The sequence below is a fragment of the Oncorhynchus gorbuscha genome, linkage group LG25 (assembly GCF_021184085.1).
Source record: "Oncorhynchus gorbuscha isolate QuinsamMale2020 ecotype Even-year linkage group LG25, OgorEven_v1.0, whole genome shotgun sequence".
Lineage (NCBI taxonomy): Eukaryota > Metazoa > Chordata > Actinopteri > Salmoniformes > Salmonidae > Oncorhynchus > Oncorhynchus gorbuscha.
In genome coordinates, this window is record NC_060197.1 from 15,433,433 (window position 1) to 15,721,790 (window position 288,358).

Below are 288,358 nucleotides of genomic sequence, written 5' to 3' on the forward strand. Positions count from 1 at the left end.
ACACTTGTGAGAAAGAAGTGTTAATAACCGGTTGGAAGTGTCTGACAACAAGTGAGATCCTTCCGTCTGTGGACACAGTACGACACTACGCCGTTGACGATGGGTCTAAAATATGGAGCGTTAATTCAGGTCCCGACACGTCTTCGTGTTTTTTCTTCTTCTGCTACTTCACGTTTCTCTGCAACATATCACAGGTTGAAGGTAACAGACGTATGTTTTAATCAATGGTATTTCACCTATGATGGGCGCAGGCAACTGGGCCAAATATCTTGCTCGCAAAGACAACAGTAGACCTACTGATATGTTTTCTAACCATGAAAGTACGAATTGATTCAGAGCCGTTATCTAACGGTATCTATTGATTCGAACAAATCAGAAGCATTCCATTCAGACTTTCAAATCTACACTGTAGGGCTGTAGGAAGCAGACAGATTCAACCAATCCCCTCAGTCGCCTCTACTGCACACAGAGGGGCAATTCCATGGTAACGGAATTACATCGAGACTCACTTTAAAATGTATACCAAACAAAAATCATTGATTTCAAAGTTTAACCAGCCATTTAACTCTATGCACAATGACTACTTTAACAATTCCACTGAACATTTGACAAAAACACATTTCCAGGAAGAACTGTGGAGATGCAGAGTTTAGTGACAGACTAAATCCGAGGGAGATTTTACCTTAATTCTGTTACCAAACTTTGCATCTGCACAGTTTTTCCAGTAAATGTTTATTTTTTTTACTGTGTAAATTGTTCAAAGTAGTCATTGTGCATAGAGCTGTGTGATTTGTTCAACTTTGAAATCGTGTTTTTTTCGTTTGGCATATATTTGACAGTGAAAAATTGGAGTCTCAGCGTAGTTCCATTACCGAGGATTGTCCATTGTCCATAGTCCTATCCTCCTTTAAATATGACCTGTACTCTTGCTACTGAACTGTGTCCACACAAGGGGAATCAAGCCAACCTATTCCTGGCCAAGCCGTCTATCTTCAAACAATTTCAACCTAAAGTTACACTCACTATGAATGCCACGTGTTCTTTTACCCCCCCCCCCAAAAAAAAGAAAAACAGAGGAAACATGAATTAATACTGAAATGCTAAGCAACGAGACTTCTCCTCCGCTCTCCCACCAAAATAGAAAGAAACAAGCGTCCCTCGTCCTCCTTTCATCCTGCTCTCTCGCTCCATCGAATGTACATTTCTAATGCATGAGGCCCATGGTAAGGCATTGTGGAAGATTCCAGCATCAACCAACAAAGCAATCAATAAAACATGGAGGCATGGCGTTCAAAGCCATGGTAAACGCACCTGACATGGAGAGGAGGGAGAGGACGTGCATCTTTTGTCAGATAGGGAAGGGAGAGAGGCAGGAGTAGTGCACTGTAGATGTACACAGTTTGGTGAGGAGAAGTAGAAGGACCACGACTGTTGCGATGGGCAGTGGAAAAGGACGGGGCAGCTTACAGGTGACACGTGACGCCAGCTTACCTTTCAATCTCCCTTTGCACGTCTTTGTTTTAGGGAGGGATGGAAAGAGAGAGAGAGAGAGAGAGAGAGAGAGAGAGAGAGAGAGAGAGAGAGAGAGAGAGAGAGAGAGAGAGAGAGAGAGAGAGATATAGAGAGAGAGAAGGAAGAGGGAGAGGGAGAGAGCGAGGGAGAGAGAGCGAGAGAGACAGAGAGAAAGAGAGCGAGAGAGAGAGAGAGAGAAGGAAGAGGGAGAGAGAGAGACAGAGAGAAATAGAGGGAGAGAGAGCGAGAGAGACAGAGAGAAAGAGAGCGAGAGAGAGAAGGAAGAGGGAGAGAGAGAGACAGAGAGAAAGAGAGCGAGAGAGAAGGAAGAGAGAGAGAGAAGGAAGAGAGAGAGAGAAGGAAGAGGGAGAGAGAGAGAGAGAGAGAAGGAAGGAAGAGGGAGAGAGAGAAGGAAGAGAGAGAGAGAGAGAGAGAGAGAGAGAGAAGGAAGAGGGAGAGAGAGAGAAGGAAGAGGGAGAGAGAGAGAGAGAGAAGGAAGAGGGAGAGAGAGAGAGAGAGAGAGAGAGAGAGAGAGAGAGAGAGAGAGAGAGAGAAGGAAGAGGGAGAGAGAGAGAGAGAAGGAGAGAGAGAGAGAGAAGGAAGAGGGAGAGAGAGAGAAGGAAGAGGGAGAGAGAGAGAAGGAAGAGGGAGAGAGAGAGAGAAGGAAGAGGGAGAGAGAGAGAGAGAGAGAAGGAAGAGGGAGAGAGAGAGAGAAGGAAGAGGGAGAGAGATTGTTATATCAAATGGTTTTATCTTCTAAAAGTTGATTTGATTGGTTTGTTTATTTCATTGAATGATTCTCATGATAGTGACTGTAGCCTAGACATCTAAGGGTTGTGTGAAGCTTTATGTGAGTTTGTTTACTACACTATCATGTTCCAGGAAGTCTTGTAATTCTATCACATAGGAAACAGATATAATTAGATATTAGTGTTATTTCACACACTTTCCTCTGAGGGCATAATTGGATTGCATTTGAACCATCCTCGTCACACACAACCTCAACAAATGATTGTCACAATATGAGAAACACACTCAGAAGGAGACATTAACACTCATACCAGGTGGGCATGGAAAATGGTAGATTCTCACATAACATATAGGAAAACCAGATGATTTTATTCTCTTAACCATAGAGGTTAATTGGAAGAAATAACTATTTGCCTGTTGAATAAACAAACGGTGAAGGTGACTACGGTGGACGGTGTTGCTAACCATCGTGTATCATCATTATCATGTGTAGTAGAAATTTGCTGGAGCAGGAATGTTGAAAATGTCCATCATCGTGTCTGTCTGTTTTCTTTGGACAGGAGCAGCAAATCACCTCTAAAAACTGTCAATAATTTTCAATCGTGACCGCTGTCCTCGATCCATAATCTCACAGTCCCTCGACGGACAACACACACTGGCCCACATCCATGATCCGTCCACACATATGGTAAAGGTGGCCTAAGAAATAGAAAAGAGACGAGTCCAAATGAAATAAATAAATAGACAAATAAATAAATAAAAAACACAAGCTAGTGTTCTCATCCATTTTTGATGACAACCTCCTATTGATTGGGTGCGTTTGAAACTAAACAAGCATATCCATGCCCCAGAGCGCTGAACATGCACACTGATAATTATTTATGACATATTTGGGTGGAAGAGAAGAGGCCGGAGAAGTTTTCTTGGCATAATAAACCCGGGCTGCTCTCTATTTTACCGTGCAGTAATCTACTGGGTGATCCCAGAGACTCACAAGGCTAGGTCAAGTAGAGTGGAGTAGTCTCTTAATGAGATAAAAAAAAGAGAGAGAGAAGGGAAGGATCCTATAACGTGATCTGTTTAATTATCGACCAATTCCACACACTCTCGATAACAAAATCCCAAATCAATTGCTTTTCTTACAGAGATCTACATAGCCCTTGTGAATAGAAATGCACAGGGAAACACACAAATAAATGATGACTCCTTAAAACAGCGGTGGAGGATCACCCAATTTATCCCCGTCGTAAGTGTCAGCCTCTGGGTACAAATCATAACCGCGCCGATGTATGATCTTGTTAGCCGTACCTTGTCATGACGCCGAGGCAACATCTTAATCTGATCTAAGAACAGGCCGATCTAAGCAGCTACGCGGCTGGGTGGAATAAAACCTGTTCAACGTGCAGATAAGCCCCGGAGAAAGATGAGACAGGCCCTAATGTGACAGGTGATACACTTCACATTTAACAAGCTTACACTCCTGTGTGTCCGTACATACAAACAACCCGTAAGTAGCTTAGAAATCAATGGCCAGTGAGCAGGGAACAGACAGGGTTTTTATTTATTTCCTGAGGTGTCTAGCAGACAAGAGCTTAGCCATCCATAATCCATGTTTAATATCAGGAGAGGAAGAAGCCCCGGTCGGGCCAAAATGGCAACCTCGGATATCCAATTTGAGCCCAAATAAAAAATTGAACAGTAATGAAATACTAATCAAGTGGGTTGTTTACTTAGCTGTGATCTCTGATCTCTGTGTCTGATTATGTTTTCTCTCGGGGTGGGTGTGTGTGTGTGTGTGTGTCCTGATCTCTGAGCTGTGTTGATGTGTTAGCTGGCCGGCCTCATGTACTCTCCAGACAAAACGGTCATTCCATAGATCAGCCTTGTAGCGTTGCACAAGCTGGACCAGCCGTTATAACATTATGGCACAGAAGTAGCTACCCTTTAAAATGCCAAAAGCTAGGTGTCAGACACGGACACACACAAAGTGGCTAGGCCTCCTGCAGAGGTCGGTATGGTAATGCCACAAAGATCAAAGGCTTTTCTTGACTTCACACACACACACAGACCAAACCCTGCATGGTTCCTGAGATGATGGACAAGACTTCCCGAGACGTCTGTAGCTAAAACTATAGATAGAAAGTCTGCACGGACTGACTGAATTAAGAGGCGAAAGATCGACTCCGTAAGTCACACTGCAAAACCTTCCTTCCTCACAGGTTGCGCTGTAAAACACATCAGCCTCCTTGCAAATCTCTTCTTCCACCTTGGATGTATCACGTGTTTAATAATCACAAAGTCCCCTTCGTGGTATCATAGGAAAATAATGTAAAACACTGATATTATCTACTCCAGCTGAAAGGCATCGTGAGATCTCCTGTGTTAATTAATTCCATACCTGTCATTCTGGTAAAACTCTCAAATCTTAACACATACCATCTCTTCTATTTCCATGTGAACGAGAAGAGAAAAAGGAAAGCTGCAGGTTGTGCTGAGATTGAGAGAGGGAGGGTATGAAAGTAAGTGTCTTCCTCTTCTGATTTTAATTGCGAGGTGCAAAGTGAAATGGCTGCACTCCATGACAGCGTTACAGAAGCACGAGTGTCAATGAGACTGGATGGGTGGAGGAGGGGGGCATGGAGGGAAGAAGGGAAGGTGACAGACAGAAGAACCCGTCCCCAAGGTGCTCTCCAAGAGCAATAGATAAAGATTCCCCTGGGACATTTTTCTCATTAGTCGTCAGACACAGTTCAGTAATTCGGGGGGTGTTGGGTTACCATTTGTCATGAGACAAAAAAAATACATGTCACTCCATGCTTTGCTTCCTTTATTTGGATATGTCACCTCGAAGGAAAAATTATAAGCCTGGCTTGCATTCAAACAAAGGGACTGCTGCACACACAGGCAAGCACGTACAATCACACACACAGACACACAGACACAGACACACACACACACACACACACTCACACACACAATGAACGGTGGGTTTACATTGAGGCGCGTAATGAATGACGGCAAACTCTGCGCGATGCTTATCGGCCTGACTGTTGTGATAAGTCCGTCTTTAATGAGTACGAGGTGTTCTCCACCAGAGAGAGCCAGTGTTTTAATCCTGCTGGCTGTACGTCACTTCTCATGTCGGAGTCTAAGACAACGAGACATCTGCATTCGGCCATCTGGGTTTTGTCACTCACTGAGATTGTGCACTTTCCTTATTTACGGCGCAATAGAAAAACCAGAAGGATCGAGTCACCTTAAAAAAACAAAGAAAATAACAACGGCTAACGGGCGATATTGACACTAGAGGTAGTCTGTCTAAAGTAAAGATGCAGGGCGGCTGAAAAACATGCTAATCTTGCACCCGACACTGTCTGTGTTTGAACAGTTATCTTCGGCTACAATATGTGCTCCTCCAACAAAAGGAGAAGCTTTTCTTCAAACGCGCTGTGCAAGTTCTGGACGTTTTTATTACACCCGTTAGCCACATTCATTCTGCCGCACAAAAGGAGCCTTTGCTTGTGTGTCACCTCGGAGACAAAGCCATACCAAGACAGATGAATTCCAGAGGATGTGCTTGTTTCTAAAGAGAAAGATCTATTCTCTCTCAGAAGCCTTGACACCACACCGCCAGATACAACAAATGTGCCCTTTCAGGACCATCTTTGCAGGCGCAGTGGAAGGACAGGGAGGACAGGTCCAATGGAAAGTGCCCGTGACCAACCAGCACTTCCACCTCTTTTATAAATTCACTACCCCAATCAATATCATCAGACTTCTTTTCCCGAGAAAGAAATAATGAATAATAGAAAAATATTGAAATTCAATTTCAGTGAGAGAAACGGAAGAAAGCCTGCAATATAACCCTGTTAGATTTTCCACACCAGGAGGTGTGTTAGGTGTTAGTTATCCGCTAGGCTTGTGACTGTGTGCCATCTTTCTCCGTATCCCTCTCTGTCTGCATGCTTAAGAGAGGAGGCCTGGGCGTATTAGGGAAGACTGAGACTGTGGCAGACTAATTGTGTCAGCGACTGTACCCAGGCCCATCTCCACCATCATCATCTCACATAGTGACCTTATCATGAACAGAGAGCGAGAGCCAGGGCGTGTGGCTTCACCGCGTGCCCTCGCAATACTGATGGACCGCCAGTCTGTAACGGGGAGAATAATACGCCTCGCTCTCATCTCACTCATGAACCCCCCCGCAGGGTCAAAGGTCAGGCCATATCTGTCCCGAGTGGTCATTTAACTCTTCTTAACACAACAAAGATTGCAGATTACATCCCTGTTGCATAAAAAGGTTACACACGCCGTGCCAAGAGGTCCCGGGCTCTCATTGCATATTTAGAAAATACTTGAAGCTCTTGGCTCGGCCTCGACGGCAGGAATGTCCACAGGTTCAGGGTGGCTCGCGCGGTGGGAGAATAACGGGCTGGTTCATCCTTCTAAGCGACCTTGGAAATCTTCTCAGCTACTCACAAATACAAACCCTGGCTCCCTCTTAACAGATGCCTTTCATTATTAATATTGTAAGAAATAAGCAGTGGGAGAAAAGTAGGGAGACTATGGGGTTTTATAATACTAGAACCCAGCAGAGATAGTCCACATAGACCACAGGAGGTTGGTGGCACCTTAATTGGGGAGGACAGGCTCGTGTTAACGTCTGGAGTGGAATCAGTGGAATGGTATCAAATACAACAAGCACATGGCTTCCTGGTATTCGATGCCATTCCATTTGCTCCGTTCCGGCCATTATGACCCGTTCTCCCCTCAGCAGCCTCCACTGACATAGACAGGGAAACGCGAGAGAGCGGTGAAATTACAATTCAGACCTAAAATAAACACAGAGGTTGTTGAAATGGAATAACAGGGCGTGTCCGTCCTGTGGTAAGTCGAGGCTACACAAACTTAGTAAGTTCATTTCCTAACCCTCATTTGTCATGTCTCGATGCCAATATCTTCTAAAACCCGTGGTAAAATAAACACTTGACCGCACAAAGACATTGGTGCTGTTCCAACATCACACCCAGCCTCTGGCCTCATATCCCCCTTTAAAACAGTGTTGTTCCTCCCCTTCATGTAGGGGTTTATCAGCAGTCACCCGACTCTGTCTGACAAGCCCCCTGCTACAGTACAGGGAACAACTGTCTGTCCTACAGGCCTTAGTCTGACCAAGCAGAAGAAGAAGAGCTACGTGTTTTACACTCCTCATCTTCAGGGAAAAACAACCGTAGAAAGTCTGTGTGGACCGGAGGCTGCTGTGCTACTGCCACCACTGACACTGCCTGGGGCAGACTCGGATGGAACTCAAGTGCCCCGTGTGGCTCAGCTGGTAGAGCATGGAGCTTGCAATGCCAGGGTTGTGGGTTCGATTCCCACGGGGGGACCAGTATGAAGAAGAAGAAGAAAGTATGAAAATGTATGCACTCACTACTGGATAAGAGCGTCTGTTAAATTACTCAAATGTAAAATGGGACAAGCCCCATACAAATGTTGATACTGAACAAATTGTCCTTGTTTGGCAAATAGAAGGAAGTGGTTTGTGTTGAGAGGTTCGAGTCAGTGTCACTGATTTTAGGATAAACATGTGTCTGCTGTATGTCAGATGTATTTATCAACGTACAAATATGTCATAACACTACTATATATGTATCCCTTCACACAAAAATTGAAATAATGTGTATCAGAACAGTAGATAACCTTGTCCTCAACAAATACTACTGGAGACATACTGGAGTTCACTCAACGGTTGGACTAACACCAGAGGTCAGTAATAGCTACAGATACACCACAGTAAAGAGATGATGAATTTTCCCTCATTTGAACGCTGAACGCTGAAAGTTGAATTAAGATATTTATAGGACGACAAGCTTTTGAGCTGTGAGCAGAGTGAGACAGAATTATGTAAATTCAAATAGCATACTCTTAATATCAAAAGAAAAATAATGAAGGGGCTATAATGTGTTCTCTGTAACAATGAACAAGTTGGAGGAAATGTCCTCCCGAACCTTGATCTAGCAGAACAATGGGCCTGTTCATGGACAATTAAAACAAAGAGTCAATGGAGTTCTGCTGGGGAACAGTGATGAGCATAAATGTCCTTTATGGCCCGTGCAAATGGTTCCTTCTATTAGAGACACCACATTCAACCTTAAAGAAGAAACATGGGATTCTTCTCATTCTTGTTCCTCTCTTTCTCTGTTTTACTCTCTCTCTCTCTCTCTCTCTCTCTCTCTCTCTCTCTCTCTCTCTCTCTCTCTCTCTCTCTCTCTCTCTCACTCTCTCTCTCTCTCTCTCTGACCCTTTCTTTCTAGCTTTGCCTCCCTCCCTCTTTCTCTCTCTCTTTCCCTCTGTCTCTCTCTTTGCCTCTGTCTCTCTCTTTCCCTATCGGCCTCTCTCTTTCCCTATCGCCCTCTCTCTCTACCTATCTCACTTTATCTTTCTCCCTCTCTCTTGGTTGTTTGGGGAAGATGACAGTGTGTCCTTCCCTCTTTCCTTCTGACTGTTCCTCCCCAATCCCTGGGAGTGGAGTAATCACCTCTTTACCATGGCGCCGGCTGACACTTTTGGAACGAACCAGAGGGCTGAGGTTGGTGAATGTGATTTCACACACGGCAGGGTTTGCAGGTGACAGGACTGGGGGACTATCTGATTAGTCCCTCGCTGTAGTCTCTGAGCAGAGCTACAAAGCATGGTACTCTACTGTCTCTCTCCCTCCCTCCAACCTCCCTACTCAGGCCCTGTCACCATAACAAACACTCATTATTTTTAATGTACTTATTATAGAAAGCCTCTCTCGTTGCAATTTGTACAAACAAACATGTGGGGTATCTGTATGGAGATAGTGATATATACACATATAGAAAACAAACACATCGTTTGCATATATTATGGGGAATTTTGTATCATTGCGAGCATGCATACACATGAACACACAGGCAAACAAACAAAGACAACAATTTGCCCTGATTGTAGATCTATCTGTGCTAAAAACAAATGCTATGGAGTCAATTGGCTCATTCATCCCCCCTCCACTCCCCTGTAACTATTCCCCGGGTCGTTACTGTAAATGACAATGTGTTCTCAGTCAACTTTCCTGGTAAAATAAGGGTAAAATAAATACAAAATATCAAGGGGGTATTCGTATGTGTGTGCAAGTGTATGCTTGTGTGTGTGTGTCTACGCATATGTATGTGTGTGCGTGAGTTCTTGTGTGTGTGTGTGTAGAAGTAGAAGGTTAATGCAGACCTGTGAGCAGAGATGACAGCAACTAGACCCTAGTGAGCACCAAAACGAGGAGTCCAGGGACTTTCATCTTCATATGCACTGGCCCCTTTGTCCCTCTCCAGTCTCAGACTTCACATTTATTGCCAGGCTTTAGAGAGGGCAGCGTGGCCTTGAGAGGACCCTGTAGTCATCTATTCCACTCAAACACTAGTTAATTAGCAACACCACGGTTTGGGGTTTGCTAAATCACTGGATAGAGTAATCAAACCACAAGCTGACAGGCCGCGATACAAACGGCTAAGCAGAAAGGAAAGGACCACGGTACTAACTCTGAAAGAAAATAATTACAGCACTGTGTAGTGGTGTGTGGGGGTGAGGGGCTGTGTGTGTGTGTAGTAAGTGTGTGTGTGCATGTGTGCAATAAGTGTGTGGGTGTGTGTGTGTGTGTGTGCTTGCTCCGAAAAAACCTACTCAATTAAGATAGATAGGGACTGAATAGAGGAGACAGAGTAAAATGTTTAAAAGGACTATCAAGGCAAACATCAGCCTGCTGTCAGAAATGCCCCTTCCCATGGTAAGTCTATGGAGAGGAGGGAGAGTGACCTGCCTCCCTCCCTCTCCCTCTGTCAGATAGACCTATTGTTCCTCTTGACAATCAACAACCAGCCAGAGGTTACACGGAGGTGTTCAAATCACTCACTTCCCTTTTATTATTTCACATTCTTCCTGAACAACATCCGTGAACAATTTTTAACACTCACTTTTCAAAAGAAAAGGAGAGAGGAAAAATATAATATGGCAATTTAGCTAAATAATTATAGCATTTTAGTCCTCTTCCGCCTACACTCGGAGGCTCCGCTGGCGAAAAAAAGCTAATAATTCAATTTCTCACTGCCTGTAATTGTCACCGATGTACCTAAAGGTCATATCATTCACCCAGAAGAAAGGGAGGGAGAGGCTGGAGACATGCTCAGAAGAGGCAATTTAACACAGGGCTAATGGGAGGAGTGTTACTCAAATGGACGAAGGAGTGAGGGAGGAGAGAGGGAGGGTGTTCGGTTAGCAGCCACTTGGTAACGGCGGGCTCATACTGTATCGGCTCTCTCCCTGGTCGCTACGCCCTCCATCACCACCGCCATCATTCTCAGGTAACTAACAGATGAGTGATGGAGCCAAAATGGAGATGATGTTTAGGCCTGTGTTAGAGGTTAAGCCCGGTGGCCTTTCAAATGGCTGCCATCATAAAAGTACGGTCGGGAGGCAGGATTGGGGGAGTAGCAGCCCTGGCTTTGAAAGTAATTGACTAATACAGTGCTGGGTATTAAAGTCATAGAGTGCCAAAAGGGAACACACAGCCGCTTGACCCTAAGCCACTTTGGAGTAATCTAGTATTCAATCCAGCGTGTAATGACTACTAGGGCTGTCAATCCTCTGGGCTCTCTGTCTCTGCCTTGCTCCCCCAGTCTCTCTTTCTCTCTCTCTCTCTTTTCTCTCTCTCTCTCTCTCCCTTTCTCCCCCAGTCTCTCTTTCTCTGACTCTCTCTCCCTCTCTGTCTCTGCCTGGCTCCCGCAGTCTCTCTTTCTCTGTCTCTCTCTCCCTCTCTGTCTCTCTCTCCCTCTCTGTCTCTGCCTTGCTCCCCCAGTCTCTCTTTCTCTCTCTCTCTCTCTCTCTCTCTCTCTCTCTCTCTCTCTCTCTCTCTCTCTCTCTCTCTCTCTGTCTCTCTCTCCTCCCCATAATTCCCTCTCTCTCCCCCGCTTCTTTCCCCCTATATCACTCCACCAATCCCCCTTTCTCGCCTGGCCCATGAATGCTGTTGATTCACAGAGAGGAGATGGAGGGATGACTGAGTTGAGGGATGACTGAGTGGCCTAGAAGAGCCAGGCTTTGGGGTGTTAAGTCCAGGGCTACCCACAGGTCCCTCCTCCATCCTCCAGTCTAATCCAGCGACACCAGAGGGGTCAACACACTCTCCGTCTCCCCCACGACCTCCTCCCCGAAACAGGGCGCACTGCACACTCCTCAAACTCCCTCTCAAACAGGTTATTCGTGTTTAATACAAATGAATGTGGAACCGTTGGTGAGGTGAGGAGTTCAGAAGCGGTGTCTTTGGGAACGGGGGGAAGGCATCATTAAAGAGTGGAGCGGTTCGAACAATTTGCTTAACCTCTCGGCGGTCTCTGTTCTCTGTGATCAATAGGTTTTATCCACCGTGTGAGTCGTCCATAATGATGAGCGGACCGACAGAAGGATAAGAAGCTCTGAGTCGGAAGAGAGGAGAGGGCCAGGATTTTCGACGTGCTCTCTTATTAAAGTCTTCTGAAAAATGCTCTCCATGGACTTTCTGTATTGTTCATAATGTTAGACAGAATGTTGCACAGCGGTGTTGTAATCTTTGCAAATAGTATTTTAGGACTTTTTTCCTATTATGTACAGTATGTGTTAACGTACCGCAGTCATGATGAGATGTGTGAATCACACACATCTTTGTCAATGTGATCTGGTGAATCTGCGAAAGACTAAACATGCACCTGTACGTTTCTAGCCAGACCATTTAATACTCGTCCGCGCATCACAGAAGTATCTAGCAATAGCAAGATAAAAAAACCTAAGGAAACCAACCATCGAGGACAAGTGCACACTGCACCCCCCCCCCCCCCAACCCCGCCATCGCAGAAGAGAAAGGCACCTGTCACACTGTTTGAGCAGAGGTACGGGAATGGGGGGGGGGGGGGGGAAACACGGCAGCACTTCACAACACTGTCATTGCCATTCATAATACGCATTGCAGTATAAAGAGGGCCATTAGGGCCCCAACCTGGGAGCCATTAAATCATTCTAAATCGCTGTAACATCCCATTAGTGTCAGTGGTGAGACCACATAATAGTCTGTATTATAGAGATCACCACCGCGGACCCATTTGGACTAAATCACAGCAGCCTCTCTTCTCCGACTGGGATCCTTATCCCTCGTCCCCTAGAGCACAGGGACACTCGTGCCGAAGAGAGGCTGGATGCTCCTTGGGATCTCCTAGTGCGTTAAAAGCAGAAGGATCGGGCGGACCGTCCACAGCACCACCCTATGAATTAGGCATGGTGCAAGCCCCATTAGAAATGATGCTATTAAGCTATCTGTTGCTGTTTCTGTGGGAAACTCATACAACACAAGCACGTTTTGCTTGTTTAGTGGACAAAATATCAATTGAATTTGAACCGAAATGCACTACTGAGATGTGTTGATATACAAGCATAATTAGAATTTGAAGATGGACTTTACTCCCTAAAAAATTGCCTGCGATCTGGGGGAGGATAACGAGTCAGAGCTTGTTGGGGTGGATTTGCAATCTGAAGATGAGCTCGACAGTAATGTGATAATAGCAAGGTCCAGTGGGCCCCAAGTAACCTGTGAGGAACCAGACCATGACAAAACAGCCATGCAGAGGTCACACAATCATAGGCCTGACACACAACCATGACGAGACAGCCATGCTAGAGGTCAGATGTCACACAATCATAGGCCTGACACACAACCATGACAAGAAGCCAGGGATCACATCATGAAACAAATAATGCTCTCTATAACAACGAATCCGAATAGAAGACAGGGGAGGAAAAAGCATGTTCAGAACGAATAACTGACTGCTGATTGGACGTTAAGACACCTACAAGTTTGTTACTGAACACAAATATTGATGACATAAACAGAAGAAATGACGAGAGGTCACGGTTAGTAAACAGAAATGAAAAGCAGAACAAATAGATGAGGTAGGGGCGCTGGGTTTGAATAAAAAAAACTCCATGAGAAATATGCATCTTCCGTTACATATCTATATATCTCCCTCTCTTCCTCCACATGATAAATAGCTCCTTCCACAAACCCTTGGTCTGCCCTATGAGTTCTTAGAGGAACAAAGCTATGATGAATGGATTAATGCCAGAGCCCAAGCAAACACCTCTCCTGGCTGATAAAAAGATATCCTGCCAATGACAATTTGGGGACACTGGTGACCCGAGGAGTGGTCTATGGGGTATGCCCCCCAGAGAGGCACGGTGATGGAGCCGAATGACCATTAGGGGGAAGATTAAGTGCCCCTTGCTTCCGACACTCACTTCATTATACATGCAAGCCCTCGCCCCACTCGCATCTCCCGAAAAGGCACAGCTCCTTTGTTTCTAGTGACTCCCGCCACTTTGATTGCTTATTTATTGGCTGTCTCCGTTGGCAACCCCGGGCTAGAGAAACAAATCCCATTGGCCACGTGCCCCTCCTATCAGGTGCGAGAAGAGAGGAGAGAAGTGAGAGTTACATTTTTTTTTATTGTGCGGGATACTAACACAGGTGGGAGGGACATTTTTTTTTTACCTGTCAAATGTTCTGTGTCAGGAGGAAGAGGAAGCAGGAACCAAAACTACAGCTGACAAATAGAGAGCCCTCAATATGAATGGCTGTACTTGGAAACAATGGGTATGAATAAACAATACCTCCCACACAAATGCTAATAAAAATGATGTCATGGGGGAAGGGGGTTGGGAGGTTAGGGTCATTAGACAACCTGAAAGAAATCTCCTCTAATAAGCATATTAACTATATTAACTAAATGAAATGACTGGATAAAATGACCATATTATTACTTTGTCTTCGTTAGACTAAACTAAACTGAAACATTCATTTTAGTCCAATCTGTTCTCAAGCCCCCTTTTAAAACAACCAATCACTACAAATCGCCGGCTGATATTTTCGCCAGATTTTTACAGCGTTTTTACAAGCGGTGATCAGAGGAAGGGCGAAAGTCCTCGTCGGACATTTAAGAGCCAAAGTGGGCTCCGTGAGGACTTTCATGGCTCTTTACGTCAATTTCAAATACATGCCACATGTGTTCCAACATTTCAGGGTAGGAGGACAACCCCCAACACCCCTACAAGGTGTAAAACAGGAACACATTTTATATAGGAGAAAAAGCTGAATAAAGAAACACTTTTAGAGCGTGTTGGGTAAAAGGACAGTGTGAATAATTAACTGCTAATCTAAGTTACTCGGTTGGGCTTCAGTGTACTACTCATCCTGTTATGAAGATATGGCAAGAAATGTTTTTTATTCTGACATTTCCAAACTGATATGTCCTCAGGCACCCCTGTGTTCAATGCAGAGCAGAGTGCTTCCACAATTAAATACAACCTGAGAACCTTTAGAATTGATTAGGCTATTTTGTTAGCTAGCTAAAGGCTACTAAGAAATCAATGCAGTTAGCATAAAACGGCAATGTAATCCTAAAGCCAATGTAATCCTAAAGGCAATGTAATCCTAATGATTCTTAAACCATTCAGTACTGTCTCCTATCAAAATAAAAATACAATTTGAATCCAAATGGCTACTATTAAAACAGGAGCCATCATGAATACTTTAGTTTTAACAGCCTGATAGTAGGTATCAGAGTACTAAGAAAAAGATATATTTCACACCTCAGAGTTGAAGACAACCACATGGCTGATAAGCCTTCAAACATCCCTCAATTAACAAATGTTACACTAAGCGTACCTCTGTCACATATCGATAGATAATCAGCTTTGACATTGAAACCAACAATGCCCGGACTCACTGTAGGAACTTACGATTCTGTTTTCTCTCAAGAAATGTATGGCATCAAAAACTGAGTTGTAAAAAGTATTTTAGCCACATTTACAAACCACATTATGAAAGCTATAATCAAACCAGTTGTCTGAGAAGTATGAAGGGTTTTGATGGCACTAAGTGGAAAGTTTGCACAAGTTATAAACAGGCCAAAAGTTACATATTAGGATTTTTTTTGAGGGGGGGGGGGGACAGCATAGATGTGGAAAGTACTCTACTAACTCTACTCTCTATAAATACAGAATGCCATTTTCGAGAAAAGAAAATTCTATGCAATTCTGCATTAAAATGTATGCCCAAAAGCCATCCATTATTAAATATAATTTGAGATTGATGAGCTGAAAGTGACATTAATGGTGGTAACGAGATTGATATACTTAGACTCAAACTTAGACACACGTTGTCATGCACACACACACACACACACACACACACACACACACACACACACACACACACACACACACACACACACACACACACACACACACACACACACACACACACACACACACACACACACACACACACACACCAAATATTAGGGGGCGCTCTCCACCTGTATTTTGACGAGACTCGCATGCCAAGACATTTGTGAGAACACCTAATAGGCATTTTCCTGAAAACCCTTAATGGGTGTGTCATTATAAAACTATATCCATATTCATGCAGACTGACAATGAATGATGACAATAGAATTACTATCAACTCATATTCACGCTCATAATCCAAAATAATCCCAGCATTCACACTTTATGCTACATTTTTTTATCCTAATATTATGCCCCGTTGGATTTATTGAATATATCACGACACCAAAATCAATATATAAATATGGTTCCAATATGGCTAAACATGCTTTTCTATACCTTTCATCACATCATATCTACTGATCATTCCTAAAAGTGGACAAGTGCGTCCAGGAAGCATATGCCAAATCAATGAAGGGAAATCTATGAAAAAGTGTATAGATTGACATGGTAGATCATCAGCACGGTCGATTTCCTCTACTGTGCTGTTCATGAGACGCCACGTTCAATCTCAACTTTGCTCAGGTAACCAAGACATTGTTCCCGCCCTTCCTCGTTTGCATAGGGCAAAAGAAGTGCATACAATTGACAAGAGACAAAAGTCTCTCAAAAGTCTCAGCCAATGAAGTACAGTAGTCCTCTAAAGTTGAAACAAAGGGCTCTTTCCTCTGACTTGGCTGACTTCAATCAATTATAAATGATGCAGTCACTGTAGGCCCACAGAAGGAGACATCTCCACTCTATAGTCACATGTAATTACCCAAGTCGGCTGCTCCGTGGCGTGTGATCTTTGGCTGACAGGAACATTGACTGATGACCTTCCCAGAGAAAGGACTCCCCGGGTCGGGTCGCCCAGCATGCTAGGCTCTCCTCCACCTCCATAACTACCCCTCCCGGCCCAAACATCTCAATACACCCCCGTCACACCCGGCTTTCAAATACAAAGCTATTGACGAATCAGACCGTCAGTGTGAAAGCGGGTCTGGCCTATCACTCACAATCAAGGATCTATCTATCACTCCTCGGCTTTGTAGGGCAAGAGAAATGACTCCTCGTCGTCTCGGCCCGTGCTAATTTGACACAGCCCACTTGGCTCGCCATAATTGCTCTGTCACTGTCAGTCCTTGGTGGAACCCCAGCACTGTACAATTTGGACACAATTACCGGGCGTTTACCGGCAGCCATTATACCAGCGGTGTTGCCCGCTCCACTCCTCACATTGCCACGGCTCATCAAACGTGGACGCGGCCCATTAATGAACGTTGTTAGCATTTCTCTTAAACTTCTCTTCTCCTGCCTCTAATAAACAGCCAGTGTTCCATGAAGGAGCATTGCCATCCTCCGTGTGACATGATATTTATTGTCCGCTGGGTGGGGTGGGGAGGACCTGCTAGAACAGGAGGAGGGGTGACAATAGATATCAGGTTGGGATGGAGAGCGGGACACAAAGAGAGAGGGAGAGAAATAGAGAGGCCAAAAAAGAGAAACAAAGAGCCACGGAAAAAGGAGGTGAAAAAAGAAATTGACATCCTAAATCTATAGGACATCAAAGTAAGCCGAAAGAACACCATTATGACCAGAATGCATTGCTAGCTATGAATACATCAGTGGCCATCAGAGGTCATTCTTCAGCTGCCTGACACCTGTTTTGTCCTCATTGGCCCAGAGGAGAGGACACCCGCCGTGACCTAATGGCGTCCATGTCCTCTAAAGACTGCTCATTTCCTGCTCTGCCCCCGGGGTGGCGCTGTGTGACACAACAGGGGCCATCTTTAGCGAGGGGGTCACCATCCATCACGGGCCTGTGGCGTTGCTCTACATCGCTGTTTCCTATTCCAAGGTAATTATACACTGATCAGACGAGTCAGGGGTGTCTCCCCGCGGTGGTCACAGGCTGAAACTCAAGCTGAAACACATACACATAAGCAAAGGCACACTCACAAGCAGACTCCCCCCCCTTTACACACAGACCCCCCCCCCATACACACACACTTGCCCCTGTATCCTCCCTTCTCACAGGGGTAAATTAATGAAGCCCAATGCAACTGCATTCAAAGACACAAAATGTCCTCTCATTAGGCTCCTGCCTGCCTGCCTGCCATCCCAGGGCCACATCATGAAATATACAGACATACATTAAGGAGGGGTTCAAATCGGCCACATTATTTATTTATGGCCAGTTTATAGGGGCTAAGGTCTTACTCTGGTGAAAAAAGAAGACAATCGGGTAAGGAGGGAATGCCATTTGAGGTACTAGAGCTGTACTGGATTGCAAACCTAGACTTACTGTTAATCAATTTAAACATATTATGCGAGTAAATTGTTATTCCTTAGCTGACTATTGCAAGGGCCTGTGATGAGGCTTTTCATTTCAGAATGCAGACTGAGAGAGAGAGACACACACACACACACACACACACACACACACACACACACACACACACACACACACACACACACACACACACACACACACACACACACACACACACACACACACACACACACACACACACACACACACACACACACACACACACACACACACACAAATACCCTCCATACAAAAGTAATACTTTCCATGTCTCTGCGGTCCTGATATGTACTAAGTGTTTGGCTGCTCACAGAATAAACTCATTAATTTGCTTAATTATTTAGGCCTATCATTTTCCTCGAGTCTTGGTGGGGAACTGTCAGCGAGGCAAAGGAAACAAACACAACATTCATGTTCTCACTATCACATAATAAACAAACACAACATACACCGGAGACTGATTACAGGCACTACACCACAGAGAGAGAGAGAGAGAGAGAGAGAGAGAGAGAGAGTTTCTTCTCTCCGACAGATTAAATTGTTTCAGCTTGTTTTTGACAGCTACAGCACAGACGTGTGGGTGTGTGTGTGTGGCTATTACTGCAGCGTGCGTCTGGTTCTAATAATTAAAGCCTACCGTACTACCGACCTGAATAAATTAATACTTCCTGTGTGAGCAGCAATGTGCCACTGCACATTCAGACATGCTTTGTTCCCCCTGATTACTTTCTTTGTTTCTTGTACTGTTGTGTGTCATGTGTGTGTGTGTGTGTGTGTGTGTGTGTGTGTGTGTGTGTGTGTGTGTGTGTGTGTGTGTGTGTGTGTGTGTGTGTGTGTGTGTGTGTGTGTGTGTGTGTGTGTGTGTGTGTGTGTGTGTGTGTGTGTGTGTGTACACGTGTGTGTGTGTGTGTGTGTGTATGTGCGTGCACACTTTGCATATGCTTGTGTGCGTGAGCGTGATAAAACGATGCGAGCGATAGGGAAAGCTGTCTTTCTCTAATGTTGCACATTTATCTCATGAATATAAATTAAAAGTTTGGCTCCTTTTACTTGATATTTTCGTTCTAATTAGTTGTGAAGGGGCGTGAAGGAGAGAGGGCGGAGGCTTAGAAAGGCATTAGGTTTCAGACAACCCAGGGCGATGCTCTGTGAGACGACAAGTGGACAGAGTAACATACGGCCGGCACACAGCACACAGAGCGAGGCTTTATCATATCACCATAAACATGCAATGTATAATTGTTTCGCATTGAACTGGTTCAAATCACAATTCATATTCCCTATGGCTGTTTTCCAAGCCTTGCCATTCATCCAACATCTCCAATTAATCCTGACTCTCCATTGGCAAAGCACACACACACACTGACACTGTACTGGCACAAAATAACATAACAGATTATCTGAAAAGCAACCTGCCCTCTCTCCTCCTAGTCCCCATTCGCCCCCATAACACATTTACCCTATCAAGCCATTTACCATTTACTCTCTTCCACCCTCTTGACCCCTTAGTGGTGGGGAACCAGTGCATTTAGCATTAGGCTCTGGTGTGGTGATGTTGCTGCTGGTGCCGTGACAGTGCAGGAACTTGTGCTCTTGTCTAGATAGTAGTGTAATTAGGGAGGAAGCGGTGGCAGGCAGGCGCTAGCTAGCTACCAAGCCAGGGTAAATCCCATTATTTGGCCCTCTCCCGGAGAGTGAATTGTGTGTCAAGTAGGATGCATGTGGTAACCACTATGAAATTACCGCTGGGAGGGGAGGAGAAGGGAGGCTGAGGGCATGTAATGCACTTCCATTGTGTTGTCGAGTGCACCCAAATAAGCAGGGGTAAATGGAGGCACTGCGGTAGGGCAATGGGGCTGGGGGTGGCAGGGATGGGAACCAGTGGGATGCTGTTGGTGGGACCCCCTGTAGTGTGTGTGTGTGTGTGTGTGTGTGTGTGTGTGTGTGTGTGTGTGTGTGTGTGTGTGTGTGTGTGTGTGTGTGTGTGTGTGTGTGTGTGTGTGTGTGTGTGTGTGTGTGTGTGTGTGTGTGTGTGTGTGTGTGTGTGTGTGTGTGTGTTTGTGTACAGTGCTGGTAGCTCACAAACCATATGACTGCGATGCTAGAAAATGTTGAGAAATAGAGTACCACCCACCCACCATCCCTCAGTTTTTTTGGTCTGCCAGAAAGCTGTAGTCACAGGCTTTTCAAAGGCCTCCACTCTAGTAGCAGTACGACTAGGGCACAGAACTGCAGACTTTGGAAGCAGAGGGAAATACCTCAGGCTTACAGAAAGTCACAGACGAGAGACCGGGACATTAAGAGAAAAAAAACAACACTAAAACTGTCAGATGAGGACACAAAACAGAGTTCCGGAAATCTATTATGAATGGGGAGAAAAAAATGGAAAGGTAGTGGCAGAATAATAACACAGAAGAAAGAAAAAGGAGGAAAGGAGGAGAAGAGGAGACACATACGAACAGCCTCCAGCACCGATAGCTGCCGCCGTTCATCAACAAAGGCCTCCAGTCAACACGCGTGTTTTTTTCCCCATGTAACATTTATCATCAGTGCTGTCCGTCAGAGGCAGACGAGGCGCTGATCTGAACCAGACATCAACCTCACGACAGCAGCAGAGCTACAGAGCTAGGTAATGGTCTCAGCTCAGGAATGCTAGCTAGCTAGCCCCCGTGTTCTTAGGTCTAGAGAGACAGGCAGACACGATATTGCCATGACAACTACAAACAGTAATCTCTTTGTTGGAAGAGAAAAAAGAAGCCTTCAGTGGGATTGCTTTAGATACTTTGGGCCCAATCATACTAGTGTTGTTTAGACTTCAAACACGCCCTCCGTAGAGGAAGTGTGTCTCCTGCTAATAGCTGGTAGCATGACTCGGTTAAGCTGCTTATTTCAGCCGTAAATAATGCATTTAGGCAGATGCGCTTGACTTTTGTAGAATAAGAATCGCTCTGTGATTGACACGCTGGTTTGTTGAACCTGGAGTTGTATCTACACGTTCACCTTTGGAAATCGGGTTGTCCTCTTTAATATTGCTATGTTAACATAAGTCTGACAACCACCCCTTGCAGCACATCACCTCTTACATCCATGACAAAATTTGCTTTCTATTTTTGGGTGCCTGGATTTTTTTACAGCCGAATCAAAGCTACTGAATTGGCTTTAAAAAAAAAAACATGTTTGTTTACATTAAGCCAAAGCAAATCCAAGCAGAGCATTGCTGTTTGACTCTCATACAGTCCTCATTCACTCAAGTCTCAAAATGTATTCACCACGTGCACAGGATCCTGATATACAACAGGTGTTAAAACAATACAGCGAACTTCTTACCTTGAAAGCTCTTTCCCAACAATGCAGTGATAATAACAGATGAATGCAAAATTATAAAAGAAAAAAAAAACACTCGAGATCTATGATGCGAGTGAAAGAAACAAGAGAATGCAACTATATACAGGTCAGTGCCCGGCTACATAAAACATCTTAAGTGTTTCCCTTAAGGAATCATTTCCCCTTACCTAAGGGATTTGTTTAAGGGCGTTGTGTAGAGCCCCTCAAACGGTTTCCTTAGGTAAGGGCATACTTAAGGATTTATACAGTAGTTTCAAGGCATGCACGGCAGAAAGAGTCTCTCGTTATCATGGCGACGACCTGAATTACTGACAACGAGATCGTATTGATTTTTTGGGAGATCTCAACACAGAACTTCTACATTCAAGACAGGAGAAACAAATGGATTCAGAGGTTACTTTTTTCTCAACTTGTTTCTATTACTTCCTAGCACATCAAGCTAACTTACATAGTAAGTTACCTGGCCCAGTACTTTACTCAATGTGCAGTGGTACTGGAGTGGTTGAGGTGTGTTTATACATAAAAAAGTGTCAGGTAGTAGGATATGCCTGTAAACCAGGGCTAAAACGTGACTGGAAGCAGGTAATATACTAATGCTAGTAATCAATCAGCACTGATCACTCTGGTCTCCTATATACATATACTGTATGTCACATGGTGATATACTAATGCTAGTAATCAATCCGCACTGATCACTCTGGTCTCCTATATACATATACTGTATGTCACATGGTGATATACTAATGCTAGTAATCAATCCGCACTGATCACTCTGGTCTCCTATATACATATACTGTATGTCACATGGTAATATACTAATGCTAGTAATCAATCAGCACTGATCACTCTGGTCTCCTATATACATATACTGTATGTCACATGGTAATATACTAATGCTAGTAATCAATCCGCACTGATCACTCTGGTCTCCTATATACATATACTGTATGTCACATGGTGATATACTAATGCTAGTAATCAATCCGCACTGATCACTCTGGTCTCCTATATACATATACTGTATGTCACATGGTAATATACTAATGCTAGTAATCAATCCGCACTGATCACTCTGGTCTCCTATATACATATACTGTATGTCACATGGTAATATACTAATGCTAGTAATCAATCTGCACTGATCACTCTGGTCTCCTATATACATATACTGTATGTCACATGGTAATATACTAATGCTAGTAATCAATCCGCACTGATCACTCTGGTCTCCTATATACATATACTGTATGTCACATGGTAATATACTAATGCTAGTAATCAATCCGCACTGATCACTCTGGTCTCCTATATACATATACTGTATGTCACATGGTGATATACTAATGCTAGTAATCAATCCGCACTGATCACTCTGGTCTCCTATATACATATACTGTATGTCACATGGTAATATACTAATGCTAGTAATCAATCAGCACTGATCACTCTGGTCTCCTATATACATATACTGTATATACTGTAATGATTCGGCCATTTAGCAGACGCTTTTATCCAAAGAGACTTACAGTTAACACATAATGACAATCTGTGCCTTTGGGAGTGGAGGCGCCCATTTGAGAGCATGGGAATATGGGAACATGGGAACATGGGAATACACATTGCGGCACTTCAGACCTGGAGCCTTCGATGTATTACTATCTTACTTAGTGCTTATTTACAGGATAAAACCCATAATCATAAAAGATACAGTGGCAAATAAACATTAAAAGACACCATCAGACGACACAGAATATCCATGAAACAATGACATGTAAAATAGGCATGCAAATATGTCCCTATGCAGCTATATAATAAACCATATTTTCCATCCATGCATGAACAAGACTTAGAGCAGATGAATATCTCCAGTACAAAATATGTTCCCACATCCTCGTTTTTTTTTTAAGACCTTGTCTTATGGCAGGGAAATGTATTTCATTTCACATTTAATCCCCCTTGGTGTTACACTGCTAGGAGAGAGAAAGAAGAGAGAAACTCATATTACTGCGCCCCTCCCTCGTCCCCCCCCCTGGCTGAAATTAGCACATCGAATAGCTTAGAGGTGGGTACTAATAGCTGGAAGCATGAGGACGGGTCTCATGTATAAATATCCACATCAGTCGGGGACTTTAATGTCTGACCTTGGGCCAAATCACCCAACTATTGTCACTGTTTATCATGGGAAGCATGTAGGTAGTACAGTACACACACAGGGGCAATGAGATAATATACTCTATAGCAGGGATGTGTAGTGTACAGCTAGACCACACACATGGAGAAACATATTGCACTGTAAGTGGTCCAATAAACTCTAGGACTATTAGTGAAAAAGTCATTTGATCATATGGTAATGTGGTGCGTAGATACCACAAGAGCTGATAAAATAAGGACGTCTGTGAAAGAACATAGCTTCTGTGAACTTACTACAAAATCGTACACCTATGTACGTAACTCCAACCTGCGTAGGCAAACTCATGTTTTAGTTTTGTCACCGTACTGTGTAGGAAATTATAAACTGGGTGGTTCGAGCTCTGAATGCTGATTGGCTGACAGCCGTGGTATATCAGACCATTGACCAAGGGTATGACAACACATTTCCTTTTATGGCTCTAATTACAATGCTAACCAGTTTATAATAGCAATAAGGCACCTCGGGGGTTTGTGGTATATGGCCGTGTTGCGTAATGCCGGAGTATATTGGCCATATACCACACCCCCTTGTGCCTTATTGCTTAAATATACAATTGCATTCTCATCCTTTTGAATGAAACTGAAAGTATGGTTATAAAGTCAAGTAAGCCTATGTCCTTGTAAACCCTGCATCACACTAGAAGCACAATAACGTCCTCCTCTCTGTTGCTCCTCTTCTTCTTCTTCTTCTTCTTCTTCTTCTACTTCTACTTTGTTGTGAGCAAATGAGAAAAAACCCAAGGTAAATTCTGCTGGTATTTGTCAGGGAGTTCTTGCTGGTCCCCAGTGATATTTATTTGATCTTGTTTGCTTCATTATTCATCTTGTGGGACCCTGTTGTGACTTGTGGATAAATGCCATATGAAAGCATTGTGATCTGAGGATGCATCTCCACTTTTATCCCTGCTCCCCAAACAGATCAATTAGTAAAACTAAACAGTAAATTATTAATCAGCTTGCTTTGTGTCCTCGTTCCATCGCTGGAAGAAAACACTTCATTAGAGTGAAAAACATCTCGTGATTGAGGGAAAGTATAAGCCGAGCTGATGTCGCTCTGGCGTCGGGAAAATAAAAAGGAGAGTATAATTATCGAGGGTGTCCATCATGCCAGGTAAGTTTATTTTCCTCCAACACCGTCCCCCTGAAATGACGTGCCCTTGTAAAATGGGGTCAAGTGGAGTGGTTCAATGTCATTGGCCTCGTGTGTCGCCCGATGGGTGCTTGTGATTAAAATAACACCAGGCTGTTACATGTCACGGAGAGGCAATCATACCATACTTCCAAAAATATTCAGATCAGTCGTATTTTAATGAGGTGTATGGACTCAAGAGGGTTTACCAGCCACCAGAGAACCAACCTGAGGATGGTGGGATGGAGAGACAGCACGATACACCAAAAGAAAAAGAGATCCAGAATTCCAGGGTCCACTCCCTTGGTCTACCGATTGCTCTGCTGTTCTGAGTTCGGAGCAATTTGAATAAATTATTCTGGGGGGGGGGGGAGAGAAAAAAATGACTTGGTGGGTTCATTTTGTGCGAAATTATATTTTCACTGGAAAGGTTAATTTTGAAGGGAGCTTGAATGGCTGGAAACGGTGCAGCTGAGAGAGCCAGGCAGGCAGCCTCGCTCGGTACGGTGTGGAGGAGAGGAGAGAGGAGGAGAAGCGGCAGTTATTAAAAGCGATTGCATTTCCTCCCGGTTGTCTCCAGAGAGCAGAATCAGTGGAGATGTTAAACCTTGCTTGACACCCCAGTTGGATAATTGTGGGTGTGGGAGCTAATCAGCGGAAGATGTCTCCTCAATTTAAATCTTGTCAGTTAGTCGAGATTAGGCCCTCCTGTATCGGGTGCCATTAGCTTTGTTGCATGTCAATGTTCGAGTGAAGATGTACGCAAGGTCCGGCTGCAAGGGTAAAAAGAGGTGCTTGACAGTGGATATATAACAGGCAGATTTATTCAAGCTAAAACCCAGTGTGGCATTTTCTGAGGAAACCATAAAAAAAACCTGTGAATTTATGCAGCCTTTTGAAATTGCATGTGTTACCACTGACCTAACCAGGCGCCCAGTGGAATAAGAATGCAGTACATAGGGATGTGTTCCAGCTTTTTTTTTTTTTAGGTATAAAAGCATTTCAACGTCTTAAAATGTCTTCAACAACAAGGAGAGGGCAACGAGGCAAATAGACTGACTTGGATTCAACACATACAATCAAAGACTATTACAATTCCACTCATGTTCGGGATGAGTCATAAAATATACAGTACTGTATATATACGCAGTCTTCTTTTTAACTACAGATATTGAATTATAGAATAAATCTGGGGCTGGAGGAAATCATATAGGATCCATGCGTTAACGGCGCCATAAATAAATGGTTAATAATCTGTGACGCCATGTCATCTCATTAATAAAAAAGGGGTACAACTTTAGCCAGGGCTTTAAAAGAGGGGACTAACTCAAGAATGTGCAGTGAATTTTATAGCTCCTCAGTCTGGCTGGCGTGGGGCCATGCCTTTGCATTCCCCCATGGTAAATATTTGTAACAGATTTTCTCCTGCAGGACAAAAGCTCCTTTCACTGAGCAGGTCCCGTAACCTCGGAGCGAACGCGGGGTCAGGCCAAATAAACAAGGCAGTCGTGCCAAGTTCACCGGCCCCAATGATTCCTGGGCTGGGCCCGCCGCATACCAGCTTCTCTCCTCATCACAAGTGGCTGAGTGCTGACAGATGTTTCTGCTAGCCGGGGCTAAATGGAAAAGAGACCCCTCCTCCTCTCTCTCTTTCCTTCTCTCTGTATCATTCATTCTCTTTCTTTCTTTCTTTCTTTCTCTTTCTCTCTCCTCTCCCTCTCTCTCTCTCTCTCTCTCTCTCTCTCTCTCTCTCTCTCTCTCTCTCTCTCTCTCTCTCTCTCTCTCTCTCTCTCTCTCTCTTGTAGCCTCTCTCTCGTAGCCTCTCTCTCTCTCTCTCCCTCTTTTGTAGCACTGTCTTTCTTCCTTGTCAATGCTGCTGGTAGCCACTTGTAATCCCAGGCGGAAGGCATTCTCAGATGTATGGAATATGAACTCCGGTAGACTCCAGTGACCAAACAAAGACTGCCCGAACAAAACAGCAATCCAACAGACCAAACAGTCAGGGATACAGTATGTAAACTCAAACCAGAAAAGCTGAACAGCAGAGACTCTAATAGTCAGAAGAGTCAAATATACAATACACTGGTTGGTTGTTTAGCAACTATAGGGCAAAACAGACAGGGTTGTCTTAAATTGTTGACAACATGTAAATTATATTTCTTCTCCAATATTTATTGCAAACCTAAATACATTTGCACAATGAGCACTTGTTGTCTCTCAAATACACCGTTACAGTTGTTGATTAGCTAGCTAGCAAATCGTAGCCATAATTAGCATAGACGTGACAGTAAAAACACCTCAAAACAAGATGGTATCAATAACAAGGTGAATCTAGCTGAAAAAAGCCACCTACGATTCCCCAGATGGCAGTTTCGTGTCATTGATGCTAGCTATCTGGCCATCCAGAATCACAACAACACACAGACTTCTGCCCCATTGAAGCGTGCTCATCGTTTTACTGACGTCGTCAGCTAACCCATCTTGATCAGCTTAGATTTCACTGAATGACACCCATATGTGGACACAACACCTTCTCCCTCATACAGGTTCTCTTGTACAGTCTGAGCTCCTAGCATTGAGGTGAGTAACCTGAGAGCCAGGTTCTAATTATCAGCTCCGAGGAGGGAGGGTGGTGCTGCGCCAACACCGTGGCCCAGCGAGACCCTCTCTGGCTGGGGTCGGGAACCCTCCAACATCATGCATGGAAGAAAGTGAGACATCGACTTAGCCTAGCCCACCAGACTTTTACCCCACGATTAGAGGCATCAAAGCGGGGAGGCAGAGGGGGCGCTGTGAGGTGTAACAGGTTGTAACGAGTTCACGGCCGGGCAGCTGGAGGGCCAGACGGTAAGCAGTTGTTGCTGGCTGTTGTCTTGAGCCCCAGACAAAGGCTCAGTGTGGGAAACAACAGGTACAGCTGGGGGAGCGGAGTGAGACATTGATCCAGAACCGCACACGTTTGACACCCCTCTGAGGTCTCCACTGGTGGCCTCACCTCAGCAGCCAATCCATGGCAGCCAGAAGTAGTAGTGGTGGTATTGTTTGGTTTGTAATGTCTGTATTAATTTGCTGTTTTTATTTTGAATGTCTTATTCTGTAAACATGATTATTATCATGTGCTCGGATTGAGTCAGAATTGCTACATTATAATAACCTACACAGTATAAGGGTATCATATAATATTATACAATATGTATAAGGCTATCAAACCAATCCCGTATTTATATTCTAATAACAATGTTAATGATGGGGAAAATGTAAAGAAGGATGTCTCCTTTGAAAAAATAGAAGATTTGTGTTTGCGTTTAAATATCAAAGTCTGTACAGAGGGACACATTAAATATATTAAAAAGGAAAAAAGCGGTTGCCATTTTATCTCCTAAGTTCTAATAGTCAGTAAAAACATTAATTATTGATAAGCCTGGCAATTGATTAGTTAATCAGATAATGTAATTGAAAAATGAAAATCATCAGACTTGAGTGAGTGTCTGCTACATTCAAATCCACATGGGGGTAGTGGTGATGGTGTAGGGGGGTTTTCATTTCTTTGGGGATCGGCCTACGTAGAATTTCATCATTACCACGCCACACTATAAAAGCAGAGTGGTGATTAAAAGAAGTTGATTGATTTGGCTCTCATTGGAATTAGCCGTCCTGTTCTGTCACGACTCTCTCTCTGTGTGTGTGTGTGTGTGTGTGTGTGTGTGTGTGTGTGTGTGTGTGTGTGTGTGTGTGTGTGTGTGTGTGTGTGTGTGTGTGTGTGTGTGTGTGTGTGTGTGTGTGTGTGTGTGTGTGTGTGTGTGTGTGTGTGTGTGTGTGTGTGTGTGTGTGTGTGTGTGTGTGTGTGTGTGTGTGTGTGTGTGTGTGAGTGAGAGGGAGGATCAGCAGTCACAGCATGGCCGACTCTGGGAGAGAGCGTGTGTGTGTGTATATGTGTCGTCAAGAGGTGGCCCCACTCCCCCAGTTTTCACTCTCCGGCCGCATGCACCGCTCCGCACACACACACACTCTGCACTGCGCCACACTCCTCCAACCCACAGCACAGAAAGAGAGAGCCTCAGCACCAGCAGACACAAAAGCTATTGATTTTACTATCCACCACAATGAATGATAATCCTTAGCCAATTTCTGAATTTAGAAATGAGTTCAATACTAATAATGATAGTGGAAGGGTTCTTTAAACTGTAGAGAATTGAGAGAGAGGAAATGGGCTAGAGAGAGAGAAAGATGGAGGAAGGGAAGATTTGTGTAGTGTTTGGCTTTGGAAGAAGAGTGGATATGACTTCTTGCCATGGGTGTAATTAAATAAAGATTACACCAATGGTTTTACAGTATAAATTACTACATTTTTACTCTCAAATACAATTAATCTTATTTGACTTTCCTCAATGGACTGAGAAGCAGAATAGGGCTGTATTCTATATTCCGCTGTTTTTTGTTTTTTAGCAACTGGCAACTTTTAAATGAAACTATTTCAAATCCACCTATTTTCATGCATCACTCTTCGGCTTTAATTTTGCAATTTCCAATATACAGGAGTCTACCAAATTCATATGCAGTCTTATAGCCAGTTTCACATTCTCCATACTGCTTTCCGCTAAACACGGTCTTCCATAAAACTAAAACAAGCACATAAATATACTTAACATTCACATTGTTTGGACGATTAAAACAAAAAAAAATCTGTCCAATTAAACAATAGACAAGCAGAAATGCAGGAACTAACCGTACTGTAACAATTATATATTTTCTAATTTCTCCACACAAACTCCACCAATAAAACTTCAGAAACAGCCATGTCAAATGTTGCAAGGAAGCTTGCTATGTGTGTGCATGGCCGTGTGTATGCTCCCCTGCATGTGTGTGCATGGCCGTGTGTATGCACCCCTGCATGTGTGTGCATGGCCGTGTGTATGCACCCCTGCATGTGTGTGCATGGCTGTGTGTATGCACCCCTTCATGTGTGTGCATGGCCGTGTGTATGCACCCCTGCATGTGTGTGCACATACATGTGCATATCTGCATACATGTGTGTGATCTCACAATTGTGCGCACATGCGTGAGGAAGCGAGCATGAGTTCATGCGCGCATACATGTCTGTGTGTGTGAGACGGGGGGGGGGGGGGGTAGTCTTTTATTTCGGTAGCATGCAGTCAGGCACACACAGTGGGGTGATGTGTGTTAATCAGAAGCCCTCTGCCCCTGCCGGGGTGTTAATTCGGGGGCCCGTTAAAGAAAGGTGTAGATTAATAGATAAAGGAGGTCCATGGGAGGGTCAGACTGATACGGACGCACAGGGTTCCGGGTGCTTGTCAGACGCCTGCTCGGATTAAGCTTCAGGTTCCTTCTCCATTGTGGAAGGTGAGAGGTTAACCATTTACCCAGTTCATTGGGCTCTCAATCAGATTTTCAAGGTGGATGGTGGAATATCTACATAAAGACATAGCATCTGTATGCCCCTCAGGCTTCATTTGTATAGAGCTGAACTAAGGGCAATGCAATGTACTAGCAATATGCTACATGCCATTGGGGATTACAGGGACATTGAATAGGGTGAAAGAAGGAATATCATGTATATGTGCACGTGTAAAACTACAATATATTAATTGGATCATATTTGTAAATGCAGAGATGGCGATGTGTTTGGATAGAATATCTACAGGCTATCTGTGAATTCCTAAACCTTTATGTACCACAGGTATACATGTTAACGTGGGGCTCAATGCTTTACTCTTTCTCGTTTCAGGAATCCCTTGGAATAATGTATCAAAGGAGGAGAAAATCCCAGGGAGGAGGAAAGACAGGGGGGAAAAAGAGAGGGTAGGGATAAAATGCCGAACATGAAACTCTGCAAATTTGACTTATAACAAGCAAAATTACACCCTGCTGTCATTTAAATTATGGCTGCCCTCTATAAAGGTGTCTTTTAGGTGTGTTAATTGAATCCGGCACTATTTTCCAATAATAATCTGTAAAGTTCAGCCATCCATCCCTCACAGGATCCCTGCCGCGTGCCAGAGGAGGACGTATCTATTTCAGTGGCTTAATTTATTTTCATGATTCGCTGATAATGACTGCAGTGCAGGCTGTACATCAGAATTAACCTTCATTTCACTGAGGTATATTACAATGACAGTCTCAGACACATTTCACCTACACAAAGGGCATTCTCCCCTTCCCTCTCCCGCACTTTATAATCATCCTCAGCAAGACGAAGATTGTTTGATAGCCGATTAATTTTCATAGGAAATCAAGTGGCCACAGCCCCCCCATGCAACCACACAAGCTTGTGCTTAGTGACTTTTCTGGCAATTAGGTATTTTATTTAATCTTTTCTCTTTTTTTCTTTCTAAATTGCATTTTTCTTACTAACCCCCCCTCCCTTTCTTGATATCTCCGCCTGGTAATTTATTTTCGGGCGATGGCAACATAACAAAAGTCCTGTAAATTAATCAGGGACATCAAGCGTCAGAGAGAGGAGAGAGAGAGAGAGAGAGAGAGAGAGAGAGAGAGAGACGGGGGCCCTCTCTCTAATTTCTATGCAAACCATTAAGTGTCAGATATAAATGGTTTCAGTCAAAAAATTTCATTAGGGACGTGACGTCACATTTGAAGCCAGCGCCGGATCATCTCCGTCCTATTTTCTCCCTCATGAGCTCTTTGTTCTTCTGGCCTTTGTAGGATCTCGGCACTAAAAAGGCCCTATGCAAATTACAATAATACATTTCGCTAAGCACCGCAACGACGGCATGATAGCCTATTTAGAGTGAAACCAAAGCAACATTCAATTTATGGTATTAACCCAGGTTGCCAAAAAAGTGATTAAGAAATTACAGAGTTGGTTCTCACTGCATGAAGTTTTTTTTCCACCCTCATTGACATGGCACCTATAATAAGGAAGGCTGATAATTGGAATATTCTAGAGAGCAGAGAGCAGCCAGGGCTCTGTTGGAGCTAAGAGCTGGGGGTGTGCTCTCTCTATTGCTCCTCTCTGAAGGCCTGAACCAAGAGTGCACACACACACAGTCTGTCTCTCTGGTAGGGCATACACCTCTATTGGCAAGAGCACAGACTCACAGCCTGCAGGTATGTGTGTATGTGTGCGTGTCCATCAAAGACACCGATCCTCAGCCCTGTCTGTGCCAGCAAATAAATATAATCAATCTTCCATTTACATACAAATGGGCTCTCCCCCTCTACCCCTAGTAATCTGCTGCCTTCTTCAGGGAGAAGAGTCATATTCACTCCATACTGCAATTTAAAATGTATCATCAGATGGTCTATTGATAGTTTTTTTCTCCTCCACTTCATTTTATTATTAGAGGATATTGAAGGCTTGTTGGGGCCGACGAGGCACATATGCTCTGTGATTTCCTGCCGCGAGGACACGATTATCACGACTATTGACATTGTCACTTCTCCCATCACTTATCATTGCTTACCGCCCCGTTTTCTCCTAAGATCAGGCTACATTATCATGCCGTTTAGATAATGTGTGTAAACGGCGGGGGACAGTGCCACCGACGTCCGTGTCACTAATGTGCCTCATTCACTCAGTGTCAAGTTGATGGGCCATGGGCCCCTGAGAGCGTGTCAATCCCACTTTGGACAAACACCCTCCATCAAAATGATCAGTAACACTGGGGGCCGCCGAGACATTACTCACATGGAGGGGGGAGGGGTCAGAGAGAGAGAGAGACAGTCAGAGAGAGACGGCCCCACATGACCTTCATCATGTCTACTGATACAGCACTTGGGGAAAGGAGGGAGAAAGGTCCCATAAAGTATCTTTACCCTTTAAGAAATGGCCCTTCGATGCAAAACGGCGACAGCCGTCAATAGCGACCTACTGTATTGTCAACGTCCATCTTCAAAATGCAACTTGTCACCATGTAATTAATGTGTCAGAAGCAAGGCGTGATAACACATTAAATCATCCACCATCCGCCTACACTTAGATGCTTGATTGTGTAATCTTTGTTATACATTGGATAAAAACATTCAAAACGATTGCACTATTAACCGTTTCAGTCACCCTTCTCTGGCCTTTTAATCAGGGTTTAATAGCCGTTATTAACTCATTAAGGACCCGTTGGAGAGCTGCTGTGACCTCCAACAAAAGTTAACACTCTGATGCAAGAGTTATTTCCTCATGTTCAATCATTTAATTGCGACCTATGCAAATTTGCTGCTGCTCGTTACCAAACCAGCTGAAATAATTAAGTAGAGTGGCTCAAATTAAAATACAAATGGGGAGATTTTTGCATTAGCCAGTATCCATCCCCCCCAAAATCGATGCTATTAAAATTGGTTCAGTTGTTTTTAGTGAGCTCAGCAGCCTTGGCAGAATGTGCGTTCTCTGTTTTTTAATATGAGGCCTCTATAGGATGTGTGGACTGGCTTTGACAAATATACGAATAATAGAAAATGTCATGCCTGCTCCCGCTCTTTCCCCCTGGCACTCGAGGGCGCCAGACTGTCCAGCATTACGCACTCCTGTCACCATCATTACGCACACCTGCATCCCTCGTCACGCGCATCAGCGATTCATTGGACTCACCTGGACTCAATCACCTGTGTTGTTACCTCCCCTATATCTCTGTTCCTCAGCTCTGATCCCCGCTTCTGCATTAAATCACATATGTAGTTTTGTTCCCTCCGTTCTGATGCTGTTCCTGTCCTGTCCCATGTCCGTCGATAATTAAATGATCACTCTCTGTACCTGCTTCTCTTCATCAGCGTCGGTTCTTACAGGAAACACATATTTACATGTTTTACATCAACACCACACATGGACGATTTTCCAGTCTATGTTTGCTTCTGTCGGGCAATAAAACTTGTTAGGCCTCATACTGCACGCCTAATTTGTATACTCAAAAGCGGAAAAGAATTTCATCAACATCTAATTCCACTATAAGCGGTAATCGGAAGCCGGAGAGACAAGTGACTGTGTGTGTGTGTGTGTGTGTGTGAGTACGTGCATGTGTTTTGTGCGAGTGACAGTGTACCATGTGACTGCCGCCAGTAGAGTCTGACAAAGTAATGCAATTAGCTGCGATAAGAAACTGTTAAGATGTTTTTCTTTAGGTGTAAACAAAGATGTCATCAGCTTCAAAGATAAAACTGAAGTGAGAGAAATATGTCTGACAGTACTGCATATCTACAAAGACTGACTGTCACAAATAAATTACTATTATTCTCGAATTAATAATTATTTTCCCAGAAAGTGAACAGCTGATTCCTGTCTTTTTTTGGGGGGCGGGGGCGGTGGGCGTGTTAGAGTACTTCGAAATGAGTAGGCCTATCACTATGGAAAGTATTCTGACACAATGGCAGGTGTACTATGATAACCAGATACAGAACAGACACAGTACAACTGTTGGTTGCCCTGCCATGTACAGAGAACATGATGATGAAGCAGCAGTTTGTTAGGACAACATACCCCTCCCTGCAAGTGATATACCTGAGAGCATCCACGGGAGCAATCTGCATTCCCTCTCCCTTCTCGGCCTGAAGCAAAGTTCGATCTGGGGGAAAAAAAAACATATCAAATTAACCAAAACTGTCACTCAGGAATTACGACAGGACTGAATACCGCAAAATATGTTCTTTGAAGTCCTCATTTCAGCAAAAATTATATAAATATAAAATGGACTTTATATCTAATTAAAATGATAACTGCATTCTCATTTTTCTAACTCTCCATATCCTCAGGGCCAATTGGGATAGAGTGAGTTTTTTCCCTTTTTGCAGCCTTTCAGTCTCTCTCACTCTCTCCTTCACCACGGCTTTCTCTCTCTCCTCCTGAACTGCTCCTACAGCAATATCACATCATTACCATCTCCCCAGCTGAGCTGCAGCCAGCCGTTATCATGCAGCATTATTAATCTTCTTGTCTTATCAACTTGCAAATCACAAACCATTGAGCCTTATGGCGTGGTTTTGGGTTGGCCGTTATTCATTTTGTAGGTCTACCTAGCCTCCCGGTCACCCCCTAAATCACCTGACGATTGTCAGTCTCTTACTTCTGCCCTGGCCCCTGTGGCCCTGTACTGTAGCAGTGGAAGGAATCCACGTCTCTCTTTCTCTCTCTATCCTTCACTTTCTTTCTCTCTCTTTCTATCCTTCACTTTCTCTCTCTTTCTATTTTCTCCCTCTCTCCATCCACCCTTGCTTTCTCTTTCTCGCTCCCTCTCCCATCCTACCCTTTCCCCATCTCTCTCTCTCTTCACCCCCCCCCCGCTCTCTCTGTCTCTCCCTCTCCCTCTTTAAAGAGAGGGCCCCTGCCTTTGAAACAAGGAGACAGTGAGGAGGACACATTTCATTAATGGAGAATTAACATCGCACTGCTATGAGTTGACCTCTTTTCCTGACACGTATGTCCAAGTCATTCTAGTAATTCTTTCCCCTGCCATTAGTATTCTGGGTGGGATAAAGCAGAGCCAGGCAGAGCAGAGAACAGCTAACAGAGCAGAGTCGGGGAAAGTTTCTTGAAAGCGCCACCACTGACCCTGCATTCCTGTTCTTCACTTAAGTTAAACATTTTTTTATTTTATTACTAAGGCTAAAATATTCAATGTGTTGGAAATGCAGTGTGGCTAATGCTATGCTATTTGAGGAAAATATGTGGGTAAAGAGCATGTGTGTGTGTGTGTATTTGAATTTGCATTTCCTTTGAAAACTTTGCATGATAAATTACTTTTTCTCGCCCCTTAGCTCATTAAACGCTCTACAACAGGTAGCGCCCATTAAATATTAAGCAGAAGACAAAGTGTTCTATGTGCACATACCCACACACCGGCCAAGTCTATGTGGACCAAAGTACTAATCCACCATCTCATCTCATTTAACATCAGTTAAAACCGACAAATCTGTTTTAACTTTGTTAATTTTGATTTAATCATTCAGAATTATTTACAGTAGAACATGAGGGATTTCGATTTCAACATTGACTTAATAATGGTGAAAAATACTAGTTGTCAGACAACATTTATGATGAAAAGTAGTCTTTCATTCCAGTAATGTAATTGACAGCCCCTTTATGCATTGGAAACTTCAAAAGATAACTTCCTCAACAATTTGGATGAAGAGTAGGCCTAGGCTACTTTTAAAACACACACCCACCCTAACACACGGCATTAAGGCTTTCGCAGTGGAAGATATTTTAGAGGAACATTTTCCAGGAATACGTGGCCAACATGATAATTCCCAAAGCTTACCTAATCAATTCTGCAGGCTTCATCTGCCTCCTATCAGGCCCTTAGAAGAAATCAGCTCTGTTATACCTCAAGAACACTTATAAATAATGAAAACAGTTTCTTAAAAAGAAAAGACCGCTTAAGGACAAAATGTTGATTACAAAAGTGCCTTTTATCCATGTCTTCATATTTTAGGATTCTCAAGTTGCAAGACTCTGGGTGAGGTACTACTAGAACTAAATACTACATTTGACCAAAAATGAACTCGAGATTTTTTCAAAAGTGCTGACAGCACAAAAACAGACATACAGGTGGTATTTGGATATAGACATTCAGATTCAAATCTCTCCACGCTATCACTTTGATCTTGTGTGTATCATCTTGTCCTTGAAACTGGTCTGAACTCTGTAGTTTACAGCAGGCAGCACACCATGGTCGACCATTAATCCAATATTAAAGTCATCCATCTTTGAAGGGGCAATCTGTGATTGCTACATCAATTTTTTGACTTTTAAATTAACGATATATAGCCACTGAAGAATATAACTTATAAATGCCTCATCGGCTTTGTTCAATTGTCGTTCCTTATCAGAACACAAAATATAAGCTTGTTTTAATCCATTGTTTATAAACTGCAAACAAACTTTAATATCATGGATGGCCAGTCCCTGTATCCATAGCGCTGTCTATGAATTTGAGAGTGGTTCCATTTCTTCAGCCCCTTCCCTCAGCTGTTTACCAACAGTGGCAGGGTTGCCACTTAGTTATTGGTTGAACTGCTGCTTTAAACACAGCCTGAATTTACCTCAAAAGTTTCAAAAGAGTACAGCCAAACTCAGGAGGTATAACATCTCCAGATGACGAGTCATTTATAACGTAATATGTGTACCTGTGTGTGTGTGTCTGTGGACGCAGTACCTCCGTTGTGTGAGTAAATGGAGAGAGTTAAAACACTGAGACAAAGCCGAAAAGACCTTTACATGTTTAACAGCATGTGTCCTATTTTGCCGTGCTATTGCTATGCAGAGGCAGTACCAGAGGGACAAGGCAGACTTTTTATGCCTGCCTATAAATTAGAGCGCTTGTGGGTTGATGAGCAGTGAAGGGGAATCGTGCCTGATTCCCGGGTGAAGCTGCTGTGAAGGGAGCGGTGACGGAGACAGGCAGCTGGGGCCCTAAAAAGTACAAAACTATTGTGGCCAGAGGACAGACACACACACACAAATGCAGGCATGCACACGAAGACGCACACACACAGACCACCCGAAGCACATGAAACCCCTCACACACGCTCAAATCCTCATGATGGCTATCCTCTATCCTGTATGGCTCGTCCAGATAGAAACAGCCGCTGGGTTTCTCTCCACACACTAGGTATACGCTGGCCTTACATTGCCAGCAGGCTCGGGTTCTACGCTCCTCTTGTTTCCTTCAGTGAGGATTTACATTCTGCTCCTGGCAGGTCAACCAACAAATTGACCAGGAAACCACAGGAGATAGGCTGGAGGCTGGAGGCTTTGGCTGAGCTGAGAGAACTGCTCAGAGAACAGCCTCCCTCATTGGAACCACTGATCAGTGCCAAGGTTTCCAGTGGGAAGGCTAAGGGAGTCGGAGCAGTGGACGAAAGGCTGGCAGGCAGGCTGGCTGACTGCATGCGGACCTTCCAGGGACCTGGTGGAACTCAGAGGCCAGTGTCCCCCCAGCGGCAGCCTGCAGGCCAGAAGCCCGGGGCTATCGCTCCACAAATCAGCCCCGTTTTCCAATCAAACATGGGAACCAACCAGGGAACCAGACCCACAGAGTTGCTTATAACAGTGAATAATTTACCACACAGAAAGGTCGTCACACCAAACGGACAGATTTCTCTCTTTGAAAAAACATCTCCAGGCCCCATTGGCCCGGTCGGTCTGTCTCCAATCCTCAAAAGTACATCTCAATCTTTAATGCACCGATAAAGAGAAAGGGAGGGGAAAAAGATGGAGCACATGGAAAGCCCGAGCGTGAGTGTAACATTTGTAGATTTTTACATTTAGGTTTATTAAAGGGGAACTGCAACCGCTGACTTGGCCTCGTATTTTGGCTTGCTCCTCAAGAAATGTTGGCTGCCATGACAGGAGCCAAACGTGAGTTGGCTTGGGGGTGTGGTTTGATGTGCGTGTTTCTTGTGTGTGTCCTTGCCACCACCAACACACCTGTCTGTCAGAACCTTGCCCACAGCTGTTTCCCCCCACGCAATTACAACAAACAAACCTGCTGCAGGTTGAGTTGAATAACAACAGAAAGATGTATGCTGAGATGCCGGAGGAAGCTTTGAAGAGGTCAGTAGACATAATATAAACAGAAAGATGTATGCTGAGATGCCGGAAGAAGCTTTGAAGAGGTCAGTAGATATAATATAAACAGAAAGATGTATGCTGAGATGCCGGAGGAAGCTTTGAAGAGGTCAGTAGATATAATATAAACAGAAAGATGTATGCTGAGATGCCGGAGGAAGCTTTGAAGAGGTCAGTAGATATAATATAAACAGAAAGATGTATGCTGAGATGCCGGAGGAAGCTTTGAAGAGGTCAGTAGATATAATATAAGCCATTTAGCAGACACTTTTATCCAAAGCAACTTACAGTCATGCATGCATACATTTTATGGATGTGTGGTCCCGGGAATCAAACCCACTACCCTGGCGTTATAAGCGCAAATGCACTACCAACTGAGATACAAAGGGCAGAGTAATACGAGAAGATGTGATTGCTGAATGTAGTATATACATACATATATATTATATGTATAACATATATTTTGTGTACACAATACTAAAGAAATAGTGTTAGCACTTTTCACCTTTCATTGTCATTCCCAGCCGATGTCATTCTCCCTCCCCATATTGACTGATACCATTAAAAAAACATTTTTTTAAACAATACAAGTAAAAGTTGACTCCGTAATGCAGAGTGCCAGGTCTCCCTCAATTGAGAGATATCAGTATCAATCACCTTGCAAGTCTCCATGTGCTGGCTCCATACATGTTTCTATGAACACATACACATTCCCTGTTCTATTACCAACGGCAGATTGTATAGGTAATATCTGACACACAAACAGGTACTAATGTTGAAGTTTTAACGGGTAAGACAATCAAACGACCGAGGCTGGCATCTGGCAAAACCATCACCAGTCCTCTCCACCTGTAACAATAGGCAGAATTGTTGCAGAGTTCAGTGACGCATTGAATAAAAAGGGTGTTGCAAATACTGGACATTTCTGCTGTACTGTATAATTAGTAATCACCTGCAGCACCACATTGTGGATTTGTTGAGTGCCAGGTCTCTCTTCATTCGGAGACGTCAGTATCAAGCCTGTCTGTCGGTCAGGACTCTATCACATAATGTTGCAAGTCTCCAAGGGCTGGCTCCATAGATGCATCTGTGAATTGTTTTCCCCCCTCAACAATACACACAATACCCCATCATGACAAAGCAAAGATGGGTTTTACATCATTTCTGCTCATTTTTAATTTACAAAAAAACTGAAATATCACATTTACATAACCATTCAAACAATTTACTCAGTACTTTGCTGAAGAGTCTTCTGTCAGGTTGGATGGGGAGTGTCACTACACAGCTATTTTCAGGTCTATCCAGAAATGTTCGATCGGGTTCAAGTACAGGCTCTGGCTGGTCAACTCGAGGACATTTAGAGACTTGTCCCGAAGCCACTCCTGAGTTGTCTTGGCTGTGTGCTTAGCGTCGTTGTCCTGTTGGAACGTGAACCTTTACCCCAGTTTGAGGTCCTGAGCGCTCAGGAGCAGGTTTTCATCAAGGATTTCTCTGTACTTTGCTCCGTTCATCTTTGCGTCGATCCTGACTAGTCTCCCAGTCCCTGCCGCTGAAAAACATCCCCACAGTATGATGCTGCCACCACCATGCTTCACCCTAGGGATGGTGCCAGGATTCCTCCAGACATGAGGCTTGGCATACAGGTCAAAGAGTTAAATCTTGGTTTCATCAGACCAGAAAATGACCCGTCTTGAGGTGCCTTTTGGCAAACTCCAAGAGGGCTGTCATGTGCCTTTTACTAATGAGTGGCTTCCATCTGGCCATTCTACCATAAATGACTGATTTGTGGAGTGCTGCAGAAATGGTTGTCTTTTTGGAAGGTTCTCCCATCTCCACAGAGGAATTCTAGAGCTCTGTAATGGTGACCATCAGGTTCTTGAACACCTCCTTGACCCAGGCCCTTCTCCCCCGATTGCTTAGTTTGGCCGGGTGACCAGCTCTAGGAAGAGTCTTGGTGGTTCCAAACTTCTTCCATTCCTGAATGATGGAGACCATTGTGTTGTTGGGGACCTTCAATGCTGCAGAAATGTTTTGGTACCCTTCCCCAGATATGTGCCTCAACATAATCTTGTCACGGAGCTCTACGGACAATTCCTTCGACCTCATGGCTTGGTTTTTGCTCTGACATGCACTGTCAACAGTGGAACCTTATATAGTCAGGTATGTGCTTTTCCAAATCATGTCCAATCAATTTAATTTACCCCAGGTGTACTCCAATCAAGTTGTAGAAACATCTCAACAATGGAAACAGGATGCACCTGTGCTCAATTCCAAGTCTCATAGCAAAGGGTTTGAATACTTACGTAAATATGGTATTTTTATTTTTTATAAACAGTGGGGCAAAAAAGTATTTAGTCAGACACCAATTGTGCAAGTTCTCACACTTAAAAATATGAGAGAGGCCTGTCATTTTCATCATAGGTACACTTCAACTATGACAGACAAAATTAGGAAAACAAATCCAGAAAATCACATTGTAGGATTTTAAATGTATTTATTTGCAAATTATGGTGAAAAATAAGTATTTGGTCAATAACAAAAGTTTATCTCAATACTTTGTTATATACACTTTGTTGGCAATGACAGAGGTCAAACGTTTTCTGTAAGTCTTCACAAGGTTTTCACACACTGTTGCTGGTGTTTTGGCCCATTCCTCCATGCAGATCTCTTCTAGAGCAGTGATGTTTTGGGGCTGTTGCTGGGCAACACAGACTTTCATCTCCCTCCAAAGATTTTCTATGGGGTTGAGATCTGGAGACTGGCTAGGCCACTCCAGAACCTTGAAATGCTTCTTACGAAGCCACTCCTTCGTTGCCCGGGCAGTGTGTTTGGGATCATTGTCATGCTGAAAGACCCAGCCATGTTTCATCTTCAATGCCCTTGCTGATGGAAGGAGGTTTTCATTTTCACTCAAAATATCACGATACATGGCCCCATTTATTCTTTCCTTTACACGGATCAGTCGTCCTGGTCCCATTGCAGAAAAACAGCCCCAAAGCATGATGTTTCCACCCCCATGCTTCACCTTAGGTATGGTGTTCTTTGGATGCAACTCAGCATTCTTTGTCCTCCAAACACGACGAGTTGAGTTATATTTTGGTTTCACCTGACCATACGACATTCTCCCAATCTTCTTCTGGATCATCCAAATGCTCTCTAGTAAACTTCAGACGGGCCTGGACATGTCTGGCACTGTAGGATTTGAGTCCCTGGCGGCGTAGTGTGTTACTGGTAGGCTTTGTTACTTTGGTCCCAGCTCTCTGCATGTGGTTCTGGGATTTTTGTTCACCGTTCTTGTGATCATTTTGACCCCACGGGGTGAGATCTTGCGTGGAGCCCCAGACCGAGGGAGATTATCAGTGGTCTTGTATGTCTTCCATTTCCTAATAATTGCTCCCACAGTTGATTTCTTCAAACCAAGCTGCTTACCTATTGCAGATTCAGTCTTCCCAGCCTGGTGCAGGTCTACAATTTTTTTCTGGTGTCCTTTGACAGCTCTTTGGTCTTGGCCATAGTGGAGTTTGGAGTGTGACGGTTTGAGGTTGTGGACAGGTGTCTTTTATACTGATAACAAGTTCAAACAGGTGCCATTAATACAGGTAACTAGTGGAGGACAGAGGAGCCTCTTAAAAAATAAGTTACAGGTCTGTGAGAGCCAGAAATCTTGCTTGTTTGTAGGTGACCAAATACTTATTTTCCACCATAATTTGCAAATAAATTCATTAAAAATCCAATTGGTGGCTGACTAAATACTTTTTTGCCCCACTGTATTTTAACTTAATATAATACATCAATAAAATCAATTTAGCCTCAAATAAATGATGAAACATGTTCAATTTGGTTTAAATAATGCAAAAACAAACTGTTGGAGAAGAAAGTAAAAGTGCAATGTGTGCCATGTAAGAAAGCTAACGTTTAAGTTCCTTGCTCAGAACATATGAAAGCTGGTGGTTCCTTTTAACATGAGTCTTCAATATTCCCAGGTAAGAAGTTTTAGGTTGTAGTTATTATAGGAATTATAGGACTATTTCCCTCTATACCATTTGTATTTCATATACCTTTGACTATTGGATGTTCTTATAGGCACTTTAGTATTGCCAGTGTAACAGTATAGCTTCTGTCCCTCTCCTCGCTCCTCCCTGGACTCGAACCAGGAACACAACGACAACAGCCATCCTCGAAGCAGCGTTACCAATGCAGAGCAAGGGAAACAACCACACGTTTGAAACGCTATTAGCGCGCGATAAGGAGTAAGCCATTTCACTTCGGTTACACCAGCCTAATCTCGGGAGTTGATAGGTTTGAAGTCATAAATAGCGCAATGCTTGACGCACAACAAAGAGCTGCTGGCAAAACGCACGAAAGTGCTGTTTGAATGAATGCTTAAACGCCTGCTTCTGCCTACCACTGCTCAGTCAAATACTTAGATACTTGTATGCTCAGTCAGATTATACTCAACACAGGACTTGCTAGATAATATCTAGTAATATCATCAACCATGTGTAGTTAACTAGTGATTATGATTTATTGATTGTTTTTTATAAAATAAGATTAAAGCTAGCTAGCAATTGATCTTGGCTTACTGCATTCGCGTAACAGGCAGTCTCCTTGTGGAGTGCAACAAGAGGCAGGTCGTTATTGCGTTGGACGGGTTAACTGTAAGGTTGCAAGATTGGATCCCCCGAGCTGACAAGGTGAAAATCTGGCGTTCTGGCGCTGAAGGAGGCAGTTAACCCACCGTTAGTTAACCCACCGTTCATAGGCCATCATTGAAAATAAGAATGTGTTCTTAACTGACTTGCCTAGTTAAATAAAGATTAAATAAAGTTGTAAAAAAAGAAAAGAAAAAAACGGCAAAATCGGTGTCCAAAAATACCGATTTCCAATTGTTATGAAAACTTGAAATCGGCCCTAATTAATCGGCCATTCCGATTAATCGGTCGACCTCTAGTCTGAATACTTTCTGATGGCACTGTATAGTATGTTAAAGTTTGAACAGGTCAGACTAAACCTACCTAATTCTGATCTCCCATTGATGACCATTAGTGAGCAGGCAAGAGGTGAGGCTTATGGGCATGGCAGCGTATATCATCTCCTGGCCCTCAGAGATACTGGTCGGTCACACACACAAACACACCCACAGAGCATTGTCTACTTCATCAATGGTGGTTATGATTAGCATGGTGGAACCAACCTTATTGCTGCATTCACCTTTCTATTTCACTTTAGATATCCTGATATTGCGTCATTAACCTTTTAGTTTATCAAACCGGGTATTTTTTTTATACAACTTCTTACATAACACACATTACCATTGATTAAGCAGTCTGTTTCATCAGGACAGTATCTCGGGTCAAGCTAATTCTAAGTTGGCACTAGTTACCACATCTATAAAGTAATAAACCCTGCCTACTTCTACAATTTCTTAAAATGTGATTTTAAACCTAACCTTAACTACACTGCTAACTTTAAATTAAAACCAAAAAGGAAATGTTTGTTTTCATTCATTTTTACGATAACCAATTTTCACTTTGTGGCTGTGGTAACCCTAATTCTGTGGTTTACAACTATAGACTGACTGTAGCTCCAGATTTGATTAGATTCAGGCCGGTGATGCAGTTACGGTTTGTTGCTCTTAGTTCACTGAATTAGTCAGTCTCAGATTTGAGTTAATGCAACAGGGTTGGTTATGTTTCCACTTCACACTGCAGAAACATGTATTCAATGTTTATGTATTCCTATTGGTTGATTGAATACATATCAATAAGTTGTTGTGCCATTAGTCATGCTTGCGCATAAAGAAGATCGCAAACGTAATTTCTTACCGGTCTGATATTGACATGCAAGCGGTAGGTCATCTTCTAAAATATTGTATTCTATATTCATATTTACAATGTGTACATGTCCTGGTGTGTGTGTGTGTGTGTACATACAGCTGCAAGAAAAAGTATGTGAACCCTTTGGAATTGTAACGATAATGCTGTGAGTCAAGAAGCAGGTGGGGGTGAAACGTTTAATGAAACAACTAACATGAAACAAGACAGCGTAACAGAAGTGAGATAGCACGAACACAGGATCAATACCATGAACAAAAGGAAGAGTCCTATAAATGGGAGGTAATGAGGTCGTAATGATGAGTCCAAGGACCGGTGGTTAGTATTCTGGCAACGTCGCTCGCCGAAGGGGAGGAGCAGGAGTAGACGTGACTGTACACCCCCCCTGACACGCAGCTCCTCCAGGGGTCTCACTGCGGTGGCGGTCTGCCTGTTATTTTTGACGATGGCCAGAATCACTCAACCGCAGGAGCCTCAGTCTGAGAAGATGGTAGGCCATGTCGGCTGCTGGACCCCACACCAGCCTACGGGGGCCTCCCTTAAGGAGGGAGCTGAGAGGAGCGGCAACAGAGCTGAAATTCCTGATGAAACTACGGTAGAATTTGTCAAACCACAAAATCCGTTGTAACCCCTTAATGGTGGTTAGGACAGGCCATGAAATGACTGCATCTACCTTCTTGTCGTCCATCTTCACTCCCTGCTGGCTGATTTGGTAACCCAAGGAGACCGCCCTCTGATAGAATTGACACTTCTTAGCCTTGACGAGCAGGTGATGGGCCAGGAGGTGTTCCAGGACTGCTCGAACGTGTGATGTGATTCTCCAGATTAACGGAGTAGATCAAGATGTCATCAATGTATACGATCACCTGGCGTCCGAGGATGTCCCTGAACACCTTGTTAACGAATGCCTGGAACACTGACGTAGCATTGGCTAAGCCAAAGGGCATCACCAACAAAGCTAATCTGAAAACAAGACTCCCTAAATTTTATCAGCATATCGATTGCGCAACCAGGGGTGGTAAAACCTTGGATCATTGTTACTCTAACTTCCGCGACACATATAAGGCCCTGCCCCGCCCCCCTTTCGGAAAAGCTGACCACGACTCCATTTTGTTGATCCCTGCCTACAGACAGAAACTTAAACAAGAGGCTCCCACGCTGAGGTCTGTCCAACGCTGGTCCGACCAAGCTGACTCCACACTCCAAGACTGCTTCCATCACGTGGACTGGGACATGTTTCGTATTGCGTCAGATAACAATATTGACGAATACGCTGATTCGGTGTGCGAGTTCATTAGAACGTGCGTTGAAGATGTCGTTCCCATAGCAACGATAAAAACATTCCCTAACCAGAAACCGTGGATTTATGGCAGTATTCGCGTGAAACTGAAAGCGCGAACCACTGCTTTTAATCAGGGCAAGGTGTCTGGTAACATGACCGAATACAAACAGTGCAGCTATTCCCTCCGCAAGGCTATCAAACAAGCTAAGCGTCAATATAGAGACAAAGTAGAATCTCAATTCAACGGCTCAGACACAAGAGGCATGTGGCAGGGTCTACAGTCAATCACGGACTACAAGAAGAAACCCAGCCCAGTCACGGACCAGGATGTCTTGCTCCCAGGTAGACTAAATCACTTTTTTGCCCGCTTTGAGGACAATACAGTGCCACTGACATGGCCTGCAACGAAAACATGCGGTCTCTCCTTCACTGCAGCCGAGGTGAGTAAGACATTTAAACGAGTTAAGCCTCACAAGGCTGCAGGCCCAGACGGCATCCCCAGCCGCGCCCTCAGAGCATGCGCAGACCAGCTGGCCGGTGTGTTTACGGACATATTCAATCAATCCCTATACCAGTCTGCTGTTCTCACATTCAAGAGGGCCACCATTGTTCCTGTTCCCAAGAAAGCTAAGGTAACTGAGCTAAACGACTACCGCCCCGTAGCACTCACTTCCGTCATCATGAAGTGCTTTGAGAGACTAGTCAAGGACCATATCACCTCCACCCTACCTGACACCCTAGACCCACTCCAATTTGCTTACCGCCCAAATAGGTCCACAGACGATGCAATCTCAACCACACTGCACACTGCCCTAACCCATCTGGACAAGAGGAATACCTATGTGAGAATGCTGTTCATCGACTACAGCTCGGCATTCAACACCATAGTACCCTCCAAGCTCGTCATCAAGCTCGAGACCCTGGGTCTCGACCCCGCCCTGTGCAACTGGGTACTGGACTTCCTGACGGGCCGCCCCCAGGTGGTGAGGGTAGGCAACAACATCTCCTCCCCGCTGATCCTCAACACGGGGGCCCCACAAGGGTGCGTTCTGAGCCCTGTCCTGTACTCCCTGTTCACCCACGACTGCGTGGCCACGCACGCCTCCAACTCAATCATCAAGTTTGCGGATGACACAACAGTGGTAGGCTTGATTACCAACAACGACGAGACGGCCTACAGGGAGGAGGTGAGGGCCCTCGGAGTGTGGTGTCAGGAAAATAACCTCACACTCAACGTCAACAAAACTAAGGAGATGATTGTGGACTTCAGGAAACAGCAGAGGGAACACCCCTATCCACATCGATGGAACAGTAGTGGAGAGGGTAGCAAGTTTTAAGTTCCTCGGCATACACATCACAGACAAACTGAATTGGTCCACTCACACTGACAGCGTCGTGAAGAAGGCGCAGCAGCGCCTCTTCAACCTCAGGAGGCTGAAGAAATTCGGCTTGTCACCAAAAGCACTCACAAACTTCTACAGATGCACAATCGAGAGCATCCTGGCGGGCTGTATCACCGCCTGGTACGGCAACTGCTCCGCCCTCAACCGTAAGGCTCTCCAGAGGGTAGTGAGGTCTGCACAACGCATCACCGGGGGCAAACTACCTGCCCTCCAGGACACCTACACCACCCGATGTTACAGGAAGGCCATAAAGATCATCAAGGACATCAACCACCCGAGCCACTGCCTGTTCACCCCGCTATCATCCAGAAGGCGAGGTCAGTACAGGTGCATCAAAGCTGGGACCGAGAGACTGAAAAACAGCTTCTATCTCAAGGCCATCAGACTGTTAAACAGCCACCACTAACATTGAGTGGCTGCTGCCAACGCACTGACATTGACACTGACCCAACTCCAGCCACTTTAATAATGGGAATTGATGGGAAATGATGTAAATATATCACTAGCCACTTTAAACAATGCTACCTTATATAATGTTACTTACGATACATTATTCATCTCATATGCATATGTATATACTGTACTCTACATCATCGACTGCATCCTTATGTAATACATGTATCACTAGCCACTTTAACTATGCCACTTTGTTTACATACTCATCTCATATGTATATACTGTACTCGATACCATCTACTGTATGCTGCCCTGTACCATCACTCATTCATATATCCTTATGTACATATTCTTTATCCCCTTACACTGTGTATAAGACAGTAGTTTTGGAATTGTTAGTTAGATTACTTGTTGGTTATTACTGCATTGTCAGAACTAGAAGCACAAGCATTTCGCTACACTCGCATTAACATCTGCTAACCATGTGTATGGGACAAATAAAATTGGATTTGATTTGATTTGAAGTACTCGTAGTGACTAGACATTGTGCTGAACGCGGTTTTCCACTCACCCCCCTCCCGGATGGGGATGAGATTGTAGGCACTCCGCAGGTCCAGTTTGGTGAAGAACCGGGCCCCGTGGAGCTGCTCAATGGCTGACGGCACCAACGGGAGGAGGTACCGATACTTCTTCTGTAATCAAGGCAAGGGTTTAATCCTCCATCCCTCTTGGCCATGAAGAAGAAACCAGCCAACGCAGGAGAAGTGGACGTGCGGAGGAACCCCTGTTTGGAGTGCCTCCTGAATGTAATCCTCCATGTAATCCGCCACAGAAAGAGGGTAGATGCATCAGATGCATCTGCGTGGAGGTGTTGCATCAACAAGCAGGTTGATGGCACAGTCCCAGGGTCAATGAGGAGGAAGACAGGTGGCCCGGGTCTTGGAGAGTACCTCCCTCAGATCCTGGTATACCTCCGGGATGTCGGGCTGAAGGGCAACCAACAACTCTCAACTGACGTGAAACCACAGGGAACAGGGAAGCAGGTCCTCCGGCATTCAGGTGACCAGTCTGTGATTCTCATCCTCGACCATGAAACGGTGGGATTATGGCGTTGAAGCCAAGGGTGGCCGAAGATGATCTTGTAAAATGGTGATGAAGAAGGGGATATTCTCCTGATGATTGGACTCCACGGTGAGGTTGTGGTTGAGTGATGTGTAATGGTTCCGGATCCTAATGGCTGACAATCGCGGCCTTGCACCGGAAAAGGAGAGACATAGACAAGACAAAGCAATATAAATAATATACTCAGGCTACAGAGGTTAAAGGGCAATCTATAGTACAGGGACAGAGCAAACACCTCACCATTGTTCCTGTAAACAGTCAAGGGATAAGGGTGGAGAAATGCAACCACTCACAGAGAGTCATGGCCACAGACCGACCCTCCACTGGACCAAAAATAAAGTTTACAATGCTTTAAAATAAAAAATATAAAAAATAGAATGATTACTCATGTAGGTGTGAACAAAATGTAAAAATAACTGGGAAAAACAAGCTCACACTTCAGTCTCTGCCCAGGCAAGATGAACAAGGCATCTGCGGATCACAATCAATAAGCACATGGACCTTAATGCCCCCCCCAGCAAAAACACAGAGAGAAGCTCCTCCAACCCTTAGGTCACAGACTTATTTTAGTATTAATTGGAATGCCATCAGAGGATGGACTGTTTAAAGTAAGACTGGAATGGAGCCCAAGCCTCATTAAACAGTTTGGGATTCCCACGTGAATTGAATTAGATTTTTTTCTAGTTTCAGAGAGCACAACACATCCCTCGCCCAATATTTATAAGATGGGGGAGCTGCCATCTTCCAGTTCTGTAGTATTAGCCGTCTAGCTAAAAGAGTTGTATAAGCAACAGTGTCCGACTGGATTCTTGATAGGGGGGTACCTATGGGCAGTACTCCAAAAAGGGCTGTAAGGGGAGACGGATCTATAACAGTGTCATATATATCAGAGAAACATTTAAATATGAATTCCCAGAAACCTGACAGTTTATGACAGCCCCAAAACATATGCAACAGTGTGGCTGGCTCCACTTTACATCTGACACAGGTAGGATCAAAATCAGAGAATATTCTTCCAAGTTTGGCCCCCGACCAGTGGATACGGTGAACCACCTTGAATTGAATGAGGCTGTGTCTAGTGCTAAAAAAGGACGAGTGCACCCTGTGCAGCACAGATTCCCAGGCGTCTTCCCCAAGTTCCTCCCCCAAATCCTTTTCCCATCGAGTCTTTAAAGGCACCAAAGAAGGGTTCTGTAAGTCATGAATGATTGCATATACATCTGAAATTGCGCCCCTAGGAAGCTTTTTCAGCTCCAAGATGCTCTCTATAGCTGTATTCGCAGGCCTATTGGGAAATCCAGGTGTGTTAGCCCTGACAAAGTTTCTAGTCTGGAGATAGCGGAAAAAGTGGGATTGGGGGAGACTGAACGTTTCCTGCAGCTGAGAAAAAGAGGCAAATGTATCATCAAAGAATAATTGGGCTAGCGAGGAGAGGCCTAGTGAGTGCCAAATGCCAAAAGCCCCATCATTCAAAGATAGAGAAAAGCCTGATAGAGAAAAGCCTCGGAGGTTAAAGGCTAAACGGAACTGATTCCAAATTTTAAGAGACTGCTTTACAATTGGGTTGACACACATTTTGCCTAGGGACACTGGGAGAGACGAGCACAGCACAGAGGAAAGTGCTGCAGGTTTACACGATTCAGACTCCATCTGGACCCAGAGTGGTCTAGGGCCAGTAGGATCAGTCTGCAGCCAGTACAGAACGGCTCTGAAATTTGCAGCCCAGTAGTATGTCTGAAAATTTGGTAGAGCTAAATCCCCCAATGACCTAGGCTTCTGTAAATGTTTTCTACCAATCCGTGGTACCTTGCCATCCGAAATAAAATGCATGAATGTTTGATCCAGTGAAATAAAAAAAGATTTTGGAATAAAAATGGGTAAACATTGAAATAAATATAAAAATTTAGGCAACACATTCATTTTAATGACATTAATCCTTCCGATAAGAGAAAGGGGTAGCAAATTCCAAAAAGTAAAAGATTGTTTCAATCTGTCTGCTAGAGCAACAATGTTTTCCTGAAACAAATTTGAATATTTCCTTGTCACTTTTACTCCCAAGTAAGTGAATTGATCCCGGACAATCCTAAACTGATAACTTGCAAAAGAGCACTTTAAAGCAGCCTTGTTTACTGGAAAAAGCTCACTCCTGCCTAGATTCAGCTTGTACCCTGAGATTGATCCAAACTTTTTAAGAACAGATAGGGCACGTGGCAATGAGGTATCGGGGTTGGAGATAAACAAAAGGAGGTCGTCAGCATATAGCGACTTTCTGCTCCTAGCCCGCCCTGATTATGCCTTGAATGGCATCATTAGAGCGTAGTGCAATGGCGAGAGGCTCGATTGCCAAAGCAAACAACAAGGGGGAGAGTGGGCAACCCTGTCTGGATCCGCGGTGCAAGGGAAAATAGTCAGAGGACAAGTTATTAGTCCGTACCGAAGCCATGGGGGAAAAATAAAGAATCTTTATCCACGCAATGAATTTGGGGCCAAAGCCAAATCTATAAAGGGCAGCTGTTAGGTAATCCCACTCAACGGCACTTGGCATCAAGTGAGACTACCACCTCCGGGTCCTCCGACGCTGGGGAGTACAGTATATTCATAAGGCGCCTAATATTGAAAAATAAATGCCTATTTCTCACAAAGCCAGTCTGGTCAGAGTGTATTACTTGGTGCAGCAAGCCTTCCATACGGATGGCTAAAAGCTTAGCTAGGATTTTGTAATCACAGTTTAAAAGCGAGATTGGGCGATAGGATCCACATTCCAGGGGGTCTTTGTTTTTCTTTAGTAGTAATGAAATTGAAGCCTGATAAAGACTAGGCGGTAGCTTTGAAGTATTGAGGCACTCTGCAAATAGTCGAGACAAGAATGGGCAAAGCAGACCAGAAAACGTCATGTAAAATTTGGTTGGAAAACCGTCCGGACCCGGTGATTTACCACTTTTCATTGCGGACACTGCTGTTGCAATCTCCTCAAGCGTAAATTCCTCTTGGGAGTCTGTATCAATTGAAGGCATATTCAAGCCATTGAAGAAGGAGTCAATCAGCAAGGGGTCTTGAGGGAATTCAGAGGTGTATAGCGCAGAGTAAAATTGTTTAAACTGATCATTGATCTCTTTATGTATAACTGTGGTGGCACCAGACTGGGTCCTTATTTGTGGGATTAAACGTGAGGTCTCAGATTTACGGATCTGATGCGCAAGGAGTTTACTGGCCATGTCGCCTTGTTCATAGACTTTGTATCGAGCTCGCAAGAGTAACTGTTCAGCTTGCCTGGTAGAAAGCTCATCAAATTCAGATTGGAGTAGTTGGCGCTCTTTATGCAGATCAGAGGAAGGCTCCGTAGCATACTTCTCATCCAATGTGGCTATGGACTCGCTCAGGTCCCGAAGTCGCTGGGAGCGAACTCTGTTTTGGTTGGCTGTATAAGAAATCATTTGGCCACGTCGGTATGCTTTGAGAGACTCCCATATGGTAGAGCAGGACATACCTGGTGTTGAATTAGTTTCTAGGAATAAGGTGATTTCAGAAGAGATTAAATTGACAAACTCCTTATCTGAGAGTAAAATTGGGTTGAGACGCCATTGATAACACATAGGAGGTCACTGGGGAAACTCTAGTTCAAGCACTAATGGTGAATGGTCAGAGATAACAATACTCTCGTAAGTACACTGCCGAAGGTTAGGCAGAAGTTTTTTGTCCAAAAAGAAGTAATCAATCCGGGAGTATGTTTGATGAACATGAGAATTAAAGGAATATTGTCTATCTGTAGGATGTAGGAAACGCCAGGCCTCAAACATAGCATATTTCTGAAGAAAGGATTGAATAAGTAGGGCACATTTAGATGGGCCTGTATTTGTTTGTGAGGACTTGTCAAGAACTGGGGACATTTTACAGTTGAAATCCCCCCCTAAAATGAACAAATGAGAATCTAAATTGGGAATAGTAGACAGAAAGGAAGAAATGAAACTTGTGTCATCCCAATTGGGAGCATAAACACTAGCCAAAACAAGAGGGGTAGAAAACAGTTCACCGGTTACTATGACGTATCGTCCCTTAGGATCAGCAATAACCTCAGAAGCTACAAAGGGAGTAGCTTTATCAACCAAACTTTCATTTACTATGAAAGTTTGAGTGGAACACTTGACCAAACCAGTCCTTACGCATCCTAAAATGCTCACCAGTCCTCAAGTGAGTCTCTTGTAGAAATGCAATATTTGCATTCAAACCCTTTAAGTGTGTCAACACCCTCTTACGCTTCACCGGGTTGTTAACCCCTTTGGTATTCCAAGAAATGTACTTGATCGTATTATTTCGGCCTCTCTGGGCATTCCCGTTATTCAACCCTGTCATTAGAGCATAGAATGGAAAAGCAATGAGCGCCCAAACCCCCAGAATAACTTGTCTCAGAGTAATAATGTACGGTGGTAAATGTTTGGAAAAAGTACAGGAAAAAAAACAGATAAAAAAACTAAAAAGACAGAATGACAACATTAGAACTGAACAATTCAACATGCCCCCCCCACCCCTCATCCCAGACAATACCTCCCCAAACGAGGTACAAGCCTAAATAGAACATGTTCTCTTCGCACAGTATGTGTGTTAGAGTGCAGTCTTAAACCTAAACCCACAGTCCCGCTCTTTAAAGTCGTGTTTTGTTAGTGCATCAAGCAGCAAAAAGAAAGATTTGTATGTATTTTTTCAAATAAAAAAAAGGTGAATCCCTTGTGCAAACGGAATGACAAAAGCACCACTTGTAGATGTATATAATTGTATTCCCAGTCTTATAACAGGCATTGAGAGGGAAAATAAATCAAATGTATAAAGGCTCTCAGCCAAAAATCTAATTTGAAGTAAGGAAATCGTAGTAAGACAATCAAAAATAATAGTAATTATAATACATTTACATTACATTTAAGTCATTTAGCAGACGCTCTTATCCAGAGCGACTTACAAATTGGTGCATTCACCTTATGACATCCATAGTAGTCTAGTTGAAGCTGAGACAGCTTTACAACCAAAACCAAAAAACTACGTGTGCGCAACGTTGAACGTTTGCTGGGCATAAATGACGCTCAAAACTTTTAAAATTAAAGTGAGGCCCCAAAAACCGTGTAGCCTCGGGAGACATTTACTGTTAACTGGGTCAATGCAAACGGATGCAGTAAACAAATAACCCAAAATATTTTGAGTCACCGAGACAATGTGTAAACAAACTAAATCGGTGAGCAAGATAAGGCACACACACTAGACGATCAAAACATTAGATCACCTCAAATAAGCCTGAATAGTTTCACCAACTATACAAGACTAGCCTGTTATGTCTAAGCATAATTGTACCACAAGTGGGTTACTTACTATCCACAGTACGCAAGCAACAGTTGCTGAACTGTGAGCAAATTCAATACTTCTTGATGTGACGTTGAATGTGAGCCATAGCCTCATCCGGAGATTCAAATGTGTAGTCTTTACCCTCGTGAGATATCCATAAACGGGCCGGGAATCGCAGTCCATACTTCACACTTGGATGGTCCCGAAGTACTCGTTTGGCCTGTCCGAAAGCTGCGTGCTGCCTGGAAACAGTGGTGGAGTAGTCCTGGTAGATGGAAAAGCTCTGTCCTTGAAAGCTCAGAGTGGTATTGCGGGCTCGTCGGAGGATCTCCATCTTCTCATGAAAAAAGTGCACTCGAAGAATTATGTCACGGGGCCTCTCCCCATCCCGGGGCTTTGGGCGCAGCGACCGGTGGGCTCGATCAATCAGGGACTTTTCATCTAAGGCAAGAACATCCTTCAGCAGCCCCGAAACGAAATCCGTGGCGTGATGCATTTCGGCGGACTCTGGGACCGATACAAGTCTCAGATTATTGCGGCGAGAGAATCCCTCTAGACTCACGCAGCTCTCCTTCACCTTTTTCAAATCCGCAGCTAGGCGTTTAACTTCAGCCTCCTGGGATGTAGTTAAATCGGAGACGCAGTTGTTGTTTTGAGTATTGTGATTGCTGGCACAGTCTCGTTCCGCAGGATGGTTAAATCTGCTTTTAAAGTATCAGAAACCTCCTGTATTCTGGCCTCAATCGTAGCAACCACATGTGTTTTCATTTCAACTATCTCAGAGTGTAGTAGTTTGATGGCCTCGAGAATGTTCATTTCAGTGCCGCCAGGCCAAGCCGCGCCCCCGGTTAAAGTGTGCGTCACCGGGCCCTCAGACTCAGGAGAGGGCGGTGATGAGAGCGGGTCTTGTAGGCCGGGTTTTCTCAAAGTCATGCTTTTGGCCTTATGTTTGGTCGACATGCTGACATTCGGAAGCAAAGTAGTCTTGTTTTTTACGGAAAGGGATCACCAAACTAATATTTGAAAATAAATACGGTTCTGCTGCAGAATTCACATAAACTTTAAGAATACCACGGGAGCAAACGGAAAACACGTCAGTCGCACATGGCGTCCCCTACCATCCCCCCGGTATGAAGTAATATTGAGAGAGGAGGCAAGGGTCTGATCCATAAAATTCCCTGCGGCACCGGAATCCACTAAAGCTGTTGACACAGGACTTGTGGGACAGTCAACCAATGAGATGGACACCAAAAAGAGCCCAGCAGGAAGTGATGAAGATGGAATACTCACTCCTGGCCCAGGGGATGGCAGATCACGTGATGTCCCTCTGTTCTAGTAGATCACGGATTCGGACATGCTGGACACCGCTGGAGCCTGTGCCCTCATTGACCACAGTACAGACAGAGCCCCAGTTGTATCCATCTGCGGCACTCCGCCGCGGGGAAGCATGTGACCCCTATCTCCATGGGCTCAGGCTCTGAACCCGAGTGTTCGCCGAAGGAGGGGAGAGAAGTGATGAGAATGCCGATGCTCCCGGAGAGTGCATACTCGGCAGCCGCCTGATCCCCCTGCCGTGATTGAAGTAGACGCTCACCTCCCTCTCTGCCCTCCGGGGAATGATTAAAGATACATTTAAAACAGAGCCATGAACCCCTCATAGGAATTTAGCTCCTCCTCTCCTCTCTCCCAGATGGCCGTAGCCCATTCCAATGCCCGCCCTGTCAGCAGAGAAATAACTGTGGCAACCTTAGACCTTTTGGTGGTGGAGGCCACTATCTGGTGTGTAAAATAAAGGGAGCACTGAAGTAGGAGGCCACAGCATTTGGATGGGGTACCGTCATATTTCTCGGGGAGGAATAAACGGGTATCGCTGACCTGAGCGGGTTGCTGAATGGGCTGTTGGGCTGGCTCACGGGGTAGGTTGGCTCTAGAGTATCCTCCGCTATTAGGATGCAGTGCCTCCCGGGTATGTTCGACACGCTGCAAACTGCGAAGAACCTCTTCCGTGGCTGTCCCTAGTTGTGCCAGCTGGTCATGGTGCTGACGCAGAAGACAACCCTGTTTGTCCACCATCTGAGAGATATCCGTTGGTAAACAAGTGTTAAGTGTTAAACAAATCAAAATGTATTTTATATTTAAGATTCTTCAAAGTAGCCACCCTTCACCTTGATGACAGCTTTGCACACTCTTGGCAGCTAGATAGCATGCTCTAATTGTAATGGTCGCATTTGCGCCCCGCTAATTCACAGTTATTTCCATGCTAACAGACAAATCTACAGCCATCAACATACTGTTGTCCTGCACATCTAATGTGCTTCCTTGTGTCTATTGTCAGAATAAACACCAATCACCTGGGACCGCTGGCTGGGTGTTCCTTTCTTAAAAAAACAAACAAAGCAAGAGAGTTACTAAGTATAATCACATCTGTTACATTAGCTACCACCATAGCTGCATCCATTATTTAGTTTTGCCTTAGATAATACAGAATACACATGTATGAGCTACAAATGAACTCGCAAATCCAACTTAGTTAGCTAACATTAGCTAGCCTGTAGCTAGCTAGCCTGCCTGCCTCGCTAACGTTATCAAATGATAACGTCACATAACCAGCAGTATGTAGACAATACATACGCTTGTATGAGCTACGACCTAACTAAGTAATGAGGTAGCGTTAACTATCCTGTTAGCTAACGTTAGCTAGCCTGTCTCGCTAGCTAATATTAGATAGCCTGCCTCGCTTTATCAAAAGATAGCTACCTATATAAACAGCAATTGCGTTATTTAACGTCATTAGCTAAGTCATACCAGAGAGATCTGGTCATTGCACACCAAGCTAGCATTACTGGTGCAGACTTGGGGACCGACAAACTCCAACCACTTATTCCGCATACTAGGGCCCTTCGGCAGGGCATGCAAACTATATATGGTCAACCCATATATGGTTTTTCAGCCAGCTGTCCTTTTAATGAGTTGGGGGGGTGATGAAACAATGGAGCCCTATTCAATGAAGGGAAGTGGGCGGAGTGGCAATTTGCACGTGGAGCTTGGAAGAAAGGGGGCAGGATTTATTGACATAATTTGAATCCAAACCCAACCTTCATTCACTCGTTGTGACGCACTAAGGTTGCAAAACTCAGTTTTAGACAAGACTGACTTCATTAACAAATTTATGCTATTAACACTTTGTAGTCAATTTTGACACTATGATAAATGTCTCTGACTCATATATTATCGACGCCACGTAGGCCATTTTCAAAGGGATCAGTTACTTTTTAATGGCAGTTGCTCTTTAATGATTAAGAACTTAAGAACTGGACTGGTTTGAAGCCCTATGCTATGTCCAGGCACTGGCTAATTACGTTTGATCTAAACGGAAATGTTGAAACCAGCAGTAATTGTGCATACTGACATTTTAAAGCTCTCACTCATGCTGTATTTAGCACCCTCTTCATTCAATAAGAGTTGGGCGTGAGAAAATCAGAAGTAGTTTGAAGGAGTTATGCCCACTAAAGAACTCCTAATACTTTAACTTGACACAAGAGTTCAAAACCTCAAACCTGAAATGTCTTCTCCATCGACTCCTAGTGCTGAGTGATGAGCATGGCCTTATGTAGGCACATATGTTTTTTTTGTCTGTCTGTTCCCAGGCATCTTGAACAACTAAGACGGTGTAATCAGCATCCATCAACCCTGGTCAAATAAACCAGAGAGAGAGCAAGGCTTCCACTGTTACAGGGCAAATGGCCAATTGATGCCATCTCCTGCGAACGTGGGACATGCAGGGTAAAACAATTATCAGGACCAGCTGTCCATGGTGTCCTGCAGCACTATCGTAGCATAGCCGCCATGCAGTATCCAGCTCTGCTCTCCCAGGTAGGGCCGTGCTGACTGGCTGAGAGACAGGGATCAGAGAGAGAGAGAGGCATGGGTAAAGGAGAGGGGGGAGACTAGAGATGAGGGAGGAAAGAAGGAAGAGGGACTGAGACCAGGAGACCGGGAACGGTGAGCCTCCTCCTGTGGCAGTGTTCCGCTGTGTTGTCGCCTCTGTGGTGGGGGACTTGTTTCCTCCGTCGTTTGTCGCCGCTCCGCTCTGTACCCACTGCCCTCTCCCCTCTTCCTTAATGAGTGTGGATGCCCCACTGCCTCGGAAACCTCAGCACCTGCCGTGGGTGGCGAGGGGTTAATCCTCGGTGGGTCTCTCCCTCTCCCTGATGCCCCTGGGCGGGCTGCGGAGGAGCAGGCAGGAAGAGCTGACAGCAGCAGTAGTGGCGGCGGAGAGGAGAGGGTGACAGGAGGCACAGATACCCTCGGGTTCCCCCCGTAGCACGCTAGAATGAGTTGTTTCAGACGCTGCTGGAAGCCTGACAACTGGCCTTCATAAATTACAAAATGAAGATTGATAATCGCTTCTCAGCCTCACCTCCTCCTCCACGTGGGTGCACACACAAAGTATGCACGCACACCTGCAAGTACACACACACAAGGAAGATTTATGTGAAAATCACTGTCATTTGCAGCATGCTTGTTTGTTGTCAGGCACCAGGTTAGCTGCTCTCCTCCTCTCTTCCCTTCTTCATGCTCTGCCAATTAGATAAAAGAGGTCCACAGGCTGAGAGGAGTGTGGAGAAGAAGTGTGTATTACAGGCTGTAAGGCCTGGGCGAGGACCGGGTGAATAGGAAAACTCATACATGTTTTATTTATATGGAGGAAAAACAACTCCTGAGGAGGCATCTCTTGCTTGTGCTGAGAGAGACAGTGAGAGAGAGAGAGGAGAGCACTTTGAAGCACCGTGGGGCACATGGAAGGACCATGGGTGGGGTGGTTGTTATGCGACAGAGTGTTGGGGCCTACACGGCGCTCCATTTTGAACTCTTTGGCTCCCAAACGAAGGGAAGGGATGCAGTGCTACCTAGATGGCACAATGAAGGTCAAACACAAGTTAGCTGGAACTTTGAAGAGACGTCACAACTTTTTATGAACAAAACTGGAGAGAAGGACTCTTACACAGAGACGGGGATAATAAAAAAAACGAAACAAATTCGATACAGGCTGCCGAGCTCATTCTCTTACAGACACAAGTCTCGATTTTTCTCCTCTACTCTCTCGATAAGGGTCTCTCTTATGTTGTGATTACATTGCACCTATCCTGGTTACTATGTCTGTGAGGAGTTGGAAAGAACTGTATGAAATATCATACTGACTGCCCTGTTATGGCATATGAAAAGGCTGGGAATCACTAAAGCCAGCAAATGAAATCAGGACTGGCTAAGAGAGGTGGGGTATGAATGTTTCCATATCCATTGTGTCCTTCCAACCCTCCCAAAAGGAATTGAGTGGGAAATAAATAAAGAACATTTAACCGCTCTCGTTTTCCTCGTTGCCTCCGGCCGTGTTAAATTCAGGGCACTTCACGAGAGATTGATGCTCCTCTATCTGATGCGTTACGAATGTCTGCAGGGATCCGGCGCCACCCACCCTCCTAAAACCGCCCAGCATCAGCATAACGAGCAGCCGAAGCAGCGGCCAGCAACACACTCCACTCTGAGAAGTTTATCGACTTGTGAAATCGCATTCAGAACATCCCTTTTTTTTTCTGAGACCAATAACCTTGGCTTGTAAGTTGCTTACTCAACAGACCTTATTACGGGTTTGGAGGGGGGGGGGGGCTGTTACTGTCACTTCTATTGAAAGGTCAGCATCGCTGTTAGCTGCCGCTCCCCGTTTCATTATGATCACGCCATTATTATAAGCTGATTCACAAATTGGCATGGTGGGAGGGCAGAGTGTGGGGGTTAACAGCAGGGATGACCAGGGGGCGGGGGGGGCAGGGTAGGGGAGTAGAAGGGGTGCAGACAACAAAAAACCTCCTCGCTCAGAGAGCAGAACGAGACTCGTCCGTCTCCCATCCTCTCCTTGTCACTGGTAAATTGGCAGCCGTCCAACGAATGACAGAGCGAGAGAGAGAGAACCCTTACATGCAGACACACTAGGATGTCTCCAGGGCCTGTCAGAGAGGAGAGGAGAGGAGGGGTAGAACACAGCACCAAAGAACAGGGAGAGAGAGAGAGAAAAGTCAAATAAAGCTGACTGATACTTTCTCCTTTCTCCGTCAGACGGTCTAAAATGCCAAACATGATGTAAATCATGGTCCCATGACCATCCATCCTGGTTCGTTGTCAGTTTCCTGCAGGCCGTCTCCTGTCTTCGCCGGGTGATTTGGACAATTGTCTCGAAGTGAGAGACAGTCCAGGATGGATGTTTATTCAAAAGCGTCCCCGCTTCAATAGCCTGATGGCTGACATATTTCAGTACCGGGGCACATCACCATCAAAAGGGGCACCTTCGAGCATTAGTCTCCCTGTACTGAACAATAAATAATTGAATATGCTATAGGGGTGATATGAGCGGAAGAAAGGTGTATAAGGGATATGTCCCCATTTATCTCAACACCTATCTAAAGCGTCACCTGGGTTCAAGAAACTAATGGCTCAACATGTCTTTATATTCTATTGCACCATTCAAGTATTAGTACTGTGCACATTAGATTTTCGCACAATCCTGTTTAATGTGCAATAAAGGGCACTCATTCAGACCATATGCGGCAAGCGAGCGTGTGTGTGTGTAGGTGGGAGGCCTATCTCGGGTAGACGCATAGCGGTGACAGTTATGACGGGGTAACAAATGTGCGGGGAGCGTTCTGGCGCAAAATCAGTGCTGCTGAAACAGCAACCAGGTGCTACAGAACACATTGGCTGCGCTGAATGAGCTTACCCCCATAACAAGAGCTGGCCTGAGACCACGCAACGAGAGGTGCAATGTAAATGCAAGCTATAATTACCACTATTATTACCACTATTAAACTAGCACGGTCTCGAGCAGAACCGAGGACTGGAGAGCAATGGATGGAGGGAACAGAAAGAGGGGGGGATACAGTACCCAAACAGAGTGAAAGAAAGAAAACAGCTAAAAGACTACATTTCATTTTGGCTCTGGTCCCAGTGTATATGTCCCCGCTGTGACCTGCCAGAGCATATTGACTTAACCCAGTCATCAAGGCTATGCAGCAATGTGTATATTTCTACAGGTGAGCAGTTAAAATGTTCCTAAAGCTAGGAGCCTGTCTGAGATGAACTACCTCCGGCCCTGTGGCCTCTCCAAAACATCCCCCTCAAACTTAATCAGGCGTCTGTCAGAAACAAAGAGCGCTAGCTCCCAGAAGACGCTCGACATCGGAAATAACTGCAAGTTTAAATAATTTTCAAAAACAGCAGGCCAATAAATTTCCACGAGCGGAGGTTAATTTAGTAAGGGGAAACCTCGGTGCAATTACCCTGTCCGATTCCGCTCTCCTCTGTCTCCATGCCCCCAGGGCGCCAGTCTCTGAAATGTCACACAGAGGAATTATTTTTCACCTGAAGAATGCAGCTCTGAAAAACAGTCTAATCTGGACAGGCCTCAGCTAATAACATACAGCAGCACCTGTCACTGTATATTAGTTCATTAGCTAACTCTTAGTCATTTGTTTTTTTCTTAATTCCTATCAAAATAGGAAAAGCCAAATTAGTACTTTTTAGTTCTTTCAACAAAGTTGGCAATGATGAGCGATCTGAGAGAAAGAGAGAGAGAGATTGTTCAGTGATTATATTAGACTGGCAGCTTGGTCTGACTTCGGCCAATTAGCTTGACTAAATGAAGTCTAAAAGTAATGGCGCTCGTACAGTTCAGTAATTAGTGAGGCTCATGTTTATCCAGGGCTCCTAAATGACTCCCACCCCATTACACGTGTTTTGGTGTCCTTAATATGACACGATGTGAGACGCATAACAGTCACACACAGGCTCTAGTACACTGACTGCCTCTGTCTACCCCACCCCCATCCCGCCCACCTATCTAAGCTCTCCTCCCATCATGCAGTTCTGTTTTGCGAGCGGCTGGATGGAAGGAGCTGCTATCTACAGTGACGCTCTACCATGTCTCTAATTACGACGGTATCTTCATCTAGTCAAATCATCCAGATCCCAATCAGATTTCCCCAGGCCCTGACGGGCTCCTACCGCCCAGGAAGAGAAGACTGAGCTGAGCTTCCATCCTATTTCCTTTTTTAATCAAAGTCTGACTCAAGCTGTTCCTGTGTGAAGGGAGAAACGATCATGCTGTGTCTTTTTGGAAACCAACGGGCAAACTATGCTGCCCAAAACACACTTGCCGGCTGGCACACTCAAAGACATCCAGGAACCAACAGTTGGGCTCTGGTCTGCATTGACGTGTGTGGGAAGTTGCTTAAATCAAACACGGCACAGTGTGGGCCTCTGGGGAAGTTTTTGCAGTTTTACCCCCATTGAATAGTGGTCTGTAGTTATAGTATTTAGTTTTGGTTTGGAGCAAGTTTCTAACTCATTAGCTAGTAGACTTGCAGTGCAGCGCTATAGGTCTCAGAGTTCACCACACAGCACAACAAACAATGAAAAGAACAGAGGTTTACAGTAATTTCATAACCCTCGCCGCTGTACCAAGAGGCCATCATTTCATCACTACACTAAATCAGTACAGTATGATAATCTTAGCCAAAATAAACATGTTTCCTCCACAATCCATTCATATTCAATGTTGTTGTTTTATAAAAACCTAATCGAGAGCCAAGCTCATTTGCACATCAGAGGTCTGAGTTAGCAATCTCTCCAGGCCTCTTGCTTATTCCCCATCACTTCCCCGCCCATCCCAGCAAAATACTAACAAACCCAAACGGCAGGAGTCCAAAGACCTCACATTAGAATTTATAAACAGTTTAAAGAGATAAGCAACACACTTACCATAAACACCCATGATGTTATAATATTCATAACAACTCCCCTCTGATATGGTAAATGGTAGCTGTAAATGCTAAATGTTGTTTTGAATAACTTGCTAGCTAATTGATTGTGACTCGTTCGTTAAGGGAGACGCACACAAGCGAGATGCGGATGGTTTCTGCTGCTTTTTTTCCCCCCTGCTAGAGAAAACTGCATGCAGCAGGGTTTTCATCATCTAGACAAACTATTTGATCAGTCCTCTGAGAACTCAAAGCTGCTAACATAAGATATTGCAGAAAAGATATTGCAGAATGTGACATTTTGTATAGTTTGTTTTCTCTGGATGGAAATGAATATTAGAGACAAATACTTCACACTACAGTAAGCCTTGATCAACTTGGCAAGCAGAGGGGTATACTAAAGCAGATTCAGTAAGTTAGCCAGCTAACTTTGATAAAACACCAGAAATAACTATTTTCTTTATGGTTCACAGAGAAAGCTAAACTTTGATCTGTGTTGTTGATTGCTGAGTCAATTAGCCCAGAATATGCACTGAAGTTATTTTAGAATATGTGGGCAAGTTAGCTGGCTTACAAGTGCAGTTAGTGAGTCGCTGATGTGAAGTCTGTTTGCCCGAAAAAACATGAGCTACTTAGAAATGAAAGCTGAGCATCGATTGGACACAAAGGAGAGCAAAAGCAAAACATGATGAATATGTGCCAAATCAATTACCAGCTGCTAACATAAACCCACTGGCTAATGAGGTGCACACAATTCAAAGGACATAATGTATGAGCGGGACCCAGGGAACAGGGGTGAGACTCTTGCTCTCTCTCAGTGTTAACGTACACGAAGCAGGCCCTCTCTCTCCTTCTCCCTCCCTCTCATTGATTTGGTTCTGAGAGCGTGGCGAGCACAGCATCCTGAAGGGGCCTTTTGAAGTGCACATTGTAGTGAGTCTCCTGTAACAAATCACCTCCTTAGCGCTCAAACAGAGAACCCATGATCAAACCGCCACATCTCCACACACACGGGCAGAGCCATGCAAAGGAGTGGAAAGTGAAATAACGAGGGGGAAGAGAGAGGGAGATGAGAAGGAATAATGGAGTGAGTGGGCATACACTCTGGCTCTGGCATGGTGGGGGGAAAACAAATCATCTGCTTTAGAAAAAACGCAATATGAAGAAAACAAGGTAAATACTGACAAAAGTATGGATGTAAGCTAGCAACACATCTGATTCGAGGTCTGTGTTGGTGTGTGTGTCTGTGTGTGTGTGTGTGTGTGTGTGTGCGTGTGTGCGTGTGTGCGTGTGTGCGTGTGTGTGTGTGTGTGTGTGTGTGTGTGTGTGTGTGTGTGTGTGTGTGTGTGTGTGTGTGTGTGTGTGTGTGTGTGTGTGTGTGTGTGTTAAAAGCCCAAGCTCCATCACATATCAATGCCTCCACAATGGAAACACTCTGCACACACATTACATTGCACAGGTGTTGTAATAAATGTTTTAAAAAACAGCCCTAAAATGTAAAAACTTCCCCTAATGTCCTCCACCTCTCCCTCCCATGTGTGTGTTCATTAACAGATTACAACAGCTGTGGCTAGAGTGCATTGAGAGGAGAGGGTGCTGCTGAAGCAAAAATCACAGATTGGATCTGAATGCACACACACACACACACACACACACACACACACACACACACACACACACACACACACACACACACACACACACACACACACACACACACACACACACACACACACACACACACACACACACACACACACACACAGGGGGTATCACTAGGCATCTGCGTGGAAGGAGCAGGTCTTAGAGGTGAGGGAGGAAAGCAGCTCTACAGTAACAGGCCCAGTGAGCCAAGCCTGTGTGGTTATGCTGCTCTCCAGAGGCCTGGAGTTGGGAGGAAACCCACAGACCCACACCTGAGAGAGAGAGAAGGAACCCGAGGGAGAGCCAGAAAGAAAGAGGGAGACAGAGAGGGAGTGAAGATGAAGAGGATGCAAAATGGTGGTGCAGATGACATCCAAAGAGAGAGAGAGAGAGAGAGAGAGAGAGAGAGAGAGAGAGAGAGAGAGAGAGAGAGAGAGAGAGAGAGAGAGAGAGAGAGAGAGAGAGAGAGAGAGAGAGAGAGAGAGAGAGAGAGAGAGAGAGAGAGAGAGAGAGAGAGAGAGAGAGAGAGAGAGAGAGAGAGAGAGAGAGAGAGAGAGAGAGAGAGAGAGGAGACGGAAAACGAAAGTCGCGAGACAGAGCCCCTCAGACCCTCCCGGACTCCCTCAGCCTGGATGCAGTCTCCCTGTCTCTTTTCAGTCACCTGACCTGCCACATTATGATAATGCAATAAACGCAGCAGAAAAGCAAATCCCAATACTTGTAATTTCCTCTCCCGCGCGGACTTCATGTAAATGCTTGTGTCCGTCGCCATAGGGGGGAGCGAACAGGCAGAGCTGCCACACCGAGATAATAGCAAACGTGTTCGCAGGGGATGCTATTTTTACGACCACGTTACCCAAATCCGATCCTTCAGCACATTTCTTCGGTAGACAAAGGTTCTCTTTTTTTTCTTCTTCATGTACCTATTTCAATTAATATTCAGTGGAGAGTGAAAGTACAGAAATCAATTTATCATGCTCCGGAATCAAAGTTGTTCTGTTTCTTTGATAATGGTGTAACAGACATTTACATACCGTGGAGCTCAATGTGATCCTTGTCCCAGACTATCTTGTCTGTTTTCCCTAGTTCCCATCCTCCTACAGCACAAAAGATGCACTCTTTCTTTCCCTGTCAGTCCTTTGACATCCAGTGTGTGTGTTTGTCCGTGATGTGAGTGCACTACACTTGTTATTCCCCAGGTTGTGATGTGACTCCAGACTTCTGCCTCTGTGTTTACAGCTCTGTGGGCTTGTTTCCTACTCAGGACGAACACTGACAATGATGATGAATAAGTGAAGAGTCTCTTTCTATCTCCCCCACTCTCTCTCTCTCTCTGTGGCCTGGTGCTTTCTTTTCTTTATCCCGACTGTTCCCCAGTCTCTCCTCTGGCAGGAGGACATACAGGCTTCCTGGAATGGGAATGCTCTCAGAGGGGTCTAGGGACAAACACATGGATAGAGGGGAAAAACACCTGTTTATCACAGACTTCAGTGGGAATATGCAGGATTGTGTGTGTGTGTGTGTGTGTCTGAGAGGAAATGATACACTCCGAGAGAAAAGGGAATGCATTAAACAGAGTTCTCTCCTGTGGCAATACACACACACGCACCCTCCCACCCAGCCTTTCTCTCCTCTCCCAAAGGACACCTTTATTAACCCCTACCCTACTAATTAAAGAGCTCCAACACTATAACACACTAACGAAATGGTATTTATTTATCTCCCGACTAGAGACAGGCTCCTCTGTAAATACCTAGTTACAGTGGGTTATAGGCCCAGCAAATACATCATTATATACCAGTCACTTAGGGTTAATGCCCGGCCTGACAAAGAGCGCATTAGAAAAGCTTTTTCCCGCTGAAATGTGTCGGGTAAAGGCCATAAACGAGCTCCTTTTTACATGTTTTGGCACTGGGAAGGATCCTCGTTCGTCTTGCTTACTGGGGCTGTTGTGGAATGTAAACAGGAAGACGTGGTTCGGGTTTTAATTCAGTCTCGTATTATGCAACATCAAGTGCCTCCTCGCCTCAATTAAAACAGACGATCACATTAGGCCTTAAATCTTTAACACAGCCGGCTGAAAGGAACCATGACTGGCTAATAGTGTGTAATGCCTTTTGTCTGTGAGATGTGGGGGGGGAATCCGTATCGTCAGTAAAAACAATGCATCAATTAAGCAATTAGCCGGAATGCCAGAAACGAACAGAACAAACTGGGCAGCTATCCAAGCCCTCCCTCCTCCATCCCCAATAAGGCAGGCAGGCACCATGCCAAGGGGCTTGTAGCGTTCATTATGAAACATCACAGAGCAGAGGGTTGCCTTTCATTCTGCCAGAGTGGAGGCATTTGTCTGCCAGCCAGAGGAGTGGAGGCGAGTGGAGGAGAGGAGATGTTTTGTTCCAGCAGATGTTGATGTTGTTAGCGGGGTGGAGGAGTAGCGAAGGGCACATGGCTCGGTCAGGCCTGATGCTTAGTTGGTGGGAAACTATGGGTTGGTGGAGGGGGGGGGGGCACAACAAAGCAACGTGCCATGGCCCTCTTCACTCAAACACAGATTAATTAAGCCATCAAAGCAGGCCTGCAGTGGCAGCCGGAGCTTAATTGTGGTAATTGGGGTTAATAAGGTGCTATTACACACTGATCACAAGTATTGTTTTATGGAGGTGGGTAAATTGAGCTGGGTTAAATACGGGCGGGGGTGGAGGGGAAGGGGGTAAGAGGGTTGGGGCAATGCCAAGTTTGTTGTTCTCCCCCCCCAACATAATGTTTGTTGTCCTTGATACACGGCTGGAGAGTGAGTGAGAGGCTGGTAAAACATGGCGGTTGCTGCCCAATTATCAATACACTAATCCATGAATGGATTGATCAACCATTCAATAAGTCAATGCATTTAACCAATTAAATGTAGCACCTGATCATAAGCATTGTTGATACGTCACTGTCATTAGCGAAAAGAACACATAACAGAACTATTAAGGTCACGCAGTCCTTCCAACCATACATGCAGTTACAGAACAGAACAGTACCATTTCAATAGGAAGTCATCAGTCCTTCAAAGCAGTGATAGTTTAGACGTGTCCTGGGTCCAACCCCAGTAACATCTTCTTAAAACGGAGACCGACGGTGAGAGATGGTGAAACAGGAAATCAATGTGACGAGGCTAGCTCTCTGATTAATGAATAGATTTCACGTCTGGCTAGCCTCAGCGACGAGCCTCTAATGTCTTTATATCAGCAATGGCTATATATATATATATATATATATATATATATATATATATATATATATATATATATATATATATATATATATATATATATATATTGTCAGAGGCTATAGCTGACAGACTGGACATAGTGGAGAAACATCACATGACTGAAAAAGGACAGAAAAAAACAGTCTGTAGTAATTATTAGTTGTAACTTTGTACAGCAATACTGATATGCTAAGTATGAAGCCCATTCTGTGATACAGGCTGTGACAGTTCTCCCTTTCCACTCCAATTCCATAGCAATTACACAGCTCTTATAGAACCACTATTAGCCTGTCTTTAGCCCCTACATTTGTCCTGCTCACTCCCACTGGCTACTGGCTGCAGAGAGCACTTCTCCAGTTTAAAGTGCAGAATTATCATTTGCACTAGATTCAAATGTGGTCGCTGTTACAGCTTTCTCTTTTGTATGACCCTTTTTAAACACTAACATAAACCAGGGGTCGCTTGATGTACAGTGCATTAAATTAGTGGTTTAAGTAGGATAGAATGCATAGAACACAGGCACATACAGGATGTGAAAGAATCCCTCTAACTCTCGGCCAGACAAGTGTATACTCTTGCCTCTGATGAATAAGACCTATCTGACTTCAGCACATTTACATGTCCCTGGCTACATCCGTTTGTACTTGAATGTGAACACGGTGTGAATGAACAGAGTGCTTAAACAGTCGGACCTAACTTGGCAAAGCTCTGCAGTGTGTGTGCATGCTATTTGTGTGTGTGTGTATGGTATGTGTGTGTGTGTGTGTGTATATGGTATGTGTGTGTGTGTGTATATGGTATGTGTGTGTGTGTGTATATGGTATGTGTGTGTGTGTGTATATGGTATGTGTGTGTGTGTGTATGGTGTGTGTGTATGGTATGTGTGTGTGTGTATGGTATGTGTGTGTGTGTATGGTATGTGTGTGTATGGTATGTGTATGGTGTGTGTGTATGGTATGTGTGTGTATGGTATGTGTGTGTGTGTGTGTGTGTGTGTGTGTGTGTGTGTGTGTGTGTGTGTGTGTGTGTGTGTGTGTGTGTGTGTGTGTGTGTGTGTGTGTGTGTGTGTGTGTGTGTGTGTGTGTGTGTGTGTGTGTGTGTGTGTGTGTGTGTGTGTGCGTGCGTGCGTGTGTGCGTGTGTGTGTGTGTGTGTGTGTGTGTGTGTGTGTGTGTGTGTGTGTATATATCTGTGTGAGTTAGCTTCAGCCCTGCAGGCTCTCCCCAGCTCTGAGTGGTATAGTTTTGGCAGACAGACAGACAGTGAGGGAGAACAGAGCTAGGTAGGGCAGGGATCAGCACTGACTCCAGGCATTCAGCCACATCTGACTTTGATTAATTGGCAAGCCGCTCCTCTGTCTCTCCACCCAGCACCCTGACAGAAAGGTAGAGCCCAGACGCACTGTGAGCCTTCAGCAGGAAAAGACACACTGCACACACACACCCATATAAAACACACACACGGTCCCTTGCTCACTCACTACATCAATGCAGAATCATCCAAGCTGGTGAGAGTTGTTGAATCTCTGCTTAAATGATTTAAAAACAGGAGTGTGTCTCCTTCCCTCACTCTCGAAATGCACAGATCATCCCCCATGGTTCTCCCTAAATTAGACAAAAGGGATTTTTTTAAATGCCATTTTTTTTGCCACCTTGGCTCCTGATGTCTTATCAGTTACAATGCTCACCTATGTACTTTTTCCTTTGACTTAGTGTATATCCTCCTCACGTCTGCAGATCGGACTCCAGGACATCTATTCTGTCTGTCTGCTCAGTGTGTGTCTGTGTACATATATTTTGTCTGTCTGCTGAGTGTAGCCCTCCACAGCTCCGCATCTCTCTGACCACCAGAACAACCCTGACAAACGAAGCTGCTCAAATGGATTTCTCGGTCTTTAAAAACGACCGACAGGCAATCGCTTTAAAAGCATCTTTAGCCACAACAACATAACTTCTCAATGTTTTCTAACAAAAGTGTTTATGCTAAAGAGGATTTCTTTCAATCTCCAAGAGAGAAAAGAGTGTCCCACTGTTTAATCTATATACGTATCTGCTTATATTTCCATTGGGAAAGAGTTGTTGAATTGCATAGTGCGTCATAGTTTATGTCTCTCCCTTCCACGGACAGAGACAGTAGCGTGATAAACCTTTCGAGGGGGCCTTTGGAGAGATACATTTATTGGTCCTAAACGCTGTTATATGGATTCAGCACAGATGCTCTTATTAATACAGCTTTAAGCAATCATTATCATCCCACTACATGAGTGCACTACACAGGCAATAGGGTGCCATAGTGTACTATAAAAAGGAATAGGGTGCCATTTTGGAAAAGCCTAGGACTAAACAGCAACACGGCAGCGCTAATTCTCCCTACCTGGCTTGCTATGTGGTACAGTAATTGCACTTGTAGCCATCAGAGTCAATACCATGATTACATTTATGATCTCAAGTATGTTGCATTGTTGCTGCCTGATGGAAGGTTCTTAAGGCTATTTACTGTACCTGACTGTCGGAGCAGAAGGTGTAATTATGTTGGATTCAAGAAGGTGCATTCACTGTACCGGACAACAGCTGACAGCAATTCATTTCATTTTTAACAGTAATGGGGGGGGGGGGGTTAAACAGCATTACCGTAAATAGATGTCATTTCACATTTATCCACAATTGCCTGACTTGGTGAAAGTGTCCCTGTTTGTGTGTAAATGGATGGCCCCAATCTCTCCTACAGAAGGCTGATAAAGACAAGAAAGTATGGTCGAAGTAGCCTAAACATGGAGCTCCAAGCTCAAATCATCAGTCCCAGCAACACAACACAGTGGCCTCCCGTCTCCCCTACTCTCTCTCTCTCCCCTCAACGCCGGTGGGAGTCAGATGATGGCTAATAGACCCTACAGGGACCCAGCACCACTTACCACTTCTGAAGCACCCACCAAACAGGTCCCTTCTGCTGCTCGTCACAATGGAGCGGAGGGCCATGCTACTGTTTGATACCCTCTCTCTGTCTCCCTTTCTTTCCAACAGCTTCATTGAGAGGAAGGGAAAAGGGAACACTCCATACTACTAGCTCCTAAAGCAGCTCCTCGCCCTTTTTTGATCTGTGGCAGTGTTGAACATGCTCCCCTTCTTTTGTAAGCCGCTCAGAGACAACTGATGTACAGATAACAGCCGGGGTGCTACTGGGATTATTTCCTTATGCAACCGGTGTAAAAGAAAAAAACCTTATTGGCTGTAATGGTGTTTTATGAACTGATTCTCCACAATAGGGGCCAGATATCGCCTCTTGTGGTTTGTAATCCACAGGCCAATATCAATATCACTAACTCCTGTACTGCCTGAAGGGGGTAAAACGCGCATACGTTTTACGTTTTACTTTTCGAACAGAAAGAATCGGTTTCAGAACAATAGATAGTGAATGTCTCACTGTGACCTACTCCAGATAGATTGGCCATGTATAACAGAAACTGACCTTTAAAAATACAATATGCTAATAAATAGCTGTGGCGAGAGCCAGGCACTCCATACAAATGGACCGGCGGGAAACGGCTGGCGTTTTAATCAGGTGGAGTTCTTTTTAAAAAGGGCCCTCGGCCACATAATTGATCCCTAAAGGTAAGTCCCACACAGGAACCTGGGGACACCGCTCTCTATTACTATAAAGAACTACACTACCCTTTGTTTTGGGCTCTGGGAGAAAGGGGATTTAAATATACAGTATATTCTAGTCATATAAAGGCCACAAATGGTAAGCATTTTAATGATGAAACTGTTTTGATGTCCTATTCCTACTGAATATGTAATAGGAACGGTGTGTGTTTTGCCCCCCTCCAGTGACAAAGCATAGGCAAACAGTGAGGTTCAGATGAAAAGAATGCGATAATAAAGTCACTGAATCAGTGTTATTAATGATATGCTGGAATAAATACTGCGTCTTAACTTTAAAGTCAAAAAGTGCCCTCCTCGGCTAAAAAGTGCTGCTTATGCTGCAGCCATTTGCCTGAGGTAAGTGGCTCCAGATCCTTCCCTGTTTGACTCCAATCAGCACTACTGCCTGTCACCACGCACACACACACAGACACACACAGACACACACAGACACACACACAACCAGAGCCAGCCAGCCAGCCAGCCAGCCAGCCAGCCAGCCAGCCAGACAGACAGACAGACAGACACACACAACCAGAGCAGCCACACACACACACACACAGACAGACAACAGACACACACACAGACACACACACAGACACAGACACAGACACACACACACACACACACACACACACACACACACACACACACACACACACACACACACACACACACACACACACACACACACACACACACACACACACACACACACACAGCTTCAGACATCCTCAGCATCTTGACTGGATCTTCTCTACGCCAGTTTGTTGGTTCAGAGTATTATCAATTTCTTGGAAATCAATGTGATAAGGAGGATTATTCCTAAAACAATTAGTCTACTTCTCTGCTTTCGAGTACCGCCATTGATCTGGTGATAAACAAGAGATTTATGAGTATATCGACCCCATTGGGGTTTCTGTGGCCTATAAGAGCATAAAAGCCCAAATACAATCAGTGAGACTTCTCTCTCTGCAACCACAGTGTAAAAACATGGGCTTTGGCAGGAGAAAACACATTCGCAGGGCGGCTTCCTGCGGTTAGCTGTGATTATAGGTCACAGACACTGTCAGAGACACTTCACCACAAGAAACATCCTGATACTTCCACGTTTCAGGTACAACCAGCTCTACTGGGACTATTTCTGGCATTTGTGCTTGTCTTCTCTATGCTCTGGTGGTAAAATGGAGCAATAAAACGAACTCTAGCTAAATGTTGCAGGTTCATGTAACCGAGAGTTAGCCCTGGAAAAATAATCCAGTAATTACGTTACTAAGTTAGGTGGTGCTATAGAGATGATCTTAGACCAGCTGGGTAAATATATGACACACAGCACAAACATGTGCTTAATGTGAAAATATTACACTGATTAAATCATGACACACCGATTCATTCCTCGCAAGTACAGCATAAACATTTGCCAAGACACGGCTATAGCAACGGAGTAGAAACTCTGTTCCAAAGAAGCCACTGAGGTTTTTGGAGTCAATTTAAGACAATTTATATCAATTTTAGGCTGACTTCTACAAGGCGGTACTGGGAAGTGAGAACTCAGGGGCTGAAAATGCACCCATATGTCTTTAAGGATGGGGCATGGTATGGCATAGTAAATTGTAGGTTCAGGAGACACAATACAATGTTTCTTCAATTTCTGTTAATCTTCAAGATAGGATTTTAGTGACCAACATATCATTGTTAAAACATTACACATTTAATTGTCAGATTCAAAATCCAAGGACAGTTCCTTTGTTTCCTCTACGTAACCAGCATGCACCGTGCCTCCAAAATATCCCATAAAATCCTAGCGCGGCACTTAATTGTTCAATATGAAGCCAAAGCATCTGAGGTAATTCCAATCTCTTTCTCCAATGAATATGTGCAATTGTCCTCTTTCCCTATTCTAATGTAATGCCATCTGCGCCGCGACGCGATTGGCTCGGTGTTGCCATTGCTGCCAACCGGGGTCAGCGCCACCATCAAGCGCTGTAATTGAGTAGTTAGTGGCAATTTTCTCCCTTAATTTCCATCTGCGAAAATCCGGTGCCTGGCATGGAAAATAGCACATTACACCAAGCAGCGATTGTGGTGAAGTGTAATAACATCGTTTCCACAGTTTGAAAACTTCCCCCGAACAAATGAGGATCATTGCTATACATGTCATATCAACCCAACCCCCACCAAACACATGAACTGGGGTGCTACAGAGGGAGACAGAGGAGACGTACCCATAAAGAATGGGAGATGTTCCATTAACATACAGATAATTACCTTCCTCTAACACGCCAGCCCTCCCTTCAACACTATAATCCCGTGACAAAGCCTTTGAGGCGGCGTATCACAAACACCATGTTGACACCGAGGACAGGCTTAAAGACGGTGGCCATTTTGTTTCTGCATATTTATCATGACACTCGTATCAAAGAGAAGGTTGATTCATGAGCGTGTAACAAATAACCAATGCCGTTCAGTGTGTGTTTTCTGACAGAAAAGGCCAGGGTGGAGTTATAAACTAATGGTCCAATAGGTTTGAGCAGGTGTGAACGTTGCGACTTGATACGTTTCTCTGGCAGATTTATGCAGATCATAAAGCGACATCGGGGACAAAGAAGAGTGGAAATATGAGTCTGACTTCTAATGGCTAGGTTATCACACAGAGGGTTTTAAACATTGTGACGCATGCACGAACACACACGCACAAGCACACACACGTACAGCCACACACACAAACAGGAAAGCATTAACACGCAGGCACGCACATATTCATATTCACACATACAAGGTCACATATTAAAGTTTTGCCATGTGGAAAATAAAGCCAAGCCTAATGATCTTCCTAAGGAATGTACAACAGGAATGTTTTCACAAAAAATGTATTTACAATAATACATAAAGCACCGTTGACTTGAGACACAATTTCCTTGTAAACATAAATTTCATTCCGTAACGATTCATGACGGAAAGAATCCTCTCTTCCTTGCTTTTTAATTTTTTTAAATTACTCTGATGCACTACATCAAAAAAGAGAAGTAATAATAGTAGTAATTCACACAAGTCTTTTTCATAAACTCCTGCCTCTCTGTTTAATGCATGCGACAGCCCTTTCATTCATTATTTATAATGCTCTGATGATGTGGTAATGACAACGGCATTGTTTTTTTTACACTTAGAGAGTCTGTGAATCAGAGAGGCTTTCATTACGGGCACACCGGGCTGGCGGATTATCAAGGGCAAACAAAAGATAATTAACAACAGGCAGGATCTGGGACAGCCCAACCTGCTCTGTGCTCTGGCAGGAGGCCCCCTAGTCTCAGGGTTCACTTAACGCATGCAGGTCCTTTCAGCACACAGACGCTGGCGCAGCCTTCGCAAAGACTCAAACAGCATAATTAGTGAGATCTCCTGTTAGGAAAGGGAATGCAATTTATTTTTCCTTCTCTCCTCCTCCTCCCTCCCACCACCTCCATCTCGCTTTTCTTTTTGAATAGATATTAATACTTTGAATTTTGGCGTGAGAGGCCCTCAGGTCGGCATTGTTTAAAGCCAGGTTGTAAATGAGGATAAAAGAACGATGGATGATAATGTGGTGCATGGATAATAAGGTACTGAATTGCTATACGTTATGCTGTACACTTACTCTTGGATTCTGGTCAACGAGAGTACCCAAATATCATCTTTACATTGAATTAAATGGATAACGTGGAAGAGAAAACAACAACATTACTTAATTACATTACATACTACATGGTTTCCAAGAGTCTGAGCTCTTGAGGCAGGAGGAAAGATACCTAAGTACCCCATCCCTGTCTCCTTGTCCTCTGATGAGCTCAATGTCAGAGACCAATCTCAACCCACGCCACACTGCCTAAAACTGGCTCTCTAACACTACAACTCTAACAGTACAACTCACTCTAACACTACAACTCACTCATAATGCACTGCATCAATAATTGTGTGAATGTCTAGTGTGTGTGTGTGTGTGTGTGCGCGCGCGCACGTGCATGCATGCGTGTCTGAACTTATAATGTGTGTATTCGTTATGCAGTATAGTATGTGCATGTATAAGTGAATCTAGCCATCTGAAGCAAACCCCTTGAAAGTATTTTCAAAAACACACACGTGTCTGTACGGGAGGCCAACTCAAGGAAAAAGCAAACAATGCTGGAACCGGGCTTTTAAAGACAATGCTTTGAGTATAGACACCATGGTAAAGAAATGGGCACCGAAGGACCTGTAACGGTCTTCCTTCACTGGCTCAGTCAGCACCAAAGAGAGTGAGAGAACCTTCAGTTTTCAGTCTGACTACTTAGAGTGAAGGCAAGGCAGGTTTTTTTTTATTAAGGAGTAGGGACAGCATTCATTTTTTAAACCTCCTCAATAAAATATCATACAGTCGTTCCATATTCCTCAGTATTATAATGATATGAATATTTAAATGTAAATGCATTCCGAGCACGGGCTTCTTCTTCAGTAAGGCATCAGATCTCATTTTCTACTTAAGCTCTTCCGTCATGTTTATGCATATCCACATGCATGATACATATCTCTTTTTAAAGCCTCCTAATGCAACCCTGATAATTTTCCTTGACTTTAATGGGCTGTGACTTCATTGGTGAGCTTCTCTCTTTAAGACAAAAATAAGAAAAATATGATCAAATGTCTCTTTCATGTGAAATGCGGCGAATGTTTTTTGAAACTTCTCCTTCTCTTCTGTTGCGTCGATGGAGTAAATACATCAAAAACAGAAAACCCACGTTATATTTCTAGTTGTGAGGCATTGTGTAATTGGGATAATGTGATTGATACAGTATCTTTCTTGTCGAAAATTATAATGCAACGAAATAAAAACGATGGTAGTAAAATTCTATTGAATTGATAACATAGGAATGAATGAGAAATCACACCTCAAACAGATTTTGTACATTATATTCTAACTTGAAAATTACAAGATAAATAGTCATTGAGAATATTATGCATCTCATTATCAATGTTCTATATGCCAGGGCTCTTGTAAGGTTCTGATGGACGCAAGCAATTTCCTCTCAGACCACAGGATAAGACCCAGAAACAGACAGTTCAAAGTAACAAACGTTTATTACAAAAACAGGGGTCAGGCCGAGGTCAGTAATCCAGAGCAGAGTCCGAAAAGTACAGAAAGGAAGGCAGGTGGGCTGATAACCCACGGAGCATTCGAAGGGCGAGAGCCCAGTGGCTGAGCAGTGAAGGATGTTCCGGGCATACTCCACCCACATGAGTTGCTGGCTCAAAGTGGTGGGGTTTGCCGAGACGAGGCACCAAAGAGTCGTTACCAGGTCCTGATTGGCATGCTCCAACTGGCCGTTGGATTGGGGATGAAACCCAGAGGACAGGCTGGCCGATGACCCAATGAGTGTGCAAAATGCCTTCCAGAACAGGGACGAGAACTGAGGACCACGGTCCACCAGAATACATGGATCCGGAAGTCCATGGATCCGGAAGACGTGATGCACCATGAGCAAGGCTGTCTCCTTGGCAGAAGGAATCGTGAGGAAGGGAATGAAATGGGTGACATTGGAAAACCTGTCCACCACCGTGAGGATAGTGGTGTTGCCATCCGACGGAGGGAGACCAGTGACGAACTCCAAGGATATATGTGACCAGGGACAGTGAGGGATTGGAAGAGGTTGAAGCAGGCCCTGCTGGAGCTTGCCGAGGAGTGCAAGTGACGACAAAGGTGGAGACATCCGGAAACATGGTGGGCCACCAAAAGCGTTGTCGCACAAAGGCCAGGGTTCGACGGGAGCCAGGGTGGCAGGCTAGCCTGGAAGAATGAGCCCCTTCCAAGACCGGGGAGCAGGCAGCGTCTGGGACAAACATCCAGTTAGCAGGTACGAGGTAGGAAGAATGGTTTCGGGGTCCGAGGATGTAGAGGCGGGGCAATAGCGGCGTGAAAGCGCGTCCTGCTTAATATTCTTTGACCCGGTGGTAGGAGACGGTGAAGTTGAACTGGGTGAACATCGAGATTGCTGGGAGTTGAGACAAAGTGGTGGGAGCTGTGGTGAAGTGGTGTGTAAGGTCCAGGAATGCCCGGCAGCTGGGAACCACGTGAACGGAACATTTCCATCTACACATTCCCAGCAGTGATGATGTATCCAAGGAAGGAGATGGTGGAGTGATGGAACTCGCATTTCTCGGCTTTGACAAACAGCTGGTTCTCCAGGAGAACGTGTTCTTGAGCCGGGCGGGAAAAGACGAGGATGTCATCGAGGTAGATTAACTGGTTCAACATATCCCGGGGAACGTAATTAACCAGGGCCTGGAAAACAGCAGGAGCATTGGTCAAACCGAATGGCATCACCAGGTATTCATAATGTCCGCTAGCAGTGTTGAAGGCTGTCTTCCACTCGTCACCTTTCCGTATCTGTACCAGGTGGTTGGTGTTCCGCAGGTCTAACTTAGAGAACATAGTGGCCCCTGGAGTGGCTCGAAAGCCGAGGCGAAGAGTGGTAGCGGTTCTTAACCGTGATGTCATGGAGGCCCCAGTAGTCGATGCAAAGGCGCAGGGTTTTGTCCTTCTCCACAAAGAGGAACCATGCACCGGTGAGGCAGGCAGAAGGATGGATACCCCCTGCAGCCAGGGAGTCCTTGATTTATGTCTCCATAGCCTTGGTCTCTGGACCCGACAGTGAATACAGCTGTCCCCGGGGTGGTGTAGTGCCCGGGTGAAGGTTAATCCCGCAGTCATAGGATGATGCGGAGGAAGTGAAGTGGTCCGGGCCTTGCTGAAAACCTGGTACTCCGCGGGAATGGCAGAGATGTATGACGCTTGTTCCGAGCCCACAGGAAGACGTCCCGGGCAGGCTGCGCAGGACTTCAGGCAATGGGCGTGGCAGAATGGGCCCCAGCCCACGATAATACCAGCAGTCCAGTTGATAAGGGGATTGTGGTGCTGGAACCAAGAAAACCCCAATACCATGGGAACCTGGGGAGACTTGATGAGCATAAACTGTATAGACTCACTGTGGTTCCCAGACACATGCAGGTGGATAGGAGTAGTATTGTGGGTGAGCCTGCCTATAGAGCGCCCATCCAGTGCTCTAACATTCAGGGGGCTGGAGAGGTGCTGAATTGGGATGCCCAGCTCAGACACCAGGGTGGCGTCCAAGAAACTCTTGTTGGCCCCAGAGTCAATGAGAACCCGGAGGGATACAGACTGGTCGCCCCACAGCAGGAGGGCATGGAGAGGGGTGCGAGTAAGGGGAGAATAAAAATGATCCTTTTGGCCCACCAGAGTACTCAAACATAACGATGGTCATTATGGCCAAACAGTTCTATTTTTGTTTCATCAGACCAGAGGACATTTCTCCAAAATAGTATGATTTTTGTCCCCATGTGCAGTTGCAATTCGTAGTCTGGCTTTTTTATGGAGGTTTTGGAGCAGTGGCTTCTTTCTTGCTGAGTGGACTTTCAGCTTATGTCAATAAGGACACATTTTTACTGTGGATATAGATACTTTGTACCTGTTTCCTCCAACATCTTCACAAGGTCCTTTGCTGTTGTTCTGGGATTGTTTCGCACTTTTTGCACCAAAGTACGTTCATCTCTAGGAGACAGAACGCATCTCCTTCCTGAGCGGTATGACGGCTGCGTGGTCCTATGGCGTTTATACTCGCGTACTATTGTTTGTACAGATGAACGTGGCACCTTCAGCCGTTTCTGAGGTCTTGACTGATTTCTTTTGATTTTCCCATGATGTCAAGCAAAGAGGCTCTGAGTTTGAAGGTAGGCCTTGAAATACATCTACAGGTACACCTCCAATTGATTCAAATGATGTCAATTAAATATCAGAAGCTTCTACAGCCATGACCTAATTTTCTGGAATTTTTCCAAGCTGTTTAAAGGCACAGTCAACTTAGTTTATGTAAACTTCTGACCCACTGGAATTGTGATACCGTGAATTATTAGTGAAATAATCGGTCTGTAAACAATTGCTGGAAAAGTTACTTGTGTTGTGCACAAAGTAGATGTCCTAACCGACATGCTAAAACTATAGATTGTTAACAAGACATTTTTGGAGCGGTTGAAAAACGAGTTAATGACTCCAACCTAAGTGTATGTAAACTTCCGACTTCAACTGTAGACACATAATGACCGGCGGTTCCGTAATACAGACAACTCTGGGTGTTAAGTCTGCGTAAGTGTTCGGCTGGAGACATCCTAGCTCTGCCGAGTTGCATTGCCCCTGAAAAAGGCCAGTCGGCAGATATCCTCTCCCTCCTACATTCCCGTAGCCGGCCATTGATTTGAATGGTCAAGGCGATGAGTGAATCGAGATTCGTAGGCAGCTGCCGGGCTGCGAGCTCGTCCTTAACCTCCTCTGATAATCCATGAAGGAATGTGTCGAACAGGGACTCCAGGTTCCAGGCACTCTCGTCATCCAACGTGCGGAAATCAACCGCATAGTCCACCAGACTGTGAGAGTCTTGGCATAGCTGGAGTAACTTCCAGGCAGCCACTCTCCCGGACAATCGAAAACCTTTTCACCTCAGCCAGGAACTCCTCCAGGCTGAAACACACGGCAGATTGTTGTTCCCACACCGCCGTAGCCCAGGCGAGAGCCCTACCGGACATTAGCATTATGCGATACGCTATCTTCAAGCGGTCCGAGGAAAGGGCTGAAGCTCGAAGATGAAGAACACTAGGAAAGAAACGCTCGACCGGTTCCTGACCCTCCAGCGAAGCGCTCCGGAGGAGGTAAGCGGTATTCTCGGGAAGCCGGAGTGGCCTGGAGCAACGCACTGCTGACAGAGGTGGACTGGGGTGCTGGAAGGCTACTGCCATGGCCAGCTGCCTTACAGATAATTCAAGGAATTGCTCTAGCAATGTATTCAAGGCACAGTCATAACGTCCTGCCAAGGTCTGGAATCCGTCCAGAAGACCTCGAAGTAACTCCTCATGTCTCCCAATGGTGACTCCTTGGGACAAGATGGCGTTGCGGAGTTGGTCCGAGTCTGCTGGGTCAGTCATGGCCAGTTCGCACCATCAGACCTCAGGATAAGACCCAGATGCAGACAGTTTGAAGTAACAAAAGTTTATTACAAAGACAGGGGGCAGGCCTGAGGTCAGTAATCCAGAGCAGAGTCCGAAAATTACAGAACAGAATGCAGGCTCAGGGTCAGGGTAGGCAGAATGGTCAAAACCAGTAAAACAAGAAAACAGGGATTAGAGAGAAAACAGGAGTATTGGAAAAACGCTCGTAGGCTTGACGAGACAAGACAAACTGGCAACAGACAAACAGAGAACACAGGTATAAATACTAAGAGGATAATGGGGCAAATGGGCGACACCTGGAGCGGGGTGGAGACAAGCACAAAGACAGGTGAAACAGATCAGGGTGTGACATCCTCTCTGAAAACCAAAGATCGTTTCTATTTCATGACAAGATGTTGTCATTTCACTTTCAGATTTATGAAAACTTAGCAGATATGCATCAGTATCTGACATATTGCACGACTAGATTTGAAGGGGATATGATTAATAAAGGAAACGTTAAACAGTCAATAGAATCAAATTTATTTCTCCATCTTGGCCATGTTCTGTTATAATCTCCACCGGCACAGCCAGAAGAGGACTGGCCACCCCTCATAGCCTGGTTCCTCTCTAGGTTTCTTCCTAGGTTCTGTCTTTTCTAGGGAGTTTTTTCTAGACACCGTGCTCCTACACCTGCATTGCTTGCATGTTTGGGGTTTTAGGCTGGGTCTCTGTACAGCACTTTGTGACTTTACATCAGCTGATGTAAGAAGGGCTTTATAAATACATTTGATTTGAATTGATTTGCCACAATGAGGTGAAGGCTGCCAATACAGAAGCAACCTGCTTTCACTAAACCTGCTCTACTTATAACCTCAAACATGTTTGATCCAACAGCAATGGGTAAATTGGTGATAAAAGATCATCAAATGATTACAACAAAAAATGTTTAGCTTCAAATCAATTTCATGAATCAATCATTCAAATGTATCAGCAGTTGTCACACAAGTGCTTTACCAATAAACAGCCAAAAACCCCAAAGAGCAAGCAATGCAGAGGCAGAAGTATAGTGAAATCAGCATCTCTACCAAACAACATATGGTATAGGGAAGTTAATTACTACCAAACTACAGGATCAGATATACTTGAACACAACAAATACTGTAATTCAACTGCATGTAAAATAAAGAAAATATTCTTGAGACGAAGAACCTGCAATCTCCTGTGATATCCAGTAAAGAACACCTTGGTGTCCTACTTGTTGAGAGGAGATTGTAGTTACGCAGTCAGGAGAGGGAGGGAGTGGCCTGCCTGTCTGGTGTCACCGTTAAGTGTGAGGAGGGAAGACAGAGGTGCAGGAGGATAAGATTTATAGAACCTCCTCCTCTGGTCTCAGTCATTATCACACACGACTCAGAGACACAGGAAAGAAGAGCCAAAATGTCAGAATGAATAACAGAGAGCATTATTTTTTATTTCTTTTAACCCTCATTTCATACAATGGAGCTTTTATTTTCTAAATCTACAACCCGCAATGGGAAATGAGAGAAAATGATCAAATTAACAACAACTGTACATAGAAAAAGGATTAATACAGTAAATACCACTCTCCTCTCCACTCCTCAGTAGGTGCAAACATGTGCTACAGCCTTTGAAAGGCTTTGAATACAAGGCGAAAGGGACAGAAAAGATGGAATCGATTTCAACCCTCTTGATCTTGTGACCCTGAGAGGAAGTGAGGAGGAGTGGAGAAGAGAGGAGAGGAAGAGGAGGCGGTGTTGAGGGCCCTGCCAGTGTGTGTTCCTTTGCCTTCCTCTGCTTTGATGCCGGAGGGAGGTCGGCAGGGCTGGAGGGGCGGTCTGGAGCACAGAGAGGGGAGAAAACAAGGTCCTCCTAAAATGGCGAAAACATGGTCCTCCTCAAACAAATAGAGAGATGCTGGCGTTAGGCAGGTAGGTAGGGGCACTTGGCATTTCCAGTGGCTGACAGGCCAGCTTGTTTGTGGGCTCTAATGAGCACTCGGACTCCATTAATGAGCGGAACTGAATCCATTATCATCATTATTTCAAAAGGAGGCCGGGCTGCTAAACAGCTCCCTGCATTAGCAGGAGTTGCCCTTGTTGTTCCATTTGATCAGTGATGGTGGCAGGGGGTTCACCACACCCATGTCTGCTACAGTCTGATTACTACAGTACAGGTACACAAGCTGATACACACTAACACATACATTGCATCATACAGTACATGTACACACACTAATTGGCCTCCCCCTCCCCTTTTCCTTTCAGCTGGGGAAATGAGTGACTGAAAATTAGTTTGAGAAGTTATGACCCTGCGAAGAGAAGCCATGATGCGAGCTAACAGTGTGGTGACATGCTGTAGCGAGGTTTGAAGAGGGATCAAGCGAACAGAAGAAAAAAACTCATACATTTTTCAAAAATAAACACTGGGAACCACTGGATGAAAGGAGAGATCCTCCAAATCCATCTCTCTACCACCTTTTCAAGGGACATCACATCAAAGGACCAATTAGCGTGTGTGTGAAATTGGGCGTTGTGGCTGCAGCAGCACTGTAAGGGGCTGTCAGGGCCGGGGCCAGCCAGCTCACTGAGCAGCTGTCTGCAGTATGGAGCCTAGCCTGCACCCCTACCTCCCCTCTGCTGCCTGGTGACAGGGCCCCTCCTGAACCTGCCTGGCCCCTGAATGTATGCCATTCTCTCTCTCCCCCTCTATCTCGTTTTGTTCTCTTCTCACTCCCTCTCTCTCCTTTTCTCCCCCTCTCTCTCCCCCCACCTCTCTCTTGCTCTCTCGTTGTTCTCTCCTCACTCCCTCTCCTCCTTTCTCCCCACTTCTCTCTCACACAGTCCGTTAAAGGATTTTAATTAGGCCTCAACTGTACAGCGCCACACAGCGCTTTTGTATCTCCTGAATGGTACAAAGGCTGTGAATCTGAACCAGTTCACAGCAAAGGCACTGATGTGAGGAGGGAGGGAAAGGCCTCTTTACTCTTTCTCCCTCGCTCTTTATTTTGATATGTGCTACTTCACACCCATTCGGTCTCTTCTTTCATTGTGCCCTTCTATCTCCTTCTGTGGTCGTGGAATTATTGAAATGTTAACGTTGCCTTTGATATTTAAGACAAAGGGTACAGCTCAGCAGACTACACAGCCGACTGTAAAAAACAGTATTTTTTTTTATTTCATCTCACTCTTTGTCATGCTCCGCCAATACTTTTTCCCTGTGTATATTTCTAAATCGCTGTTTCATCTTTCATCTTGCTCTGCCCTTTTCTCCACTGTAATGACATCCAGTACTATGTTTGACTAAAGAACGGACAATAAGTAATGAATGATTGTTTTCGATTCACTGCCCACATTGTGGATTCTCCCATAGATTTGGTTGTGAAACCAATCATAATAGTCTCCTTCCCATTTAAATTCTAACTATATTCTATGCATATACTGTAGTACAAGGGAAACAATATATACAGTCAATGAATGAAGTCTTATTATACAGTTATAGTCAATTGTCATACAAGGAATTATACATGGCACAAATCTATACAGTACACCATGACAACCTAATGAGCAATGTAAACTGACAAACATGATAACAATGGATTAAATATCTGTACGTTCTGATACTGTATCTGGTATCTGGTATTATTACACAAGCTGCTGAGTGTCACCCTGAGGAAAACACTGATACCAGGGATGGCACCGAGCCAGCAATGTCCAGACCCCCCCCCCCCATCTGTCCATCCTTCCCTCTCCCTCCCTCCTCTCCCCTTTTCTCCCCTCCCTATGGTATCTTTCCAGTGCAAGGGCCGTCGTTTACCAGTCGAACCCAAATTAGCTGGGCAGGTCTTATCCTCTTCATCACGCCATCACACCATTCAAGGCGCCGTGCGGGCCGGGCAGGCGCCGTTTCCTTTGGCTCTCTACTGACAGTCCTATCTGACAGCGTTTTACATCTCCCCTGCTCTGCCTACCCCTCCACTTCACCGCCAGACAAAGAAATGAATACCCCTAGTGACTGTTTTAATTAAGCAATTTCATGCAAATTACACATTTTAGATTGTCAAATAATATACTGCGCAAAATTGTAAGCAGGCTGATCAGATATGCATGGAGTGTTATTCTTCCAGGCGCTGTGCATACATGGAAAATGAACAAAAATGCTAATTTCTAATCTATTATGCAAACAGTGAGATACTTACATAGATTTGCACGCCTTTCTTGGCATGGCTGAACTGCACTGTTGAATTCTATGGATAGGATTGATGCCTGGATAGGATTTCTAAAGCGTTCTTTTTTGCTTTTATTTACTTTTTCAATCATACCTTTCCCGATTACCTCTAAGTACAAATATTATTCAAATTCCGGCAATTTGGTATTTCGACAGCAAGACAACATAAACAAACATTAATACTTAGATGTAAAATATGTCTGGTTACGGTTTTACATTATAAGGACTTTTAATTAACTTTACCTTAACAAGATTTGAACAACCAATGATATTTTTTAGAATGTAATCACAAAGACCATAATAATTCATGTTAGTGATCCTCCAATCCTCCATTTTCTCCCTTTTGTACATAGAACCTATTTTAAATTAATTATAATCCACCCAAGCCTTAGCACAGTGGAATCAGTAATGATGACAAAAGGAATATAACGTTATACTTTTTTATTATTATAGTTGGCTTGATTTCATCTCGGGGTCCTGCCTCGTGAGAGTCCTTAGAACAAGCGACGTCCTTAGAAAAAAACATCTCATGAAACCACATGCGCTGAAAGTCAGCGTGGTAGCACAGGTAGCTAGCACAATGAAGCCCTTCTTTAACAAAGGAAGAGGAGAGATCTTGCTGTTTCTTTGTGATTTAAATACATTTAATCAAAGGTTTGTTTCGATATGCTGCCACTTAATCGTGTACATTACCACATACAATAAAAGCGAATGATTTGCTGTCCTTCCAGTCCCCTTTTTTAATGGGGGACAAATAGCAGGATAAGAGCGGGGACGTTGACGTTAATGACAGGGTACAGAACACAGGCCTTGACGTGGGTTTTCCAGTCAGAACGTGGCAGTTCATTTTAATAATGTACCCTCATACAATAATCAAGGAGGGGTTCTTATAATGAGAACTAACGACAATACACATTTTAAAAAATCTAACCGAATAACGAAGAGCTTTTCAACAGCCAATGAAAAACCACACAGGGCCTGCTAATCCCAATGGTCTGGCTTCAGTCAGTCAGCAGGAGGCCTCTCTAGGCCCTTTCTACTGTACACCCCTGCAGGGAAGGCTCTTATATGATTCCTCTGATATCAATGAAGTCAACAAGAGCAAGGCAAGAATAACATCGGATATAGAGGGCCAGGAGTTCCCTGAGCACATGACATGGCCAGTAAAACACACTACGCAGTAACTAGGTCTAATATTGACTCTAACTAGGGCCTATACCATGTCCAAAAAAGCATTGTAGGTGTACGAAATGTTGTTTTATAGTATATGACATTTTACAAATGTTTTATGTTTTAAATGCTAGGATGTCATACTAATTTCAACTTTTCATGTAGTATAATTCACTTCACACTATTGAGGAAGAGAGTCGTCTTTCGAGACCTACGTGTGTTTGACAACAGCTGATAATCAGATATGGTGATGCGCTGTTCCAAAATGAACCAATGGCATGAATCAATGCAACTGCGCATTAGATAAGGCATTCTCATTACGGACGAGGATAGTATGTCGATATTCGTTGCTTACTCCACTTACTAAACAGTATGTTCTAAATAGTAAGCACAATTAGTACACAGTATGCAGTTTTAGTAAGAAGAAGGCAAGACAGTCTCCCAAAAAACTCCTGAACCTATAGACATACGTAGGACTTGAAGTTCAATTTGTTTCAGCCAAGGCACACAATATAGAATACCATCATATTATGGCCACATGGTTTTGAGTCTGAGGACAGAATGCTGCGGTACAGTAGAGACTTTTAGGCTGATTTTATAACAGACATACAGTTACTGTCTGGCCTCGTACAGAAGGAATTCTGAGGCGTCCCAGACCAGACCAGGGCTGTGTTGTTAACAAACAAGTCTGCTTCCAGTGGCACAGAACATCATCATTCATAAGGAACTATTCAATTCTTACTCAAGGCTCAGACTCTGTCCTGTGGTGAGGCCTGTGGTGGAGATAAAGACAACAGTGTGTAGCAGACTCCATGCCCCACTCAGTGTTATGGCCTTTGTTTCAGGACATCTTAGGGACTGACTTTTACACTGCCTCATCCCCTCCACCCCATTTCTCTCTCTCCTTTCCTTCCCTACTCTCCCCTCTTTCGCTCCCTCCCTCTCCCCTCCATCACAATCTAAACAGAAATATGAATCTGAATTCAAAGCCCCATCATCTCTCCGATGTACCATATGACTGCCGAGCGAACCCATTGCGTCATCCGGCCAGGGCTTGCGTCCTGTGCTGCGGTCAGTCAGTTTGTGTGGATGTAAACAAAGCTTGCATAACAGCGAGGCGAGCTGGGGGGAATCAGAAGCTGGCAGCCTGTCTACTCCACAGTGTTTTGGGTGATATTAAACGGTAATTACATGATCTGAAAGTGCATGGCAACAGTTGTTATTGATCCCGAGTGTAGGATCTGTGGCCTGGTGGATACATGGATACATGTTCATCATATGGCTCTGGCTTGACTGGGGAAACTGATTCAAACGCTCTTGTCAAACAGCGGGAAAACAAGCCAGCGATGAAGTGAGAGTTCAAGAGTCTTTCGCTAAGTTCAGTACCAATGGAAGTCCGATTTTTACCTTGTCAGCTCAGGGATTCGATTTAGCAACCTTTCGGTTACTGGCCCAATGCTCTAACCACTAGGCTATCTGCCGCTCCTTGAAATGGTCTAGGGAAACTAATACAATAATGAGTTATTTCACTAGCCACTAATCAAACATATCGCTTCAAAAAAGTACTTAGCCAACCTCAGCCATGGTATTCAGATCCAAAAACGCCGTAAAAGTAAAACAAAACCTCCCTAAATCATCAACACAAATCAGTGACTACTCATTATTCAACGATGCGACAACGGAACAGTTCCAAAAGCAGAGTGATGGAAATCCTTTTCCTGTTTCCAGGCCTCTATATCACGATGAATGGAAAGCACAACAGCTCCAGTGTTGTGGCGTCTCGTTAACTGTGCCTCTAGGTAATCCAATTGATCTGCAATTCATTTTCGCAAGCGTTAAATCAATGCACCAAGACATGAAAAGCCCCGGGTTTTACAACTTCAGTCAGAGATACCGACAACACTTTGTGACACAGATAATCACGATAATGCTCCTTGTTTGACTGTTTGTTTGTAACTCGGTTACAGTATGGTCAACCGTGTTGAATGATAAAAGCGCCAATACGTTTGGGGGGAGTGGATTTAGCATGAAGACAATGGAGAGTGAAATGTCTCTATACCTGTGGACCCGAGAAGACTAGCGGTCACCTAACGGGGATCCAAATAAAGAAAAAGGTGGGATTAAAAAGAAGAAAAAAATGCAATAAATCAAGAATAGCTTTTGCATGAAAATGGTATGTACTGTACTCATGTCCCTCTCCACTACCCACAGCCCTTAGCAGGCACAGTGGATCAGCGCCCCAGAGGCATCGATGGCTCTTTCCCGGTCACAGATCTTACACACCAAACACACTCTAACCTCCTCCCAGCACGACAACAATCCATTCTCACCTCCCCATCGCAAACAAGAAGAAGACATTGCCTGGACCCAACACAACACACAGTACACAAACATCGACTGGTATCTCATCATTCAAAGTACAGTAAATCTTGAACTAGAGCGATGCGATCCCTCATTCCATATTGATTGATAAAGCAGCAAAAAATGCAATTATAATTGATTCCAGATGAGCTTACCCGTAGTGCCTCGGAATACTACGCCGCTCGGAATCTGAATAGCAAGCTGGTAATTAGGTCATGCTGTTCCATTTTTAATGATCTCTGAAATCATATTCATGCTCACAGTGTGCCAGGTACAGCCGGCCCAGAGTGATACATCATCATTCTGTGACATGAACATAAGGCCTATCCGTTTAATTGTGTGACCTTTGCAGACCCGGAGCTGTACGCTGTGTTGAGGAGAACTATTCAGTGGGGAGTGCATGGGGAGGATAAGTGATGGTTATCGGGAAGGAGAGGTGCACAAGGCAAGCTCATCGTAAAAGAAAGCAGTGCAGATGTGGCATCGATCAATCTATCAATGTGTCTTGGGTTTTTTGTTGTTGTAAATACTTATTAGATGTGTTTTTGTTTTCTTGTGCATTTGCAGGTAGAAAGACAGCTAATATGCAGGTAATTAATCTACTTTAATCATGTCCACCAAGAGAAATTAAAGAAAAGCAATCAACAGTAGATGTTCTATCCAAATCATCTTCGTCCTCATCAACTCATTTTGTCCAATGATGACTGATTGATTTCTGATTTCCTCAATCAAGCATAAAGGCACACATAGCATTTGGAGAAACTAGGCGATCAGATCAACTATCAAGAGCTCTTGACCCAAAGGTCGGCCCATGGTTGGGGCATCTTTATTAGCCTGGTAAAGGCCAACGGATCATGCATAGCCGGCTCTCTTGACTTCCCTTGTCAGAGCTCCTAGGTAGGATAGTCCAAGCATACAATTATAATACAGTGTCACCGGGTCAACCACTGTGGGCAGACTGCTATTAGATTAATACTAAAGCGCAGGCTGAAGTATAGTATAGGGAGAGACAAAAGAGATGGTTTGCGGCAACACCTCATTCACCTTCCTCCATGTAAAATCCATCATTAGTGAGTGATTGCTCATCCCACGCCAGCTTTTCACAGTAACGTGCATTTGATCCTATAATTATCCTCCCGGTGAAATGATTACATCTGGAGTTTCCAAACTGACAACTCTATTTGGACATAAATAATCCCCTGTATCGGGGCTGCTGATACCTGAAACTAATCTACCCGCTCAAGCGTGCCTTCTCTAAGACCACGTATGCGTGGTGCATGGTGCTACTGGTGCCGGTAATTTAGCCATCCTGGTTTTGGCTTCTTAAAGCGTGCCGTTTTATCATTGTACGGGTTTGGCTGTTGCTGCGGTGCTGTAATTTAGTAAAGGATGTAAATGGGGTTAGATCTACAAGGGTGACAGCAGGCTGCAGATTCTGAGTGGGATCCTGAGATTACCACGCTTGCCAATAACCGGCCTGAGACGCTTTACTGCATCGGATACCATGGGTAGCACAGATCACTGCTAATACTCACCTCCTCAATACCTATCTACTCTATGTGAAGGTAGTTATCATTCAATGACTAACTGACTAATAGATTCCATGTACCAGCTACTAAAACAAATGCAATCTCACACTAACGAGCTTGTTTATGCGCTAATTTGAATATATAGATTCACAATTTTACAGTTTGACTTTGTTTATCATTCTGATAAACGGTTTTATTGAGGTTTCCAGTGGGACAGCTACGAATCACCCACAACTGGGGACTTCTGTCTTGGTCTATTCGTAGCAATTTTGATTTGAATCAAATCGCAACATTCTCACACTTACTAGGGTGTTAAATTAAAAGCAGCGAATTTGAAATACATTGAGGAAATTCTGTCTGTGGTAGACAACAACAAAAAAACACGAAAGCAACTGCTGCTGAAGAAAAGAGAAAATGTATGGAAATATCACCTTAAAGCAGTCTAAATAACTTGCGGCCTTCGTTTATTAACGGTACTCGTGTTAATACATCATTGTAAGAGGAGCGTGAAGGACAGGCTTTGATGGGATTACTACAGCTCGGCTATAATGGCACATTTCTGTTCAATTAAAATTCAGAAAGAAGACGATGCATCAAGAGAAAGGGAGAGGCGACTGGAGTGTGAGAGATAATAAAGCAAGGCGACATACTTATTATTAGGCCAATAATAAATAACAGGGCTGAAATGACACTCATAAATAGAGCCACAGTCAGCAGGCCCATTAGCGTTGCCAGGCCGACATGACAAGGCAATGATGCTGGGTAAATACATGCTGTTTATTCATTTGGACCCGTTTGGATTTAAATAGCGCTTAGCCTAGCCGGGCGAGGTAGAGATGATGAACAACTTCCCGGCGTATAAAATGATAAAGGGCAAATAACATGCACGATAAAAAACATTTTATGTCACTCATTTGGTAGAGAGAGAGAGAGAGAAGGGGTGAAATAGCATTGGATTTGACACATTAGCTGTAGCAGGCAGCAAAGCTGATTTTCAGCTTCACTATTAAATCAGATGGGACTACAAAGAACGACGCTGCCAGCTTTGCATGGTCCGTTTATGTATTTATCTATTTACATTACCGTGGGAAGCTTTGGTGAGTAGTGCAGTGCATCCTCATCATGCTGGTGGGAATCCCCCTACTAATAACACTAAGCTGTGAAGAAGGCACAGTGATGCCGAAACGTTGGTGGTTTACCCAATAAATTACTGGAAGCTTGTATATAGAGTGTGCAACTCTATTTTTATAGCCTACTGTTAGAAGCTTTGAGTCTCACACACACAGTCTATAAAAAACACAGTCTATAAAGAACACACACACCCATTTGTAACAGTTTTGCTTCCTTCCCTCTCCCCAATCTAGTCCTGAACTAGGGAACCTCTGAACACATCGACAGCAGTTACCCTCGAAGCACTGTTACCTATTGCTCCGAAAAAGCCATCTTCATGGTCTCAGAATGAGTGACGTCACCAATTGAAACGCTACCTAGCTAGCCATTTCTCTCTCTATCTTTCTCACACACACACACACACACACACACACACACACACACACACACACACACACACACACACACACACACACACACACACACACACACACACACACACACACACACACACACACACACACACACACACACACACACACACACTAGCATTGAAATCGTGATGTAGAGCCACCTTGAGAATGTCATCTCAAGGGAGGGGTTCAGTATGAAATACACTTCCTTCCAGATATGCTGAGTGGTACCACCTCACTATAAAAAGCAGGGGACAGTGCAGCTTATTTGGAAATGGTCTTGGTATGTGGAGTACAGTTGAAGTCGGAAGTTTACATACACCTTAGCCAAATACATTTAAACTCAGTTTTTCACAATTCCTGACATTTAATCTGAGTAAAAATTCCCTGTCTTAGGTCAGTTAGGATCACCACTTTATTTTAAGAATGTGAAATGTCAGAATAATAGTAGAGAGAATGATTAATTTCAGCTTTTACTTCTTTCATCACATTCCCAGTGGGTCAGAAGTTTACATATACTCAATTAGTATTTGGCAGCATTGCCTTTAAATTGTTTAACTTGGGTCAAACGTTTCAGGTAGCCGTCCACAAGCTTCCCACAATAAGTTGGGTGAATTTTGGCTCATTCCTCTTGACAGAGCTGGTGTAACGGAGTCAGGTTTTTTAGGCCTCCTTGCTCGCACACAATTTTTCAGTTCTGCCCACAAATTTTATCGATGATTAAGGTCAGGGCATTGTGATGGACACTCCAATACCTTGACTTTGTTGTCTTTAACCCATTTTGCCACAACTATGGAAATATTCTTGGAGTCATTGTCCATTTGGAAGACCCATTTGCGACCAAGGTAAAATATTAAGATGGGCAAAAGAACACTGGAGAGAGGAGAGAGGACACTGGAACACTGGAGAGAGGAACTATGCCTAGAAGGCCAGCATCCCAGAGTCTAACTAAAACCACACTCAATGAGATGTACTCAAACAGGAAAACGCTCATCCAGAGGCATTGGCCAGGGACTTTAATGCAGGAAAACAGATTAAGCTAATTTCTATTAGCATGTTTAGTGTGCAACCAGAGGGGGAAAAAATTCGAGACCACATTTACTCCATACACAAAGACGCGTACAAAGCTCTCCCTCGCCCTCCATTTGACAAATCTGACCATAACTCTATCCTCCTGATTCCTGCTTACAAGCAAAAATTAAAGCAGGAAGCACCGGTGACTCGGTCTACAAAAAAAGTGGTCAGATAAAGCAGATGCTAAACTACAGGACTGTTTTGCTAGCACAGACTGGAAAATGTTCCGGGATTCTTCAAATTGCATTGAGTACACCACTTCAGTCATTGGCTTTATCAGTAAGTGCATCGAGAACGTCATCCCCACAGTGACTGTACGTACATACTCCAACCAGAAGCATTGGATTACTGGCAACATTCGCACTGAGCTAAAGGGTAGAGCTGCCACTTTCAAGGAGCGGGACTCTAACCTGGAAGCTTATAAGAAATCCGGCTATGCCCTCTGACGAACCATCAAACAGGCAAAGCATCAATACAAGACGAAGATCAAATCATACTACACCGGCTCCGACGCTCATCGGATGTGGCAGGGCTTGCAAACTATTACAGACTACAAAGGGAGGCACAGCCGAGAGCTGCCCAGTGGCACGAGCCTACCAGACGAGCTAAATAACTTCTATACTCGCTTCAAGACAAGTAACACTGAAACATGCATGAGAGCATCAGCTGTTCCGGACGCCTGTGTGATCCCACTCTCTGTAGCCAATGTGAGTAAGACCTTTAAACAAGTCAACATTCACAAGGCCACTGGGCCAGACAGATTACCAGGATGTGTACTCCGAGCATGCGCTGACCAACTGGCAAGTGTCTTCACTGACATCCCTGTCCGAGTCTGTAATACCAACATGTTTCAAGCACACCACCATAGTCCCTGTACCCAAGAACACTAAGGTAACCTGCCTAAATGACTACCGACCCGTAGCACTCACGTCTGTAGCCATGAAATGCTTTGAAAGGCTGGTCATGGCTCTCATCAACACCATTATCCCAGAAACCCTAGACCCACTCCAATTTGCATACCGCCCCAACAGATCCACAGATGATGCAATCTCTATTGCACTCCACCCTGCCCAGTCACACCTGGACAAAAGGAACACCTATGTGAGAATGGTATTCATTGACTACAGCTCAGCGTTCAACACCATAGTGCCCTCAAAACTCATCACTAAGCTAAGGACCCTGGGACAAACACCTCCCTCTGCAACTGGATCCTGGACTTCCTGACGGGCCGTCCCCAGGTTATAAGGATAGGTAACAACACGGGGGCCCCTCAGGGGTGCGTGCTAAGTCACCTCTTGAACTCCCTGTTCACTCATGACTGCACGGCCAGGTACAACTCTAACACCAGCATTAAGTTTGCAGATGATACAATAGTGGTAGGCCTGATCACCGTCAACGATGAGACACCCTAAAGGGAGGAGGTCAGAGACCTGACCGTGTGGTGCAAGTACAACAACCTCTCCCTCAATGTGATCAAGACAAAGGAGATGATTATGGACTACAGGAAAAGGAGGACCGAGCACGCCCCTATTCTCATCGACGGGTTGTAGTGGAGCAGGTTGAGAGCTTCAAATTCCTTGGCGTCCACATCACCAACAAACTAACATGGTCCAAGCACACCAAGACAGACGTGAAGAGGGCACAACAAAACCTATTCCCCATCAGGAGACTGAAAAGATTTGCAATTGGTCCTCAGATCCATAAAAGGTTCTACAGATGCACCATCGAGAGCATCACTGCCTGGTATGGCAACTGCTCGGCCTCCGACCGCAAGACACTAGAGAGGGTAGTGCGTGCGGCCTAGTACATCACCGGGCCAAGCTTCCTGCCATCCAGGACCTCTATACCAGGCAGTGTCAGAGGAAGGCCCTAAAAATTGTCAAAGACTCCAGCCACCCTAGTCATAGACTGTTCTCTCTGCTATCGCATAGCAGGCTATACCGGAGCGCCAAATCTAGGTCCAAGAGGCTTCTAAACAGCTTATAACCCATTTTTAAGGGTTTTGTTAAAACTGCATTGTTGTTTAAGGGCTTGTTAGTAACCATTTCACTGTAAGGTCTACACCTGTTGTATTCCGCACATATGATAAATAACATTTGATTTGATTGCTTGGGCCAAGAAACACGAACAATGTACATTAGACCGGTGGGAATCTGTCCAAATTTGCGATTTTGGGTTTCAACCACCGGGTCTCAGTGAGACAGAGTAGGTGAACGGATGACCTCCACATGTGTGGTTCCCACCGTGAAGCATGGAGGTGGTGTGATGGTGTGGGGGTGCTTTGCTGGTCACACTGTCTGTGACACACTTAACCAGCATGGCTACCACAGCATTCTGCAGCGACACGCCATCCCATCTGGTTTGTGCTTAGTGGGACTATCATTTGTTTTTCAACAGGACAATGACCCCAAACACACCTCAGATGACCTAGCCTTCACAATCACCTGACCTCAACCCATTTGAGATGGAATAGGATGAGTTGGACCGCAGAGTGAAGGAAAAGCAGTCAGCCACCAATTGTGCAAGTTCTCCCACTTAAAAAGATGAGAGAGGCCTGTAATTTTCATCATAGGTACACTTCAACTATGGCAGACAAAATGCGAAAAAAATCCAGAAAATCACATTGTAGGATTTTTAATGAATTTATTTGCAAATTATGGTGGAAAATAAGTATTTGGTCACCTACAAACAAGCAAGATTTCTGACTCTCACAGACCTATAACTTTTTCTTTAAGAGGCTCCTCTGTCCTCCACTCGTTACCTGTATTAATGGCACCTGTTTGAACTTGTTATCACTATAAAAGACAGGTGTCCACAACCTCAAACAGTCACACTCCAAACTCCACTATGGCCAAGACCAAAGAGCTGTCAAAGGACACCAAAAACAAAATTGTAGACCTGCACCATGCTGGGAAGAGTGAATCTGCAAGTAAGCAGCTTGGTTTGAAGAAATCAACTGTGGGAGCAATTATTAGGAAATGGAAGACATACAAGACCACTGATAATCTCCCTCGATCTGGGGCTCCACGCAAGATCTCACCCCGTGGGGTCAAAATGATCACAAGAACGGTGAGCAAAAATCCCAGAACCACACGGGGGGACCTAGTGAATGACCTGCAGAGAGCTGGGACCAAAGTAACAAAGCCTACCATCAGTAACACACTACGCCGCCAGGGACTCTAAAAATGTCCTTGGATTTCAAACAATCAATACTGAAACTTTAAGTTTCTTCTTAAGTATAAAAGTTAAAGATGCACTACGCAGAAATCACTCTGCCATTTCCTGATTGCTAAAATTCTAATAGTTCACCTAATTTCAGTTTGTGTGACAAAACAAGCAAGTAGAGTGTAGAGAATCATTGTACCATCTAAAATGTTGTGAAACATATTTTCCATAACCAAAAATATAGTATTTCCAGCTTGTGTACAAAATCGAAAGTAAAAGAAGCAAAAATGAAACTTAAGAACGGGAAGCATAGAAATAACACATATAGAACAGATATACCGCTTCTTAGACTTGCTTTCAATGACAGATCTATAACTCACATTCCTATGTGAATTTGGTTGGGTCGCCCAAAAAGCTAGTTTAAGGAAAAAATTGCACTTAAGAAGAAATGTCTTAAGAAGGTTTTGTGAATTGGGCTCTGGTCTTTACAGGTTGAGGGGTCAGGCTGTAATGGTGTTATGGACACCTGAATGGGGCTGAGAGCTGTCTGTGTTGGAGGATAAAGCCAGAGGGCATAACGCCAAAGCCTTTCACTCTAGACTCTCTGTGACAAGTCCAAATCACTGGGGATAAGCTCTCGACTCTTGTACAAGGGACAAAAGTTGTTTCTTCATGCAAGGGCTGCAATATTGTTAGTGTGAGAGAGAAAGCTAGAAGTCCCCGTCTCTGTCTGTGTGAGACTTAGGTTTTTATTTCCCAGGGCATACAGGGTCACTAATAAGGACGTGTTTATGCAGAATGTGGCAGAGTTTGTATTTTTTCTCTCTTTCTACACCCTCTTGCCTATTCGCTCTGTTTTCAATTATTTACAGTTTTTGAAAAAATCGAAAAATAAGTAGTCAAGCTTTTGGACATTCCTGATTTCGTGCTGCAGCACTTTCCTCTGAAACATCATGCATATTTAAAGTTAATAAAGCATATTCCTTACCTTTTATCCAGGCTTTTTAATGTGAGATACAGAGAAAGGAACATCAGAGAAGCATGCAGATAGATCTCTGTGTGTCCCTGGGTTCATCAATGCAGTAACAGCCACTCTGGTCCCACAGAAGAGCTGCAGCCATCACCACCACAGTAATCACTATTGTAAAAAAGGCAAATTACAACAAATATTTGTATCAATAATTTGACAACCGCTGCATACCTACAGGTAACTGCCAAAATAAAGGAAACACTTGAGTAAATGAGGGATACAAAGTATCATGAAAGCAGGTACTTCCACACAGGATGTGCATCACTCGCCGTCGGCGCCATCTCATGAAAAACACTCACACATACTTACAATGAAACACTCACACACACACACAAAACACATATACACATGCATATTGACGCCCCACACACACACACACTTTCACACTCTCCACATACGCTGCTACTCTGGTAATTATCTATCCTGATTGCCTAGTCACTTTTACCCCTACCTACATATTACATAGTACCCCAACTAACTCGTACCCCTGCACATTGACTCGGTACCGGTACTCCTTGTATATAGCTTCATTATTGTTATTTTGTGTTAATATTGTGTTAATACAATATTATTGTATTTGCAAATGTTCTTACATTTTAGCTGCATTGTTGAGAAAGGGCTCGGAAGTAAGCATTTCACGCTAACATCTACTCCTGTTGTATTCGGCGCATGTGAGAAATACATTTTGATTTGATTTGTAGTTCCCGACTTAATTAAGCAATTAACATCCCATCATGCTTAAACTCATGTATAACAATGACCAGTTGCCCCAAATTCTGGCTACCATGCCTAGAAGAGATCTTAGTGACTTTGAAAAGGGGTCTCATATGAGTATAGTGGGTTTAAAGGGTGTGTGTGTGTGTGTCTGTGTCTCAGTCACCAGATCTCAACCCAACTGAACACATGGGAGATTCTGGAAGAATGGTGTCGCATCCCTCCAATAGAGTTCCAAACACTTGTAGAATCTATGCCAAGGTGCATTGAAGCTGTTGTGGCGGCTCATGGGGGCCCTATTAAATGCCCTATTAAAAGAAAAAATCCACCCAAAACCACTCTTTCCTTTAATTTACAGTTTTAAAAAACTAACTAATATGTGAGAACAATATTTTTTGTGAACACAATTTTCATTTTAGCGTTAATATAATTTTAGTAGCAACATGGACAATTGTATTGGAAATCTGTTGCAGCTCAAGTCGACTACTAAATCCACAATGCAATGAATGCTCTCTCTGTGGGCTGTCTGATCAGGTAGCTGGCTAGGTAGCTAAATCAAATCCAAAAATCAAATCAAATGTTATTGGTCACATACACATGGTTAGCATATGTTACTGCGAGTGTAGTGAAATGCTTATGCTTCTAGATCCAACAGTGCAGCAGTATCTAACAGATAATATCTAATAAGTCCACAACAAAACCTAATATCTAATAAAATCCACAACAAACCTTAATACACACAAGTAAAGGAATGGGATAAGAATATATAAGTATAAAATATATGAATGAGTAGTGACAGAGCGGCTAAGATGCAATAGATAGTAAAGAATAGATAGTGAAGGATACAGTATACAGTATATACATATGAGATGACTAATGCAAGATATGTAAACATTCTTAAAGTGCCATTATTAAAGTGAATAGTGTACCATGTATTAAAGTGGCCAATGATATCAAGTCTGTAGGTAGGCAGCCACCACCTGCACAGAGAGGTGGCTGCCTACCTACAGACTTGATATCATTGGCCCCTTTCCTTTACTAGATTGTGTGTATTAGGTTTTGTTGTGCATTTGAGTAGATATTAGGTTTTGTTGTGGACTTGTTAGATATTATCTTTTAGATACTGCTGTTTAACAATGTGATGGCCTTGAGATAGAAGCTGTTTTTCAATCTCTCTGTCCCAGCTCTCTGGATGGAAGGGGGTGAACAGGCAGTGGCTCCGGTGGTTAGTGTCCTTGATTATATATTTTGCTGTCCTGTGACATTGGGTGTTGTAGGTGTCCTGGAGGGCAAGTAGTTTGCCCCCGGTAATGCGTAGGACAGACCGCAACACCCTCTGGAGTGCCCTGCGGATGTGGGAGGTGCAGTTGCCGTACCGGGCGGTGATACAGCCCGACAGGATGCTCTCAATTATGCACCTGTAAAAGTTATTTTGGGTTTTCGGTGACAAGACACATTTTTTCAGCCTCCTGAGGCTGAAGAGACTGTTGCGCCTTCTTCACCACACTGTCTGTGTGCGTAGACCATTTGAGTTTGTCGGTGATATGTACACCGAGGAACTTAAAACTTTCCACCTTCTCCACTGCTGTCCCATCGATGTGGATAGGGGGGGTGCTCCCTTTGCTGAAGTCCACGATCATCTCTTTTGTTTTGCTGACATTGAGTGAGAGGTTATTTTCCTGACACCACACTCCGAGGGCCCTCACCTCCTCCCTGTAGGCCATCTCATCATTGTTGGTAATCAAGTCTACTACTGTTGTGTCGTCTGCAAACTTGCCCATGCCCATGCAGTCGTCGGTGAACAGGGAGTACAGGAGGGGGCTGAGAATGGTGGGACCCCAGTGTTGAGGATCTGCGGAGTGGAGATGTTGTTTCCAATCCTTCACCACCCAGGGGTGGCCCGTCAGGAAGTCCAGGACCCAGTTGCACAGGGCGGGGTTGAGACCCAGGGTCTCAAGCTTAATGATGAGTTTGGAAGGTACTATGGTGTTGAATGCTGAGCTGTAGTCAATTAACAGCATTCTTACATAGGTATTCCTCTTGTCCAGATGGGATAGGGCAGTGTGATGGCGATTGCATCGTCTGTGGACCTATTGGGGCGGTAAGCAAATTGGAGTGGGTCTACGGTGACAGGTGGGGTGGAGGTGATATGATCCTTGACTAGTCTCTCAAAGCACATCATGATGACAGAAGTGAGTGCTACGGGGCGATAGTCATTTAGTTCAGTTACCTTAGCTTGAAGCATGTGGGGACAGCAGACTGGGATAGGGATAGACTGAATATGTCCGTAAACACACCAGCCAGCTGGTCTGCGCATGCTCTGAGGACGCGGCTAGGGATGCTGTTTACTCATGTCAGCAACAGAGAAGGAAACCTCAAAGTATTTGGTAGCGGGCCGAGTCGGTGACACTGTATTGTCCTCAAAGCGTGCAAAGAAGTTTCATTTGTCTGGAAGCAACAGGGCTGGTTTTCTTTTTGTAATCCATGATTGTCTGTAGACCCTGCCACATACGTCTCGTGTTTGAGCTGTTGAATTGCGACTCCACTTTGTCTCTATACTGACGCTTTGCTTATTTGATTGCCTTACGGAGGGAATAACTACACTGTTCATATTCTGCCATATTTCAAGTCGCCTTGCCATGATTAAATGTGGTGGTACGTGCTTTCAGTTTTGCGCGAATGCTGCTATCAATCCACGGTTTCTGGTTAGGGAAGGTTTTAATAGTCACAGCGGGTACAACATCTCCTATACACTTCCTTACAAACTAGCTCACCGAGTGAGCGCATATGTCAATGTTATTCTTTAAGGCTACCCGGAACATATCCTATTCCACGTGATCGAATCAATCTTGAAGCATGGAATCCGATTGGTCAGACCAGCGTTGGATAGACCTAAGCACAGGTGCTTTCTGTTTTAGTTTCTGCCTATAGGAGGGGAGCAACAAGATGGGAGTCATGGTCAGATTTGCCAAAATCCCGTTGGCTGTACGGACTCCGACAGCATGTCTGCCGGTTAGCCATGTCTCCGTGAAACAGAGTATGTTACAATCCCGGATATCTCTTTGGAAAGCAACTCTTGCCCTGATTTCGTTGACTTTGCTAACTAGGGACTGGACATTAGCGAGTAATATACTCGGAAGTGGTGGGTGGTGTGAGCACATCCGAAGCATCACTAGAAGACCGCTCCCCGCACCCTCTCCTCCGTCTGCATTGTTTTGGGTCGGTCTCTGGAATCAGTTCAAATGCCCTGGGAGGTACATACAAAGGACCGCTTTGGAAAAGTTGTATTCCTGGTCGTAGTGCTGGTTGTGCTGGTAAGTTGACGTCTCAATGATATCCAATAGTTCTTCCCGGCTATATGTAATAACACTCCAGGTTATCTGGGCTAACAATGTAAAAAATAATATATAAAAAACAAAATACACCACAGTTTCCTAAGGACTAGAAGTGAAGCTGCCATCTCTATCAGAGTCATCTTGTATTAACAAACGTAGCTACACACAATTATACCAAAGACAATATGTAATGTAGCTAGTTAGCTGTAAAATCACCAAAACAAACTGCACTATCAATTTAGGAGTCTACAATCTCACCATGTTTAACCTGCATATTGATGTGCCTCACAGAGTGGAGTCTAACATTTGCAACGGCAGATATACTTTTGAAGAGATGGGAAAAGTTGCCCGTGCTACGGCAATGGGCCGCATGGTGCATTCTGGGCGATTCTGGGACAAGGAGCATTCTCCTTCAAGGTGTGAATGGGAGTCTATTGGGCGCTAGCTCAAAAACCCAACATAAGCCCAAATTTCAACAACAAGAAGTACAACATTGCAGATATTTTCCGAGATGTGAGATAATTAACTTGCTAACTGTAGTATCGTATAGCTTTGGAATCATAATATCACATACTTTCGAGGAAAATAGGCACATTCCTCGACATATACACCTTAGCAACGGCGTGAAGCAGCATGACAACGTGACCGCGATTTGTCAACAGTCTGCTGGGTGGAGCGTTATTCGTTCCTTCATTCATTGGATTCCTATCTCCTTTCTATAATATCTCTGGCAACGGCACCATGCAATGCACCCTGGACAAAAAAGGCAGACAAATAGTAAAAATGTGCTAGACCCTCCATTAAATGACCAATATCTCAAGGTAGGAATAAAACATGAAATTACCCAGGGAGTCGATAGAACATCACTCAGAGATGCACAAAACATTATACAATTCATTATAAAACTCATTTAAGGAACATTATGTTGGTGTTTACTTTATTTTGTCAGTTACCTGTAGGTCTCTACAGATAGCCTCACAGTTTATCATTCAGCTCTTTGAAAGTCGAGTCTGGTTGCCATAGACCAAGGGAGGCCAAAAAAATTATGTGTGAGAAAGACATAATCATATACAGTAGGGCCCCAGCAGGACATCACAGAGGATATCACAGACCAAAAACAACAGACAGTGTCCAATCCAGACATTCAACAACTTGACACATTTGTCACTTTCGTTTGTACCCATTCCTTCTTATTGTCTGATGGCTGTGTGTGTTCTCATCTGTTGTTCATCATCTAGTGTGTGTGTGTGCTATAGTGTGTATCCGTGTGTCTCGAACTGTGTGTTCTCATCTGCTGTGTATTGTCTCCTGCCTGACAGTAAGACCCAAATGAGGGGACAGCCTGGCTTGCCTAATATTGTTTTGTCAGGTTATTGTGTGTGTGTGTGTGTATCTGTGTGTAAGTGCACTGGTCAAACAGGGCCATCTCCACTGTGAACAAAAGGCTAGTAGTGGATTTGGTGGGAAGCTTCAGTGGGATGGTCATAAATCACTAGACAAGCTGCTGGATTCTGACAGGATTGTACAGCTTTATCTGAGGCACAGCTCTCGGCCTGTCTAGTGTTTATGCATATCCGCTGGATATCCCACCTCTCAAACAGGGGGCTAGCTGCTGCATCTCTTCTCAAGGCCTTGTGTTTCTTCAGCGTTGCTTAATTGATTCTACTGGGGTAGAGGGGGAAAAAATAAATATATCTCTCATCGTTTATTTACGGACCCTTTGATGTGTGATGTTTAAAAAGGGTTAATATGTATAGGGTTAATCTCTCAGGTGATTTTAACATTTCACTGACCAAAAAATAAAAACATGAAGTTGTAGAGGACGGAGTTCTTCAGAAGTGTGTTGTGGAAGCTCGCATACCAGCACATGAAAAAATGACAGAATAAAATAACATAAAATCAAAACTTTCATGGGAACTTATTCACTTTTCAGGGTTGACCGACACTACTACTGTATATTCACATGTAGTTGTTTTTGTGTGTCTATTTCCTTACCAATCCAATGCTTGAAGCAATTACTTATTACTGTTAATGGCAATACCTGACTACAACGTTAAGACGAAAGTTCAGAGGGTTAGGATACAACATCAGACAGCTCCATTTCCTGTCAGACCAAGACCCATATCTCTCTGCATTTCTTCCCTCCATCTCAGCTCTCGTGTGTGTGTGCATGAACACTCCTCTACATACACCTCTTCATGGACATGTGTGTGTGAGGGGTGCTGGTGGTGGAGTAGCCAGCCAGCTAGCCAGGAGCAAGACCAGGGGAGCCAGTGAGGCATGAGTGGAGTGGGTCTCCATGCAGTCCCAGGCAGCTCCGAGCAGCTCCACAGCACCCAGCATATTCATAAATCAGCCCTTTCAGCAGCTGTCAGAGGCTCCATAATGAGGGTCATTATTCAGGCAGGGTGTCAAAGCTACTATCAGAGGGACCGTCCCTGGAAATCACACTCACTCTGCTCCTTGTTAAATAAACAGTGCAGTATACAAAATGGCAAACAAGCCGAGGGTCAATCTGATACAGTGCAAGGGCACACTAGGCCTCCAGAGTAATTTACCCTCAGGGAATACCCCATGGCTGGGGAGATGGATTGTATTTGGCCCTCAAAAAAGATTAATGGAAATCAAAGACAAAAAGGAACAGAGAGAAGCAGAGAGAGAGAGAGAAAGAGACAGACTAACTGATACAAATAAAGAGCGTTGTTGAGGATAGAAGGGGGCTTTGGCCGGATGGAATTATTGTACTATATGTACATTACAATAATAATATATGAACAAAATTGTATAGAATTCAATAAATAACAACATGTCTACTTACAGTAAGAGATGAGAGAAATCTACATGAGATTAACTTTTGTTCTGGGATATTTCATTCAAAACCGGACTGAAATCCAATATCGTCAGATACTGTCTGTAGGCCTAGAATACTGAGAAATGACAAAGTGACACCAAACTTTGGCCCTAACCTCAAACACTAGCTGATGTAATGGTCTAATAATATCAGTGTTTGAATATACCTGATCAAATATTCATCCTTTTATTGCTTTGATAATACCCGACAAGGACCTCACAAGCTGTTTTATTAATTCTGGGTGATGGTGGAGTGGTATGGTGTGTAAAGGAAAGGCACCGTGTTAGAAGGCAGTCAGATAGATCACTACCATGGACATGGTACACTAGATGTGGGGGCACACTGGGCTTTAGCTATAGGCCCTTTGAAAATGAACAGAACTTAAAACTTAAAACTTGAAATGTCTCTAATATATAACAATTATATAATTTCCAACAGCCATTACGCTGTACAATGGATAGTCTATTGGACTCCAGAGTGTTCGGTATATTTCACTTTCACTGTAAATATGTAGCCCATTGCACTTTTAAAATGCGTTTGATTGTGTATTATTCTGTTTTTATGTACTCTGTCTTTTTAAGCACATTACCAAATTAATTTCCCCCTGGAGGGATAATAAAGTTATAATCTTTATATATATAATAAGATCTAATCTTTATACATTTGCCATATCTTTAGTTTGTGCATCTGATCGCAGAGGGAATTGTACCCTCAATCTTGATTTTTCTAGGGGCGCAATCTTACCAACTGAGACACAGGACCCTACCCACAGATCAGTGAAAACAGAGTAGTAACTACTATATTAAGAGGTCTAGTACAGGCTTAATTCAATCTAGTACAGGCTTAATTGAATTAACAATAAAGACGGAATGCAATATGATACTTTATTAAATCGTTTGGGGAATGGCCTCGTCTCCGAGGGAAGATCCTCAGAACCCAGATGACGTGATGGGAGGTAGCCCTATGTGGGGCCGCTGGCATCGAAACACCCTACTGGTTGGAAAGGAGTTCCAATGACGGGCCTTAAAGTTATTATAGCTGGTGGTGGTGAGGAGGTGGATGGTTGTCGAAAACTATTGCTGAAAAACAGCAAGTGAGAGAATGAGGTTAAGTTGACATGTAAATACATCCCAAGATTTACGTCCATTTGTTGAGAGAGATGAAGATGATAATTACAAGAACGAGCCCATAGGTTAAACAGCAAGCGTGAGGAATGTGCATTATTGTCTATAAGGTAAATAGTTGAATGACATTCCACACATGGCTATTTGGAAAGAAGAAAAAAGATGCTATGCAGATGATAATATGTTTGTATTCAATCCCACTATGCCCGTAGAATAAGAAACAAAAGTGAATTATGTAATGCTGCTTGATTAAGTTAAACAAGCATTACTGATTGAACTTGCCTTAACTACATCACATATCTTTGTCTCATATCTCTCTATGACCTGACATACCTGCCAAATACCTGCTTCAGGCTGTCCCAGTTCACCTAAATACTTTCAGCCCATGTGTTATAGAAGGGGGGGGTTGGGGCTATAGGCCTAGTACAAGAAACATGAGAGAAATGCAATATACATACCTCAAAAGTAGTGATGTACCCCAATATTGATAAGTCACAAGCGGATTCTCTTCTAAGATTAAGGTACAGTATCATGGTCACACTGGGAACGTTCAAGGACAAAACATGTCCCGAGGAAGGGAAACAAGGATGTTCCACCTCTCCTTTATTTTCTGGTTAACCAAACAGCTAGGAGTACTTTCTCTCTTCCCACCATTGATTTTCATCTCACCTACCTGAAGGCAACAGATTAATCTTTTACAACTGAGTTTTCGACAGCCGCTCACGCTGGGTGAGACGCTCCTGAGCACCATGCAGCTTATGCACAACGCCAATTAATGATTTTGTCATTTCAACAGTGGGTGGGTGGCGCCGTGCTGTATATTCGTCAAAGTACTTTTGAGGCATAACTGCGACTCGTAATTTGCCCCATCTGTTTTAGTGGGAGAGAGAGGAGAGAAAAGAGATGGAGGAGAAAAAAAAGAGAGAGACCGAAGCCCGGGCAGCAATGCATAACGTTTGGTTTGTGTGACTAGTGATGCCGCCATGTCTTGAGGACATTGAAGAGGGAACATATGTTGTCGTCGGAGCCCCGCGGGCTGACATTGAAGATGAGGAAAGACAGTACTTCAAGGCAAATGTTGTCCCTGAAGAAACACTGCCACAACCTATATGGCTCAGAGTATTGACATGTCTCCTGTGGACCACAGAGCTGTTACATTGAGATTTACACATAGTAGTAATGGGCAGCTAGGTCCCCTTGACTGTTCAGGGAAGAAGGACAAAAGTCCCCCAAAACTGGATCACTCAACAGGATTAGCCTGGAGGAAAGCTGCATAATCAGAAGCATTGCTACTGTAGTGTCCCAGACTGGGAATGCAGGGAAGACATTACTGGGAATGCATGTAAATGCAGGGGTGACAGGAGAGTCTTACAGTAGGCCCCACATACTGTACCGTAGTGTAGTATCTCTACAGGATATTTACCTCCTTACACTTGTGGGAATTGGCCTATATGGATGAGGCTAAATTGAAAGGTTTCTTACAGAAGAAATATGAAATACATAATCATGGTAGCAATTGAAAGTGAAAAGTTCGGAGATAATGGGGAAATTATGAGACCAAAGGTGAGTACACAACAGTTCACTTGACACAAGACAACTTTACACTGTTGATTTTGTGCATTTTACATGTACTGTACTTTGCCCCATTTGTTGAAAAACGAAATCTGAAAATATTCTGGATACATTCAGTAACCTAAGACTATTCCTAAAAATGCGGGGTAAGTGCAAAGTAAGACAACAAAATTACAAGGATTCGAGTGAGAGAATTAACTGGTGGCTCCAAGTGGCCACACACCTCTCCGAAGTGTGCACAGTTCCTAAGCAATTTCAATGCACTTTTATGACTCAAAGAAGAGTTTGCATAAGACTATGCATAAGGTACTGTTTCTTTAGCTCTCCTAGCTCCTAGCGGTGCTGTTGAGGAACTAAAGCAAGCCCGCTTGTAGTTGTTTAATTTGGAACACAATCCTGCATCCCCACCATCACACAATTACTGTTGTAATATATAATATATATCGCAATCTGCGTCAGGTGGCCATCAGTTGAAAGCTTGTTCTATTGCCAACATGACGAGCTAAGTTATAAAATATGATCTTATAGAGTTACACTTCACAAGGCAATTCAGGAGACAGATGATAATTTGTGTGCGCATACAGTAGAAACGAGTCATGAGTGCATTCAGGTGCAAGTGCCGCAGCAAATTTTCTTCACAATAAACAAACATAGTGTGGGCTCATTCTGTTCAGACATATACAATGTATATCAAATCAAATCAAATTTTATTAGTCACATGCACCGATTACAACAGTAGACCTTAGTGAAATGCTTACTTACAAGCTCCGAACCAACAATGCAGTTTTAAAAAATCAGAATAAGAAATAAAAGGAACAAGTAATTAAAGAGCAGCAGTAAAATAACAATAGAGACTATATACAGGGGGTATGTAGTCAATGTCCGGCAGCACCGGTTAGTCGAGGTAATTGAGATAACATGTACATGTAGGTAGAGTTATTAAAGTGACTATGCATAGATAATAACAGAGAGGAGCAGTGGTGTAAAAGAGGGGGTGGGGGGGGCAATGCAAATAGTCTGGGTAGCCAATTGATTAGATGTTCAGGAGTCTTATGGCTTGGAGGTTGAAGCTGTTAAGAAGCCTCTTGGACCTAGACTTGGTGGTCCGGTACCGCTTGCCGTGCGGTAGCAGAGAGAACAGTCTATGGCAAGGGTGGCTGGAGTATTTGACAATTTTTAGGGCCTTCCTCTGACACCGCCTGGTATAGAGGTCCTGGATGGCAGGGAGCTTGGCCCCGGTGATGTACTGGGCTGTACGCACTACCCTCTGTAGTGCCTTGCGGTAGGAGGCCGATCAGTTGCCATATAAGACAGTAATGCAACCTGTCAGGTTCTCGATGGTGCAGCTGTAGAACCTTTTGAGGATCTGAGGACCCATGCCAAATCTTTTCAGTCTCCTGAATAAGTTTTGTTGTGCCCTCTTCATGACTGTCTTGGTGTGCTTGGACCACGTTAGTTTGTTGGTGATGTGGACACCAAGAAACTTGAAGCTCTCAACCTGCTCCACAAAAGCCCAGTCGATTAAATGTTTCAGTGTTATTTGCCTCCAACTGAACATAGAAGTTGTTTAGCTCGTCTGGGAGGCTCGTGCCACTGGACAGCTCTCGGCTGTGCTTCCCTTTGTAGTCTGTAATAGTTTGCAAGCCCTGCCACATCCGACGAGCTCTGGTGCCGGTGTGGTACGATTCAATCTTAGTCCTGTATTGACACGTTGCCTGTTTGCCGATTCGTCGGGGGGCATAGCGGGATTCTTATAAGCTCCCGGGTAATTTCCCGCTCCTTGAAAGTGGCAGCTCTGACTTTTATCTCAGTGCGGATGTTGCCTGTAATCCATGGCTTCTGGTTGGGGTATGTACGTATGATCACTGTGGGGATGATGTCCTCGATGCACTTATTGATGAAGCCAATGACTGTTGTGGTGTACTCCACAATGCCATCGGAAGAATCCTGGAACATATTCCAGTCTGTGCTAGCAAAACAGTCCTGTAGTTTAGCATCTGCTTCATCTAACCAATTTTTTATTGACCGAGTCACTGGTGCTTCCTGCTTTAATTTTTTGCTTGTAAGCAGGAATCAGGAGGATAGAATTATTGTCAGATTTGCCAAATGGAGGGCGAGGGAGAGCTTTGTATGCGTCTCTGTGTGTGGAGTAAAGATGGTCTAGAGTTTTTTCCCATTGGTTGCACAATTAACATGCTGATAGAAATTTGGTAAAACAAATGTAAGTTTCCCTGCATTATAGTCCCCAGCCACTAGGAGCGGCGCCTTCGGATGAGCATTTTCCTGTTTGCTTATGGCGGAATACAGCTCATTGAGTGCGGTCTTAGTGCCAGCATCGGTATGTGGTGGTATGTAGACAGCTACGAAAAATACAGATTAAAATGCTCTAGGTAGATAGAGTATCTAATGATAAACTGTAGACCACACTATCTCAGGCGAGCAAAACCTTGAGACTTCCTTAGATATCGTGCACCAGCTGTTGTTTACAAATATACATAGTCTGCGCTGTTCTATCCTGTCGATACAGCGTATAATCAGTCAGCTGTATGTTGATAATGTCGTCGTTCAGCCACGGCTCCGTGGAGCATAAGATATTACAGTTTTTAATGTCCCGCTGGTAGTTTAATCTTCCTCGTAGGTCGTTGATTTTATTTTCCAAAGATTGCATGTTAGCTAGTAGACTGGAAGGCAGTGAGGGTTTATTCGATTGCCTACAAATTCTCAGGAGGCAGCACGACCTCTTTTTCTCCGTCTTCTCTTCACGCAAATGACGGGGATTTGGGCCTATTCCCAGGAAAGCAGTACGTCCTTCATTTCGGGCTCATTAAAAAAAGCTTCTGCCAGTTCGTGGTGAGTAATCGCTGTTCTGATGTCCAGAAGTTATTTTTGGTCATAAGAGACGGTAGCAGCAACATTATGTACAGAATACATTTTTTTTTAAAGAAGTTAAATAAGTTACAAACGACACAAAAAAAACGGACAAAAAAAACACATTTGTTAGGAGCACGTAAAACATCAGCCATCTTCTTTAGTGCCATGATACATGAGTTTTATGATTTGGACATGTGAAGTGCACATTTGGACTAACATGTGTTTTGTATGACATCAAAGCGCTATTTACTATAATCCTCAATGTCTCATCTTTCAAAATACATAGAGTCATCTTAAATTTACAGCATTTCCCTCACTCAGACAACAAAAAAGTTCCCCAATTACCGGGAGGGATGAGGGGAGTTCTTGTCATGCGCGGTGCTCAAGTTCAGGATGTCTGTCAGTCAAAACTCGTACAGCGCTGTGAAGCACAGAGCCAGAGCTCTGACGTCATGTATAGCATGTTACTGTACAGCCACTACATTCCATTTTAGGCGCTTATTAGTGCCCAAACCTACTATTTTCAACCCATTAATATATGCCATTTAAGAGACACATTTGACCAATGCGACTTAATCATGCATGCATCCATATTTTTTGTATTTTTATATATAACAAATTCAGACATCATCATCATTAATTATATCTTTAAATTACAATTTGAATCCTCAAAATGAAAAGCTACTATAAAGGTAACTGTTTCAGACAATGGAATAGTACGGAAACTGTAACCTTGAAATATTATCAACGTGTTGACGTCTCACTATAAAGCCCTCATAATTGACCCTGGTTAATAATGATATCATTGAGATGTTTATCAGAGCCCAGCCATAGGGCCTTCATTACATCTCTGTAGCAGAGGGTTAGAGAGGAGCTCCCTACTCAGCCCTGTTTGGACACATGATGAATGAGCCTGAGACAGACTGCTGCCATTGGAGACTGGAGAGCAGAGAGAGCTAGAGGATGATGAATAATGGCTCTGTAGTCTCTTTCCCCACAGGAAGCTCCTATTCCAGTACAAAGGGAGAGAGTTGACAACACAGAACCAAACCTATCGACAACCAGTGACAGAACCATGCCTTTCTACCCACAGCCAGGGACAGACAGAGGTAAACATCACCTGCTTTAGACAAGACTCAAAGTTTCCCAAACCACCTTAGTTGTGCAATGAGTGAAACTGCATCATAAAAGTCAAACTCTTTCTCCCTCTCCGTCTCTCTCTCATTTTCTGAATAAGGATAAAAACTCTCGGCGGAAAGACAAGCGCTCCACAAGGATGCTGAAAAATTAAGGCTTTCAGTAAGAAACGCAGAGAAAAAAACAAAAGGCACGTTTGCAAATTAACTTTGACTGCTCAACAAGGAGTGCGTGTTGACAAGGGAGAGCACTGATCTGATTTACTGACATAGGCAAAGGGAGAGAGAGACAAAACAAATTTAATAATCTTTTCCATCAAGAGGAAATCTTCGCCCTTTTCCTCCACAAAGACCCCCCTGGCTTAAATCAATTGCAAACAAACCTGATTCTGCAGCAGAGAGCGAGAGAAACAGGAGGGAATAAACAGTAGCTTTCAATTTAATTCAGCGCTGGGCTCGGGGAAAGCAAAACTTTCATCCATCACTTTCATGTTGCTCAGAAGGCAGCAGTAACTGAACACACACCTGGAGTGACACCGACTGTAGTACATTTTTCCACCTGCAATACACTTTGACATCTCCTTATGTATTTATGATCACGTTTCACCTTTCGTTGCTTACTGTTCATCTACGATTCTGAAGTGTTGCTCATGCAAGCGAGTGAGGAATGAGAGTGAAAGAGAGGAGGGAGAACCCTTGAGGGTTATTTACTTTCTCAATCTCAATCACAACCTGTCTCTAATCATCAGGCCCTCAGCAAATAAATTCAGTACAACACAGCCACTACCACAGGAGCTGTCGAGCCACACTGGGGCTGCCTACCACAACAAGAGAATTCCTTTTCTAGTCTTTTAGGAACAGTGGATCATCAACCCTGGTCATAGAGACCCGCATTTTTGCTCTAGCCCAGAACTAACACCAGATTGAATTAATCAAGAGCTGGTAAATTGATGAGTCCCCTAAAATGTGGCAACACTATAGTCTACCAGGACGTGGGATTCTGTAACGAACAGTATTATGCCAGTCTGCCTATTGTGCCCTGCTGAGTGAGTCAGACAGGACATGAATATGCCACCAGTGATGAAGGACATAGTCTAGCCAGTGATGCCCATGGCTTCTCTCTCTCTCCCTCTTTCTCTCTCTCTCTCCTCACCACTCAGGCCACATCCCTCCTTCCCACATCCTGTCATTAAGACTCTCTCTACGCTTCCTTCCCTTCCTTAAAAATAATCTCAGCAGTTTTTTGTCCATCCACTAATAATTCAATTTAGCAGGCCCAGCGCTGCGGCTGCCATTAGTTTGAGGACGTGATTTAAGATTGATGACTTGTGTCCCCCCGGGAGTCTGTTTCGAGGTGGGGGGGACCTGGCGATGGCCGGGTGGCAGCGCTGGAACAGGCGTGGGAGTCAAGAGAATTAAAGTTCCGAATTGATTTTCTCAAAATTTGAGCTGACTAATGTGACAAGTCGCAGCTGTGAGCGACTCAGTGCCGGAGCCATGCCCGTCTCCTCCAGGCTCCTCAGTGTGACATGGTGCCGACGGGAGGAAAGAGGGCTGGGGCCCCCCTTCTTACACACACACACACACACACACACACACACACACACACACACACACACACACACACACACACACACACACACACACACACACACACACACACACACACACACACACACACACACACACACACACACACACACACACACACACACACACACACACACACACACACGCTCTCTCGCACAAACGGTCGCACATACACAGCCGCCGCCACCCCCTGTGACACAGTGCAGCACAGAGCTGCTCACCCATCAAACTCCAGTCAGTGACACAAATTACAGCGGAGGACTGAGTGAGGGAAGCGAGGCTGGGCCTGGCACCTCACACGCACCGCTCAGCTCAGCTCCTACAGTACACCGGGCCACTGCTATACCGCTGACAAGGAACGGGTCACTACGGTGGCATTGGTGAATAATTCAACAGAAGACAGACAGACAGAGAGAGAGAGAGAGCGAGGCAGAAAGAGAGAGAGGAGAGAGGGAGGGTGGGTGGTAAAGGAAGAGAGGGGGGGTAGAGAGAGCGAGAGCACACGTAATGCATATACAGAGAGAGAGAGGAGGGAATACACATCAATCTGAAAATGCACACCTTGTCAGGCTACTATCAAAAACATGATGAACCGTCTAAAGGTTGCTGTATGTTGTAAAGCACCATGGACATCATTAAACTTGTCTACTTTTGTAACATGTTGATACTGTACATTGTTATTGCTTTAAATGACAGAAATTCTATTGAGTAACAGACAGAGATTTGAAATCTTTGTTCTCAACACTGAAATTAAACCGTCTACATTTGTTTCTCAGAAACAAAATATCCGACCATTCTAGTAGACTGAATGACTCTTCTAATCAAGTGTTTTGCATCTCAACGTCCCAACTGGTGAAAAGTCACAAAAGGGGCCATTATAAAAACGATCTTGCAATTCATTTACAGATGACTTAAAGAAACGGTAAGCAAAAACAGGGGTGTTTTGACGAGGGAACTTTGGAATTGAGTTTCACGCTCGAACGCAGCCTTTAAGACAAAGCACCTCAGGAGATAATTACAGTGTCAAGCATCCGTCGTGCAAGCCTGTGACGATTGGCCAATATTTAGCTTTAATTAAATCAAAGGCAGAAATGTAATTTCTCCTGAGTGATCTTTACACAGAGGCCGATTAAAAAAAGAAAAACACAACAAAAAAAACATAGCTGTAGGTTGGTTAATGCATTTTCTTTGTTTGTTTTGCCCTCGATGTCCATGAGGTAGACGAAGCACATGCAGAGAGATAGACCACTCGTATACACCACAAGAGGAACAGCAGGATTCTAACTGTTGTGGTGTGTTTCCGTGTGTGGAAAATGAACTTAAATTAGCTGTAAACTATTTAAAATGATGGCTAGCAGCAGTTCAAGTGAATGTTGTAATAGGCTAAACACTGGGGGAAAGTAATTGACCGTGTGCAGGGGCAGACTTTGAGAAAACAATGTACAGTAAAGCACACCTGTTACAGTGTCCCATCATTTTGAACTGACCATTTACAGTCAGAGTACTGGATAGGACTGAAGCCTACACACAGTACATCAGCCACATGTTAAAGGTTGTGAGATGGAGTGGTTATGGCATCGCTTTGACAACTCTTAATTTTAAATATGTTATTACTGCAGGTCATTTAAGTGCTCTTATATCCCAACAAGAATTTGGTGGAAAGATAATTTTGGTAACTTCGTAACTCCTTTTATCTAGACTTCCACAAGAATGGCATTCTCATATGAACACATCAATTTGTTCTCACTAGTCAACTCTTGTTGATCCCGGAGGGCCATTTTCAAATAATTAAATAATAGAGTAAAATAAAGTTTCCAAGGAAGAAAATAATATTGTAAGCTGTAAAGTCTTTTAACAGATGAATGAACACACTATGATGTGGATTTTAAGTCCACATATGTGTTAATGTTTGAGCTTGGTCATAAAGTTCAGGTAGGTATTGATGGTTTGGAGCGTAACTCGGAGGTAGTGATTTAATATGTTGTGTAAGTAAGCTTCTTGGGGTTTGGTCTGTTTTCATTACCCAGCAGCCACTAGGCTCTGGCTCCCTAGCTGTGTCTCTCTCCAGACCAGGGAATTAAAATAGGCCTCTCTCTGTGTTTGGACTGCAGAATGGAGAATGGGCGGGGAAAGGTCAATACAAAATTAATATGAGCATTAATATTCCTAATGCAAACTCACAATGTTGGAGCGTGTCATAGTTTTGATGGAGGTCTGCACAAAGTTTAATAATAAAATCCTGCTAGTGCCTCCATCTGATCTATGTGGATCTTAGAGCTGAGACACCTGGGAAAGTTCAACACGCTGTAATTGTGACGATGTGTTGGGTAAATTTCTAAAATGTCTATGATGCTGTTGATGAGCAAAGTGCAGTGTTTCGTCTCAGAGCTCAGTCTCTCTCGGTTTAATTGATTGTAAAACAGTTTAAAAACTGCCTGAACTGCCGAAAGACTCAAAGGTTGCCAGAGTGTTCAGAGATTTAATTACATTTATGATATGAGGAGGATTTGACTATACAAATTCCTTTAAACTGAAGAATGTTGTGTATGTAAACACGAAGTCTTGAGTTCCTCCGTTTCCTGAAAATACGTACACAGAACTGTCAAAAAAGAGTATTAATTGAATTCCTTACACAGCTTACTTTATACTAACTGTAAGTCGCTCTGCTAAATAACAAAAATGTACATGTAAAAATGTAAGCTTCACAAACATTACCTAAATTGTACAGCAGCAGTAGCTATATTTAATTATGACAAAACAACAACTACAAGGAATAGATTAATGTAAAATTCAATAAAAAATTAAGTATTTCCCTGTCACAAGAGACGGAATGGGTGTGTTTTGCAGTAATTATTCATGATGACAACACACAGAAAAAAGTTAAGGCCCCCAAATTTACATTTTAGAAAAAAAAGTGTAGCATGGTTGTTGTCGTCGTGTTTTATTTATGATAAACTGATCGCTTGGCTAGAAAAAAAACATCTGCCGTGGACGTACCTGTTATGTGCTATTATTTATGAGGGTGCTTGTTTAGGAATGCACACCGCCACATGTGCACACGTAATTAATCCAGCAGACAATTAGATATTGTTTCAATTCGCAGCTGAGTGCAATTAGCATCATGGGTAGTTCACATATGTTGGCAGTGCAACGAACGGCTTAGATTAGGCACTGAAAGTGCTTGTTAAAATCTCTAACCTAAGGCCCCTTGAGCAGAACTCTCCCCCTAATGATCATCATAATGTTGTTGATGGAGAAATAATCCATTTTCCCTTTGTAAGTAGTGGGTTCCGAGTTTGAAAACCTGATTAACCCAATCAGAGACTACTTCATTACCAATGCTCCGATTACCTCACCACTCTCACAATGACTCAATTACCAGGACAGGTGATTTAAAGAAGAAAAAAACTCAAATAAACAAAGAATCTCTCAAAGCAGACGCAGTATTCAGTTCATTTCAGTTTCCCCATGACTGAACACTCAGTAAAAGTCTGCTACTTTTCTGAAAGTGATTTGACAAGCTGAGGGAACTGGCCCTCGTCCAATATCCTCATCCTCTAATTTCCCATGTTTTCCAACAGGCTCTCATGCTATTCAGTAGTGAGCGGAGTCCCATTATTTTCTCCTCACCGAGAGGTTTTCCTCACCCAGTGACATTCATTGGAGGCCCTATTTGTGTTAGTTGGGGTAGTGGGCTAAAGGCTCGGAGAGAGAGCGCTAACTTGCTAAGCAGCAGTCCAGCTCCCATGTCTGGCTCTGCTGGGCTGTTTTGCCACAGTGGTTGCCGGGGTGATGCTTCACGGACTGCACTGACCTCTGCAATTTCGAACCGTCAATCTGAGAGTCCGGAGTAGCTCTCTCCCGCTTGCCCCTTTGTAGATGTGCACATCTTTTTATTCTAAATCCAGTCTCATTATTGTTCCTCTCCACTAGCCAGCAGGAAAAGCCCTGCTGAAGTTGGAGAGTTAATTGAGCGAGTCTTTCACACTGTTTGGTCTGAGAGAGTGAGCTGGCTGGCTGCCGGGCCGGCCGGAGCTCTTATTTGCCTAGATTCAGGATTTAGGGCCGATCGGTCGGCCGAGGTTGTCTGCTGCCGGACTTCACTTGAGCATTCATGTCTGGGCACTTGGTGCATTCGCTCATTACCAAGCAGAGAAATGTCAGGAGGAGAACCAGGGCTGTAATGTAATCTGGACATTGAACTGCTTCCTCTTTAATGATAGGTAGACTTACTTGGCTCCTCCACACTGTGTCATGTTTAACAGCGTCCTATAGCTGGAGAAAGAAAGGAAGGCCACAAGGCCTGCTGCATAATATCAACTTGATCTAGACTAGAGCTCTGGGCAATATATGTGGCCAGACATGCCATACTGTTCACCAAAAATGATGTAAAATGTAAACAATTACAAAATAAACTTGTAATTAACATACTATTTAAGTAATCACCCAACACAGTCCTATATACAGTGGGGCAAAAAAGTATTTAGTCAGCCGCCAATTGTGCAAGTTCTCCCACTTAAAAAGATGAGAGGCCTGTAATTTTCATCATAGGCACACTTCAACTATGACAGACAAAATGAGAGAAATACATCCAGATAATCACATTGTAGGAATTTTAATGAATTTATTTGCAAATTATGGTGGAAAATAAGTATTTGGTCACCTACAAACAAGCAAGATTTCAGGCTCTCACAGATCTTCTTCCTTAAGAGGCTTCTCTGTCCTCCACTCGTTACCTGTATTAATGGCACCCGTTTGAACTTGTTATCAGTATAAAAGACACCTGTCCACAACCTCAAACAGTCACACTCCAAACTCCACTATGGCCAAGACCAAAGAGCTGTCAAAGGACACCAGAAACAAAATTGTAGACCTGCACCAGGCTGGGAAGACTGAAGAACCACACGGGGGGACCTAGTGAATGACCTGCAGAAAACTGGGACCAAAGTAACAAAGCCTACCATCAGTAACACACTACGCAGTCAGGGACTCAAATCCTGCAGTGCCAGACGTGTCCCCCTGCTTAAGCCAGTACATGTCCAGGCCCGTCTGAAGTTTGCTAGAGAGCATTTGGATGATCAACATAGAACTTTTTGGTAAAAACTCAACTCGTCGTGTTTGGAGGACAAAGAATGCTGAGTTGCATCCAAAGAACTCCATACCTACTGTGAAGCATGGGGGTGGAAACATCATGTTTTGGGGCTGTTTTTCTGCAAAAGGACCAGGACGACTGATCTGTGTAAAGTAAAGAATGAATGGGGCCATGTATCGTGAGATTGAGTGAAAACCTCATTCCATCAGCAAGGGCATTGAAGATGAAACGTGGCTGGGTCTTTCAGCATGACAATGATCCCAAACACACCGCCCGGGCAACGAAGGAGTGGCTTCGAAAGAAGCATTTCAAAGTCCTGGAGTGGCCAAGCTAGTCTCCAGATCTCAACCTCATAGAAAATCTTTGGATGGTAGTTAAAAGTCTGTGTTGCCCAGCAACAGCCCTAAAACATCACTGCTCTTGAGGAGATCTGCATGGAGGAATGGGCCAAAATACCAGCAACAGTGTGTGAAAACCTTGTGAAGACTTACAGAAAACGTTTGACCTCTATCATTGCCAACAAAGGGTATATAACAAAGTATTGAGATAAACTTTTGTTATTGACCAAATACTTATTTTCCACCATAATTTGCAAATAAATTCATTAAAAATCCTACAATGTGATTTTGTGGATTTTTTTTCCTTATTTTGTCTGTCATGGTTGAAGTGTACCTATGATGAAAATTACAGGCCTCTCTCATCTTTTTAAGTGGGAGAACTTGCACAATTGGTGGCTGACTAAATACTTTTTTACCTACTTCATTAGCAAGGCCTAATTCCCTTTCGGTCGGTCACAACCTACCACCAAATGAAAAATCCGATCCGCCCTGGGCATATCCCTATTTTCCATCTTCCTTCAGGGAACCAGAGATTAGAGTTCGTGAGTATTTGGTTAACAGTCTCACTTACCAACATTCCACCTTAGTATTTGATTCACTTTGAGTCTATCTATTTATTGCTCTAAACTTGGAATGGAGCGGTGGTTCTGCTGTAGCCCGAGGCAGAGGAAGCAATAATGTGAACCCCGGAGAGTTTATTCACAGGGAAGAGCAAGCCTACCGACCAGAGAGAGATATTCTCCTCCACTGTTCTCCGCTAGGGCGTTGGGGAGGCTAAACGGCGGCGGATATCACTTATTAAACCATCTGCCTGATGCTAATTAGATAATCGGAGATAAAGAAAAGGAGTTTTCTTTGTACATTTTAATGAGATGATGTGTCAGGCAATTGGAGAGAGAGAAGTCCTGAAGATGGATGTCATTTCGTTTTGGGGCGGAAGATTTGGTTTGAGACTGAGGATTTTCAGGTGAAAGTGTAAAAATGAACAGATGTGGAGGAGTGATTAATAGTGGAAACATCTTGGCCACAAGAACAAAGAAAGATGGTAGTGGCTCCTTTTACTGCATGGGCATAAAAAGACTACCCTCCGTTTGCTATTGAGATGTTTGACACAATCATTTAAGCAGTTTTACTTATGCCCCTCTCATCAAGGCTGAATATTTTGAAGCATCCAACCTAATCAAGAAATTGATTTTGAAAGCATTAATGACAGGATTCTAAATTAAGAGCGTAACATTGGAATCTTAGCCCAATCTCTGTCTGCATCTGAACCTGTACCATTTTCCCTATAGAGGCCTGGTCAAATGTAGTGCACTACATAGGGAATAGGGTACCATTTGGAACGCATTGGTCTCTGGCCTGATTCTAACTGGCAGATAGAGTTCAGTGGTAAGGATATTCTTCGCGGGCCCCACAACTAATGAGAGAGAGACTATTGATTAGGGGCTGTCACCAGAGAAGAACATAAAAGTACACATTCAATAAACAGACTTCATATCCCGTTCAACTAGTGTAAAGGTTAAGTGCTGAGGAATATTGCAAGGATCAATAATTGACTGCAACTTCATGTATGGTTGGTGTGGATAGCCTATATCATCCTCTCATCTCCAAGCCAAATGCCACATCTGCTCTGAAGGCCACTTGGTGCAATCTGTTTGATGCATACGTTTAAGGCAAACCCAAATAGCATGGTTTACATTTGCGGTTCATATGATTTATACCGAACACTCCACAGCGCGCTATAATAAACAAATAAAGTCATCACCAGCCATCAACGTGGCTTGGGTATAAATAGGAGCTTATTAAAAGTTAATAACCACATACATAACCACATATTCTCCTTTTACAGTAAATAACAAACTCAATTTCCTCACCGTTAATGGCGAGCGAGCGGCTCCTTAAGCAAGACAAATGAAGGGTTTGCAGCGCACAGTAACAACATTAACTGGCTAATTAAGCATCAATAGAGGGATGCTGCCACTTCTCACAATAATTATGCAATGTGGTTTAATGAAAAGGTTAACTATGTGGAAGGAATAGGACGTCTGAGATGTCTGTGTCTTTGTGCAAGGCGGGGACGGTTTGGTTCCCAACAAACACCTTTCCCTATTTGTCTCCCTGTTAACCAGGCCCAGTAAGAGTTATATTATCCAGTATTTCTCCTATTGTATCTTTCTTAATGGATATTATATCCAATATCCACTTCACAGATGAGTGCACTATTACAATGGAGAGAGAAATAGAGTCGCTCTTACAGTATGTGTCCCCTAGCAGAGAAACTGGCCATAGGGAAATTCTTGCAAATTCCAGATGGGCTGGTCCATCTTTAGCCCAGTGGGCCTGACAAAATTGTGCAAAATGATCATTAATCAGTCCGGGCCATGAGAGGAAAAAAATTGGCCGCTGTGGGGGTCTCTAGGAAAAATATGGGCCGGTGTCTTAGACAGATTTCTGGTTTCAGTCTGTCCCAGGCCCCTAGTATCACTGAGACGTCTGGGATATTCATAGAAGCTAAACTAACATATAAGCTTGAACTCCAGTAAAACTCGAGCATCATATTATTCATACAATAACTCCAAAACCACAATATTACATACAGTGCTGAGCAACACGATTTCCCTCTTTTAGTTGGTGAGAAAGCCTTCCTATGAATTCTCAGTTTGACTACCTAACTCTTAGAAACACACCAGAAACAGCACCCTTGATCTCTAGTCTAGACTAAAGTAACACGAGGTCTCTTGCTTCTAGTAACATCTATGTCCATAGGCTCCTCAGGCAATACCCTACTGGTCTTGACTCAATGTCATCCTCATAAATTATGACTTTATTACCCCAGGTAGACCAAAAGAACCCGGGGCGACACATCACACCAAACCACACATACCCATTACATATGACCTGTTGATCAGCTTATACATTCCGAATATACATCTTCTAGATCTGAATACTCATTGAGGGACTCATCTTAAAGCGAGAGTGAATGAGCTCTCAGTTCACCTCCTGTGTAACTGTGAGAGAGGCGTGTCAGCGCTGGACCAGAGAGTGGACATACACAGGGAACACAGACCGTTATAGTACTGTAGTAGCAACTCCTGCTGCTCTATGAAAATACCGATTAACTATAGGAACCATGCTGTGAGGTGTAGATGGATATCCTGTATGAGAACATTTGCATATACTAAGGCCTCAACTATTCCATTAATTGATCATGCAAATACCCTTGAGGATGCCAAATCGCAGACATAATCTGGCAGAGTTGCTAGCTAGCTGCACTACCCTAGCGTTGTCCTTTCATATGTGACAGAGGAGACACAGAAACCTTACATCCATTCTGTTTCCTCACCCCGCGACCCCCAGAATGTGAGTGTACACATTTTGGGGTTTCATATGAAACCTCTTTTCTACATTTTCTCATGTTGCATCTGTGACATGCTCGTGAACAGGGTTTATATGACCAGAGGTCACCCTCCCACTAGGTTATATGCTTCCCCCAACCCCATTGGTCCCATGAAAGCTGGGGAATATGGTGAATATGGGACGGCGCACAGGTGGGTGGATGGTGATATAATCGAAAGAGGACAGGGAGACAGTGTGGTTGACCATCTGCCAATGTCCTATAAGCTAGTCAGTGTATCTCATCTTTATGAATCCCCAGCAATCAAAAGTACCATAACCGTTGTGAACGACATCAACAGTGGTAGTCGATTTCAGGGGCAGTGTAACCTGTCTGTGTTCTAATTCTGAACTCCCATTTCTGACGCTCTTCTAATTGGAAATGTCTTGAGATTTGAAGAATGAAAAACGACATACATCTGAGATTACCTTCAGACTAAAGAAGTGTCAAATCCACAAATGCAATTAGAAACAGACATTTATTTAAGAAACAAAGAGTATACCTGCCAACGGCAGATTTCAAAGACCTTCCTACATACACCCACTGTATGTGCCACAGTGTGCCAGGGCCACATTTTATTTATTTAAGAAACACTGCTACTGAAGAAGATCAAGACATGGAAAAACAAATCATAGTTTAATAATGCAACTCTTTGCATTTGTACATAGTTGTATAAGACTTAATTATTTAGTAAACGAACTGACAAAAAAGTCCATTAGTGTTTTTCAACAAGAAACAAGAAATTACTCCGAGCATATGGGTTAGCTTAGGGGTGATATTTTATTGGTGACGAGTTAAAAAATGTATGAAACAAAAATATTTATATTTTTTTCAAAGTCAGGGAGAATGCAAATCTTTGATGATGAGGCCTAAATGGATGGTGTCTTTTTAAAAATGGATGTGCTGCACAAAGCATTCCCTTAGCAAGCCTTTGAGAGCTTTTTGTCATGAATTTGTTATGAAAATGTTGGTTGACAAATAGGAAAACATAAATATTAAAAGCATTTACAACATTTTACTTTATGAGTTGACACATTTAATATGCTGACTAAAAGCTTGCCACGATTCTCAATTACTCTCCCTCCCTCGCTGTGTGTTAGCTAGAATCTTAAAGATGCATTCCGCGTGCACAGACTCACTCACTTTGAAAAACATTCTTGTAGCTTAAGGGTTCATAAATACGCTTGCATTACGTAGATAAGATGCTGCTGCTTTGCATAGAATACAGACTCCAAACATGCACTCACTGCGTTCATCAAACTGCACGGCTTATTAGCATGGAAGTAGCATTAAGCTTTAATACAGAAAACCCCTAAGAGGCCTAAACACAAACCAACGTCTAATTCCTCACAAACAGGCACAAAGCAAGACAGCACACAAAAGGCAGCCGACACACAAGATTACCATTCATATGCTCTCAAATGCTACACGCACACACACATGCTACGCTTCTAACGGAAGAATAAGAAGAAATAAAGAAACTAAGCAGATGTTGACTGAAAATATTGATATGCAAATGTTGGTCTATTATTCTTCTGTATGTGCAATAACAAAAGAAAAACAGACTGAATCTAGAACATTGTACAGTAAAATATGACAAAAATGTGTTATTTTCTAAGTGTGTACACAAAATTGCTGGGAAGTTCAGCATTATTGTATTATGTCTGAATTAAAATGTTCACTACGTTGCTCGTGTTATACTGGGAATACAGGAGCTTACATCTGAAACAGCAGGGAATTCCACCACCTGACTTTACTCTTTTACATTCTCGACACACTCAAAAACAAGCTACCACTTTACAGAAACAGAGGGCTTGTCAAAAAAGAGAACGGGAACGATAAATAGCGGTGCGACCGCGGTGATTGAACATTGTTTTCTGAAGATCATAGTCCCAAAATCACACCTGACATTTCAAACACTGAAAGCTACCCACATATAGTCAGTCTCTCTCTCTCCTCCATCTCTCTCTCTCCAGGGTGCTGGGTTATTAATGAGTCAGGCACATAAAAAGCATCTGTGTGACTGGGAGTGTCAGCCATCAAAAAGTCTGTTTTGAACCATCTCTGTGCATGTTAGAGAATTATTCTCTTTTATAAGGACAAGAGACAATCAGTGATTGCCAGGGCTTTCAAATGACCAGACCTTGAAGCCTCATTCGCAGACACACTGTATGAATATTGTATGCAAAGTGTAGGAAGTTTGGTTGTCTACAGGGAGAGGCATGAAGACTGGAAGACGTTGGTGCTCGTAATGACTGTTTGCTAAGAAAAGAGTGTGTGTTTTGTGGTACAGAGTGTGTGTGTGTGGCATATTTCCTGTAATTAATTGGATAGACCGATACAACAGCCACAGGTGAATTCTTTTTTTACGGTTGTTATCATGTTTACCACCAGATTATACAGTTAAGGAGCTATCCTTTTCAACGGAGGCCCACACAACAGTAACAGAACCTTACCACAACAGGTGAGACATTCCCTGCCACCGACACAAACAGAGACACACATTACATTATACACAGAGACCTCTCGCTATGTGATCTTCCCAGTGCCTCCCTGGACTGGTAACAAATAATTGGGGAACTCTGAAAAGGGTTTTGATGCACCTCTCCTGTCAGAGCAACAGTGACAGTGGCAGCCCAGCATCATCTCCCCTCCACCAAACACACAGACCTTTTCACCTCCAACACTCTAAAACAGCATACAGGACACCCTTTGAATAAGTAATACTCCAGAGTTTCACACAACTTCCAGCAAGGTGTGCCAGCGGAAAAACCCATTGAGCAAACAATGTTGATGTGGGAGAGGATAGACACTATATGTGGAGGATGCCTTAGTGAATAACAGATGGAGCACATTGGCTTCAAGAAGAGAATATGCTGAGGCCTGCAACTCTTGCAGGTCAAATCTGTGTACAGTACTGTCAAGAGGGGTGTCTGCCTATTACACAAACAGTGTGAGATGTTCAGGCGGTGGTACAAGTGCCTCAAATTAAATCCAACACCATTTAGTTTCTGTCTTTCCCACTGAACCAAAGATAAATCCTCTGTAAGGCCATGCTATCATCTCTAGTCTGCGATGACAAAGTAGATCCCACCTTGTCTCGATATATGCATGTTGCCAGAAATCCTCTTTCCCATCGTTAACATTATACCCTCCTGGAGGATGACCAATGACCAGAATGCGCCAAAAGTACACGAGACGTAGCGCAGGGGAGCAGATATTTCACTCCACTCCGAGACAGCTGTGGGCTTGATGGGCGCCGGGAATGGGGCCATTTTAGTAGTTGATGTGTCCATCTCTGTCCGATATGTAATCCTCGGCTACAGTCGGGGCCCGAACATGACAGAAAATCATTAGCCTCTATAGGCTGTTAACTGTCACATGAATGATTGAAGAAGCAACGAGGCATCCAGTTTTGTGTGGCAGTTAAACGTCTGTCCTTCCAAAGGGGACCCCGCCGAGACCTATGACGAAGCAGCTTGGAGGAGGGCCACTCTCACCTTCAGACAGGGAAACCTGGTCTGCCATACTGCATGGTGATCAGGGGGATCGAGAGGGTCAAGTAGAGCATATGGCATCTGGTTTATACATGAGCTTGAGTCTCTTTAAATACAAGCTGATGGGTAAAGCAAAAGGCCAGCCTGACACAGTGAGACCAGACACCAGTGTCTGTTCAGTGATCAGAAAGCCTGGCCGGGTTGGTTTCTGTGTACCATAACTGACATACATAGAACAGTGATTCACCAAACAAACATTTGACTCGATCTGATACCAACTGAACTGTAAAAAACATATTATAATAAAAAAAGGGTCCCTCAACAGGAAAAACAGAATGTCTCATTTTCCACCTGGAAGGAGATAATAGGTTTGAATCAACGCTAAAAAGCAGAGCCTGTTTTTCTGCACTTGTCTCTATGTCTGAGATGGCAGGGCCAGGTTCCTGGGGTTCCAACCAGATTAAAATCTCCTCTGACATTGAGCACAGCCAGCTATCATTTTAATGCAGTCTCGGCCCTCAGTCCAGATGAGCTCCTCTGCTCTCAATGGTTTTATAAACCCCTTCAACTGAGATGACATTCATCACCTTGTTTAGCCACTATGTAACATATACTGTGGCGGACTGGCGGTGGGGCTATTTTCCACAGAGCAGAGTGAAGCACAATCTCCATTGGATTCCCTAGTGTCCTCTCAGCTCTCTGTGAGAAGGGCCTAGCTGCTTCTCAGACATGCAGACTGAGGGTCTCTTGGGGAGGCCCAGCCTGTCAAAGAGGACTGACTACAGAGACCATTATTTAAGATAACTCTGCCTTTCCCTTTTCACCAGGCTCTCTCCATTCATTAAGGTCGTTACTGTTAAATGTTTTTTTTTCTCATCCAAAGACTAAGAAATACAAGGAAGGGGAAAAGGTAGGAAATTGTCAAATTAAAATTAAGCCTCTGCTGCTTCAATTATTTGCTTCATTTCATAATAACATGTGGTTAATTATTCAAGGAGGTTAATTATAACTAGGTTAATGACATTCTAATAAAACGGACTGAGACATTTTGCTCTAGTTTATATTACACTTAGATAAATTAACTAAATATTTTCTGCAATTAAATCTTTAATAGTTATAAATATCTTACAACCGTGAAACTTGACAGCATGCATGCTGAAGCCACATGCCTGAAGCCATTTGAAATGCCAATTTAAAAAAAAAGATGTCTCTCAGACATCTTTTAAAAGCCAACAACAATAGTAACAACAAATGCCTCTCTGGGAGTACAGTATACTCAGTCCCGCTCCCTCTGGTGTGTGGCCAATTCATTTCTAGAAGTGGATCTGAAATTACACACAATGCACTTGGGGTGGGTGTGTGTATGTATCTCTGTCTGTGTTACAAACAAGCGCTCGTTCGATCAGTGTATCCGCTTGGCACTGCAGCCCTACGGGGCATGATTACCAGACCCAGAGTGATCCTTCAGCTCTCTGCCTGACACACTCCTGCCACCCCCCTTCCTTCACAGTTTTTTTTTATTTTATATTGCCAGTATGTTTTATTTACTCCTAGTGGCGCGTCCGTCTCTGTAATATATCTGCCTGCCAGGCAGATAAATAAAGCTGTTTTTCTTTTTACAGTGCCCGTGCCGTTTACAGCTAATGTGTCTTCATCCCCACTGCTATTTATCAGCATCTCTAGACGTCCGCTGACTGGATGAGAGGAGGCCCAACGCTCTATTTCATCACAACTATTTCTGCACTGAGAATATAGTGGATGTAGTGTTGTAGTGTCAGGGCAGTTTCCACTCTAGATCAGTACCTTCACAACAACGGACCAGGTTTGGAGCATTGGCTGTCAAAGCTTCGGTGGCAAAAAGTTTGGCTTCTCCGCTGTGATAGTGGCTGAAGTTATGAACCAACTTGCTAAATTGAAATGTCTGTCTAAGTCGTATTACGTTATACTGTAAAGTCTAACTTCGTTTCCCCTGATAGAGGCACAGGAGACTAACCACACTGGGTAGAATATTCATAATACATCCCCTCCTGCTGGAGTTCACGCAGACCTGGTTTCAACCACCTTATTAAAACAAAAAATGAGAGGGAGAAAACGTTACGTTGTAATTCATGACACTTGTGCGCGTCCTCGAATTCCTTCTTCAAACACTTGTCTTTCCTTGCCATAATGGATGTCAGATCCTCTGATGTAGCTCGAGTAGGAGCCTCTCACACCGAATAAGGTCTCACTCTTTCCCGCATTTGAAGCTATCACTCAATGTGATTCTGTGTTGTTCGACATCAAAAGGGGGAAGGAAGACACAGTCATCACCTGCCGAGAGCTCCAAACGGTTGAAGCTAAAATATCTTCAAATCACTTGTCCAAGACATTTCCCCCCTATTAAAGCTGACTCCATGCAGGCTTAAAGACTGAGACAGGCCCTTTAGATGAGCTAACCAAGACGCAGTGTTACAGATGGGAGATCATACAGTAGGCCAGGCAATGCTTTAGAACAGCCTGCAGTGGCATGATGCCATTTAAAGAGAAACAGTTACAATGTCAAGAAGAGGACCTGATGCTGTCGATACACAAGATGACAACAGAGCTCCTTATAAAATCCCCCATCACTGGAAAGCTGGGAGATGTCAAACTTAAAGTCAGGGAAATCACTGGCAATCAGGCTAAACCTGGGATAGACAATTCCTGCTGTGAAATCCCACTCTGTCAACCAAAGAGTGTAGATTGTTTGAGAACACAGGCAGATTGAAATATGTTATTGATGTCCAGTACATGGACATTGTGTGATAAGATTAAACAAAATTGTTCTTGGTTTTATCAAGTAGTTCCACAGGAGAGATCAGAGAGATACTGTAGCACCACATACATACACGTACCAGTATTATATCATGTATCACACAGCTCCCAGTAAAAGGATGTGAACGATGATAACCAAGAGAACTCCTGTATATTTTAGTCTTTGTCTCATCTCTTCCCTGAGGTTCCCTCACCACCGTCTACCATGGGACACTGCCTGCTCTGCTCTGTCTCTAGCTCTCCTAATGGAAGAATTAACACTTCTTGTTAAGATTGGCTGTTAACATAACCAGCCGAGGTATTGTCGTCTTGTTCCCGAATTAGAGTCAGACAGAAATGCTTCAACATCCCGGCACTCTGAAGAGAGAGAGTGTGTATCTGTGTGTGTGTTTGTGTGTGTTATTCCTAACGATGCGGCTGTGGGACCCGGCAGGGGGATGCTGGAGTGCTTGCTAGGTGTTTTTTGGGGGTGAGTTTGTAATCTCGGCAGATCATGTTTTCCACCCCTCAGATGAAGCAAAGCATCTTTGGCAGCCGCGCGTTTCATCTCAGACACTGGGGTCCAAAACAAAGAGAAAGTGATTGATTGGATGATGAATTATTTAGAGACAGAGGGCTGTGGAATGAACAGGCAGGAGTGTAGAGCAGGCAGACAGACCGGTTCATCTCTCCTTAAAGATTGGATTACAACCAAAAGTTGGCCCTAATTGTACTAATGTGTGTCACCCCAAATTTGCAGAAATCAAATATTGATGTGGACGTGGGGACACAGCTGTGGCTGTGCGGCACTGGGCTGTGACAGGACTAGAGAAGCGTTGTCATAAGGATATGCTGTACCACAGAAATAGCGACACGCATGCACACGCACACACCATCTTCTACTAGATATGCACACCTGCCTTCCCTCACTATCACAACAGCACATAGATACACATATAAACACATATTTGCCTGTAAACTTTTAGAAAGTGGAACGGAATATAAACCTCAACATTGTTGATGTGGTTTGATAACAGTAGAAAACAACTGACATCAAGCAAACATGAGAAAAGTACCATATCCCCACCACTGTTAATTCCTCGTTCAACCACAGGGGGCGCTGATGTAATGTGTTTGCTAAAAGAGAGAGGGAACAAGGACTATGAGGCATGGCTACTGAGATGAGCACAGCTTCCTTTTTTTTCAATATCCCCTCCTCATGAAATTTCATTTTGGATTGTAAATGTACAGTAATTTACTATCATAAATGTGTAATGGGCCCCTGAATCCAATGACATTGTGCTGGCTAATCAACTCATTTGAAAATGAATATAGATCTATTAAGTGGGAAGCTCAGCATTTCTGCGTAGTTAGAGAGAGTGGCGTGCCGTCAAACATGGGCACATTTTTAACTCTAATCTGTGGCCCCAATTCCATTCCTACAGATTTTTTTATACAGATGATGAATGAGATTAAATGTATTTTAAATACTGATTTGTTTTGTCATTCCGATCTGATCTGTAATTGACTTTAAGAATAGAGGAATTAGATGAGAGTGTAGATGAGGCTCATTTCAGCTCATTTCCACAATATGAATGCAAGGGAAGTTAATGACACTTTTAGGAAAATTCATGTAGAAACAAGCAAGGGGAGGAAATAAATTAAATTGCGCCATGAAATTCAAACAATCTGAACCCGCTGAGCTTCTGAAATCCACAAAAACATACAACACATCACGATGTCTGCGTTTTATCTGTAAGAGACAGGGCCTGAGGCGCTACCTACAAACACTTAATCAAAGTTCAACTCATGTCAGAAAGTGACTCTAAGGGTGGGAAATGGATAGAATACAGCATGCAAATGACAAATGCTGACACTGACTGTGTGTGCTCGCACTTGCCTATGTGCGTATGTGTGTGTGTGTGCTGTGTGTGCACCTGTACTGTCTCCACCTTCTAGATGGCAGCGGAGTGAACATGCCGTGGCTCGGGTGGCTGAGGTCCTTGATGATCTTCTTGGCCCTTGATTATCTTCTTGCCTTCCAGTGACACCGGGTGCTGCAGATGTCCTGGAGGGCAGACAGTGTGGCCCCGGTGATGCGTTCGGCTGACTGCACCACCCTGTGGAGAACCCTACGGTTGTGGACGGTGCAATTGCCCTACCAGGTGGTGATGCAGCCCAACAGGATGCTCTCAATGGTGCATCTGTAGAAATTTCTGAGGGTCTTAGGGGCCAAGTTGAATTTCTTTAACCTCTTGAGGTAGAAGAGTCGCTGTTGTACCTCCACACTGTCTGTGACTACTATCTGGGACTATTTCATGTTTCGATGTGGATGGACGCATGCTCTCTCTGCTGTCTCCTGTAGTCCACGATCAGCTCCTTCGTTTTGAGGATGTTGAGGGAGAGGTTATTTTCCTGGCACCACTCCGCCAGGGCCCTCACCTCCTCCCTGTAGGGTGTCTCGTCTCTGTTGGTAATCAGGCCTACCACTGTTGCGTCGTCAGCTAACTTGATTGAGTTGGAGACGTGTCTGGCCACGCAGTCATGGGTGAACAGGGAGTACAGAAGGGGGCTGACCTCACACCACACACACAGTGGCCTGAGCAGCGTGCTTCGGCTCTGAGAATCACAAGTTCGCACCCAGTGCTGGACAATCGCTTTATTTCTTCTCTTCTCTACTTCTGCTGCATTCCCTTTTACACTCCCCTACATATGCATTTGGACAGTGGAGCTAAAACTTTTAATTTGGCTCTATACTCACGGCATTTTGGATTTGAGATCAAATGTTTTATATGAGGCGACAGTACAGAATGTGACCTTTTATTTGAGGGGGTTTCCATACATATGTTTTACTGTTTAGAAATGAATGCACTTTATGTATCTAGTCCACCCATTTGAAGGTGTCTTGAGTACTGTATCATTACATTTTGTCAAAAGTTTAGTATTTCGTCCCATATTCGTAGCACACCATTAGGTAACAGTATTTACATGTGAATGTTCTAAAATTCGCATAAAGAAAATATGCGCATTTTCCAACCAGTGGTGTGTTTCCACACGGATAAAACTGTCAAGAATATTACCGAAGGTGACGCCCCTTCTTGTTCGGGTGGCGCTCGGCGGTCGTCGTCGCCGGTCTACTAGCTATCACCGATCCGTTGTTCTGTGTTCCTTTGGTTTTGTCTGATTGGTATCACCTGTTTCTTGTTTGGTTGTTAGGGTGGGGTCATATAAGGTTGTTCAGCCCGCTTCTATTTCGTGCAGGCTTGTTCGTCTGTTTTTGTGTTAGAGTGAATGTTGTTTGTATTCCGGGTTTTCGCGCTGTCCGTTATTATTTCTGTTCTTGTTTGTTTTACTACTTTTGTTCATGTATTTTTTCCTGGACATTAAAGCGTGTTTTTCCCACATCCTTTTGCTCTCTGCGCCTGACTCCACACCTCTTCACATATTTTACGTAACAAAAACAAAATCAGTGAATGATGAAGTAGTGCACACAACATTTCCTTTTCCATTGCATTTTCTACTCTACCGATAGTTTTGTCACAAAAATTGTTGAGTTAAATAGCAAATGTGCCTACACGTGCGCTTTAGCCAACAGCTCAGCTTAGGATGCGTGGGTAGGCTAGTTTACATGATGAGCCTATTGTGGGTAAGAGTGAGTATATTTGTATTTGTTAAACGGCAGTCAAGCATCGATCACCATGTCACCAGAATAAGACCCTCAATATTTATTGGAAAGGAGCATCAAGATCACTGTGCACTTTCACCACCCTGTAATGTTCATCATAAAGTGCCTTAAGAAAGTATTCACACACCTTGACTTTTACCACATTTTGTTGTGTTACAGGCTGAATTTAAAATTGATTCAATTGAGATTGTGTGTAGGCCAGTGACAATACCCCATAATCCAAAAGTCAAATTGTTTTAAGATTATTTTCTTAGAAATGAATCAAATGAAAAGTCACATAATAAATTGCATGGACTCACTCTGCACAACATGATTTTTGAATGACAACTTCATCTCTGTACCCCACACATACAATTACCTGTAAGGTCCCTCAGTTGAGCAGCAAATTTCAAACACAGATTCAAGCACAAAGACCAGGGAGATTCAAAGGGCTCCTATTGGTAGATGAAAAAAATAAATAAGCAGACATTGAATATCCCTTTGTACGTGGTGAAGTTATTAATTACACTTTGGATGGTGTATCAATACACCAGGTCTCTACAAAGATACAAGTGTCCTTCCTAACTCGTTGCCTGACAGGAAGGAATCCCATCAGGGATTTCACCATGAGGCTAATGGTGACTTTAAAACAGTTACATAGTTTAATGGCTGTGATAGGAGAAAACTGAGAATGAATCAACAACATTGTAATTACTCCACAATACTAACCTAAAAGAAGGAAGCCTGTACAGAATCTAAATATTTCAAAACATGCATCCTGTTTGCAATAAGGCACTAAAGTGAAACTGAAACAAATGTGTCAAACTTTACATCCTGAATACAAAGCGTTATGTTTGGGGCAAAACCAGTACCACTCTTCATAATTTCAAGCATGGTGGTGGCTGTATCATAATAATTGTATGCTTTCATCGGCAACAACTAGGACGTTTTTTTAGTAGGTGCCAGGCGTACAGGTATGAGTGTGTCAAGAACTGCAACGCTGCAGGGTTTTTCACGCTCAACAGTTTCCTGTGTGTATAAAGAATGGTCTATGACCCAAAAAACATCCAGCCACAAACACCCACTCAAACTACTCTGCACCTAGAACACCACCAACCCCAGCCCCTAGAACCGGAACACGCACTGCTTCAGGCTTTGGAGGGACCAAGAGAAGATAGATGTTGAAGATGGCCAGGAAGCCATTGGCAGCTTTCCACAACCCAAAGAACATCCAGCCAACTTGACACAACTGTGGGAAGCATTGGAGTAAACATGGGCCAGCATCCCTGTGGAATGCTTCAACACCTGTAGAGTCCATGCCTCGACAAATTGAGGCTGTTCTGAGGGAAAAGAGGAAGGTGTTCCTAATATTTTGTACCCTCAGTGTACACTGGAGATGCTTACCAAGACGACATTGAATGATCCCGAGTGGCCTATTACAGTTTTGACTGAAAATCGGCTTGAAAATCTAGGGCAAGACTTGAAAATGGCTGTCTAGCAATGATCAACAACCAATTTGACAGAGCTTGAAGAATTTAAAAAACTAATCATGTGCAAATATTGTACAATCCAGGTGTGCAATGCTCTTAAGAGACCTCCCCAGAAAGACTCACAGCTGTAATCGATGCCAAATGTGATTCCAAACATATATTGACTCAGGGGTGTGAATACTTATTTAAAATTTTTTTTTCTGTATTTAATTTTAAATAAATTTGCTAAAATGGTAATGGTAAATAATGCATCGTATCATTTTGGAGTCACTTCTATTGTAAATAAAAATCGAATATGTTTCTGAACCCTTCTACATTAGCCTAATGTGGATGCTACCATGATTACGGATAATCATACACGAATCATGAATAATGATGAGTGGGAAAGATGCACAAAGATCACGCCCCCAAAACATGTTAACCGCTCACCATTACCAATAACAGGGAGATTAGGATTTTCTTGGGGTGATGATATTTATGCATCTGTAACTTTCTCACGCATCATTATTCACGATTCATTCAGTATTATCCGTAATCATGGTAGCTTCCAAATGAATGTAGACGTGTTCAGAAAATCTTATTTAAAATAAAAGTGACTCTAAAATGACATAGTACATTCTTTACCATTCATTTCTATTGGGCACAACATAATCCGAAACACAACCAAAGCAAACTGCAAATGCCTCCAACACCAGTTTGTAGAGTCACAAGCTTTATGTAGACATTGCATGCTAGGAATATGGCACTAAATACAAAAAACTTTTGACTAAATTGAATAAACTATAAGTCCATTTTTCCAAACACTTGTGATGCCTTCAAATGGGAAAACGAGATACATAAAGTGCTTTCATGTATAAACGGTACAGTCTGTACTGTCGCCTAATCAAACATTAGATTTCAAATCCAAAACGCTGGAGTATAGAGCAAAATGAAAGGGTTTAGCTTCACTGTCCACATAAATACGTAGGGGAGTGTATGTCATGTGCAGTTGCATGCAGTGGTGGCACTATACATGTCTCTATCTGTCCATCTCTCTCTCTCATCTGTCCAAGCTGGATGTTGTAAAGTCATTGTAATTTAGCCCAAGCTCCAAGACAAACGTGCCTTTAAGGTTAGAATGTCTTTCCCCACTTTCTTCAAAAGTCCTTTTCAACTTGATTTGCTTGTGAAATCACATTCTACACCAAATATTAGCCTATAACTATGAATATGGATTTAACAGTAGACTTAGACATCGGGCAAAGTGTGCTTGCTTCCTGTATAATCTGATCAGTTAAATTCCTTTACGCAAACAAAAAAAAGCAATACATTCATAATTGAAGTCCCATCATTTTCGCTCTCTCTCTTCCTCCGTCCCTCCCGATCTCCCACATGGTATTCCTCTCTGGCCATGATATGAGGTTGAGGTGTTGCGATAGCCTCCACATCGGCCCTTCCACAGAGCTGGAGCAGGCTGGAGGCCCCTCCTCATGGAAACTCTGTCCAGCGCAGGGCGGCCTGGCTTCTGTTGTGTGCGTCATTGTGCTGAGCATTCCCAGGTGTGTGGGGAATTTATACATCTCAACCCTGCCGTGCCCCATCTCTAATGTTCCCCTGCACCTTGTTTCACACACATGTATTTATTTCTTTATGTTTAATTAGATAGGGACATAACGTCCAACACATTGACACATCGAATAAACAATCATCTGATGTGTTGAGCTTGCACCATAGTGCATAATCCCCGTGGGTGGAGTTTTTCCTGACCACACTATAGTCACTCAAGTTCTAGGGCCTGTCCTTTCTCCTGGTCTGGTGATGTGTTCAGGAAAAACTCTAGGCTTTATCCATAAGAAGTGATGTATAGCAGGGAAAGAAACAAAGCGTAGGCACCAGTGAAAATGAACTACATGGAGTTAACCTTCCACTGCAGTGTGAATGACATGTCATCTACTCACCCAGACTGGAATGCCGCTGGCCAGATGCGGCAGGGTAGATAGAGTCTTCCATGATCACGCTTGTTAGGAAGTCACTGGTCCCACAGGGAACAAAGACCAACAGATGATACTTGAGGGGTGGAAAGCAGCAACCTCTGGGAACGTGTATGGTTGGACAAGCCAGTTGGTAATGGCTAAAGACAGTTTATGTACATGTCACTTAGCCAACATGTTTATGTAATGTTGAATCAATAAAGCTCCTGTTTGAAATGCACATTGCATTGTTTGTTCTCATGACCAGATGTTGATGTTCTCACTGTAGTTATGTGTGCCCTTTGGGTGGCCAGGACTCCTATTGTTTATTAGCTGGTCCAAGTGGAAGGAAACACAAGTAAATGATTAGATGGAAGTGTGTGTGTGTGTGTGTGTGTGTGTGTGTGTGTGTGTGTGTGTGTGTGTGTGTGTGTGTGTGTGTGTGTGTGTGTGTGTGTGTGTGTGTGTGTGTGTGTGTGTGTGTGTGTGTGTGTGTGTGTGTGTGTGTGTGTGTGTGTGTGTGTGTGTGTGTGTGTGTGTGTGTGTGTGTGTGTGTGTGAGTGAGTGTGAGTGAGTGTGTGTGTGAGTGAGTGAGTGAGTGAGTGAGTGAGTGAGTGAGTGAGTGAGTGAGTGAGTGAGTGAGTGAGTGAGTGAGTGAGTGAGTGAGTGAGTGAGTGAGTGTTCAGTGAATGAGTGGAGTGAGTGAGTGATTTGAGTGTTCAGTGAATGAGTGGAGTGAGTGAGTGATTTGAGTGTTCAGTAAATGAGTGGAGTGAGTGAGTGATTTGAGTGTTCAGTGAATGAGTGGAGTGAGTGAGTGAGTGTCTCCGTGTGAGAGAGAGCACGTACAGCTATGTTACAAATGAAAACATTTCAGATATGCCTGTATATCATAAATATAGTAAACATAGCCAGCCTATAAATATGCTTACATAAGGCTAAACCATAGATTTATTTTTGCTTCAAAATGTTCCTCACAATTGTTACAGCGAAGACTGCATTTCAACTAGGAGGGTACTGTACCATATCTTTGAACAACCAAACAAGTCAAGTGAAGTGCCTGCAGTATTTTAAGTACTTTATCCTTAGAGCTTCATTGGCCTCGAATACAAAAAATGCCCTGACGAGAATGCAAATGAACTCTTCAACATGCCATTCAAATCACCTCAGAAAAGCAAAATACATTTAGCGGCCTTTTCAAAATGCCAGTCTGGCAGCTGGTGGTTTATAACACTGTTAAAAGATGAAAAAATAATCATAATTTAAAGACAGATGAGATGTATTTTTTAAGCTCCTTGCTAAGGCACCACGTTGGGATTCCGTGCGCACATCATATTGTTTAGAGTGCATTAGCAGCCAGTGACACAGCCTCCTCGCTCTAGTTTTCTTGTTGTCGGGTGGAGTGTCCTGAGGCGATAACAGCAGCGATCCCTCCACTCCTCTTCATTCAGAGATACGCGGGGGCCTAATTTTCCATCAGCAAAGCATGAAATCAGGGGAGAATGCCACACACACACACACACACACACACACACACACACACACACACACACACACACACACACACACACACACACACACACACACACACACACACACACACACACACCAAGCCGCCTTTCGCAAGAGCCACTTCGCCTTCCTGAAACGCACGCACACGCCATACTCTCTAAATAAACTTGAATTCTTACGTGTGGAAGTCAAGTGGGTGCGCGGCTGACAATCACAGTCTTACTACTGAAGAGCCATGTGTCGGGTCATGAAACAGGCTCTCCAGACTTTCTGTGTAATAGGCAATGCTGTCTCTACTGTATGTCTGTCTGTCGCTAGGTCTAAACAGACACAGTGAAACTACTGTACAACTATAGCATGAAACCTGTGAGTAGATATGATAAGGCCTCATCTGGGGTTTTGAAGATGATAATGTCAGTCAAACAGACGGAATCTGAGGGACTAGCATCTATGGCTTTAATGCATAAACACGCACGCACGCACACACACACACACTTCTCTTCAATCTAATGACAAACAAGACCTCGAGGACAGTTACTCATAACCGACAAACACTGCTGCATAGAGTGTGGCAAGCGCACACACACACAGATCTTACTGCATTGACTGACAAAGACACTCTGCAATATGGATGACAAGAACAAAGCACACATAACAAAACTCACGCCATGGTAAGACGATTTCCTGTTCAATAATGAATCGCCATCAGCATCAACACTCACTGCTGTGTGAAAAAAGAACCACCACGCTCTCTCCGAGAACAAAACTTCTATATTTAATCTGCACTGCGAACAGCACGCATGCAAAGTCAAAACAAAATGGTTGGCCAAGTTCTGTGGCATGCAAATCATCCAGCATCCGGACGACAGATACAAAAAGCTTATCCTCCTCGTCTTTCGTTTTATGATTGACAGGATTTTTAAAATGTGTAGATTATAAATATTTATAATTGAGTTGATATCTGCTGTATTTCTTCTTTTTTGTATTTCTTGTTTGATTGAACATGGAAGAAAAGGCATAGGAAAGCGCTTTAATTTATGGAGCACAATACTGATGCATGCAGTCTGTACTGTCCATCAGCACATAAATAAAACCATCCCTGAGTGCAGCCGTAGCTTAGTTCTTCACCACAGCTAATAAGGGATAGTTTATTTTTAGTTGGTGGAGTTTGGAGTCTCCCCCCCCCTCCTCCTCCTCTCTCTCTCCATCCCTCCCAACAGCCTCCCTCTGTGGTAGTGTCCTGTACACTGAGGAGGTCACAGTGAAGTCACCAGGGGCTCTCAAAGTCCCTTTTATGGAAGGAGACAGTTGGGAACACTGGCCGGATCTCAGAGAATTACCCAGGAACACCAGTGAACCCAATCATGTTTGGGACTGCGGCCCAGATACTAAATGGCCAACATGGACAGGACTGTAAAGTAATGTACGGTGAGCTAACTTAGCTATTCGCTACCACACACACAGCGAGGCATATTAAACCACCAAGCTGTCCCCTTGGCCAGACGTGTTGCATAACTGGTGTGATTTAACAAGAAAACACACACACACACCATCCAACAACCATTTCCAGTATGAGCCCCTACGTCCTCTCGCGCTCTACTTCCATTACAGGGGCGTTATTCCCCAACAGTGGGCTCCATTCGTCTGAGAATGCTGCTGTGGGGGTGAGGAATTTGGACGTGACCACAATGGCTTCATTATTCTGCTGCTGTGCATTTGGAGGTAGGAGAGGAGAGGCAGGAGTAGAGAGTTAAGAGAGTTGAGGGAGGAGAGGCATGAGCAGGTCTCATGTCAGCTGCTCTGTCTTGTTATACACACCAAGACAGACCTCCAGATTGGGGATAAAATGGTGCCGCATGTCAGATGGAGAGCGTATGTGTGTGTTCGGGGGTGAGAGAGACACATCCTTGTCTCTTTGCTCAGATGAACAAATGTCACCACAATAGTGCCCTCTACTTCTAAAAGCCACTACTTTGGGAAATGTCACATTTTGCAGTTATTGGCTTTATTCTGACTACCAGGTAACTATAGAAACTATAGAAATGAAAATAGCACTAACAAAAGACAAAACTATGGTATACTGTTGACTTTTGCTTTTGATCAATCTGTAAGGCTGTGGAGACTGCCATACTGAGACTGTCATACTGAGAGTGCCATACTGAGAGTGCCATACTGAGACTGCCATACTGAGATTGCCATACTGAGACTGTCATACTGAGAGTGCCATACTGAGGCTGCCATACTGAGACTGCCATACTGAGAGTGCCATACTGAGAGTGCCATACTGAGAGTGCCATACTAAGAGTGCCATACTGAGACTGCCATACTGAGACTGCCATACTGAGACTGTCATACTGAGACTGCCATACTGAGACTGTCATACTGAGACTGCCATACTGAGGCTGCCATACTGAGACCGTCATACTGAGACTGCCATACTGAGACTGTCATACTGAGACTGCCATACTGAGGCTGTCATACTGAGACTGTCATACTGAGGCTGCCATACTGAGGCTGCCATACTGAGGCTGCCATACTGAGACTGTCATACTGTTGCTGCCATACTGAGGCTGTTTAAGAGACCGTGTGTAGAGTCTAGGACCAACTGGAACCTCTCAGAATGTGAAATAACTTTATTTGGCCTTTGATTGCATTGCAACACATGAGCTCACCTCATTCTGTATCAATGCTGTCCCGTAACCTTCACATCAAAAAGGCCATCTAGAAAGATCAAGCCAGGCGGGCAACATACCATGTGATGCCTTCTAACTCCAAAAAGTCCCCAAAACCTAACCCAGACCAGACCTCCAACACCATCTCATCAATTTTACTCTTTGATATTTCATCGCGGGGCAAAACAAAAAGACTTACAATTGATTGAAGTTCAGTCAGGCATTGTCAACATCATAAACTGCACTCTGATAGTAAAACAAAACAATAAAACAGATCTAGCTTGTGATGCCGACAAGAAGAATAAGAAATACCGTATGATAAACCATGGAAATATAGCACTGCAGGATTTATTTCATAGCCATACTGTAAACTCAATGCAATCCCACAGAGCATTAGAATTTAAAGCAAGCATGAAATACAAACCCTTCAAGCTGATGAAATTCTACAATCAAGCAGGCCAAGTAAATGATGTGGCGACAGGGGGCCCACAGCAATTAGCATGCAGGCTAGTGTTAGTGCAATTATGGAAAACAGACGGTTGGATCACAAGGGCCAGGGACAGGAAGGAAAGGACCACTATTTCCATATTATTCCAGGGGCCACAGTATGTGTAGGGATGTGTGTGTGTGTGTGTGTGTGTGTGTGTGTGTGTGTGTGTGTGTGTGTGTGTGTGTGTGTGTGTGTGTGTGTGTGTGTGTGTGTGTGTGTGTGTGTGTATACGAGGTGGTGGTCATGGAGGTGTCTAGGTGTGCTTTTTACATTCATTTGTATGTGGGCTTCATGGGATTTCAAGGTTAATAAGAACTCAACTTTGTATTTTGAGAGTGAGCCGTGGTGAGAAGGCTGGTGAGCTAGCCAAACCATTGAGAAGAAAAGAAAAAGAAAAAATGCAATGTTCCTCATAAAAACACTCGAGTTGCTTGGGGGAATCACAAAACATTTACGGGTAAACAACCCCAGAGCGAAAACACTTCTGGGAAAATATGAGACGAGACACATTTGGGCAAATCTCTCAGGTGTAGCCAAGCCATCAAAGCCTCCATGCCTGTATGTATGTTAGACATGGCAGAAGGACCACCTGGAGACGAGAAATGACACTCATTTGAGAGTAAATTACCCAAACAAGCATGCCAGGGACTGGCATTAAGTCTCTTGATGTTTCCCAAGGGGGTTAAATGTGAACGCCTCTAATTCAAAACAGGGAGGGAGGCAATACCAACACAGCACAACACAAACACATCAGCAGTACACACCAAGACAAGAAGAGAGGCCTATTGGGATACAGCAGAGAGAACAGCCTTGACTGTCAACTGGCTGCATGCCACACTGCCCTTATATAAAACAGGTATTTTGACATTACACTACAGTAGCTCTATATGAAGCCTAATCCACTTGTCCAGTATGAGTCTCTCCATTTGTACAAAGCTGACAAGGCTTGGGTGACTTCCCCAGTAGTAGTACACAACAGCCTACAACCCCGGCACTGTTCATACTCATTGTGTCCAGCACATTAAGGTGGACAGGTGGCATATCTAAACCCTACACCCCCCCCCGTTTGCCTGTTACTTGTGCCTTTGTCAGATCTCCCATCTGGCCGTGTGGGTTTAGACCTAGGGCTTCACACACTGTTCGTGTTTCAGCATCCAGCAGCAGCTGGTAGATAGAGGTCTTGTACACTCACACACACTGGCTTTAATGGCATAAGCTGTTACAGAGAAAGGGCCCTACGCATCTAATGTCTAATCTTGTCACTCCTACTGTAGGAAGCCACTCATTTATCAGCTCTCTCACACACACGACAAGACTAGCTCATTGTTATAAAAAGGAAATCATAGAAGGCAGAGCAACAGAGAGGAGGCAAAGCAGGAGTGACACCTTGGCATTTTGTCACAGGATCAAATAGAGGAGAGAGATGTGACTGAGTCAGTGGCTCTGTCTGCTTTGAAAAGCTCCCATCAGACACACACAAACACAAGACTATAGTAGATCATTGTTATAAACAGATACCCTGGCAGGGCCACAAAGAAGAGACAGGGGCAAAGCAGGAGTGACACCTTGGTATTCTGTCATAAGATCAAATGGAGGAGAAGGATGGGACTGTGCCTCTTTGAAGATCTCCCATCAGTATGTGAGCACGCATTCAAGCACGCACGCACACACACACACAGGTGCGTGCGGACAAACACATAGACACTGGAACAGCTTAAGGTGTGTCATCTCGCCTGAACCTCTCCTATTGTCTCCGTTCACAAAAAAAGCAGCAGGTTCTCTGTGTGGAGAACAAACCCAGACAGATGCTTCTCTGTTAGGGTGGATGAGCAATGGTGTCAAGTGGAAGAGAAGGGGAGATTCAGAGACGTGTAAAAAATAGATGCAGATGCATCATAAATGTACACTCAGGTACAGTGCAGAAATAAATACATTACTGTTTTAAAAGCAATTTATTGTCATATGAATGGATTTGCATATCCCCGTCAGATTTGCTAATTGTATCCATTTACATGTATTTCTGGTTTGAGCAACACCTTGTTAAATTGCTCACTTATCAATATTCTGAACACTGAAATCACTGAATTACTGGGTTCAAATTCCAAATCACCATATCAAATGCCTGTATTGGTATGTAATGGTACATACGGACACACCATCACATCACCTCCTCCATGCTTCACGGTGGGAACTACACATGTGGAGATCATCCATTGACCTACTCTGCGTTTCACAAAGATATGCCGGTTGGAACCAAAAAAAACTCACATTTGGACTCATCAGACCAAAGGAAAGATTTCCACCGGTCTAATATCCATTGCTCGTGTTTCTGGTCCAAGCAAATCTCTTCTTATTATTGGTTCTCCTTTAGTAGTGGTTTCTTTGCAGCAATTCGACCATGAAGGCCTGATTCAAGTAGTCTATTCTGAACAGTTGATGTTGAGATGTGTCTGTTGCTTGAACTCTGTGAAGCATTTATTTGGGCTGCAATCTGAGGTGCAGTTATTTCTAATGAATGTATTCTCTGCAGCAGAGGTAACTCTGGGTCTTCATTTCCTGTGGTGGTCCTCATTAGAGATAGTTTCATCATAGTGCTTGATGATTTTTGCAACTGCACTTGAAGAAACTTTCAAAGTTCTTAAAATGTTCCGCATTGACCTTCATGTCTTAAAGTAATGATGGACTATTGTTTCTCTTTGCTTATTTGAGCTGTTCTTGACATAATATGGACGTGGTCTTTTGCAAAATAGGGCAATCTTCTGTATACAACCCATACCTTGTCACAACAACTGATTGGCTCAAACGCATTAAGAAATAAATAAATTCCCTAAAATGAACTTTTAACAAGGCTCAAATGCATTCCAGGTGGCTACCTCATGAAGCTGGTTGAGAGAATGCTAAGAGTATGCAAAGCTGTCAAGGCAAAGGGTGGCTACTTTGAAGAATCTCAAATAGAAAATCAATTTAGAATTGTTTAACACTTTTTTGGTTACTACATGATTCCATATGTGTTACTTCATAGTTTTGATGTTCACTATTATTCTACAAAGTAGAAAATAGTAAAAATGAGTGAGTAGGTGTGTCAAAACTTTTGACTGGTACTGTATATACACACAGAGACAGAGACACACAGAGACAGAGACACAGAGAGTGAAAAGAGAGAGAGGAGAGAGAAGGGGGGAATGGGAGGGTTATTGAGGAAGGACAGGAGGTTCATTAGCCGTAACCTCTCAGAGCCCCTCAGACAGAGATAAGGAAGGAGAGAACAGATGAAGTGTCACAAGATGAAAGAGCCTCCATGTCTCCTCTGACTGAAATAACACTCTTCAAAGTGACACGTTCCAGGGAGAGAGAGCGTGAGTGAGAGAGATGAGCTACAGTTACCCACCCCACTGTTCTATTGAGCAATACAATTAAATTAAATTCAAAGGGCTTTATTGGTATGGGAAACATATGTTTACATTGCCAAAGCAAGTGAAATAGATAAACAAAAGTGAAATAAACAATAAACATTACACTCACAAAATTCTCAAAGGAATAGAGACATTTAAAATGTCATTATGTCTATATACAGCGCTGTAACGATGTGCAAATAGTTAAAGTACTGTACAAAAGGGAAAATAAATAAACAAATATGGGTTGTATTTACAATGTTTGTTCTTCACTGGTTGCCCTTTTCTTGTGGCAACAGGTCAGAAATCTTGCTGCTGTGATGGCACACTGTGGTGTTTCACTAAATAGATATGGGAGTTTAGCAAAATTGGATTTGTTTTCAAATTTCTTGTGGGTCTGTGTAATCTGAGGGAAATATGTGTCTCTAATATAGTCATACATTTGGCAGGAGGTTAGGAAGTGCAGCTCAGCTTTCACCTCATTTTGTGGGCAGTGTGCACAGCCGGTCTTCTCTTGGGAGCCAGGTCTGCCTACGGCGGCCTCTCTCAATAGCGCACTGAGTCTGTACATAGACAAAGCTTTCCTTAATTTTGGGTCCGTCACAGTGGTCAGCTATTACGCCACTGTGTACTGTTTAGGGCCAAATAGCATTCCAGTTTGCTCTGTTTTTTGGTAATTTCTTTCCAATTTGTCAAATAATTATCTTTTTGTTTTCTCATGATTGTTGGGTCTAATTCTGTTGCTGTCCTGGGCTCTGTGGTGTCTGTGTGTTTGTGACAGAGCACCAGGACCAGCTTGGTTAGGGGACTCTTCCCCAGGTTCATGTCGGTAATGGCATTGTTATGGAAGGTTTGTAAATCACTTCCTTTTAGGTGGTTGCGAATTTAACTGCTCTTTTCTGGATTTTAATTATTTAGCCAGCAGCATACCACCCTGCATACCACTGCTGGCTTGCTACTGAAGCTAAGCAGGGTTGGTCCTGGTCAGTCCCTGGATGGGAGACCAGATGGTGTTGGAGGGCCAGTAGGAGGCACTCTTTCTTCTGGTCTAAAAAATGACCCTGGCCAGTGATTGGGGACACTGCCCTGTGTAGGGTGCTGTCTTTCAGATGGGATGTTAAATGGGTGTCCTGACTCTCTGCAGTCATTAAAGAGCCCAGTGCCATCCAGGCACTTATCGTAAGAGTAGGGGTGTTAACCCCGGTGTCCTGGCTAAATTCTCAATCTGGCCATCAAACCATCATGGTCATCTAATAATCCCCAGTTTACAATTGGCTCATTTGCCCCCTGTAACTATTCCCCAGGTTGTTGCTGCAAATGAGGATGTGTTCTCAGTCAACTTACCTGGTAAAATAATGGATAAATAAAGTGGGTGTTGGCCTAATTCTGCTCCGCATTATTTTGTGTTTTATTGACCATATTGGGGCGGCAGGTAGCCTAGTGGTTAGAGCTTTGGGTCAGTAACCGAAAGGTTGCTAGATTGAATCCCCGAGCTGACAAGGTAAAAATCTGTCGTTCTGCTCCTGAACAAGGCAGTTAAGCCATGGTCCTAGGCCGTCTTTGTAAATAAGAATTTGTTCTTAACTGACTTGCCAAGTTGAATAAAGGTTCAATTTAAAAAATACAATTTTAGCAGTCTCAATTTGGTGTTCGTCCCATTTTGTGAATTCTTGGTTGGTGAGCGTACCCCAGACCTCACAACCATAAAGGACAATGGGTTCTATAACTGATTCAATGTATTTTTTTGCCAGATCCTATTTGGTATGTCAAATTTGATGTTCCTTTTGATGGCGTAGAAGGCCCTTCTTGCCTTGTCTCTCAGATAGTTCAGAGGAAGTTACCTGTGGCACTGATATGTAGGCATTTGGCAAGTATTCAGACCCCTTGACATTTTCCACATTTTGTTACGTTACAGACTTATAAAATGGATTAAATCATTCCCCCCCCCCTCATCCATCTACACACAAGAACCCATAATGACAAAGCAAGCAGGTTGGTAGAAATATTAGCAAATGTATAAAAAACAAAAAACTGAAATAGCACATTTAAATAAGTACAGACCCTTTACTCAGTACTTTGTTTGAAGTAACTTTGGCAGAGATTACAGCCTTGAGTCTTGGGTATGACACTACAAGCTCGGCACACCTGTATTTGGGGAGTTTCTTACATTCTTCTCTGCAGATCCCCTCAAGCTCTGTCAGGTATTTTCAGGTCTCTGCAGAGATGTTCGATCAGGTTCAAGTCCGGGCTCTGGCTGGGCCACTGAAGGACATTGAGACTTGTTCCGAAGCCACTCCTGCGTTCTCATGGCTGTGTGTTTAGGGTTGTTGTCCTGTTGGAAGGTGAACCTACGCCTCAGTCTGAGTCCTGAGCACGCTGGAGCAGGTTTTTATCAAGGATCTCTCTGTATTTGCTCCGTTCATCTTTCCCTCGATCCTGCCGCTGAAAAACATCCCCACAGCATGATGCTGCCCTCACTATGCAACACCATAGGGATGGTGCCAGGTTTACTCCAGATGTGACGCTTGGCATTCAGGTCAAAGAGTTCAATCTTGGTTTTATCAGACCAGAGAATCTTGTTTCTCATGGTCAGAGTCCTTTAGCTGCCTATTGGGAAACTCTTTTACTGAGGAGTGCCTTCCATCTGGCCACTCTACCATAAAGGCATGATTGGTGGAGTGCTGCAAAGATGGTTTTCATTCAGGAAGGTTCTCCCATCTCCACAGAGGAACTCTGGAGCTCTGTCAGCGTGACCACTGGGTTCTTGGTCACCCCCTGACTAAGACCCTTCTCCCCCGATTGCTCAGTTTGCCAGGGCGGCCAGCTCTAAGAAGAGTCTTGGTGGTTCCACATTTCTTCAATTTAAGAATAATTGAGGCCTCTATGTTCTTGGGGACCTTTAATTTAACACAGGCGGACTCCAATCAAGTTGTAGAAACATCTCAAGGATGATCAATGGAAACAAGATGCAATTGAGCTCAATTTCAATTCTCATAGCAAAGGGTCTGAATACTTATGTAAATAAGGAATCTTTTTTTTGCTAACATTTCTAAAAACCTGGTTTGCTTTGTCATTATGTGGAATGAGGAATGTGGAATGAGGAAAAACTATTATTTAATACATTTTAGAATAAGGCTGTGTCGTGTCTTTACTATCATTAACTGAAGACTTTTTATCAAAGATTCTATGTAATTAAGTATTACGCGATTAGACTGCTTAATCATGTAACTGTAATTACTAGGAAGTCAGGGCACCAAGGAAAAATATTCAGATTACAAAGTTATCATTTCCTAAAATAACTTTTCAGATATTTTATCTGATCAATTAGTCTTCGAATAATGAATTATTTACTTTACCTCACGTTAGTCTCATTCCAAACGTCGTAAATTGTTGGATTTGGATACAAAACGATTTCCCAAGCTTTAAACATCCCAAGGAGCACGTGCAAGCGATAATATTGAAATGGAAGGAATATCCGACCACTGCAAATCTACCAAGACCTGGCCGTCCCTCTAAACTTTCAGCTCATACAAGGAGAAGACTGATCAGAGATGCAGCCAAGAGGCCCATGATCACTCTGGATGAACTGCAGAGATCTACAGCTGAGGTGGGAGACTCTGTCCATAGGACAACAATCAGTCGTATATTGCACAAATCTGGCCTTTCTGGAAGAGTGGCAAGAAGAAAGCCATTTCTTAAAGATATCCATAAAAAGTGTCGTTTAAAGTTTGCCACAAGCCACCTGGGAGACACACCAAACATGTGGAAGAAGGTGCTCTGGTCAGATTAAACAAAAATTGAACTTTTTGGCAACAATGCAAAACGTTATGTTTGGCGTAAAAGCAACACAGCTCATCACTCTGAACACACCATCCCCACTGTCAAACATGGTGGTGGCAGCATCATGGTTTGGGCCTGCTTTTCTTCAGCAGGGACAGGGAAGATGGTTAAAATTGATGGGAAGATGGATGGAGCCAAATACAGGACCATTCTGGAAGAAAACCAGATGGAGTCTGCAAAAGACCTGAGACTGGGACGGAGATTTGTCTTCCAACAAGACAATGATCCAAAACATAAAGCAAAATCTACAATGGAATGGTTCAAAAATAAACATATCCAGGTGTTAGAATGGCCAAGTCAAAGTCCAGACCTGAATCCAATCGAGAATCTGTGGAAAGAACTGAAAACTGTTGTTCACAAATGCTCTCCATCCAACCTCACTGAGCTCGAGCTGTTTTGCAAGGAGGAATGTGAAAACATTTCAGTCTCTCGATGTGCAACTGATAGAGACATACCCCAAGCGACTTACAGCTGTAATCACAGCAAATGGTGGAGCTACAAAGTATTAACTTAAGGGGGCTGAATAATTTTGCACGCCCAATTTTTCAGTTTTTGATTTGTTAAAAAAGTTTGAAATATCCAATAAATGTCATTCCACTTCATGATTGTGTCCCACTTGTTGTTGATTCTTCACAAATAAATACAGTTTTATATCTTTATGTTTGAAGCCTGAAATGTGGCAAAAGGTCGCAAAGTTCAAGGGGGCCGAATACTTTCGCAAGGCACTGTAAGTATTCAGGCACTACATGCTAGTTTTTTATGTGCTCTCCGGCAACGGTGGAATTTGTATTTGCGGTCCGGGCAAATGGACCTTTTTGTGGAACACCATAGGTTTTGTCTTCCTGAGATTTACTTGGGAGCTTCCGAGTGGTGCAGCGGTCTAAGGCACTGCATCTCAGTGCAAGAGGCGTCACTACCGTCCCTGGTTTGAATCTAGGCTGAATCACATCCGGCCGTGATTGGGAGTCCCATAGGACGGCGCACGTCCGGGTTTGGCCAGGGTAGGCCGTCATTGTAAATAAGAATTTGTTCTTAACCAACTTTCCTCGTTAAATAAATAAATACATTTACTGTCAGGGCCCAGGTCTGATATAATCTGTGCAGAAGACCCCACGGGAAAGATTACATTGACCATAAGACTCATCATCACAGAGATAGTCAGTGACCGGGCACAGGGCCTGCTGTTGTAGCATGTATCAAGCAGTCTATTCTCCACTAAAGGAAAGACAACATGTGCAGTACTGTTGGCAGGCAAGGTCTTTGTATCTGGGCTGTATCATACTGTATTGAGGATCTTATTGTTTCAAATGTTACGTAATATCATTGACAACTCTGTACTGCTTTTTCCAAAATAGGAAACAATTCCCCATGTACACGCATGGGGAAAAACAAAAAAGTTGGTTAGGAGTCGACAACGCCACATGGCTGGTGTATGGATTATTTTGGAGAAATTCAATTGTACTTTGAGCATGAGAAATCCTATGAAGGTTGTAAACATTAGCGCTTTGGGACGGAAAAGTACATGAGTGTAAACAGATGACCAACTGAAAAGCTCATAGGGATTATTTTGTGCCTTGTATCACTGCGTAACTACATGAACTTCCCTTCTTAAAAATGACTTTTTCCGAACTGCTCTCGCACATATTCTTCTCCCAGCTAGGATGAAGAAAGCAGCCCATTCACCCACACAGTATTTTAATTAGAGTGCATGTGAACTGGAAAACGTCTAAGGTTACACCACAAACACAATAAAGCGGGGTAAACAAGGAGACAGGGCCGGACCACTGGGTGCTATTGTCAAATATAATTTGTATGAAATTAAACTATAATCAATATTGGATCAGGTACAGTGGGGTAGACTACTAGACAGTCATAATATGGCTATGTCCTTGAGTCCACATAACAACCCTTGTTTTCTTCCATCCAGACCAGCGTATCATAAACAACGCATGGGCATAGAAACAAAGGGTTTTCCACTAACAAATCTTTCCACCGAGACCTGACACTAGTGTTAGTAGCTATTTACATACTGAGAAAGCACTGGCGGAGATTTGCATAATGTTTTTTGTAGCCGGGTGCTCAGGGGAGCAGCATTGTAACATATTGGTGCTTAATGAACTCTGATTTTTTTTTTTCCACAGAGTAAATTAAGAAATGCATTATAGCTGTTAAAGCAATCTGGAGGGAAATCGGAAGCCTTCCACTGCTAAACTACGCTTGATCAGTAATAAATTACATTACACTTATTTGCTTTAATTCATGCTAATTTCACCCAATTAATGTATCACAGTGGTTCTGAGAGAAGGCCGCCACAAGAGGTTTAATTATTTATCCGATTTCTGTATGTTCATGTGTGTGTTTTCCTGTTTGCATATCTGTGTGTGTCTGTATGGCGGCTTCTTTCACTGAGTTTATGCATGACTGTCAGTGTGCTATTATGAATGTATATGTAGAAGTGAGTTTTATCTGTGCACAGGGCGTTTCTAGGATCAGAAGACATTGGGGATTTAGCCTAAAGCCAGTAGGGGGGTCGTGGGGCATTCTCCCACAGTATTTCTACTGCATGAATTTGGTGCACTTTGAGATGAACATTGAGAGACAATATCTACAAAGTTATTTTTTGGTGACCAACTTATTTTGTTTGTCAGTTTTACAATGGGGGGCTAATACAGCTACAGGTATAATATTCAGACAAATATCAAATCATATCTTCAGTTATCATATTTCCACAAATATTATAATACAATACATTCAGGTCACTTACACCTTCCACAGCAGACACTACCTGTATGTAATTACAGTAGCTACTGTGGGATACCTAGTCAGTTGTCAACTGAATGTATTCAACTGAAATGTGTCTTCCGCATTTACCCCAACCCCTCTGAATCAGAGAGGTGAGGGGCTGCCTTAAATCGACATCCACATCTACGGCACCCGGGGAACAGTGGGTTAACTGCCTTGCTCAGAGGCAGAATGACAGATTTTTATCTTGTCAGCTCTGGGATTTGATCCAGCAACCTTCCGGTTTCCGGCCCAACGCTCTAACCACTAGGATACCTACCAGGGTCTCTACTCTAAAACACTCCATACTTCTGGAACACATAAATGCAGCAGAAAAAGAAACTGCCCTTTTTCAGGACCCTGTCTTTCAAAGATAATTCGTAAATATCCAAATAACATCACAGATCTTCATTGTAAAGGGTTTAAACACTGTTTCCCATGCTTGTTCAATGAACCATAAACAATTAATGAACATGCACCTGTGGAACGGTCGTTAAGACACTAACAGCTTACAGACGGTAGGCAATTAAGGTCACAGTTATGAGAACTTAGGACACTGAAGAGGCCTTTCTACTGACTCTGGAAAACACCAAAAGAAAGATGCCCAGGGTCCCTGCTCATCTGCGTGACAGTGCCTTAGGCATGCTGCAAAGAAGCATGAGGACTGCAGATGTGGCCAGGGCAATAAATTGCAATGTCTGTACTGTGAGACGCTGAAGACGGCGCTACAGGGAGACAGGACGGACAGCTGATAGTCCTCGCAGTGGCAGACCACGTGTATCAACAACTGCACAGGATTGGTACATCCGAACATCACACCTGCGGGACAGGTACAGGATGGCAACAACAACTGCCTGAGTTACACCAGGAACGCACAACAAATCCATCAGTGCTCAGAATGTCTGCAATAGGCTGAGAGAGGCTGGACTGAGGGTTTGAAGGCCTGTTGTAAAGGCAGGTCCTCACCAGACATCACCGGCAACAACGTTGTCTATGGGCATCAACCAACCGTCGCTGGACCAGACAGGACTGGCAAAAAGTGCTCTTCACTGATGAGTCATGGTTTTGTCTCACCAGGTGTGATGGCCAGATTTGTGTTTATCGTCAAAGGGATGAGCGTTACACCGAGACCTGTACTCTGGAGCGGGATCGATTTGGAGGAGGGTCCGTCATGGTTTGGGGCGGTGTGTCGCAGCATCATCGGACTGAGCTTGTTGTCATTGCAGGCAATCTCAACGCTGTGTGTTACAGGGAAGACATCCTCCTCCCTCATGTGTTACCCTTCCTGCAGGCTCATCCTGACATGACCCTCCAGCATGACAATGCCACCCGCCATACGGCTCGTTCTGTGCATTCCAGCAAGACAAGAATGTCAGTGTTCTGCCATGGCCAGAGAAGAGCCCGGATCTCAATCCCATTGAGCACGTCTGGGACCTGTTGGATCGGAGGGTGAGGGCTAAGGCCATTCCCCTCCAGTAATGTCCAGGAACTTGCAGGCGCCTTGGTGGAAGAGTGGGGTAACATCCCACATCAAGAACTGGCAAATCTGCTGCAGTTCATGAGCAGGAGATGCACTGCAGTACTTAATGCAGCTGGTGGCCACACTGACTGTTGCTTTTGATTTTGACGCCCCCCCCTTGAGGGACATATTATTCCATTTCTGTTAGTCACATGTCTGTGGAACTTGTTCAGTTTATGTCTCAGTTGTTAATCTTATGTTCATACAAATATTTACACGTTAAGTATGCTGAAAATAAACGCAGTTGACAGTGAGAGGATGTTTCTTTTTTTTTTGCTGAGTTTACATCTACAGTGTATATATATATATATATATCAAAGAACGTGACACACAGTACAAGTCAAAAGTTTGGACACACCTTCTCATTCAAGGGGTTTTCTTTATTTTTACTATTTTCTACATTGTACAATAATAGTGAAGCCATCAAAACTATGAAATAAAACATATGGAATCATGTAGTAACCAAAACAATGAACAAACAAATCTAAAATATTTTTTGATTTGTTTGTTCATTTTTGGCATTCTCTCAACCAGCATAAGCTGGAATGCTTTTCCAGCAGTCTTGAAGGAGTTCACACATATGCTGAGCACTTGTTGGCTGCTTTTCCTTCACTCTGCGGTCCATCTCAATTGTTTTGAGTTCGGGTGATTGTGAAGGTCGGGTGATTGTGGAGGACAGGTCATCTGATGCAGCACTCCATCACTCTACTTGTTGGTCAAATAACCCTTATGCAGCCTGGAGGTGAGTTGTGTCATTGTCCTGTTGAAAAACAAATGATAGTCCCACTAAGCGCAAACCCGATGGGATGGCGTATAGCTGTAGAATGCTCTGGTAGCAATGCTGGTTACGTGTACCTTGAATTCTAAATAAATCACAGACAGTATCACCAGCAAAGATGCCAGCAAAAAATGCTTCACGGTGGGAACCACACATGTGAAGATCATCCGCTTACCTACTCTGTGTTCACAAAGACACGGCGGTTGGAACCGAAAAATCTCAAATTTGGAAAATCAGACCAAAAGGACAATTTCCCACTGGTCTAATGTCCATTGCTTGTGTTTCTTGGCCAAAGCAAGTCTCTTCTTATTATTGGTGTCCTTTAGTAGTGGTTTCTTTGCAGCAATACGACCATAAGGGCCTGATTCAAACAGTTGATCTTGAGATGTGTCTGTTACTTGAACTCTGTGAAGTATTTATTTGGCCTGCAATTTGAGAGGCTGATGACTCTAATGAACTAGGTAACTCTGGGTCTTCCTTTCCTGTGGCGGTCCTCATGAGATCCAGTTTAATCATAGTGCTTGATGGTTTTTGCAACTGCACTTGAAGACATTTTCAGGATTGACTGACCTTCATGTCTTAAAGTAATGACGGACTGTCATTTCTCTTTGCTTATTTGAGCTGTTCTTGCCATAATATGTACTTGGTCTTCTACCAAATAGAGCTATATTCTGTATACCTTCCCTACCTTGTCACAACACAACTGATTGGCTCAAATTCAATAAGAAGGTTTGAAATTCCACAAATTAACAAGGCACACCTGTTAATTCAAATGCATTCCAGGTGACTACCTCGTGAAGCTGGTTGAGAGAATGCCAAGAGTGTGCAAAGCTGTCAAGGCAAAGGGTGGCAACTTGAAGAATCACAAATATAAAATATATTATGATTTGTTTAACACTTTTTTGGTTCCTACATGACTCCATATGTGTTATTTCATAGTTTTGATGTCTTCACTACTATTCTACAATGTAGAAAATAAGTATTATGCATGCACTAGATGACCAAAAGTATGTGGAAACCTGCTCGTTGAACATCTCATTTCAAAATGATCGGCATTAATAAGGAGTTGGTCCTCCTTTGTTGCTATGACAGTCTCCACTTTTCTGGGAAGGCTTTCCACTAGATGTTGGAATATTGTTATGGGGACTTTCTTCCATTCAGCCACAAGAGCATTAGTGATGTCAGGCACTGATGTTGGGCGATCAGGCCTGGCTCGCAGTTGATGTTCCAATTAATCCCAAAGGTGTTCGGTGGGGTTGAGTTCAGGGCTCTGTTCAGGCTTGTCAAGTTCTTCCACATCGATCTCGACAAACCATTTCTGTATGGATCTCGATTTGTATACTTTTCGAATGCTTAACAAAAATATAAAACGCAAGATGTAAAGTGTTGGTCTCATGTTTCATGAAGTGAAATAAAATATCCCAGAAATGTTCCATATGCATAAAAAGTTGGCATGCAATTGGTTGCGAGGCTGGTTGGACATATTGACAAATTCTCTAAAACAATGTTGGAGGCGGCTTATGGTAGACAAAATACCATAACATTTTCTGGCAACAGCTCTGGAGAACATTCCTGCAGTCAGCATGCCAATTCCACACTCCCTCAAAACTTGGGACATCTGCAGCATTGTGTTGTGACAAATTGCACATTTTAGAATGGCCTTTTATTGTTCCCAGCATGAGGTGCAACTGTGAAATGCTCTTTAATCTTTAATGCCACACCTGTCAGGCGGCCAAATTATCCTGGCAAAGGAGAAATGCTCACTAACAGGGATGTAAATACATTTGTGCCATTTAAAAAAAAAATAGAAATTAGCATATGGAACATTTCTGGGATCTTTTATTTCCGCTCATGAAACCAATCCTGCATTTATATTTTCATCCAGTGTAAATACTGCATTGCATAAGTGATGTGCAGGTATGGAAGCTTGCATCAACCTGAAAAAAAATATATATATAACTATAATAATTATTGGACCATCAAAACATTCGGGGTGGACCCGGGAAAGCCCAGGCCTAACGACGCCACTGTCAGTGTATGAAAGTGTGTGTGTGTGTGTGTGTGTGTGTGTGTGTGTGTGTGTGTGTGTGTGTGTGTGTGTGTGTGTGTGTGTGTGTGTGTGTGTGTGTGTGTGTGTGTGTGTGTGTGTGTGTGTGTGTGTGTGTGTAAGAGACAGCTCAATCCCCTGGGTGACGGAGCCTTGTAAATAGAGTCCTGATTGTCTTTGTGTGGCCTGGCTTTGCTCTCCTGTATTCTTGTGAGGACTGGAGGCTACAGCAGCACAGACAGGAGATCTTCCTTCCTTCTCCAGCTAGCAGCAGCAGGATGAGTCATTGTTTACAGGCCTTTCCATTCTGCTATCCTATCAAACAACGGTGACGCCACTTTTCCATTGAATCACAACCTTTGCATGTCGCAACATGACACTAAGCCGGACCTACATTTCCTCTATAAAAAGAGACTCTCGCTCTCTCATAGGGCCTCTCGACAATCCTGCTGTCCGCAGGAATCTGTCATTGGTATATTTACCAGTTGCTGTATAATACAGTAGAAATGTCAATAAAAGGGAAACATGTCAAGCACTTTAGAAGGTGAAGAAGAATATGAACAAAGTGTAAACTATTTTTATTTTACCTTTATTTAACTAGGCAAGTAAGTTAAGATTATTTATTTTTTCAATGACGGCCTAGGAACAGTAGGTTAACTGCCTTGTTCAGGGGCAGAATGACAGATTTTTACCTTGTCAGCTCGGGGATTTGATCTTTTGGTTACTTTCGGTTACAACCTTTCGGTTACTAGTCCAACGCTCTAACCACTGCCGCCCCATAATATTTCAAACGGACAAAAAAACATTCAGAAATCAAAACATAGAGCAAAATGTTACAGTTCTTTCAGGACAAAACATTTTTACCACTTCAAAATGCATCAAGTAAATAAAAACATACACCTCACTGGAATGTTAAATGGAATCGCAGGTTGCCGGGTAATGTTCTCAGAGAATGTTGGCAAAACCCCTGGAAAAAGTTACTATTGAATTAGCCTTTTGTTTCACTACCGGCCACAGAGAATACACTTCTACCTCAGAAAAATGCAATCTATGGCCTGATAGACTACAGACATACGTAGATAACTGGTAGGGGTAGGGATTTTTTAATTAAAAAAAACATTTTTCCTTTTGTTGTAATAGTTATGGGGGAGGGGGAATTGTGGGTGAAAAATGTAACGTTTTTTTTTTTCCTTTTCTATCTTTGTGTGCGAGGTGCGTTTGGGGGGGTGTTCACGCTCCCTGACTTTTTCGGCATTTTGTTGCATTGCAGCCTCGTTCTTGAATGGATTAGGTTGTTTTTTATTTGGTCCGTCTTGGAGTGGGGCTGTGGCGTGGCGGGGTGCAGGCGGGCAGGGAGTCTGGGTGCTTTCCGAGTGATCTGTATACTCATGTCTGTCAAGTTATTGTTTAATGCCAAATGTAATTCAATTGCATTGTTGTTAAATCGTAAAAGGAAACAAAAACTATAATAAAAACATTTAAATGCAATCCAACAAAACCACCACAACAGTGCAATATCAAGAATCTCAAGCACTGCATAGAACATGAAGCTTTTGTTATTAAAAACTGCACAGGCATATAAGAAAAGATGCCCAAAAATCACACCTAGGCCTTGTTAGCGGTCTGTGTCAGAACCAAGAGAGTTTGATAAGGAATTAACTGTACTTTGTTTTCCCCCTGCTACAGTAGGCCTTCCCCTTTGGAGAGGCACCGGTAAGTATCCGTTCCCGTCATGCAGATATTAAAAAGCTTAAGCAGAGATAGTTTTCAAGTAAATTATAGAAAACAAAATCTCCTGATTAGTCAATTAAGTGGCACATTAGCCAGAGAGTTAATTAAAAGATAGGGCCATAGTCTTTAAGGATACGTCGCTATGGCAAGAGGAGTGTTTAAACAGGAGATTGAACAAATGCTGCTTATTAAAAACTTACAGTGAATCACTTGACATCTAACACATCTTGCACCTAGAGCTACACAAACAGATTGTCACACGGTGCCAGTCCCTGGATTCCACTATGTAAATCTTTGGGATGGGAGAAAGCGAGGAGATGTAGAAGAGAAGTGCCATGCGTCACACCATGCTGGCATGTCAAAATGTTAAAGCTTCCTACAATCAGGGGCTTAGTGTGGCTGCCACAGCAACCGATGAGGGAAAAACACCCAACTCTTACTGTTCACTATGCGTTGACTCTTCGAATTGCTGAAATTTACTCTTGTAACGTTAAGGAACACACAAACATATCTCTGGACTGGCAACAAATCTCAGCTGCAGATGCTTATCCACAAAAGTATTTTGCTTTGCATAAAGGCATAGCTTGTGCATAAACAAGGCTGTGGGATGCTGTTTGTAACCAGACACAAGCATTCATAAGAACATTCAGAGAAAGGGGAATATTACACTCTCATACCTTAAGCAACTCTTAATGCAAAAGGGCAGGAGTTGAGGCAGAGAGCCCTGAGAGTTAACAGTAAGGTACACTAAAACATCACAGTTCAGTGGGTGTGCGTGTCTGTCAGAAAGACTGAGCCCTGAGAGTTAAGAGTTAGGTACACTAAAACATCACAGTTCACTGCACTGTGTTGCCGCCTCAGCATCACGTTCAATCCAGAACAATGCGACAGCTGACAGCTTGCGCCGAGGAGCATCACGCTAAAACTGAATTATTTCTGCCACGTGTTAATTTATTAACAACCACACATGCTCTAATGTAGGCACATTTGAATATACATTTTTAACCTGGAAGTCGAATCATGAATATTCTTGCCAGGCAGGCATGAGGAATATTTCTCTTTGTTATGTGCGTTTGAATTTTGAAGGATGGGGTGAGGGAAAAAAGGGGAGACAGACACACATTTGTGTGAATGTCCGCAGGGCACATCTTCTTTAAGGGCACATCTTCTTTAAGGGCACATCTTCTTTAAGGGCACATCTTTAAGGGCAGATATCAACACTTCATCACCTGGAACATATCTGAAACCTTCTCTTCGCCACAATACGGTCTCCGTAGCTGCAGCTTGTCGTCTAAAAGAAGCATGCACCAGGTTTTAAACTAACTGGTTAGTTTTGAAGGGTCAAGGACTTGACAGCAAACATATAGAATAATTTAAGATGAGGTACTGATTAACAGATGATAAAATACACAATTGAAAAAGAGATGACGGCATGAAAGACCAATATTTGAAGTATCTTTAACGCAGAAACTAGTTTTAACGCTTGCAGAGCACTGACAAACAATCAAGCAAGAGGCTGGGTCACAGAGTTCAGATTAACATAATTATGACACAGTACTACTAATGGGACCATAGAACACTGTATATATTCATCAAGTATGTTGTGACAAAAAGGTCTGTCCCAAGTGTGAAGGCAGCAGGTGTTTTACGATACACATACACCTGCAAAGTATCTCACATATTATTATTCCCCTAGGTTACACATGCATGAAACCTGCAGATTCCTTCTTCAGATTATCAGGCTGACTTCACCATCACCAACAAAGCCATTGTGTGTAACAGTGACAGGTTGTTACTGAATGGTTGGTAAACAAGGATGTAAACAGAGATGTAGTTGTTGACTTCGGATGAGACAATTAAGAGGTTGACAAGGAAACAAACACATCAAGGCGATGCATCTGTGAGTTGAGAAAGAGTCTCAGGTGTAGAATGCTACCTGTGTGCCTACAGTAGGTGGTATCTCTGTTACAGCGAGACTGAGAGACTTGAAATGCATTGTTAAATGTGCTGTACGAAACGACTCAATAGGTATACGCAGATTGATCAATTATCACAATGAATCTCAACTAAAACCATAATAGGCATTTATTCATCTCTGTCTGAATAAATGCAATGTGCAGCCACATTGCTGTGTGTATGTGTGCTTTCCTATGTGTATATGAGACTTCACTTGTCAGTCATGTTAACTCAATGCGAAGAGGGCTGCTCCAAGCGGAAATTTGAGTCCTATAGCAGCACAGAGCTGGTAGTATTAAGACCTTCCATCCATCCGCCTATGTTTTTTTCTGCATGGAAGGAGGTAAACTACGCTCTCTTAACTACCAGCCTGTGTATAGTCGCTCCGCTGGGCTTATTCGAGGGGGGGGTGTAACGCCAGCCTGGTGTGTATCTACGCAAGCACACACAGAAGTTTTTGTTATTACACACCATTAGATATGTTCCACCTCCTATCAGGATTCTAAAATCCTGATAGCATTGATGCACAGTCATAGTTTTATATGGTAGAAGACATAATTAACATTCATGTTACTATGTAGCTACTATGTAGAATCTACATAGTAACATGAACCTTTAATCATTTCTACATTCTGCCTGTTTACTATTGAATAAAAACGGGAGCAAAGTAATGCGTGATCTGAATAGGCTACGTAATAAAGTGAAGATTGTATTTTTAAGAACAATCTTAAAAAGAAGCCATTGTTATGTGGCCCAAGTGAACGAACACAGAGCGTGGCGCCGACTGAGATGGCCGCCTCGCTTCGCGTTCCTAGGAAACTATGCAGTTTTTTGTTTTTTTACGTGTTATTTCTTACATTAGTACCCCAGGTCATCTTAGGTTTCATTACATACAGTCGAGAAGAACTACTGAATATAAGATCAGCGTCAACTCACCATCAGTACGACCAAGAATATGTTTTCCGCGACGCGGATCCTGTGTTCTGCCTTACAAACAGGACAACGGAATGGATCGCATGCAGCGACCCAAGGAAACGACTCCGAAAAAGAGGGAAACGCGGCGGTGTTCTGGTCAGACTCCGAAAAAGGGCACATCGCGCACCACTTCCCAGTATTCTTCTTGCCAATGTCCAGTCTCTCGACAACAAGGTTGATGAAATCCGAGCAAGGGTGGCATTCCAGAGGGACATCAGAGACTGCAACGTTCTTTGCTTTACGGAGACATGGCTTACTGGGAAAGCGCTATCCAGGGCGGTGCAGCCAACGGGTTTCTCCACGCATCGCGCCGACAGAAACAAACATCTCTCTGGTAAGAAGAGTGGCGGGGGCGTATGCCTCATGACTAACGGGACATGGTGTGATGAAGGAAACATACAGGAACTCAAATCCTTCTGTTCACCTGATTTAGAATTCCTCACAATCAAATGTAGAACGCATTATCTTCCAAGAGAATTCTCTTCGATTATAATCACAGCCGTATATATCCCCCCCCAAGCAGACACATCGATGGCTCTGAACGAACTTTATTTAACTCTTTGCAAACTGGAAAACATTTATCCGGAGGCTGCATTCATTGTAGCTGGGGATTTTAACAAAGCCAATCTGAAAACAAGACTCCCTAAATTTTATCAGCATATCGATTGCACAACCAGGGGTGGTAAAACCTTGGATCATTGTTACTCTAACTTCCGCGACGCATATAAGGCCCTGCCCCGCCCCCCTTTCGGAAAAGCTGACCACGACTCCATTTTGCTGATCCCTGCCTACAGGCAGAAATTAAAACAAGAGGCTCCCACGCTGAGGTCTGTCCAACGCTGGTCAGACCAAGCTGACTCTACACTCCAAGACTGCTTCCATCACGTGGACTGGGACATGTTTCGTATTGCGTCAGATGGGAATATTGACGAATACGCTGATTCGGTGTGCGAGTTCATTAGAACGTGCGTCGAAGATGTCGTTCCCATAGCAACGATAAAAACATTCCCTAACCAGAAACCGTGGATTGATGGCAGCATTCGCGTGAAACTGAAAGCGCGAACCACTGCTTTTAATCAGGGCAAGGTGTCTGGCAACATGACTGAATACAAACAGTGCAGCTATTCCCTCCGTAAGGCTATTAAACAAGCTAAGCGTCAGTACAGAGACAAAGTGGAATCTCAATTCAATGGCTCAGACACAAGAGGCATGTGGCAGGGTCTACAGTCAATCACGGACTACAAGATGAAATCCAGCCCAGTCACGGACCAGGATGTCTTGCTCCCAGGCAGACTAAATAACTTTTTGCCCGCTTTGAGGACAATACAGTGCCACTGACACGGCCTGCAACGGAAACATGCGGTCTCTCCTTCACTGCAGCCGAGGTGAGTAAGACATTTAAACGTGTTAACCCTCGCAAGGCTGCAGGCCCAGACGGCATCCCCAGCCGCGCCCTCAGAGCATGCGCAGACCAGCTGGCCGGTGTGTTTACGGACATATTCAATCAATCCCTATACCAGTCTGCTGTTCCCACATGCTTCAAGAGGGCCACCATTGTTCCTGTTCCCAAGAAAGCTAAGGTAACTGAGCTAAACGACTACCGCCCCGTAGCACTCACTTCCGTCATCATGAAGTGCTTTGAGAGACTAGTCAAGGACCATATCACCTCCACCCTACCTGACACCCTAGACCCACTCCAATTTGCTTACCGCCCAAATAGGTCCACAGACGATGCAATCTCAACCACACTGCACACTGCCCTAACCCACCTGGACAAGAGGAATACCTATGTGAGAATGCTGTTCATCGACTACAGCTCGGCATTCAACACCATAGTACCCTCCAAGCTCGTCATCAAGCTCGAGACCCTGGGTCTCGACCCCGCCCTGTGCAACTGGGTACTGGACTTCCTGACGGGCCGCCCCCAGGTGGTGAGGGTAGGCAACAACATCTCCTCCCCGCTGATCCTCAACACGGGGCCCCACAAGGGTGCGTTCTGAGCCCTCTCCTGTACTCCCTGTTCACCCACGACTGCGTGGCCACGCACGCCTCCAACTCAATCATCAAGTTTGCGGACGACACAACAGTGGTAGGCTTGATTACCAACAACGACGAGACGGCCTACAGGGAGGAGGTGAGGGCCCTCGGAGTGTGGTGTCAGGAAAATAACCTCACACTCAACGTCAACAAAACTAAGGAGATGATTGTGGACTTCAGGAAACAGCAGAGGGAACACCCCCTATCCACATCGATGGAACAGTAGTGGAGAGGGTAGCTAGTTTTAAGTTCCTCGGCATACACATCACAGACAAACTGAATTGGTCCACTCACACTGACAGCGTCGTGAAGAAGGCGCAGCAGCGCCTATTCAACCTCAGGAGGCTGAAGAAATTCGGCTTGTCACCAAAAGCACTCACAAACTTCTACAGATGCACAATCGAGAGCATCCTGGCGGGCTGTATCACCGCCTGGTACGGCAACTGCTCCGCCCTCAACCATAAGGCTCTCCAGAGGGTAGTGAGGACTGCACAACGCATCACCGGGGGCAAACTACCTGCCCTCCAGGACACCTACACCACCCGTTGTTACAGGAAGGCCATAAAGATCATCAAGGACATCAACCACCCGAACCACTGCCTGTTCACCCCGCTATCATCCAGAAGGCGAGGTCAGTACAGGTGCATCAAAGCTGGGACCGAGAGACTGAAAAACAGCTTCTATCTCAAGGCCATCAGACTGTTAAACAGCCACCACTAACACTGAGTGGCTGCTGCCAACACACTGTCATTGACACTGACCCAACTCCAGCCATTTTAATAATGGGAATTGATGGGAAATGATGTAAATATATCACTAGCCACTTTAAACAATGCTACCTTATATAATGTTACTTACCCTACATTATTCATCTCATATGCATATGTATATACTGTACTCTACATCATCGACTGCATCCTTATGTAACACATGTATCACTAGCCACTTTAACTATGCCACTTTGTTTACTTTGTCTACACACTCATCTCATATGTATATACTGTACTCGATACCATCTACTGTATGCTGCTCTGTACCATCACTCATTCATATATCCTTATGTACATGTTCCTTATCCCCTTACACTGTGTATAAGACAGTAGTTTTGGAATTGTTAGTTAGATTACTTGTTGGTTATCACTGCATTGTCGGAACTAGAAGCACAAGCATTTCGCTACACTCGCATTAACATCTGCTAACCATGTGTATGTGACAAATAAAATTTGATTTGATTTGATTTGTTTAATTTAGTTTATTAGGCTCCCCATTAGCTACTGCACATGGAGCAGCTACTTTTCCTCGGGTCCACATAAAACATACAAATACATGACAAAGTACAGAACAGTTACAGACAAGAACATCGTAAGATATTAAATTCAAAATAAATAATACGAGTTCTATATTGGAAAGTCACCAAGATAAACTTTTTTTTTTTTACACAATATGACCAAAAGTATGTGGACATCTCATTCCAAAATCATGGGCATTAATATGGACTTTGTCCCTCCTTTGCTGCTATAACATTCCTCCACTCTTCTGGGAAGGCATTCCACTAGATGTTGGAACATTGCTGCCGGGACTTGCTTCCATTCAGCCACAAGAGCATTAGTGAGGTCGGGCACTGATGTTGGGAGATTAGGCCTTGCTCGCAGTCAGCGTTCCAATTCATCCCAAAGGTGTTCGATGGGGTTGAAGTCAGGGATCTGTGCAGGCCAGTCAACTTCTTCCACACCTCTCTTGACAAACCATTTTTGTATGGACCACGCTATGTACACGAGGGCATTGTCATGAAACAGGAAAGGACCTTCCCCTGTTGCCACAAAGTTGGAAGCACAGAATCGTCTAGAATGTCATTGTCTGCTGTAGCGTTAAATTTCCCTTTAATGGAACTAAGGGGCATGGCCCGAACCACGAAAAACAGCCCCAGGCCATTATTCCTCCTCCACCAAACTTTACAGTTGCCACTATGCATTGGGGCAGGTAGCGTTCTCCTGGAATCCCCCAGATTAAAATTATCAGCAATCTACACACAATACAGCATAATGACAAAGCAAAACCAGAAATACATTAGTCATAAGTATTCAGACCCTTTGCTATGAGACTTACATTGATCATCCTTGAGATGTCTACACAACTTGATTGGAGTCACCTGTGGTAAATTCAATTGATTGGACATGATTTGGAAAGGCACACACCTGTCTATATTAAGGTGCCCACAGTTGACAGTGCATGTCAAAACAAAATAACAAGCCATGAGGTTGAAGGAATTGTCTATAGATCTCAGAGACAGGATTGTTTCGAGGCACAGATCTGTGGAAGGTACCAAAAAATGTCTGCTGCATTGAAGGTCCCCAAGAACACAGTGGCCTCCATCATTCTTAAATTGAAGAAGTTTGGAACCACCAAGACTCTTCCTAGAGCCAAACAGAGCAATCGGGGGAGAAGGGACTTGGTCAGGGAGGTGACCAAGAACCCAAAGGCTCTGACAGAGCTCTAGAGGTCCTCTGTGGAGATGGGAGAACCTTCCAGAAAGACAACCATCTCTGTGGCACTCTACCAATCAGGCCTTTATGGTTGAGTGGCCAGATGGAAGCCACTCCTCAGTAAAAGGCACATGACAGCCCGCTTAGAGTTTGCCAAAGTATATATTTAATTACACATTTGCAAAAAAAGTTCAGTTTCTTCAACTTGTTCAATGGTCAGACCCTTTACTCAAACCTCCAGGTGAGGTTTAGGTCTAAGAGAATGCATTGAACCAAATACAATGCTCTTGGTTTTAAATGTATTTAAGACCAGTTTATTGTTAATTACCCATTCGGACACTGACTGTAACTCCTTGCTAAGAGTCTCAATGAATCCACTGGCTGTAGGTGCTGATGTGTAGAGTGTGCAATCAGCAGCATCCATACTGTAAAACTACCATTAATAGCCAAGACATGCATGTGCTTAAATCACTGAACACAACAGGCGCTTAGAGACAGGCTTCTATTTAAGCTAGGCGTCTATTTCCTTAATGCACAAAGCTGTTGCTTATTTGCATAGTTCATTGTTGAATTCCAGCAGTTCTATTTTACCAGGTAAATTGACTGAGAACACATTAATTTACAGCAACAACCTGGGGCATAGTTACAGCAGAGAGAGGGGGGGGGGAGATTAATGAGCCAATTGGAAGCTTAGGTGGCCATTATGGTATGAGGGGTAGATTGGGAATTTAGCCAGGACGCTGGGGTTAACATCCCTACTCTTATGTTAAGTGCCATGGGATCGTTAGTGACCACAGTGTCAGGACACCCGTTGAACTTCCTATCCGAAAGATGGCACCTTACAAAGGACAATGTCCCTAATCACACTGCCGTGGGGTATTGGGATATTTTAGGAGTAATATCCCACTGGCCAGTAGGAGTGCCTCCTACTGGCCCCCCAACACCACTTCCTGGTCTCCCATCCAGGTACCAACCAGGACCTACCCTGCTTACCTTCAGAGGAAAGCCAGCAGTGGGATGCAGGGTGGTATGCTGCTGACCTGACATCTTTGACTGTGCATTTAAGTTCTTACTTTCGCCACTAGAGGACGATCTGATGATTTCTAGGAGGCTGTACTCTCCAATTGTTGACTGTTTTTGTGCTTGCCAGTTAGCTAGCAGTTTCAGCTCTGTTAGCAGCCAATGGCTAGCAGTTTCTCACTGGCGAGAAACTGATTATTGCTGTCATTACTGAATGATTTAATGTAACAAATCATGGTAACATCGTAAACAATTCATTTAAACCCAGCGTTTATTTAAAAGTAATTTATTAGCTCAAACGTGGGCCAATACCGGGCTATTAGAAAGGGACTGGCAGCTATTTGAGACTGCGTTTAATTCACGTTTTACAGGTGTCATTTGTAAAAATAGAGAACAGAAACGGCCCAAGGCAACTGTCCTGAGGGATATATATAGTTACATACCTTTGACAAGCATGGCAGCATTACCTGGTTGTAAATAACCGGAGTACAATGAAGCAAGCACTCAGCGTTCCAAACAAACTGTCAATCCCAACGAGATGACTGGAGCAGTGGTTCTTAATAACCTTGTTGGAGGTACTGAACCCCAACAGTTTCATATGCGCATTCACCGAACCCTTCTTAATTGAAAAGAAATCAAATTCAAAACATAGGTATATATTTGACTGGTGCACAAAATGAACCGTGCATCAACATCACTGTGTTCAAAGAACAAAATCATCATAACATTTTCACACAAAAACAAAAACATAATAATGAATATATACTGCAAATCAGTGTGACTTCTGCTGTTGCCTTTCAGAGACCAGTTCAGAAATGCGCGGCTTCACCTTGGCAAGTGCCACTCATGTCATTTTCGCAACAAAGTCTGTTCCTTTTCTTCGTTTTTATGTCCAGCATCCTCGAAAAGGATTGCTCGCAAAGATATGTTGTAACAAACGGTATGAAAATCTCCAGAGCTTTCTTAGCAATAACAGGGTACGTTACCATTTGTTGACACCAAAACATTGAAAGCGTTATTGTTCTGAAGAGTTGCTGTTGAACCTGGCTCTGCTGAATTTCAATGATTTCATCGAGGTATTCATCATTGACATCTGTTGTCTCAACACTAAACGTGAACGGCTGTCTGACCCATGCTGGATATGACTCTCTTGTAGGGAAGTATCCATCGAGACAGCTACTTTGCAAGCTCATCTAAGTGCGTGGCAATTGCTTGCTTCAGTTCAGCGGGTACAGAAATGTCTCCGATTCCAGATACATCTTCGATCTTACTTACACAGTCATCCAGCAGGGGAAAGTTTGCGAAGTTATTGTTCTCTGTTCGTCGTTGCCATAACGGTAGCTTTTTTTGAAAAGCCTTCAAGTTTTCCTCCACTTCGATGATGTTGACTCCACCGCCCTGCATCTTTTGATTGAGAGCTGCAAAGATATTGGCCATGTACGCTAAAATGAGAATGAACTCAGAATTTTTGAAGCAATCTGCATGACAATGTTGGTGCTCTTGCAAAAACAGGGCTAATTCCACACGCACAGCAAAAACACGATTCAGCACCTGTCCCAAGGATAACCACCTAATGTTAGAATGGTACAGAAGTACCTCGAATTCAGAGCCCATTTCTTTACACAGCTCACTGAAGATGCGATGCCGCAGAGCACTAAGTTCGCACATAGTTCACGCATTCCACTACAATTTTTAATACTTCTGCCAGTTTTGGAGGCAAGGTTTTTGTTGCCAAAGCATGCCTGTGCAGAATATAATGCATAACAATGATGTGTGGTGCATCGGCTTTCACTAGCGCACCAAAACCAGACTTTCTTCCCAGCATGACTGGAGCTCCATCCGAACAAACTGCAGAAACCATATCCCACGAAAGATTGTTGTCTTTGAAGAAGTCATCCACAAATTTCTTCACATCGGCTGCCTTAGTTGTTGTTGTAAGAGGCTTACAAAATAAAAATTATACCTTTATCACGTCGTCTTTCGCATAGCGCACGAATACAGCAAGCTGGCTTAGATTGGAAACGTCTGTGGTCTCGTCGAGTTGAAGGCTGAATTTTGCCGGACTTGAAATCAGATCTGCAACTACTTGAGCCAAGATGTCTTTGCTCATGTCCTCTATTCTGTCGCTCATGGTGTCATTTGAAAGACGAATTTGGGATAACTTAACTTCGGCTTCTTTTCCCAGCATGATATTCGCCATCTTCAACACAGCTGGTTTTATGAGTGTTTCACCAATGGTGTGTGGTTTGCCCTGCTTTGCGATCAGGTAAGCAACTTCGTACGATGCTGTGAGGATCGGTTTGTTGATGGGTACAAAGCCGAGAACAGGCAGAGTAGCCTTTTCATCGAATCTGGCTCTCTTCACCTTGAATTCAGCGAGTGTTGTGTTCTTGTATTTTCCATCTCCATGCAGCTTAAGGAAGTGTTCTCTTAGTTTTGCCGGTGCTAGACTAGAATTGCTCAAAACTTGGCATTGCAAATCATGCAGTTAGGACACAGACTCCCATCACGGTCGGTTATACATGTAAATCCATATTGTACATATTCGTCCGACCACTTTCTTTTTTCCTTGACATAGTAAGTATGAAGGGATTAAAATATTAAGAAAGAAATCACAAGACGTACCATCACCACAGTCACAAACTGAGCGCACCAAATTCCCTGCAGCACAGATAGGCCAAGCGATGTATCTTGATCACCTGCAGCCAATGATGGCCAAGCAGAGCGTGTCATCACGAATCATATGAATCGGATGTTTGTCTTGACCTCCGCCGAACCCCTGAGACTGACTCACCGAACCCCTGGGTTTCGATCGAACCCAGGTTAAGACCCACTGGACTGGAGGCCAGTTGGAGCCGTTCATTTAAGTTATGTTAAGAGCAAAAAAATAAAAAATCAAACCAGCGACCCGGGGAGAAAATACAACACATCCACATCAGTAAATGACAGGTAACAATGGTGACATCTAATTTATAGTTCAAGGACCGTGTACAAGCAAACAAACAGGCAGTTCTGTTCCACACGTCCTTCTCAATTTGCCTCTCCCACGGCCCATTACCTTTGGAAAGGAAAAAAAGTTGAAAGTGTACAACTTTAGTATGATGTTTCACTTGCAGTGCAGAGGCCTGAGCCCGCAGCCCAGTCTTAAACACCCCCCAAACAAAGGGAACAAGCTGACAGGTCTTGATACAAATGGTCGATTTACATGCATGCTTACTTACAGATACAACTCACAGAGGGTGGTGTGGGGGGCTAGAAGGCTGTAACGGGTGGGGGACACTTTGTGCAATCGAGCGGAAATTATTTGAAAACATCTCATTGTGTCTACCCTATTTCCTTCCATCCCTCCTTGCTTTCTTTCCTTCATTTCTTCCTTTCAATCTCTCAGGCAGGTGTTGTCAGTCCCCACTTCACAGAGTCAAGTGGCAGAAACTTTGAACCTCTGCTCCCCATTCCTCCGGCAGGTTTTGGGCTCAGCTCGTGCATGGCACAAGCGCATGGCACTTGCTGTCTTTACATGTTGTCTTCAGCGCCTCCAGGTAACAGAAAGATTACGCACAGTGAGATGCCCTCATACAGCAGCAAAGCTTTAGTGAAGGGGATCTTCAAATATTTAGGGTATGAGTAGAACGACACGTTGCTGTGCAAAAGGGGAAAAAATACAAATCTAACCATTTACATTTAATTCCTGGGTGTCTGTTTTGTAGAAAAAGAGCAAAAATGCATTTTTGTAAAAGATAATACATTTATTTGTAAAGTGTGATATCCTATGTGAGGTGATGGTGGAATATTTCATGTTAAATATAAGTGTTCATACATCATTAAATGCACATAAATCAAATCGCTACTAAAAAATAGAAGGTTCAGATATCTAGCCATTTCTATAATGATCATCCATCAAAATGATAATAAAAAAACGGCAAATTTTCTAATTTAAAATATCCCTTTAACGCGACTTCTCCACAATATTTTCATCAATATAATTTTCATGTGTGCAGACTCAAGCCATATTCTCAAGCATTTTCATAACAAGCAAATAAACATCACGTGGTTTCACCATTCTGGCCCTGTGTCAGAGTCAATTAACTTCTCCAGGTAATGACCCCATTTGCATAGTAAACCGGGCCCGTGTGTGAACCCTAATGGGGCCACTACCTGAGGAGATTAATTTAGAGTGACATGACTTGAACTCCATTCCTTTTCCCCCTCCATCTTGCTTACCCCCTCCGAAAGATCTGCCTCATATTATTTTTATACCGCGCTACAAGCCTAAATAGCGGGAGTCCTTCAAACTTTGACACAGGCTCTGAGAAGAAAGGACGTTGCTTGCATTATGCATCATCACATGTGATGTTCGGAGCAGGTGCATCACTTGGCTGCATGGTGTTCCTAGCCATGGCAGAGCATAAAATAATACCCAAGCTTCATAAGTGAAATGGAACATGAGATGTGTCTTTTTACCAAACATGCTGCATCTCTGTTCTAATTACCAGGTAAAGAGGTTTAATTTGCACGGGCTGAAAGGACAGCAGTACAAAAGCACAAACACTAAACATAATGACGAGTACTATAACTGGACCATTTGGAAGACACGGTCCTATGTGGTAAATTGCCATGTAATGCAACCACCCTCTTGTTCCTATCAAATTACTTGTATTAGTTATAATTATCAGTATGGTTAATCTTCAATATGTGACTGAAGCCTACCTCTAATGTGAAAATGAGGCAACTAAACACCATTAAAAGCCCCATCCCTTTATGCAATAAAAAGTGACAGTATAAATTTGTTCTCATGGCTAAGGGCAGCAGACAATCATTTTCTGAGTGACAATTCCATCCCACCCAGAAAGAAGAGAGAAAGGAGACAGCGCAAGAGAGAGGAAGAGAAAGGAGGGGTGGTAAGGCACTTTTATTTAATATTGAGAGATGACCCCAGGTCCAAGAAGCACCAAATTTCAAGACCGAAAACAGAAACAATGGATGTGTCTTAATTGTGACATTACAGGCACTCGCACAGCCAGGAACAGAGGGGGACTGATTAAAAGGATGGGAAAGGTGGGTGACTTTGTGAAAAGGTCATCGCACACTTACACACCTGGGGTTTTCACATATTTTCCTCTCAAAAAATAGAGGGAAAAAAAGAGTGAAAGAAAGAACTCCTATGTGATTATAGAGAAAGGAAAGGCGTTTCGGGGGCCGGGGACAATATTTTACAATGCATTAGTGAAATAAGATGGTAATTTCCTGGGCAATGTTTATCCAGGCAGAAAATGACAAAAGGGAAGGATCCTCCCTATCTCTGTTAGCTTGCAGCAGGTTCGCCTGCCATCATCACCCAATCGCCAGGTGGGCTAGGCGCAGGAGTTAATTGAGAGGTTAACAGGAGGTTGTGTCAGTCAAAGGTCAGGGCATTGCTCTCCATGGTCCCTGCTGACCTCGCCGAGTGTTGGTGGCCGTGTTTCCATGTTCCTCCGCTGCGTCTACGTGAGAGGCTCTCTAATAGAGTGTAGAGCAGAGGGGAACCACACTGAGCCGTACTACATAGACAACCCATTGTATATGAGTGATGAATTGTGGTGAAGATGAAAGAGGACGGTAGTGTAACAGGCAGTGTATCATTGTCCAGAGAACCTGTGCTGTAGTCATACTACTGACCCCCCACATTACACACCGGTGTCATTGTTACACTATACAATTGACAAAAAAATATTATAAAAAAATATTATAATATGCAATTTGAGGGATTATAGTACCTGCCAATTCATAACTATTTTGGAAAGCAGACAGTACAATTACAGTACACAAGCTAATAGAGTTGGTCAAAGAGAGCGCACACACAAAGAGTCCTCCACAAATTGACTGCAGCCCACCAAATAAGGATGTACATATGCCATACAGTACATTCGGAAAGTATTCAGACCTCTTGACTTTTTCCACATTTTGTTATAGCCTTATTCTAAAATGGATTAAATTGTATTTTTCCTCAATCTACACACAATACCACAAAATGGACATTTTTTTAATGCAAATGTATTTTAAAAATGAAACGCAACATTTACATATGTATTCCGACCCTTTACTCAGTACTTTCTTGAAGCACCTTTGGCAGCGATTACAGCTTCGAGTCTTCTTGGGTATGACGCTACTAGCTAGTACACCTTTATTAGGGGATTTCCCCATTCATCTCTACAGATCCTCTCAAGCTCTGTCAGGTTGGATGGGGTGCGTCGCTGCACAGCTATTTTCAGGTCTCTGCAGAGATGTTCAATTGGTTCAAGTCTGGGCTTTGGCTCGGCTACTTCAAGGACATTCAGAGACTTGTCCCGAAGTCACTCCTGCGTTTTCTTGGCTGTGTGCTTAGAATCGTTGTCCTGTTGGTAGGTGAACCCCCAGTCGGTGGTCCTGAGCGCTCTGAAGCAGGTTTTCATGAAGGATCTCTCTGTACATCTTTGCCTTTATCCTGACTAGTCTCCCAGTCCCTCCTGCTGAAAAACATCCCCACAGCATGATGCTGCCACCACCATGCTTCACCTTAAGGATGGTGCCAGGTTTCCTCCAGATGTGACACTTGGCATTCAGGCCAAAGAGCTCAATCTTGGTTTCATCAGACCAGAGAATCTTGTTTCTCATGGTCCGTGAGTCCTTTAGGTGCCTTTTGGCAAACTCCAAGCAGGCTGTCATGTGCCTTTTAGTGAGGCTTCCTTCTGGCCACTCTACCATAAAGGCCTGCTTGGTGGAATTCTGCAGATATGGTTGTCCTTCTGAAAGGTTCAACCACTGACAGGAACTCTGTAGCGCTGTCAGTGACCATTAAGTTCTTGGTCACCTCCCTGACCAAGGGCCTTCTCCCCCAATTGCTCAGTTTGGCCGGGCGGTCAGTCGTCTTGGTGGCTCCAAAGTCCTTCATTTAATAATGGAGGTCAATGTAGTCTTGGGGACCTTCAATTCTGCATACATTTCTGTGACAACACAATCCTGTCTTTGAGCTTTACGGACAATGCCGTCGACTTCATGGCTTGGTTTTTGCTCTGACATGCACTGTAAACTGTGGGACTTTATATAGACTGGTGTGTGCCTTTCCAAATCATGTCCAATCAATTGACCATAGGTGAACTCTAATCAAGTTGTAGAAACATCAAGGATAATGGAAACAGGATGCACCTGAGCTCAATTGAAAGTCTCATAGGAAAGGGTCTGAATATGTACGTAAATAAGGTGTTTTGTATTTTTAATACATTTGCAAACAATTCTAAAACCTGTTTTCGCTTCGTCATTATGAGGTGTTGTGTGTAGATTGATGAGGAACAACATTTAATTAATTTTAGAATAAGGTTATAAAGTAACAAAATGTTAAAAAGTGAAGGTGTCTGAATACTTTCTAAATGCACTGTATGTATAACATACTGGTATCTTATGAGCAGATCGTTTTGTGCTGTAGCCATGTGTTCATCCTGTTAATCTCATGCCAATGCTATGTATGGCATGAAAAGGAGTGACAAAACAGTTGGTAAAGTGCCAAGGGATCTGCTTGCATGCCAGGAATTGTTACAAAATGGCTCAAAGCAAATCTGAAGACAAGCGATAAAAAGTCAAATTTACAATGTTCATACTTATTTTTATATTTTTTATTATTTCAGACATGATTCTGAATTAATGTACAACAACCTACAAACTGTGTTGTATGCTAAATGCAGTGAAAATAGGTATTCTAGAAGATGGTGAAGACGGTACAGTATATCATATACACAACTAGTGGAAAGAATATAAAAACATACTACAGTTAGAGGGAAAAAAAGATAAATACATGTAAATACTATGTCTTCACATTATCTATAGTGTTGTTCCTGTTCATAGGCCTGTATATCCAGAAGAAAATATCCAGAGAAAGACCGTGTTAGTTAATCATACGAATGTTAAGAGGTCAGCGGCTTAGTTTCATACAGAGTGCGACTGAACACTATCTGCTGCGGAGGTGTCCTTCCAACTCCTTTAAACATAATGACAATCCACCATTAGAGAAGCAAGCCTAAGATCTGACAGCACATTATCTTTGATGGTGTAAAGTGAAGGAACTTTGCCATTTAGAAAAGCAACACACTAATGAGTCCCTGTGTTAAGTATCACTAAAACAACATCAAAGCAAATCTTTGAGACTGAGAAAGTGATTCACCAAACTCAACTTGATACACAGAAGAAGAAAAAAAAAATGTTGTTCATTAGTTTAAGATTCTCTTCTCTGAATCTGACAGTCCAGAATATTTCCTTATTGTGTTGCGAGTCATTCACTTGTAATCCAAAAGCCGCTTATGGCAAACAGGGTCAGCCATGTTTTAATTCCTTATCACTTTCTGTTACTAAAGAGTGCATTTGAACAAGTAATACTGAGGCAGTATCCCAAATACATGCTAAATAACATCACAGAACTAACAGTCGTACCGTACAGTATGTAATCAAAGAGGAGTGTAAGACTGAGCAAAATTGACAACAATATAAAACAATGATTGTAGGGAACAAAATGTTATGACAATGATAAAATGTTGCGCAATTCACCAGTCGTAAAAATGTCTCATCCCTTGTATATTCCAGGAAGCCAGTATATCCAATGTATATCCAGTAAATTCACGGCTTGAAAGACTGACAGGTGAAAACCATGGTGAGGGTCTTCAGGATAGACTAAAACCATTATTTCCAACAATATGGCTTTAACATTGCGTGAGGGCACACGCTACAGTATAACTCAAATGTGCATTAATCATTAGTTATATCAGGCCAACAATCAGACAAGAATTCTACTACTCATATCTGGAGTGAACTGTTGACGGTAGGCCTAAATCAAAATCTCCTCTGATCTAATAACAGCAATGGCAGCATACTCCAAAGCCTGACAACCCATGACTTAAATGTAAATGTAATGTCCTTGAACTCCATGTTAACCCTATGGTTAACCCTGCCTGTCATCCATCAATCCTTCTCAAAAGAGATTTGTTGATACAGGTAGATATTAGCAGAAGTCTCTCGTGGACAGACTACGTAAGAGAAATGGTTTCGTAACATCTTCCTAAAGACTCTGGGATGCGACGACAAGCAACAGAGATTTTAGTTGTGGGTGTCCGAGATTAGCATTGGTTATACATAATGGAGCTCCATTTGTGCAGTTTTGTAAGTAACTCAAGCACACTTGAATCCGAAAGACAACTAAAACGTGCCCTACAAAGCACATACATTATTTACATAGTTGAAATGTTACAGAACAAAAACTGATATCTGGATTAAATACATTAACAGAAAAAGGTATACACTAATCTACCCGATTTAGTGCTGATCTTCAAACTATCTTTACATGGAGCTTTTCAAAACGTATAGTTTTGCAAACTACAGTAGATATGGACTATAACTACGGCTGTTCTGTTAGACATTGTCCACGAATGTGTGTCTCGTAGTTCTTATACCTCTAATAGGTGTATTAATATGAGTAGGAAAAACACATCCAAAAAAACAAAGTTATTACAGTGTCATACAGTACTGTCTAAACACACTAAAAGGCTGCTAAATATCAAGGTAGAACATGTATTCCTTTGGTTTAGTGTCAGGAATTTACATTTTGGTAGTGAAAAAAGAAGAAAACTTTCAAGGCAAAGATGTCTGTCGGACAGTATTCCTGAAATGATAGAGATGATCTTCCTATCCAATAAGGCATCTAAGGTAATACTTTTTAAAGAACTGATTAACATATTGGTCAAATTTAAAAACACACTTTGGTAAATAAAATAAATGTTCATATAGCATGTTTATACTTGTGGTACGTAACAAAAAGCATTTATAAAACTATTTTTGGCCCCTGCTTGGCCATGTTGGCAAAGAGGCCCAGTGTAGATTAATAGATCTCTCTGTGTGGGCTTAAATCGAAGGCACGCACTTGTAAACACACACATATGCTAAACACACACACCTAATTAGCCCACACACACACTTTTCCTCTCCCTCCCTCTCTGCTGGAGCGTAAAGTACAGGTAGCAGTAGCACTACGACCAACATTCCCAATCCCATCGCCATCATGGTCCTTCCTATGTGGGGAAGCAGATGCCGCAGCACTCCATGCAGATCTCCAGGCAGTCGGAGGACTCGCAGCAGGCGTCCATGATGCCACAGTCCATGTCGTCGCAGGGGCAGTTGCAGTCATCTCCCATGTCCTCAGCGCAGCAGCAGCAGCAGCAGGCCTCCGAGGTGCAGGTGCCACAGCTAGCCTGGGCCACCACCATGTTGCACAGGGTCAGGAACTCACAGAACAGACAGGCCAGGATGCAGTGGACACAGCAGTCTGGGTCCAACACACACCATGTCCATAGAGACGGGTGGAGGATTATGAATGGGATGGATGAAAAACACAAAACCACACAAAGCATGATCAAATACAAAGAAAACAAAAACAAATGTCTTAAAAGCCAGTGGGGGGGGGGGGGAATCTGATTAAAACCCCTGCCTGGAACAGAGCGAGTTAATCCTTGGTCTTTTGTAATCAGAAGCCTTGAGCAGGGCTCAGGCAGTTATACAGTCACAAATCAGACTGGCCAATTACTTTGACACGTACAGTATGATAACGTCATTACAGTAAATAAGTCAAGATAAGACTATCACTATTGACTGACAAAACAGATGAAACCACAGAATGAACTGGAACAACAGTAGTATATTCAATAGTATAATATTGTATCTCTATGGATAAAACTGTGTGTGTGTGTGTGTGTGTGTGTGTGGTGTGTGTGTATTCAGGTGCATAAGAGAGAGTGTAAGCTGAGTAGAAGTTGCTGACTAAGCAGGGAGGAGGAAGGAGAGCCAAATGGAATCAGGGAAAATTCCAAAGGGACTGAATTCCACTTTTGGGTTTTGATTAGCAGCTTTCTAAATAATTGGGGCATTATCATGCAAATGCACAGACTTGATTACGTAAAGCTGATTAGCAAAGTCCGAATTCTTCTCCCTGGCAAATTGTTGTGCTAATGCTGCCTTTTCTATCATCACTGATTAACATTTAACCTCTGTAGACCTTTTACGTGTCTGGTGAGCATGACGCCAAATCACTGTTGTTTTCCAATGAACGGATGGAAAACCCTCTTCTCTATTTCACCAATAAAACAGCGGTTTTATTTTATGGAATTTATTATTCCGTTTTTTTGTTCAGTGGTGTTAAAACATTTTACAGAATGTAAGTGATGTCATGCACTAACATCCGTTACATGAAAGTCAGATGGTACACAGTTAAAAAAAACATTAAAAGACCGATGGATGGACAGATTTAGGCAAAACAATAAGTAAAGAACCGGTAGAATTCAAATAATCAAAGCACATGCAAGCATTTTAAACAATGTTAGTTGAAATGAATGGAGAGACATCTTTGTAATAAATCATGGGTACTAAATCACAGATCTACTCTGACATGCTGTTTTCTGTACCATGCAAGGAGCCGTGAAGGTTCTCCCCGCCACACTAGAGGTGGACCGATTATGACCTTTCAACACAGATTATTGGAGGACCAAAAAAGCCGATACCGATTAATCGGACGATTTCTACACATATATTTGTAATACTGAATGAACAATGAACACTTATTTTAACTTAATACATAAATAAAATAAATTTAGTCTCAAATAAATAATGAAACGCGTTCAATTTGGTTTAGATAATGCAAAAACAGTGTTGGAGAAGTGCAATTATGTGCCATGTGTGCCATGTAAAAAAGCTAAACATTAAGTTCCGTGCTCAGAACATATGAAAGCTGGTGGTTCCTTTTAACGTGAGTCTTCAATATTCCCAGTTAAGAAGTTTTAGGTTGTAGTTATTATTGGACTCTCTCTCTATACCATTTGTATTTCATATACCTTTGACTATTGGATGTTCTTATAGGCACTATAGTATTGTCAGCCTAATCTCAGGCATTGATAGGCTTGATGACATAAACAGAGCTGTGCTTCAAGCATTGCGAAAAGCTGCTGGAAAACAGAGGACAGTGCGGTTTGAATGAATGCTTGAGCCTGCTGCTGCCTACCACCGCTCAGTCAGACTGCTCTATCAAATATAAAATCATAGACTTAATTATAATATAATAAACACACAGAAATACGAGCCTTAAGTCATTAATATGGTCAAATCTGGAAATTATCATTTCGAAAAACCAAACGTTTATTCTTTCAGTGAAATACAGAACAGTTATGTATTTTATTGAACAGTGGCAACTCTAAGTCTAAATATTGCCATACTCTGCCATACTCTGCCATACTCTGCCATACTCTGCCATACTCTGCCATACTCTGCCATACTCTGCCATACTCTGCCATACTCTGCCATACTCTGCCATACTCTGCCATACTCTGCGTCCAAAAATGCCGATTATCGATTGCTATGAAAATTTGAAAAATCGTCCCTAAATAAAATTGTCCAGAGCATGCACCTCTACCCACACTGTAGTCAAGGCCCAGCAGAGCTTTGGAGATGCAAGACATTGATATGGATAGAAAAATGCCAGTACAATCAGTGTCTTTGCATAACTTTCATCAGACGTTCTCAGCCTGTCAGAAAGACAGGGCTCCTTTTTGACTGCCGCAAAGCTTGACCAGTAGCGCTGTACTGGACACAATTCAGAGAATGCAAACATGAAACGATACAAACGGGTTCACCAAGATGTTTGAACGCTGATTATCATAGGCAACTACAACAGAGACACTTTAGAACAAAAGTATCATATTTCCGCATTTGAAATTATTGTTATTGAAAAAAACATTCAGAATTATTGTGCACCGTATCCTAGAACTTAAAACTCTGTACTACTAGAGAAAGCGAAAAGCAGAACTTTGCCAATGTCAAATGATGAAACCTCAAAGCATCTAAAACCTTGAAAGACGCTTTACGATAATTAAGCTAGTACCAGCACAGTACACTATGTTCTGATACAAAATGATCTAAATAATGTCCATAGCATCAAGCAGTTGGGGCATCTTAGTTAGCAATTCACTTGGATGTATAATTCAACAGCAGCGATTAGTGAAAACCTTACAGAAGGGGGCGAGGGGGGCTGGGTCATGTACACAAGAACGCCAGACATCTCTCCTACCACAAAGAAAAATACGGCACAAATTGACACCGCCTCAGTGAGAGAGCGTTCATGTTTAATGTCAGGCCGCGGCGAAGATGCCCAGATTCTGGAGGGCCAAAAACAGCGGCGAGCGCCTCAGAGGAAATAGTTTGAGACATCTGGAAAAAACTCCAAAGGGAGCAGCATGACATAAAACAAGCTGGAATGGGTGCACACCATCGAGCCAAGCGAAAACATTCAAATGAAGAGAGACTGTTGGGTGGAGGGCCAGTATACTGCCTAGCTGCCTGCCAGGCACAGGGAGGGAGAGAGGGAGGGTGAGAGATAGCGATTGAGAGAAGCCCACCCCATGCAGTAGTCTTTAGAGTGCAAGTCCATAATGCATGAATGAGGGTCAAACATGTGGCTACGGGAAATATACAGACAAACCAAGATGTGAAGTTGGCTCAAAGAAAGCATTCCAAATTAGTCACCACAAAGGCCTTAAAAAGGAGTTCAAATCATAATTGATTACACAACAAATAAAAACCACAAAAGGCCCCAACCGAACCCCGGCCTGACTAAAAGACGAGCGGTAAACGGCTCTTCAGTCAGTAGCGTACACAGAACTGTTATCACAGCTTAATTTCAGTGCCAGAGAACATGTGCCAAGAATGCTCTGCTCCAGAATCCCCTGAGCTAGGTTCTCTTCCAGTGGAGCTTTATTCTTCTAGTGTTCATCGGGGCTGTTTAGTAGCTAATTTCACAGGCAAACAGATTATGGTAATCCATGTAAACATTAAAACACAACAGCTTGCTGTTATACGCCGGGAAATAAATACTTGAGTGTGAACATATTGATTTAGAAAACACAAGTCGAAGAATAACCAACACAAAAGCTGTAATGAGACTTATTGAACTGTTGCTGCTATTTTTCTTTGCCAATTAAGACGTGGAAGAAAAACATGACGCCTGTGGAATACATCATTGGTGAATATTTAACTTGTATCATACCTTTTATTTATAGGGAACTCTATAACTTGTTAGCCTTAGCTCTCCCGTCAATCTGCTGCATATTTCAAATAGCTTAACCTTGGTGAAGACAAACAATCTCAAATTCCCCAATTCATTTAAAACAGATTTACAGTGAGCTCCAAAAGTATTTTGTTGTTTTGGCTGTGTACTCCAGCACTTTGGATTTTAAATTATATAATGACTACGAGGTTAAAGTGCAGACTGTCAACTTTCATTTGAGGGTATCATTCTGGACTATCTGTAATCATGGTAGCCTCCACACTAATGAAGACGTGTTTAGAAACATCATAGTCTTATTTAAAATAAAAGTGACTCCAAAATGACAAAATCCATTATTTACCATTCATTTCTATTGGGCATAACACAATCTGAAACACAACCAAAAACAAACAGCAAATGCATCCAGCAAGTCTGTAGGAGTCACAAGCGTGATGTAAATCATTGCATGCTATGAATATGGGACCAAATAATGAACTTTTGACTACTTTAATACACATAGCTGAATTTTGTCCCAATACTTTTGGCACCCTGTACAAAAGTGCTGTAATTTCTAAACGGTTCACCCAATATGGACGAAAATACCCTCAAATTAAAGCTGGCAGTCTGCACTCATGCAGTCTGCACCCCAGTCATTATATCATTTGAAATCCAAAGTGCTGGAGTACAGAGCCAACATAACAAAAAATGTGTCACTGTCCCAATACTTTTAGAGCACACTGTATCACATATTTCACACTTATCATCTATTATTTTTTCTCCCCCTTCCTCTATAAGACAAAGTAAAAGACAAAGCGAGAGGAGTCAGAGACGAGGTGATGATAAGCAGGGAGCAGCAGGCAGGTTAGATAATGGATAGCAGATAACAGATAGCAGACAGCTGTTACAAGGTAAAAAAGAGGATGCGTGTGTGTGACTCCCAGACAGACAGAGCCAATGTTAATGAGGAGCCACAGTAAGGCTGGAGACTGGAGGACCGACATAGGCCCATGCAGAGGGAGGGAGGGTGGTATGGAAGGAGGGATGACACTTAGCAGGCACCCTGGGCGGCTCATCCTCATTAGAAGGTCACACCTTACTGACCATTAGTCATTCAGAACACCAATTCATTACTGCACTCACTTCCGCACAACACCTGAGAAAGTGATGGCTCCCCCTGAATTCTAAAATACATCCTTTCGATTGTTGTTGAGGAAAATAAAGCCATACGAAGCAGGTCTTGACCAAATGAAAGTACACTTTCATCATTAAAATAAGAGAACCGAGAGAATCTGTCCATTTTTGACCGTCTTTTCTGTCCTCTCGACAAATGGAATGTTAATGGTGGAAGACCTGCACTAAAGGTGTTGATGAAGTGCTATAGCGGAAAGTCAAGCCAAGCAGATGAGGGATGTGTGTTCATTGTGTGATTATTAGTCTGTGAGTGACTCTAATGACCTTAAGTTGGAGTACAGTACTTACCTCCTAGTGAGAGAGTGTGTTCTATATAAGACAGTGTGTGTGTGTACAGTCGGCGCCCAGCACTTATAACTCACCCTCTGGTAACGTCCCAGGCTTGTGAGATCCGGTGGAGCTTCCCTTACTCCGTCTGCTGCTGTCGCTGTTGACCGACAGGCTGGAACGAAGCTGGCTCTGCATCTTCTGGGAGACGCCGGGCGATGGGTGCTGCTTCCTGTGCTGCTCCGCCCCACAGGAACATTGCCGACGGATTCCATTGCCGTTACTCAGGCCGGTGGAGGATTGGTGGCCATTTTGACTTCTGTCAGAAGCAGCATCTTCTCCCTCGCCGGGCTCTCCCTGCGCAGAGGCGGTTGGCTGGGGCAGCGGCTGAGGTTGAGCTGGATGGGGAAAGTTATTTAAAACGTCACACTCCTCTCTTTTCAGTTAGAGAGCACTTATTGTGCTCGCAGCATGTTTGACTGAGAACATGCCATTTATTCTCTACTAAGGTTTTACAGCTAGATTCTGAGTATGAGAAGGATGTTTAGAACGTTCAAGGTACTGACTGTCTTTGTTATGTTGGGTGCTCATGACAAGTATCAAATAAGTCACTTAAGAACCATTTTTTTGTAACCCTCAAGATTTCTTGTTTTGATACCATCAGAACGGATACCGGAATCCCGAGGGTAAACCTTCAATAACTGTCCTTTTTTTGTACTGCCATCATGGAACCTTAACAAATAAAGGAGAACTGAAGAAGAGGATTTACAACCCTAACACACCCAAATGATCACACAGTACAGTATCCCTGTAGGTGAACAGTGAGTGAACAAGCATTTTCTTGGAGAAGCACCCAGGTGAGTTAAGAGAAAGACTGATCCTGCATTCCTGCCCCTGCTACAGTAGAGTAGTGATTTCCCTTCCCCTTTCTCAAAGCTCTGGCTCTTTACATTCTTACAGTCGCTCCACGTGTGACAGGCAGCAGCCAGCCATGAAGAGTCAACCACCGAATGTCGGGCCATCTGATAAAATAAAGGGAGCGGTGACATTTCCAGGGGAAGAAGGAGAAGAGACTCCTGCATATCCAGCTCTACGGGGAGATAACTCCTGCATTACCTTCCATCTGCATCAGAAAGGAGAGAGAAGTAGCAGCACGGTGACTTATTGATCTCTGTTGAATTATTCATCTCTTTTTTTATTTTTCACTAACTCTGCATTTTAGGGTGCGAGTGCTGCACAAGCGGCGGCCCGTACGGCAATACGACACTCACAGGGGAACTTTGTTGGTGACAGCCACACGATGTAGTGTTGATTTGTAGAGTGCTACTACTGTACCTGAACTTCTCCAAGTCAAAGTGGATGCGCCAAACAGCGATCTGCATACGCCTGTTCTTTCGTTCTTTCTTTCTTTCTTTCTTTCCTGTCTGCTCACCAACTAGTGCAATTATTGTTAACAAGAGAAAGGAAAATTGAGTTCTAGCCCACCTCTTTTTTACAACACACTCAGCACCCAGGGAGACCTCTGACGAGAATGTAGATGTAAAACAATGCAATTAAAAACAGACACTGCTTTGTCTCCTCGTACAGCGGTCCGCACGCCGCCTCTATAAACAAATATAGACTTTTGGGATCAGATTTCTATGCAATTTGAATTAGACAACTGGTTGGCACAAAGGAGAATTCATTATGCTCCGATTTAAACCCAGGTTGATGGATTTGACAGCTTTTTACGTGACATTGTTAGTAAACTACGGATGGCTAACAAGAAGATTCAACAATTGCTTGTTTTCTTTCGCAAATATCCACATGTAACTTGTGAGATATCAACTTTGTTCTTATATAGTGAACATCAACAATCTATTCTGTAATAAGACACATTTTAACAGTGGAATTCAGAATCAGCAACGAACAAACCATACTATAACTAGTACAAAAGTTATCTTAAGCTGGCCTCCCAAGTGGCACAGCGGTCTAAGGCACTGCCCCGCGTGACGACAGCCTCGGGTTCGATCCCAGGCTGTGTCACAGCCAGCCGTGACCGGGAGACCCATGAGGCAGCGCACATTTGGCCCAGCTTCGTCCGGTTTAGGGGAGGGTTTGGCCGGCCGGGATATCCCTGTCTCATTGTGCTCTAGCAACACCTTGTGGCGTGCCGGGGGCCTGTAAGCTGACCTCGGTCGTCAGTTGGATCGTGTTTCCTCCGACACATTGGTGCGAATGGCTTCCGGCTTAAGCGAGCAGTGTGTCAAGAAGCAGTGGGGCTTGGCAGGGTCATGTTTCGGAGGACTCATGGCTCTCAACCTTCGCATCTCCCAAGTCCGTAGGGGAGTTGCAGCAAAGAGACAAGACTAACTAACAATTGGATAACACAAAATTGGAGGGTAAAAGTTTTTTTTTATCATTAAAAAATACATAATAAGTTCTCTTTAAGGTCAATACCCTTTACTGATGTAGCCTACTGGGTAGGTACAAACACAGTATGTAGGCAGGACTATGTGATGCCACACTCGGGTCTAAAAGACGACACTTGCCTATGAAATAAATTACCCATAGCAGCTTGTGTAATAAAGCAGTCGCTTTTCTCATACAGAGGTCATGGAAGCATCCACAAACGACCAACCCATAGTCTGTCTATTCTCTGCCTCAGCCAGCATAATTACCTTTCCCTTTGAAGAAAGTCAAGCTTTCAATTTACAAAGTATAAATAGTTATTAGGAAACCACCGCATAAAAAAAGCAGCGGTTCGGGTTTCCGACACACTAGAAAGCCTAGAAAGTGGTTCAAGTGCGAGCCTACGAAGACACATTTCCAAGGACAGGTTCCCAGTCTCTCGTGGAGACCAAGTTTTATTTTTATCCAGTGAAAGCAATGGGAGACAAAGATGAATGGACAGGAACAGGGTAATATTCATAATCATTGATCACGGTAATGATGATCCTGCCAAAGATGATGGCATGATGAACCATGTAACCACACTAGTAGAACTACTTCTGGTAATAATAGAGAAATAGAACTAGCAGCAATAGATAATAACAGTTAAACATCAACTTGGATAAGAACTGTATACTCTATAGACTGGGTATACAATATAAATACCTATGTAATATAAATGCACTGCAAAGTCAGTGTTCCTATCCGGACAAGGAAACATATCCGCCATAAAAAAAAGGAACAACTCCTGCTAGTTGAAATAATCATAAGCGATTAAAATTGAACAGTTGTGTGGTTTACCACAAAAACTTGTTCGGAGCTGGTGGACATACACAACCTGACAGATCGCATTAAAACACCATGTTTAGGAAGGGGGGGGGACACTTCCAATTGGACTTCTAACCACCCTATTTCTAACACATCAACAACTGTTGAGAGTGTACATCTGTAGTTGAATAATACATGGAGTAGTCCTCTACACAGGCTGTCAAACATATCAGATGGAACTGGGGGGTGAGTGGTTCTTGACTGTCTAAGCAGCATCCCAATTTGGTCCCTTGTATCTGACAGGCTCAAATATCTCGGGAGCATTTTTAAAAAGGCCAGTGTTTGATGGATTCATGAAGAACACACAAATATAATTGCCATTTGTCACCAAGTCTTCAGTGAGTAGTACGCGACGCCATGGGGACCGCAGCGCCATTGCGCCTAGAGAGCGCTACGGTCTGTGTGCGGGATCACTCTGTATGTAAAACTGTGTATAAACACCTACTTTTTTTTGTGGCAAAAAAAAAAGAGGTCCTATAGGAAGAATTCAAAATTGCACCCAGAAGACACAAGGAACATATCACACGGACCCAACAGGAAGACAGAGGAATATGTATGAACATCAACTCAAATGTGCTGCATAAACAAGAATTCTAAAATAGTTCAGGTACCGGAAATATAACTAAGAGGTCAAAACAGGGCAGCTTGGAAATTCTAATTTGCACATCACTACAAGTCATAGGTAAGGCAGGAGCTGGATAGGAGTGCAAAAACTAGAGGTGTTTCTATGGCTCAATCCTTTTTAATATTAATGGGGGGAGAGAGAGCAAGTTCTGTTTGCAGAGACCTATTAGGATGCCTATCATAAGTAACATACAGTTAGTTATTCAAATGTCACATGTCAGCAGGCTAAACAGATCCATCCAGCCCCATCTCCTAATAGCTAGCTAGCTACACCATGCTTGTGGTTAGTGAGTCAAAATGCACTGTGGAAAGTGGAATACTCGCAGGAAAAATAATACAAATATGATAAACAAGATGTAAACTAATCCAATTCAAAAACACGAAAGACATTTAAAATGGTAATTCTTCCAGTAATGTGTTTGTTTATCTTTGTTCTCTTTACATATTATAAACATGTCTCCTGTACATGTTCTGGCCTTATACCTGGTTGATCGAAATGCTAATTTGTGAATGTGCCAATGACCTAGCAGCGGTCTCATCATCCCCTAAACAGCCTGGGGTGGCGTTTCCCCTCCTAACAAACACCCCTGTAATGTCTGGCTAGCTGGGCTGCTCAATCCAAAGGGATATATTTTCTCATTTGAAATTATACATCTCCCATTCCCATATTTATAGACGCAAAACCAGGGGAATTATATGTAGAGAATGGGGGGGGGGGGGGACAGCACCATGAACGTTATTACAAAGGCTCCGCTTTAAATTTTCCTTCGGCATATCAAAGCTCATTTACAGTTTGACCTTCCAACTCTGTGACAAGGACTTCCTTTATTGTGTCGAAGGACACGTTGCTGGAAGGGACAAGCAATGGCAGAATCATCATGAATTGTCCTTTCGACTACCCCAACTCAACACAACCCAGGCTGTGATCAATGTACTTGTGTAAAATAAAAAGCATTTTAATTGCATTCAAATTGATGAAATAAAACAAAACCTAGTGTGAAAATGTTGGGAGTGTTAGGGTGCTGTAGCTTAGAATAGCCTGGATAAGCTAGTCCAACTAGCCTAGTCAAACTGTAATTAATGGAGACTGACTAGCGTTCACCAAAAAATGTAGTATAGCAGGAAGACATTCAGGCTGTGATCGGCTTGTGTAAACGCATCTGTAGTCGTCACAGCACAAAGCTTGTAGACTGGATGTGTCTTTTTGAGTGTATTTGTATCAGGGACATCATTGGTTGATTATAATATAATAATTTATAAAACAAAAAAACTAAATGACAAACAATGATAACACTTTTTAACTAAGAAGTAATTAGGGGAAATGTATCTTGCTTCAACAGAATAAAACAATCAGGATGACTCTGGTGGTTGTCGTGGTAATGTCAGATCGCTCCTATACTAAAATAAAATAACCTTCCATCTGATCACAGCTCTATTCATCTTAGCCTAGTGGCGATGGGCCATCTGTGCCTGTTGAGGGAACTAAATTACCTTCTCTGATAGGATACTCTATCAGCAGGATGTGACATGTGATGTGACAGAAGTATTAACTCTATTAGCCCCCCTATCCTTTATTCTGATGGTATTGTATAATATAGAATCTAATTCCTGGAGAAACACCCATATCTACACTCATGTCTTATTTTCCTGCCGTTTTGAATGAGGAATAAGTCACTATTACTCAGCTCTTTTTCACAGTGGCACACTTAATTCTCTGTGACAAATTATCATTCAAATGTAGGTCTTCAAATGTAACCTGCTGTCGTGATCTGACACTTGGGTGTTTTAATATTCTGAGCCATCCTCTCTTTCCCTTGTTTCCAGTCTCTTTCCTTCCACATTTTAGACTGCCTCGCTCTCACGCTCTTGATAACAATGACAAGAAAGCAGGGCGTCTGGGATTTACTAATTTCAAATTTGGTAATTTCGCCGCTGATTGAGGGGTAAAAAAATAACCCCTTCGGACCTTGTTCTGCTTAATTACATTTTACAGTGGAGAAGGCAACTTGAAAGACAAGAGCTTGATTCGACGACCTGAACCTTTCAGGCGCTCTTGGGGAAGGTGGAGCCGATCATCAATTATCCTTCGATTTCAAAACGGAACATTTGGTGAGATGAATGTCGGGCTGCTATATAAATCATTAAAAACACCCAATGAGCTGCCTTTTTCTCTTAAATTAATCACATTCAGAGGAAAATCATTCACATTGTGCAAATGCCAAAAGCATTGAAGTTCTTCTCTTTCCGTCTCTTGTGTTGTGTAGAATTGTGTGCTGCTAATTTGAGTGGTGCTAATGTAGCATAACAGAACAGATCAAGGGCATCCACCACAGCCTTAAAACCTGAGTGCAGCAGAATGACACTTTTCTCCCTCCTTTTCATCTAAGATAGAAAAAAAGACCTGCGCTGTGATTCTGTCTTAAGCTTTATCAAATCCCCATTTTTTTCCCCAATCTGTTTCCATCTGAGAGCAAAAGAGGAATGTAGTAAAATCAAATGTAAAAATGTCTTCACAAGTTTGAGAAAGTGCACATCTTGCACAGATTTAGGCTTTACACAGGCAGCTACCACATTTTCTAGAAAGAACAATGATGACGTGACTCAGAGCAGGCCTAGGGGAGCTACCAGACTCTATACTCGCAGAATGCTCCACCCTCTCTCTGACGACTCAAAACCAAAACTAAGCAACAGAGAAGTTGAGTGAAGAGGGGGGGGGGGGTAAGGAGAAGGGGGAGTATTTTCAATTTCAGTTGAAATCGATGACTCACAGATTCCACCAATTTCAAAATCTCTTTGCTGAAGTTAGCCACAAGTTCCACAGGAAACTGACTTGTTTGAAATTCAAAACAGGGCACAATGCATCTGGAGGGAGGACATTACTGTACTAACAGCACCTGAGGAGGACAAGTCATTTCCAAATTAACACACAGCAACAACAAAAAACGACAAAAGAAACTAGGCAAAACTGAGTCGTCCAAAACAGCCAGCAGGTATAGGGTCTGTATGGGGCAGTCAGTCTATAAAAAAATATCTATAGACATGGTTCCTTTATTTGCTCAGTATCAATCTGAGCATTAACCAGAGCTAATGGGACAGCTGTGGGTCAATGGTCTTTGTCTTCATAGGTGCCAATCAGGGCCTTAAGCTGTGTGATCAGACTAGGGGACAGAGGTGCTAGTCTGCCTCTGAGTGGGTTTTTAACGGAGACGGCCGTATTGATTTCAGCTCTAGCCGGAGAGCTCCGTCTGCACTGTCTGAATGGAGCCAGCCCAGCCAGGTCCCCAGTCACAGTCCAGTGATCAGAGCCCTGACAGAATGACCTACCAGAGAGGTGGTGAACCTGCAAACACCGTGGGGGCAACATCACTCGAGATCTCTGTAATAGAAAAGGGTTTTAACCTTAATGTCGGAGCCAAAACCCTGTTAGAGGCCAAGTAATCCCCCCTGCACCGCTCTCATTTGAAGTGGGCCCCTATGTGTGTGTGTGTGTGTGTGTGTGTGTGTGTGTGTGTGTGTGTGTGTGTGTGTGTGTGTGTGTGTGTGTGTGAGAGAGAGAGAGAGAGAGAGAGAGAGAGAGAGAGCTTTCCCTCTCTCTGCTCCAAGGCACTACCCCTGTGCTGTGTTGTGTGGTTGGTTTGGGAGCCAACAGAGTGGAGCTGCACTAGGGCATTACTGTTCAGGGAATGCAGCAGAGCCTTTGTAGTAGAGTTGATACAATGGAGCTCTGTGCACACCTGCTCTGACTGCTCCAAGAAGACAGGTAAACTAGGGAATGTGATCTAGGCCTGTATGTTTTACTATTATTAGAAAAACTGACAATAATTTGAATTTGTTTGAGTCCTCAAATCCTCCCTCCAACAGTGCAAAACAATCAATATTTGGTTCTCCATAGCCAAAAACCTTGTGTTTGAATTATGACAGTGATATCTGATATCCACTTATTAGAAATATTTGTGTATGAGATTTCAGTAAATAAATGGAGGTGTGCATACACTGCCTTCGGAAAGTATTCAGACCCCTTGACTTTTTCCACTTTGTTACATTACAGCCTTAATCTAAAATGGATTAAATAAAAATACTCAGCAATCTACACACAATACCCCACGACGACAAAGCGAAAAGAGGTTGGTAGTATATTTTGATAATTTATTACAAATAAAAACAGAAATAGCTTATTTACATAAGTATTTAGACCCTGTGCTATGAGACTCGAAATTGAGCTCAGGTGGATCCTGTTTACATTGATCATCCTTGAGATGTGTCTACAAGTTGGGAGTCCACCTGTGGTAAATTCAAATGATCGGACAAGATTTGGAAAGGCAAACACACACCTGTCGATATAAAAGGTCCCACAGTTGACAGTGCATGTCTTTCGGAGCAAAGTACAGAGAGATCCTTGATGAAAACCTGCTCCAGACTGCTCTGGACCTCAAGACTGGGACAAATGTTCACCTTCCAACAGGAAAACGACCCTTAGCACACAGCCAAGACAACGCAAGTGGCTTCGGGACAAGTCTCTGAATGTCCTTGAGTGGCCCAGACAGAGCCCGGACTTGAACCTGATCTAACATCTCTGGAGAGACCAGAAAATATATGTTCAGCAACACTCCCCATCTAGCCTGATAGCTTGAGAGGATCTGCAGAGAAGAACGGGAGAAACTCCCCAATTACAGGTGTGCCAAGCTTGTAGCATCATACCCAAGTAGACTCGAGGCTGTAATCGCTGCCAAAGGTGCTTCAACAAAGTACTGAGTAAAGGGTCTGAATACTTATGTAAATGTGATATATTTTTTTCATTTTATTATTAGCAAAAATTTCTAGAAACTTGTTTTTGCTTTGTCATTATGGGGTATTGTGTGTAGATTGATGAGGGGGAAAAAAACATTGTACACATTTTAGAATAAGGCTGTAACCTAACAAAATGTGGAAAAAGTCAAGGGGTCTGAATACTTCTGAAGGCACTGTATCTAATCTCTTTTTTTGTTTAAAACATCCACTATGAATAGGCTTCAACACTTCTGGAAAAGCTAATTGGAATGCTTGAAATTTCCCAGATGAAATCCATCTACAGCAAGACAATGAGGAAATAATTACCACAGAGGTAGAATTACAATGGCCATTTTAATCAACCCCTGTGCTACCATTTCACCCTATTTATACTGTTTTTGATTCCATGACCCACTGGTAAGTAATCACTTGAAAATTACACCTCTGTTTTTAAATGGGCTCTTGCTTTAGACATTTTTTTCAGTATAGACGGGGGTCTACTGGATTACAATAAAGATTTAGCTCTTGGATAACAACAACCATCATGCTTGTTCTTTTTGGCAGAAATACTAGCACAAAATACATTTTTTTTATTTTATATATATAAATAAAAGGTTTCTGAAGTTCACAGGACCTTACCCTGTATACTAACTAGGATGTCACATTTTGCATTTGGGTCTAACTGATCTTTACACAACACTATTCAAAACAATGACGATGTCCCACTATTCTGCATTCATTTCATAGATGCTATATTGAGGCATCAATAAGCAAGAAGAAAGCTCTTCTGCAACATCCACCAGCGGAGCAATAATTCATTGACATACATCTACCATTGGAAGTGTCAAATATTAAAATTCCTAAAGGTCATTTCTACACCCGGGTAATAACCTTGAAGCTTCCCGAGTAAAAGCACAATCAGGGATTCACACAAAGGCCACACTAATGTCTTTCTTTTCAAGGCGACAGCCATGTCATTTGACCTCACGTCTCTTTATCCACGGAGAGAGCACTTCCAACTATTTGACAATCACAGTGAATAATGTGGCGATTAAACACCTAAAACTGGCAATTTATTTAAGGCCCGGACCTGCAGAGCCAAAGCCGCCTGGAGAAGATATCAGCTGAGTGTATTCCCTTAGGGGCCGAGCCACACAAGACCCTGCTAGCTGCCACATACTGGGGCCTTATAGTTGAAGGGCTCTAACAAGAAACAGTGACCTGAAGATACATGCCCTTTACACTTTGCATATTAGAAAATGTCAAATAACGTGAGCTAAATAAACAAGTTTAACTGTTAAAGAGTAACTAATTAAATAACTTTTTTTCAGCGAAAACCAGATGTTTTCGGCTAAGTTGTAGTGAAACTCGTCAATTCCGGTATTCATTTTAACAGTTTATTGCAAAAGTGATATTTTGTTTTTTTTAGTAGAAAATCTAGCTCTTTTTGCCCTTAGAGGATTAACTCTACCTTGAGAAGGTTCCTCTATGTCATCTCAATGGACGGGTTCAGTATGAAATACACTCCCTTCTTGATGTGCTGAGTGGTACCACCTCAAGGCTTCCCAATCTCTATAACTGGAACAGTCTGCTTAAACAGCTCATAGTTAGTTCACTGGTTGTGAGTTCTAATCCCACAAAGAGCAGATATTTTTCCTGTGCCCATCCACTTTTAATTCTGAAAAGTGAAACCATACCTGTGAGGGGTCGCCCTGATTGTAGTTGTAGATTTTCATACAATACCCAAAGAACAATCTGAGAGTTAATTTGACCATTGGAAAAAGAGCTACTTCAATATTGCAAATTTAATTGAGACCCTAATTTTCATTTTGAAGGTGAGAATTTTTTTCTTCCTAAAGCAAGAACGCAATAAATGTGAGTCCACATTTCATAGGTTTTTTTTGTGCCCCATGGGGGATTTGAACTTACACCGCAGATGGCAATAGATAAAGAACTCAGCACCTTACCACTGTGCGCCAACTGTCTAGAGCCTAATATACTCGCAATGCACAGAATTATATTATCAGAGTATGCCAGTGGACTTCTGGTAAGTATGTTTTAGTGATAAAGTGTTGGGATCAGCTACAACTAAGTTAACCCACCCACAGAATTAATATTTAGGAGCATCCCCCCAACCACAACTTCTCACCTGAATGCATTCTTTTGGGTGGGAAGGGTTTGGGCAAAGGTTGAAATTAGGGTCGAAGTTACCCTTTAAGACAAAGACAACATGTTCAAGTAACAAGTGCCAGCTTTTTTGTTTGATTCATGCTAATAAAAACAACAGACCAAGACAAATCACATGCAGCCTAGGGCACCCAACAAGTTGGAAATCGGACAGAGGGATGAAAGAAAAAAAGGAATAAATTGGCACTGTGTGGTCAGTCAGATGATTTCCTGTTTCAGTAAGTCAGGGCTTCATTAGAATCAACCAGACCAGTTTAGTGTTCATCAGCTCCTCGCTCTGGATATCCAACATTGCATATCTGTAAGCTAACTGTATATTCAAAATATTTTTATTTCCATTCAATTTGCTAAACAGAACCTCTATGCACAGATTAGGTTATCATCATTATTTGAAGTGACTAAAACATGTTCCTGTACCATTCCCTCAAAAGGAGATTTGTCATCTCCCTCACTTTCATATTCCCCAAACACTCAGTCTGTGGGGGGTGACTACAACTACTACATTAAAACTGTTATTTTTAGATGAAAGTGATGCATTTTACTTGCCAGTAGTGCATTACATACATTACATTTTTTTCACCTTTATTTAACCAGGTAGGGCAGTTGAGAACAAGTTCTCATTTACAACTGCGCCCTGGCCAAGATAAAGCAAAGCAGTGCGACCAAAAACAACACCGAGTTACACATAGGATAAACAAAAGTAGTCAATAACACAATATAAAAATCTATATAGTGTGTGCAAATGGACTAAGGAGGTGAGGCAATAAATAGGCCATAGTAGCGAAGTAATGACAATTTAGCAAATGAACACTGGAGTAATAGATGTGCAAGTAGAAATACTGGTGTGCAAAAGAGCAAAAAAAGTCAATAAAAACAACATGGGGATGAGGTAGGTAGTTTGGTGGGCTATTTACAGATGGGCTATGTACAGCTGCAGCGATCAGTAAGCTGCTCAGATAGCTGATGTTTAAAGTTAGTGAGCTGATGTTTACAGTTAGTGAGGGAGATGTAAGTCTCTAACTTCAGCGATTACTGCAAATGGTTCCAGTCATTGGCAGCAGAGAACTGGAAGGAAAGGTGGCCAAAGGTGGTGTTGGCTTTGGGGATGACCAGTGAGATATACCTGTTGGATTGCGTGTTACGGGTGGTTGTTATGGTGACCAGCGAGCTGAGATAAGGCAGAGCTTTACCTTGCAAAGACAGATGACCTGGAGCAGGTGGGTCTGACGACGAATATGTAGAGGGGGTCAGCCGACGAGAGCATGCAGGTCGCAGTGGTGGGTGGTACCTGGGGCTTTGGTGACAAAACGGATGGCACTGTGATAGACTGCCTCCAATTTGTTGAGTAGAGTGTTGGAGGCTATTTTGTAAATTACATAAATGAAGTCGAGGATCGGTAGGATGGTCAGTTTTACGAGGGTATGTTTGGCAGCATGAGTGAAGGAGGCTTTGTTGTGAAATAGGAAGCCAATTCTAGATTTAATTTTGGATTGGAGATGCTAAATATGAATCTGGAAGGAGAGTTTACAGTCTAGCCAGACACCTAGGTATATGCAATTGTCCACATATTCTAAGTCAGAACCATCCAGAATAGTGATGCTAGTCAGGCGGGCGGGTGCGGGCAGCAATCGGTTGAAGAGCATGCATTTAGTTTCACTAGCGTTTAAGAGCAGTTGGAGGCCACGGAAGGAGTGCTGTATGGCATTGAAGCTCGTTTGGAAGTTTGTTAACGTTTTTGGGATAGGGGGCAGCATTCGGAATTTTGGATGAAAAGAGTGCCCAAAGTAAACGGCCTGCTACTCCGGCCCAGAAGCTAGCGTATGCATATAATTATAGATAGATTGGAATAGATAACTCTAAAGTCTCCAAAACTGTTACAATAATATCTGCGAGTATAACAGAACTTAAATGGCAGGTGAAAACCTGTGGAAAATCCATCCAAGAAGTGCTATTATTTTGAAATGGGTGTTTTTCCATTGAAAGCCTAACCACCATTTAAAGGGATAGGACCCTGTTTCTGTTCCCCATGGCTTCCACTAGCTGTGAACAGTCTTTAGACATTGTTTCGGGCCTTTATTCTGTAAAATGAGGGAGAATGAGCAGTTTCAATGAGAGGCCAGTGGAATTTCCCAACCTGTTTGTTGCGCAATCCCAAGAGCATGCCTTTCTTGTTTTTCTTTAATTCATATTGACGACGCTATTGTCCGGTTGAAATATTATTGATTATGTAGGCTGAAAACAACCTGAGGGTTGATTATAAACATTGTTTGACATGTTTCTACAAACTTTATGGATACTATTTGGAATTTGTCTGCCTCGTGACCGCATTTGAGCCATTGGATTACTGAACAAAATGTGCCAACAAAATTGAGGTTTTTGGATATAAAGAGGGAATTTATCAAACAAAACAAACATTTATTGTGTAACTGGGAGTCTTGTGAGTGCAACCATACGAAGATCATCAAATGTAAGTGATTAATTTTATTGCTATTTCTGACTTTCATGACTAATCTACTTGGCTGCTAACTATTTGTAATGTTTTGTGTGCTGAGCGCTGTCCTTAGATAATCGCATGGTTTGCTTTCACCGTAAAGCCTTTTTCAAATCTGACACGGCGGCTGGATTAACAAGTTAAGCTTTATTTTATATATTGCACTTGTGATTTCATGAAAGTTAAATATTTATAGTAAATTCATTTGAATTTGTCGCTCTGCAATTTCACTGGAAGTTGTCGAGGTGGGACGCTAGCGAGCCAGATGTATACAGAATGGTGTCGTCTGCATAGAGGTGGATCAAGGAATCACCCACAGCAAGAGCGACATCATTGATATATACAGAGAAAAGAGTCGGCCCAAGAATTGAACCCTATGGTACCCCCATAGAAACTGCCAGAGGCCCTCTGATTTGACACACTGAACTCTGTCTGAGAAGTAGTTGGTGAACCAGGCAAGGCAGTCATTTGAGAAACCAAGGCTATTGAGTCTGCCTATAAGAATACGGTGATTGACAAGAGTAGAAAGCCTTGGCCAGGTCGTTGAAGACGGCTGCACAGTACTGTCTTTTATCGATGGCGGTTATGATACGCTTAGTACCTTGAGCATGGCTGAGGGGCACCCGTGACCAGCTCGGAAATCAGATTGTACAGCAGAAAAGGTAGGGTGGGATTCGATGGTCAGTGATCTGTTTGTTAAAAGACTTTAGAAAGGCAGGGCAGGATGGATATAGGTCTGTAACAGTTTGGGTTTAGAGTGTCTACCCCTTTGAAGAGGGGGATAACCGGGGCCGCAATCCAATCTTTAGGAATCTCAGACAATACGAAAGAGGTTGAACAGGCTAGTAATAGGTGTTGCGACAATGGCGGCGAATAATTTTAGAGGGTCCAGATTGTCTAGCCCAGCTGATTAGTATGGATCCAGATTCTGCAACTCTTCCAGGACGTCAGTTGTCTGGATTTAGGTGAAGGAGAAGTAGGGGGGGCTTTGGCCAGTTGCTGCACGGGGTGGCAGAGCTGCTAGCCAGGGTTGGGGTAGCCAGGTGGAAAGTGTGGCCAACCACCATCCAAAATTCCATGACCATCACAACCCTACCTACACCAGCTAGCTACAGTAGCTACCTTGGTTTGACAAGTTCTTGCTTCGAAATCCTTTTTCGAAGCTGCTCCGGTAAACAAACCAATGGCAAGTCATTAGCCTAAGACCGAAAAGGCACCCAGGAAAAGTTGAACATTCTAGAAACAAAGAGCTACTGTGTCGGAATGTAAACAATCCTCTAACCACAACTGCATGGATGGAAGCAATCGGGTTGTTGTTGCTATTATCATTGCCGGAAACCACACTCTCCTTACGGAGTGGCAAACACAAGAGGGGTTTAGAGGAGTTGGATATGCTGCTTTTTCTGATTCTGCTGCTGCACTATTCGGACCTGTAACGTGGATAATCAAGTCTGTTTCAAAACGGGATTGAGGTATTGAGATTTACTTTTGCCAAGAGGCTAAAGCAGTGTGATTTAAGTGTAAAATATTGCTTTGGCAAACTTCGCAGGTTAAATGACAAGCAGTAAGAGGCATTGTGAGTGGGTTAATAGTGACACTTGAAGACAAGAGATTGGTTGGTAGTGAAATGGCAGAACATTCTGGATAGAACAGAACAGGTTGTTTCTATTATCACAGTTCTAACTCAGTGTTGTAAATAGGGTGCGACATGTACTTTCCATTCAAAAAAAAAAAAAGAGAACTTTCCAATCAATTTATTTTACTTTCCCCTATTATTTCTGCTGAACAAAAGGGCACAAAGATGCATGAGGAAGCATTTACATTGCTTAACACTTTACACTCGTGGGAATTGAAATGTTTTGCAGAATAAATATGAAATGCATAACCATTGTAGCAGTTGAAAGGGAAGAGTTTGGTGATACTGGGACAATTACACTAAAGCTGAGGATACAACAGTTCACCAGACAAGACCGAATCCAATCATTACACTTGATTTTCTATACATGTTGCCGCATTTGTTGATAACGAAATCTGAAAATACACGGGAGACATTCAGTAACATGATAAGACTATTCCTGGAAAATGTGGGGTCGGTGCGTCATAAGACAAACAAATGACAGGGGTTTGGTTGAGGACTAACTGGTGACCCCAAGTGGCCACACACACCACTCCAAAGTGTGCACAATTCCTAAGCAATTTCAATGCACTTCTAATGATTCAAAGAACAGCCTTCAACTCTTCTTGTCGAGCACGGTGCTAAGTTCAGAATGCCTGCCAGTCGAAAACCATACAGCGCTGTGAAGAACATAGCCAGAGCTCTGACGTCATGTATAGCATGTTACTGTACAGCCACTATGTTCCAATTTAGATGCTTATTAGTGACATTTTCAACCCATATACTGGTATGAGTGTAAAGGGTTAAGAAACAACCAAGTTCGTATCACCTTAACTGCAAAATAACCACAGATTGCTTTGCTGTTGCTATGGCCCCTTCTCTCCTTTCATTAGTAACTGAATATTTCAACTAGGTAGCATATTTACATTTTAGTCACTTAGTACAGGGTTTCCCAAACTCGGTCGTGGGGGCCCCCCTGGGTGCACATTTAGGTTTTTCCCTAGCACTACACAGTTGATTCAAATGACCAACTCATCATCAAGCTTGGATTATTTGAATCAGGGCCCCCACTAGAGAGTTTGGGAAACCCTGATTTCGCACACACTCTTATCCAGAGTGACTTACAGTTAGTGCACTCATCTTAAGATAGTTAGGTGGAACAACCACATCAGTCAATAGTATATATTTTTTCCACAAAGTAGCTATCAGCAAAGTCAGCGCTAGTAATGGAGATTTCTTTTCACAAATAAGGAGAACTAAGCATGTTATCTGCTTCACTCTAAATATGGCTACAGTGCAAACACATTAAAACACTATACGTGCCTTCTAAAATGATTTAAGTGCACTGAAAGGTGAAACAAGTGGGCCTAGACAGTCAAAGCCAAACCACAACAGGATTTCCTCACTCACACTACAGAAAGCTGAAGGGTTGGAAGAGCAACCAGGGGGAAACATGCCAACTATTCGTCATTATGGCAGAATGAGAGAACGTGCATGTTACTTCATCCCATGTTATTTATTTAGACTTCAATACCATCTTGCCATTTCTCTCTGAAACTGGGAGGGTGACTTTTCAGAGGGACCATCTGTCAACAGGCATACGTCACTCTGCCACAGGGCCTAGCAGTGACAAGTGTTGATTGATGATGCCAGTTTATGGCAAGTCTGAAGGTTCTGACAGAACATGGTCATGACAAAAACATTACTCAGGTAAGATAGCTGTGCTTGGCTACTGCACAAGGCTATACATGTTTAGAGTATTTCTGTCACTATGTCATTGTTTCTGTCAATGTGTACAGTACAATTGTTAGGCATTGTGTTTTGTGTGGATCCCATTAAGGTAACAGATGAGGATCTGGGCAAACACGTAATAGCAGGATTTCCTGAGGTGCCCCTCATTGTAACACTTACTTCGAACAGGGTCACAATAGGTAGGGTTTTCCCCCGTCACGTGACTTTGTACTTCAATGGACGTGCCTCTGGGACACGGTGTTCTGGATGGGTTTGTAGTTTCAGATGATTCGTTACTGCCACAAGCATCTAGGATCAAAGCACACAACATAAGAAATTGAACAACTGTTTAGCCTAAAAAGAAGGGGGGATGAAGAGCACGACAAACAGATTGTTTGCATGCCCTCCGTTGAACAACTCAACTGGTCAAAATAAAGACGCATTATGTACTTCTACTCAGAAACAGATGTAAAAGGTGAGGAGAAGGTCAACTTCGGTGGACGTAATACTAATTCCAGAGACAGAAGGACAAGCCAAGCCAAGCCAGGGCTGCCTTATTTTTGCCAGAGAAAACATTGTCCCTTTCCGTTCCTTTGTCGAAAGGTTACACAACAGAGTCGGGAGCAAGGCGGTTCAGGTAAAAGCCAATGCCAGATTTCTGGATCTAATTTTCTCTACTCCCGGCTGTGCACTACCTGCCAAGGTTGTTAGAGCCATAAAAACAGCATTCATCTACATTGAAAAACATATGTAGGTAAAAACCTGCTCCAATAACTATGCAAAAGGTCAGCCCGTCTCTCTGAGTGACGTTATTAGTACTGTGTGTTCCCTCATCAAATACTGTACATTAAATGATCATTGCAAGAGTGCCGTCTCCATTCCTGCTGTGTTTAGCCTATAGGCTACAACAACAAAAAACATCTACAATGCCTTTATGACATACAAAACGAAAGGCGAACCAAGGCACTCTTCATACAATTAATTAAAATGCCTTTATTTGTATGGCATACTCAATGGAAACAAAGTTTTACATTTCTCATGCGTTTAGGCTACATGGCTTTCATCAGGGAATCTTTATGACATAGTTGAAAAAAACAAATTCCCGGTTGCTTCAGACCAGATCCTTTTTTTTTTTCTTCTTCATTTTATGTTTTGGTTGTAACCATAGCCCTTTTCATGTTGTTTTGTTCTGGAAATGAAGGTGATGAATGGCTCAGCACAACATGGCAAATGTTATTTTCCTTAGCCGGATGATGTATTTGTTGCAGGCCTGTAATGCTGTCGCTCTGTTTAGTAAGCAATGGAAGATAGATAAATGAGCCACAGTGGCTCTAGAGATACAGCCCAATCTTAGCCAGAGGCAGGGGCTGATAGATGGCAAGTCTTTAGTCTTGGTGTGACTCCCTCCCTCTCAGATCGATGCACACTTACAGTAGCAGTGTGTGATGCATCGCTGTATTTAGTGATTACAGTTAGAAATAAATTAGCCTATTCTCAGAACATCTACAGCCTCCTGAGAGAGGGGAAATCCAGTCTTAACTGAGAAAGGCTTTGAAGGTCCAGCAAAAATCCATTTGCCACCCGTCCCTGTGATTGCTTACTCTGTCCTACTTTGCTATTTTTGACAGTGCTGTAATGATGCTTGGTATAAATAGGATGGGTAACGGTTCAGTGGCTGTTTGAAAGAAGAAGGGGGAAAAAAACGGGGCCAAGCTTATTTTACATGTGATAATCTTACGGGCAACTAGAAAGTTAATTAAAAACTATAATTGGCTGTGGTTCCTGCTAATAGTCACCAAGGCTTTCCTTCAATCTTTATTGTGAAATAATGAAAACATTATCATGCCTAATGCTGGTGTATAGCTACTGATGTCTGGAAAAACGACAGGAATATAATTTAGAAGGAATGTGTTCATGTTGGTTGTTATTATTGTTCTGGGTGAACTGATGGATTCTGACATGCAAGGAAAACAAGATCATGATTTCAATGATGACTAATTTCCCATCTTGACCAAGTTAGTATTGATGGAATATCCCAGCAATGGTAAATTGCCAACAGTGTTAATTGAAAGTGAAAGAGATGTAGAGCACAAATACAACACCTCACCAACTAAATACACAACAATTGCCTAACAGTCATGTTGTCAGCCCTTATATGCAGTATAATGTCATACCGTGAGAGTTTGGGAGAAGAGGACTTGTCTCCTGTTGAAGGTCCTTCCCTGGCCCAGCAGGCCCTTCCAGAGGTAAGACGGTCTCAGTGGACATGAGACAGTCCTCTTGGAGTGATACACGACAGATAAAGATGAGCCTCCTTTTCCTCCTTAGTCTTCAACCCTGGAAATTTGAATGTAGACTTGAGTAACAAACCACTACTCAAGTAAACGAAAATGAGCAAGTCACTGGTTCTCTCTCATAGAGAGCAGAGTATGAGTGACGTCAAACCACAATATGTCGTTAAAAGTAAGTGGAATTTTCCCACTTTACTGCCTTACAGAAACTATAGAAACGGAAAGGAAATCTTCAACTAAGTCGTTTAAATGTATAAATATGGTTATTTATTATCGAATAAATCATAAGACATACTATGTAAACATGTATAATAAGTTTGTTGATAAGTACCTTACAAACATGACAACTCCCTGTCTCAAGTTTGACTCACTCCCATCCCTCCTCCACAGTGAAACGCCTTCTCGTTGGAAAATTCCGCAAGAGTTGTAAATTCAAATATCTCCAAAGTTATCAAAACGTTTCCAATGATTCCGTTTATCGCGCTATTCGCGCGGGAAAAGTTGAAATATTACTTCTAATGTCATCGACATTCTGCTGGTTCGCTTGAAAAAAGTTTGGACTAAAACATTTTCATCATATCCGGATTCCCGAAAGCAACTCGCGCATGCTCGGCCAGCTGCAGAAATGAGAGAGTTCGTGTGCAGTGTGTCTAAGGATCATGGGCAAATGTTGGAGAAGTAAACTTTGACGTGGTAACTATTGCCACTTGACTGTATCCTTAACAGAGTGTCCTCGAAGTATAGCTGCTGCTCTTTTGCTCTGAATAGTATTACCTATCTTGATATCCATCGATGCACCTTGTCCAATCATGTGGCAGAGCATCCTCCAAGTCATCGCACAACTCAAATAGTTTTTGTCTAAACTATTAGGCTGATCACTACTGAAGTTTAAAACTTATTGAAGAGTACTTTTAAAAATAATAATAAGTTGCATGGACTCTGTACAATAATAATGTTTAAGATGATTTTTGAATTACTACCTCATCTCTGTAGCCCACACAAACAAGTATCTGTAAGGTCCCTCGATCAAGCAGGGAATTTCCAATACAGATTCAACCAGAAAGACCTGGGAGATTTCCCAATGACTCACAAAGAAGGTAGATAAATTGATAGATAAATATACAGTACCAGTCAAAAGTTTGGACACACCTACTTATTCCAGGGTTTTTCTTTATTTTTACTATTTTCTACATTGCAGAATAATAGTGAAGACATCAAAACTATGAAAAAACACATATGGAATAATGTATTAACCAAAAAAGTGTTAAACAAATCTAAATATTATATATTTGAGATTCTTCAAAGTAGGCATCCGTTGCCTTCAAGACAGCTTTGCACACTCTTGGCATACTCTCAACCGGCTTCATGAGGTAGTCACCTGAAATGCATTTCAATTAACAGGTGTGCCTTGTTAAAAGTGAAATAGTGGAATTTCTTTCCTTCTTAATGCATTTGAGCCAATCAGTTGTGTTGTGACTAGGTAGGGGTGGTATACAGAAGATAGCCCTATTTGGTAAAATACCAAGTCCATATTATGACAAGAACAGCTCAAATAAGCAAAGAGAAATGACACTCCATCATTACTTTAAGACATCAAGGTCAGTCAATGCGGAAAATTTCAAGAAAGTTTCAAGTGCAGTCGCAAAAACGGTCAAGTGCTATGATGAGACTGGTTCTCAAGAGGACCGCCAAAGGAAAGGAAGTCCCAGAGTTACCTCTGCTACAGAGGATAAGTTCATTAGAGTTACCAGCCTCAGGAATTGCTGCCCAAATAAATGCTTCACAGAGTTTAAGTAACAGACACATCTCAAGATCAACTGTTCAGAAAAGACTGCATGAATCAGGCCTTCATGGTCGAATTGCTGAAATTAAACCACTGCTAAAGGACACCAATAATAAGAAGAGATTTGCTTGGGCCAAGAAACTCGAGCAATGGACATTAGACCGGTGGAAATCTGTCCTTTGGTCTGATGAGTCCAAATTTGAGATTTTTGGTTCCAACCGTCATGTCTTTGTGAGACACAGAGAAGGTGAACGGATGATCCCTGCATGTGTGGTTCCCACTGTGAAGCATGGAGGAGTTGGTGTGATGGTGTGGGGATGCTTTGCTGGTGACACTGTTGTGATTTATTTAGAATTCAAGGCACACTTAACCAGCATGGCTACCACAGCATTCTGCAGCGATACGCCATTCCAGTTTGTGCCATCCCAGTTTGTACTCTCATTTGTTTTTCAACAGTACTATGACCCAACACACCTCCAGGCTTTGTAAGGGATATTTGACCATGAAGGGGAGTGGTGGAGTGCTGCATCAGATAACCTGGCCTCCACAATCACCCGACCTCAACCCAATTGAGATTGTTTGGGATGAGTTGGACCGCAAAGTGAAGGAAATGTGCTCAGCATATGAGGGAACTCCTTCAAGACTGTTGGAAAAGCATTCCAGATGAAGATGGTTGAGAGAATGCCAAGAGTGTGCAAAGCTGTCATTTTTTTCACCTTTATTTAACCAGGTAGGCTAGTTGAGAACAAATTCTCATTTACAGCTGCGACCTGGCCAAGAATAAATTGAGTTGAAGAGAATCTATTTACAGTGTGTGCAAATGAGGTAAGATAAGGGAGGTAAGGCAATAAATAGGCCATGGTGGCGAAGTAATTACAATATACCAATTAGACACTGGAGTGATTGATGTGCAGAAGATGAATGTGCAAGTAGAGATACTGGGGTGCAAAGAAGCAAAATAAATAAATACAGTATGGAGATGAGGTAGTTGGATCGGCTATTTGCAGATGGGCTATGTACAGGTGCAGTGATCTGTGAGCTTAAAGCTAGTGAGGGGGATATGAGTCTCCAGCTTCAGTGATTTTTGCAGTTCGTTCCAGTGATTGGCAGCAGAGAACTGGAAGGAAATTTGTTGAGTAGAGTCATTTTTTAAATGACATTGCCGAAGTCGAGGATCGGTAGGATGGTCAGTTTTACAAGGGTATGTTTGGCAGCATGAGTGAAGGATGCTTTGTTGCGAAATAGGAAGCCGATTCTAGATTTAATTTTGGATTGGAGATGCTGGAAGGAGAGTTTACAGTCTAACCAGACACTTAGGTATTTGTAGTTTTCCACATATTCTAAGTCAGAACCATCCAGAGTAGTGATGCTGGACAGGCAGGCAGGTGCGGTCAGCGACCGGTTGAAAAGCATGCATTTAGATTTACTTGCATTTAAGAGCAGTTGGAGGCCACCGAAGGAGAGTTGTATGGCACTGAAGCTCGTCTGGAGGTTAGTTAACACAGGGTCCAAAGAAGAGACAGAAGTATACAGAATGGTGTCATCTGCGTAGAGGTGGATCAGAGAATTACCAGCAGCATCAAGGCAAAGGGTGGCTACTTTGAAGAATCTCAAATATATATTTTGATTAACAATTTTTTAGTTACTTCATGATTCCTTATGTGTTATTTCATGTCTTATTCCACAATGTAGAAAATAGTACAAAATAAAGAAAAACTCTGGAATGAGTAGGTGTGTCCAAACTTTTGACTGGTACTGTATATATATTTTTTAAGCAGATATTGAATATCACTTTGAGCATGGTGAAGTTATTAATTGATACACTTTGGATGGTGCATCAATACACCCAGTCACTACTAAGATAAAGGCGTCCTTCCTAACTTAGTTGCTGGAGAGGAAGGAAACCGTCTATCGGTTGGGACGTTAAACGAGTGTCCTGACTCTCTGTGGTCAATAAAGAACCATTGGTACTTGTCGTAAGAGTAGGGCATAGGAGGCTGCTGAGGAGAGAACGGATCATAATAATGGCCAGAACGGAGCAAATGACTTTTTAAAAAGATATTTGATACCATTCCACCCATTCCACTTCAGTCATTACCACTAGCCCTTTCAACCCAATTATGGTGCCCCCAACCTTCCCAATCTGGCCCTCATACCATCATGGCCACCTAATCGTCCCCAGCATCCAATTTGCTCATTCATCCCCCTACTCTTCCTGTAACTATTCCCCATGTCATTCCTGTAAATGAGAATGTGTTCTCAGTCAACTTACCTGGTAAAATATGGATTTAAACAATTAAAACGCTCAGAGATTTCACCATGAGGCCAATGGTGACGTTAAAACAGTTACAGAGTTTAATGGCTGTGATAGGAGAAAACTGAGGATGGACCAACATCATTGTACTTACTCTAAAATACTAACCTAAATGACTGTTTGAAAAGACGGAAGCTTGTACAGAATAAAATATTTCAAAACATGTATCATGTTTGCAACAAGGCACTATAGTAATACTGCAAAAAAATGTGGCAAAAGAAACACTTTTTGTCCTGAATACAAAGCGTTATGTTTAGGACAAATCCAACACAACACGTCCCTGAGTAAAACTATTGATATTTTCAAGCATGATGGTGGCTGCATCATGTTATGGGTATGCTTGTCATCGGCAAGGACTAGGGAGTTTTTTAGGATAAAAATAAAGGGAATAGAGCTAAGCACAGGCAAAATCCTAGAGGAAAGCCTAGTTCAGTCTACTTTCCAACAGACACTGGGAGACAAATTCACCTTTTAGCAGGACAATAACCTAAAACACAAGGCCAAATATACACTGGAGTTGCTTACCAAGATGACATTGAATGTCCCTGAGTGGCCTAGTTACAGTTTTGACTTAAATTGGATTGAACTGGCTGTCTATCAATGATCAACAACCAACTTGAAAGAGCTTGAAGAAATAAATAAAAAATACTGTGCAAATATTGTACAATCCAGGTGTGCAAAATTCTTAGAGACTTACCCAAAAATACTCACAGCTGTAATCGCTGCCAAAGGTGATTTTAACATGTATCGAATACATATCTAATCAAGCTATATTAGTTACATAAAAATATATATATATTTTTTTACAAATGTTATAATTTATCTTCCATTTTGACAGAGTATTTTGTGTAGATTGTTGAAGGAAAAAAAAGTCTTCTAATCCCAACTGGTAACAGCAAAATGTGGAATAAGTGAAGGGGTGTGAATACTTTCTGAAGGTGCTGTATTCTCCTACTTTGAAGGGGTAAGAGGGGCAGGCTCTAGTTGAGATGATCTTACCTGCCAATCAAAGCTGTGTATGTAAATATATTTAAATATATATCTACAAGCACACACATAGGGCCTCCCGACTTGCACAGCACTTGAGGTATCACTAGAGACCCGAGTTTGATCCCAGGCAACAGGGAGCCCCATTAGGCAGCACACAATTGGCCCAGCATTATCCACATTAGGTTTGACCAGTTAAGATGTGCTTGTTCCATCAAGCTCTTGCGATCACTTCAACTACAATAACATTCTCAATAACGGTTACAGCAAAAAAAAAAAAATCTTGCTGTGACTTTGATGTCTTGTTGTTTATCTACCTTGAACACACTGTACGTCGCTCTGGATATGTTTGCTTGTTGAACGACCAAATGTAAATGGAAAACAAAAACACTTGTAAAGCATGTTGGGTATTATGCGAATAAGCCCCGCCCCCAAACAAGTCCACAATTTGTTTCTGATCAGACCAAATCTGAACGAATCATAGACATCTAGGCTATGATTCACAAGTTTGAACAGTAGAGTACAGTACAGTACTGTATGGTATGGTACTGTATAGTAGAGTTTTATCACTGGGGCCGATATCCCTGCTTTCCAGGACCTCTATGCCAGGCAGAGTCAGAGAAAGGCCTAAAAAATTGTCAAAGACTCCAGCCACCCAAGCTATTGACTGTTCTCTCTGCTACCACACTGCAAGCTGTACCAGTGCACCAAGTCTGAACCCAACAGGAACCTGAACAGCTTCTACAGTCAAGCCATATGACTGCTAAACAAAACTTCTAAATAGCTAATCAAATGGATCTGCGGACCACCTGCACCAACTCACCTGCCCTCCAGGACACCTCAAGGACGCCCTCCAGGAAACCTACACCACCCGATGTCACAGGAAGGCCATAAAGATCATCAAGGACAACAACCACCCGAGCCACTGCCTGTTCACCCCGTTATCATCCAGAAGGCGAGGTCATTACAGGTGCATCAAAGCAGGGACCGAGAGACTGAAAAACAGCTTCTATCTCAAGGCCATCAGACTATTAAACAGCCACCACTAACATTGAATGGCTGCTGCCAACACACTGACTCAACTCCAGCCACTTTAATAATGGAAATGGATGGAAATTGATGGAAAAATATATCACTAGCCACTTTAAACAATGCTACTTAATATAATGTTTACATACCCTACATTTCTCATCTCATATGTATATACTGTACTCTATATCATCTACTGCATCTTTATGTAATACATGTATCACTAGACACTTTAAACTATGCCACTTTGTTTACATACCCTACATTAATCATCTCATATGTATATACTGTACTCGATACCATCTACTGTATCTTGCCTATGCCGTTCTGTACCATCATGCATTCATATATATTTATGTACATATTCTTTATCCCTTTACACTTGTGTGTATAAGGTAGTAGTTTTGGAATTGTTAGGTTAGATTACTCGTTGGTTATTACTGCATTGTCGGAACTAGAAGCACAAGCATTTCGCTACACTCGCATTAACATCTACTAACCATGTGTATGTCACAAATAAAATTGGATTTGATTTGAACTCTCTTGCACTGACTCTATGCACACACTGGACTCTACCCATACACTCAAACATACTTACACTGACACCCCAACACACACATACACTCACTACAAACGGCCACACACAAAACATGTGTACACACGCATACTTACAAACATAGACACACACACACGCTGCTGCTACTGTCTATTATCTATCCTGTTGCTTAGTCACTTTACCCCCACCCACAGTGCATTTGAAAAGTATTCAGACCCCTTGGCTTTTACCACATTGTTACGTTACAGCCTTATTCTAAATTGTTGTTTCACTCATCAATCAACAATGCCCTATATTGACAAAGCAAAACAGGTTGAGACATTTTTGCACATTTATTAAAAATAAAAAATTTAAATATCAAGTTTACATAAGTATTCAGACCCTTTACTGTACTTTGTCTAAGCATCTATGGCAGTGATTACAGCCTTGAGTCTGCTTGAGTATGACGCTACAATTTTGGCACACCTGTATTTGGGGAGTTTTTCCCCATTCTTCTCTGCAATTCCTCTCAAGCTCTGACAGGTTGGATGGGGAGCATCACTACACAGCTAATTTCAGGTTTCGCCAGTGATGTTCGATCGGGTTCAAATCCGTGCTCTGGCTGGGCCACTCAAGGACATTCAAAGCCACTCCTGCGTTGTCTTGGCTGTGTGCTGAGGGTCGTTGTCCTGTTGGAAGGTGAACCTTCGCGCCAGTCTGATGTCCTGAACACCCTGGAGCAGATTTTTATCAAGGTTCTCTCTGTACTTTTCTCCATTCATCTTTCCCTCAATCCTGACTAGTCTCCCAGTCTTCTTTTACGGACTCTGAACCAATTGTGCTATTGTGTGTGTTTTTTCACATTATTTGTAACTTATGTTGTACATAATGTTTCTGCCACCGTCTCTTATGATGAAAGTAGCTTCTGGATATCAGGATACACGACTAATCACCTTGAACTGGACAAAGATGTTTTCTTTAACGAGTTGGACGCAAAGGATTTACTTCAGACACCCTACAAGGCCCACATCCCCGTCATTCGCAGGAGAAAGTGACGGAGATATTAGGAACGTAGGTCACGGTGCCTTGTAAGGATCCGACGGCGAGTGTGTAACCTGCCTCTACCAACAGTCCTATTAGCCAAAGTTCAATCATTAGATAACAAAATAGACAAGTTACGATCATGAATATCCTACCAACTGGACATTAAAAACTGTAATATATTATATTTCACCGTGTAGTGGCTGAACGATGACATGGATAACATATAGCTGGCAGTACTCTGCATCGGCAAGCTAGAACAGTTACCGTCGGTAAGACAAGGGGTGTCGGTCTGTGTATATTTGTAAACAACAGCTGGTGCACAACATCTAATATTAAGGAAGTCTCAAGGTTTTGCTCGCCTGAGGTAGAGTATCTCATGATAAGCTGTTGACTACACTATTTACCAAGAGAGTTTTCATCTATATTCTTCGGAGCTGTCTATTTACGACCACAAACCATACTCAGTGAGCTGTATAAGCAAACAGGAAAACCCTCATCCAAAGGCAGCATGCCTATTGGCCGGGGACTTTAATGCAGGGAAACTTCAATTCGTATTACCATTTAATACCTAATCGCTCTGCCTCTATGTGGCAAATCTGACTATAATTAGATCCTCCTGATTCCTGCTAACAAGCAAAAACTAAAGCATGAAGCACCAATGACTCGGTCAATAAAGAAGTGGTCAGATGACCTAGATGCTAAGCTACAGGACTGTTTTGCTAGCACAGACTGGAATAGGTTCCGGGATTCTTCCGATGGCATTGACGAGTACACCACATCAGTCACTGGTTTCATCAACATGTGCATTGATGACGTCGTCCCCACAATGACTGTAAGTACATATCCCAACCAGAAGCCATGGATTAGATCCGCATTGAGCTAAAGGGTAGAGCTGCCGCTTTCAAGGAGAGTGACTCTAACTCGGACCCTTATAAGAAATCCCGCTATAAGACAAACAAACAGTCAAAGCGTCAATACAGGACTAAGATTGAATCATACTACACTGGCTCCAATGCTCTTCGGGTGGGCAGGGCTTGCTAACTATTACGGACTACAAAGGGAAGCAGAGCCACGAGCTGCCTAGTGACACGAGCCTACCAGACGAGCTAGATTACTTCTAAGCTCGCTTCAAGGCAAGCAACAATGAAGCATACATCAACTGTTCCGGACGACTGTGTGATGACACTCACCATAGCCGATGTGAGTAAGACCTTTAAACAGGTCAACATTCACAAGGCGGCGGGGCCAGACGGATTACTAGGACGTGTACTCCGAGCATGCGCTGACCAACTGGCAAGTGTCTTCACTGACATTTTCAAACTGTGAAACATTTTCAATCAAAATGTTTCAAGCAGACCACCATAGTCCCTGTGCCCAAGAACACTAAAGTAACCTGCCTAAATGACTACCGATTTGTAGCACTCACATCTGTAGACATGAATTGCTTTGAAAGGCTGGTCATGGCTCACATCAACACCATTATCCCAGAAACCCTAGACCCACTCCAATGTGTATACCACCCCAACAAATCCACAGATGATGCAATCTCTATTGCACTCCACACTGCCCTTTCCCACATGGACAAAAAGAACACCTACATGAGAACGCTATTCATTGACGGCAGCTCAGCGTTCAACACCATAGTGCCCTCAAAGCTCATCAATAAGCTAAGGACCATGGGGCTAAACACTTCCCTCTGCAACTGGATCCTGGACTTCCTGACGGAACGCCCCCAGGTGGTAAAGGTAGGTGACAACACAGTTACCACACTGATCCTCAACAGGGGGGCCCCTCAGGGGTGCGTGCTCAGCTCCCTTATGTACTCCCTGTTCACCCATGACTGCATGGCCAGTCACGACTCCAACACCATCATTAAGTTTGCCAACACAACAACAGTGGTAGGCCTGATCACCAACAATGATAGACAACCTATAGGGAGGAGGTCAGAGACTTGACAGTGTGGTGCCAGGACAACAACCTCTCTCAACGTGATCAAGTTGTAGTGGAGCAGGATGAGAGCTTCAACTTTGTTGTTGTCCATATCCATAACTATCGTGGTCCAAACACACCAAGACAGTCGTGAAGAGGGCACGACAAAGCCTATTCCCCCTCAGGAGACTGAAAAGATTTGGCATGGGTCCTCAGAAAAAAAGTTATACAGCTACACCATTGAGAGCATTCTGACTGGTTGCATCACTGCCTGGTATGGCAACTGCTCTGCCTCCGACCACAAGGCACTACAGAGGGTAGTGCGTACGGCCCAGTACATCACTGGGGCCAAGCTTCCTGCCATCCAGGACCTCTATACCAGGCGGTGTCAGAGGAAGGCCCTAAAAATTGTCAAAGACTCCATAGACACCCTAGTCATAGACTTTTCTCTCTGCTATCGCATGGCAAGCAGTACCAGAGCACCAAGTCTAGGTCCAAGAGGCTTCTAAATAGCTTCTATCCCCAAGCCATAAGATTTCTGAACAGCTAATCAAATGGCTACCCAGACTATTTGCATTGCCCCCCCCCCACTCTGCTGCTACTCTCTTATTATCTATGCATAGCCACTTTAATAACTCTACCTACATGTACATAATTACCTAATTGACCTCGACACCGGTGCCCCACACAGACACATTGACTCTGTACCATACCCCCTGTATTTAGCCCCGCTATTGTTATTTACTGCTGCTCTTTAATTATTTGTTATTTTCTTTCTTTCTTTTTGGGGAGGTTTTCTTAAAACTGCATTGTTGGATAAGGGCTTGAAAGTAAGCATTTCACTGTAAGGTTGTATTCGGCGCATGTGACAAATACAATTTGATTTGATTTCTACCGCTGAAAAACATTCCCACTGCGTGATGCTGCCGCCACCAAGCTTCACTGTAGGGATAGTGCCAGGTTTTCTCCAGACGTGACGCTTGACATTCAGGCCAAAGTGTTCAATCTTGGTTTAATCAGACCAGAGAATCTTGTTTCTCATGGTCGGAGTCCTTTAGCTGCCTTTGGCAAACTCCAAATGGGCTGTCATGTGCCTGGCCACGCTACCATAAAGTCCTGATTGGTGGAGAGCTGCAGAGATGGTCGTCCTTCTGGAAGGTTCTCCCATCTCCACAGAGGAACTCCTAAGCTCTTTCAGAGTGACCATTGGGTTCTTGGTCACATCCCTGACCAAGGCTCTTCTCCCCCGTTGCTCAGTTTGGCCAGGTAGCCAGCTCTAGGAAGAGTATTGGTGGTTCAAAACGTCTTTCATTTAAGAATGATTGAAGCCCCTGTGTTCTCGGGGACCGTCAATGCCGCAGACATTTTTTTGTACCCTTTTTGGTGCAGGTGTGTGCCTTTCCAAATCATGTCCACTCAATTGAATTTACCACAGGTGGACTCCAATCAAGTTGCAGAAACATCACAAGGACTATCAATGTAAACAGGATACACCTGAGCTCAATTCCGAGTCACATAGCAAAGGGTAGTTATTTAAATAAAGTATTTCTGTATTACATTTTTACTAAATTTGCAAACATTTAAAAAAAATATGTTTTCACTTTGTCATTATGAGGTATTGTGTGTAGTTTGATGAGGATTCTTTTTTTAAAATCAATTTTAGAATAAGGCTGTAACGTAACAAAATATGGAAAATGTCAAGGGGTTTGAAAACTTTCCGAATGCACTGTATATGTAGATACAATATCTACCTCAATTACCTCGTACCCCTGCACATCATCTCGGTACTGGTACTCCCTGTATATAGCCATGTTATTTTTACTCTTTATTGTTATTCATTATTCACTGTATATTTATTCCTTGTGTCACTATTTCTATTATTATATATTTTTTAAAATCTTTATCTTTAATTATGCGCTGTTGGAAAAGGAGCTGTAAACATTTCCCTGTTAGTCTACACCTGTTGTTTATAAAGCATGTGACAAATAACATTTGATTTGATATTGAATTGATTTTTATTTGTATTCATTAGAGTAGAGTACAGTACAATACGGTACAGTACAGTAGATTTGAGTTCAGTAGAGTAGAGTACAGTATGGTACAGTAGTACAGACTAGTTTAATTCATTAGAGTACATTATAATAATATACTGTACTTTATTCTACTGTACTGTACTCTAATGTACTGTACTGTGCTATACTCTACTTTTCGTAACCGTACTGTGCTATAGTGTACTGTAATGAACTGTACTATGTTGTGCTCTACTGTACTGTGATGTCCAAACTTGTGAAGCATAGATGTCTATGATTGGTTCAGATTTGGTCCGGACCAAATCTGAATCAATTATAGACGTCTATGTTTGGGCCAAATATAGGCTAGTCTGGACGAGATTAGACGTCTATAGATGTTGAAATCAAGGCCAGTCCAGACCAAATCTGAATCTGAACATAAATGTCTAAGATTGGTTCGGATATGATCCGGAACGTACCAAAAAGCAACATCCGTGGACATTGGAATCAAGGCCTGTCCGAACCACACCAAAAAAAGACCAAAAAAAGACGTCCAAAAGTCGTTCCGTGCTTAGTGGGAACTGTCCTCACAGCTCTGTGCCAAATGTCTTAAAGAGACAACACTCTGTTTTCCAAACTTTTACATTGGACATGCATTTATTTAGTTCAACATTAGTTTTGAACTTTGTCTTCTTTTTAAACACAGATAGCACCCCATGCCTTTGTTAGCGCAGTATCTTCCTGATTGCTATTATCTACCATGAACCCTTTTGGTAACAGAAGTGAAATGTAACATGAGAATGGGGTGACTGATGTGAAATATGCCCTCCTCATTGACTGGATGAACTCCATTTTCTGCTCCTAATGCAGAAATCACTCCGGGTCTCTGGCATAATGATTTACGATGAATCTGTGTCAATGTTGAACTCACAAACCCCACATAATCCATCTTGCAGATATCTACCCACCTTGCAGTCGGACTGGTGGAACGCAGCATTCCCTGTTTCTAAGTGTTGAATCTATTACTGGGCTCATCTGTAATCACAGTGGGCCTTCGTGCCCCACAGATGGCAATTACCTGGATACAGATACTCTGTTAAAGGTAAAAACTCGGCAAACCACGGTTGCTGTGCTTCCAAGCTATTGCCCCTGTCTGTTTGGGGTGTTTCAATGGATGGTAACTGGGAACGGAAATGGCTAAAATTGCATTAAAGTAATAGGCCACGGATCTTGGTGGAATGGATATTGTACAAGTCAAAGATTGAATGCTGTGCACTGCAAATAACTCAAATACTGTATCTCAGATGTATATCTTCTTGCGCAAGTTCAGCTTCTTCTTTGAGACAGTGATTTTTCACGCATTCAGACGACACTGCAAAATCTATTTTCCCCTGCCTTTTTTAGAGAGTGACACACACTGACAAACACTATCTTGTGTGTGATCATGTGCGGTATCAGCGCCTAAATAAGTCGAGGTGGAATCCTCTGTGTACACACTACATCACAGCAGGTTGTCACATTGTGTCAGTGTCGTGTCAGCGCCGTGTCAGCATTGTGCATCTGTTGCAGTCACATCTCAGAAGACACAGGAAATGTCTCTATTGACTTCATCTGTTTGTTTGGCAGCCTGCCTGATTGCTGGAGTAGAAAAGATCCAGACAAAGCCAGTCAGTAATCCCTATTCACTCTCTGAGTCCACTGTCCAAAACACATTACTTTACAGTGCAAAAAATGAAGCAAAACTATCTGTCACCACCGCTGCTACTCTAGTGATAAAAGGCCATCCGGTGTTATAATGTTGTAAACATTGCAACATGCATACTGTGCAGCCCAGGCACACTGTTTAGAGAAAGTTATAGAGTCCTGATATAGAAATGCAGTACCAGTCAAATGTTTGCACACAACTACTCATTCCAGTTTTTTTTCTTCTATTTTCTACATTGTAGAGTAATAGTGAAGACATCAAAACGATGAAATAACACACATGGAATCATGTAGTAACCAAAAAAAGTGTTAAACAAATCTAAATAGATTTTAGATGTGAAGAACTTTTAAAGTTTCTTCAAGTGCAGTCGCACAAACCATCAAGCGCTGTGTTGAAACTGGCTCTCATGAGGACCGCCACAGGAAAGAAGATCCAGAGTTTAAGTTCATTAAAGTTAACTGCACCTCAGATGGCTGCCAAAATATGTCACGCCTACTCCCACTCTTCCCCCCTGGCGCTCGAGTGCGATAGGCTGCCCTGCATTATGTACTCCTGCCACCATCATTATGCACACCTGCCTTACCTGTTTATTACCTCCCCTATATTTGTCATTTTCCCAGCTCAGTTCCCAGCTGCTGCATTGATTGTCGTCTGTCTTTGTGTTTCCCAGTTCTGACGCTGTTCCTGTCCTGTTGCATGTCCGTTCCAAATTAAATGTCAACTCCCTGAACCTGCTTCTCTTCTGCAGCGTTGTTCCTTACAGAATGCAGCAGCCATCAAATTAAGCATCCGAGAGTGCTGGTGGTTCGGTTGGTGGTGACTTCGGGTCCGGGGGTTGCCGCCGATGGAACCAGGGGTACCTTAGCTCGGGCTTCGTCGGGCTTCCATGTCCCAGTTGGCTCGAGAGTTTCCTTGCCCCGGTTGGCTCGGAAGGCGCCCATCCCACTTCAGGCCTCAGCCGGATCATCAGGTTTTTACACCCAGCCGGCTTGTCAGGCTGCTACACTTCAGCCGGATCATTGGACTCCCACTCCTCAGCGGGATCGACAGGCTTTCACACCTCAGCCAGATCGTCAGGCTCCTATGCCTCAGCCGGTTCACTGGGATTTTACGCCCAGGCGGCTTGTCCAGTGCCTGTGCCTCGGCCGACCCGTCAGGCTGGTGGGACGGTGGGTTGCGCCCCTAGAGGGGGGTACTGTCACGCCTGCTCCCGCTCTTCCCCCCCTGGCGCTCGAGGGTGCCAGGCTGCCCTGCATTATGCACTCCTGCCACCATCATTACGCACACCTGCCTTCCTTTGGCACGCGCATCAGCGATATTGGATACTGGACTCAATCACCTGTTTATTACCTCCCCTATATTTGTTTCCCAGCTCTGCTCCCCGCTGCTGTATTGATTGTCATCTGTCTTTGTGCTCTGTTCCTGTCCTGTTGCATGTCCGTTCCAAATGAAATGTCAACTCCCCGTACCTGCTTCTCTTCTGCAGCGTCGTTCCTTACAAAAATAAATGCTTCACAGAGTTCAAGTAACAGACACATCTCAAGATCAACTGTTCAGAGGAGACTGCGTGAATCAGGCATTCATGGTCGAATTGCTGCAAAGATACCACTACTAAAGGACACCAATAATAAGAAGAGACTTGCTTGGGCCAAGAAACACGACCAACGAACCGGTGGAAAATCTGTCCTTTGGTCTGAAGAGTTCAAATGTGAGATTCTTGGTTCCAACCGCTGTGTCTTTGTGGGACGCAGAGTAGGTGAACGGATGATCTCCGCATGTGTGGTTCCCACCGTGAAGCATAGAGGAGGAGGTGTGATGGTGTGGGTGCTTTGCTGGTTACGCTATCAGCGATTTTTTTTTAGAATTCAAGGCACATTTAACCAGCATTCTGCAGCGATACGCCATCGCATCTGGTTTGCTCTTAGTGGGACTATCATTTGTTTTTCTAGAGTGTGCAAAGCTGTCCTCAAGGCAAAGGGTGGCGACTTTGAAGAATCTAAAATATGAAATATATTTGGATATGTTTAACACTTTTTTGGTAACTACATGATTCCATATGTGTTATTTCATAGTTGTGATGTCTTCACTATTATTAAACAATGCAGAAAGTAGTACAAATTAAGAAAAAGTCTTGAATGATAAGATGTGGCCAAACCTTTGACTGGTACTATATGTATACATTGTATTTGCCACAGAGGCCCACTCTGTCTGAGAGTCAAGGCACGTGCTTTGCAACTTGTTCCTAACTGATAATCAATGACAATACAAGCCAAATGAGAAAAGTGTCACTTAATTACAGTAGGCTATGTGGGTGCTCCTAGGTAAGAACAAACTGTTCAAAGCTAGGGGATGGAAATATGTCAGTGTTATTCAGATCTGGGCCTCATGCTGTTTTTTTCTCTTCCTGGAAGTTCATGATTGGTTGATTAATGGATTAATGTCATTGATTGCCCAGAAAGTCCACTCATTCTCAGCTCTGAATCAGTCCCTGATTAGAGGGAAAGAAAGGAAACCCTGCAGTGCTGAGGAGAACTTCAAGGCCCAGAGTTGAATAGCCCTAAACTAGGACCTGCTGATGTACTTATAGTTAACTAAGAGGTACACCATGGTCCTTATGCATCGCTCTCACCAGCGGCCTGTGGTGGAAGCATTTGGTTTTTGTTATGGAATTAAAGTTTCACACCAAACGACGTGAAAGAAAAGCAGTAGAACTGGAAACCTGTAATTATGCCTAATGAGCTTATTCTTCGGCGCTGTGATTGGAATCGAAATGTGAAACTTACCGACGGACCAGGGTCCTCGTCTTGACTTTAATGGCCAAGCGAAATGAGAAGGTGACACTTTGAACCACAACACCACGGCACAGCCACAATACACACCCGTAACTGATCAAACCTTCAAAGAAACTCACAAGGAAGTCGATGGCTAGAATGAGAGGAACTTAATACGTCGAGCTTTGATGCTAACAGAGGACAAAATGCCAGCCATCCACAGACCAAGCTGACCGTGACATTGGGTGACCCTTGACGCACTGCGTGATTAACAGCATTATGGTCATTTCTGACGGCTTTTGAAATACTCTCTGATCAACACTCTGCACCCTTTTATTGGTCTCACTGTCAGACACTGAGACGTACTTTGTTTTCACAGAGCAAGCCTAGTCTGGAGCTGTCTGCTTGAAACAAATGTGACATGAACAGACATGAGACTCATTAAAAAAACAAGTTTCCTGGTGATCAGCACTGATGGGTAATTACTATAATTGATTGGTAATTCAAATGCAAACAAACACCAGCTGCCTCAAGGGAAGGTAGAGAGGAAGAAGAAGAAGAAGAAGAAGAAGAAGAAGAAGGAGAAGAAGAAGAAGAAGAAGTGAGCAGCTGAGTAATGTTGCTCCTCCGCTTGCCTTGGACACATCTGGACTCAAAATTTGGAATGAGTGAAGAATGCACATAATCAGTAGCAAATGTTCACACCGGGTCAGACTGGCCATGAGTTCATGAATATGTATCCCTCTCTCCAATAAAAAACAAAAGAATGGCCCTTGGTCTGAGCAAAAGAGAGGTTGATGGAAAACCAATGTTTAAAAAACAAAAGACAGCTCGGCAGGTTTTCACGATGATAACTAAGGCCAGACGACTCATAGTCCACATGTACAGCAGCAGGACAACGTGACAGTTAGGCTATAACAATATGGCTGACAGCTCCTGATGATGGGATCCAAAGATCAAAGTCGAGGCCCATCTGCTGCTAATTTAACCTTGTTGACGTTCTACCCCAAGCCACAGATATATGTGTCATATAATCCAATCCATCGCAGTCCTGCACTAATTTTCTGCTGTTGATACAGATGAGCAGAGACTAAGAGTGAATAAGAAGTTAATCTGAGTCAGAATTAGTTTTAAAAGTGGAACTGGACCCGGGGATCATTGCAACACTCATCAGCACCCCCAAACACAGGTACACACACACAAGCACACACACACACACACACACACACACACACACACACACACACACACACACACACACACACACACACACACACACACACACACACACACACACACACACACACACACACACACACACACACACACACACACACACACACACACACACACGCACACACTTAACCAACCTCCCTAACCCCTACCACCAGCAGCCTGTAGCTCTCATGCCAGTTCCTCCACTTTCACTGCAGAGTTATAGTACGTGAGACCAGCAACATGTCAAATGACACCACAGTAAGAGAGGAATGTGTGACAACGTGCTAAATACATGTCATTCTAGGTTACGGAAAGTTTGACACGTGAGGGGTTGTGTTGCTAATTCCCTTCGTGTTAACATTCTTTGATAAGCTACAGCTTGCATGTTGATGTGGACAGTGTGTCGCAGCTGATGTGGTACGTGATGAAGGTACAGTACATGTAGTCTATGTTCGGTATGACTGTTGCGATGCAAACCAAAGATATGTAAAAACTCTTCTCGGCTTTTGTTAAAATCAAATATACGATTTGTTAACTTGAAGGGGCAATCTGCAATTCAAACAATAACAAAGCGACCTCACCACCACTGTTTTGGTAAAGGGATGAGGGATGGGGCTGAGGAGATGTGAACACTTTCAAATGAATTGACAGAACTATGGATGTAAGGATAGACCATCCATGATATCAAATGTATAGTTTTAACCATGTTGTGTATATTACTGTACGGTATATTATTTACACACAATGGAGTAAAACAAGCTTGTATTTTGGGTTCGGATGGGGTATAACAGTTTAACTGAGCTCATTAGGCATTCATCAGTTAGATTTTTCAAGAATCAGTGGGTTTATATAAAAAAGTCAAAAAATGAATGTGGCAATCACAGATTGCCCCTTTAAAGTTTTGAGCAGGTTTTTTTCTATTTCTTGTCCTTGGCTGGATCTGATTGACTTTGTTTTCAAAGCTGAACACCATCACAATATTTGGATCTTTCTGATTCATCAGAGACATATCATTAGCATAAACCTAAGCCAAAGATATACAGTGAAGACACTGGCTAAAGAATCACAGTAGGTTACTTATTTGGGAAGGCGTGACGCCACACAGCCTGTGTGTCCAGCTTTGAGCCGTCTCACACAGTGCCAAACACATACCCCAGAGTCCTGTTAGTGTACCCCCCTGAGTGCAGCAGGGCAAGACTAGAGGCGTATCATCACACACACACACACACGCATTCGTGCACACACACACATACACAACGCTGTGAAGCCGCCATAATATTCCACAAAACTACAATTTTGCCTATTTTTGATTAATTGAATGGCCCTGCATAAGCCTCAGATTAGACTTTGACATATACTATAATTAAATAAGGCAAATCTGGAAGTGAAGAAATATCACATTTTTAATAAATGTGGGTTTTAATTTACCTCATGTGGAGGACTGTGGTCACCTGCAAAGAAGCCAATCCACTGTGTCTAGCTTTGGCTGTGCAGATATAAAATAAACCCAATGCAATTTGTATGGAACAGCAGTCAAATATTTATCCAGTTGATGAGGTCTGGCTCTGTGTGCGGCTCTGACAATAATTAAAGACAAAACCAAGCTAAAGGCGAGACACAATGACATCGATGTTGAAATGGTGTAACATCCAGATGGCTTGGTACGAATAGTTGGCACAATAGTGGACAGTGTAACAGTATTAGGGAATTTATAATTAGCTACCTCCTGTTTGGACTGTTTGATGTGTTCTGACGAGACATTTTAAGTGCCCCGGATGGCTGTCTACCTTGGTTGTAGAATCAGGTCAAGCACTTTGTTTAGATTAGAATTCTAAAATCCCAAATAAACCTTTAAGCACCCTAGGTTCATCCAAATTCCCCAACCATGTCTTCCTTCTCAACTCATTATCGGCCATTACTACGCACGCCGGTCAAATACACCTTGCCGTAGTTTGCCATTGAAAAATACCAGTTGACTTTGACGTTCAGTGCTGTATATTATTGACAAACCGGTAGAATGGGTATTGTTAGTATAGTAAAGGGTGGCCTGTTGAGAAGGCATTGGTCTCACTGACATGGGATCAGTCTGAGGTAGGTGTCCGATGAGCACCACTCAGCACCCTCTGGGAAGAAGAAGAGGGACGCACCTAAAAATCAATAAAGTACTGGAGCTCTCTGTGGTCTCCTTCATCGAGTAGAAATGTATGTGTAGTGTGTGTGTTCTCTCTCTATGGCTCATAGAGGACCCTGTTCCCCAACATAGACTGACAACTCAGTTAAAGGGGAAATACGTCCACAGGCATCTTTTTACCATTCAAAGCCGTCAGGCCCAGTGTTGTGATTATATGTCTATTTGTGAGTACGTATTTCTTTATGTGTGCTTGCGTGCGATTGAGTGTGTGCCTGTGCCACCTCACGTAAATACAAGCCTGAGTTGCCCTGTATCCATTCAGAATGTGATGATGCTATTTTTCTATTTTCATACAGTCAAACATGCCTTTTCAAATGTCAAATCTAAGCCAAGGACTCAGAGAATCAATGTGAAGGTTGTGAGATGTGGAAGGAAACAAGGCAGGATGGGAGAAAGAGGGGATTTCACAAATCTCAGATCAAAGATGTCTAATTATGTAAATCAAGAATTCTCCAAATGTCAGCATTACTAAAGAGGATTAGGATTTGAGAAGGTAAACGATAAATCACCAATCAGCTTGCCAAATCAATACAATAAATATGATATTAACCATAATTAAAAAATGTACTTGCAAAATAACTTTGAGGTTTAATCATACATACTTATTTCAGTGCAAACTGAAAAATGTATTAATATTAAGGGAACAACTCAATAAGGTAAATATTAATATCCTCGGCTGATTCAGCAAAAACATGTTTTTTGTTAATTACAGTACCTTTGCTCACGTGTTCCTAGAAATGGAAGAGGACGTTAAACAGAACAGAACTGAAAAACAGTCTGGACAAATCTTATCAGAAGGCAGAGGGGGCCCTTTGGAAAACATCCTCAATGACCACGTTGACATTACAAATGACTGCTGGCTGATGCTATCTGCAGTGCTGCCGCCATTCACACAGCTCAGAGAGCAGCGTCTGTTCTGGGTTGTGTCTGGTACTCCCTGTATCAGGGATGGGCAACTCCAGCCCTGGGGGCCAGAGTGGTGTCACTTTTTCCCATCACTAGCCAACATAGCTCATTAAACGAACTGCATTCTAAAATGGAATATCACGATTAGTTGATTATTGGAGTCAGGTGTGGTAGCTGGGGCTGGGCCAAAAGTGTGACACATATTAGGCCCCCGAATACTGGAGTTTAGTGCACTACTTTTGAAAAGTAGTGCACTATGTAGGGAATAGGGTGCCATTTTGGACAGAACAACAGAGTCTGTTCCAGCTCTGTTTCTGTTCGGCAATTATCTCCTGCCAGTGTCATGGCGACAGAGGAATGTAGATGTGGTTAACCTGTGCTCCAGTAAAATGATCTGGTTCCAGATCTGTTTGTGCTGTTTTGTCAACTCTTATGGCCTTTTATTGGTCAGACAGCACGAACAGATCTGGGACCAGGCTGGGGAGCCAACATGGTGACCTGTTCTCACCTTGTCACATACTGTAGCTACTGTACTGTACACTAACACTACAACAGCTCAGTCTCACCAAGAGGACATTCATCACGGGCAGCACTCTAAGACGATACTGTGTCCCACAAACTAATACCTATTCAACGTTTACACTTTTAAACCCCTTGGATATTTTGATGTTTGACTTTGGAGCCAATAGCTTATTTTTAAATGATTATTATAATAACCCCCTATGAAATTTGGATTTGAGAGTCTTGCATTTTAAAACGAACAACAACAACCTTAATTCACCAGGCGATGAATGCAGCATTACCTGTCTGAGACCCCTGTGGTTTCCAGTTAAATGAAGATTAGATCCGATTAATTATATCTCCCTATGTGGCTAACCTGGGAGGGTTTGCTTCAGCATCCTGATGAGGCTGTGTGTGTGTGCGCGTGCGAGCGTGTGTGTTATGACGCTGTTTCATATTAGAGGAGATAAGACAACCCATCGATAAGAGACTTAATTACAGTCAATATAAAGCACATTTAACTCGCAAATTACAGTTCAATATGTTCTTACTATAACTTTGCATTAGAAATGGTTGTTTTGCTATTTGCTTTGGGGAAGCTCCTTTGTCATTTCCAACTACCCATTGCATCAAGTGTTCGTGGCGTTATTAGATAGGCCAGTCATCTAGTCGTCTTCTGTCTGCTGTCTACCGTGTCACTCACAACCCCATTGAACACATTGGGATGAACTTGAGACAGAACAAAACATTAAGTATTACACTCCATTTGCATATCATTAGGAAGATGGGAGGCCACCACCCCTATGGGTTACTCCCGTATAAATATATTTAAATATATAAATATCATGAATACATTAATTGATCTTGCCCTCATATCATCTCTAAAAGCAAGCAGGCCTCCCGTCTGTAGTGCAAGGCCGCCTTGTTTCTCTGGGGAGAGGACTCGCATGACACATAGAGGCAGAAACGCACAAATAACACACACAGGCACACAAACAGACGCAGGCATGAACAGATGCAGACACACACACACACACACACACACACACACACACACACACACACACACACACACACACACACACACACACACACACACACACACACACACACACACACACACACACACACACACACACACACACACACACACACACACACACACACACACACACACACACACACACACACAGTTCTGTGTCTATCTGACTTTTCTTTTTTTACAGTTCAATGAAAAGAGCAATTACATCAGCGTCTGCAAGCCTGAAGACGTGAGCGTCGCTGTGGGCCAACACCTGGCCACGTTTAGTGGTGCAGGAGCCGCGCTGCAGCCAGATGTGAGCTGCAGGTCTGGGGCACACGGAGACTGTGATCCAGCCCTGACAATGAACCCTGGATCCGAGCGGCGAGAGGAACCAGTGAAACCCTGAAAACACTTCCATCACAACCAGTTAACATTATTATTCTTCACGAGCGTAGAGTCCAGCCATCAGTGTTTAAGACTTCAACCATCAGTCAGCTATCCATTTAGCATGTGTCCGTGTTTTCCTATTGAATCAGTGAGATTAGCATTACAAAGCAAAGGGTTTTGAAAGGTTGTCAAAACATATCACCACTGATATTGCTTCAAACATGCCAAGTGTAAGAAGTACACTGCACAACGACAACACATAATGTAAGACGTTTGGGCAGGAATGAGCGGACGGTGTGATCTGCAGAGAGAGAGAGAGGAAGAGGCACAAACAGAGAAAGAAAAACACAAACAGAGAGAGGGGGAGAGGGAGAGAGAGAGAGAGAGAGAGAGAGAGAGAGAGAGAGAGAGAGAGAGAGAGAGAGAGAGAGAGAGAGAGAGAGAGAGAGAGAGAGAGAGAGGAAGAGGCACAAACAGAGAAAGAAAAACACAAACAGAGAGAGAGGGGGAGAGGGAGGAGAGAGAGAGAGAGAGAGAGAGAGAGAGAGAGAGAGAGAGAGAGAGAGAGAGAGAGAGGGAGAGAGAGAGAGAGAGAGAGAGAGAGAGAGAGAGAGAGAGAGAGAGAGAGAGAGAGAGAGAGAGAGAGACAGAGAGAGAGAGAGAGAGAGAGAGAGAGAGGGGGAGAGGGAGAGAGATACATTGGAATTAAAACATTACTTCCCTGAGGTATTTACATTGCATATAACTTACAAGTAATGCATAGTGCAACCATCATCCATGTTCATTTTGTTGTTAACCTCATTGCATTGTACTGTATTTACTGAAATGCTGTACCACTATACTGCTTTGGCAATATCTACACATTGTACTTTATGCCGAAAAAAAGCTGAATCTGAAGAGAGAGAGAGAGAGAGAGAGAGAGAGAGAGAGAGAGAGAGAGAGAGAGAGAGAGAGAGAGAGAGAGAGAGAGAGAGAGAGAGAGAGAGAGAGAGAGAGAGAGAGAGAGAGAGAGAGAGAGAGAGAGAGAGAGAGAGAGAGAGAGAGAGAGAGAGAGAGAGAGAGAGAGAGAGAGAGAGAAGAAGAAGAAGAAGAAAGAAGGAGAGCCGTTATGGCATTTGACCCTCATGTGACCTGCATGCCAACCCCTCACATGTGGTTCACATCTGTCCTCCCACTGCAATACCTCTTCTGGCTCTAGCTTCTGGCTCTGAGCCACTTGTTGCAGCAGCAGGCATGGAACATGGAGCCCCAGTCAGCCTCCATACGCCTGCTAGCCAATTAACAGCAAAATAAACCCAAACAGATTTCAATTGATAAATCTTTAATGATACGAGGGATTTTACACAAATTCACACTTGACAGTGTTAATTTAAAGCAAATACCAAAGCTTGATTAAAAATTCCCCAAGCAAGGGAGAAGATAAATGTTTGAATAATTTATCAGATTTAATTGACACGACCGTGATGCTGTAAACAGAAATGTTTTGGTGTTCGTAATGCATTTTGACATGGAAGGAGTTTTTGGGAGGAATCCAAAAAAGAGCACAACGGGAAATGTGGGCCAGGCAAGAGAGGGGGGGTCACAAGAGAGAGGGGGGTCACAAGAGAGGGGGGGGGGTCACAAGAGAGAGAGAGGGGGGGTCACAAGAGAGAGAGGGGGGTCACAAGAGAGAGAGAGAGGGGGGGTCACAAGGGGGAGTCACAAGAGAGAGGGGGGGGTCACAAGAGAGAGGGGGGTCACAAGAGAGAGGGGGGGTCACAAGAGAGAGGGGGAGGTCACAAGAGAGAGGGGGGGGGTCACAAGGAGAGAGGGGGGTCACAAGAGAGGGGTCACAAGAGAGAGAGGGGGGTCACAAGAGAGAGGGGGGGTCACAAGAGAGAGAGGGGGGTCACAAGAGAGAGGGGGTCACAAGAGAGAGAGGGGGGTCACAAGAGAGAGAGGGGGGGTCACAAAGAGAGAGGGGGGGTCACAAGAGAGAGAGAGGGGGGTCACAAGAGAGAGAGGGGGGGTGGTCACAAGAGAGAGAGAGGGGTGGTCACAAGAGAGAGAGGGGGGTCACAAGAGAGACAGGGGGGTCACAAGAGAGAGAGGGGGGTCACAAAGAGAGAGAGGGGGGTCACAAGAGAGAGAGGGGGGTCACAAGAGAGAGAGGGGGGAGGGTCACAAGAGGAGGCCAACAAGGGGAGGCTCCCCTTCCTGATTTAGTAAGCCGTCTGCGAATGCACTAAATGAACTTTCAGTACTCTCTATTTACATATTATTCCAGATCTGCTCAGGCTGCAAGTGAGACCGCCATCGGGTATCTTATAATAACTCATTTGAAAAAAAATGACAGGATAGGAACCAGGCTGTGCAAACGTTCAGCAAACACAGTGGTACACAAACCTCGGAGCCAGCCCCGGGCAAAAGCACTTTATTTTGACCCTGGGAAGATGACACTAAACAAGGATGTAAATACACTGAGAGAGAGGGAAAGGAGGAGAGGGAGTCAATAATTCTCACACCGGGCACATCTGGTGTTTGTGACAGCCGTGCGTTTGGGCTATATTGTGGCTCTTGACACCGCGACACACACACACACACACCAGCCTTTATGTGTTCAACCTGGCGCTACTGTCATGGCCTCTCTCAGGTGTGTGTGTGCTGATAGACAGACCGCCACAGATGGAGAGGGACAGACAGAGGGAAAGAGAGGGAGGGAGGGAGGGAGAGAGAGAGAGAGATAAAGAGAGGTAGAGTGAGAGAAAGAGAGAGGGGGGGAGCTAGAGAGAGGGTGGTGAGAGCTAGAGAGAGCGAGGGAGAGCGAAAGAGAGAGTTAGAGAGAGGGGGGAGAGCGAGAGAGAGAGAGAGACGAAGGAGAGCATTTGGAGAATGAGAATGTAGGAGTTGTGGAGACATACATAGGAGACCCGCCAGAAGATATATGACCTGCAGGTGTGTATATAGGCGACCACTTGTACGATAAGACACCTATTTGCATGCGTGTAGTCACTCCTTCCTGGCAGGTCTGGACCTGGTAAACATCACCGTTATCTGTAAACAAACAGACTTACTAGTGACTATAAATGAATACATCAAATTTTGATGGGAATCGCCATGTTCGTCTCCCGAGCAACAGAACGGCCTGCACCATGATACAATGTACACCTGAATACATGAATACAAAACCAGGAGCCTTGCTGTTTGTAGGGCTATGTTGACTGGATTTTTCAAGATGTTACTTTGATTTGACACGCGTCTGGGCTCAGCGGAGTGGAGAGACAGACAGAGACAGGGACAGAGAGGATCGTATACAGTACAGGGCCATTGTCTGTGGAGGCAGAGAGAGACGGAGGCACAAGCATGTCACTAAGGAGGAAACCAAGGGGAAGACACACAACAAGATCATTTGTTTTGGTCAGAGATCTGAATAGCAGACAGTTTGGCACAAGACACACACACACAGAACAGGGTTTTGTCCCATTGATATTTTTGTCCATACAGTTGAAATGAGATCAGTCTGCAGTCCGAGAAAAAGCCTCTGTTGTGTGTCTGTACCCCACCAGCAGTGAACGATCGCTCATTTCCAAGGTATAACACCAATCTCGGCACGGGGGGGCCTTGAAGCACAGCTGACATTATAACACACACCAGACGTTTACTTGCCGGGACAATGTATCACTTTCACATCAAAGGAAATGTCTCCTTTAAAAGGAAGCGGTGATGGAAGTCAGCTCGCTTGTGCTTTATTCACTTCCATCAATAAACATGCAGTCGGGGTATACGGTAATCAGGAAACATGCAGTCGGGGTATACGGTAATCAGGAAACATGGCCAAATAGGGTTGACAATGTATCAAAGCCTGCGCTCGGAGGCAACAGCAAAACCCTAACAAGCCAGTTTATTACCGGTAGCTGTTACTGACATTAGTCAAAACCAAAAGAAAGATAAAATAGAATAAGGAATGAACGCGACGCTGGAACAGCCCTCGGCAGCCTGTTCTCCTCGCGCTTTTGATAAACCACACGCCTCCTTCTTTGATACGATAACAAATATAAATTGTTTAAAAAACATCAAATGCAACGAGGGCTGTAGCTAGACCCGGACTGCTATGGTGTTAATCTAGAAGAGGTGTGACATGCAGACACACAGAGCCAGGGCTGGATACAAAGACAGCAGGAGACACATGCTCATTCATATCGAGAGACCTCGGCTCAGCTCGGCTCTGCCGGGCCCGTTCTGCTGTAAAAAAAGAAAAGAAAAGAGGCAGTGCAGGCTTCCATAACCTCTATACCTGAATCACTCAGCCGAGGGTTGCCCTCCTCCTCCCCTCCTCAGGGGGATCCATGTTGTCAGACTCACTCTGGTCGTGCACTGCTGTCTGGGAGGCTTGTACAGGATGCTCCGGGGTTCATGGAAGGTGAAGAGGGAAGATTGAATCCCTGCCTCCTCTCGCCCCTGGATTTGTTTGTTTCGATCCCGGGCTAAACAGAGAAAGTAGCCATTAAAGGGCGGGTGGGGAGGGAGGAGAGAGGAGAAGGGGGATGACTACAAGCCCCAGCAGGTACGCTGGGTGTGTTGAGGGTAAAGAAGAAAATCTCCTCCAAATAATATTTGCCCCATGGGCAGTAAAATGCAAATAACAGATCAAAGGGGTTTGGAATGGAAAACTGGAGAGATTGGAGTGAATATCATCACAGCTCCTCGCCATGACACTTCACTGTATAATGGGTATGGGAGAGATACCTCAAACTCATAACTGACCTGTGCTGGACTGGCGCTCCTTCTCCCTCCCTCTCTTTCTTTCTCTACCCGTCTCTCTCTCGTCACTGTGGTAAAAGCACTCCCCCTTTCATCACTCAGTACACACAGATAGTTTGCTTAGGTACAAGAGCTCTTCACAAAGGAATGCCAAATTCCCCTGTTACTTGTTGGCATGACGATGATGTTTGATATTGGCAGCCTGATTCAATTGTACAGTACTCTACACCGTCTTCCCAGCTTACTGTGGATAAAACATCAGAGTTCCTATCCGGTCATGAACACATGAACGTCACATAGGAACCTCATGTTCTAAATAATCAATGGCACTTTTTTACACATAAAGGATGTGCTATTGTCTTTTAAAGTCACTGTGCAGTTTTTCCAGATTTCTTTCAACTATGACCTGTAATTAATTACAATATGAGTGAATTTGTAATTAAGTATGTAAACTTCTTAAAGCAGCATTTCTGTGTTGGAATGGTTTGGGCGTACCCTAACAACAGAATGGTGTGGGCATATACCGGTCATCAAAAATATTCATGCAAGTAGACCGCTGATTGGCCAGCTTGTCCTCCTCAGGAGGATGACCCCATGCTCTATGAGGAAATAGTAAACATTTTTAAAAATTTAGATACAAGTTTAGGGTGGGGTTTTTAAAGTGTTTTCTCCTCTAATTTATGCTTTGGCCACAAACACAACAATAAGATGAGTCAACAACATTATTTGGGTATGAGTTAACAGAATATGAACTTTTAAAAGTGAGATTTTGACTAGACAGTTACTTTAACACTCAATGTGTTCAATGTATAGGCCTATAGTCCATGAAACTAGCCTAGCAGTGCATTTCTCAAGTTTGGACCTCAAGGTCAGAAACACTGCAGATTGTTATACCCTTCTAATCAGGAGCTGATTCAGACCTGGGACACCAGGTGAGTGGAAAATATGGCCAATCAGTGGCGTGATTAATCAATCTATTATAATGACCAGGGAGAGAAAAAAATCCAGCAATACTTCAGAATTCAGATCCTGCTAACCATCCCTGGTGTGTGTGTGTAGAGGTGAGATGAGCAGGTGAGAAGCCTCCTAGGTCTAAGTAGCAGACGAAGAACAGCTGAGAATGTGGCTCTGATTGGCTCAGCGTTGCCATGGCTACTGTTAATGACCCGTGCCATCTGACCTGGAGGAGAAGCCAATCATATTGCTTTATAAAGGTGACATGACAAAACGCAACTGTGAAGTGTAGATAAGGGAAGTGTAGATCAGTGACAATACTGTCAATATTTTGTATGTAAATACTTTGTTGTTTAAGAATTAGGAGTAAAAAAATCATAAGAATTACTAAAGACAATTATTGGTGAGGCTTTATGATAAGATTGCATTTAGAATTGGTTAGATCTGAAAAATGGTAATGTGAATTATTCCAAAATAAGCATAATTTCCAATCTGAGGATATCTGCCAAACGCATACAAAGCATTTTTATTGATGTGGATGACACATAATAATGAGGGGTTAATCTCTCCAAAAATGCCTCTTTCTCTAATCTTCATAGTTCAGTCACAATAACCTGCCATTTCAAATCCTCCTCTGATTCACCCTGTGTGCCATCCAGATCAGCAGTGTTCTCCACTAATAGAAAAGGCTTTGGCCCATCTGGATAACAGAGAACAGGATGCATGACTGACAGAAGAATCTAAACACAGCTAGCTGTATTTTATGGTTGGTCAGCAGAACCTGTGTGTGTGTGTGGGGGGGGGGGGGGGGGTTGACACAGTCTTCAGCCCACCTCAAAGCCACTGTTTCTTCCTTCCCAGGACAAAAGTATTTGCCATTAAATGTAAATCCTTAATCTTCCCTCTTTTCTTCTCTTCCTCCTCTCCTGTCTATCCCACATCCCTCCCATTTTCTTCCCCCTGTCCTTGCCCCATCCCTTCGTATTTTCTCCATGCACGCACCCTTCTCATTCTCTTATTGCCAATCATTTGAATTCCAATGCCCAATGTCACCTACTTTGTAATTTGATTACTTCATGTGAGGAATTAGTATGTGTATTTAATGTCATTTCCCCCCCCCCCCTTTTTTCGTTCTCAAATTATTATTTTTTTGGGGGGGGGGGGATAAATGTTGCAGAGGGAGGAACAGAGAGAAAGATAGAAGGGTTGGAGTTAGCATGTCTAGCGGATATGCCAGCATTGTGCTAATAAATGACAGCTGATTTATGCATTTGTATTCTTTTATTTATAAAAAATTGCAAGCAGGCCGATTTCTGATATGAATAATACAAGTGGATCCACTTTGATTAGGGCTTCAGTGGAGAGCTGTGCATATTCAGCATTACAATTAAATCTTCTGATGTGAAATGGGAATGACACGCTAATGAAGCGAGCCAGCGAGCCTGAACCGAGACTGTCCAACATCGTTATGGGATATCTTAGATGAAGAGTAATTATACGAGGAACACTGAAATGTCATTAAAAATCTTCAGTAAGTGATTTAACCCACTTTTCCCCACTAATGCTAGATTTGTATTTTTTTACTCCTCTCCTCAGGTTTTTTTCATCCCCCTTTTCATCCATTTTTTTGGGGGGGCCAAGACCGATCAGAAAGTTCTTCCTCAGAAGTTCTAGCAGAAAAATGCCAGACTTAAATAGGCTTGGTTTTAAAGACGGAGATACAATCGAGTGTCCTAATTTAATTTGGTGCATCAGAACTCAATGGTGGTGGTAATGTAATTGAAATCGTTCCTTAATAAATTCATATGAATTGGCAATTAGGTCTTGATCTGATTCCCACCGAATGGATTGAAATTGATAGTGGAGGTCCTTGAGCCATATCACTCCAGCCACTTTCACATTATCAAGCTCAAATGTTGATATATTATAAGTAATAACGTGCAGTAAAATACTTATGTGGAAGGGATTGGATGTTGTTGATAAGCGGATTTAGTTCATCTGATTCTCATTCATTCATGTTTGATGTGTTCTCATTTTACACTCTGAGATTTACTCACTGCCTCAATGTGTTGTTGTTGTCTGAATAACCAGCTTGTAAAACAATTACTGAACCATGTTACCATATCATATTCATTACTGTCATTATGGAGTCTCACTATTTGTGCTTTGAGCATGCGTGTGTGTGTGTGTGTGTGTGTGTGTGTGTGTGTGTGTGTGTGTGTGTGTGTGTGTGTGTGTGTGTGTGTGTGTGTGTGTGTGTGTGTGTGTGTGTGTGCGTGTGCGCGTGTGCGTGTGCGTGTGCGTGTGCGTGTGCGTGTGTGTGTGTGTGTGTGTGTGTGTGTGTGTGCGTGTGCATGTGTGTGTGTGTGGTAGGTGCTGGATATGCCACAGGCAAGAATTCATGAATATCAGCAGTTTCTCACCACTTTGTTCGGTTAATCCCTTGTTTCAGTGGGAGAAATATGCATTTTTCCAGCATGCATTACTTCATTTACCGCCCATTATATCCACAGGAAGTAAAATGTACCTTTACCCCAGGACCCACTGATGTCATGATTTGTGGATGTCTATGGGCCACATAGTTTTTGGCCCCACAGAGGCAACGCTGTATAACATTACGAGCAAATAGGATAAAATTGAAAACTGTTAATTTAATTGTCATAAACAGTGAAACAAGAAGGGGTGAAAACGGTTATTTTTAAAGGGTATCTTATCAGTCTCAACTAAACTGATACCATTTTATATTGTTATCACATAATACTGCATCATGGCAAGACATTGTATCATTTGTATAGACTTCATTAATAAAAGCATTTGTCAGCCTAATATAACTGAAACAGTGCAGAGCTCTGTCTGGCTCTGTGCTGCTGATAGGACAAACATGTGAGTGGCGTGACCGCGTCCGTTACGGAACATGGAGTCATGGCATAAAACTGGCACCGCTAGAAAAACGAGTGCCGAACCCAAACGTGCCTCGGAGCTATGCAATTATTTTTGCACTGAGTCCAATATCAACTCGAGAGCAATGCAAATTATTTAAGACGCGCTTTTCAGGGCCCGCAATTATAATAATGATGATCTCAATTAGCGTCGCCATTGCCTCTGACTATTTAGCAGGCAATTTTGCAGCCTGGGGGTGAGGGTATTCTGGAGAGCTGACACACACTGTCAGACCAGGAGGAGGAGAGGAGGAGAGGAGGAGAGGGAGACGAGTCCTCGGACGGACGCTCAATCAATAAACGTGTGACTGGAGATATTTACTGCAACGTCCCAGGAGGAGACGGCCTAAATTGACCTAATTGGTCAGTGTTAGAAATTAAATTAAATGTAGCTGGATGGAGTTCATTTGCTAGGCCTAATACCGAAGCTCAAATGACACACAATCACTTGAAGGATGAAGTCAGTCCTACAAGCACTAAAAGGATCAAGTAACTTTTTGAATTCAATAACAATGTTAACCGTTCTATTTTTTAAAAGACGATCAATATTAACCAATAAAAGCACTGAGAATAAAACAATCTCCATATAGGCCACATCAGCTTTTATGTGCATTTCTGAGTCAAAAATGTACTGTAGTTCTATAACAGGTACACCTCCAGTGTGTGACTATAAAGGTGTTGCTACATTCACCCAGTGCACCGCTCCTTCTAAAGGAGTTTAGAAATGAACTCTGACCTATTTAAGAGAGAATTCTCTCCTTTTCCTCTGGATATAAAAAGGGACTTCTCTTCCCAGCGTTCATGTGGAAAAGGTTTGCACCACTACCCCTTTCTTTTATTCATCGCACTGTAAATAACTCCACGTTATGAAAAGCAGCCAGTGTGACTCACAGATACCTCTCTAACCACAACACATGATTATTTCATGGCCTTTGAAAGAGGGGCCTGTAACGTTGCCTTACACTTGAATGCGGGAGCTCTCTCTGATGCTGTGTAGTACACAGGCCCCGTCCTGGTTGCAACTCCTCACTTGAATTCACAGACACTTCCAAGTGCATAAATAGCACGAGAGACGAGTGTGCCTCGCGAGGTAATGCTCTGGAACGCCGTTGAGGGAGATAACAGCAGGCATGGTTGCGGCTCAGGCTGTCATGGGGGGGGGGGGGGGAACGACGACGACTGTGTGTGTGTTCTCCAATTGACTTCTCATGGGACATCACATAGAGAAAATAACATACGGGGTTGGAGTTGTCATTAAATGACCAGCGGACATGATTCAAAGCATCCCAGATAGAATGTCCCTGGCCACTCTTTGGAACGCGAACGAGCCCTTAGAATACAGAGGAGCTAATGGGGACATATTGGTCATGGTGGACTCAGTGTGAATCTCAATGAGCGTGTCAGTAAGAGCGCTCCATGACCGACAAGGTGTAACCTAGCTGGGATGAGTTGAGCTATCCACTGCTTGTCATCCATACTGTTCTTTATTCTATAGCATCAGTCAACACATCTCCATCGAGAATTGGTTTGAAAAATGAGAAGGAACAGCAACATTGGAATATAACCATAAACAGCCATTTATAAAAAGCATGTTATATGCCCTGTCTCTTCTGAGTCTCTGTTGATCCCTACCGTGTGCTACTCCCTGGATCAACTACCCCCAGTCAAGGCTTATGATAAACTCTCCAGTAACTACAGGCCTAATAGTGTACTGGGCCATGGTTGTACTTGATCAAAGGGTGGCTTGAACACGTGGCCCCTGAGCCATTACTGGTCCAGGGGGTTGGCTCCAGAGGGCTCTGCCTATGGATCCACATGTCCCAGTCCTCTAAACAAGACTCTCGGTGCTAGAATCTGGAACAAAGCCTTGTAACACACACATTAAAATGGAATTGTTTTTTTTTCTTCCCCCCTTGTCATTCTCAGAAGTAGCACAGTCCTGAAACGTTAAAAGCGTAATGCCAGCTCGATCTTTCAAGGTTGCGCCTTTGTAGAATATAAAATGTATATGTGTACAAAAAAAGTAAGAACTCCCTGAAGTTGGAGGTAGACAGTTGCTTTTCAAATCCTAGTTTTGGTCCTTTATTTTAGTCAGCAGTGAAAAGCCATGAATACAGAAAATAATAACGACTGTTACAATTCTCAACCATGACCTTCTAGTGTCAGAGAATCTTTAACGCATGGACACAGTACACGGTAATGAAGGTATCAAAAATGAGTTCACCTCGATCATAAAGGAATACAACCAAAAAAAACATAGAAGGTACTAATTACATAAACATATGTGTTTGCTACAGTCCCAATTTACTGTATACATAGGGGGATCATATTCCCAATTATTAGAGAATGATAGTAGTAGAAAGTATACATGACTCAACTGCCAGACATAATGCTTCATAAAGTATGCACAGAGGTACAAGCAATAAATACACACATTAGGTTAAGCCTTACAGCTACGCAAAGCAGATGCAGAAGAAGCAGGTTTGCTATTCTTAGCGAGCAATGAGAGAACAGTAAAAAAAAAAAAAAATCATGAAATTCAGAAAAGAAACACCGATTTTTTTTTTTTTTCTTCGCTTAGAAAAAAAGTCTGGTAAATTTTATGGGTCCACCAACATTTTTACATAGTATGCACAGTTATCAAAATACAGACAAAATCATCCCAGAAAATCCAGACAATCCTAAAATCTAGTGGAGGAGCAGATTGCAGTTCTGGGATCTTTCTGGTATTATGTGCAAGCAACTATTTCAGACATTTTTATTTTTACAAAACCCATGCAAAATCTACAGGTAATATGCATTCTGTGGCTGACAGTTTTTTCCTTCCCAAACAGTATAGTTGAGGTACGCATTCCTATGCATTGTACTTACATTTAGGTCATCCTCCTGATCATTTGTATGTCTTAAAGTATTTTCGATTTGTTAATGATTGTTTTCCAGTCCACCAAATTATTTTAGACATGCATTTTAAAACACAATATTCCCTTAAAGGTATTTTTTTACATTATCATTCTACAAATGTTTGAGGACAACCTATGACAATACTAATCTTCTTCCGTGTCTGACGTCGGGAATGTAAACTGTCCGTCGAGCCGTGTCCATTTGAGTAAAGTGTAACAGCTCTTGTGGCTCTCTAACTCGACGTGCAATCTGCCATTTAATTGTTCAGAATTGGTTGTGCAGAGGTAGAACCTTTTTTTCTTCTTCTAGAAAGCCTTCGTTTTTGGGGTTAAGTGGGAGAATCCTTTTTTGTTGTTGTTGAAAGACGCCGTGTCCTTTATATTTGGTGTGATAAGATTATTATGAACGTCGTCTTCAAGTCATTTTTTTGCTGACTCAAAGTACATAAGGGAGAAGCTTCGTTCCTGGGCCCAGCAACCTCTTGAAGTGGAACTGGCATGACTGTGTGTGTAACGTGTGTTTGGGTTATGCATGTGTGTTTGGTTATGTACGTAGTAGTGCGCTAAGCTCTAGAAGCCAACTTTTTGGGCTTGGCACAACACTTGAAAACAACATATATGCACAGTATGTTTCCATACATACGCACAAAGCAGACACACACTGATAGTTAAAATACAATACAACTCAGTCAGTTATTTGACAGTATCTGTTTTTCTGCATCTGAAGGTTACCATAACAAGGACCAGGAAAGCTGGCAGACCAATCACACAGGACTGCGTGCGTGTGTGTGTGTGTGTGTGTGTGTGTGTGTGTGTGTGTGTGTGTGTGTGTGTGTGTGTGTGTGTGTGTGTGTGTGTGTGTGTGTGTGTGTGTGTGTGTGTGTGTGTGTGTGTGTGTGTGTGTGTGTGTGTGTGTGTGTGTGTGTGTGTGCGTGCCTTTGAAAGGGTTTGTGTGTGTCATTTCTAGAGTGTCTATCCCATAACCAGAGGCAGAATTTTGTGTAACTTTGGTTTGACTGAAAACGGAAATGACCATTAAAGCAACAACATCCACTTTTCTAGATGACATTTAGCTGAGAGAAATGAAATATATTTTTTGACAATCACTAACTTCTGTTCCTGCCACTAGAATCCCAAATGTGATATACAAGTTGCCAACCCTATACAGAATGCAGTGCAGTTAAAGATAGCTTCTCCTGTGCTACCACACTGACTGTATCTATATAGTTAAGAAGCTATGGATTAGACAGTGAAGTATTTAAACTATAGAATAAAGCAAATATCACCTAGAAAAGGTTTCTTTTCACCTTTGATATCCCTCTTCTACAATGGCTGTATTATTTGCTTTTATGTGATAACCAAGCCACATCATTTCATATCAACTTGAAATTATGACTTATTTGGCTTTACTAGATATTTTAAATGTTTGGTTACTATGTTTTCAGTTTCGGTTTTAAACGCGGCTCTAAACAAACCGCGTGGAAATAAGACATGACATATTTGACAGTCCCACTAAACATGACATATTCACTAGATTAGAGAAAACTATGACATGATGGGTGACGGAAAGACAACAAAAAAAAGGAAATCAAAAATCAAAAACAATCTTTCACAACAACACAATTTTCTGCACTTCCATTGAACACACAAATGTTCATTTTGGTCATGATCCACTTTTACAGTAGAGCTGCTTTCTACCAGTCCCTATCACATCGCCTGTAGTTACATGTCACATCTCCTCTCCTCTCTCGCCCTAAACTCCAAGTGGACACTTACAAGTTATCAAATTACACATCAAAATCTTGTATTTTTTTTTTCTTGAATCATCTTTGTACAGGGCTAAATGAAACGATCCCAGAGGTTATTTAGAAGGTAGTTCGCGGAAAGCTTCTCTTTATACTAGTTAAAGTCACAGAAGGCTGACCAAAGAGTCTGGTGGCTTCTGTCTAAGCTATTGGCCATTGATAGTGTTGGCTTTGGTTTCTAGCTGTTGCCTGTGACTGTTTGCAGGTAGACAAAGCTTTAGAACAAGGAGGTAAAAGAGAACAGCAGAAGAATATGCAGAAATGCATTTTTGTCCCCGTGTTGGTTGGTGCTTACACAAACAGGTACGTTTTTCAAACTTAATGTCACGTGAATTACTTTTCATCACAAACAGGTTCAGACTGGAAGCCTACTTTTTTGACAGCTGCAACAGTCTTGATACCGTGCTTCTGTTACTGTTGGGAAATAGGAAATGGCATTTACAGTTGGTGGTGCCAGAAATCAGAATACAAAAAGTAGAACGCAAAAAGAAGAAAAAAAACAACCGTTTTTTAGAATTTTTGCAACATACAGGCAGTGACACTAATTTCTGATACTACTCCTGTGCAAATGATGGACAGAGCAACAACGTTTGAATTGAACCAGCAATTGTTTCTAACATCAACAACTACTGTGAGGGTTTTTTGATATTCACAAAATTAAACATCTTTTTTTTGGCAGTATATGAGGCCGTTAGCTTTCTACAGAACGGGTTCCCAGACTCGTGTTCTTGTCATTTTCCATCCATGAGCCTCTGTGTGTGTCTGTGTGTATGTAGTGGCCAAGCCATCTTCATGAAACAGGTCTGAAAGTCGTTTTAAAAACCAGACATCTCATGCCTGTCATGTTCAGTCAGGGATCCCATAGGGCTGCAACAAAGAGTTCCTTTGGGCCTCGTCTTCCGGATGCATGCTCAATAAATACTCCAGTCCGCGGGTCGGGAGGGAGGAGAGTCAGCTGTGGTCTGTTCTGTTGGTTCTGTTTGGTTCTGGGTGAGGAGTGGTTCTGGTTCTAGCAGGTTCTAGGAGGACAGCCTGTGAGGAAACAGGTAGGAGGACAGTGTGACGGAGGTGGAGGGAGGGGCCTGTAGTAGTGGGAGGGACTCCAGTAGTCACTCCAGGTCATCTGATAGGTTGCCCTCCTCCAGCTCCCGGTCGTCGTCTAGCTCTGGGCTGTGGTTGGCTGTCGTCACCAGTGACATCGGACAGTCATCGTCGTCCATGTTCAACGGCTCCTCCTTGACGTGGATCGCTGGCCTGGAAAGGAATTTATGAAATATGTTGGAAATAATTTTATACATAAAGACATATGATAACCGAGTAGGAAATTGATACAGTGATACAGTTCCACCAACGTGCCTTAGTCCCATAGTCCACCCAGGTAGAAGCCACTGCTATACAGTGGTGAATGTGTGAACGCCCGTACAATTAAACGCAAAAACTATGATTGAAGTGAGAAGTTAGGCTGGGTTCAAATTAAAATGTGTGCCACAAGCCTGGATTTCACCCATGCACTACCAAGGTGTTTTGAGCACACAGCTATGAACTAAACCTGTCTCTCTGCCTGTCCGGTGGTTGGTCATCAGTGAGCTGCAGACAGGGGTCTACAGTGGCAGTGAAGTCAAAGAGATCCTCTTATGAATATCTGAGTTGTTTGCGTACAAGGCTCTAGGGTATCAACTCTTCACCCTGGTCACATATTTTATCATGCTGCTATTTGTTAAAGGTAATTAGAAAGATTGTGAGGGAGAAGCCCCTCAGCACAATTAACAGGGGAAGGAACCAGAAAAAAACGACTAATAAATCACTCAAATAAGCCTCCCTCTTCTACAGAATGTATCTTCAATATTTATTTGTATTTTATTGAACCTTTATTTAACTAGGCAAGACAGGTAAGAACAAATTCTTATTTACAATGACGGCCTAACCCTCCCCTAACCCGGACGACACTGGGTTAATTGCGCGCCGACCTATGGGACTCTCGATCGCGGCCGGTTGTGATACAGCCCGGGATCGTACCCGGGTCCCCCAAAGATATTCCACATAATAAACCTACAGTATGTCTTTTTCAGAGAAAACATAAAACATTTTGAATGCAATAATTGAAATCAGCCTGAATTATCATAAACATATCAAAGCTGGCATTACGTTGCTGAACAGCGTGTAACAACAACCATAGTATTTGTGAAACGATAGTTCAACAACTTCCACTTTAAGCAATTGCATCAACATTTTTATGACAAAATTTTGAAAATAGCTTATACCCAGACATGGTTGGCCATCAAGAGTTTACTGATGACACCTGGTTGACTTAAAATATATATATATAAAACACGCTGCATACTAAATAATGGAGAATTTATCATCCCCTCTAGTCCCCTGGAGCAAGGGGAGTCAAGCTTTTTAAAAATCTGGTTAATAGAAAGTGCAATGCGTCGTTAATATGCAGGGGCGTGCGTGTCGCTCCTCCAGAGGGAAAAACCTGCAGCTAGTCTCCGCCATTAATCAGCTTCAGCCCGGCAGTTCAGTCGGACATACATGATACATGTTTTTAACTCTAAATGAATGAATATCTTTAGCCACTGTCAATAAAGGCAGTGTGAAAACACTGAAACACCGGACCGAGTGGGGAAGTGGGGACGTTTCCCCTCCAGTACAACAGAGAGAGGATGGGCGGAAGTGCTGGGCTACTAACAAGAATAATAACGCTGTCACACACAAACAAGGCTTAACATGATCCGGGGCCCTACTCAGGGAAAGGGTTTGTGGCGCGAAGATAAATCTGACAAAACCTAATTATTTTTGACACGTCAGATGCATCAGGGAATCCCTGTGGGCTAAGAGGGGGGAGAGAGTGAGTGAGAGTGAGTGAGAGAGAGAGGAGAGAGAGAGAGAGAGAGAGAGAGAGAGAGAGAGAGAGCGAGAGAGAGAGAGAGAGAGAGAGAGAGAGAGAGAGAGAGAGAGAGAGAGAGAGAGAGAGAGAGAGAGAGCGAGAGAGAGAGACAGAGACAGAGAGAGGAGACAGAGAGAGAGACAGAGAGAGAGAGAGAGAGAGAGAGAGAGAGAGAGAGAGAGAGAGAGAGAGAGAGAGAGAGAGAGAGAGAGAGAGAGAGCAAGAAAAATCCTTATCAAGTGTTAGAATGTGTCTGGCAGCCATCTCCTGGGTTGCCTTCATCAATGGCAGGAGGAACTTTGAATTTGAAAATAATTTTAAAAGGTACAGATTACTTTAATATTTATAGCAAAATAAATTCATATTCAGATGTGGTAGCTAGAAGGAGATGCTTTGCCTTTCCAGGATGCTAGGCGGTGTGATGAATATTTCTGTTTCCTTCTCAACCCACACACTCAAGAGGAGAATCCAGAATAAACAGAACTCTCCCCTCCAGGTGAGAAGAGGGGGATGAAACGATTATCTAGGATTCATTTCTATACACTCTTTCTAGTTATCTGGTAACACATTTATTGAATTTAATTTGTTGTCTTAAATAAAAAACAATGAACAATATTCATATTCAGAGCTACCACTCTAATCAATAGACATATGTTTTGATATTAAGTATTTGATATCTCTCCCAATTCATGTTTTTACAAAAAACATATACAGGGCCATCAGAAAGTGTTCACACCCCTTAACTTTTTCCACATTTAGTTGTGTTACAGCCTGAATTTAAAATTGGCCTACATACAACACCCCATCATTTCAAAGTGGAATAATGTTTTTAGAATTTAAAAAAATGATAATAATAAATACAAAGCTGAAATGTCTTGAGTCAACACCTTTCTTATGGTAAAAGCCAAAATAAGTTCAGGAGTAAAAATGTGTTTAACAAGTCACACAATAAGTTGCATGGACTCACTCTGTGTGCAATAATAGTGTTTAACATGCTTTTTGAATGACTAGTTCATCTTTATACCCCGCATATACAATTATCTGTAAGGTCTCTCAGTCGAGCAGTGAATTTCAAACACAGATTCAACCACAAAGTTCAAACCCCCGAGCTGACAAGGTACAAATCTGTCATTCTGCCCCTGAACAGGCAGTTAACCCACTGTTCCCAGGCCGTCATTGAAAATAAGAATATGTTCTTAACTGACTTGCCTGGTTAAATAAAGGTAAAATAAAAATAAATAAATAAAAAAGACCAGGGAGGTTTTCCAATGCCTCGTAAAGAAGGCCACCTATTGGTTGATGGGTATTAGAAAAAAGCAGACATTGAATGTCCCTTTGAACATGGTGAATTTATTAATTCAACTTTAGATGGTGTAACAATACACCCAGTCATTACAAAGATACAGGCGTCCTTCCTAACTTAGTTGTCGGAGAGGAACGAAACCGCTCAGGGATTTCATCATGAGGCCAATGGTGACTTTAAAACAGTTACAGAGTTTAATGCCTGTGGCATGAGAAAACGGAGGATTTTAATGGATTTTACGTTTTAATTACACCACAATACTAACCTAAATGACTGAGAGAAAAGTAAGAAAGCCTGTACAGAATAACAATATTCCAAAACATGCATCCTGTTTGCAATAAGGCACTAAAGTAAAACTGAAAAAAATGTGGCAAAGGAATTAACTTTATGTCCTGAATACAAAGCGTTATGTTTGGGGTAAATCCAACACAACACATCACTGAGTACCGCTCTTCATATTCAAGCATGGTGGTGGCTGCATCATGTTATGGGTATGCTTGTCATCGACAAGGACCAGGGAGTGTTTTAGGATAAAAAGAAACGGAATAGAACTAAGCACAGGCAAAATCTTCTTCCACTTTGACATTACAGAGTATTTTGTGTAGATCGTTGACAAGAAATGACAATGAAATCCATTTTAATCCCTCCTTGTAACACAACAAAATGTGGAAAAAGTCAAGGGGTGTGAATACTTTCTGAAGTATATTGAAATCCTTGGTGATCTCCCTCAAGCTTTGTAATAAATAATTTGTATTTAACATGTTACAACAAACATGCTACATTGACGATATTCATCTTAACGGGAGACAAATGAGGCAGGACCAGATGGTGTTCAGTAGCACAGCCATTTTTTAAATATATATATATATTTTTAAATGTAAGCTTTATTTAACTAGGCAAGTCAATTAAGAACAAATTCTTATTTACAATGACGGCCTACACTGGCCAAGCCCGGACGACGCTGGGCCAATTGTGCGCCGCGCTATGGGACTCCCAATCACGGCCGGATGTGATACAGCCATTAGACACCCAGCAGCACAACCCTTTTCTCCTCATCATCACAGGCATAGCTCATAGCTTTCATTTGTATTCATTATAAACCACTAACATGCTTGTGTGGTTGGAGAATGAAAAAAAAAGAAAGGAGAAAAATGATTAGTCCTCGTTGTGGCTTTACACTGTATTAGAGAACCATTGGATGAGTCATTTATTCGTTAATGGCTAGCTGGCATTATGAAGTCTGGACTAAATGCCTAGGCTCTGTGTCTGATAAATACCAGCTATGTGTGTGTGCGTGAAGTTCATGTGTGTGTGTTGTGTGTGTGTGTGGTTCATAAGTGCATCTTGGACAGAGACTCATCACCATCACTGGCAGATTATGATCACTGGTAATCACGCTCTGCGTGAGGCATGGCAGGGATGCAAATAACATCATTAGCTATGTGTCGTATGTTAACGAGGGGCGAGGGACGATCAGAGGACAGAGTGACACACGTGATAGCATCTGAACATGGATCATTTACGGTTATCAAGGAGTGTGGAGTGATATAAAGTACATACAACAACTGAATGGCCTTACATAACAATGCAGCATAAAAAAGGATTGTGGGTAAATGTTTTCACTAATTTTACAATGTGATACTGTGGTCAATATGCGTACATTTTTGAAAATCTAAATCTCTTTTATTCTAAGTGAAACTGTTTTTACTGAAGTCCTTAAGCAGCATCCAACTGTACTGTAATTCTAGCTAGCACATCTAGTTCCTGTCTTTTTTAGTCCTTTCTTCCTCTTAAGCATACCCTTGAGGGGACACACACACACATAAATGGTAACATGCCTGGAGCTATCTGAGTCGCTGTTTGGCTGATAGCATTAACCTCCAGAAGTGGGGGAAAAAGGTTTGTCTAATTGTTCGATTCACTTGGTTTCTGAAGTTTCCCCGCTCTCTCCTGAGGACCGGCTGGTACGCCGTGTACTCTTTAGTTAGTGTTACTCTCCCTTCATTATTAAGTGCATCCCAGAGAACCCACTCATGAAAACACATTTCTTCCATTTTGAGGATGTTGCGGCCGTGTAAAGGCGGAGAGCGGTCGTGGAGGCAGCCTCCACAGCACCCCTCTCACACTGAGGCGAGGCCGTCGGAGAGAGAGAGTCTCCTATTCTGTCCGTTATTAAAAGTTAAACAGCCTGAGGGAGTGGATACACAGGGATCCTGTCTGGCACTGCAGATATGCCCCACTTAACCCCCCCCCGTCCCCAAATCTGGCCCATTTCCGATAGGAATAAACGCATCCAAACAAATGAATGTATGGGTTAGGCCAGTTCCTCTCAGAACAGTCAGTCCCCTTCTTCGATACGGAACTGGCTTAATTCCCGGTGCTACTCCAGAGATGGCTAGCAAGTTAGCTACTGTGGCTGGGCTTGCATCATTGATTACAAATGGGGGGGGGGCTGGAAGTGTGTGGGAGATCGAGGAAGTCGTAGCTTCACATACAACGCCCTTGGTGTTCCATTTCCTATCTTTGGCTAGGTAAACATGGACTACAGTGACACGTGTGACATCACTGGTTAGAGGGAGAGCACATTTGTAACATACACATTCCTGAAATCCACATGACATACATTTTTAATGGCCCTCTTTCTCTCTCTGGGCTCCATTAAAAAAGATAGAGAAGGCAAAGATTTTTAAGTAATTAATGATACAGTTAGCTGCTAAATATTAATATGGACGGTCTTGAATAAAATATGACTTCTAAACCCCTACAATGCAGACATTGGAGTAATTCAAACCGAACGTGTAATCATCGTCTTTTTATAGGTTATAACTGTTACAACTGACAGCCATGTATGTAAAGCTCACCTCAGGTGTGGCATAATGTGTCGTCGAAATGAAGACTTCTTTGAACCGCCAAAATACTCTGTTAATTTAGTACTAAAATCAAATTAGTCCCCAAAAACCTCCCACTATGTTATAATCTAGTAAAGACTTTTAACAAACTACGATGCTAACAAAAGACAGCTATGGGGAGTGTGGGGATCCACTGTTGCCACTGTATCATCTGATACATGGAACAGAGGGGGAGGTCTGTCACCAACTCTCTCTCTGTGTTACAGTGGACACACTGAGGTAGGTGTGTGTGTGCATGCGTTAATGTGTGTGTGTGCGTGCATCTCCACCAACGAGAAGCCACTGAGTGCTACGTACATGTGTGCCTGTGGGGAGTATCCTCCGGGGCTGCTGTGGCCGTTGGTGTCCAGGTGATCCAGCGATCCGTTCAAGTCGGACTGGAGCAGGCTGGGGGGGCTGCTACCCATCATTCCTGGGGGGCTGCCACCCATCAACCCATGGGGGCTCCCGCCCATGAATCCATGTGGGCTACCACCCATCAATCCATGGGGGCTACCGCCCAGCATACCAGGGGGGCTCCCGCCCATTAGACCATGAGGACTGCCTCCCATCAAGCCAGACGAACTGCTGTTCATCAGACCAGGGTTCCCCAGCAGAGGCAGGGAGGTCTCAGCCAGCGCCGCCTGGGAGAGAGGGAGGGAGGAAGAAGGGGGAGAGAGGGAGACGAAGGGGAGAGGAAGGAAAAGAGTGGGAGAGAAAAGGGGGGTGGTTGATAGAGAGAGGGGAGGGAGTGAGCGAAGGGAGAAAAAGGGAGAGAGAGAGAGAGAGAGAGAGAGAGAGAGAGAGAGAGAGAGAGAGAGAGAGAGAGAGAGAGAGGAGAGAGAGAGAGAGAGAGAGAGAGAGAGAGAGAGAGAGAGAGAGAGAGAGAGAGAGAGAGAGAGAGAGAGAGAGAGAGGGAGAAAGTGATGGAAGTTAAGAGACAAAAGGGTATTCAGATCATAGGCCATCATTGAGATAATCCTCACACTTAGAGGAAAATTCCACACAAAAACTATCTTTTCGTATTTGTTTCAATAGTCCATTGTGATATTGTCCGAAAATGTTTTGCATGTCAGCAATCAAATTTCAAGATATATCACTTTCAAAATACAGATAATACTAGTAAAGACTGTTAACAAGCTATCATGCTAACAGGGGAGCTCTATGGGGAGCTGTATTTTGAAAGTTGTATATCTTGAAAACCTCGACTGCCGACATGCAAAACATTTTTGGGACAATATCAACAATGAACTAATGAAACAAATACTATTTTTTGGGTGGAGTTTTCCTTTAAGACAATTACTGGATGCTTTCTATACGCTGTAAATGACTAATGATTGGATCGTTTGCAACCATCACTGAACAGTTTTCACTGATGGTTTATTCGACTCAATATAACTCCACATAATGAAATATTTTGGATTTCACTGATATCACCATGTTGGCTTTCGATGACAATGAAACTTTACCTCCATAATAAGATAGAACTCCTGACACTTTTGCCTCCTGCGCATTAAAGTTACATTTGCGATTAAAATGGTACGTTTTGGCTATGAGCACCTTGCTGACTGGCCCGACAGTATGAAGCCAAATCATTTATGACAGCTTGGATAAATATTCATGCAAATGCCTTCGCATTTGCCGCGGCTGCTATCAATCTGAGCCTGTATTCAAGCTAGAGAGAGAGAAAGAGCTGGTGCCTGCTCTAACCACAGGGTGGCCTCCATTCTCACTCATCTCAACCAGACAGATGGAGAGAGAAGGAAAGAGATGGAGGGAGTTAGGGAGAGAGAGGAGGGAGGAGAGAGGGAGGAGAGTGAGACCCTCCACTCAACTTTAGCCACTTTCTCCTGCATCTTCCTTGCTGACTATGAACATGCAATACAGTCGGCTGAGGTCTTAAGAACGACTTCCATTTAACCACACAGAAACCACACACATAGACAGCTGTAGGCTATAGTACCCACAATGCAATGGAGGGGAATCAGTCACATGTTGTCTAGTGCACAGGATCTGACAGAGCAATCGCAGGTTAATACTGTGTGTTTACCTGTAAGCTGGCGTTTAAAGCAGCTCCATAGCCCAGGCTGGAGGGAAGGTTCTTCACAAGCGTCGGGCTTCTACACCAGGAAACACAAATACACAAAACAGTTTGAAATAAACATTCTTATTTTTACAAAATGGCATATTCCAACATAAACAAATAAGTATCTAACATCATTGTAAAATACCTATTTCTCCTAATAGCTGTGACATTAAATCACTTTAGAATGAACGGCAGCCCTTGGAACAGACACCGTGTACTGTACTACAGTGCTGTTTAAAAATGGCAGATTATTAGTGGTAATACGGTACAGGCCCTAGGACTAGGTGGGGAGTTAGAGTGACAACTCTGCTCTAACGTACCCTGTTATCTTCTGAGACCTGCGTTTCTGGTACTCCATCTCATCCACCGTCCACACGGCCCCCTTCACGTTCTCCACGCGCACAAAGCACTTGTGCAGACTGAGGTTGTGGCGAACGGCGTTCTACAGATGGAAACAAGGAGAGAAAGGTTATGGAAAGAGTCCATTTGATTTATTTTTTTATTATCCACCTAAGAAAGGAAGGAAAGAAGCGAAGGGAAATAGATTTTTTTTTGTTGAAATTCTTAACGTTCACGCACCATTGATTTAATTAGTAAAAGCGAGTACGAGTACGAATGCACTTACAAGTCACACACAGTACATATCAATCAGAGTAAGTAGGCTGAGAGGAGGTAATCAGCATAGCGAATGGCTTTTGGTGACAGAAGTGGTAATGCTGTGGTGATAATGGTGATGTCAGTAGCAGCAGCAGCAGCAGCAGCCCTCAACCCTCTGCTCTGGTCTTAATGGCAGTATCTCAAGATGATGACAGTATCACAGATTTGAGGCCCTTCCCATCCGGTGGCTAACCACTAACTCCGGTGACAATACGAGGTGTGGGGGGATAAGAGGAGGGGGGGGGGGGGGTTGGTGTGAGAAGGTACGACTTGTGGGTGTAGGGTGGTTTTGGGGTAGGCTGACGAGGATGTCTACTATATTGAAATAGTCTGTGCATGCCCTTAAAGCAAAGTGTTGCTATCAAAATGACCTGAGATGTGCCTGCATTAACACATGTATGCATTAACACATGTATGCATTAACACATGTAGGCATTAACACATGTATGCATTAACACATGTATGCATTAACACATGTATGCATTAACACATGTATGCATTAACACATGTAGGCATTAACACATGTATGCATTAACACATGTATGCATTAACACATGTATGCATTAACACATGTATGCATTAACACATGTATGCATTAACACATGTATGCATTAACACATGTATGCATTAACACATGTATGCATTAACACATGTATGCATTACTGCATGCATATATAAACATGAAATATATACAAAAAAGAAAATCAACAAAAGAAATACAATATTCTTCCCCGACATTCCAGATAAATCAATATTAAAACATGCGTCAGAAAGCCTACAAACAATAACCTTTGCTTTAATATCGTCCGCTGTCACAAGCATTACTCTCCCAACGAGGTATACAGTGTTTTCCCTTTAAGAAAAGAGGTTCTCTAAAGAAAAGGGGAAAAAAACAGCCCAGAAGCAGATCTTCGCATCTGACCTGAAAATCCCAGGATTTGATTGATCTTAATGCCCATGGCTTTGAATATGATCATTTTAATATTAATGAGAAAATGAGCAGTTTTATTATGCATGCTTTACAGTTAGATCTAATAAGCTGCTGGGGAGTGAGGAGCAGAGTGGAGGCTGGATCTTCCAGTCTCAGAGCTGATGAGACCAAGCTCAGATATTAAATCACCTTTCATTTCTTTTTTTCTCTTTTTTTAAAAGTTCTCTCAGTTAATCAAATGACAAGCCCGTCACAGATCATCCCTCTAATGCCTTACAAAAGAAATGTGGGAGCTCAAAATGTAAATATATCACCTAGGTTATTGTGAAAGAGAGAGGGCCTGAGATATTTCTAATGCCCATTGTGCCCACTTCTCTATATCATGACCGGGCCACCAAAAAAATTAAATGTGTGTGTGTGTGTGTGTCAGAGAGAGAGAGACCAGTTAGTGATAAAACAATTAACTAAACAAGTTTTTGAAAAACACACAGGACTGTGTGACAATCCGGAAGAGTCCGGAGTCTTTTGCAGCACACCCTTGTGGATCAGTAATCACACGCCGACATCATTTGCATCCCAAATCCAAATTAATTCACTTTGCTAAACCTAGTTCTCTGATATGCTTTGCATGCTGATGAGGTGGATGTATCCTGATCCCCCCCCCACCCCCATCCTCTCCTCCTCCTGAGTATCCACAATGGCCACTGGCTCTTACTGGCTAACGAATTATGCTTAAGGTGGGTGAGAATAAAACACAGATACGTGTAGTGTTGGGGTAGAGGGAGGGAATATAATTATCAGCAACACACACACACTTCCCCCAAAAACAGATGCATCAAGAAGACATTTTTAACTGTGTTAGAGAGGCAGGCAATGATAGTTGTATAGGACAGAGATACAAATGAGTCCTTTTGTCCTGGTAAATGAAGTGTGTTCTCTCCCTGACAGGCTAATTCTCACTTTGGGTCTCCTTTAGTTCCGGCTGAACGGCCATAACCCCTCAGTCGGACACGCGGCCACCAGCCCGCCACTATGAGCTATGGTGTGTGTATAGGAGCACACGAGCCAGACACTAAACACAAAACCCCCTGCCACAGCCCCAGCCTCCCTAGGCAAACAGCCATCTTTCAGACTAATTAACCAATGATATGCAAGAGAGGCTGGGTGTGTGTGGGAGGAGGGATGGAGAGGGAGAGAGAGGAAGAGAGAGAGGAGAGAGAAAGATAGAGAAAGAAGAGAGCGAGATAGATATAGAGTGAGGGGAGGGACAGGAGGAGAAGTAATACGCTGCATGGTAACAAAAGGTGCTGATGATTGAGTGGCTGTATTGTAATTAGCGTGCCAGGCCCCACTCCTCCCCACTGCACCAAATTAGAAAACGATATCAGAGGCAGAATTATTCTTTCACTTGTCATCCGAGAGAAAGAGGTTGGAAAAATTCACTCTATTCAAGAGGTCAGGTTAAAGAGAGGGGAGTGGGATACTAATCTGTTGGTGTCAAGTAAATAAATGTTCCTCCAAGCTTTTCTTACTGCAGGTATGGCACAAAGAGGTGTCTCTGAATGAGGAAGTAGTGTACCCTAAGGCTGTAAGAGTAGGTTTAGGGTAGGTACCTTCCAAGTAGCTGCGTTGCGTCTGAAGTAAGCGAATGTGCGCGTGAACCAGCTGTAGATTTCATTAAGCGTTAACTGCATGTCGCCGGACTCCATGATACCCTGAAATGAGACGACAACAAATAATGGTTTACTAACTAGGCGGCATGACACACACTCTCAGAGCTGCCTGCGATTCAAGCAGCAATTCATTTACATCTAATCAGGCAAAGTTAATTTATTTTTTCTCCCACTCACCTGCCTTATGAGGGTTGCATAAGTAAATGGCGGTCTGACATCGGCATTCTTATAAAACTCATAGTTTGGGGCGATCTCTGGAAAAATAAATACTGTGTCACCACCTGAAATAATTGGTAAATTTTATTCTTCAAGGTATTGGAATTAGTTCAGGGTTTCATCAAATGAAAAGCGGGAGAGAAAGAGAAGAGAAGAGGGAGGGGAGGGCAGCACATATCAAATCAGCATTTTCCATGTCTAACTAAATATCATTTTTATTCATCTCTCTCATGAGAAATCTTAAACACTAATTCATCCATGTGAAATTAGATCAATGTAGATATTTTGTATGAACATGAATAATTCATGCATATTTGATACTAAATACCAGAGAGTAAATATAAACATCAAAGACAGATGCAAAGAGCTTAATACATAGAACATCTTACGTTGGAACTTAATTAACATTCATGTAATAATTACGCTCAGAAAAAGTTCTGGTGTATTTAACATATAGATTGATTATACAGAGGCTTTTTTTGCTATTAAATATAACATTCCATATTGGAATAAACACTGTGCCGTTGTACAACAACAACCAATAGTGACAATGCATTGAATGTCCAACACAGTATTCAATTAAACTCAATGAACCCAACTTTATTAATGATCATAGCTCTAGGTGACTGGGCTTAGTGTAGAGGTTCTTACCTGAAGACAGTTGCATGGAGTATTTGTCGGAGTGACGTCTGCGCATGGCGCCCATGCTGGGGACGTTGGCGGCGCTGAGCAGGGAGGGCACCTGGGGCACCTGGGACATGGGTGTCACGGGGGCGCTGGGCGTGGTGGGGGTCTGAGGTACGTTCGGAGGGGACACCGACAGCAGGTTCTTCGACATGGTGACGCTCGATACCAAGTTCAGCTGAGTAAGGAGGAAAGGGGTGAGGGAGCGAGGAAAGGAAGGAGAGGGAGTGAAGGAAGGTGAGACAGGGTGGAGTGAAAGAGGGAGAGAGAGAAAGGGGAAAGAGAGCATGGGAAAGAGAGCGAGGGAGAGAAGGACAAGAGAGAAATATGATTGAGGGCGAGAAGAAGGAAGTAGAGGCAGGAGAGCGGGAGGGAGAAAGAAAGACGGTTTTACATCAGAAGGGGCTCTCTGACAAATGAGAGTGGATTCGCTCTACAGTTCTACAGCTGTGGTTCCACTAATAAGCTGTGTTAGAGGAAGCAGCCAATCTCCACAAATTAAAGGATACAATTGTATCATAAGAATTATTATTCAAACACGCTATTAAAAGATGATCTCATGATCAGTCCTCCGAGTTATACCAACCACCATCTCTAGCCCACATAGAGACAACTCACTATGTAGTGTGTACTAAACTGTGGTAGGGAGAGAGCCAGAGACAGCCACCTCCACCACCTGGCTACAGATGGCTACAGCTGGCCGGGCCACAGCACAGGCAACCCTGACCTTTCCTGGATACAAAACAAAAGCGATGCGCCTGGTGGCCGCGGCTTCTTTCCTCTTTGAAACCCGACCAGAGAGTGTCACTTTACCTCGCCGCTAACGCTAACTGAAACCCATCACTAATCCACATAGCTTTTCTCCCTCTTTTTGTATTTCCTTTTTTTACTTGGGCTCATGTGATGTGATTGTATGGGGTTCCAACCAGCCGAGTGGAAATTTCCACCCTGACCTTTGCGTCTCTGTGCTAATTTAGGTGGAATGGAAATGACATCATTACATATTCAAACCAAATTGGCTTAATTGCGAATGGGGCGAGTGGAATGCTTGTGAGCATTGTGAATTAAAGTGTATGGAGATCACTTTGAAAGGGGAGCAGGGTTGTAAGAGAGAGAGAGAGAGAGAGAGAGAGAGAGAGAGAGAGAGAGAGAGAGAGAGAGAGAGAGAGAGAGAGAGAGAGAGAGAGAGAGAGCGAGAGGCCTCAACAATAATTTGCGACAGTGTGTGTTGATAAATGCAATGAGATCAGATTGGAAAGACTATGGTGCATCTATGGTTTTCAGCTGATCATTATAGCACCACTTAAAGCTAATGAGCTGATACTGGGAGGGACTGTCTGGGCTGAGATGACTGGCAGCTAGTTAACAGTATGGCCTGTACTGACATCAGTACTTCTGTATCTCAGTTGGTAGAGCATGGTGCTTGCAACGGCAGGATGGTGGGTTTGATTCCCGGGACCACCCATAAAAAAAATATATGGCTACAAGTCACTTTGGATAGAAGCCTCTGCTAAGTGACATTTATTGTTATGTATTAGATCAACTCAAACTAATCTTAAGAGAGAAGAACTTTCCATAGGACTGCAGAGTTACTGCATAGGCTAGCTGTGGCCTTAGTACAAGTTTACTCTAACGCACAGTGGAAGGAGGAATGAATCTAAGACTGACGAGTGTAAGTTTCAAAAACATGCTGATTTTTTAAAGGTGAAAAATATCAATTGCTAATGAATTCAAATGTTCACGTGCTAATTATGTAATTGAATTACGGAATAATAATGATGATGGACAAGTCATAACCATCATTGTCTGAGACAGAAAGGCTTTACTACTTTTGGGAGGAAAGTAGACTAGACTACAGCAACTGTCACTGTGGAACACAGTACAGCCAGTAAACTAGCATGACAATTGAAAAGGAAAATGTATATTGACATTTCCCCCCCCCCTACAACAGCTTACAAAAGAGTGTGTTGGATGTGTATAATACAGAAATCTCCATATAATTCATAACAGGTCAAGGCACCAAACCAACCAGGTCTTTAAAGTGTGTTCCTACTTAATCCCCCATTCATTCACAGCATCAGACACACACACACACATACGCACACACACGCACACACACACACCACACCACCCCAGCAACACTGTGAACAGTCATTATGTGTTACATGTTCAACACAGGGACCCACAAAGGGTTTGGATACGCTGTCAAACATAGCAAAAATGCACTCCATAATAAATCCTATCAAGTGTGTGTGTGTGTGTAATCACATGTATATTTATAGTGTTAAGATTCCCTCTTTTTTTCCCCCCCTCCGCTCCCCCCACCAGGTACGGCAACAAGCGTAACATGTTTGCAGGCATACAATCCTAGTATTTGCAAAATGGAATTTATTAAAGCCCTAACTGAGAGGAAGAGTGAATGAGAGGCAGGGATGAGCACTTTGCCACCTCTCTGCTCATCTGAATATATATATTCAAGGTTGGGTCTGGGAGAGAGAGAGAGAGAAAAAAAACTCATTATTCAGGGACCTGCAGCCTTGGTAACTTTGATTTTCATCCATCCATGGCATGGCCAAAAGGTAACATTTAATGAAGTGCCATTCAGAGAGTAAATGGGGTCATATAATAGACAGTGCGCCCAGCGCGAGGAACACCTTGTGTTGGGCTACTGATAGCTGTTAAGGGTTGCAGTGATGAACCAACAAGACTCATTTCAGCATCCGGCAATACATTCACACTATTAATATTTATCAAGTATGTGGGCTGTTTCAACCCCAGCCATGTTCGGGCTGTAAACCCATGCTATGATGATATCTATTACCCATCTCCTATTGCGGTGGAACTATGCCTTTTTTCACATATAACACGTATTATACACATGTAGTCATTTTCACATGCCAAAATCTACAGTATAACTACGCTCCTCTCTAGTTCTCCAAAGGGGGAGCCTTAAAACTGAAGCTGGAGAGAGTTTGTTCATTTAAGGATCTCTGTATGAATTACGCATCATCAAATGCAATTAGCAGTTCTTTCATGTGCGGTTTATGTAATGCAGCACTTCATTAACATTATTCATTCATATGCAGTCTTGGATTACAGTCCTGAACATTCTTTATTAGACTAGATGTAACCAAGCTGCTGGAGTTTTGAAGATAAAAAAAAAATGGGGGAAAAAAGTGATTGAATAATAAATTGGAGGAAAGCAGACGATTCCTGACGGGTTTGCAGGATAATTATTCTATCTTGTGATTCTACTTTATATGATGAGAGGTGATGAGCAGGAATATTATCCCATTGAAACTAGGCACTTACTAAGCAGCAGCAACATACTAACAATGTTTCTACTGTCAATTTTTTTTAAACTGCTTTAAAAATTAGGTCAACAATACTAACACAAATTATGCATTGTTTTAGCAAATGCAATATTTTAAATTGTGTGTATAATATCAATATATTTGCATTGTGAGTGTATCCATATTCAAAGCAAATATATATTAAAGTGAAATAGTGTCAAATAGATTTTAGGCCCAATTTTTGCCCATATTTGTAGGATTTTATATCCATTATAAGCCCATTTTATTGCATACTTATTACTGGGCTATTTCATTGCTCATCATCTTTACCAGTACAGCTATCAGTTGAGATGTTTGTTGTCCAAATGAAACATCTTCTCATTTCTCTCACTCGACTTTTAAGTGCTGCTTTGGACTGTGGTGCTATAACAGGTTGTTTTGACCATTATATCTATCACAATGAAATGGCCCAGCGTTTTGGCAAAGGACTCAAGCCTGTGATTTAATACACGCCTGGCTCTATTGTCCTCTCTGTCATAGACTGAGATGTATCTGATGGGAGATGTGTAACCTGGTATTGCCTTTCCATCCCACTATCATCCCTCTATCCCTCCATCCATTTTAACTGCTGACGGTTAAACTGTTTCATTTCATCTGCTGGGGCTCATTCAGCCAAACCCTGTTTACTGTATATAGAGCAATATGCACTCACAGGTTTTGGAGATGGCTTGGGCTCCGAGGGCCGCATGTGCAAGTGGGCCATCATCGCCTGAAGACGCTCACGTTCTTTAGAAAGCTGTTAGCGGAGAGAGGGAGAGAAAATAAAACAGTTTTAGAAATGAGCGATTTTCCCCAGACTGCAACAGTATTACATCTTGTTATCGAGCTTGTCTCTCTTGTAATGAATCCTGCATATGCCCAGTCTGGGGCTCCTAGCTAAGTCTGCCTTGAAGACACAGACTTAAACCAAACCAGCGGAGGAGAGGAAGAGGAGAAGAGAAGAGAGAGACAAAACATTTCTGCTGCTGGTGGTGGTGGTGTCGGGCAAGGGGAAGTTTAGTGCGAAGAGGTCGGGGAAAACAAATAGCGCTTCATCTTTTTGTCAATAGCAGAATTTAGGTCACGGATGCTTTGACAGCAAAAAGATACTCAGGCTCTAAATTAGAGGGTCTTGAGTGCCTCCTCAAAGTCCTGTGGACACGGTTAGAGAGATGGACCCTAGCCAACAGCTGCCAAGAGGTGAAGGGGTCCTTCAAACAGAGTGCCAGCCAGGCCCGCCTCCGTGCTCCCCCCTGTTCCCTTGGAGGTCCAGTTAGTGGCCCTGCAATCTGCTCTCATCAATCTAACTCACTGGGAGTGACAGGGACCAGGCAGTGTGAACAGACTGAACTCCACTCCTCCTGCGCTAGCTACAACACGAAGACAGCGGCATGCAGCATCCAGCAACACTGGACTAGACTGAACTGGGCCTCATTACCAGTGACGGCTCTCAGGGATGGAGTGATGGGAAAAAAGGAGGCGAGGAAGGACATAAAAGAGCACACGCCGACTGGTAATTGGTCACACTGTAAACACGAGGTTTGGCGGCTTTGGGTGTCAGCAACAAAAAAATAAAAAATAAATAAAAAGAAAAAAAATACTTTTTAGTTTTCTTTTACATATAAATCAGAATTCTTGTTTTTTTGTTGTTGTTCTAAGACCCTCCAAAACCCCAACAACATAAAAACTAGACGTTTTGTCGGAGTAGAAAACAACTTTATAGTGGAACGCTTGGGCAGCATTCAGATCAGCATCAAGCCAGCTTAGTGTGTGTGAGAGAGAGAGAGAGAGGGCGAGAGTGTGTGGGAACTTAGAACTCGAAGAGCATGTCTGTTTGTCCATGCTACCCCGGGCCTAAAGCAGGCCTGACTGTCAGTACCACAGTGTAAATCCAGTACAGAAAATAGACAGCCGTGGTGTAAATCCAGTGCAATGTGGGAATGCCGTGGATGCTGAGTAATAATGTCGTTCAATCACCGGACTCATTATCTCGACAGAGTGACACGTTAATAAGGTCACGCGCCACCTACTAAAAATAGTTCCCTTCTTCAGGAGATTTCGTCAGGTGCAAAGTGCATTTAATTAACATGCAGGGAAAGGGGAGAGATGCACTCCGTTATTAATTGGAAAGGAGAGAAAATAAGCACATCATTAATTCAATTAAAACAGTCATAATGGGTTTGGTGTGGGCCCAAGGATTCCTTTGTTTAGGTCTCGCTATATAAGCTTCTGGTAGGTGTGCTTGTGTCCACCTCTTAGTGTGCTGCATTTTGTCCTAGCCGGCCACACAAACAGGCACGTAGAAATGAATTAGAAATCAATGGCAATGTAATAATGCTAAAAGAGCCGTGCCTGTATCTCTAGCTGCTGTACCACCTGCATCTGGACTCGACACTGGGCCGTGCTCCTGTCGTCTAGAGCATGCTCATTGTTAAGGTGCCTGGAGACAGGGAGAGAGAGAGAGAGAGAGAGAGAGAGAGAGAGAGAGAGAGAGAGAGAGAGAGAGGGAGAGGGAGAGGGAGAGGGAGAGGGAGAGGGGAGAGGGAGAGGGAGAGAGAGAGAGAGAGGAGAGAGAGAGAGAGAGAGAGAGAGAGAGAGAGAGAGAGAGAGAGAGAGAGAGAGGGAGGGAGGGAGAGAGAGAGAGAGAGAGGAGAGAGAGAGAGAGAGAGAGAGAGAGAGAGAGAGAGAGAGAGAGAGAGAGAGAGAGAGAGAGAGAGGAGGGAGGGAGAGAGAGAGAGAGAGAGAGAGAGAGAGAGAGAGAGAGAGAGAGAGAGAGAGAGAGAGAGAGAGAGAGAGAGAGAGAGAGAGAGAGAGAGAGAGAGAGAGAGAGAGAGAGGGAGGGAGAGAGAGAGAGAGGGAGAGAGAGAGAGAGAGAGAGAGAGAGAGAGAGAGAGAGAGAGAGAGGGAAGTCGTTAATGATGTTATATGCATACAAATTCATAAAATCAGGCATTGTCATTTAAATTATTAAAATGCAAAAATGTGATTATTTATTATGATTATTTATTAAATGATGTATTATCATAAATTATTATTATTATTATGTTGTTGTTGTTGTTGTCAACATCATTCTGAAATGATACGTAATACTGGTGCATGTGGTTCTGATATAACAGTGAAAGCATCTCCAATATGACAATAGGCCCTCTGTAGTGTGGATGGGAGTCGGTGACTACCCAGAGCACTACTCTATGAAGGATAAAAGATGCTGGTCTGGCACAATGGATTTGTATCCAATTCATTTACAGAAAACAATAAAGGCAATTTAACGTTGAGAACATTTAAAAAATGCTCCCCTTCCAAAGTGGGCATTTATTCAGCGGCAGACTGTATCTCCTTCATTAGAATTTTTTTTAAAGCAGACAGCCATAACAGTTGATGACGGTTCGTCTTGATTGGATTTTGTCTGCAGGACACAAAAGAACCTCGCCATTAAAATAGACCTTTATTCCCTGCACCACGCTACAAAGGCGAAAAAGGTTTTTTAAAGTGTTGTGATGTTCGGTAATGAGCCTCTATCTGAATTATCATTGGTGACAAACTCACAAAGCGGGCTTTGAGAAGACATGGTTATGAAATGCCAGAGCTGCCACATTCTTTCCTGTAATTATAGGTTAGCTTGCAGACCCTTCAATGATCATTTACAGCACTGCCTCCAGTGCATTAGTGGGAGCTTAAATCGCTCTCTCTGACACGCACACGCACACCACACACACACACATACATGCACACACACACGTTTCACCATATATTATATTTATAGTCTTTTCCTATTTACTGTTTAACAGCAAAATGCTAAACAATACAAACGTAGTCGCCAGCCTGCCTTAGTATGCCAATCAAAGCATGGAATGGGACATTTGTAATCACAATAGCCCAGTACCTTTCAATTATGGCCGGGCACATTTAAAACCATTCCAATTTCATTCCTGTTTTATGCTTTTGTAACCATTTCAGGTCTAATGCTCAGATATGTTCCATTATGAATCAGGAATGAGATAGCATTAAAAGGAGGGGGAGAGGCTGGACGGGTGGGTTTCTCCAGCCCGTGTCTAATTGCTGTTTCAGAATGCGCATGCAAAGGGGCATTTCATTAATCATTTAATCACGTCCCTCGCAGGAAGAGGGAACTAATGCTGCAAATACCCTTTTCATTTCAATGCTCATAATGCTATCTTATGCACTTGATGTATGGTGTGTGTCATAAATTACAGCTACTTCAAAAGCACCAAGTGGGCTAGCCCACTATCCCTGAAGATCATTCATTACCAACTACAAAAAAATACAAAAAATCTTTATTAAGTTTCCCTCTCATCGACAGACAAGCAGCCTGTGTTTTTTCTCTCTCTCCTGTTGGAGGGGAGAGGTTGTGAATTAGCTGCAGAAGGCCTCTCGATATTCCTCCGACCATTTTTGTTCCTCAAATGATCCCTTTTTTGTATTCCTCTTCTTCTCCTGCTGGCCAGTTAGCAAGGCGATTACAAACAGATTACAGCCTGCATATGAAATATTCAAATGGCAAGCTCTGCTATTATGCATTAATAAGAAAGAGGGAAATAGAGAAAGAGTGTGTGAGAGAGAGAGAGAGAGAGAGAGAGAGAGAGAGAGAGATGGTGTGAGGGAGAGAGATTGACAGCGAGAGAGATGCAGAAAGAGTGAGAGAGAGAGTGAGAGACAACAAGCAATGAAAAGAGAAGGAGGGAGAGAGAGAGAGCGAGAGAGAGAGAGACAGGTTATCCGTCATCGTCACCAGAATATCCCCTAATGAGCCGGGCCCAGTCAGACTCGGAGCAGTACAAACAGAGAGGTGAGCGAGGGAAGAGAGGCCGGACGCCTTCACAAAGACAGCTCTGAACAAACATTTCTGGAGCCACCACATAATTTATGGGTCACTTTACAGGCATATTGATTTTTGTTTTGAGAGGGGAATAACCAATGTGATGGGTCCAATAGCACAAGAAGGCAGAAAGAAAGAGGGAGAGCTGGGGAGATTGACAGATGCAGGGATTCAGGGACAGAGAGGCCACACTAATACAGTATAGCAGTATAGCAGGGTTTTCTAGACAAAAACAAAGCAACGGTTCCTAGTTTATGAGAAGTGGCTGTTATACACTTTGGGATAGTTATTCCTATGGAGTATCATATTGTGTTGTCCATTTTGTATCCTCACTGACCACCAAGAAAAAATATACACACAATATACTGAAGTTATACACTGAGAGTTCTAAGAGCCTGCTAATATACCTTCAAGCACACAGTATGGTGTGCCTAATTGTCCATGTGTCCTATCACAGCTTCGTCGACCCAGACCCTTCATGCTAGCTAGGCCGGGGCCTCCATCCTCCCTGACTGTCTAGCATGGCGCAGAGTAACACAAACACACATTGCAGACCCACACCAGACCAGACAGCAGCATATGCATAACTAATGTAATGCCCTCAGTTTTAAAGGTCTTGTCACACCCAGCCAGACGTCTGGCAGAGTAGCGCTAAGGGGGCCTATCCGGGGGCTTCTTACTGCCTTGTGGGTTTAATTAAGCAACGGTTAGAGACACTCGCGGTCAGGTTAACGTCTCTCTCTCTCTCTCCCTCTCTCTCTCTCTCTATCTCTCTCCACTTGCCATGTCTCTCTCTGACGCTACTGCCTGCTGGGTAAGGGGGAAGAGGGGGACATGGCGTCGGAGGGGGAGAGGGAAAGAGTTAAGTGAGGAGGCAGATAAATTGTCTGTGTAGACGGCGAGGTGCATCGATTTAGGGAGACCCTGCTCTGAGGGGTTGGCGGTCGGGGCATGCTGGTGGTTTGGATGGTGAGTATGAATATATATGGGCTGACGGGTTGAAGGATGTTTAATTGGAGACGATAATCAAACGGTAACTAACTCTTCTCGGGTGTGTGTGTGTGTGTGTGTGTGTGTGTGTGTGTGTGTGTGTGTGTGTGTGTGTGTGTGTGTGTGTGTGTGTGTGTGTGTGTGTGTGTGTGTGTGTGTGTGTGTGTGTGTGTGTGTGTGTGTGTGATCACAGATGGGAGAGCAAATCAATACAGAACTAGGGAACAGAGCAGGAAGCATTATATAATAATACTAAACAGAATGGAGTATTAAAAGGTATGTGATGTGAATGTATCAAATATTTCTGCATTGATTGCACTGTAGAGTACTGTACCATGCCCGCAAATGTATACATATCACTGTAACACTAATCTAAAAGAACAAATCTGTGTGTGAAGTTAGTTATTCTCATTCCTGCCAAACCTTGAAAATACACGCGCCTCAAAACTATTTAGAAGCACATACATTTACATGCATCAACATGCACGCACAGGCCCACACACACGCCCCCGACACCCCCTCGAACACTCCCACGCTAATGTTACATTTGAACTACAGAGCTAACACAACGTGCCAGCCAACCTCTAGGCTAGCTCTCCAGGTGAACACACATAAAAGAGACACTGAAGAGCTATTAAATGCTGATCTTGACAAGTTTCCTACCCGCAACACAACAAAAGATGACTAAACGCACCCGCTGCATGATATTTTGTTTCATACCTCCAGCAACCAACCATCAGGTTACCTAGGTTTCCCCCCTTCCTCGCGTTCTCGTCTTAAAGTGCCATTTGATTCTGACACCTATTTTATGTAAACCTTTTTAAAGTGTGTGTGTACCTGGCTGTTGCCGAGGAGATGAGTGGCATCTCCAAAAACATTAAAAGGCTCTCCCTGACACAGACGATAGCTCCTCCAAGGAAAGGCAGACAAGCAGCCATCTTTGTTCTGCCAGGATCACGCTGTCTTTTTGTTGCTGTCTGTTTCCATGTGCCGGTTACAGTACATGAACCTGACTCCTCGCAGGCTAGATGCAACGACGTGGAGTCTCACCCAGAATCTTTAAGGCTGTTTTGTAAAGACAGTTGTGTTAAGCAGGGTCCCTTCAATACTATACCAGTTGTCAGAGAATTGCCTGCAACGCCTCTTTCTAGTCTACTAGTGTAAAGTATATGCCTATTGTAAAGTATATCTGTGCAATCCTTTTTTCTACACTGTTCTTAAAGAATATATACAGTCACATGTTTTATAGCCTACTGTGTACCTATGCCCTAACCTAAATGAGAAACTAAGCTATAAAGATGTCCCATACTGTAACGATCTTCGTCTTCATCGGATGAGAAGTTGGAAGGATCGGACCAAAACGCAGTGTGGTAAGTGTCCATCATTTTTTAACACAAAACACGAAAATACAAAATAACAAAGTGAATGTAAGAAATGAAAATCAAAACAGTCCTGAAAGGTGAAAACACAAAACAGGAAACAACTACCCACAAACACCAGGTGGGAAAAGGCTAACTAAGTATGGTTCTCAATCAGAGACAACGATAGACAGCTGCCTCTGATTGAGAACCATACCAGGCAAAACGCATAGAAAACAAAACATAGAAAAACAACATAGAATGCCCACCCCAACCAAACCAAAAAAGAGACATAAAAAAGGAACTAAGGTCAGGGCGGCTCTTGCGCGGGACGTGGACCCCACTCCACCTTAGTCTTGGCCCACTTAGGAGGCGCCTCTGGAGCGGCGACCCTCACCACCGACCACGGACTGGGGACCCTTGCAGCGGGCCCCGAATAGGAGGGCGACTCTGGCAGTGTCGGACAGGCGGGAGACTCTGGCGGCACTGGACAGGCGGGAGACTCTGGCGGCGCCGGACAGGCGGGAGACTCTGGTGGCGCCGGACAGGAGGGTGGCTCTGGCGGCTCCGGACTGACGGGCGGGTCTGGTGGCTCCGGACTGACAGATGGCTCTGACGGCTCTGGACTGCCGGGCAGCTCTGGCGGCTCCGGACAGGAGGGAGACTCTGGAATGAGAAGACGCAGAGACAGCCTGGTGCGTGGGGCTGCCACAGGGCCCTCCTGGGGAGACGTACAGGAGGCCTGGTGCGTAGAGGAGGCAACGGATAAACCGGGCTGTGGGGGAGCACTGGAGCTCTGGCGCGCAGCCTTGGCACCACTCCTCCAGGTTGAATACCCACTTTAGCCCGGCCCCTCCAGAGTGCAGGCACAGGTCGAACCGGGCTGTGGGGGAGCACTGGAGATCTGGTGCTTACCACTCGCACCTCTCCATTAGGCTCAATGCCCACATTCGCCCAGCATGGTCGGAGCACAGGCATAGGACGAACAGCATCCTCCCAGCGCCCCGGAGACATGGTACACAGAGCCGGCGCAGATTACCCTGGGCCGAAACGGCGCACCGGAGACCAAACACGCTGGGCTGGCACAATCCGCCCTGGCTGGATGCTTCCTCTCGCATGGCACTTGCAGGGGCCTATAGCGCTCCGGGCTATGAGCGCGCACTGGAGACAACGTGCGCTTCACCGCATAACACGGTGCCTGACCAGTACTACGCTGCTTCTGGTAAGCACAGGGAGTTGACTCAGGTCTATCACCTGGCTCCGCCAATCTCCTCGTGTGGGGCTGCCTCTCGTGCCTGCTGCGCTGCCTTACCTTATATCGCCGCCTCTCCGCTTTCGCCGCCTCCAGTTCAGCTTTCGGGCAGCGATATTCCCCAGCCTGACTCCTGGGTCCCTTACCGTCCAATATCTCCTCCCAAGTCCAGGAGTCCCGAACCCTCTGCTCCTCCTTGCCACGCTGCTTGGTCCGTTGGTGGTGTGTGGTTCTGTAACGATCTTCGTCTTCATCGGATGAGGAGTAGGAAGGATCGGACCAAAACGCAGCGTGGCAAGTGTCCATGATCATTTATTAACACAGAACACGAAAATACAAAATAACAAAGTGAATGTAAGCAATAAAAATCGAAACAGTCCTGAAAGGTGAAAACACAAAACAGGAAACAACTACCCACAAACACCAGGTGGGAAAAGGCTAACTAAGTATGGTTCTCAATCAGAGACAACGATAGACAGCTGCCTCTGGCCAAACGCATAGAAAAGTAAACATTGAAAAACAACCCGCGCCCCGACCAAACCAAAATAGAGACATAAAAAAGGAACTAAGGTCAGAGCGTGACGCATACAGTAAACATACTTAGCCGTGTTTACATGGAAGGCAATGTACAGTAGCGGGTCGATTCAATAAGACAAACTAAGTGCATGACTATAGACCACTAATCTGCTATAGCCATGCAGTCTCACACACAGCCAACATCTTTCTCAAGCTGCAAGGTAAACTTCTCCTCTGCTCCAGGGCCTCCACCAGAATATACTTAAGCAATAAGGGAGGTGTGGTATATGGCCAGTATACCACGGCTAAAGGCTGTTCTAAGCACGACACAGCGCGGAGTGCCTGGACACAGCCCTTGTACCATAGCCGTGGTATATTGGCCATATATCACAAACCCCCGAGGTGCCTTACTGCGATCATAAACTGCTTACCAACATAATTACATCACTAAAAATAAATGTTTTGTCATACCCATGGTATACGGTCTGATGTACCACGGCTGTCAGCCAATCAGCATTGAGGGCTCAATCCACCCAGTTTATAATGTAACCTTATAGTATTGACTATACTGCCTTTCCCCGAGCAAATCCTTGCTCGCGACATCCACCATGCTGCTCCACACAGTGCATCTTCCCCTGGGGATAAGCACATCATATCCATATAAATACACCTGGAAATAATTAATTGAAAGGTGCGTCTATTGTTGGCCTGTCCGTTGAACAGAGGCGTTGATATAATGCACATGAAATGTCTTGTCTGTCTCACTTGTGGGGTCTGTAGAGGTTTTGTATATTAAGCCAGTCTGGCTTTCGGTCATTTAACTTTGCACAGACACACATTAGCCCTAATGCACATGCTGGTGCTACAGACGGCTGTATAATTAAGCAAGCTACCGCCTTTTGTTTTGCCTGACCTAAATCTTACAACTCTGGTTTGGCCCTAGTGGGCTTCCATGTCATCACAGAACCACGGTTATGGGAGTTACAGCACTGTAATGTAAAGGAAGAAGCCGCCTCCCCAAAATAGAACATTATCCCAATTTCAAAAGAGTTTGTGTGGGATTTACATGAACATTTACACCCGTGAAAACGCTCCACGCGATCATTATTTCTCAGTTAATTACAAATCTAATTAGAATATTCCAATGAACGCTTCGGCCCCCTTTTCTCTCTTTTCGAAGGAAGAGAGAGAGAGAGAAAGAGCCTCACTCCTCCAGAGTGGCAACGTGATAACCTGTAATCTATGGCACTAGCGAACACCTTCCCCTTTTGATGTCCCCCACTAACATCCCAGACAACAAAGCAGACCAATTACAAATGAGCTAATTAACTAAATTGTTGAGTTCATTCAGTCCGTCCGCAGGCGCCATGACAACACTGAATGCAGCCATTGTGGGGCCCCCTGCGCGTCCTTACAAGTTGCCATTAGTTTTTGAGGCCATCAGGCACACCAGCCTATCAGGCTGAACACCAGCCTATCAGGCAACTCTGTGCGCTGAAGAGGAGATTTGGGTGTAAATCGGAGATCAATTACATCTAGAGTTAATGTAGCCAGCCGCCTGACAGTCTATACAATCTACACGTTCAAATATCCCCACTGAGATGCAAGCGTGTTTATCTCTTTGTTGGGCCCCCCTCGATTAAGCTCGCTAAGAGCCGCTCTGGTACTGTGGAAAATAACCCAGAATAGGCCTCTGCAGCTTCATTACTGAGAAACAAAATATGTACAGCAGCTAAGCTCATCTTAGTTGATGAATGGCAACTTTTATACCATGGAACATAAGACGACGTTTCTGCTGTGGGAAAGAGGCACGAGAGGCGCTTGGCTGGGTGACATGAAGCTTTATCGGATATCATGGGGGCCGTTGTCTTGGCCCGTGGTTGTTAAACGCAACTGTCATCGAGCTTGTAGTTTTTTTGTTGTTTTGTATTAACACAGGAGACTGTAACGTAATGCACAGTCATGAAGTATATTCACGGTGTAAGCTAAGACATGATGATATATGAGGTCGGTGAGTACAGGAAAGGGGAGGTGAGTAAGACACATTGTAGAGTACATTCTCAGAATAAGACCTACTTCAAAAACTGTCCGAAGTCCTCACAGACGCTCTCGCAGCCGGGCCACTTGCACACCCCGTGACCATAGAGGGAGTGGGAGGCTCCGCTTTCCTCATGTAATGAGCTGAGGAGAGAAGAGCGAGAGAGAGAGAGAGAGAGAGAGAGAGAGAGAGAGAGAGAGAGAGAGAGAGAGAGAGAGAGAGAGAGAGACAGCAGGAGAAAAGGGGTGAGAACAAGGGAGTGATGGATAGAGAGAGTGAGAGAGAGAGAGAGAGAGAGAGAGAGAGGTGAGGAGAGGAGAGGGAAAGAGAACGGGAGAAAGAGAAAGGGGGATGGATAGAGAGAGAGCGAGAGAGAGAGACAAAGGCAGTGAGGGAGAAAGAGACAGAGAGAGACAGAGAGAAAAAAAATGAAGGATCAGAGGTAGAGAGAAGGAGAGAGAGAAGGGTAGACTGGCGTCAGATTCATCAAAAAAGCCATAATGGCTTGAGGCTGCTTGTGGCTGTCAGGTTACAATCAGTGACAAGCAGGTCAATTCAGCCCTGTTCTATTGAATAGTTCAACTGCCAAGGATGCTAGGAGGAGGAGGAGGGAAGGAGCCTAATTAAGCCAAGGATGTTACTGTCTGCATCTGAAATAGCACCCTACTCCCTATATCGTGCACTACTTTTGGCCAGAGCCCATGAGGCTAAAGGCAGTGCACTATAAAGGGACTAAGGTGTTCCTAATAACAGAAGGGAGAAAAGATGAGGGCGGGTGGCCTAGCAATATGGTTAACATCTGATTATTGATCCAGTGTTATTGCAAACCCCTAAGCAACGCGTGAAAAACCATCCAGCTAACCCATTCATAGAGAGACCAATTTCCTTTTCTTTTTTTCCCCGACCCCTATTTCTTCATCTTGTAAAGCGATCAACGGAGGGCTTTCAAGTAAACATGAAAAATCCAGACGGCCATATAATTTTCATCACGAGATTAATAATATTCTCCGTAATTTATGTTATTTTGAGGACGAGAGGGGGTTCTGCTTGGATAATGGCACCCAAATAAGTTATGACCCCGAGTAGACAGCACATCCTATTAAAAGTGACGGTTTAACCTTTCGGCTCCACTTGTTTCTGTATTTGGCGGGTTGGAGGGTGTGTGTGTGTGTTTGTGTGTCGGTGTGTGTGAGGGGGATTTTTTGTGTGTGTGTGTGCGAGAGCTCACACACGGTTTCTACAGGCAGGCTTTCCCTCCATCGATCCACTGTGTGTTAGTAAGCATCTCTCCTTGACAATACTCCGTGTTCGATCATTACGAGACGCCACACCCCCCCGGGGGACACTAACAGATAAAAAAGTGTTTTCTCTTTCCCCTCCCTCCTCCTCCTGTTTTTGTTTCTCTTCTAGGGGAACATCTGCCTTCTAAAGATCTCTTTTTCAAGCCCCCTTTTAGTGGCGGTAGCAGATAGCATCTACTTTAAACCAATTACGCAACACATCCAGCTCCACCGAAGTCTCTCCACACCGCTACACTGCGCCACATTCTTAATATATCGCAGGAAAGAGCCTTGAATAATGCATAGAACCAGATAGACATATGTGAACAGTGTTTTCTTACAGTCGGAAGCACATACAAAGGCGGCATCACAAGGACAAACATTCTAAAGTACCACCTTGGCGTCACGTATTTTGTTTACATGACAAGCGGAGCAGCAAGGTAATTTCAAAAGAGAGAGCCACTAAATACTTAATGTACGAGGTGGTTGCCTTCGCTTTCTGCTCGCACAGCTGTGTATTGCTGCCGGTGTCTTCGTCTCCTTGCTTTTGATATGGTGTAAGTAACTGTGTTCAATAGCATCCTACGCTGTCCCTAGGGAGGCCGAGGCTGGGTTTTTGAGTATTACCAAGACACTTATAAACTATTGAACAAACAAACAAAACATCGCGTTCAACCCGGCAGGAACAAATACGTTTTTTTGTTTGTTTTCATTTTCTAAACGGGGGGGGGGGGGGGCAAATACTTTGATCGGGAGTTTCTATAGACAGATATAACATGTATTTGTACATTATTAAAAGCCATTGAAACAACAAACAACTACCAGCCGACAACAAGCTCTTTGTGTCGTCCTAACTTTTGTGTCTGCAATGTGTTGTGTGGTGGGTGGCGGACGAGTAGCTCACTTTCCGTACCTCTCCCGTTCCCGTTCCCTCTCTCGCTCTCTCTCCCTTCTGGAATTGAGTGCGGGAGACTGGCCGTTGGCGATGGAGTGGTGGGAGATGGGGGGTGACGCTTTGGAAGGGGTGGAGGAGGTAGTTGAGGAGGAGTTGGTAGTGGTCAGGTCCAGGCCGCCGCCGCCGTGTTTGATGCCGCTGTCCTCCATGTTGTGGCCGCCGCCGGTCACGTCCTTCCACAACTGCTGGAGCTCTGCTGGGCTCAGTCCTGCTGGCAGAGGGGAGAAACAGAGGACCAACACAGTTACAATCCATTTACACAATCACTACTAGGCCAGGAGATGATGTACTGTAGACTACGTAAACACAGAGTCATCGCAAACCAACACAAATAACTTGTTTACTGCCTACATACATCTCTAACTTACTTGTTGACACACCTCTCAGGCTTAGTCTTTTAACCAATTGGCACACGGCTACACTGAGAGATTAACTGGGATGATCTCTTGTCAGCGGTTCTGCTTAATAAGAATGCAGTGTTACAATGAAATCTACAGGGATCCACGGGCATCGATCCACACTGGCTGCCTCTGGATTACATTCATAGAGGAAGCAGAATTCAGTTAGCACAACTGCTATTATCTAGCTAGATAAACGGAGCATTGTTCTTTGTTTCAGCCCCACACTGGTAATTAACCCCCCTTCGTTTTGTTTCTTGTTGTTGTTGTTGTTGTTTTTATCCCCTGCCATTTTGGTAAATGTGTTTACTTCTTGGCGAGGCGAGAGAAAATGGAAGCGGCTCCTCTTGTCTCTTTTCTTCGCTGCCTACTGTGAGACAGGCAGTAAACAACAACAACAACAACAACAACAACCCAGAGAGGGAGGGGTGAGCAGGGAGCGAGGGAATAGAGGGAGAGAAGAAAAAAACACTCACAGACAACGGGAAGAGACAGAGAGACAGGCAGAGCTGAGGGAGAGCGAAAGAGGTATAAACAAAAAGGGAAGAGAGCGAGAGAGATAGATAGAGTGGTGTGGCCGCCGGCAGTCACGTGCGCTACAGCCCCCCAGCCCCAGAAGCCCCAGGCCCTCTCCTTCCCCCTCCTCTCCCCCTTCACACCCTTCAGCCACCCCTTTACCTGGTGGCATGGTCTGCCCGGGGAGGGCTGCCTGTCCTGGGGCCGGTGGCAGGGAGAGCAGGCCTTGGCGCTGCATGTTGAGCAGGTGCTGCTGCTGCTGGAGCTGTTGCATCTGGAGGAGTTGCTGCTGGAAGACGAGCTGCTGGGCGGCGAGCTGCTGCTGATGCTGCTGCTGCTGCTGTTGCTATAGTGAATAGGAGCAGGAGGAGGAGGAGGAGTGGAGGAGGAAAGGAGCACAAATGACACAAATTAACAAGAAAGTGGGCGCCCAACACCGACGACGAGGATACTTGCATTGCCGATGCTGCCGGTGCTCCTTCCATGATCTTAACTACTGCCTGTCTCTCTTCCTCTCTCCTTTCTCTCTTTTTCCTCACCTCCTTTTTATGCCTAGTTCCTGCTCTATTCTGTCTCCTCCTCTTGCTGAACGAGGCATAGCTAGGCACACTGGGCTGATAGACTGCACTCTCCCCTCCAGACTGCGATGAGATGAGTTTTCTGTATGATATTAAGCCCTGGGCAACCCCCCCCCCCCCCCACAGCTGATAGTTAATTGTCTTGCATTTTCTGATGGTCTATTACAGCTTATGGGGCCGTCCAACCCAGATTACCACTGGGCCAGCCAGACAGCCCGAGCTAAACAATAACAACAACAACAACAACAAGAAACAACTGCCAAAACAACCACAGAAAAACAGGGGGGGGGGGGACGCCCAGACTTTTGTGGCTTAATCATGACAGTACTATCCCACAGACACAAATACAACAGTAAATCAGAACTAGAAGCTGATGTTATTGCAGATGTCGATCAAGACAGGTAACTGTGTATCACCACGGTATAATCCGTTTCATAACAGCAAACATGCCAAGAACTGAGCATGACTTCATTACCAGTTTAATGGCACCTCTTTTCCACAGCTAAACATGTTTAGTCCTCAGTGGGCTGTTGATGAGATCTCTGGTGGTCTATTAGGAAACATGGGAGGTACTGGAGCTATCATACAACTGGCTCTGTTAGCTCCACATCGCTCTCTCCCTCCTCTCTTATTCTCTTTCTCCCTCTTTCTGTCTCTCTCTCTCTCACTCTCTCTCTCTGTCCGCCTCTCTTTTTCCTCCACTATCTTTCTGCTATCAGATTCCATTGCAATTTGTTTTAATTCGCTCAAGGAAAGGCTTGTTATCATAGGAGAGTCTAGGATGAATGTTTTGCTTTTCTTGACAAGAATCACAAGACCAAGGTGGCCATCGAGTTGTGGAGAGACACTCCTGAGGATATACGTGGAGGACGTCACACTTCACAGAGAGACAAGTTGCAGCGGAAGACCCTTTCCTTTCTAGCCTGGGGGGGTGGGGGTGGGATGGGATGGGGGGGGGGTAGGCAAAACTTGTGATGCGCTCACTGGAAAACAGACTGCATAATGGAGCAAGTCATGTGGATTGGACCCGCCGTCTCTGGAGAAATAAGGGAGCGATTTCTATTCCATATTTGATGGCGACGGAGGGCTGAAAATTCTATTCACAAATCCAAACAGAAACAAAGCCTCCGGGAGGTCAGCAGCAGCTTCCTGTACGGTCCACATAATGGGCCGCTTGAAGGGACAGAGAGAGAGAGCGAGATGGAGGGAGGGAGGAGGGGATAGAGTGAGAGGGAGGGAGGGAGGAGGGGATAGAGTGAGAGGGAGAGAGGGAGACAGGGAGGAGGGGATAGAGTGAGAGGGAGAGAGGGAGACAGGGAGGAAGGGATAGAGTGAGAGGGAGAGAGGGAGAGAGGGAGAGTGGGAGGAGGGGATAGAGTGAGAGGGAGAGAGATGTGTCTGGGAAAAGGTGCCTGCGATACCGTTTCCTGCGATACCTTTTCCTGATCAATTTAACTGCTTCCCCAAGTGTTGTTTAGATTTGGCCCCGGCGCGGCGCGCGGCGTGCCACGCTGTTCGGCTCCTGTGACAGACTGCGAGCCTCGCCCGGTAGACTGGCGGGCCGTCAGTGTGATTTATGAGCGCGTCACACTCTAACTTTTCTGCTCCTCGCACTCGGCCCAAACCCACAGAAGCAGTTCATTAATCAGCAGACCCTGTGACTCGGTCCTCTCTCTCGGCTCAAACCGGGCTTTTGAGCTATTTAACGTCGCGTCCATCCATTTACATGTTTTAGAAGGAGGGAGAGCCCCCCCCCCCCCTCCACCTCGTCATTTCTCCCCAAGTCTCCCCGAGCGACAGGTAACAAGTGTCAGTGCTTTGTCCATCCAAGGCACACACCGTCACACTGGGTGAACCATTAGCTAACATCAGAGAACACTGGCTTCGGATTAGCTAGCTTGGTCTGTGGAATCCCAGGAACACGGGAAGGTTTCCCCCAAACCACGGCTGCTGACCTGAAGGCCGAACTGAGTGAGACAGCCAGAACAGACATCATCTAGACTTGTTCCCGGTACGCACATTCCCTCCCACTTCCACTGTCAGACCTGAAACAGATACGCACCTCTTTTGCTTGCTTTCCAGGGTGCTGCTGTTGTAAAAGCTGCAGGTGTAGCTGCTCCTGTTGTTTCTTATAAAACTCCTGCAGATGTTGCTAGGAGGGGAAGAAAGAGAGATAGATGATTAAAAACAACATTCCAGGTAACCTAGGAGAAGGTCCATATTATCTTCTGGCTATGTAAATAGACATTGGCAAATGCTTCTTTTTTTTTTTTGGCTGTTGGTTTCATTGGTACGGTGTGTGTCGTTTTGGGCAGTGGAAAGCCTCGATTTACCGAGACAGAGTATATTGATCATGTGGCATAACACTGTAGCAATGTGTTTGTAAAGCTAACGAGGAATCTGTTTCCATACTAGAGCGGCAAAAAGAGCACTCGCCAAGGTTCTGACACGTTGGAATTCATTTTGTTTGTCGTTGGTTTTTTTTTAGTGTGGTTTTTGTTGTTGAAAATGAGGTGCCACGACAACACCGACACATGTTGGTTACGTACAACACATATTTGAAGTGCCATATTTTCTAGCAGGGGGGTGGGGGGTGGGGGGGGACACATACTGTAGTCTCGCTCTCCCGCCATGTCTTCTCCATATGGACTTTAAATGGCCTCGCACAGTACTGGAGGGGGGGCACAATTAATCATATTAACTAGTATACAGTTTTTGGTGTAATGTCTTGACAGGCACTGAAATGCTTTAAAGTGAATGCAAGCACACTCGAAGGAACGGATTCATCACTCTAAACGAAAGGCGTTTCACACACATCACACATAACATCCACTCTCTGCTGTCTATGCGACTCTCAGTGACTCCTGAAGTTAGAGGAGGTACAGTAGGGTAAATAGAAGTCTTATAAAGAATATAAAATCAGTTTCTAGCCTGCATGGGACATCTTCCTGAAACTTCATTCATTCATAAATCCCACTAAAGAGGGTAGTTAATGAAACAATAATTCCCTACTTAAAGCTTTCCTCACTGTAGTCTATCTAGGAAGTAATGATGAAATTACAAGTCAGCTCCTTCCACATATAACCCAGCCTGTCTCACTTCCTGTACTGGCTCCACCCCTCTTTCATTGACTTCCTCATAACTACAGTAACTATGTCTCTATCCTGACACCTTTTACCTTTCCCGAGTGCTCCCAGGAAATAGACCCTCGGAGGGATACAGGTAATTGGTTGTGACGTGGTCAAGTGCGTCACTTCTAGTCTCTCTTTTATAACTGTGTCAAGGGCGCAGCGGGCGTAGATGTACTGTACATTAAGTGTATTGTGAATACAGTGCTACACAGGCAGTGTGTGTGTGTGTGTGTGTGTGTGTGTGTGTGTGTGTGTGTGTGTGTGTGTGTGTGTGTGTGTGTGTGTGTGTGTGTGTGTGTGTGTGTGTGTGTGTGTGTGTGTGTGTGTGTGTGTGTGTGTGTGTGTGTGTGTGTGTGTGTGTGTGTGTGTGTGTGGTTCAATGGGTGCAGGCATTATGTGACCATATGCATGTAACTGTGCGCGTATGACTATGTAACTATGTGTGTGTGTACTGTGGGTGGGTGTGTTACTGTGCGTGTCTCTCTGTGTGTATCTACTATGTGTGTGTGTGTATATGTTAGGTACCTGCTGCAGCATCACAGCCTGCTGCTGTTGGAGCAGGGCCTGGAGCTGCTGAGGGGATAGGACCTGCTGCTGGAGGATCTGCTGCATCTGCTGGGGGGTGATCACCTGGGGACTCATCATGGCCACCGACACCGGCACCTGGAGGGTGGGAGAGAGAGAGAGAGAGAGAGAGAGAGAGAGAGAGAGAGAGAGAGAGAGAGAGAGAGAGAGAGAGAGAGAGAGAGAGAGAGAGAGAGAGAATTCATCAGGTCTGGCCTCAGAGCCCACTGGGAGCATGGTAATTGGGGACCAAAAGGTAGAGAAAGCATGTCTCCCGTCACCCTTGTGCTGTGGCACTCTTTGCTGAAGGATGGATGGGTGCTGTGCCTTTGTGTTTCCTTGCCTTATTTTTGACAGTCCGCCCGCTGGGAGAAGAGAGGGATTTAAATAGACGTATACCCTAATTAGCTGAACCCTTGAACCGCCTTAGGCATGCCTATCAGTGGCGGCCATTGTGAAACAGCAGGAAAATGCACAGCTCCAAAGTTGATTAAAATAACACAGTTGAAGTGGACACTTGGTATGCACAATCAGCATGCAAGCACCCAGACAGACCCTGGGGTTGAAGATCACTCAGAAAGAGCCTTGGAGAGACAGAGAGGGAGATGATTCTTAGAGAAGCTTTCTCCGAGAGGAAAAGAGCGATTGGTGCTAGTAGACAATTCTGTTTATAGAGTGGAATTACCAGCTGCCTTTCTGCGGAGCACAGAACTTCTGCTACTTCTTCATTCTCACGAAAAGCAGCCAGAGGTTCAATTCTTTCTCCTGACTGACGTGTCCTTTTGAAAAACGTATGACATTTTTTTCAGGTGATAAGAATCATTCCACTACTAGCTGCTGTCAAGACTGCTAGAGAGAACTTCCCCAAAACAAAACAAAGACAGATTGTTCTCAGCCAAAGTCTTGTAAGACAGTAGAGAGTGACTTTCTAACACCACAGATCAATAACAAAGCAAGAAAGACCCAACTTTTCATTGCTTCTCACTTTGATTGCCTGCATGAGCACATAGCAACAGGGGAATGTAGCTCTAATGTTTATATCACTTTTTTTTTTCAATTCTTCATGCCTGGTATTTAATTTATTTGTATTTTTTACAATGACTGGAATGAAAACAAACGCTGGAACGAGTTTGTTTACTCTTCCACGCTGCAGTGAAGTTTGGAACAAAAACTCAAAGCGGCTGAACGGAGGAATTTGAAACTCTCCCCAGAGTCTTTCACTTTCACCTGTTGGGGCCACGGTTTAATCTGAAAGTGTTATTTGACTGTAAGGGCTTTGAGCATTTTAATATTCTATTACACAGGCTATGATATGACACATCCAACCATTGCAGATGCAGAATAGTCTACCGAACAGTATCTTATGCTAAGATAAGACTGATTAAACCTCTTGCGGGCATCTTTAAAGAACGGGACTATACTGAATATTTTAGGAAGTAGTCGTGGCCATTCCATAGCCCTCGCTAATTGCGACATCGTTTAGCACATAGTCGCTATGACAGTATACTACGACGGCATGACAAAAAGGGCCAATAAGACCCTCCTGTTCCCCTAACGTGAAACGCTGCTGTCTAATCAAGCTGCTTGATTACTTTCCATACATCTCTCCTTGTAACCCCCCCCCCCATCTCTCAGGCCTTGACACGTCCTTGTTTTGCTCTTCCCTCCTCTCCTCGGCCCAGGTTCCCCTCTTTGATTAGCTGAGACATTTGCATGGTCACTACACATTTTTCATTTTAGAAGTCATTATGCATTAGCGCTCCTGATCGCCCAGCTTGACTAATCCTGATGAACTGAAAATCACAGCTGAAGGTCAAACTCCATCCCCAGCCCCATCCTCCTCCTCCTCCTCCCCGCCGCACCGCCACATTCGTATTCAAACAAATCCTAGACTGGACACCATTGTTCATTAGGGTCTTAGAGAGAGAGAGAGAGAGAGAGAGAGAGAGAGAGAGAGTGTGTGTGTGTGTGTGTGTGTGTGTGTGTGTGTGTGTGTGTGTGTGTGTGTGTGTGTGTGTGTGTGTGTGTGTGTGTGTGTGTGTGTGTGTGTGTGCGTGCGTGCGTGCGTGCGTGCGTGTGTGCGCGTGTGTGTGTGTGTTTCTGTGTGTGTGTGTGTGTGTGTGAAGGCTGTTGTGGTATAGCAGTAGCCTCACTCTCTTCCGCACTTCGTTAAGCAGACACAAAAGAAAGGGGCCGAACAAAGCAACACAAGTCACAAATGAAACATCTGCACGTAACCAAACGCGCTGTGCTTCCACCTTCAGTGTTATTAAACCTTAAGATACATTGGAGACTTGCAATTACCCTGGGGGCCACCCCGTTGAATAGTGGTGGACAGGATGACAATGCTTTCATTAAAACCCATTAATTGGCTGCTTGAATGAGAATCCTGCGGTTAATGGGGTTGACGAAAGGGGAACCTGGTGTGAGTCTGTTTAAAAAAAAAAATGTAAACATGTAAACAGTGAAAAGACATAACCATATAATATCATATAATGAATCACTACACCACTAAACACCATGTGTTCTGTAAGGGGTGTGTATACATGCATTACTAGCCCAGTTGTACAGGATGGGGATAATACTGTATCTGAACAACAAGCCAGGGAAAAGCCTACACATCCTGACAAGGAAAACGAGGGGATTCAAAACCGAAAATTGAAAAACAGGCAACAAATGAAGTCACGGAAGTGGCTTTCCCGCTTTCATTAGCTTTTTAGCTAGCGAGTGATGGATGATAATCATCTTCATTTCATCGCTCTTCCCCAAACAAAAAGAGAGGCAGGCGAGGCGGAGGAGAGGAAGGCCCCGGCCCTCGGTTCATTGTTGAGGCCCCAGCACAATGCTAATTCCAGGCATTTAACTGCACGCTTTTCTGCTTGACGTATCAGAGCCTCCAAGATGAAAGACGATAAGTAATTGCTCTCCTGGTTCTTATTCTTCACTGACAACCCATAAATTTAATTTTACACACGTTCATTTACATTTTCGAGTATATGACATGATAATTGCCGGAATATAACACCTCCATTCCGCAGGATACCGCAGCCCGGGCCGGTTGATTGACAAGAGCAGTGAATTGAAAGGAACAGAGGCTGAATTGCTTCTCCTCGAAATGATTTTGCCACGAAGGGACAAAATTAATGAGCATTTACAGGGACCGTCGCCGTCATAAACACGGGCAGACAATGAACGGTCCTCTCACACACAGGATCAGACAACCACCATGATATCCAACAACGCTAGGCTAGCTAGCTACAGTAGCTCCTCTGTCTGCCAAAGGAACTACATTACCAATCTATTCTTAAATGATTTGAAAATTGGCTACATTTGAGGTTGGTAACTGGGGAGGACGGAAATAACAGAAATGGATGTTTCAAAATATATATATTTGGAGTTTTGAGTTTATTTTTACACGGACAGTGCACATTAATCAACGCTTCAGTAAAAGTGACGGTTTTAGCCAGCCGGCTAATTTTCAACCGCAGTCCCTGGGCAGGTTATTGAAAACAATTACAATAACAATACAGACAAACAATGAGCAACACGTAGCATGCAGACAGAGCAACATAGAACAAACAACACGTAGCATCCAGACAGAGAACATAGAGCAAGCAACACGTAGCATGCAGACAGAGAAACATAGAACAAGCAACACGTAGCATCCAGACAGAGAACATAGAGCAAGCAACACATAGCATGCAGACAGAGAAACATAGAACAAGCAACACGTAGCATCCAGACAGAGAACATAGAGCAAGCAACACGTAGCATGCAGACAGAGCAACATATAACAAGCAACACGTAGCATCCAGACAGAGAACATAGAGCAAGCAACACGTAGCATGCAGACAGAGAAACATAGAACAAGCAACACGTAGCACGCAGACAGAGAAACATAGAACAAGCAACACGTAGCACGTAGACAGAGCAATAGCGCAAAAAGCAACAAAACAAAATACATAAAAGCAACAGTGTTTCCGCACCTCACGAGCTACAGAAAACATGGAAAGCGGCAATACACACCTAGGGATTTTTGTTCACGAGTCTGATTGGCCTTTGTGATGATGGCTATTGGGCTTTCCATCAAGCACTTTGAGAGCCAGTTTGTAGACAGACTGAATGGGTTTTAATGTTGCACAGCAAGCTTGGGCCCAACTAGTCAAGCAGTATGTTAAGTGGGAGACTATCATAGATTTGAAGTACAGTTTTGCTACCTCTGTGTATGTGCTAATTGTTCCCCAAATGGGCGTGTTCCAAAATGATCCTACTCCAAATCCTCAAAAAGTAACATGTCATTGGTATGTGGGTTAACATGATTCTAAACAAAACAATACACAGCATGGCAATCAAAGCGGCCTCAGGCGCTCTCTGTTTGCTCCCTATTTGTTTATTTCCTTTCCTTTAAGAAAGCTGAGGAAGGCACACAGGAAAGACGATGACTATCAACTTGAACTTTGGAGGACATGTGGTTTGCTGCTTAGGTCCAAAGTCTGAGTGCAGAACAAAGGACCTTTAAATTGGATCCTGATGAGAAAACATTGGCTGCCCCTCACAAGAACAAGCACATCATTAAGGTGCTCTCTCTCGCTCGTCACACTCCGTGCCAGAGAACGAAACAAACCTCTTCACGGCTGCAAAAGGTCAACTTCTTCTCCGGAGAGGAGTGATCAGGTACCTCTAGACTCCGCCAAGGCAGCAGTTGCGTTTTATTTCCGGTGAGAGGCCTCGTATTTTGTTTGATTTGACTGAGAATTGTGCGATTAAAAACGCACCGCCGCTCGGTGGCTCTCTGCATCGAACCGGACCAATGAATGCACCTTCGGCGATTATACGCAATTGGGCTTATCTTTAGGACAATGGATTTATGACCAAATCAAATTACACTAAAGGCCGGAGTAGGAGATATCCCACAGTGTCAGAGTTCAAACTTAAACATTTAAGGGGTGAAAAAAAGACGTGAATTTCTCTCAATTTCGGTAGAATTCACTTAGCGGTAATAAGTGGGGGAAGTTCCCGATTAGATGTGGGACTGAGGCATAAACAGGGCCGGAGATGGGAGAGTGAATGGAGTGAATAACGTTCGGGTCTCTTCAGCACGAGCTAAACGGTCTCAGTGCTGCCACAGATACTGTTAAGATAAATAAAATGAGAAATGGAGGGGCGTAAGGTGGTAATTACTTGAGCTGCTTGGCAGAGACGAGCTTCAGTGTTAATTAAGGTGTTAGACCCATTTCAGCCCAGAGAAGAGAGAGAGATAGAGAGAGGATCGAGAGAGAGAGAGGATCGAGAGAGAGAGAGAGAGAGAGAGAGAGAGAGAGAGAGAGAGAGAGAGAGAGAGAGAGAGAGAGAGAGAGAGAGAGAGAGAGAGGATGAAATTCCTCCAGTGTCCCCCACTAATTCATCTCAATCCCGGGCTCCCGAGGGGCCATGGGCCCCAAACTACAGACTCCCTCTGAGCTGCTGAACTTCTGACCCCTCCAGTCCCTTTCAGCTGACACTGCTCATTTACTAACCAATTACTGCCAATGGTGGCACGGCTCTTATTGATAGGGGGCTACTTCACAGCCAGACCACCAAGGCTTCCTCCCAGGCCTCCTTCCCTACCTGCAAGCGTTGCTAACTTTTCAGAACTTCTCAGAGAAGTGGGCATAGTGTTACACATAATGTAATGGCTCTTGCCCTTTTACACACACACACACACACACACACACACACACACACACACACACACACACACACACACACACACACACACACACACACACACACACACACACACACACACACACACACACACACACACACACACACACACACACACACACACACACACACACACACACACACTTCGGATTAGGAGATCACTACTCCAGATTGTCAGGACTAGAGCTAAGTAAATTAGAAAATGTTTTCCCAAATCAGCACAGTATGGGACATGCAATCTATCAAAACATAAAGACACCAATGGCATGAAGTCATCTAATAAAACTGTTGGGGGGGGGGGGTTATGGTAGGCTCAGGGGTCCTTCAAAACATATCTATCTCTGTGTAGATAACCCTGATTCCCTTTTCATTGATAAAGCGGAGGAGATGTACTGTGCTGTACTGTACTGTAGTATGTCACTACGACAGTGTCTATAATAGTGTTTATAGCCTCCAGTGGCTAGTGGAGAGGAGCAGACACACTGTATTATCACACTAGCACACTGTACTGTCTTTCCCAGTTGGTATTTCCGAACGGGTCTCCTACCAGTTGTCTTGGTGTGTGCCGTAGTAGCTGGTACTCTTGGAGGGAACAGCAACTCTGCCTTGTGATGTCCCAGGTACTACAGAGACCACTGGATCAGCCGCTTCATCAAATGACACGCTCTAAATTACAAGTGCTTCAAGCAGCTCAGTGAATTATAGTTCATCACTTGGAAAGGCTTCCCACCACCAGGGCTGCTACTCGTATCAGATCTGCCAGGTAGTATCCAATTAACACCCGGGCCAGAATAATCAGATTGCATGTGTAAGGGTCTGGTATAACTCGCTTATTGCTTCCATGCATCTTCTGTCAGAAGGTACATTTGTTGCTGCTACATCAAAGGTCTGGGGGATGTAGCACTTTCTTCATGTTTGTTCCTCCTCTGCCGCCGCTTGCCTTGGGGTTATATTTCAACTTCTTTTGCATCACAATGATGAACCTCCTCTGTCCTCGCAATTTAGCAATCTTGTCCTGTAGGTGTGTGTAACTAACACAGATGGGGGGGGGGGGGAATAAAATCTTGTTTTCTTGTTACAAAAGCATGCAGTCACCGAGGGTGTTTGAGTAAAAATGTGCTGACACTTTTTTTTCTCCTCCTCCTTCTCCAAGAGTCAACAGAAGGTTTCTTCATGAATAATAACAAAATGTTTTTCCGCTGTGATAATTTTTTCTCTCTCCTATTTTGAGATCCTACCACTACCAGGGGGAATGCAGAGCAGATAGATATTAATACATGCAAATGTAAAATAACATCCTCAGCCTGCGTTTCCTACCTTATCCACCAATGTCTCTGTAGCCTTTTCTCAGTGTCCCGTGTTCCAGATGGGGGACTATAGTCAGACGAATGTTAAGGAAAGGGGCGTAGGGATATTTCACTGTGATGAGATGTATGGCGGCGACCTTTAAAACAGTGACACCCTCAGGATGGCCCAGTGCCCACAGTCTGATTGGGAGGCAGATCTGGAGTCACTAAACCACGTAGAAAGGCAAGAGCCAACATCATATTTATAATACAGCTCCTCTCATCCATAAAACCAACCGAACAGCCAACCTGTAACAGTCAGTCATTTTACACGGTTCAGAGTTCAACCACTGTACTGTATGTTCGTACCAGGTGGATTTGGTGGCATGATACTTGGTGTCAATACCGTTAAACTGCCTTAAAAACACGACATAGTGTTGGTTGGCGCACTCCTTGGCAACATTGCATTAAAGAGAAACAGCTTTCGAAAACACCTGTCACGGCTCGGGTTTTGCATGGCTGATGGTTAACCGTCAACTACTAGAGAGTCAGGGAAAGTCAACGAGGGAGGGGCTAGAGAGTCTTCCTATGTCTTTTATGCTAATAGAGCTGAGGGGCAAATCCAATTTTAACCTCGGGCACTGATCTATTGTCTGGGTTGCATAATCTGAAGAGGCATGGAGGGCCGAGCTAGCTACTCCACCACGGGGTGTCTTTGACACACAGAGTGAAGACCTCCTTTGTTAATCTACAGTGCGGTGCGATCACCTCGTTAATGCGCCTCTCACACCGTGTGTGTGTGTGTGTGTGTGTGTGTGTGTGTGTGTGTGTGTGTGTGTGTGTGTGTGTGTGTGTGTGTGTGTGTGTGTGTGTGTGTGTGTGTGTGTGTGTGTGTGTGTGTGTGTGTGTGTGTGTGTGTGTGTTGGGCTTGGTCAACCCTCTCCAACGGTCTTCAGAGTAGGTCAGCCGATCACCCCCCACCTTCTTTATGCTGTGTTCATCAATGTGACATGTCCTACAGCCATGGCAGCCCTTCACTCCCTGACATGTACACGCCCCCCGAAAACACCTAACGTGCCTACCAGACGGCGCGGCGCCATCGTTGTTCAGCGCACACGTTATACATGTGTCACCGTGCCAGGCTTTGTGGTGTACCCAGCGTGTTAAAGGCACATACGTCCCAGGCGGATCGCTAAGGTGCCAGGGCCCAGCCCACATCAAGGGAGGAGGGAATCAGACAATAGAAAACAAACAAACTAACAAGGGCCTTATCAACGGCGTCTGACAACTTGAGATGGTGATTTGGTTCGGGAGAACAATTGTCAGACTGCAAAGGCCTCGGTAATCCTCCCTTCCCTATTCGTCATCTCGCCCGTCTCTTTATTTGTATTCCAAATGTCAGTGTATAAATGCGTTCGGGGAGATAGATATTGCCACAGTGAGAGGGAGGGTATAACAGTAGAACAGAGACGAGAGGGTGTTGTGTGCCTTGGGAAATCCTTGTAAGCAGCATGGTGAAGGCGAGGGGATTTACTGGGAGAAATAGGTGTTTATTGAGCGCTCCCATGGGCTTACTGGGTAATGATAGACCTGTCACATTACGCAAATGTGGAAAAGCAGCTTGTGTCGCCGCGTCAACACCGCGATGAACCACCGGATAGAATTAGTCAGGCGCGAGCCTTTAGCCGTTAATACAAGTAATTAAAATTGCGAGCTGATGCATTTATATGCTTGTGTACTAAATAATCTACAGTGTATTTGTCTTCCCTGCTCTTAAATACTGGAAAACGCTGGGATTTTATCAGTGACTTAGAAGTGTATAAGCAGTAAGCAGGCCTGTCACACTCATATTAATCCATTCCATGTTTCTAGCTGCTTTAATAAGACAAGGGGATCAATTTCTCTGATACCTGCAGAGGAACACATGCAGTTAGTTTTGCTGGTGACTCAATCACGACAGGCGCTATTGAAGAGTGGAAGACATGGAGCTTTTTGGCCTTGTAATCCAGGTAAATAAAAGCTAGATTGTTGGGTAAACTTAATTGGAAGATCGATAAAAGTGTTCCATATGAACATTTGACAGTGTTATTACGAATCTCTTGGGCGACGTGGGCCCTGAATAGTTACATTATCACCTTTTGACTACGATCCAAATACTCATGATTAACAATAGAAAGACAAGTCAAAATGGCGGACTTGGGAAATAAAACCGCACAGCTAAAGCAACAATCAAAGCAACGTGGTGTCGAGTTGATATACACCTGAACACAACGGGCTACAAAGACTTTCTGTCCGGACAACTTAAAACAAAGAGGTGAAGATGTCAATAAAGGCCGGATCAACAGATGGATTAACTAGAGTCACTACACGCCGCTCACACGGCCCCCGATTCATATTGATTCATATCGCTAACATGAGGAGAGGATGGGAGTAAGCAAATGTAAATATTCAATATTTACCATTCTCTGCTGTTATTAGAGCCCGTGGATCGGTCATGGACCTGCTGCTGGCGCTATCACAGAGACTTACCCCCCCCCCCCCCATCCAATACTATTCCTCACAAGTATTACACAAGTACAGCAATTTGCAGATCACTCACTGGGTTGTGAAACCCATCATTTTCTGTATGCAGTGCAGCCAACTGGTGAAATGTTATGGACCTAACAATACTGTACACAAGTAGAGAATAGAGTGCTTTTGTTTGATAAACAATTCATATCTTCAAACTGCCAGCAATGCTCATTTCTTTGCGTGAAACACGCAAAGAAAAATAATCCTTGAATGAACGAGCCCGGTAATGTTAACACTTCTCGACACGGGCACATGTCCTCGACTTGAATTATCTCAATGAAAAAGAACGTGTGAGGACGTTGCTTGCACCTTTGTCTTTTCGCCACCATGTAATGAGGTACAGGAGTGTGTCTCAAATCGAAGGTGTCGCCATTGTTAAGACTCTGCGAAAAATGTTAACGATGAGGTTAAAGCCAATTTTCCCCATCTCTCATTAAATGCACAGGGCTAGTAATGAGGTAAACCAGTGCTCCTTGATAGCACTTATTAGCCGAGTGGAGGGCACACACACTCTCGCACTTCAATTTGAACCCTCCCGCAAAAAAAAAAAAAAAAAAAACGAAAACTTGAGAAGCCGTCGCAGATGTCAAGGGGCTTACGTAACCGTGGAAGCTAGCAGAGCAAATAACCGTCTCATTGTTGATTAAATGAGCGGAGTGATAGATCCCCCGTGTGACTGTGGATGGAGAGAAGGAATAAACCGGGATAAAGGAGAGAATAAAGGGAGGAGTGAAGGAAGACAGGAGCAGATGATGCCGTGTGACTGTGCTCTTCATGCAAACCGCTGACAACCAAAATAGACCGCGGCTGTGAATCGATAAGGCAAAATGAGCGTTGAGGAGTTCAAATGACAGCGAGTTAAAATGAGTTGCCTTGAACAACCCCTGGATTCAATCGGACGCGTTGTGCATGCAAGTCCCCTCTGGACCTGGTGGCGTTGTGCATGCAAGTCCCCTCTGGACCTGGTGGCGTTGTGCATGCAAGTCCCCTCTGGACCTGGTGGCGTTGTGCATGCAAGTCCCCTCTGGACCTGGTGGCGTTGTGCATGCAAGTCCCCTCTGGACCTGGTGGCGTTGCAATAGTATGGATCAATTGTGGGAAAGTGTTGCGTTTCATATCGTTTGCGTTTCATTCCATACAATAACTTTTATCTTCACACAAAGAAAAAAAATGCTTCAGAATACTTTATCGTCTTTCACCCCCACCCTAATTCTATTACATCTGGTGAAAGATATAAAAATAAGACAATGTGTGGAGATTTGACCACCGAACGTTGGAAAAACAGAGGCTGACAAATCGATTTGTTTCCTTGTGTATAAAACTGCTCGCTTTGCTTTGAGGACAGGCTGTCCCAGGTTTGCGAATTCCAATGACAGGTTCCAGAATTGCATTGCCAAATCAAACACACTTGTGGAGCAGAGGAAATCTTCTTTCCGAGACAGCATGTATTATGGATGGATTTAAGAGATTAGTGACCATGCTGCTCACCTGCAATGGACGCTGTTTGTCGTTGTTCTTTGGAGATTTCAGGCCACTGCCTGGCTGTTGTAAGAGTAATTGCCTCGCTGCTTGTAGGGCCTGGAGAGGAAGAGAGAGAAGAGAACATGGATAGGGAGAGAGAGACAAGGGGGAGAGAGCAGGGAGAGATAGGGATGGGGAAGAGACAGAGGGGGAGACAAAGAGAGGGGGAGACAACGAGAGGGGGAGAAAAACAGAAGAGAGAGACAAAGAGACAAAAGATAACATTAGGATTTCTTTGGGATGACAACCAACCATAACATCTGAAAATATTAATAAAAGCTATTAAATTAGCCAAAATCTGTCAAGAAATATTGTCCAATATTTTCAGCGACACTCTCTGACATGGCTTACATTTTTGTGATAATTCACACAGAGCCATGATCAAGGATAAATACAGTTTGTCTAAAGCACCCTTGAAGAGGCGGTTGGAGAAGAAAAAAAGCAAGGCGTCAGTAGAATTGACCTGTCTAGTGTGTGCTCAACTGAAATACCCACTTCTCGGCAAATTACTAGGCCATTTGCATATTCATAATATCAATCTGAAGTAGAGGCAGGCGATGTGGAGTGTTCCTAGAAGCCGTAATTAAAGTTGACAAAATCAACATCAGATTACCTTTGGAGTGAATTAACTAGGAGGCCAGGTTTAACACTATGCATTAACGCTGCTTATGCGCATGAAGGGAGAGAGAGAGAGAGAGAGAGAGAGAGAGAGAGAGAGAGAGAGAGAGAGAGAGAGAGAGAGAGAGAGAGGCAGGGAGTGAGGGAGGAAGGGAGGGGGAGAGAGAGAGAGAGAGAGCAAGAGAGAGAGAGAGAGAGAGAGAGAGAGAGAGAGAGAGAGAGAGAGAGAGAGAGAGAGAGAGAGAGAGAGAGAGAGAGAGAGAGAGAGAGGGGAGAGAGAGAGAGAGAGGGAGAGAGAGAGAAAGAGAGGGAGAGAGAGGGGGAGGGACAGAGAGGGGAGGGAGAGAGAGAGAGAGAGAGAGAGAGAGAGAGAGAGAGAGAGAGAGAGAGAGAGAGAGAGAGAGAGAGAGAGAGAGAGAGCGTGAGAGCGAGAGAGAGAAGCCCTTTCTCTGCCAGATGAAATTGGCTCACATGCTGTTTACATGGCAGAGAGAATTATAAAATCACACTCCGGAAATGTTAAACATCTATCATCAACACCTAGACATGACTGATAGATTTATAGACAGGCTTGATTTCCCAGACACTCTCAGGGTGCGATGAGAAGATACAGTACACTACAAGGGCCTCGGTTGTATGTCTGACAAGTACAAAACTCATATGGTATGATGGCTACCTACTCCTCCACTGCTTCAAGGCTACATCTGACGAAAGTCAATATGCCAGAAAGGCCATTGAGAGCAGATGGCAGCAGCATACTGTAGAATAAATATCCTTCCAAAAGTAAAACAGAAGCATACCGTTAAAAACACAAAAACAACACAACACCTTCACAGGTGTTTATTTTTGAGTGAAGGAGAAGAAGAAGAAGAAGAAGAAGAAGGGAAAAAACTCATCTCCTTCAGATGGAGAGTGACACTTCTTCCTCCCTGAGAATCATGGGGCCTTGTTTTATTTTCCTGGTGCTTGCCAGTATCCATGACAACAGCTGCTTTGACAGGATGTGCATATGGCACTGCACTGCCAGCTGGTGTGAACAATGTTTGAACTAGTACATTGAGATGCTGAGCAAACAGGGGAGAGAAGAGAGAGGGAGAGAGACAGACGAGAGAGAGAGGGACAAGAGTGAGATGGAGAGAGAGAGAGAGAGAGAGACAGGGAGAGAGAGAGAGAGAGAGAGAGAGAGAGAGAGAGAGAGAGAGAGAGAGAGAGAGAGAGAGAGAGAGAGAGAGAAAGAGAGAGAGGGAAGAGCCAGAGAGACAGAAAGAGAGAGGGAGCAAGGGTTGCCACGTCTTAACCCTCTGGGACGGCAGCCATCCCCCTGATCAATTATGAAAAGACAGAGCAAGGGGGCTGGGGCCGGGGAGGGCTGGGGCTGCCAGTCTGTCTGCTGGAAGCTCACAGGAGCCAGACGCGCTGAACCAAGGTAAACAAACACAATGCAGTGGCGCTGGGTTCTAACTTGCATTGATCCGTCTACCTCAGAAGGACGAGCCTCAGATTCAGCCTCAGCCTCAGCTGAAACCCACCAGTGTGATGAGCCATGGCCTTTTACTTCACAAGAAACTCAGAGACAGACAAAAAAATCACCAACATCTACCAGGGTTGGCAGTACTACCTCTGTCACCGATTGTCGGTCTTTCTACGCTTTGCTTGGGCTTTTAGAATGAAGGAGAAATTCAGATTTGGTTTCCGATTTTAAATGATGTTCGCATTTGTGTGACGGAGCAAATGTGAACAATAAACAACTTTCCCCGGTTTCGAGACTTCCAAGAAATCAGTGTAGTACTAATATGTGGCTCCAACGAATCTACATTTGACAGTGACATTGGGCTACTTTCTGAGACCCAAGTCAAGCACTGATGCTTGATTCACAATACAGTACCAAACAGAACCACTACCGAGTGGCTGGGGTTGGTTTGCCCTCTGCAGTGTGAATCAGCAGGAGGAAATGCTTCTATGTCCTTGGAATCAACACGGACTGTTTTCTGCTGAACTGTAGAAAAACAGAGACAAGAAAGTCACTCAATACAAGACAAGGGTCAGAGGTGAAGAGGAGGAGAACAGGACAGGGAATGAGCCATTTTAATGGCGCTTTTGATATCGGCCCTGACGGCGTTGCGACTGGGAGTGTACAGCTCAACTCGATTCAAGCTTATTAGAGGAGAACTCTGGTCACAATCTAGAATTGTACTTTTCTAACGCACTCCGCATCAACACAGCCCCGCTGTCGGGAAGCAGCGCGGGAGTTTGCGAGGCCTTAAAACTGACAGGAAAGTCATCGGCGTAGCCGAGGTTACGTTTCTCCTACTGTCAGTATTTCTGAATATTCAGTCGTTACTGGGGGAAAGCAGCCATCCGTTTTCACCATCCATATAGACTTGGCCTAACTCCACACACACAGAGCTCTCTCCCCCCTCTCCTCTCTTCTCTTCTCCGCCTGACTATACAAAGCAGGCATGCCAAGAAAAGTCATCAAAAGTTTTTGCTGAAGACTCGCGACGGCGCACAGACAAAACATACAGAGCTGTCCTCCTATTTAACCTGGGTTGCTATGCACGGAAAATGACATCTCCTGTCTGTTAATGCACACACTGTATAAACAGAACAATGTCGCGCATTCTTGAGACGGCTGTAAGGGGCCTGCGAAAGAGCTCTGGCTCTAACATAAATAACAAGGCACTCAGAACGGCATATTTGATGTTGATATCCATCGCTGGGGATAGAAGACAAAAAAAATAAACACACACACACATACACAGACACACACACACACATACTGAGACACACACACACACACACACACACACACACACACACACACACACACACACACACACACACACACACACACACACACACACACACACACACACACACACACACACACACACACACACACACACACACACACACACACACACACACACACACACACACACAGAAAAGGCTACGGCTCCACCGACTGATCCTTAGGAAAATAAGATTCAGCCCAAATGGATGTGGTGTAATTGGTTTCAGATAGCCAGGTCAGGAGAAATGAATTCAGGCAACTATTATGCGAAACGGAGGGAGAAACTAGAATGTTTACACAGGCACTCCCCCCTGCTACATGAATAGGCGTGCAGAGATCACTGCAAAGAGGAGAGAGACAGCCTAAAGAAACATATGTCAGCCATATCCCCCCCCTCAGTCCACAGCCTGTGTTTAGACTTAATGCAGAGAGGTAATAAGGAACACATCACAATGCACCTTTGTGTGTGTGTGTGGGGGGGGGGGCATTCCAACATCTTAAACAAGCATGAAATACATTAGCGGCTCGTCATGATTGGCCACACCATTACAAATCTACAGATTGCTTATGGTGACTGTGTTTTTATCTTAGGCCAGGGAGAAATAAGTCATCTGAAGGAATGCCACTCGTTCCAATACGTATACTAGTGACTGTATGAAATGCACCCTGAAATCAGAATTACGGTATATCAAAAGGAACCGTGACATTGTGTTTGGATTGGGGATGTCACTTCCTGAACTGCACAGGTGGTGGACGTTCTAGTCATTAAAGAATGTAGAGTACCTGTATGATGCTACTTCCTTAGTGTGTGTGTGTGTGTGTGTGTGTGTGTGTGTGTGTGTGTGTGTGTGTGTGTGTGTGTGTGTGTGTGTGTGTGTGTGTGTGTGTGTGTGTGTGTGTGTGTGTGTGTGTGTGTGTGTGTGTGTGTGTGTGTGTGTGTGTGTAACAGTAGTCCCCATCCTCTGTGCAGGGCAGAGGGCTGCTGTTCAACAAGACTCTGTCATCCAGAACATCTCCAAGCAGACATGTCCTACTAGACACCAGACCCTGGGCTTATCTCCACTTACCCTCCCTTCACTGCTACCGGGAAACACAGCTCGACAACAGACAGAGGGGGAGGACAGAAAAAAGACGAGTGCAACACTTTTTCAAGCCAGGGGAGAGAGAGGGGAGTCGCATGCCGCGGAAAACAAGGCACAAACAGTTTAAGCTGGACAAACAAACAGGGGCTGATTGGATTGTGGCCTGCCGGCGGTACGGCTGCAGTAGATAGCAGCGGAGGGCCTGACACTACGCAGCAAAATATTGACACCACATTGCGTTATGTAAGTGGATTCAGGATAGAACAGAGGCTAAGGCTTCCTTGGAGGGGCTGGCGGGATGAAGAGGGGGATAAAAAGCATTCTACACAGTTCATGAATGCAGAAGTGGATGGACTTTCATGAAAGCAAGCAAAGTGTGACCTGGTGCCGTCGTAACGATGGAATTGGAATCCTGTTGAAGTCTTTCACTGGATCAAACAGGAAGACAGACGCATGAATGACATCTGCATACAACGTGTGTTGTATATTCTGTACACAAAATCGTCCAATTAGTCTGACACAGGACCAAAGCCTCTGTCTGGTTGTCTGGTGTATCCTCGTATTGATTCCCCTAACTGAAGTGACTTACTAGCAGGAGTAGAAAGATTTGTATCCCTTTCATAAAAGGTCACCCAGAACAGTAATGCACCAGTGGCTTCAACAATACCTGGCAGTGGTTCCCTTATCACCCCCAGCTCCACAAAGCCCATCCCCACACAATACAGGGGGATTCGCCTGCACTCTGCTTGACTGGCTCCTCAGAATAGAAACCATTACGGGAAAATAACGACACCTTTCAGACGGGAGTTACAGGAACAAACTGTGGCAGAGTCGGAGGACACAGACGCAGGGAGCGGAGAGCTTGACTAAGGCCCAACAAACAAGAGGTACACAAAAGTCAGTGAGTTGGTGGATCAGCATCGGAGGGAGGGGAGAGAGAGTTCACACAAATAAATCAGGCCATTGTCTCATATTTGGGGGGAAAAAAACGGCTTGTTGTGGAATCAGAGGATGGTGTTTTTCTACGGTTGTTGTGGAGAGGGACAAACGCACACACACGCGCACACACACGCACGCACACGCACGCACGCACGCACGCACGCACGCACGCACGCACGCACACACACACACACACACACACACACACACACACACACACACACACCTGAGCAGTAGAGGTGGGGGAGAGGATGTGGGAGTAATGAGCACTTTTATGTATGAGTCAATAAATCAACAGAGTCTGCAAAGGTGGAAGGAGCAAGAGAGCGAGGGAGCAGTCCGTCGAGAATCTGCTTCAGCCACAGGACGGAGAGGCGAGCTAACCAGCAGAACAATGGGCTTCTGTGTGCTGCTCTGCTCTGCTTCCTCCGTCTGGTGCCACGACTCACTACTAACAGAGCAAAAGTCTCTCTCTTTCTACGTCCGTTTCTCTCTCTCTCGTTCTGTCTGTTTCTTCCTTCCCCTCCCTCTCTATCTTTATCCCCCCTCTATCTCTCACTCAGTAATTCTCTCTATAAGAATTCCTTCAATTTCATTCTTCTTTCTTTCTTCCCTTCTTTCTCTCTAGTCCTCCCTCTCTCTCCTTGTTTATTGATCCTCTAGATTAAGAATCCCAGGGCGAGGGATTGTAACACACAAACAATGGAAATGATTTTGGGGTGTGCTTATTTGCCTTCCCCTTGCATCTATTTGGCCTGTGTCTGTAGACAATTATGCTTCCCCAGCCCCAGACTCAGGTGCTAATAACGAAGGACAAATAGAATCATATGTGTAAACTTCCCCCTCTGATGAAAATTTATATTAACTTTCTGCCACTGTAAACAGAGCCGGCATAGCTCAGCCCTCCCCAGTGAATTGGAAGATGAATTCAGTCATTGCTACCCCAGGAAGCTGTGCACTTATAGGGGAAGGGAGGGGGGTAGAAAATATGGAATCCTGCTCCATTGTGCAACCTCACACTTATTTTACCAGCTCGGGAGAGAGACAAAACATGGGTCTACTCAGCCCATCAGTGGAGAGAGAGAGAGAGAGAGAGAGAGAGAGAGAGAGAGAGAGAGAGAGAGAGAGAGAGAGAGAGAGAGAGAGAGAGAGAGAGTGAGAGAGAGAGAGAGAGAGAGAGAGAGAGAGAGAGAGAGAGAGAGAGAGAGAGAGAGAGAGAGAGAGAGAGAGAGAGAGAGAGAGAGAGAGAGAGAGAGAGGGTATTCTATTCTATCCATCCGCCCTGGCGGAGAGAGAAACGGTACCAGCAATAACACACCAAACAAAGCGAGCCTGCCATCGTTCACTGCAACCACAAACATTCATACACTTCCCACCTCCTGTCATGGATATTCTGTGCAAATACAAGGAAATCGTGTCTATGGAGCTCGCATAATAGTTTACAGTTTGCCAGCAACCTGTGAGGTGAACTTATACACCACATAAAACACACTGCTGGGAGCGAGTCAGAGAACCACCTGACACCGTCTCGATGCATCTCTTCCCTGTTTCTTCCCTTATGAAATTCTATTTATCCCGCTTCTCTTCTGGTGGTTCTAGTAAAGCCTTCACTTTCAACTGCAGTATATATCACTGGGTTTAGATAAGGTGACTCACGGGCCATTGACAGCTCTTTTATCTGCTCGTCTTAGGGAAGTCCTTTACAGCTGAAGAACTGAAAGCCGCCACAATCTACTATGAAAAAGAGAAGAGACTGCCTTTCACTTACACCTGAGGGAGGCGTGTGGAGAGAGAGTGTATGTGTGAGTGTGCGTGTACGTGCGTACGTGCATGCCTAGTGTGTGTGTACACAGCAGGGGTGGGCAAACTTTTTGGCTTGAGGGTCACATCGGGATTTTGACATTTTGAAATTCAACGGAGGGCTGCATTTTTGGGGGGACAAATTGTTTGTTAAAATCAATTAAAATCACAGTGGTCTAAGACACTCCATCCTGTTGCTTGAAGCTTCACTACAGACCCGGGTTCAATCCCAGGCTGTGTCACAGCTGGCCGTGACCCATGAGGTGGCGAGATTTCCTTGTCCCATCGAGCTCTAGCGCACGCAGACACGGTCACCAGGTGTATGGTGTTTCCTCTGACACATTGGTGCGTATGGCTTCCGGGTTAAGCGAGCATTGTCTCAAGATGCAGTGCGGCTTGGCTGGGTCGTGTTTCGGAGGACGCGCGGCTCTTGCCTCTCGACCACGGCTCTCGACCTTTGCGATGGGACAAGACTGTAACTACCAATTGGATACCTAGAAATTGGGGGAAATTTTAAATATATATATATATATTTTTTAATGTCTTGCAAGCTGTACTCCCCCCTTGGTATACAGTATATCAGTATATGTGTTGGGGTGTGTGTGTATGTGCATGCCTGTGTTTGTCTGCACCCTACAACTTCTTAATGGTTCAGCCACACACTTGATTCCCCCTTCAAGTGATTATGATCCATCTCCTTTTCACAGTTCCAGATGGCTGAACATCACACAGTTGGAAGAATACCTACTATTAAACGTTGCATGAAAAGCATCTACAGTTCATTTTGACCAGGGCCAGCCAGTGGAAACAGCAATGCTTGGAAAGCATTTGGATTGTAGCTAAAACGTGTGTGTTTCTGAGCGCGAGGGGAAGACAGAATGAAGTTGTTTTCCTCCATCAGTGTTCTGTTTGTGTCTGTCTTTAATGACGGGGAGTTACTAAGTGGCTCCCACACCAAAGTGGACGGCCGGAGGCTACGAGCGTTCTGACTACGGCACAGGAGTGCAGGGAACCTTTCAACGGCATCGACGGAAGATGATGTGTTTGTGCAGGATGTCAATAAGAATACACATGCCTAAAATGATAAACACACACACAGACATGCATGCACACACAGACACAGACACACACATGCGGACACGCACACGCACACGCATACGCATACGCACACGCACACACACATACACACACACTACACTACACTGCCAAAAACCTTGAGTCATAATAGGACTGTAAACAAAATCTAATTGAAATGAAAATATGAGAGTAAAGCTTCACCACATCCAACTCATTATTACCAATGCCAAAAACAGGCCTGGGCCCATATCTGAATGTTATATTATTAACTAACTATCCTTGAGCTTGTTTGCGGGTTTAATCCCCCCCATTAACACCCATCATTACCAAATCACCTTGACGCACCCCTATTGCTTATCATTGGGTATCAACCAAAGGAATCATATACTGTCCATGAACGACAAGAGCATCTTTCGTTGGCATTAAGTAGATTGAAACCTTGCCTCTTCCCTTCCACAGAAATTGAGCTTTTAGACAACGGGGATAATCAGCTCCAGTGTGCTTTGCTGTAGCCAGTTGATCACACCCCCTCGGAGGCTCTCATGCTGCAGGTCAATAGAGTGAGTCTGGACCTGGCTGGGGCTCAGGTTGTGTGGTAAGTGTTACCTCCAGGGTCGATTAAATGCAACTCTGACCTTAGCTGTAAATGACTTAACCTTAATGACTGCATGACTAACCCAATAGCCATTGGGCTGAGTGTGGAGCTAGGCTAGTACTGTGTATGGGCTGGAATATAGAGCGCACACAGCAGTTGTATTGGGCTAGGCTGTTTCTCATGTTTGTAGCCAATTCACCAACAATGGCGGCACAAACAACAAGGAAAGAATTAGTAAGACAACACTGTGCACTGATTGGCTCAGCACACCTTCACCGACTGTAGGTGGCCAGAAAGTGGTTGTTTTCTGTTCGATTACCTGGGTCCTGTGTTGTCATTAGCCTCTATGGGAAGAGCCTCCGGCCCATCCGAGATGCCAGAGTGATGGATCTCCGGGGCCCAATCTCAATGAACGCCCGGTTCCACCAAAGATCACTGAAGTTAATGGCCACTACATCTAGCCGTGGAGGGCCAATGCATCTCCGTCAACTGTTTCCCTGCTTATGGAGTTACGCTTTCAACACCAC

The 288,358-nt window shown here is 43.7% G+C and overlaps 2 protein-coding genes across 22 annotated transcripts in view; both read right to left on the bottom strand.

Annotated features, from left to right (window-relative positions):
- Window positions 1-2,301: 2,301 nt before the first annotated feature.
- On the bottom strand, window positions 2,302-197,842 carry LOC124013955 (myoD family inhibitor domain-containing protein-like). 4 transcript variants are annotated; one of them, XM_046328539.1, is made up of 6 exons: window positions 197,430-197,842; window positions 196,982-197,144; window positions 194,988-195,116; window positions 178,230-178,532; window positions 34,087-34,150; window positions 2,302-2,961 (listed from the first exon to the last, which is right to left on the bottom strand). In XM_046328539.1, the coding sequence occupies exons 2-6, from the start codon at window positions 197,073-197,075 to the stop codon at window positions 2,859-2,861; spliced, it is 693 nt and encodes a 230-aa protein (XP_046184495.1). In that variant the 5' UTR covers window positions 197,076-197,144; window positions 197,430-197,842; the 3' UTR covers window positions 2,302-2,858. The 4 variants fall into 4 exon arrangements, with proteins under 4 accessions (XP_046184495.1, XP_046184497.1, XP_046184494.1 ...); XM_046328541.1 differs by lacking the exon at window positions 2,302-2,961 and adding an exon at window positions 95,933-96,082 and having other exon boundaries at window positions 34,077-34,150; window positions 197,430-197,840; XM_046328538.1 differs by lacking the exons at window positions 2,302-2,961; window positions 34,087-34,150 and adding an exon at window positions 170,207-172,914 and having other exon boundaries at window positions 197,430-197,832.
- A 32,288-nt stretch (window positions 197,843-230,130) lies between these two features.
- The window catches only part of LOC124013961 (forkhead box protein P2-like), a 116,798-nt gene continuing 58,570 nt past the window's right edge, over window positions 230,131-288,358 (bottom strand). For 5 of the 18 annotated variants that reach the window (XM_046328550.1, XM_046328551.1, XM_046328552.1 and 2 more), the window contains 16 exons: window positions 278,894-278,983; window positions 267,804-267,941; window positions 266,759-266,818; window positions 266,210-266,299; window positions 263,732-263,915; window positions 262,605-262,866; window positions 260,459-260,563; window positions 251,782-251,869; window positions 250,103-250,186; window positions 246,065-246,275; window positions 245,375-245,478; window positions 245,138-245,239; window positions 242,257-242,378; window positions 241,901-241,976; window positions 240,169-240,494; window positions 230,131-234,023 (listed from right to left, as the gene is read on the bottom strand). In XM_046328550.1, coding sequence (XP_046184506.1) covers window positions 233,879-234,023; window positions 240,169-240,494; window positions 241,901-241,976; window positions 242,257-242,378; window positions 245,138-245,239; window positions 245,375-245,478; window positions 246,065-246,275; window positions 250,103-250,186; window positions 251,782-251,869; window positions 260,459-260,563; window positions 262,605-262,866; window positions 263,732-263,915; window positions 266,210-266,299; window positions 266,759-266,818; window positions 267,804-267,941; window positions 278,894-278,983 — 2,187 coding nt within the window. In that variant the 3' untranslated portion in view covers window positions 230,131-233,878. The remainder of the gene's footprint in view (window positions 234,024-240,168; window positions 240,495-241,900; window positions 241,977-242,256; window positions 242,379-245,137; window positions 245,240-245,374; window positions 245,479-246,064; window positions 246,276-250,102; window positions 250,187-251,781; window positions 251,870-260,458; window positions 260,564-262,604; window positions 262,867-263,731; window positions 263,916-266,209; window positions 266,300-266,758; window positions 266,819-267,803; window positions 267,942-278,893; window positions 278,984-288,358) is intronic. The other 13 variants (XM_046328556.1, XM_046328553.1, XM_046328559.1 and 10 more) reach the window with 13 other exon arrangements.

Bases quoted from the DNA above. Each gene is read 5' to 3' on its own strand.
- LOC124013955 (XM_046328538.1), bottom strand. From the start codon at position 197,075: ATGTCCACTGAGACCGTCTTACCTCTGGAAGGGCCTGCTGGGCCAGGG. The intron at 195,117-196,981 runs GTATGACATTAT...CTTTGATCCTAG, and splicing joins TCTTCTCCCAAACTCTCACG to ATGCTTGTGGCAGTAACGAA. The intron at 178,533-194,987 runs GTAAGTGTTACA...TTCCCCATCCAG, and splicing joins CTATTGTGACCCTGTTCGAA to CTCAACCTCAGCCGCTGCCC.